This window comes from Meles meles, chromosome 6, assembly GCF_922984935.1.
Source record: "Meles meles chromosome 6, mMelMel3.1 paternal haplotype, whole genome shotgun sequence".
NCBI classification, from domain to species: Eukaryota; Metazoa; Chordata; class Mammalia; order Carnivora; family Mustelidae; genus Meles; species Meles meles.
Window position 1 is genome coordinate 19,213,285 of NC_060071.1, and position 232,429 is coordinate 19,445,713.

At 49.5% G+C, this 232,429-nt stretch overlaps 2 protein-coding genes across 2 annotated transcripts; both read left to right on the top strand.

The window, feature by feature from the left end:
- The first annotated feature begins 7,429 nt into the window (after positions 1-7,429).
- On the top strand, positions 7,430-44,331 carry ALDH1A3 (aldehyde dehydrogenase 1 family member A3). Its single transcript, XM_046007384.1, has 13 exons — positions 7,430-7,995; positions 13,728-13,832; positions 15,857-15,997; positions 20,571-20,700; positions 21,009-21,070; positions 23,651-23,779; positions 25,549-25,662; positions 27,889-27,991; positions 30,099-30,283; positions 33,664-33,828; positions 35,009-35,166; positions 36,214-36,288; positions 42,479-44,331. Exons 1-13 carry the CDS (start codon positions 7,897-7,899, stop codon positions 42,549-42,551), a joined length of 1,539 nt encoding a protein of 512 aa, XP_045863340.1. The 5' UTR covers positions 7,430-7,896; the 3' UTR covers positions 42,552-44,331.
- A 2,711-nt stretch (positions 44,332-47,042) lies between these two features.
- Positions 47,043-176,488, top strand: LRRK1 (leucine rich repeat kinase 1). Its single transcript, XM_046007383.1, has 34 exons — positions 47,043-47,420; positions 52,594-52,810; positions 88,964-89,127; positions 103,551-103,722; positions 107,159-107,338; positions 107,761-107,909; positions 126,988-127,214; positions 128,242-128,369; positions 128,458-128,621; positions 129,528-129,665; positions 131,535-131,647; positions 132,931-133,007; positions 137,476-137,605; positions 138,187-138,299; positions 138,726-138,940; positions 141,021-141,185; positions 141,677-141,849; positions 142,828-142,948; positions 143,202-143,361; positions 143,790-144,066; positions 147,085-147,256; positions 149,796-149,959; positions 151,165-151,304; positions 153,297-153,546; positions 155,642-155,808; positions 157,695-157,892; positions 159,141-159,418; positions 161,341-161,535; positions 162,073-162,224; positions 168,191-168,308; positions 169,348-169,464; positions 171,963-172,813; positions 173,190-173,291; positions 175,126-176,488. The coding sequence occupies exons 2-34, from the start codon at positions 52,714-52,716 to the stop codon at positions 175,301-175,303; spliced, it is 6,045 nt and encodes a 2,014-aa protein (XP_045863339.1). The 5' UTR covers positions 47,043-47,420; positions 52,594-52,713; the 3' UTR covers positions 175,304-176,488.
- The last annotated feature ends 55,941 nt before the right edge of the window (positions 176,489-232,429 follow it).

Below are 232,429 nucleotides of genomic sequence, written 5' to 3' on the forward strand. Positions count from 1 at the left end.
GGAATGCACTAGAAAGATTGGGAAGAATCAGCCCTAACATGGGACTGATGAAACAAGGGAGCGAAAAACAAGTTAGGGCAAATTTAGGCTTTTCAAACCAAAATGTTTCTAGAAGGAGCCCAGGAAGTGTCTGCATTGTCAAGATGAAGCATAAATACATACGAAGGGGATATGTTTCAGAGGGGACAGGCCTGGAGTCAGCCAGAGAAGGGTCTCTGTCCCCTGGTGTCTGCAGCCGCTGAAAGCTACCTATGACATCCATCAGAGAGAAAGCCAGGAAGAAGGTTCTAGAATGGCTGAAAAGCTGCCCACCCGGTTGGATGTTTCTTGGCTGGGGCTGAAGGAAGGGACTAGGGTGTGTCCCACTGGCATGAGAGTCTCAGGTGGCTTGTGTGGAACATTCACCACATGCCAAGCAGAGACTGGTGCTGACACAAGCTTGATGTCACTGAGGTTTCTCTACCTGTGTGGGAGGTCCCAACACTCCCTTCTGACAGACGAGGAAAGTGAAATCCAGGAAGCTTCAAGAATGAGGCTAATAAATGCCTTAATGGGAGTCCTACCCAGTCTGTCTGGCCCCCTGGGCTCATATATATTTATCTTTTGGCATCCAAAAACAAAAAACCAAAAAAACCTATTTCCTGTAGTCTCTTGACCAATTTCCATTAGAGGGTCCTTGGCTGTCTTGCCTGTGTGAGGGGAAGGAAAGGATGAAGATCAGGCAGCATCCAGAAGGGAGATGCCTGGGAGCTGAGGATGGGCAGGACAGGGCCCTGGTGATGCACAATTATGATGTGGGCAGCCGGGATGTCTTCCCGTCTCTTTTACCACAGGTGTGCTTGGCATGTCTCACCTGTTCTCCTGTTAAGTCCCATGACCTTGCTGGGAAGGAATTATGACTCTCGTTTTTGGAAGAGGAAGCGGACAAAGGGGTGTTACGCGCTTAGCTCACGTGTCAGGTCCAAAGTGCTCCCTGGACAGAGAGTCACACACACATGGGTCTGATAACAAAGCTAGGACCCCTTCGCAGGCTCATGAAGAAGTGAGTGGGATTTTGTGGGCTTGCCTGGGCACGAATCCCCATTTCTAGCATCGTGTCTATGATACGGGTGAAGTTTTGGGTACTATCAATAAGCTTTTGCAGCACCATTTATTTGTAAGTTAGGGAATTCCTGTTTCTCACAGTGGAAAAAACATTAGTGGCAACGTCCTACTGAACTTGGTCCCATGACATCTAGTGGCCACCCGAAGGAGTGCAGTGGGACCACACCGGACATTGGTTAGCAGGTGCAAATGCTGATAAAAGATGCGCCGAAATTCACAATAATTGAAGTATCCATGGAATTTAGAAAATGCCCATTTAAGCCGTGTGAAATTTGTAATTCTTGTTTTTGTTCCTACTCTTTATGCTTGCTTACTATCACTGGTAGAAGATACAGCTTATCCAACCCATTGTCCTTTAATTGATAAACTATGTTTCATGATTATAATTATATAGTATAGCATACTAAAATATAATAGAAGCTCAATTCTTGCATTATGCTCAATAATGAAAAACATTATAAAGTTGGAGCTGTTTTGGTCTTCAATTAGTCTATTCCCCTGGGGGAGGGGTGGATTTTTTGGATCACCATAATGCCCTATCAAAAAAAACTACAAGGCAATATACATAAATAGGCTTCCCATCTGTTATGCCTAAACATATTATAAGATCTGAGGGCTTTACAGAGACTTTCTGATTATAGGGGAACTTCTAGGGTACCGCTTGAGTAACTTTCACGCCACAAAGGCACGACAACAGAATCCCCAGGATATTTCGTGAGAACACAGATTTTTAACAGCTCCTGCACTCTCCACCCCCTATCTCTACCCCAGGATTCAAATAATGGCAAACATCCAAAGGAAGATTCTTCCGTAACTGATGCTCCTTTCCAGGGAGCCCTGGCTGAAAGGCAAGGGGAAAGTCTTGTCACTGTGAGGCTAGGATAGATGAGTCCAAGAGTGATTCGCCAAACTAACACACTCAAATTAGTTTTCAAACATTTTTGGTTTGGCAAACTGCATCTCGCTAAGCCCCCTTTCCCAACATTTTTATACCCATGTGGATTTCAGGGGAAATTTAATATGTATGTTTCTGATTCACTTAGGCTTAACTCAGCACCATTGTTTAGCAAAAGCCACTTTTGTCCAAGAATCTTCCAGATCCCTTTTATAAGCCCCTTAAATACCTTTCCTTCTAACCAGGAAGTGTGTTTTGCCAGAATCAATTGAGTTCACCGCCTCCCCCACACACAGAAATAATTCAAATTTGGTTCAAAACTTAGAATCCCTGGATTTCAAAGAGGGTTGCAAATTTGGCAAACAACTCCTCGTGTCACTGAGAAAGTCCGGTGGCAATACTGAGAAGTGTGGGATGTTAAGAGGGAGACACGATGATTATATGTAGTGACATTTTGTGTACTTTAAAACCAGAAGTCTGACTTCTTGCTGCAAGGATGAGTGCTGGCCTGGCCAAGCAGCTTCCAGATCTGGGTGGCCCAGGGACCTGAGCTCTCTAAGCATTGGTGCCTTACTCACTCGGTAGGCTGGAAGGTGCAGCTAATTCCCCTGGGCAGTATAGGATGGTGGGCTACCTGCCCAGCCCTATAAAAATTCTCTTCCCTGGGAAGGACTGCAGCATCCAACTTAGGTAATCAAAGCTGTGGACGAACAAGTGGGTTAGCTTCATTTATTCCATCCCAGGGTTAATTTCATCTTTGTTTTTTAATTTACTAAAAACCTGAGCACAGATATTCAGAACATTTAATTAAAAAGAAAAGGGAGAGATGGTGATAAGATTTCAAACACGCTGCTTATTGCATATAAAGAAAACATAATTATTCTACAGGGTTTAGAAGTTTGTTTCTTTTAGCCTCAGTGAAACAGCATGATTTAAGTAGCCAGTTGCCTCACTTAGGATTAGATTCAACCACATATAACAGAAAGCCCAAAAAGCAGGCTGAAGTAGGACAGGGGTTTCCCATGTGCTCACGTGAAAGAAATCCAAGGGAGGAAATCCAGAGCAGAAAGCCTGGTTCTAGGGTCATAGGGTCTTCTTGTGTGTCTACTCCAAGTTCCTTATCCTATAACTTCCATTTTCAGAATTGCTTTATGGTCATAAGATAGCTGCAAGAGACCCAGCCCTCATATCTCTGTTCCAGGCAGCAGGAAAGAAGAAGAGCCTCTCAGCAAACTCTGCCCCACGAAAAGAGCTCCTTCCGGAGGCAAAACCAAAGACTTTAGCCAGTCTTTTCTGCAAGAGAGACTGGAAAATATGTTTTATCCAAGCACACCATTGTCCTCAATAAAATGAAGTTCTACTGGCAGGAAGGAAGGATGTCTCTGCTTTACCTGCCATGCCCTCTCCTGGCCTTGTCACCACTCTTAATCACTGGGGTTACTGGTGGAAGACGGACCCTCAGGGCAAAGTTCCAGCAGCCATGAACTGTCAGGTTGAGTGTGTAGAAGGCCTAACCAAGGCCTGACCCACAAATATTTTGATGTATCCTCTTTGATTTTATGTAGTTGCTTCTCTGCATCTGCATGGTCCGAACCTGATTTACCTCAGACCGATACTGTGTGTGAAGATTTTCCCTCAGGTCTAGAAAAGACAGGAGGAGGAATTGGCTGAAAAGAGTGGTGCTGTGGCCCTTTCTGCTTTGACGTGGTTGGGCGGTGGGGGGGTCCGCTGGCTCATCTTCCTCAGGCCCGGATGTTCCTGTCTCTGGTGTAATCACTGATGAAAACTCACAGGAAAACAGCCCGGGTGGTGTGTTCCCTGAGGACAGAATGATGGAGAAGCATAGAGCGATCTTCACAGACCTTGACTTATAGTGAGTGTGAGAGCCAAGTAGTTCCCTACTCAAGTCGAGGCCACACTGAACACTTCATGGGAAAGGGGGAAGCTACCTCATCGACACGGGCGGGGAGATGCTGGCAGTAACGTTCATCTTCCCTCATTTCTTTTTTTGAGATTTTATTTATTTATTTATTTGTCAGAGAGGTAGAGAGCGCACAAGCAGGCAGAGTGGCAGGCAGAGACGGAGACAGAAGCAGGTTCTCTGCTGAGCGAGGAGCCCGATGTGGGACTCGATCCCAGGACCCTGAGATCATGACCTGAGCTGAAGGCACCAGTGACTAAGCCACCCAGGCATCCCACCATCTTCCCTCATTTCGAGGGCACCTCTCAGCCCATCTTATAGCCAAGAAAACTGAGGTTAGGTCACCTGCCCTGAGGCACCCTGCTGCCCAACTTCTGAGAACCACCGTCCCCATGAGGAGCCTGGCTTTCCATGAAAGTGTTCTGAACACCCAGGGGTTCCAGAGCCTGGCCTTGACGTCTAGATGCTGGGTGAGGTGAGTGGCCTTCGGGAGGCTGTTCTGCAGCGAACCACTGGCTATGGGGATGCTGAGGACCTTCAGGAGATCTCTGGGCACCCCTGCTGAGACTTGAAATAAAGTACAACAAAATGTACTAAATGACTAAAATGTACAAATGGCTATTTCCATCATTATTCATTACATTTGCTACAGACTCTCCGTATCTCCCGCAACGTTTTATGAGTTTAAAATGGAATTAGGTGGAGCTTTCAATGCTGGAGGAGAGGTGGAGAGGTCATCTAACTTCGATTTTATCTGAGTTTTTTCTTCACGATTCCTTTTACTCAGTGTTCATCAAACAACCAACCCCTCCACGTGCAATGTCTCGGACTCCTAACGAGATACGCCAAGAAGCCAGACCATAGCAGCACCACAGAGCTGAATACGAAATAAAAGGAGTATTTTTACAAGGACACTAGTAGAGCGACCGTGGACCGGAGACATTTCCACAAGTCAGAGAAGCCAGGGGAGCTCGCGAACTTCCCTGAAGAAAAGTCTGCAGAGAGGAAATCGGTCTCCAAGAGGAAAGGCAAAACGGAGAACCAGCATCTAGACAACACTTCACAGTTTAGAAAGCATGCCTTTGCACCGTTCTCTCGCTTGAGTTTCCCCAAACACTGAAGTGGGAAGATTATTTTACAAAGAAAGTACGAGAAGCTCAGAGGGATGAAGTGTCCAACCCAAAAAAACACAGCTGGAATCTAGCCCGGGGATGTGGGCAGAAGGGGCTGGGCCTCTGGTGCCCTGGTGTTCTCTCTGGAACTCTCTCTGGCACGCGGATACCCAGCAGCAGAGTATGGAAGGAAAGAGTCCTTCCTCCTCCCTTAGCAATGGTGGTGACCACCTCAGAGGCCAGAACCTCAGGGTCTGATCCCTAAGGAAGGCACATACTCCTGGGATGTGGCCACCATTTTGCACCAGGACCATCACTCGGTTCTATGCTGCTCCAGACGTGTGGGACCACGGGACACAGGTGCTCACCCTGGTGAGAGAAGAAGGGCAGACAGAAGAAGGTGAGAAAAATCCCTCCTCCACAGTCTGCCCCACCCACCCCCACACAGTCTGGCCCTGATTCCTGCACGGCTGCTGCCGTCTGGGGCAAGTGTCTGCATGCCTCTGTTTACTCACCTGTAAAATGGGGAGAAGAGCATCTTGCCTTCATCCCTCCCACTGGGTGGCCAGACGGGAGCAGCGGTAGCCTGCTGGTCTAGACAAGCCTGGCAGCAGGCTCATCCTCCTGACCTGTTCTCTGGGAGTTCCCTGCTCCGGCTGAGGGCCCCACTCCCATCCCAGGCTCCCAGGACCCTGTGGGTGGCTGTCAACAGGACGATTTGCAGGTGAGGTGGTCGGCATCATTGCAACTGGTTCCCAAGCCCCGATACCGCAGGTCACAAGTAGTGTCTTTGGGTGGCAGTTGAGGTGGCCTCTCTTCCGGGTTTCATGACGAGGGAGGCAGCAGCCGTCTACCTTCGAGCAATCAGACTCCGCTCTCTGGGAGAGCACAGTTCTAAGTCCCCGCCCTGTTTGCCTCTCTGCATCCATCCAGCGGTTATTAGCAGAATTTCCTCCACAAATCTTCAGACTTGTTTTTAAGCCTGACACAACGACATAAGCGCAACCACCAGGAATCCTCCAGAAACTCTTGGAATGGGAGTTCCGCTTAGAAAGCTTGTCCACTTACAGCCTTTTCCAGCTTGGTGCCCCCACCAGCCTGGGGGCCTGGTGCTCAGGGCAGGGAGAATCTGCTGCGGGACCCCGCTGGCCTTCATGGGCCCAGACACCCAGACACTGGGGCTCAGCATCCAGCCAGGAGCCCTGACATGAGACATCCGCCCACGTGTTTCCAAGAGAGATGAATGGGGGCCACCGGCCAGTCAGGCAGGGCAGGGCACCCAGGGGACTGGGTAGGAGCCACTGAAGGAAAGGCGCAGCATTGCCCTGGGGACTCATCAGTGTTAGTGAACAGGGCAGGTAGCCGAAGGCAGACTCACTGATGTGGGTCAGCTCTAAGGAGGCAGGGGACACCGTACCCCCTTTCCCTCCCTCACCTGTGCATTCTAACCCATAATAGCATAGGACCCTTTTACCCCAGCGGGCGGGTGATCCCAGGAAGGGTTTGCAAACTTTTAAAAGCTTACTTACTCCACTGTGCAGAAGGACACCAGGTAGCTCTGCAGTGAGGAGGGAGAGAGGGGACAGAGATGCCCACCACCACCCCAAAACCAACAGAAAGAACATCAGGACGGCGAGGAGTGCCTCCGTTTCTGGTCTCTCCAGTTGAGATTACTCACAGAAGGAAACAGGCTGAGGGGCTGAGCCTAACTGGGGATTAAACCCATGCTTTGGTTGCTCAGTTCGTGCCCCACATTATTGTTCCAGAAACCTGAGGTATGACAAGCGCGAGAAGCCACGGCCATGTCTCAGATGGGACCCAGGGCTGGTGTAGCGTTTGCCAAAGGGCAAAAGGAGAGGAGCGGGACAGACCTCTGCTTCCCTGGGAAAAGATGAGCAGCCTACTGGACAAAAGCTTCAACTCTTGAAACGCAAAGCCGCAAAGATCTCCTGTGCTTTCTCTCTCTTCCTTTCTTCTTTTTATTCTGTTAAATTGACGTATAATTTATGCATTTGGAAGTCAAAATAATTGCGCCCAGGGCCCCTGCTGAAGGGCAGTCTGCGCCTGCTGAGGTCAGAGGCCCAGAGAGGCATAGGAAGGGCCAAACGCTTTTCCTGGCCTTCTGGCCCGCGGCGTGTGAAGCCCCAGGGCCACGGGGAAAGTCGGGCCATCTGGGCTAGACTGGCCCTGGAGACGGTCCCAGCAGGGGCCGAGTGGGGCGCTAGGCAGGGCGTCTGTCCTGAGAGCTGGGACCCGGCGGCCGGTCTCTAGGCCCAGGCACGTGGGCTGCAAAGCGGGGCCGCCCCGGCGGGTTCGGCGACCTCGATGCGGCTCGGGGTTGGGGGCGCCCGGCGGGGGAGGGCGCATTCCCCGAGCGTGGCGCGCGGACCGACCGAAGTCCGGCGAGTACGCGGAGCCGCGGCGGGCAGGGGGCGGCAGGTGCGGCGGGGCGAGCCTTCGGGGAGAGAACGGGGCGCTGTGGCCCCGGCGCCCCCGCTCCCTACCCTGGCCCGCTGCCCGAGCCCTGGCACTTCCGGGGCCCGGCGGCGCTTCGGGGGAGCTCCTCCAAGGGCAGCCTCCGGGGGCGGGGGAGCGTGCGGCGCGGTGGCCGGGCGGGGGGTGGCCCGGCTCCCTCAGGGGCGGCGGGCGGGGTGGGGTGAGGCAGGCCGGCCCCCTCCCCTCCCGCCCGCCCTCCCTCCCTTCCTCCGGTCCTGCAGCCAATTAGACGGCCCCCTTGGGCGGGAGGCGTGGGTCGCTCCATAAAGCGGCGCGGAGCTGTCACCCCGCGAGCAGGCTGCGCACCATCCAGGCCGGAGCCAGCGCCGCAGACTCGGGCGCCTCGGACCGGGGAGCGCAGAAGAGCCATGGCCACTACCAACGGGGCCGTGGAGAACGGGCAGCCGGACAGGAAGCCGCCTGCTCTGCCGCGCCCGGTCCGCAACCTGGAGGTCAAGTTCACCCAGGTGAGGCGGGCGCCCAGCCCACCCGACGGTCGCCTGGCTCCGCGCTGGGCTGTCCTGGCCAGGGTGGCGGGGACGAGAAGCCAGCAGGCGGGGAGCCCAGCCGCCCCGCTCCGAGGGTGCGGGGCGCTGCGGGCAGCGCGCCCTCAGCCGAGTTCGCCCCCGGCTCCGGTGACCGGAGCCTCTCCGCCCGAGGCCGGCCCTCTCGAAGCCGCATCCCGCAGCGCCGGACGTCCCGGGCGGTAGCGCGTCCGCCGCGCACCCCGAGGGGACTCGGTGATCTGCGCTCCCGGACGGGCTCTCGGGCGGCGGGGCTCAGCGCTTTAAGCTTCCAAGCCTGGTGAGGGCGGCTCCGCAGCGCCCTCGCGGCTCTGGGCTCCCGCCGGCGCGGCCCCGACGTGCCCTTGCAGGGTCCGCTTGCAAGGCGAGCCGAGGTGCGGGCCGCCGTGCCCCGGGCGCGCTGGTCTCCCCGCGGGCCCTGCGGCACGGTTTCCGGGGCTCAACGGGTCGGGCCTCGCGAGGGTCAGAAGGTGCCTGAGAACACCGAGCTATTCTGAGAGCTTGGGCTGCAGTGGGGAGCTGCGACTTGGAGATTCCAGAACCAGGTCATCGGGAGCACAGGATGGACGTCGTACCTTCCGTGCTTGGCCTACCTACCTTACCAGTAGAGCCAGGGCAGGTAGGAAGGTGAGCACAGATGAAACTGCCCTGGAGCCCCGTGGCCCTGGTGTTGACAGAGACTGCGTTCTCAATGGTCTCCGAACCCGGGCCTGGGAAGCCGTGGGTGGCCAGGCCGCAGCGCGCCGCGCACCATGGAGTCTCTGCTATTTTGCGCTGGGCTGGGAGGCTGGAGCGTCTGGAAAGCAGTGAGATCACCTGCCTAGGGCAGAAATGAAGATGGCGAGGCCTGGAGCCCAGGCTGAGGAGGGCTGCTGGGGGCGCGTCCCGTGGGAGAACCCTTGGAGGCTCTCCCGAGGCTGTGGACTAGGGCCGGGAGCTTGGCCGGGTCGCTGGCCAGCCGAGAGCTTCGGCTGGCTTCTCTTTCCCCAACTTTCCCTCCTTTTAATTTTTTTTTTAAATTTGCATCTTATCCATAACCCTCCCCCCCAACTCCAGCTGACACAGCACCGAGAAAATTTCCCCATCAATTTTACTTTCAAAAGTAGCAATTATGTCTCTCAAATAGTTTTAATCAAGCGGAGAAAGTTGCCGGCCACTATGTGTGGCCTTCAGATTTTGGTCTGTTGGCACTTCATGTCGGCTCTGCCTCTGATCACATGACATTTAAATTCACTGTTTTCAGAGGGCTCGGTAATCAACAGAGACACTTCGCCATAAACGCTGGAGATTATTTTTAATGTAGTTTCCGTAGTGGTATCAGCTTCCGAGTGAAAATTCCAATCACCGATTCTGGGAACAGCCAGCAGAGTACTGACTTCTTTTCAGGCCTTTATACTGTTGGTGCTGGCCTGTTGGTGGTGGTGGTGCGGTTTTGTTTTATTTTTGTTTTGTAAGGTTTTTGTGGGTTTTTTTTAATGCTACAGAAGCCAGAAATTACTATGTTATTGTTCTTTGCCTTTCTACCTTTCTGAGTCCTATCCGAGCAGCGCAGCCACTTATGGGAAGTTTCCTTCTTTCTCTGCAATTCTTTGTGGCCCTTCACAAGTGGCTAGAGGGGAGGATCTTAGCAGATTCACAGAGCCACCAGTGTTTGTGGTCTTGCTGGGTGCCCCCTCTTCTAGTGGAACAGAAGTGGCTGTGTGATTAAGGCTGGGGAGAGGCGATGAGACCTCCAGCCGCTCTGTCCTTGCTCCCGGCCCTCAAGCCCACCACCACAGAGGCCTACCCCAGGAGCTGTGGGCCTCAGGCAGCTTGTGTGGTGATGGCTGGGGGACAGGAACCCCAGCCAGCAATGCTTAGGGAGCCTCTGGCCGGAGAAGCAGCAGACAGGGCCTAGGAAAGAGGCAGGAGAGCCAGAACTGCGGAACTGAGACCTGGGGGCAGACAGTGGAGCCGGCAGTGGGGAGGGGTGCAGTGTTTGAGCCCCGTAAAGTCCTGTTCGTTTTCAAACCTGACTCATGGAGCTTCTTGCTAATGGAGAACATACCAGAAATGATGGGTCTGAGCCCCAGCCTTGGGGATACCATTTCCCAGCAAAGTCCAGTTTTCAGAAGGACGACCTTGTCCCGACTTCTTCATTTCTTCTCATGTTATTTGTTTATGAGAGAGCGAGAGAGAGAGCAAGTGAGCATGGGCGGGGGGTGGTGAGGGGCAGAAGGAGAAGGAGAAGCAGGCTCCCCACTAACCAGGGAGCCCAAAGCGAGGCTGGACCCCAGGACCCTGAAATCATGACATGAGCCAAAGGCAGCCGCTTAACTAATAGCCGCTTAAGGCAGAGCTATGCAGGCACCCCTGTTCTCTCATTTTAACATTGGGCTCTGCTATGTGACTCCGATAGCAGGGGGGGAAGGATCCCCTTTGGTATCCTCCCCTGCCAGATCTCAGAGGATAGCAGCCTCTTTCACTTGGGCGGGGGGGTGTCCTTTCCTTTCCTTAGAGAATGTCTTCCAATCTCTGTAAGACTTTCTGGTTCACTCAAACACCCGTTTTTCTGATCTCTTTTATAAAAGCTACAAATCGCTCCAATATCCTGTTCTGAAAACATACTCCTTCAGGTTTAGCTGGAGTCCGGTGGAAGTTACTGTAAATGGCATCAGCAGACCTCACTTGTGTGGCCGCCATTTTTACCCCAACCCCCGGGCACCCGGCTCCTCTGAGAGGCTGTGGTTTTCCGGCTCAGACTGGGTGACATGCCATTCCACTCATTCAGTAAATGTGAACCCCAGAACCTAATTTTTATACCTCTGTAAGGTTTATCTGAAACCAATTCACAAGTCAAGAAGCACAGTTTTGTTCTGTTTTGTTTTGTTTCTGGATCCATTATCCTGAATTGGGGCTCAGAACAGTCCAGGCGGCATAATTGGTAGGCCACACTTACTGACCCCTTCTTTGTGTTTTTGTTTTGTTTTAGTGGAGAGAAAATCAACAGTAGAAACCACTTACAAGATTACTTACCAGTGTAGTATACAGAGAAAAATTTTTGCAAAATTGGCAACCTCGCAATGGGAAAATATGGTCAGAGTTGAGAAGTCTGGTTTTTTGTTTTTTGGTTTTTTTTTTTTTTTTTTTTTTTAAGTCGCTGGTTAGGAGGGACTATGGATCAATGTCATGACCAACCAAATAATTTTTTTTTTTTTTTTGGAGGAACATGCTTGGAGATGAAGTATAACAGACATCTGATCGTTGCAATCTGTTTCCATCCTCCTTATTTATATTCTCTTCTACCATCTTCTCACTTTCCCTCCCCCTTGGAATTGATACCAGGAAGGATCTAGAATCAGCAGTTTTCACTGATGGTCTGTATTTTCTAACCCACGAAATTTCATCTTCCGACAAATGGGCCTCTCTCTCTGGCTGCACTTCCCTCCCCGCCCTAACTGAACCTCTCTTCTCCACTTATTAATTTCTCGCTGTTACCGAGCGATTGCTTGCTGGATGGCAAGAGTGAACTCTTGGATTTGGTTTCAGCTGGAAGAATAAACCTGTAATTGTAGCCTGGCCGATTCCACGTGCTTCCCTGGGGGCCTGGCCTCATGGTGAAGGCACTGAGCTTCCAGAAATCGGATGGGCACATCCTACGGGCAAGGGATGCTCTCAGCTCTGGATTCCACATGGGGGACAGGGTGCCTCTGCCCACCTGCCCCGTAGGAACTGACCTTCCATGCTTTGTCCCTGCCCGGCTGAGCCGTCCCTGCTTTCCAGGGAGAGTGATCAAAACGGTCTCCCCCCAGCAGCTTCCCAGAGCAAGTTTCATTCCCGGAGAGCTTTGGAGTTTTTACAGGAAACCCCAGGACAGAGACTGTAACCAAGTCACACTCTCTCGTCTGTCATCACTGGGAAGTCAAGTGTTCCAAATGAATAAAATTCACAGTAATTGAAATTAGGCCTTGGAGGGACACGATTCTTTTAAAGGACTCAAAAAGAAGCAAATGATATGCATATAGGTACAGAAATGGGATTCGATGAGCTAGGTGTGTGCTTAGAAATTGTTGATGGCATTTTGTTTGATGGAAATGCTTCTCAAGAATCTTACTCATGTCTGTGACTCGGGGTCTCTGTGACACCATGATGGGCTGTGATGACCAGCCTGTCCCACACCCGTACAGTGGATCGGCTGTCTTCTGGGTAGCCGGGACCTCCACGTTGTCAGAACGTGCTTTGTGTATCATCTGTCACCTCTGTTCCTGGTTTTTTTCTGAAGGCCCTCTCTTTGAATGAAGCACTTTTTTTTTTTTAAGATTTTATTTATTTATTTGACAGATAGAGATCATGAGTAGGCAGAGAGGCAGGCAGAGAGGGAGGGGAAGCAGGCTCCCTGCTGAGCAGAGAGCCCCATGTGGGGCTCGATCCCAGGACCCTGAGATCATGACCTGAGCCAAAGGCAGAGGTTTTAACCCACTGAGCCACCCAGGTGCCCCTAATGAGGCACTTTTTTAGGGCAATTAGCAGTAAGAGTAAACTAAGAATAAATAGTACATACTTTTCAGCATGGGAACTGTGAATTCCTTTTAGTTCGCTCATGATATCTTTTTATTTTATTTTATAAAAATATTTTATTTATTTATTTGACACAGAGAGAGAGCACAAGCAGGGAGTAGTGGCAGGGAGAGGGAGAAGCAGGCTCCTACAGAGCAGGAAGCACTATCGGGGGCTCGATCCCACGACTCTGGGATCATGACCTAAGCGGGAGGCAGATACTTAACCAACTGAGCCACTCAAGTGCCCCTGTTTTTATTTTTAACGTCCTTCTTCTCAACTGTGTTCTAGATAATGGAGGCTCCCAACGAAGTGATTTTTGTGGATTAATTCTTTGGTTCTAGATATAAATGGCTATTTGCTACATCTGTTCATACTACCAGAACATTTCCCAGACCAGATAGCTCATCTTTCTTTTCCAACACAAACTTTTATTAAGCCCAACATGAAAATAAGCATTTTAAAGGGAATGGGGGAGGAGCTAGGTCCTTGGCAATCCAGCTGGGGGTTTCAACAGGGAGGAAACAGAAGGGAGTGCTCGCTACTGACCTATCCTTCAAGGTCAGGAGATCCATGGGCACTTTGTATATATAAACCTATTTGATCTTCCCCCCAAACCCGATGAGGGTGTAGGATTTAACTTATACCCTTTTACTATTTGACTCGCTCTTCGTGAATCCACGTTAATGATTTAAATTGCTACCCTTGGCTCAGGTCACGATCCCCAGGGTCCTGGGATTGAGCCCCGAAGTGGGCTCTTTGCTCAGCGGGGAGCCTGCTTTTCCCTCTCCCTCTGCCTTGTCTCTCTCTCTGCGTCAAATAAATAAGTAAAATCTTTGAAACAAATAAATAAGAAAGACAAGATATTTAGAAAAATTCTAAATGACTTTAGTTTCATTAGGACCAAAAGTAATTCTCTGAAAACGTATTAGAAGTCAGGAGACTTGGATTCCAATTCTGAGTGTGTTCCTGGTTGGGCACGTGACTCTATCTCCTCTCCTGGTCCCATCTGTAAAAGAGTGGGGAGCGGGGAGGAAGAGGGTGGGGGAGGACAAGACATTACCTAAGGTCCTCAGCATGTTGGAATGATATGATTTTGATTTAAGCCCTAATGCATTACAACTTCCTTTCCTGGTTAGATATTCATCAACAATGAATGGCACGAATCCAAGAGTGGAAAAAAGTTTGCCACGTATAATCCTTCAACTCTAGAAAAAATATGTGAAGTAGAAGAAGGAGATAAGGTGAGTGCTTCCCCTACCCCCACTCCCCCCCTCCAAGTAATTAAATTACAGATAACTAGAGGATAAGGAGGCAGTTTGGCTCAGCTCTGAGACAGACCTGGCCCATACTGGGGGTGGGACCTGAGTTGGCTGCTTTTCACACACGTGGCCCAGAATGGGATCAATTAGGGACGAGCCACTGCAGAGTCATTCTCCTTTGATAGAGTTTCCCCATCTATAAGGATGACCTCAGAGATCCTCATCACATGGCTAAACGAAAGGTTTTTATCAGTGATTTGAACCTGGAGGCACGAAGCCCTCTTTCCAGAAAGCATTTCCGGCTGGTATGTTTCACCAAATGCCGCGTTCTGGCAGGAGACACTTGAAAGAGAAGGGTTAGAAGGGAAAAAGACTTGCTAACCAAGTCATGCAAGGTTAACAACGTCATGCTGTCACCAGATTTCTTTTCTATCAGAGCCTGAAGGGATCATGGATAGCTTTAGTCTTTATAAGTATATATGCAGTTGTGTATGTATATATATGTGACTTCTGGATGTGTCCTTGATACATGGCAAAGCCAGAAAGTATCTTTTAAATATACATGCCATTAGAGGAAAGGTTGAAGGTATAACTTTTCTAAGGAGGGAAAGGAAATGTAACCCTCTCTTCACCCCCAGAATAATCATCTGACATTCTGAAACGTGTAGGGGTAATGTTGAGTGGGTACAAGGTGAAAGACATGTCAAAAAGAGGCTTGAATTGGATCCCACCGTTGAGAGTTCTGTGACAGGCGGGAAACACACAGTGGTTTCACCCATCCAGACCCTCCCATGCACAGTGCTCCAAGCTAAGCTCTGTTTGCAAAGATAAGAGCATCGAGGAGCTAGTCTTTGTACGGTGTGAGGACGTGGGGCTACTGGGGTGTGGGGGGGCCAAAGTGTGGAGCAGGGTTCCCAGTGGGTGGTCCCCAGGTGCAGGACCCAGGTATCAAAGAGGAGAATGAGATCCCTGACCCAGGCTCTGGTTTTTCCCTTGGTCTGGGGGACTGCTCTTGGCACCCGCAAACAGACATGGTCCTGTTCCCCATAGCTAGAGAGGCCCAGGCCTGCCACCGCCCCAGAGCGTGGGACAAGGAATTCAAAGTCATAATATCTCCTTTGCCAAAGCTTTCGCTTGCCTCCAGGCATGCTTTGGAGGTACAGAGTCTTGGTGGGGTGTCTTTCTTGACTGCACTGGGCAGCCCTTGCCTGTCGTACTGCCCCAGGGAAGTGAGGCTCAGAGGGACCTGGGGGAGAGGCCTGGGGGATGAGGCTTTGTTCCTCAGCAACCAGAGCCTCAAACTCATTTTCCTGCAGTAAGAATGGGTGACATAAAATAACTCTCACTTCTTGCCTTTTAAGAAGAAGGTTCCATTGTAATTCTTCTATGGGTGCACAGAAAATCCAGTTCCTTGCTGGTGGAATGGTGCAACCCTTCTGCCCCTAGGCAGGGTTGGGGGTGGGGCCGTGGAGATGAGACTGAAGACAGAGAAGAAGTTCCAGATCCTCCCTGTCTGTAGACTTTTCCAATGTGGTCAGTTCCGAGATTCCCCAGAAGCGCTCATGCCCCATTCTCACTGTGAGACCACAGTCCTCGGCTTGAATAAAATGCCGAGACAGACATGTCCCACCTAACTGATGAACTGTGGGAGTGTGCATGTATCCAAACTGGGCGAGCAAGTGGAAAATCTTTTCCTACTTGGGTCACCAAGAAAAATAATTAAGGTCGGTAGTCTTGCAAGCTATTTTAAAATGCTTTTATAATCAGAAGGAAAGTTCATACTTGGCCATTGTAGAAATGTTGAAAAAGCCCCAAGATATAAAGAAGGAAAAAGTCACTTGAAAGCCCCAAACGGGGGGCCCAGCAATCTCAAGCCTAGCTGCTACCTTCCTCTGCTGTGCTGATGGACGCAGGTCTCTGCCGTTCTCTGTAAGTGAAGAAAGACTGAACTCTCCCAAAACACGGCCGCGACACAAGGTGACACACTCTGGTTTTTGGCCACTTAGCCCGACGTGGACAAGGCAGTGGAGGCCGCACACGCCGCCTTCCAGAGGGGCTCGCCCTGGCGCCGCCTGGATGCCCTGGGCCGGGGCTGGCTGCTGCATCAGTTGGCTGACGTCGTGGAGAGGGACCGCGCCATTCTGGCTGTGAGTATACGCCTATGCGCGGGCAGGTGCGGAACCGCCCGGCACCCACCGGGCTTGGGGGAGACCCAGGGCTCTGGTTTTGTGTGGAGCTGTATGGCGGGTGCTTTGAGGTAAAGCTCTCTGGTAGTAGGCACGTGTCCACGCCGTCCGGCTCAAGCCCTTTCCCTTTACAAGTCAGACTTCATGTCAGACTCGCACTTCATGTTCTTGACCAGGAACTTGCCTGGAGGAAGTTCAGATGCGTTGGTGGTTCCCATACTCCAGACGGTCCCATCCGGCCAGATGACTTAGGCCATATCCTGGTCCTGCCTGTATGTTTAGGAAATTAACTTTTTTTTTTTTTTTTTTTGGATACATGAAATCTCTTTTACTATTAAGTTGAACTTCATCTTCGGTGACAAAATCCGTGACATTACAGGTTTAATATTTTTTGGAATACTTATTAAAATAGATGCCGCCCATTAGCATAGAAAACATTGATCCCATAGAACTCAGAAATCACCCCTGTTTCACCCCTGAACTGGCAGTGGTGAACACATGTGGAGTGATGTGAGGGCAGGGTAACCTGGTTATGGGGAAAAGCTCAGGCTCTGAGAGACCTCAGTTCGAATCCCAGCTCTGTCACTTACTAGCTGTGTGACTTTGGACAAGTTGCTTTACGTCTCTGAGCATGTATTTCTTTATGGGAGATAATAATGATCTTTCAGTGGTGTGAGAATGATCCGTTTAAATCCTTAGCAGAGTCCCTGGCATGCAGTAAACACTAACTAGATGATAGCTATTATTAGGAACACCAGTCCTCATAATAATGCTGCGCGCCCAGCCTCATGCCTTCCTGGCCAGTAATTTCTAGGCACCTTAGTTCCCATTTGGCTGAATAGGCATGGGAATTTAGCCCGCTCCATGAGGTTGGGTCGCTCCTGCCAGACCGGGCTGTGAAGACATTTATAGATTGTAAATGCATTATTTACAGGGATCCTAAGACCTTCCTCTGGTCTTGCAATGAGAGCAGAGGAAATCCCAGGCCCACCTCCTGCCTTGAGGTCCTTCTCAACCCGCACACATGGCCCTCCCATGGCTCTCGGGCTCCTGTTTGGAAAAATTGCTCCAAACCTTGTGGGCCAGTGGGTAGAGGGACTAAATCTCCTTTTCAGCCAACGATTTGAACAAATGGTTCTTTCCTCTCTTGATCTGATGTCTGGACCGAGCCATAGAGTAGCAACCTTCCTGGAGACCATGTCATCCAGGAGGCTGATACTGTTTTTGTGCCTGAATGTGTGTTTGGGGGCTGGACAGCGGGGGAGCTCTGTATCTAGGGGTTCGTCTGCCCAGGGAGCTCGGCTCTCCTTCCTTCCCGCCCTGCCAGCCAGGCCAGCATGTTTGCCTCCAAGTCCAGGCACGGGTGGCTCCGTCCCAGGGTCAGCGTTTCTGTCCATGGAGCCTCTGGTTTCTTCCTGCAACGAAAGCCAGCCTCAACTCTCAAGCTGCCAGACTGGCTTTTTCAAAAACATTTCTGTTTTCACCCAGCATGAGCTCATCAGTCTGCAATGTCCGTGGGGACTAATAGGCGGGAGAGGATGTGCCCTGGGCACCCCTCCCCACCCTGTCCTCAAGTGTCAGTATCATCTGTGGGAGCCAGTGGCAAGGCTGCCCCCTCTGCCTTCAGCCCGTCCCATGGTCCTGGCCAGGACCGGGTCGTGATGGCAGAGAGAGCGAGTTGCCTCTTGCCATCAGGACCTCGCTGCCCACAAGAAATAAGACCCAGCTCTTTGCCACATCATGAAAGGAACAAGAGAATTACTGGCAAATATGGTTTTTCAAACCGGGACCACATCACAGGAAAGCACCCTCGCCCTCCACCTTGATATGGTTTTCCTGCATTTTCATGCTGCAAAGTGCTTCTTTCCATCATGTTCTCTTGCCGGCTCAGTGGTTTTGACAAAGCTCCGCATTTACTTCTGTGTTCGATGTTTAGAAACAGATGTGCAGGGATCCAGCAGCCCTAGCTTTCTCCCCCTTCTTGAGGCACCTGGGGCCCAGACTCTGGCTCTGTGGGTGCTCTTTCTGGAAACCCCAAAATAGGGGCCCTTCCTGTGTACTCTCTTTTCGACCCAAACCCCATCTCTGGGCCTCCTCGTTTTAAGATATTGGCAGAGTCACTGAGTCTCGGGGCAGGTTCCCTCAGCCCTTGTCTTCACTCTTTCCTATCTGAAGGTTACAGTGTGTTAATTTTTCAGAAGGCATATTTTTTCCTCTTCAAATGTCAAGGGAAGTAAACCTGGGAGCAGCTGTGGTTTGCTTACGGTCCAGCCCCAATAACTGTTTAAAAGTCCCCATTAGTAGCTAACGATTGATTTCTCGGGTCGAGGCCTATCTGGTCATCTGTGAATCTTTTTTTGTGTTTAAAAAGAATTTCTTGTCTATTCTGACCCTGATTTGCTTGGATAGCTTCCCATAGAACAAACCTGGCAAATTTGTCTTGTCCCTCCGGGAAGCAAATGCACCCAAGTTAATAACGAAAGCTAGCCAGTGCTTGCTGAATACTCACCGTGGGCCGGGCTTATCGTAGCCACTTGGCCTGCACGTTTATTATCCCATTTCAGAGAGGAGGACACTGAGGCCCGTAGAGGTTAAGGGACCTAAGGTTATCCCGCCAGAGGAAGTCATCCAGGACTAGAGGCAGGACGGCAGGAATGCTGCACAATGCTACGCTAAGGTCCTTTGCCTTTCTCTTCCTCATCTGGTCCCAGAAAAGGGCCAAGAATAAACCTCCAGTCCCACGGACAGATCTGCAGATGCTGTCCGGAGTGCCTGGGCCAGGACTTTTCGGCACGATTTGCCACAGTTGGGTTTCCCGTGGAAAAATAAAAGTTTCAGCTTGGAAACAGTAGGAGCCAAAGTACAGTGTACTAGTGTTACCTTGGCCTGACTTGGTCCCTGAACAGCGTCCTGCAGGGGTTAGGATCCATCCCAGACCTAGACCAGCCCTGTCATCTTCAGCAACGCACACTCCTGTCTCCTTGGTGTCCCCAAATAAGGATCGCCGAAAAGGAAGCTGCCAAAAAGGATAATGATCATAGTCATCCCGCCTAAAAATGTCGTCATGAAACAGTTAGCATGGCACTTCCTGGGGGCAGGCCCCATCCTAGCCCTCATCTCAGCCCCATGAGGCAAGTACCACTCTTACTATTATTATTCTCCTTTACAGATGAAGAAACTGAGTCAGGGAGGGATTTTTTTTAGCGCCCTGCCATTCAGGGAAGTAGTTGTTCCTTCCTAGGAAGGCTCAGCTCCTCCCCGAAGCAAAGTTCTGAAACAGTCACTCTGAGCACCCTGGGTAGCTATTCTGCAGTCTTCCCAGATGCAAATGCCCTGGGGCAGCAGCCTAAGGAGTAGTCAGTGTGCTGGCCGGAAGTTAGATGCCACTGAATTCAGTGCCCCTGCTGGGTGACCTTAGGTGACACCTGGCTCTGTTAGCCCTGGTGTGGGCACCCAGAGGTGTCAGGGTCACAGATGAGGCCGATGCAGGTGCACGTGGAGGCGCCTCTCTTCCCCAGTGAGTCACCGTCTCACTACATGGACTCTAAAAGGAGAATCCAGCCCCAGGCTACGTGTCCGGGTGGCCACTTCCTGCAGAGATCCATGACAGGCGGTTTCGGCGCCGGGCTCCACTGGGGCCGCTTGTCTGAGGGACAAAGGGGTCCTCTTAAACCCCAGGCTGGAAATAGAAAAGAATCCCGGCCATTGAGTGGCTGCCCACTCGCCCTGGGTAATCACCTCCCTCACCACCGAGGGCGAGCCCGCTCCCTCCCGACTGCGCATCCGGCTTGGGCAGCCCGGTTGGGGAGGACACTGCCTTTTGTGCTGGTGCCTCTACCCTTCGGGGCTCCGTCGCTCTTTCCACAGCCATGCTGGTCAGCCCAGCCAGGAAGGAGGAACCCGCAGCTTCCCCCCTTCTGTTAGAGGATGCGAGCCCTCTCTTGAGCCCCCCTGAAAATCAGCTAACCTCCCGAGAGCTTCCCTCGGGATGCCACAAGCCCATGTGGCCAGGTCCCCCAGCTGGGCTCCAGACAGAAGACCAAATGCCACCGTGTCTTCCTTCCCAGGGAGGCCCCAGATCACCCCTCCACCTGCCTTCCTTCGCGGGGATGCCTGCCCATGCGGACCCCTCCCCTACAAACTGAGCACCTTTTTCCCCCCCAAGATTTTATTTATTTGAGAGAGAGAGAGGGAACACAAGCAGGGGGAGTAGGAGTGGGAGAAGCAGGCTCCCCGCCAAGCAGGGAGCCCGATGCGGGACTCGATCCCAGGACACCGGGATCATGACCTGAACTGAAGGCAGACGTTTAACGACCGAGCCACCCCAGTGCCCACCAAACTGAGCACTTTTGAAATCAGAGTCATCCTTGACAGTCTGAGACAGGCCTGACAGGGGAAAACGCACTGGAGTGCTTTTGGAAGGGACACACGGAACAAGGCAGGCGCGGTGTCCTGGGACTGTGCTCTCTGCTTTAACCCCCTGATGGCGAAGAAGGAAACTGCATGTGACACGGACACTGTCTTTTCCCTGCAGACCCTGGAAACCATGGACACGGGCAAGCCGTTCCTTCACGCCTTTTTCATCGACCTGGAGGGCTGTATTAAAACCCTCAGATACTTTGCAGGGTGGGCTGACAAAATACAGGGCAGGACCATCCCCACAGGTGAGCCACAGCGGGACTCGCAGCCTCATCGGGGGGCTCCCAGGGGCTCTGTCCTCTCGTTGTTCCTGGTAGCCTTTCCAGAGCACCCTTGTTTCCCCCCAACTCCTCCCCTCGGGGCCCCCTTCCCTGATTTCTCCTGTGGAATTTTACTTTTAACATTGAGTTAAATGTCCCTTCTTTGTGGACTGGACAAGACTTGGAGCTGACACGTTGGTGGGCTTCTGGGTTTCTTTCTTGTCTTTTTGCAACCTAAAACCCTCAACCGAGATTAATCCCATATGTTCTACTCCACGTAACCTCTCTTTCAGATGACAACGTGGTGTGCTTCACCAGGCATGAGCCCATAGGTGTGTGTGGGGCCATCACTCCTGTAAGTATGGTGACTTTTCTAGATAGATCCATGTAGATTCTATCCCACTTCCCCTCTGGCCTCTGGAACCAGTTTCTGGTGTGTTTCGGTCACACTGGCATTAACTGAGTATTTTCTCTGTGGCATGGGGCTGGGTGCTTCAGAGTTATCGGGGTGGGTTAGCTCCCATGCCTGCTCTCACAGGGCTGACTCCTGGAGCACAGCAGAAGGCACTGTGGATTCCAGCCAGAGGGCTCAAGAATGCCAGTTTCTCTAGGCAGGGGTCTTTTAAGAGAGCCCTGAAGGATGAGAAAGAATCATTCCATAGGAAAATGGGTCTTCTAAGCAGTAGGAATGGCCCCAGTGAAGGTGTCAAGGTGTCTGGGCTACTGGGGGTGGCTGTGGGGGAGGGGGAGGGGGAAGCAATAGCAGGACAGCTGGTGAGGCCACACTTAGATAAGGACAAAGTGAGGTAGAGGAGGAGCACATGTCCAGTTGTCCAGGCCGGGCACCCAGTAGGGCATGGCTGCCGAAGGCCTGGGACTCTATTCACTGGACAGTGGGGAGCCTGACAGGTAGCAGGGAATGGGGTGATGCTGCTCATCTGTTGGAGAAAGCCTCGGGCCACTGCAGCACCTGGGCAGGAGGCTGTGCAGACAGGCAGCAGCGTGGAGAGGACTAGAAGTGTGCTCCGTGTGTCCCTTTCGCCAGCCATTGAGAGCCCACTGTGAGCCAGGCACGGTGTCAGGGTACCAGGTACTAAGGACATGAAGCAAGAGGGCTCAGCCTTTGCCCCTGAGGAACTCGCAGGTCAGTTAAAAGGCTGAGAAGGGAAGCCCCAAGAAAAATGGTAAGATAGGAACTGTTGGAAGACCAAGGGGAAGCATGGATTTGAAAGCTCCTAAGGAGGTCGAGTTGGTGGAGTTTAGTGTCTCATCAGAGGTTGGGGGTGAGTCATGGCTGGAACTGGGTGGATGGTGTTGCTGGTGGATTTGCAGAAGGCTGGGGGAGAAGTGGGTTAGGGTGGAGTGCCGTGATGGCTGAAGGTCATTCTAAGCAGATTGTCATGGAGGGGCTAGTGGAAGAGACAAGCAAAGAGTCCCATTGGACGTTTGCATATTTGGCTTGGGGGCTCGAGAGAGGCGAGGCCTGGAGACACCCACAGGCAGTAGTCAGGACAGAGGAATTTCCTGCCCATCAGGTTGGGGGGTGGGGTGTTGGATCATCCAGAGAGGGGTGCAGAGTAAGAGAAGAGGGCCTGGGGCCAAATCCCATACGCTGTCTGAGCAACTAGGGTCAGAGGCTTCCCCGGAATGGAATACAGTTCCAGAAAAAAAAACTATGGTCAATAGGATCCTCTCCTTCGTAGCAATTAAAAAAGACAGAAACACAACCATTAGATTTGCTTGCCGACAGCAGTGTGGGGAGTTTGGGGTGCAGTGGAAGCCCCATTGCTGGGGCTTACAGAAGGGGACCTAAGCATGTGGGAACAGCTCCTCCAGGAGGCTTTGAGGGGAGAGAAGGGAGCTGCTGGAAGTGGCAGAGCCAAGGGAAGGTACAGATTTGCTTGTCAGAGAGGAGAGATGATGGTATTTGTGTGTAAGGAGTGGGGTACCCCAAAGCAATGCCTGCCATCATTTAGCCGAGCACATTGGCCCTTGGGAACTGGGATCTTAGGTTTGTTGTCTCGTGATAGGAATTCCAGATGGAGCTGGGAGAGAAATTAGAGTGACCTGATCACGAGGTGGCTACCTTCAGCCAGCCCGTGCGTATAGCTTCACAGAAAGCTCCTCCGTTTGGCATCCTTAGAACATAAGTAGCCAAAGGCACTGCTTTGGGATGGGGGTGGTTGGGGGGACAGCTAGAATCAAGCTAGCTGCTCTCTTCGGGATGCTCGGTTTCATGGTGCCTCATCAAAGATGATACTCGGAAGGGCAGGGTAGTGGGGGACACAAGCCTCGCGCTCTGAATCCCGGCCTTCACCTGCTAGTTTGTGACCTTGGGCAAGTGACCTCTCCCTTCTGTGTTTCTTCTGTAAATGGAGGGGATAATAGGACTATCTTATATGCATTGATAAGGATCAAATGAGTTATGTGTTCAGTGGCTGGAACAGCACGTGGAACAGAGTGAACGCTCTATGGCTCTTACCTCTTGTATTAGGCTTCTTATCACAGTGATTTTGGTATCCTTGCCTCTGTAATTGAAAGACGACAAGGGACACATTTCCCAACATGATCTCCACCAAACAGCAATCCAGTGGGGGTTTAGTATGTATTCTATAAAAGGAGAAAAAGATCCTGTAATACCTGAGTTTAGGAGAGGTGGGCCTCATTCCTGCAGTATTTTTCAGACCCTTTAACACGCTGATAGCATCATAAACCTCTAAAAGGAGAAGGCAGTGCGCCTACAGCAGAATCCTCTTTGCAAAGACTACTTACGGCAGGAATGCAGGTCTGATCTTTGCACACTCCTATATTACCTCCAATGCCCCAAATCTAGACCGTGCAAAGCAAATTCCTCCCTGGAGACCTTGCTGGCAGGGCAGGCGGGGTGGATCGGGCTCCCCCGCCCCCACCAAGCTCCTCTATGTTCTGTCCCCAGTGGAACTTCCCTCTGCTGATGCTGGTGTGGAAATTGGCGCCCGCCATCTGCTGTGGGAACACCATCGTTGTGAAGCCGGCGGAGCAGACACCCCTCACTGCCCTTTATCTGGGCTCTCTGATCAAAGAGGTAAGGCATCCGAGAAAGAAAGAAAATACTATGTGTTGTTGATAACATCCCCAACCCCTAGGAAGCAGGCCACCGCCACCAGATAAAGCTGCCCCATCAAGCCGCGTGGTGCGTGGCGGTACCAGCCGGCTCACAGCTGAGTGGGAAATGGAATGGCTCCCTGTGTTGCCCTTGGCAGGCACGCGCGCTCTCTCTCCTGCTTGTGGTCACTGAGCTAGAAGAAACTCCATTCCTCCCACGGATCCTAATGAGAAGACTTAGCTCTTATTATGGGTTCCGACCTATGGTTTAGGAGCAAATGTTTTGTCTGGAGGGTTTGCAGGAGGGGCCCTCCAAGTGTCAGAGGTTCTTTGGGGCTGGCCTCTGTGGTGTAGGCAATGGCCCGCTGTTCTCCTAGAGGGGTCCTCTTGCCAGCTCCCGCTGAAGGGGCTGCGGCAAGCTGGGCTCACTCACCCGAGCCTCCCTACCAGTGCTCTGCGCTCGGGCCATTGTCTTGTCCACTCTATCCCCGCCCGCCACAGCCGCCATGCTGGGAAACCAGCAGCCCGAGGAAACACCTCCTTCCAGACACACCTGGCATCATGCTTCAGCCCTGCCGAGCCCAGCTTGTGTGTTGCGGAGAGGTTAAAAAAGAAACAGGAAGGAATGAGGGATGGGAGGAGAGTGAAAGGAATTTTCACTTCTCCACTGGCTCATACGGTTGGGAAGCAGTCCCTCTACTACTTAGAAATAATGCTACAGCCGCCAGGAACTGGCCCGTTTCCCACTTTCCTTTGACTGGGGATGTAGGACATGATTACATCATATTAATGAGACTGACAGGTTCTAAAATCACAGCTGTGAACACACAGCACCTAGGAAAACGAAAGACTCAAGCACTGTGTCCCAAAGTCTTGCCTTTCTAAAATCGTGTGTTTGCATGAGATGGTAAATTAATAAATTGTTCGTTAAGTAGCATCCCACACCTCATTCATTTGTGGTGTTCCTGGTGGATAAAGAGGCCTGGGAGGAGCAGGGCAGGAGGCATGAATGTGAAAGAAGTGACTGTCCCCAGCCTTCGGGATATGCCAGCTTGGGGTGTGGCCCAGGTTCAACAAGCAGGAGCTTTGAGGGCATGATGCCTCATTGCCATTTGGAACATTGAGGGGGCAGGTCTAAGAAATGGGAGCTGAAGCTCAGGGAGAGGATATTCTTTTTTTAAGATTTTCTATTTATTTATTTGACAGAGAGAGAGAGATCACAAGTAGGCAGAGAGAGAGACAGGGGTGGGGAAAGCAGGCTCCCTGCTGAGCAGAGAACCCGATGTAGGACTCGATCCCAGGACCCTGAGATCATGACCTGAGCTGAAGGCAGAGGCGTAACCCACTGAGCAACCCAGGCGCCCAGGGAGAGGATATTTTGCAGGGGCCTCTGAACCTTGGAGGATGTAACCAGGGTGTCTCTCCTCCCTGAGAATACATATGTGTAGACAGAGCCACACGTACACGCACAGAATGGAGCTCAGCTATGGGAGTTCACTGCCATTTTGCTCCAAGTCCCTTTTGGGATATGAGGTGCTGCCTGGAAGGAAGGGCGTACATATGCCTCGCCCGGGCCCAGCCTGCACCCTGGCCACCTGGGTCTGGGTCCTCGGGTGGCTGTATGACCCGACCGTGGCTTCCCAAAGAGCAGGGGACATCCTACAACCCTGGTTCCCTTGGCCTGAGCGTGGTCTGTGGCAGACATCTGTCCATTCTCCTCCACTGAGGGCCACCTTGATTTCCATCCAGGTCGGTTTCCCTCCAGGAGTGGTCAACATCGTGCCGGGATTTGGGCCCACAGTGGGAGCAGCGATTTCCTCTCACCCTCAGATCAGCAAGATCGCCTTCACGGGGTCCACAGAGGTAATCCCCTTCATCCACGGTCAGCCAGCGTGACAGTCGCAGTCTGAGCTGAGACCTGGGAACTTTTCCCTTGAGCAGCTGAGCTATGATAATTTCTCCTAAGTGTGGCCACGTTTCAGTGCATAACAATCAGTTTAAAAAAAAAACAAACAAATAAAGTCACTGGTCCAGTTTCCAAGCTAAGTAAGTATCTAATAGAACTCAGAAGCCTTAGAAGAAAAGATGGGTAGATAAGATAAAATAAAAATGTAAAACATCCAGAGGACAAACAGTGTCATAATCGAAGTTCAAGGATACACAGCAAGCTGGGAGAAACCCAGTCGTGATGTATGCAGCTCTCCAAGGCTTAAAATCCATAATACCCTTAAAAATCAGCGAAAAAGGAAAAACAAACAAACAAACAAAAAACACGCGCTCTACGTGGTGGGGCAGTGGGTAACTCAGAGAAGGGAAACACCGAATGTCCAACAAGCTTGACCTGGCTCATTGGTCATCAGGGAAACGCAAATCCCAGTGAAAGTCGGAGTCTTTGTCAGTCAGATGGGTAAAAATCAGAATCTGGTTTGAGGCCGTGGGAAACCAACGGACACTCCCCCACGGCAGTCCCCAGGCACGGGGCCACATCGTAGGATCGATCCCACATTTGACTCAGAAATTCCATTTCAAAGCCACTGGTCAGAGAGAGGGCTTCTCACGAGCCCTCAAGGACACGTCTTCCTGTAAACTGTGTCCATTCTGTACGGGGCGTTATAGCCATTACAGTAAGGAAGACTGTTCGCTGTCTGAGTTTGAAGCACACAAAAAAGTAAACCGTGGGAAAGTAGCTACAGAATGATCCCACGAGGAAAAGTGTGTGTGGAGAAAAATCCATAAGGATACCCAAGAAGTTCTTCCTGTGGCCACGTCTGTGCAGGTCCTGGGGCATACGGGAGAAGGGAGATGAGAACTTTCCCCCTTTGCCCTGACATACATCTCTGTGTGGAATTATATGTAATATTCTTCTGTCCTTGAGAAAGAAACAAATAAAGGCTTCCCAAGCACTAAGTGCCCCCCCCCCCCCGCCCCGCCATCTCCCTACAAATTTAGTCCAGCCAGGAGCCCGAGCTGTCTTCTTCCCAATAGCAGACTTGTCCCTTCTCCTGCTCATGCCTGGCTTCTCTGCAGAGACACCCGAACCCTCTCTAGGCGCTTTTAGGGCTGCTTCATGGGTCCAGTGGGGTGGTTTTCTCACTGGGAAGCCAAACTCAGGGACAAGAAAGTGGCCTTTCTCGCTGGCAGGCATCTCCGGAAGGGGGACAGGGGTGCTTTCCCGGCCTAGGTCCCCCTGCTGCTCCCAGCCACGAAAGCCCACCTCAACCCCACAGGGAATCACCAGCCCGTGGCAGACTGGTGTTACTTCTGTTGCTCTCTGGGGACAATCCCTGTCACTGTGGGACTATTCCCAACGTCATTCACTCCATCACCCATGAGCTGGCCAATATTTAAAATGTACTCACACCTTAGTTTTGGGGGAACACCCTCAGCCCAAGAGCCCAGCCCTGCCTCTTGCTGGCTGTCTGGCTCTAAGCGTCTGTGTGCCGCTCGGTCTCCTGAGAGTCTGTGGGGGCAGCCGTGTGATGGTCCGGGCCTCGACTCTGGCAGTGTGTGCAGTGATAGGACAGACCCTCCGGGTACGTGAAGGAGGTTGGTGAGGGGTCCTGTTCCTGCTCCATGTACCGGTTCTCTCCCTTCCCCTTGAGGAAGCCCCGGTCTTGAGTCTGTTGCCGGAGAATTGGCTCGCTCTTCTCCTGAAGGTCAGCTTCCCTATTACCATAAATTTGGAGGTTCCTGCAGATTATACCAAAGAGCCTCGCGGAACCCCGTCTCCCATGAGCGAGCACTGGAACAGCTGCCCCTGGGTCCCCTCGAGCCCTTTTCCGGACGAGCTGGACCGGCCTGCTTCCAGGAGCCGGCTGTGCCACTAGCCAGCTGTGTGGCTGTGGGCGTATCGCTGGGCCTTCCAGAGGCTCCCACTCCATCCACCCCTGTAAGTGGAGCGGCTCGGACCAAGTGATGTCAAGGTCTGATCCGTGAGGAGATGCAGGGAGAGGCCAGGGGCTGGGGAGGCAGCCTTAGAGGCCTGAGGCCCCTGGGCAGAGAGGCAAGAGACCCATAGATTTATCGAGAACGTCCAGGCCAGGTCTGACCTCAGCCGAGGTTTCATCTGGTCTGTTTTTCATCCTGAAGGTTGGAAAGTTGGTTAAAGAAGCCGCCTCTCGGAGCAATCTGAAGAGGGTTACCCTGGAGCTTGGGGGGAAGAACCCCTGTATTGTGTGCGCAGATGCTGACCGTGAGTGTCTCCCCTTCTGGACGTTGCTGGGGTTTAGTCCTTAAATCTCTCCCTGATTCCTTGTGCAAGCTCAGAACCAGCTGAGAGAGAGACGCATGTATACACATGAAATGGCGATGTTTATCCACCTTGGGTTGTCCTGTCCTAAGCAGGCAGATGAGATCGAAACACCAGCTTTATTGCTCATGGAAAGCTGCCTTGGGGAAATATGTGCCCTGTGTGGGGGCCCAGGGGCTGCCTGTTTCTTCCCTTCAAGATTATGTTTGTGTTCCCCGTCCCTGCAGAGCTGGGGCCGTAAGGAGCCGATCCAGCTCCTTCTCCAGACTCCCCTGTGCAGGGAGATGGCCAGGAGAGGGAGGAGCTGGGCAGGTGCTCCCCACTCACAGGCAATAATCACTCCCCACCCCTTTCCGAAACTTGAGATGTTTCTTCCTTCTTTGTCTCAGGCCTGACAAATGAGAGGACAGTGGCAGCAGACCCTTAAACATGTCCCCCTAGTCTGGGTCCTGTTTGTCTGTCTACCTGTCTGTCTCTCTCTCTCTCTCCACCACCTCTTCTCTGGGCAAACATCCCTGCCCAGCGGCTTGGGGGTGGTGTGTGTCTTGCTAGAGGTTCCTGACACGATATGAAACTGTATGCTATTCTTGGCTGCCATGTCCAGAGGAAGGAAGAGCCATGTTGGGCATTCATTCTCCTGCTGACAGGGTCTGCTGCCAAAAGGTGTGCCTTCCCAGGTACCCTGAAGCACCTTCTAGAAAAGCCTTCCTCACCTGCCCCTTGGTGCCAGAAATTCCTTTCATGGAGAACAAAGCTTTACATTCCACTCTCAGATAAGGTGGGCCCTGCAAATATTCCTGAGGAAAAGGACCCTAGTACAATTTCTTGCTAGGGTGTAAAGGACTTCCTCTCCTTGAAGCTGGCTTTCTGTGGGAGAGTGAGTGGCCTGGGTGAGGCAGCAAGCTTCAGGGAAGGAGAAGAAAGCTGGGCATGAGGACAGATGGCTCCTTTGTTGCCTGGGCTGGTGCTCCCTTGTAGAAGCCTTGGTGGGGCTGGTACTGGTTTCTGGAACCACACAGAGCAGTTCTGGGTGTTGCCACATCTGGGGTCCCAAACTCCAGTCCTGAAGAGCCAGGACCCTTGTTTCTCATTCTTGTGCCACCGTATCTGGGCACCTGGTCTCCACCTCAGCTCCTCCTCTCTCCCTGGCACTGAAGAACACTGCAGCTAAAACGCAAAGCTCCCTCCCGTTCGGGGGTTGGTTTTATAAGGCTCATGAACGCCGAGGGCAGCATTCCCCAGAGCTGCTCCAGAGCGGTGCTGGGGTGTCTGGATAGCCTGCCCGTGCCCTGCAGGGGCCATGCGTTTGCCCAGTGCAAAGTGTGCAAAGCGTGCCCAGTGCATTTCCTAAGCAGCAGTGTGCATGTTGGAGGGGGGCAGGGGTGCAGAAAACCAGCTCACTGTGGAGCGCTGGAGACCACACTGTGAGCTGTAAGCGATACCCCACTGAGCATTCTTCTCCCTGAAGCACGGCCCCAAAGGTTTTCCTTACTAAGCACCCTTCTGGTTTTAACCCGATGCCCGCTCTCGAGTTCAGATACAGACCTCCTCAGGCAGAATCGGTGCTCTCTTTTTAACCCGTACCTATCCTACATGGAGTTAACGTTACTAAGACTTAATAAGCGAAAGAAGCCGACTTCATAGGACTTGGTAGTGAAGGAACCTCAAGGTGGACTAGCTCTCACCCGTCAGCCTGCATCAGTACTTACTTCTGAAAGACTGTTCTAGAACTCTCTAGAATGCAGGTCCTCCAGAAAGGGAGGGGTGGGGGTCCGGAAGCAGGTGAACCGGGGAGTGCAAACTCTCTGTGGTCCTTAGAGTAAGGAAGTCCTGCACTCAGGGGACTGATTTTCCCCCCACACTCGGGTGCACCCAGAAAATCCTTGTTCCCATCCTCTCTGTTGGGAAATGCCGGGAATAAAATTAATTTCTGCAACGCGGCCGTTCTGGGGCCTGTTTTCTGGTGTGGGCAATTAGTGTTGCAGCTGTCACCCGTCCTGCCCTAACGACTTAATCGCTTCCTCCTGCCCCCGCCACCCCCTCCATCCAGTGGATTTGGCAGTGGAGTGCGCCCATCAGGGAGTTTTCTTCAACCAAGGTCAGTGCTGCACGGCCGCCTCCAGGGTGTTCGTGGAGGAGCAGATCTACGCCGAGTTTGTCAGGCGGAGCGTGGAGCACGCCAAGAAGCGTCCGGTGGGAGACCCCTTCGACGTCAGAACGGAACAGGGGCCGCAGGTAACCCACTGATTTCGGCAGAACCCGCAGTGTGCCTCTGGGGGCTGAACCAGGCGGCCCCTCTCGCCCTTAGCCCCTTACCGCTCTGGTGCTTTTCCATCGATTCCTGGGTCCCTCCCAGACAGAAGGGAGGCTGCCTCGCCTTCTGCTTGCTTTCGTTTTGACGCCATCCCATCGGGTCTCCGTGGGCTTATAAAGCGGGAGTGGACACACAGAGGTTTTGCTCTTTGCGGCTGATAGTGCCAAGCTCAGGGCCCCAGCAAGGAGAGAGAGGCATTCCCAGTTCGTAGGGCCCCATGCCTGCACCCTCCAGCCAAGAGGACCATCCAGTCTCTGAGCCACCAGGATCCCCAGAAGAGAGACTCGGGCAGAGGCTGTCTTACCTGACTGGTCTCCCTGCAGAAGAAGGGGTTGTAACCATGGCCAAAAGGCAGCCAAGTACAGGCAGAGGCCAAGTACCTAGAGCCCACGGTCTGAGCCTCCAGGCCCTCCCTGCAGCTCATGTGCACTGTAGGACAAGGTCACTGTCAGAAACCAAAGAATCCCAGTGGAGAGGGAGTGCAGAGGGCTCAGGGAACAGGGCTGCGTCTCTGGGCAGGAGGAGCCCGTCTCCAGAGGCCTGGTTTTCTAAACTAACGACGGGATGAAAATGATCATAACCACGAGGTTTAATAACCTCTTTAAAAGGGCACATCGTGTATCGCTTTCTTACTAATTATGCAGTACAGCAGATGGATAAATATTTAAAAGAGGGCTGCCTGACCATCCATGCATTATTGAAATAGAGCTCGACAGCAACCCACTTTGCTGGGAGCCAAAGTCCTGCCCCAGCCACGAAGTTGCAAATCACATGCCCAGACTCCCTACTTGTGTCTGTCCTGGGAGCTCACTGCTTCTGCACTGCACTGGCACCGCATGTTTACATGGGAAGCCACACAGGTTTGGCTCTGTGACTTTGTGGAAGTCCCAAGCTCCTGCCAAACCTCACTTTCCTCATCTGGACAATGGAAGTAATGGATAAATATTGTGAATATTTCAAGGCACCTAATAAGTCTTTATTTTTTAAAGGCGGAGGCGAGGGGAGCATTCAATGACAGGCTCCCTGATCCAGGTGGCAAAAGAAGGGCATGACTTCAGGCCCTGTCTATCAGGTCTTGCTTGACCATCCCGTGGGGATGCCCTGGTTGGGGAAGGGGGAGGACCATGTGGAAAAAGGTGCATTTCTGGCCACCGTGCCCATCCTTGCCTTGCCCCAGCCCACATGCACGGCGGCTCCAATGCTACGTAACCCTGGTGGAGAGAAGCATCCTACTTGTGGCCAAAACTCTCCACCCTGCCAGACCTCAACTCCAAACCCAGTGGCCAGTGACACGAAGTTGTCTAGTGACCTCGGCTGGATTTCAGGTCTGAATGCAAACATGGCCACAAGCCATTATCAAATCCACCGTGATTGTAAAGCTAATCCAGACTCCGTGGGAAATATGCGAGCTGATCCCATACTAAGGAAAACCTTTCACCCCATCATTATTCATAAGTCTCTTTCCAAGGCTCCAGGCTTGACTTTTGAAGCCAGATACAGAAATCTCTTCCAAGAGAGCAGATTCAAGCAGAATGGGTGTTGATTTCGTCGGTGCTTTTGATGCTGCTGCTAAAAGTCCTTCTGAAAGCTGACTTAAGCCGCCCAACCTCAGCATATTATTTTAGGACGATGTTGGATTTTTTTCTCCCAAAGTGCTTTTTCATCTACGGCAATAAGATTTTTACTCAGGGAGGATTTACAGCTGTCCAAATAGTCCTGTCTTTCTCCTGCCTATTAAACAGCGAGCTGACCTAGATCAGTGTCCACTGCAGACAGCCAGCCAAATGCTCCAGAATCTTTCAGGTTTATTTGGCAGCTGAGCAACGAGGCGCATAAACATTGCACAAGACACCTGGTGGGGGCGGATCCGGTACCCTCTCCAGCAGAGCCAAGTGTAGCTTCCGACCTGTCCTTTGGGGTCTGCCTGACTCTGTCCCTGGTGTTGTGCCCAGCCACATCCTTTACTTCTGGAAGGCTCTCCTTCCTGCACAGGAATGCACCAGCTGACATTTCTTGGGGGATTATTAGATTGAGACAATGTGTTCACATGGACTCATCAGGAAGAATGGAGTCTGGATATGCAGGCTTTCCACAGGGACCCAGCACTGCCCCCAGGACAGAGAGACAGAAAATGGTCACAGCCATTTAGGACCTGTATTTGGTGAAGCCCTTCAAACCCTCTTGGCCTCTGGGGAGGAGGGAAGGATATCTTGGAACTTTTAACCCCAAACTTGGTTCACCCAAGAGAAGTTGAGAGAACCTTGACATATTACTGGAATCATTGGAGTTGCATGAATTACTTGCTTAGGTCGGAGTACGTTCCCAGGGGTTAAAACCTAGAACACATAGAGAGGTCAGTGGAGAAAAGGCTTTCTTCCATCCCCCCACCCCCTCATTCATAGGCCTGGTTCTTAACCTTCCCTCTGTGGGTATCCCACAGTCTTAGTTTCTCATGTATCCCTCCAGAACTTCTTTATGGATATAGAAGCAAATATGAATATGTATTCTCATTTCCCCTGTTTTTTTACCCAAAAGGTAACTGATACCTCTCCTGTTTTTCACCTTGGTTTTGTGCCCTTGTAAGAAACTTGGAAGGGCTTTCTGTACTAGGCTGGAGGAGTGGGGGTACAGGGTAAGGTGGTCAGCTTTCCTTCTCCCTTCTCCTCTGCACCATGGATGGGCAATTCCAGTAACTGTAACCCTCATCCATCATGCCCTGTAAGAAGGGGGCGGGGCTTCCAGATAACCTACATGACACTCAGCTAGACTGGAAGTTTAAATAAGCAAAGAAGACTTTTTTTTATCATAAGCATATCCCAAATAAGGAAAGACTTCTTTAGCATAAGCATATCCCAATCATGACTTGGGATACGCTTACGCTAAAAAAGTCTTTCACGATCTTTCAAAAACCCAAATTTAACTGGGTGCCCTGTAATTTTATTTGCGAAACCTGGCAACCCTTGCAGGATGCAAGAAGTTGGGAGAGCAAAGAATGTGACCATTTCAGATCTCGTTTCATTCACAGGTTTGCTTAACAGCATGGAAGGGGTCGGTGGTAGGATAGACGGTACACGGGAAAGGATGAGGAGAGCCTATCTCCCCATCTCTCCCCTACTCCAAAAAGCCTAGACTTGTGCCTCAGAGGAATATTCGCATACAAGGCACATCTGTCCCGTGAATTATGACTTGGCAAGAACACTGAGGGGTGGGACAGCTGATCTCGTGAATAGCCGTTAGACCCGTAAGATGGCAGCCGCCGCCCGAAAGGAATTCAAGCCATACCTCTCCTTGCATTTTGCAGATAGACCGAAAGCAGTTTGACAAAATCCTCGATCTGATCGAGAGTGGGAAGAAGGAGGGAGCCAAGCTGGAATGTGGGGGTTCAGCCATGGAAGACAGGGGGCTCTTCATCAAACCCACCGTCTTCTCAGAAGTTACAGACACCATGCGCATTGCCAAAGAGGAGGTACTGGAGATGGCAGGAAAAGCTTCATCTCAAGGGGACTCTTGTGGGGTGGGAGGGCGAGAGGAGGGGGGTCTTACAAACAGAAGTCTTCTCTAGGGCTCAGGGACCCCGGAAGTCATTGTGAGGGGAGCGTTTTCCTTTCTCCCATGGCCTTCTTCCTCTCCTTTGGTTTCTGAGGGAAGCCACCTTGCCTACCTGCCTTTGGGAACCCCTAGCACTGTATAGCAGCTGTAGAGTTTGTCCTAAACCCCCCATTGTCACGCATCTCTGGGGAGCCACAGTCCCTCTTCTTTCTTTTGACACGTCCTCGGGTTAGCTCGTGGTGGAGGGTTCTTGCCCCCTGTGGGTTATACCAGTAGATTCAGAGCCCAAAGCTGCCTTCAGCCCCGCTAGACTGAACTACAACGAAAAGTGTGTTCATTCAAAGAACACATCGCGGCTGGAATTCTCTTTGAAGTTTTCTGTCACAAGCATCCTTGGAAATGGTGGAAATTGAGGAGACCCTCCCCCCCCCCAGTATAAGTGGGATTCTAACTTGGTCTTTCAATCTCACTGTGAATCTGGATGGACCCTGGTTCCCACCTAGGGTCCCGGGGGGTCGGACCCTGGGCTGTGTGGTCTTTTGGGATGCAAGAGAAAGTGAATCACTGCTGAGCACTTCCGGTGTGGGTATTTTATAGACTTTCTCCTGGAGGTTTTTATGGGATTTTTATTTTTATTTTACATTGCGAGGAACAATGTCTTCCTCCGTTCCCTCGGAGTTATTAGGGAGACATTTTATGGTGCCTTTGTTGATGGAAAACGTACCATCAAGAGGCCGGGGCACACAGTCCTACAGCTGTGCCCTACAACCCCCTCAGCAATAACTTTCCACGAAAAACTCGCCAAGTTTTGTCTTGTGGGCACGTCAGCAGGCTGGGGCTTCTCAGAAGCCCTGATGACAATAAGAGAGAGAAGCCTGGAACATGCTTTCGGTTGGTATCTTAAGTTCGGCTTAATCATAATCCTTCCCTTCAGATGTCAACCATCCAGTAGCTCAAAAGATCTCCGCAGGTTCATTGCTCTCCAGTCCTCGTTCCTCACACATGCTCTGGATGAAATGAAGGCCATGCTTGCTCAGAACGGACGCCCTTCGTCGTCCGGACGCCCCTCTCACTGCTGTTCTTGCAATTTCGCATAGATATTTGGACCGGTGCAGCCAATCCTGAAGTTCAAAAACATCGAAGAAGTGATAAAAAGGGCCAACAGCCTTGAATACGGACTCACGGCAGCTGTGTTCACAAAAAACCTCGACAAAGCACTGAAGCTGGCTTCCGCCTTGGAGTCTGGAACCGTCTGGTGAGTAGCAGATGCGTGCGTTTCCGCTCTCCGGAGTGGCTGGCTTGCTCGCTTCACCACCCTTCTATGGACAGACAGCTTCTAGTCACATGTTCCAGGCCAAGCACTGTTTCAGGGCTTTGGTCCATCCTCATGACCACGTCTGAGATGGACACCATCATTGTCCCTGTTTAACAGAGGAGGAAATGGAGACACAGAGAGGCTGGGTGATTTGCCTAGGGTCACACAGCTGGTACAGAGCAAAGCAGAGCCCAGGGCTGGCCGGCCAGCTCTGCTGCCCCTGTTGCTGACCACCGTGTTGTGCTGCCCCTCGCACTCCACTCCCTTCACCTTTATTTTTCATTCTGACTCTAAAAGCAGTGCATGGTCTTGTCCGAAGTGTCGATCAAAGTCCCTGCTTCCCCAGTCATCTTGCCAATGACATCATCCTCACTGGAAAGATGATAATGCTTTGGGGCTCAGAGAGGCTAAGTAACAAGCCAGAATCCTTCTAGCCAAGAAGCAAGAGAGTTTTGAGGTCAGGTCTGGCCGATTTCAAAGCTAAATCTTATTCCCCGATGCCGCAGTTTCCCTCTTCTTTCTTCTCGCCTTGACATTCCGTTCCTATCTTGGCGAAAAGCTTTATGCTTAGAATATTCAGATTTTAGGCGTGCCTGGGTGGCTCAGTCGGTTAAGCACATGCCTTCAGCTCAGGTCACGTTCAGGATCCTGGAATCGAGTCCGACATCAGGATCCCTGCTCGGTGGGAAGCCTGCTTCTCCCGCTCCCTCTGCCTGCTGCCCGCCCTGCTTGTGCTCTCTCTCCATCTCTCTCTGTCAAATCAATAAATTAAAATTTTAAAAAACTTTTAAGGAATATTTAAATTTTAGCTTCTGGTGGGAAGAATGAGAAGGCAGAAGTTGAAAACCCACTGTTGTCATTACTAAAACTTTGACAGAAAGTCATCCTTTAGGCAACGATCTGTTTCAAGCCCCCGAGAGCCGGGGCACCCGTGACCCTGGTCGATCTTCCCCAGGTAACCGTGAGCATCTTTCGTTCTTCCTCTAGGATCAACTGCTACAATGCCATCTACGCACAGGCTCCATTTGGTGGCTTTAAAATGTCAGGAAATGGCAGAGAACTGTAAGTATTTGCTCTCGCACGCCTGCCGGCCGGTGAACAAAACACACCCTAGATTGGCGGTGGGCAGGAGTACGGGCAGGTGCTCTAGTCCACCGGCCTTGCCCCGTGCCCCACTGTGGCAGCCATGTCAGGACGGCTGGTGCCCCTTTCCCTCTGGGGCTGTGATGGATCTCTCTCCCTCTCTGTCCCTCCTGCCTTCCCACTTCTGCCGTCCTGCACCCTCATCCTCTGCTCCTTCGGGCCCCAGGACCAACCTCTAGCCTCGGCTTCCGTGTCCTCCCCAGCACCTACCACACATGGAGATGCCTATAGAGACTTAGCCCAGGCTCCCCACACAAGGACGGGGGCAGAACTGGAAAAGGGCACTTTTTGCCAGACTCACACAAACCCCAGCCCTCAGCAAGGAAGACAGGCTCTCTCCCAGGCTCTGCGGGCAGGCTTGGGGTACTCTGACCCCTTCTCCATTCCTCTCTGGGAGACAGACCACGGTGCCCTTCGTGGCTCCCTCAAATCCACCACATGCTCCCAAAGGGCTGCTTTCCATCTTGCCCGCTGGGAAGAGGCACTCCGTGGGCAGAGAGTCATGGACAGGCTTTCTTGTGTCTGGCCCAAGATAAAAGGTCCAGGCACGGAGCCGGACAGAGCGTTCCAGGAGTGGACACACTGTTGTTTCCAGCTGGACAAGGCCTTCTCTCCCACGTCCTTCTTGGTGGTTTTTATTAGTCGTTGTGGACAAACAGCTTTTGGGATCCATCTTCCCAGGGGGACCATCTGTGACAACAGGCAGGGCTGCTCCTGGAACATTTCTTCCTCTTCGTTAAACAGTTTGTGTTATTTATATACAAATGCATTACCTCGTACTTGTTTGTAGATCTTCCAATGGGAGAACTCAGATGCTTCCCCTCGGCTTGGGCCTTCGTGGGGTCCTTGGGCAGCTCCCCTTCCAGATTCTTCCTAAAGACATTATGAGAGAATGGGGCTGGCTTCCCTCCCTGAACAAATGCTTTCGACCCGTCTCCATGGAACTAGGGTCCCTTCCCCCATCTTGGTCTTTCTTTTTGATCCATTCCTGAGTCATGGCAAATATGCCAGAAACATCCAAACATCTGAGGAAAACATGTCCACTAGTGTCCCTCTCATGCCTATGACTCGTTTCCCCTTCAGGGAACCTCAGTAAATTCTCAGCTGTGAGAACCCTTTGTAGAAATCATGTTTTGTCCCACATGGGTTATCTGTGTTCTGTTCTGCGTGCTTCTGCTTCAGTTTCTTTCCACACCCTCCTGCTTGAGAGAGGCACGGGGCCTGGGCTGGGGTTACCTGGGTCCCTGTCATGGCCCGCCACCAGCCACAGTACGGGTGACCGCTGGCCCGTGCTGAGCACAGACCGTGCAGGCTCCGTATGAGCACTTTTTCACGTGTGCGTTCGCGCCATGCTCACGACAGTCCGCAAGATGGTGTGTCTTGGTTCTGCTTGCCATGCCAGAGTGGCTTAAACAGGAGACGCTGATTGCTCACCATTCTGGAAGCTGGAAGCCTGAGATCCAAGTGCCAGCAGATCTGGGGTCTGACGAGGGCTCCCCTCCTAGCTGATAGAAGGCTGTCTTCTCACTGTGTCCTCACAAGGTGGAGAGGGTGAGGGAGCTATCAGGACTCTCCTTTATAAGGACACTTACCCTATTCATGAGGGCTTCCAACTCTCCTAACCTAACCACTTCCCAAAGGCCCCACCTCCTAATACCTTCCCATTGGGAGTTGCGGCTTCAGTGTAGGAATTTTAGGCGGACACACACATCGCGTCCATTGCAGATGCCTGCTACGACCACTAAGTAACCATGTTTCCGGGTACTACCCCAGGGATGCCAGGGAGGTTCCCTGCCTTTCCCGGGTCACACTGCCAGTAAGGGACAGAAGCGGGGTTGAGCCCTTGGGCCCACCACACCACGCCTTGCTCAGCGGGGGGGTGTCACCTCTGTAAGCCACGTGGACTGAAGCCAGACAGGGCATACGTGGTCATTTGTCTCCTCTGATCAGCTGCCTTCAACCAGTGAGGTCATGACCAATGGGGAGGGGACCCAGGACCCCACACGGTCCTCCCCCCAGAGGCCAGATGCAGCGTCCTGCTGCAGTAAGAATTTGGGGCCCCAAGCAGACGACCTTGGATGTCGAAGCTTTAGGAAGGGTGTGTGGGGCCCTCCTGACTTCTAGTGTGTACTAACTCACACGGACTCCGGCTTACGGCTTTCCTCACCTGTGTCATTTGTGTCTCCACCCCGCTCCAACCCCTGGTTTTAACGGGCTTTCGGAGCCTCAGCACCCCTATCTGGCTCAGGGCACAGAGCGCAGCACGGCTCTCATCCCGCCGCAGCCGGGACTTTTTCCCATGTGTTTTGTTGACCCTTGGCATATATTTTTTCAAGGCTTTTGATAAAGCACTTTAACGTAATTCACAAGGGGCCTGGAAACTGACTTGAAAACCAATTTCCATTTGCACTGGTCTCTGATTAATGTCTTCATGTTCCATCGAGTTCTCCTTTTGTGTGCTGGAGCACGGGGAGGGGGATTCCGTGGTTTTCCCCAGCCCCGGCCGCCTGGGCCCGGCTGGCTCTCTGCCGCCCACCCACAGGCCCCTCCGGGGATCTGGTCCTGTGCGTGTCTTGGGACGAAGCCTCCAAGTTCTCTTCCTCCTGGGCGCTTTTCTTGGTGGTTTTGCAATCACAGCAACTACAAGCAACAAAAATCCACACAGTCCAGACGGGTGGAAAGCTAGGCCTCCCTCCGCGGATCCTTAATCCCGTTTGTTAGAGATAGGCACAGTCCCATCACTCATTTTTTCATTTGTTTACTTAGCCAATATTTAATGAGCACCTTTGGGGCACGTGCTGGGTTCTGAGCCCAGAGCAGCGATCACACCTTCCCCTGCCAACATTCTGGTGGGGTCCAAGAGGAAAAGGGCCGGGCTCATGGATGGCCTCGAGAGCCAAGACCGTCATGACTGGGCAAGAAACCCATTAGGAGATGCCACAGGGGGTCCAGAACTTGAACTTTGGCAGGGATTGCAGGAATAAGAAGAATAAGGTGATTCGTGTACTTCCTCTTACGGGAATGGTTTAAGACTGGACTAAATTAGTTAATCGGCTAAATAATTGAACGGGCTTTCTTCATTTGGTTTATTACTTTTCTTTAGGAAGTCTCTAAATCATTAAAGACTTTGCATTTTTAACAACGCAATACTACATGCTCACTTTTAGAATTTACGTGTGCATTTTCTTTGCAGTGCATTCTTTTCTGTTTTCTTTTCTTTTAAGATTTTATTTATTTATTTGACAGAGAGATCACGAGTAGGCAGAGAGGCAGGCAGAGAGAGAGAGAGGAAGAAACAGGCTCCCTGTGGAGCAGAGAGCCCAATGTGGGGCTCGATTCCAGGACCCTGAGATCATGACCTGAGCCCTAGGCAGAGGCTTAACCCACTGAGCCACCCAGGCGCCCCATTTTTTTCTGTTTTCAAATGAAATGGGAGCAAACTATTTTGGGGACTTGAGAATGGGCTTTGGATATTCCTCCATTCTTTTTATTAAGGGTCTCCTGTGATGGACTTTTGTGTTATATCCAAGGGCTTTTCCTATTACGAACCATTCTGGCATAAATCTTTCTGCACTCGTGGCAGAGTATTTTCAGAATAAATTCCTAAAATTGGGTAATCTGCTCCATGAAAATTGAGCTCCTGGTCTTTTGGTTTGTGTGTCTTTAATTGCAAGGGCGTTGAGCATGTTTTTCACACTTCCTAGTATCTGAATTTGTTTTTCTGTGAACTGACTGTTCATGCCCTTTGTTGATTTTTCCATTTGTTTGTGGGCTTTTTAAATTGGGTTTTAAGAGCTCTTTGTATATGAAGGAAAATGGCACTGTTTCCCACACAGGGTTGTGATTGTAATTTTTTTCTAGCTTGTCATTTGTTTTGGGGGGTTTTTGAAATGGATTTTCCACTCTGCAAAAATTGAATTCAGCGTTCTGCGTATGGCTTTTATATTCTGTGTTATATTTAAAAAAGATTACAAAATACTTCACTCATTCTCACGGGTTCTTGAACGATTTGTTTCAGGGAACTACCAAAAAAAAAAATCTCAATGACATATTAATTAAGAAATAATAATACTTTCTACCCTTTATTTATTCTTTAAAATTTTTTTAAAGATTTATTTGTTCGACAGAGACCCAGGGAGAGAGGGAACACAAGCAGGGGGAGCAGGAGGGGGAGAAAAAGCTTCCTGCCAAGCAGGGAGCCCGATGCAGGGCTCGATCCCAGGACTCTGGGATCATGACCTGAGCCGAGGCAGATGCTTAAGGACTGAACCACCCAGGCGCCCCTACCCTTTATTTTTTACCTGTATATAGGTGCTGTATAATAAATCATCTCCAAACATGATAAGGTCAAGGAGGCGATGGTATGCCCATTTTAAAGATAATGAATTGGAGGCTTAGGAAGGCCCAAGTACCTGCCTGCCTAGGTCTAAGTCAGTAGTTCTCTACTTGAGTGGTATCAGGATCTCCTGGCTTGTTACAGATTTCTGGGCCCCACTTCAGCAGGTGTCTTAGTTTTCTATTGCCGCTACAATACATTATCACAAAATTTGTGGTTTAAACAACCTAAATGCACTATTTTACACAGTTCTGTAGGCTAAAAATCAGATGGTCTCACTGAGCTGAAACCAAGGCATGCACAGGGCTGCATTTCTTTCCGGGGACTCCAGGCAGAGAATATGTTTCCTTGCCTTTTTCGGCTTCTGGAGGCCAGTTCCTTGGCTGGTGGCCCCGTCTTCTGTGCTCAAAGGCAGCACTGTTGCAGCCCTCTAAACCCTGATCCTGCAGGCTAATTTCCCTCCATCTCTCTTCTGCCTCCCTCGACTCTCTTCTGCCTCCCTCGTACCCTCTTAAGGATCCTGGTGATTACATCGGGCCCACCCAGATAATCCAGAATAAGCTTGTATTTTCTTTTTAAATTTTTTTTAAGATTTTATTTATTCATTTGACAGAGATCACAAGTAGGCAGAGAGGCAGACAGAGAGGAAGGGAAGCAGGCTCCCCGCCGAGCAGAGAGCCCGATGTGGGGCTCAGTCCCAGGACCCTGAGATCATGACCTGAGCCAAAGACAGAGGTTTTAACCCACTGAGCCACCCAGGCGCTCCTAACCTTGTATTTTAAAGCCAGTTCATTGGCAACTTTAATCCCATCGGCAGCCTTAATCCCCCTTTTGCTGTGTAACCTAACACCAGTTCAGAGGGTTCAGATAGGGTCACCCTGACTCTGGGGCGTTATTCTGTCAACCCCTGGATAAGGGTAGGGGGCCTGGGAATCTGCATTTGGGGCAAGTTCTGAGGTGTCACTGAGGCTCTGAGACCACACTTTGAGAACCATGGATCGAAGGGACGAAATGGGACTCTGCAGACCCTCCAGTGGCCGCCTGAATTTTGAGCTCTTTTCCTCAACAAGGACACATTTGTATTTACCTAACAGCAGAGAAAGTGTCGTAGAGGCATTTAAATCTGTCCAAGGCCGCGTGCATCTCAGTTCCGGGAAGGGGAGCTGCCCTGAGGAAGGCCCATGATACCTGAGAAGGGGCCCCTGGGCTCTGCAAGACGTAGAGAAAGGACACAGAGCAAAGATGCGAACTCCGAGGTTGTGGTCTTCTGCATGTCTGGTCTGTGCTCATGTCTGCTCCCCTCACTGCTCTGGGCTGGCCTGACTCCTCCTACAGCTGGTCGCAGGCTGTGGGCTCCGAGGTCCCCTCTAGGCCCCTCCACGTCCCTCTTCCTTGTGGATCCTCTAGCCACATCCCCCGGTCCCCTCCTTGTCCACCCATGTGGGCCCTCTTCTCACTCTGTACTCCCCACCCAGGGGATCCACCGTGACCCCCCATCCCTTTCATTCATTTAAGGCAAATCCTTAGTCTTTCTGAATATTTCCAAAGCATCACACACTGATATTTAAACTGAAGTTTTACATCGAGTTACTCAAACATACTAATGGTGTGACAGTCCTGGATATTCCCCTATTAAATCATCACATTCCGACCTTTTGCGCCGACTCCAAACTGCCCAGCCAAGTAATTGGCCAGCCAAGTGTTAGAACACAGCGGCGACAGAATGGCAAGGTGACATGCCCGTTTTATATTCTCTCTTTTCTGTGATCGCAGTGGTGAGTACGCACTGGCTGAGTACACAGAGGTGAAAACTGTCACCATCAAACTCGATGACAAGAGCCCCTGAAGGAAAGGCGGGCTCCTTCCTCAAGCATCTGACAGCTGAATGTGGCAGATGGAACTTTGCCGAAGAAAAAAAACTGCATTTCCCGCCTTCCCGGGGTTCCTTTGCGCTGGAGACTTTAAATCTACTGGATTTGAATGATTTTCCACTTTCCTCTCACACTCCTGTTTTAGTGACCAATCCGTTGTATATGTGGAATTGCAGTCCTGCCTGGGGATGGAGCTCGGGGCCCTTCCGTTTTTCCCTTTCAACCAGGTCCTCCGGGACAGTGAAGGGGCTCAGGGCGTGGCCAACAGGAAGTGGTATTTGAAGTCTCCAGTAGTCCCTTAAAAATGTTTGGCCGATCCTGACTCCGGTAAGAACTTGGAAAAACGCCCGGCTTGCTCTGCAAACAGGGCCCTGCACCTGCGGCTTCTTGGGGTTACCTGCCCACGACCCAAGCCCCTCCTACAAGTTAGCGGGAAAGAAACAGAACGAAGTTCAAAACAAACAAACAGGATTGTGAGGATACAATGGGGAGGCGCTTTGGGGAAGCAGGTGCCATGGAAAGGTACTGAAGGTCTTGGGCGTGAGAGGGCGTGGGTTCTTCAAGGACTGCCTCTTGACATTGACCATGGGACTCTGCTTAAGACGAAAACTCCTTGTGGAATATGACCGCATCTGCCCAACATGCTTATCTAAAACTATGTCACGGGCGACCTTAACCAAGGCACTTTCTTAGGCAGAAAACATCGCTAGTGTCACCTTTGCTGCTGATGACCCAGTGATGACAACTTAGCAACTGCGTTTTACAAACCAGAGCCATAATTTCCTTTTACAAATTCTGGATTTCTGCTACTTGCATTCACAGTTTATGATCTGCCTGTGTAGCTCTCTCTGTCTCCAGCTTGGTGATCTATGTTAGATTAGCAAAGCATACACAACTGGAAAGGCTGTTGCTTTAATACCACTTGGTTTTAAAGTCCTATTTTGATATTAATGATTAATTAACAAATAACACCGGGACTCCGTGGAAGAACTGGGTCCCTCAGTACGAAAGTGGCCGGAGGACTGCACTAACATGTTGTGAATTTTTCTTTTCCTCTTTATATGTGCAAATGCTGTGCAATCCCAAGTTTGAAAGTGTTCCCCGATTGCTTTTAAAAAAACAAAACCAAATGTAATTGCGCTCTTTGGATACTTCCACTGATTAGTTACTTTTCTGAGGGTGCTTCTATTTTGGAATTAAATTATGTTTGAGAATTAAATTGGGGGGAGGGCAATAAGATGACAAATGTCAAAACCAGTGTATGGATGAAAGAAAGTCCTGTATGGAATGGGGTTGTCGTTCTTGTCAGAAATAGGCAATATGCAATTCACTTTCTCCGCATCAGTTAACACTTATCACTTAAACTGTCAGCAACTTGCTAGGTCAGGGGTTGACTTCGTACACTGAATTTTCAGGATTTTATCTCAAGCAACTATAGACACTAACCTTGTTAGTAATACATTAGAGGGTTCTTATTCTCTCATTGTACAATAATGCCTTTATTATGAAATGCTACATTATTTATAATTGGTATAGTTAATGTATCTTTTTATAGTTATAAGTAAACAGAGGTGGTATATTCAACCTTCTGTAATAAGAAATGGAAATCTATATAGTAATAGATTTCACTTCTTTTAAGGTTTACTCCTGTGGTATGGTTTCAGAAAAATCTATTGGCCTGGGAATTCTGACCCCCAAGTACCGACTGTGTCCGACAATGCAACAATGATAAAATAAAATCGGATATTTGACAAACATTATGTTTTTTCATTTAAGGACCAAACTCATTTTAATTCTGCGGCAGACCTTTCTCTTTCTCAGAGCTAATGTATAAAATGGTTTGTCATAAAGCAGTCTCTGTAGCTTAAGATTCAAATTCCAATTGCTCAATCGATCAGGCCTCACATTTAGCCTGAGTGTGAAACCCACTCATCTGTGTTTGCGGGTTGAGCAGACAGGGAGCTCGGCCTCAAAGGCTCCACGACTTAGCTGGTGAAGTGTAAGCTGTCACCTAAGCTGCCCGAGTGTCCTTTTAGGACAGGTGAGTCTGGAAATGGTGGGGAGGATTGCACAGGGGTTTAGAGAAAATATTGCATTCTGCTGCTGTCTGCACACTTTCCCTCTTTGTCATGAGGATCTTGGTGTTTGGGTTTAACCCAACCTTGAGTTTCTAACATGCCTCAGTCACCAAGTCATGAGCTGACACGGAGGTTGGATCAAGAGCTTCCCTTGTATTTGGTTAGGTCCATTGAGTTACATCTGTGTATTTGATGTTGATCATCCAAGATCACTTTGGCTATGGGGTGACAAGGTGCCATCTTTTTTTTTTTTTAAGAGATTTTATTTATTTATTTGCCACAGAGAGAGATCACAGTAGACAGAGAGAGAGGGGGAAGCAGGCTCCCTGCCGAGCAGAGAACCTGATGTGGGGTTCGATCCCAGGACCCTGAGCCGAAGGCAGAGGCTTAAACTACCGAGCCACCTAGGTGCCGCCTTTTAAGAGAATACTTAAGAGAGGCTTGGATCAGATCTCTCAATGTATCCACTTACATAGGTATTCATTTATTTAGAAAACTTTTCATTTCTCAATCTCAGTGTGAGCAGAACATGCTAGGAAAATGGCCTTTTCCTTTACTGGTTTATTTATTTTTCCTTTTTTGGTTTATTTTTCCTTTTTTGATTTACTTATTTTTCCTTTACTGGTTTATTCTCTGAAGGGAACCATTCTGGGGACACACACTGGCTGTCATGGGTGTGTGTGTGGTAGGAGGCGCACAGGAGGGGGGCACATTTTCTCAAAGTGGACCTTATGGAGTGCCCTAGCTTCTCCTGGTAGCGGACAAAGAATTATTACTGTGTTGCCCCTAGCATGTATCTGACTTGAGCCTATAATGCAGATGATAAGGGATTTTTTAAATAAAGTATCCAGAGAGAAATGTCTGAGGAAACTAAGTTCGCAGCTGAAGAAATGACTAAAAGGCTGTGGGCGTGGGAAGGCAAGGTAGCAGTCAGCCACTAGCTCTTCAGAAATGTGAGGTGGAGGAGGCAGCTTCCAGTTGATGACACTGAGGAGCGGCCATTCCAACTGAGATGCTGACAACCTGCGCACGCAGAGCAAAAGCTAGAGGACCATGGGTCAGCGTTGGCAGGAAAAGGGGCCACGAAGCCGTAGCAAGAGACCTTAACTGACCTGTAATAACCTTCCCGTGCAAACTTGTGACTAACTCATGCCTAATGAATAGAATTAAATGCTGGGATGTAACCAGCTCAAAACACTCTAGTCGGCTGTTTTTTTTGTTTTTGTTTTTGTTTTGTTTTGTTTTGTTTTTTTTTTGTTTTTTTTTTTACATTGGAGACATCCTCTAGCCTCTATTCCCAAACTCTTGGAAAAGGGAAGCTGATTTGCCCCAACCATGTAGGCCACAGGAGCTCCTGCGTCCGCCCGGGCCCTGGGCGTGCTCTTCCTCACGGTACCGCTAGATGGCGCGGCCGCGCGCCGTAGAGGCGCCGCGCCGGGATGGCCCGGCTCACTCAGCAGGGCGACGCCACGCCCTGCAAATTATTAGGGACTTTTCGGTAGCAATCACACCGCTGCCTTTTGAGTTGTGGCATTAGGGCCGAAGTATTGAGGACAGGATTGAAAACCGCATCCACCCTTTTGCAAGGGCGTTCCGTGGCAGGAGAGCTGGAGGTCTTGTGGGAGCAAAGCAAAGCTGCCCCGGGGGTGCCCTTGCCAATGGGCCACTGCTCAGAGTGCCCGCGACGTCGTGTAGGGGTCGTGCGGGGGCCCTGCGTCCGCCCGGCCTTTGTGAAATGGCAGTGAGGGTGGTGGGGATGTGCCTCCGTCTTGCCCTAAATCTCATGTGACGTTACATGAGAAGCGTCTAGGGCGCGGGTCCTGCCAGGCTGCAGAACCATAGACCCATCTGTTTTTTTCTGAGCAGCCTTCTCTTTCTGGGGTTGGCACGTGGAGCCAAGTCTGACGGCTGTCTGCAGCCTGGGCGTGCGTCTCTCCGATCCGCCTTCAGACAGTGGCTTCCTCAGTGTGATGAACATACTTACATTAAGTCGAAACAAAACAAATTGCCAACATTCCACCCCGTCTTATCTACTAAAACAGCCCACACCACTTAAAATGATTCACCAAATAGCGACATCTTTATATGTACATCCATAATTAAATAAATTCTTGTGACGGGAGGGGCACCGTTTGCAAAGTACAAAAGCTTTAAAAATATGTTATTTTTATACTGCCCTATACGGAATTGTACATAAATGAATATTTGCCTGACTTTTAAGTATTTACTGCAAGTCTACACCTAGTACAAGTCAGACGTTAATCGTTGGTTGGATTTTGCCCCCGAGCAGACCCAAGGGGACAGTGAACGCTGGGCTGAGCTGAGAACCGACCAATCTTGTCGCTGCGCCTGCCCCGCCAGGAGCGGGCAGGGTACCCAAACCTGGAGGAGACCTAGCGCTGCAAGGGCCCACGGGCCCCGTCGTCTCCCGGGATGCCCAGGAGCGATGCATCTGGGCACCTCCGGCTGGGGAAACTGAGGCGGGCCACCACAGGGACCCCCCGCCCTGTGCCCGTCGCGGGACGCAGCGGCAGCAGCCGACCCTTGCAGTGCGCGCTCTCCGCGCCTCCCGCCCGCGGGCCGCAGGATTGAGGAAGTGCGTCTGGGCCCGGCCCGGCCCTGGCGCGCGCGGCTGGAGGCGCAGGGGGCGGAGGGCAGGGGAACCGCCAGGCCCCAGCCCGCTGGTGTCCGCCCCGCCCGGCCCCGCGCGCCCAGCCCCGCGTCCCAGGCGCCCCGGGTCCTGCCCCGCCGCCGCCGCAGCCGCAGGTAAGCACCCGTCCGGCTCGCGCCCCAGCCGGGGGCCCTGGCTGCCTCCTGCGGAGCGTCTCGGGGGAGCCCCGGGCCCCCGCAGCCCAGGCCCGCGCTCCGGGCGGTCGCGTGCTCCGCGGAGGTGGCTTTTGCGGGAGGGGTGGGGGGGTGCACCGAGGGCGCGGGCGACCCCTGTCTCGTGGCCCCGCGGCCTCCCCGGCCCGCGGAGTGGGGGAGGGTGCGGGGCCCTGGAGGGCCACCCCGAAATCCCGCGCGGGCCGCGGCCGGGGGAGCAGGGGCAAAAAAACAAAAGTCGGGGAGAGACACAGGGCGTCTGTAGGTTTCCTTCAGCCCCGCGCGGGCCGAGTGTGAGCGCGCCAGCGTGCGGGTGAGTGTGAGTGCGTGTGTGTGTGTGTGACGGGGAGGCTCTGCCCAGGATCTCTGGTCGCCGGGGCATTGCGGGGGTGCTGCTTCTGAGCGTCAGCCAAGCGCGCCAGCGGCCCCCGCCCTGCAAAGCCTGGGCCCGGCTTCTGCCGGGGGGACGCGGCTCTGGCAGGTCCCGGTAAAGCCCGCCATCTCTGCCACCATGCCTAGCAGGGGTGCAGAGATGAGTGAGGTCAGGACAGGGCGAGGAGGGAGTCTGGGAAGGCTGGAGGCCAGAGGGAGATGGTGAGCAAGAATCTGGCCAGCCCACCTTGTCTCTGCATGGTTAGAGGCCAGGAAGTTTTCTCCCCAAGCACATTGGCATGGTCAGAGAGGTAGAGAAAACAGGAGCCCGCGGTTAAGTTTTTAGCAAGGCTCACACTGAATACACTCTTTTTAGAGTTTGCCAGCCAGTCAACATTGCAACAAGGTACCCAGACAGTAAATGGTCGACTAGATTGACTAAGTATTTTTGCTTCTGTCCGGGAAGAATAAAAAAATTAAGTTACAAACATACAAACCTCACACCTGACTTGTCCCTAAAGGAGGTTTTGGGATCAGCCAAACATTCCTGCCCCCAAGCTTCCACATCTCAGGGAATAGGCCCATATTCAACTCAGTTGCTCAGTTGCTGGGAATTTTCCTCCATCCTGTACCCTCATCCCTTGAATTCAGTCTGTTACCAAGTTGAGTTGGGCTTACCTGTGTGTCTGGGTCCAATCCTTCTTTCTCAGTCTCCATCCTAAAGTAGGAGCACCCATTTCTGTATGATTACAGTCCTCCCCTCTCCAGTTCACTATTTGACATCCAGAGTGATTTTTTTTTTTTAAATAGGTAAATCAGAATGTGTCAGTCCTCTTCTTAGAACCCTGCAATAATTTCTCCTTGTGACTGGCATGAAATATAGGACACCTCCTTTCCCTCGGTTTGTTTGGAGTCTGGCATCATGAACCACATGACCATTGCCCATGTCACCCCACCACAGTCCCCCCACCCCAGCCACCCTGGCCCATCTCACTCTGCAGCATGTGGTGTCTGCTGTCTTGACCCCTGATTCTTCACAGGGCCAGCCACCCGCCTCTAAACCCAGCCTCTTTTTTACATCCCTTGCTCGGTGTCCATCTGGGGTCTCCACTGGTATTATGGTCCTTCTTCATTTATTTGCTCTCTCCTTTAACTGCCTGGCACTCTCTACTGGAGCTCCAGGGGTCCGAGACCATTTGTAGGCACCAGCATTGCTCACTGCTGCTCTTCTCTGCCAGAACTAAGAGGTGCCCAGTATATACAGGCACAGGAATCGAATGGCTAATGGAAAGGCATAACTTATTTGTGATTTCAGACTCATGAAGAACTTCTGTTCCCAAACCCTTGGGTGTTTGTCTGGGACTGAGACCTATACATTTCTTGTCTGCAGCTCCTTGGTATTTTGATGTCCATGAATCCATTAAACACACTTTGGAGATAAGCCAGTAACTGATCAGGGGAGGCTAGCAGTGCCAAAGGGATATCGAAGACTTTGGATCAAGCATCTCTACCACACTTTTCATTCAAAAAATTACTGGATAATATGAGCTTTGCTAACATGCTTCATTTGCAAGCATCTTCCGGCCCTTTGGTACTGGCAATCTTTCCCAAGCCTCCTGAAAAGACAGGTGAGCAGGTCCTGAATCTCTGGCCTTTCTCCTCTGTCAGAAACTTTGTAGCAAGCACTCACTTAACTGTGCCTTCCCCACAAGCTGTAAAGTTTCCTGAACTCGTGGAGTTCCCTCCTCATAGAAAGGGCCCAATAAAAACATTTGCCCAATGAATGTCAGGTTCCCCTTTTCTTTTCCCCCATTAAGTATTCAGGTATTGTTCATTAATGTCAGTATAAAGATTTGCAAATGAAAAATTGGTGAGGTTTTAAAAGGTATTAAAATGACCATGACAGAAAACCTCTTAAGCCCTCTTAAGGATGTGTACACCGTAATGAAAACAAGACATGGAACTTATAACCATGATTTGTTGCCCTGGTCTGAACCCAAAGGAAGTAGGGAGAAGCAAAGATCCGTTTGAGGGTGAAGATTAAGCAAAAGTTGAGTTACCTCACTTTAAAACTTCTACCTTAGAGTCTAAGCCGACATACAAATTACAATTGAAAAACTGCTCCGATTGTAATATCCTCCATCGGTAAAGAGATTTTCAAAAGGAAACTGAAAATGAAAAGGGGAACAAAATGTGCTGGGCAAGGGTTGGCCTAAAATATTTTAAAGATTTTTTTTTTTTTTTTAACTTGAAAGCATTCTATGGTAAGACACTTCTGTTTTCAGAAGGACCATCTACTAGCATTTGGATTTTTTAAATGCGTTGTTGGGTAGATGTGGTAGCTGATTTTAAGAGGTGTTTGAAAGCAGACAGCCACTGTGTTCCTTGGCTTCTGAATGTTACTGTAGGATTCAGAGCTTTTAGTTTAAAACAGAGATGAGATGGTTTGGTGCTTCGCTGTCTTCTTGTCTCAAGCTGGTTTTCCTAATCAGATTTTACAATTTAGAAATTTTTTTTTTTTTAGATTTTTATTTATTTATTTGACAGACAGAAATCACAAGTAGGCAGAGAGGCAGGCAGAGAGAGAGGAGGAAGCAGGCTCCCTGCTGAGCAGAGAGCCCGATGCGGGGCTCGATCCCAGGACCCTGAGATCATGACCTGAGCCGAAGGCAGAGGCTTTAACCCACTGAGCCACCCAGGCGTCCCAGATTTTACAATTTAGAAAGCTTTGATGGTCTCCTAAATTTTGTCCAGATGGATCATTCCTCCTTGGATTGTTCAAGCTCCCAGACTCCAAACACAGGTTTTCCTAAGTATGGGTTGCTGCAACTTCTCACTCTTTGATTCAGAAAGGTGGAGGGTCATAATGGACATGGCTTCTAGGGGAGGGGTTTCCTGGCTCCTTGACCTTCCCCTGCCTGTAGGAGTCTAGTCTACCAGGACCTGATTTCCAGGACCTAAGATGAGAAAGCTCCGGTGCTCTCCTAGCCTTATTTCTGTAGCTTGCTCAGTGCCCACACTGTTCTGGACACCTTCTACAACCTGCTTGGTGGGGAGACCGTGTGTCTGCCCTCCAGCATAGAAATCATCTCTGAACTTGGTAATTAGATGGTCTCTCTGGCCTCCCCCACTGCTACTGTAGGGGAGGACCACCTCTGTCCCTATTATAGAAAGTGACTGTGGAAAATTTACCTTATTTGAAATCACACAGCAACCCTGCAAGGTCACCTGGGTGAGAGAGTGCATGTCTATTTTTAACAGATGGGAAAACTGAGACACATGTAAGTAAGTTTCTGCTTGAGGTCATACCGCTGACATGTGACAGAGATGGTCTAAGCCTTTGATGTTCAGATTGTGCTTTTTTCCTTTCCATATTGTCTTGGGCATGACTTACATGACCTTGATTTTTTTTTTTTCTTACTACACTAGATCACTTTACATTTCCGTAAAATGAAATTTGTCTCAGAGGATAGTGGCTAATGACCCCGTACTTACGTATAGATAGACTCTGCAAACACTAATAGAAACACGTGCATTTCACATAGTAATCCCCTCCCATTGTGCAGTTTATCCCATGCCAGGCCTGCGCTGGACCTGGGTCTGCCCTTAAGGCAGTTCTGGAGATTTAATTGTTATAGCAAGATAGGCACCTGTGTTGGGGGACCCCCCCCCCCCCGGCCCGAGGCTCAGTGGGAGCCCAGCATGAGAGAGCAACACCCTGGTTCAGCAGTTATCACAGTCTGGTTAGTTTGGGGAGATCAAGCTTAATCTACCTCAGGGTTTCTCCAGATAATTGGAACTATTCAGACTAGATAATTCTCAGTTGTGGGTGGCTGCTCTGTGTATTATAAGATGTTTAGTAATGAGCCTGACCTCTACCCGCTAGATGCCTGTAGAACCCCAGACCCCAAGTTGTGACAACCAGAAATGCCTCTAGCCACGACCAAAGGTACCCAGGCAGGCAGAACCTGTGGGGTTCCTTTCTGTTATCCCCTGGGGCTCAGACAGACCTGTCTTCATAACCAGTACCAACGCCTTCTGGACCCCTTCTCTTCGGGATCCTTGCCTGCTTGCCTCTTTGTGATTACAATCTCGCCTCTGGGCTTCCGGAAGTTTGTTCTGGGCAAAGGGAAGATCTTATATTGTGTTCAGTTGTGAAGTGCTCCACCCTAACTCGGAGTGTGAACCTCGGAATGCAGAAGCCTCATTTAGTTTTATTGGTGTCGCTGTGCTATTGACAACGTTGACCTGTTGTTTATCAGGGGTGTCTGCAATTGTTGGGGTTTCTTCGGGACTTTTTTTTTTTTGGTTTTTGTTTTAGAGAGAGAGAGAGCACAAGAGAGCATGAGCGGGGAGGGGGGTGTTGGGGAGGAAAAGAGAGAATCTTAAGCAGGCTCCATACCCATTGCAGAGCCCAGTGTGGGGCTCCGTCTCACAACCCTAAGATCATGACCTGAGCCAGAGTCAAGAGTCGGAGGCTTAAACCGACTGAGCCACCCAGGCGCCCCTCGAGACTATTCTTTAAGTAGCCATGATCCGTGCGGAGCAAGGTTGGGTGGGGGGAGCTCCGTCTTTCCCTGCCCCCACCTGACTGGGCGTGGCTAGACAGATGGAATGTAAGGAGGAATGTTGGCAAAGGTGAAGGACACCCAAGGGTGACATAAAATAGTAAATGTATGCAAGGGAGCAGGAAGGGACTTGACAAGAAGAAACTTTCTGATTTTATGATATTTTTCACTACCAGAACCAGACAGCTTTCTGCTCAGCCATGACTGTGTGTCTGTGCCTTAGTCCATCCTCCGGGCAGCGGTGGCGGCGGTGACCCCGGCCAGGACTGACTCGGACAGCGGCCACCCAAGAGTCGATGGCTGGCATGTCTCGGCGACCGCCCAGCATGTACTGGTGTGTGGGGCCAGAGGGCTCAGCTGTGTGTCGGGAACGTGCCATGGAGACCCGTAATGGTAAGAGCCAGACCCACCTGGCGCGGCGTGTCACCTGCCGTTTGCATGCTGCGGGGAGTCCAGAGCAAAGGGTTTTTGACCAAAGGTTAAAAAGGCCAGTGACTCGGCGAAAGTCTCATCATAAAGTATATCTTGGGATTCTCACTTAAATTCTGAACGTTGAAGGGCTAGGGGACAAAATTTGTTATGGAGCCAAAGACCTTAAGAATCAGGGCATTATTTCATGTTGGTTAAAAAGTTTTTTTAGTGGGGATTTGATTTTGTTTTCTCATGATAAAAGTAATGCATGTTTATTAAAGAAAAATTGAAAGAAAAAAAGGAAAAAATAAAGAGAAGTAGGGGGAAAAAACTCTCCAGGAGTCTCACTGCCCTAAATCCAAGAACTGCTTATAGCTTGGTATGTTCTCGTCCAGTCCTCTTCTCTGGGCGTCAGGGATTTTGTTTTTAATTTTATAGTGTATACAGTTTAGTATCCTACTTTTTCTCCTAACTTTGCCAGTTACCTAGCTCATATGATCTAGTAAGACACCATCTCATGTGGGAACACTGTATAAAGTGATCGACTTAGTCTTTACTCCCCTGTCGGATGTGTGGGAATATTCGGGTTGCTTCTGTTTACTGACTCTTACCAAAACCACCCCACTCCCATCTTTTTCTACATGGTTTGAGACCATTTCCATAAAATACATGTATAGAAGTGGGATTATTAGGTTTGAACACTTTTAAGCCTCTTTCTGTGGATTGCCAGAGTTCTGCTAGAGTTGTACCACTTTTAACACCATTCACCCAAGTTAAGAGGATGTCATTGACACTGTTTTGTTTTGTTTTTTAAGATTTTATTTATTTATTTGACAGAGAGAGAGAGGTCCCAAGTAGGCAGAGAGGCAGGCAGGCAGAGAGGCAGGAGGAAGCAGGCTCTCTGCTGAGCAGAGAGCCCGATGCGGGGCTCGATCCCAGGACCCTGGGATCATGACCGGAGCTGAAGGCAGAGTCTTAACCCACTGAGCCACCCAGGCGCCTCTGGCATTGACACTGTTAATGAAAATTATTTGGCCCTGGGTGCATACCAGGCACTGGATTTGGTGCTTTAGGAAATCGTCTCATTTAATCCTCACAACAACCTAGAAAATGGCCATTTATCCCCATTTTATAGCCGAGGAACTTGAACTCTCAAGATGCCTAGACACTTGGTGGAGGTCAACAATTTGTAAGTGACAGAACTGTTATTGGAACCCTATCTTCGCTCTAGAATTCTCTAGGCCACCTTGTGGGGTTTGAAAGGGCCAGGGGTGCAGCATCGTGCCTGGCTGGGCAAACACTTTGTTCATTAACTTGAGTGTCTCTCTCCATTGAAAATGCCCCAAAGCTAACTAGGACGATGTTTCTGGAAGATTGCTTTGCACATAAATCAAATTATGAAAGGGGAAAAGAATTTGTTTCTCGACAGCGCCGAGCACTAAATGTTCTCAGAATGTTTGACGCGCATCTTTTGAACAGTTGTTTCTGTCTTAAAAGACATATGTCTTATTTCCATTACTCGTTAGAAAGGCCTCCCCTTGTTAGCATGAGATCAAGGTGACCTGCAGTAGAACACGATATCCGGTTTTTGAGTAGTTCCTCTACTTTCCAGTACTTTCCAGTTCCGTTATCCCACCTGTCTCTCCTCTTAGCAAGCCTAGGAATGAGGATGGGGTGGTGACGCTGGGGCTTACTGAGTGGCTGACGGTGTCAGCCGGAAAAGCCCCAGAGGGGATCTGCCCTGTCCCCTTCCTGGTCAGGAGCTGGTGATCTAATGATCTAAATGAGTAGGTCTTTACCCTAACAGAAACACCGGGGATGTCTATACCACCAACGCCCAGGCACCCCCTGACTCACTTGAGCAGCATTTTTGGGGAAGGACAAGTATGGGCATTTAAAAAAAACTTTCCACCCCCTTTCCATGATTCTGATGTGCAGCTGGGGCTGAGAACCAACTGGTCTACAGTGTTTGGGTCCCATAGAACAGAACTTCTCAAACTGCAGTACATACCTGAGTCCCCTAGGAACCTTGGTGAAATGCAGGTTCTTACTGAGTCGGTCCGAGGATACCGAGATTCTGTGTTTCTAATAGATGCCCAGGGCCATGCTGACCTTCTGGTCTACCCATAGAGTTGCAAGGCTGACGTGATGGCTTTCCGAGGGGCCCAGGGATCCCCACTGAGTCTTACAGATCCTTGGGACCTGGGCCAAGGGACACTGAACAGACCTGGAACCAGCCCCGCCTTCCAGGCCTGAGATAGGACAGATAACCAGAAAATGTTCAGATGCACTGGGAGGCCGAGCGTTGAGACTCCCCAGCCCCCCCCTTTTTTTTCTTTTGAGATCTGTCTGGACTTTCCCCTGCTCCTCCAGTAGGTTCCCCACCAGGCTGGAGGAAGCGGCTCAGAAATGTCTTTTCTGCTATGGGGCCTCTTCCCCAGGGGAATCTCAGGACCCCCCACTACCCTGTTCCGAGTGAACCACGGAACACGCACAAGGGGACAGGAGCCTAGGGGAGTCATGCAGCCCCCACTGGGTGCTGTTCTAGATGCTGGGGTTGGAGGGAGGGGGACCCACAAGGGAGGTGATGTCTTGAGAATCCTGGATTGCTGAGGGTTCATGTGCGGACAAAACACTAAACTGCAGAGTTGAAGAAGGTAAGAGGAAAGTGGCCTGAAATGCACTGGAAAGTTCTGTCCTGTGGCTCAGCTTTATGGAAATTATATTCTCTATTAAGGAATTATATGAGTAACTGAATTCTCATGAGGACTGCATGGTATGCAAAGGTGCCCATACTCTAAGAGGGGAAGGCCACCAAGGGAGCTGAGGGAGGGGATGAAACCGTTCAGCACTCCCATCCTGCTGGCAGTGGGCTGTTTACTTGGTGGCCAGACATCAGCCCCTCCCCTCCTTCCCCAGCACCTCCCACCCCCTCCCCCCACAGCCGTGGAAGAATGAGGGCAGAGGAGGACCCTCCCCTGGCCTTCCTGCTTGTGTCTTCCTCAGAACAGTATATAGATAGGATTAAAGCTTGTGTAGCATCCATTATCATGTGTAATCAATAAACGATCAGAACAGTATCCCTGAGAGGTAATCAATAAACGATCAGAACAGTATCCCTGAGGAGGACCTCCTTAGGACCGCACAGGCATTGAGAAGGTTTAGTCTGTTACCTGCGGCTCTGGGTTAAGGAGTCACTACTAACCACATTAGCTAGAGTGATGAGCATTAAAGTTAATGACGTCCATCCGTCCCACCCCCCCACCACCTGCAACCCCCAGAGGCAGAGACTCCAAGCGTAGAAAGCAAAGTTCTCTTAAGGCCCTTGTTGCCCTTGGCCAAAACAAGTCACATGGGGGAGCCCAAATGAAGAGCTCCAGCCATCCACCAGGAGGCCATGGCCAGGCTGTGGATGCAGACAGAGGTGCCTGTCATTCCGTCTGCCGCGATGGGAGTTGGTGGGCTTCAATCCTTTGAAAAGTATGATGTGTAGTACTTATATATTATTATTTATCTGGTTAAGCAGCCTGCAGGAATTCCTGCCTGGAGCCTGTGTACCAGTGGACGGTTGAGTTGCCCTGATGGGCCGTCCTGAGGGGTGGGGTTGGTGAATCTCCCCAGCTGGCCTCCCCCTTGACCCCAAAGGTCTGCAGGCCCAATTTTAAAAACATCCCCTGTTTGGATTTTATTTTCAAAAAAACACAAATCTGCACACCAAGACCACAGCCCGGGGGCAGGGCACATTCCCGGGGTAACACAGTCACCTGGAGATGAGAGCCGCTGCTCTTGGCTCATGAGTAGGGTTTATGGTTTCTGCACTGCGCATGTGTTCCCTTTCCGTGTTGTTTTGTTTTGCATTACATTTGCAGCTGGAAGAATAACACTGCCATTTATTTTTAAAAGTGTTGCCTCTTTAAATACCGATGTTTTGTGGCACACCTAACTGGCACAGCTCAGTGCTCACTTTGAAGGCCAACGTTGCTCCAACTGGCCTCTTTCCTCCTTGATTCTTTCTGAAACCAATGGAGGAATATTTGCACCCACCGTCCAGGGCTGTGTCCCCAGCAGAAGAGCCCAGATTTGTTCTGCTAACCTTCTCCCCAGACCTCCTGGGATCCTAGGGAGCCCTGCTTTCCCTCCCTCCCCTCTGCACCTTCCCATCCACCCACCTCCCACGTCCCCACAGGGAAGCTTATCACGCAGCCACCTCCCAGAGCCAAGGAAGGAAGGAAAATTGGCCAGGAAGCAAACTGATAAGACTCAAATTATAGTCCATGTAGGAGCAGCTTTCTTTTAGAAGCTCTCTCTTTTTAAAAAATGCTTGGAAGACGTCATGCTTTGGAAACAATGAAGTTATTATTAGGCTTCCGAACATAGTTTAGAAAAAGATCCAAACATTAATGAAAATCAGGGAAGAACTCGTGTTTTACTTCGGGGTTTTGGGTGAAGGCATTTTGTTTGCATACCGATGTGTCCTAGGTGTGTTTCTTGCGCCTGTACCTGTTCTGACCATATAAGTCACCTTGTTCCTGCTTAGAATGGCTAGTCCTTCCAAAGCCCACGAAGGTGCGAGCACTTCTCCAGTTGCCGGGTGGGGCCAGGGGTCTGGGTGTGCCTGTCCCGTGTTTGTGGGGCACCAGTGTGTCCCAGGAAGGCACGTTGCAACCTTATTGGCACCGTCAGCAGTCAGCTGGCTTGTGGTGCAAGAGGAACGTTTAGAAAGCCTGGAGTAGCGGAGAGCATGAGTTGATAGAACGAGGGTCAGTGAGATAGGGGGCTGGGGCTATGGGCCCTCTGTGTGAACAAACACACCGTGACACATTCCTTAGCACCTGACCCTCCTCAGAGTGGAAAAACCTGTCCTGCCAGCTGAGGTGAGGCTCCCTGGCAAGTGGAAAGGTGAACAAATTCTAGATAATTCAGGCCAAGGACTCTTGGCGAGACTTTTCTGGAGGGTTAGGGGAGACATCACGTCCCCCGGGGGCGGGGGTGGCTCAGGGACCCCACTGTTCTGCGAGCAGCCCTGACTTCAGCTGTCTGCCTCTCGGAGCACTGTCCTCCCCTGAACCAGCATGGACCAAAGGAGGACAAAGAACCTTCCAGAAGGTCTTCAAACCCCAGGTTTTTACACAGCTACTTTCGATGCCCTCCTCTTTTTCTTTTGGCTTTTTCAAATCTGTATTAAAAATGACTTCCCAAGAGTCAGGTGGTTGGCTCAAGTCAGGGCTCTTCTTGCCTTCCAGAAAGAGAACCAGGAAAGAGGCTGAAACAGGAAGTGCCCCCCCCAAGGGGGAGTGTGCTTTCTTGGAGGACCGCTGTAAGAAATCTTACCAGGGAAAAGGGGCTGGTCCGTGTTGATGTGGGCCTCTCCCAGCAGAACTGCGCGCCCACATCTTTAGTGGATTTCCGGAGCAGGTGTCCCACTGGGCTGGATTCACACCCTGGGAGCAAGGAGGGTAGACAAGGCTTTGCTTGGAAGGAGTCTGTGGCGCATAGGGCTGCCTCACCCTCAGCCTGGCCTCAGAAGCAGCACTAGGCCTTGCTGGGACTGTAGCCAGTCCCCAGTAAGGAGTCCCTTACTGAGGAAGGTGAAGGGACAAGAGGCCCAGCGGTGGCCTGGGGGGTGGGAGAAACGGTTGCGGGCATCCATCCATGAGGGCAGTTGTTAGCACAGCTGTGCCTCGTGCCCACAGTGTCCTGCCCAAACACAGAAGCTCTGGGTTCGATGGGGCCTCTAATATTACCCTTAATCTGAGGCTTAGATCTGCTGGATATTTCTCCAGAATGTACTTGCTTACTCCTAGCGATGGGGAACTGACTCCCTCTCAGATAACGCCAGCCTGGCTGTGGGCAACTCTGTTAAGAAGGTTGTGCTGCAAGACCAGACCTGCCCTCAGAGCATCTAGCTCCACCCACCTGGGCTGATAAAAATCCCTTAACACACCCTTTCTTGAAATAACTAGAAGCAGATTCCTTGTCCCCTCTCCTGCGGATTCCTTTTCTCCCTGAAGTAAACCATCCGCTGCCTTCAAGAACAAGCAGGCTTCTACTTGGTTATCACTGAGCTTTTTTTTTTCCTTTTTTTTTTTTTTTCTGGCTTCTTGGTCTGTGGAGCCATTAGGCCATGGCCACCTGGGCCCAGGGAAAGAGCTGCTTTCCCTCCTCCCTTGCCACAACTGCCTCCGCCTTGTGGCAGGCAGGTGGGCTCTTGGGAACATCTATTCTAGGGGCTAAGAGCCTGAAGCTCACCCAGCCCTCAGCCCTGACCTCGGGCCTCCCCCTGCCCGACATTGGCCCTTACTTGGCTCCACTTCTCAGGGACAGGCAGGGCGGTCCCACTGGACAGCCTCTGTGCTCGCTGGGGAGCAGCACGGGCCCACCTGGCATGCATTCCATGGCCAAGAGGGGACTTTTTCTTTCCAGCCCTACCCCAGGCCCCCATGGAGACACCTGTGAGCGGGAAGGTGTCTGTGTAGGCCTCCCCAGGTCCTGGATCAGAAGAACAAGGATTTTCTTCCACCTGTCCGATTTCCTGGTCCCCATGAGTCAGACCTGGAAGCAGCCATATTTAGGGATTTGTATGAAATTCTTGAGTTCTCTGGGAATGGATCCCTTCTCAGCAATAGCCTATAAATCCGAACTTCAGTACCTATCTTTCACACACACACTTCCAGGAACCCCGATGAAGGAAAATAGGGCACTCCCAATATGCCTTCGAAGTCTTCTTCACCAGCCTGGCCTCCCCCTGGGTCCATTTTATCCAGATTTCACATAGACATCTTGTTATTTATTGACATTTGTCATGAAGAAGAAAAGAGCAAAAGACGAAAACATAAAACAAAAAAACAAAAAACCAGAAACATGCATCTCAGGCGTCCTGAGTCCATAACCCTGATGTTAGAGAAGAAATCACACATTAGATAGAAATGATATTTTCAACCGTAAACAGCTTCTTAGGATTCTGCTTCATTTTGTCCATTCTTTCTAGGGTCGTGCTTAGCAGCTTTGATCCCATCTGACCTCATCCAGCATCTGGTGGCGAGACATGTCACCAGGTATTGGCTTAAAATTGCCTACCTGGTCATTTCAAGAGAACCAAGACCCAAAATAACTTAATGTTGACCCCTTGACTTTATCAGAGACTTAGAGATAATTACACACATTCTCACAGAAACTTCACGTGACACAGAGAAATCCACTGTAATCTTTGGATCCTTCCCAGCCTTTCCAAGTGATCACTGGTCACTGAGTGAGTTTCCTTCCCAACCTCTCCCTGTACTTGTGCCCATGCCTGTGCACGCGTGTGCGCACACGCGCATGCACGCACACGCACACACACGCACACACACACACACATACATTTCTCCTGTGTGTGTTCCTGGTTTTGCCTGCATGATATTCAACTGTACAGACGTCGTGCGACTTTTTTCCCCTCCAGTAGTCTTGGAGGCTTTTTGGCACGCACCAAATTTGATAGCATGAATAGAAGAATGTTTATCCAACCAGCCGTCCGTTCAAGTGCCTCTAGATGATTTCTCCGTTTTGCTCATTATGGTTGAGAGTTGATTATCACTGCCTATGACCCAGCATGATCGCAGGACCCAAGAATAGGCGCGTGAAATGTTATCAAAGTAATGTACAGCCTTAGTTAAAGAGGCAGGGGATACAGGGCAGGCTCTAAGGCAAAGCGCCAGTGTCAGCTCCCAAAAGGGTCTCTGTTTCCTGCGTCTGAGTCTAGTTCTTCAGGTCATTACCATTTCTCTACGTGGAGGATATATGCCTGCACATCTGCTCATTGGCCGAGCCAGTGTCCGTGGCCTGCCTGCCGTGAAAAACGATTTCCTTCCCTTCCATGCCACGTCTCCCAGCTGCTCCATCCATGCTGAATTCTGTCGCTGTCCTCTCATCTTTGGGTCGTATTCGTGGTCTTCAGTGATAGGTTCCCATCACAGTGATTTGGCCTGGGGACTCCATGTCATCCTGGTCCTGTGCGGGCCTGGGGGCGAGGACTCCTTCTCTTCTTTTTACCTCCGTCCCACGTTTCTGGCTCATACTCAGAAGTCTTTGGCCCCTCTTTTATTGGAAGCACATCAAGAAAACTCCTAGCCCGGGACTTATGCAGGCACACCAAAGGGACTGTGCGTTCCCAGAAACATCTTCATTTTGCCTTCCCTGGGGTCCCCCTTGGAAATCATCTGCCTTCAGACCATGAAAGAGCCCACTCTGTTGTCCTCTAATGTGGTTTGACTCCCACTGCTTTGTGGGTGACCTTTGGGTGTTTTTTTTTTTTTCCTCTATGGAAGCTTCTAGAATCTTCCCTGTATGCTTGGTCTTCTGCAATCCTGGTCTTCGTAACACAAGACCTGGGTGAGGGTCCTTTTTCATTCCTGCTGCTTGGCACTGGTTAGGCCAGCTGTTCAGGCCCGGAAAAATTCCTTGTATTTGCTTTGATAATATCTTCCTTCTCTGCTTTTCTCTTTTGGATTTGGTTTTATTTGTTTTTCTGGAACTTCTTGTAGTTATGATACATGTTGCTCATCTTTTCTCCCACATTTTCCAATGCCGCTGCTGCTTCTGAAAATTGGAGAGATGTTCTTGACTCATCTTCCGTCCCGTCTCCTGAATGTTTCATCTGTGATTTCCAGAAAGCTCTTTCCTTTTCTTGGTCATTTCTTTCTGAGCCTTCTGTTCCTGTGTTACGTCGGAGGTGACTTCTTGAATTCTCCTGAGGATCCTGATGGGCATTTATCTTATTTTATTTTAATGTCAGTCTTACTACCTTCTCAGTTGATTTTTAAATTGATTGCTTATGTCAGGTTTATTAAGATCAATATTTTTACAATGAATTACAGTGAATTTTTACAGTGAATTACAGTAAACCAATGATTACATGGTTCAGAGCATTATTAAGGAAATTTGCAGTCAGTTGACCTGATAGGCAGAGCACATGTATAAATGACCCGGGAAGCAACTTCCCACAATGCCAAGAGAAGCTAGTGAACATGCTGCTAGAAAAGTATTTTTCCATTGTCACTTATTATGTGAGTTCTTTTTTTTTAAGATTTTTTTTTTTTAAGATTTATTTGACAGACAGAGATCACAAGTAGCCAGAGAGGCAGGCAGAGAGAGAGAGAGAGGAGGTAGCAGGCTCCCTGCTGAGCAGAGAGTCCAATGCAGGGCTCGATTCCAGGACTCTGGGATCACGACCTGAGTCAAAGGCAGAGGCTTTAACCCACTGAGCCACCCAGGCGCCCCATGTGAGTTCTTTTTAATGTCCTGCATTCTCTTTTTCTTCTCAGGCCTCACTTTCTGTTTGTTTTATTCATTCAGCATGATTCTGTCAACAGTCATTAAGCATCCCTTTGTGGTGGACACTGTCCTAGGTTCTTAGAACAAAACAGGAGCCTCTGCTCGCACAGGGCCTGTAATTCTGGCAGGAAGAATAGACCGCGAAGAACAGGAAAAATCAGAGAGTGATGCCGGACGAGGACAACATTACAGCAAGAGGAGGGCCTCAAGAGGGACTAGGGGGCTCTCTTTCATTGTTATTGGGTAAGACCCCTCTGAGGAGGGGACTTTGAATTTCAGGTCTGCTGGGTTGAGCAGAAGGAGGGAGCCAAGGGAAGACTGGGAAGAAGAAAGTTTAAAAAAAAAAAATCCTGAAAAACGAGATAGGATGATATGCCCGGCTCTCCTTCCTGTGCCTCTTCATTTACCCCACGTTGTTTCCAACCTTCTCTAGACCGAGCATCGGGAAAGCCGGAAAATGTCCTCATGATACTTACATTCTGGGGGAAACCGGAGAAATAAACTGTGTGCGAAGGCCACAAAGCAAGTCAACCAGTGTGCAGGGATGGGGTGTGGGGGGCAGAGGGCACTCTTTTAGCTCCGAGGTCAGGGAAGGCGTCTAGGGAGAGGTAGCATTATTGAAGCAGAATTAGGTGAATGGAAGGAGGGAGTCAGTCCCATAAAGGGCTGGGGAAGGGCTCTCCCGGCCAAGGCTGCCGCCCAGGGCAAGAACAGTGACGTGGCGCTGAGCTGGGCATGTTGGCACAGCCCCGAGATGGCCTATGTGCTGAGAGCAGGTGCTGGAAGTGTCGGGTGGGGGCTGAACGGGGGTGGGGGGGATCCGTGGCAGGCCAGGGAAGGGCTCAGGTCTTATTCTGAGAGTAATTAAAGCAGTCAGAGGAGTGACGGGGTGGGATTGAGGAGCTCCTAGGCTCTTGGGGTGGTGGCCCAGGTGGGTGGGGCAGGAGCAGGAAGAGAAGGACAGACCTGGGGATCTGTTCTGAAGCAAAAACCATCAGGACTTGTTTAGGTGTTTATTGTTTCATAGCAAACCACCCCATAACCCACTGGTTTCAAGCAACAGCGTGTGACTCCCCGTGATTCTCTGGGCCAGGAAGTGGCCTGGCACCGCGGGGTGGCCCTTCTTCCATCTCTGGCACAGCTGACCCCCTCAGCGCTCCCCCACGTGCCTTCTCCCTCCGCATGTGCTTTCTCCCCGTCAAACACCTGCCCCCACTTCCTTGCAGCATAGCAGATGCATTGAGGGGAATTCAGAAGCTGAAGCTTCCCAGGGCCTTCTTGAAGCTCAGGCCAGGCACTGTCTCCTCTGCTGCCCCATTGGTCAAACCAGTTGAAAAGGCCAGTCCAGGTGCCTGGTAGGGCGGGAGAGATGATGCCTCGTAAAGGGAGGGAAAGCAAAAGGTTGTGGCCCTCTTTAATATACCGCAGAACTTGGTAATGGATTAGAGATGAGTAGGAAGAGAAATCTGAATTTGCATCTGAATGCAAAACGTGACTTTGGACCTCTCCCTGATCACTGTCCCTCATTAGCCCCCAAAGGTAACCGTTATTTTTTTTTTTTTTTTTTAAGATTTCATTTATTGGGCGCCTGGGTGGCTCAGTGGGTTAGGCCGCTGCCTTCGGCTCGGGTTGTGATCTCGGGGTCCTGGGATCGAGTCCCGCGTCGGGCTCTCTGCTTGGTGGTGAGCCTGCTTCCCCCTCTCTCTCTCTGCCTGCCTCTCTGTCTACTTGTGATCTCTCTCTGTCAAATAAATAAATAAAAATCTTTAAAAAAAAAAAAAGATTTCATTTATTTATTTGACAGACAGAGATCACAAGTAGGCAGAGAGACAGGCAGAGGGAGAGGAGGAAGCAGGCACCCCACTGAGCAGAGAGCCCGATACAGGGCCCGATCCCAGGACCCTGAGATCATGACCCCAGCCGAAAGCAGAGGCTTTAACCCACTGAGCCACCCAGGCGCCCCAGGTAACCGTTATTTTGAAGATACTTAGAACCCGTTGCCGTAATTTATACCATTGCTAAATATATGGGAATCCTTACAGTCCAGCAGTCCAGTAATCTTACCTCTGTCCTGCCAGATGGGTTCCCTTGGGGCTGGGTCAGCATAAATTCCACAACATCTCCTGCCTGGGTTAAGGAAGAGGCTTCACGGAGGAAAAGGAAATCTCAAAGCCTGGCTCTGTCAGATGGAGCACGTGTGGTCCCCAGTCTCTGATCCTCTCTTAGGCAGGCCTGCCAGGGCTTCAGAGAGGTGGGTTCCAGTCCCTCGAAGGGTCCAGCATGGACCTGCCCTCTCAGAAGACTAGCCTGTCAATGGTGTGCATGCTGGCTGTGAACAGAGGACATCTTGGAGTCACGGGGTGCCACCGTCCCTCAGCCGCTGGACTTGGGAAACTGAGCTTGGGTTCCAACCCTTGAGCTGAGAGAAAGGGAGGCACCCCTCCGCTGGCTCACTATCCCCCCAAAACGGAGTGGGGGTGGGGCGGGGGGCTGGAGGTTGGCATCCAAACTCACGTTTTGGCAATCCTGCTCCTTTCCGAACAGTTTAAATATTTAAAAATTTAAAAATAAGTATTTTCCTACTGGGCTACTCTTGTTGTAACTTGCTTTTTCAACCCACATGAAGTTTGCCCAGGATAAAGGTTGTATTTTCCAAGAAGCTGGATAAAACCTTTTCCCTATAAAACTATCGAGACCTGGTACTTTTTTTATGGGTCAATATTTTACCATTGCTTCCAGTTCTTTAAAGATTTAAATGTTCCATTTCATCCTGAGTTAATTTTGGCAATACATTTTTCTAGATAGGCATCTGTTTCATCGAGATTTTCAAGTGTATTAGCATACAGTTCATAGGGGCATTGGGATTTTAAATTGATTTTTTAGTTATCTTATTCATTTGTCACAGATAAATCGTATGCCTGATATAAAATTCAGAAGTACAGAAGGAAATATAATGAAAAGCACTCCCTCCCACCCTGGGCCTCAGTCTTTCAGTTCCTTTCCCAAAAAGTCAGAGAAAAAAATACCCCGTCTTGGTTGTTTTTTTTTTTTTTTTTTTTTTTTTTCCCTCAGAAACCACAGTTTTTTGGCCTGGATTTAAAACAGCTGTTTTTCTTTTCATAAATCTTTAGCTTAGGCAGAATTTTGAAATGTTATGTTTTTATCTTAGTTATTTTTCATTTTCTATATTATAAAACTTTTTTTAAAAAAGATTTTATTTGTTTATTGGAGAGAGAGAGAGTGACTGAGAGAGCACAAGCTGGGGGAAGGGGCAGAGGGAGAAGCAAACTCCCCGCTGAGCAGGGAGCCCTCTGCGGGGCTCGATCCCAGGACCCCGGGATCATGATATGAGCCGAAGGCAGACGCCCAACCAACTGAGGCACCCAGGCACCCCTATTTTGAAAAATTTTGAACATATTACAAAAGTAGAGAGAATGCTGTCATGGATCTCTTAGTGTCCATTGCTCCGACTTCCATAATCATCACCACAGCCAAATCTTGATCCGTTCATATCCCGGTCTCTCTCTGTCAAGATGATTTTAGAACCCAATTCCATGTTAAAAAGACCAAAAAAACAAAAACAACAACAACAAAAAAAAACCAGTATATTTCACATACAGTTTTTTAAAAAATAAAAACATTTCGTTAGTAACATCAGATATCTAGTCAGTGTTCAGATGCCTTTGATTGTGCCCATAATGTGTTCCATTTTATTTTATTTATCTGTCTGAGAGAGAGAGAGAACACAAGCATGGGGAGTGGGGAGGGAGTGGGGGAGGGGCAAGCAGAATCCCCACCGGACTCAGGGCCTGATCCCAGGATCCCGAGATCAGGACCTGAGCTGAGTCACACAGTTAACTGACAAGGAGCCACCTAGGCGTCCCTGTGCCCATCACGTGTTTTTATCACTGTTTTGTCTGAATCCAGTGTTTTGAATCAAGGTCCGTGCTTTCTGTCTGGTGATACGGTTCTTCATTTTTCCCTGTCTCCCTCCTTTTTTTTCCTGTGATTCGGTTGTTGCTCAGACCACACTGGCCGGTCTCCCACAGTCTGGATTTTGGTGACTGCATCCGGTGTGTGTTACTTAACACATTCCTGTCTGTGTTTCCAGAGATCCAGAGGCTTCCTGATTCCTTAAGATGCTCCGGCAAGAATGTTAGTCAGTTTGTACTTCCCGTTTCATCCGTGGTGGGAGTCAAATGATGTCTAATGGTCTCTCCTTGGTGGGGAGATTTGTCCAGTGATTTCGGATGTTGTCACCCTGATAATCAGCTATAAAGGTCCAAATGTTTTATTAGTCATAGATCCTTGCTTCGACCGGCTGTCTCATTCGGGCTTGCAAAGTGGTGTTATTTTGAGTCTGTCATTTCTCCCTCATCTATTGGCTGTGATCTGTCTCCAAAGGGCTTTCTCCCATCACCTCTGTGGTAACTCGAATTACAGTTTTTTGGGGAAAGTCAGAACAAATGGGTCATTCTTTCCCTTTATTTATTCCTTTTTCTGAAAATGAGTCAATTCCCTAGTATCTTTCAAAAATCACCAGTGACGGGTCTTTCTTGTATCATCATTACCTCATGGATTTTAACTTATTTGATTTTTGATGCTAAAATTACTCATCTTTGGCCAGTAGAAGCTCCTTTGGGTTGGTTCCTCTGTCTTTGGACATGACCCCAGGAGTCTTTGATGCCCTCCTTGCTTTCTAATGTGACAAGATGTTCCAGGCCTAGAACTTACTGTCTAATATTCCTGCCATCCACCATTTCTTTAAGGAAGCCCGCTTCCTCTGGTGGTCTCGTGATTTAATTCTCTACTGTGTAGTTTCGTCTCCCTTCTCATTGAAGACACCATTGTTCTCTCTCCCTCTCCACCCCACCCCTCCATCTTCTCTTTTGTCGATCAATCTTCTAGTGAGATTGTCTCATGAATCTTTTGAAAGAATCAGTTCTGGATCTTCTTGTTGTTCTTTTTTATCTCTAAGCTTTCGCTTTATACAATTTCTGATTTTCTGTTTCTTTTCTCTTGTTTTCTAAACTCACTTTTCCTTTCCAGCTTCTTGAGTGCCATCCTCTCACTTCGGGGAACTCATCGTTCATCACCTCGAGAATTTTTCTTATTTATTTGAGGAGACAGTTCTGGAATTCTTACCGGACAACGTTTTGCAAAGCTTTGAGCATTGTCTCCCGTGTCTCTTAATTCTTTTGTCCATCGGCTTTGCGTCTGGATGCCGCACCTTCTGCTTGCCCTTGAAGGTGACCGAGGCGTCCTCCAGCCCTGTCCGTTCCACTCTGCCATCCATGCAATGTGCCCTCCTGTGCAACTCTTTTAGTTTTCATTTCTGAGCTTTTTAGTCAAGCCTTGTTTGTGGATGCTGTGTCCTCCTATCTCTCTGGAAGACATCATTCATATTCACTCTGAGGTCTTGTTCTCGCTTTACGAATACCGGTTCTGGGTGGAGACGGGTCCTTGAGATGCTGGAAAGCCAGAGCCCAAGATGCTGCTTAGAGAAGCTCAAGCACTGCCTCGTCCTTTCCTTGTGGATGAGGGTACCAGCTGTTTTATCGGGACTGGGAGAATCCGGAGTTTGCCCGTACTCTTCTTATCTCGGTGACTGGGTTATGTGTCGAGCCCCCCACCCCCGCGGAACCCCGAGCAGTATGTAAGGGTACAGAAAGCAATGCCTGCTCTCAGACCTGGCAAGACCCTCCTGTGCAAGTATTGCCACTGTATGCTCACTTCCCCTTGGGGACGCTCGGGCCCAAGGAGGGCTGAGAGGGGATATGCCCCCACCTTCTCCCGCCCCAGGGCCCGTGCGCTTCCAGTGGTGCTGGGTCCTCGGCTATAAGCAGAGAGCTTAATTTCGCCTTACTGCCCGTGCATGGGAGTGGGAGGTAGGGAGGTCTCTTCCTGCTAATCTGTCCTCTGCTTGTGGATTCGGTAGGTGAAACCGAGTGCTTCTCCTTATGGTGTTCATCTTCCTCAAATGTTTGTGCGTGTGGAGTTGGATGCTGATCTCTGGGGCTGGGATTCCCCGAGGTTGTCTGTGAATGTGGCATCGGTCACCGTCGCCTACAGAGAGAAGGGCAGAGAGACTGTGGCAGCTTCCCCGGGAGTGTGCCTGGAACCTGTCTTCTTGGTGGTGGGGGGTGGGGCTTCATGAGCCTCCCGGGTGTCACTTACCACCAGAAGGGCCACACTTCCCATCTGGCACAGAAGAGGCAGAACCCTGCCCCCTGCCCTTCTGCCCAGCAAAGGCTGGCTGGGGGCTCACTGTGGTTTCCGCCTCCCTGCTGTCCCCTGCTGGTGACCTTGGTGGCCCTCCTACTTCCTCTATGCTCCGAGTAGCCTCAGAGCACGGCTCAAACCTTCTCCACCTGGTACACCATGTGTACCATGATATCCTATCCTCTCAGGTGTCCTTTTTGTTTTCCTGTGCTAATATTTTTTTTATGATTTATTTATTTATCTGAGAGAGAGAGCACAAGCTGAGGGGAAGGGGCACAGGGAGAGGGAGAAGGAGAGAGAGAATCCCAAGTAGACTCCCCACTGAACCCAGAACCCGGTGTGGAGCTCCATCTCATGGCCCTGAGATCACGACCTGAGCTGAAACCAAGAGTCAGATGCTCAACCAACTGAGCCACCCAGGGGCTCCAGGTAAATTTTTTTTTTTTTTTAATAAAATTTCCAAGGATTTGGGGCAAGAGGTGATGACTCTGTCAGGGTTCAGTCTGCTGTCTTAATTCCATCTTCTAGCATCTTTCGATATCTCTGAAGTGTGCAGTTTGTGGGAAAAAAATGGGCGACAATGGCAAGAATGTGGGCTTTGCAGTCAGAAGGTGCTGGTTTCAAATTCTGGTTCCTGGGGCTCCTGGGTAGCTCAGTCAGTTAAGCATCTGCCTTCAGTCAGGTCATGATCTCGGGGTCCTGGGATGGAGCCCCATGTCCAGCCCCTTGCTCAGTGGGGAATCTGCTTCTCCCTCTTCCTCTGCCCCTCCCCTGTTCATGCTCTCTCTCTCTCTCTCAAATAAATAAATAAAATCTTTAAAAAAAAAAATCCTAGTCTTTCCACAGCCTAGTCCTTCTCTGTAGGCATCGTTAGAATGTGTTCACAGAATGCTTAACACCGGACAGTGTGATCCCCCGCTTCTGTGATCCGTAGCCCCTCAATTTGTGTTCATGTCTTTCTCTTTCTCTGTGGGGCAAGTTCTCTAGCCTCCCCTGGGCTGGATTTCTGCCAGGAAAAATGATCAATAATACTGAGGATTAAAATGGGAGTTTTTTTTTAAAAGATTTTATTTATTTATTTGACACAAAGAGAGAGATCACAAGTAGGCAGAGAGGCAGGCAGAGGGCAGGGGAAGCAGGCTACCTGCTGAGCAGAGAGCCCGATGCCCGAGGGGCTCAATTCCAGGACCCCGAGACCACGATCCGAGCTGAAGGCAGAGGCCCAACCCACTGAGCCACCCAGGTGCCCCTAAAATGGGAGTTCTTAAATACGGAGGTGTCTTTGATTTTATTCGAAGGCACAGGATTGAAGAGGGGGCTGGTCCTCATGTTCAAATGTGGGTAGAACTAAAAAGCGCAGAGCCCAGATCCAATCCTCAAAATAGAATCGTTTTAATTAAACCTTAATTGAATTAAAAGTCGGTCGATTAAAGTTTTAAATCCAAAACATTTTCATTAAAGCCAAAATCTTTCCTTCCCTCATGTTCAGAGTCTTTTTTTTTTTCTCTCTCTTTTCTTTCTCTCCTCTCTTGGCCAAATCAGCAAAATGCAAATGTCTCAGGGAAGAGACAGACCCTCTTAATAAGGCTCGAATTTCTAATAGTCTTGAGTATCAAGAATAATAACGTGGGGCGCCTGGGTGGCTCAGTGGGTTAAGCCTCTGCCTTCGGCTCGGGTGGTGGTCTCGGGGTCCTGGGATCGAGTCCCGCATCGGGCTCTCTGCTCGGCGGGGAGCCTGCTTCCTCCTCTCTCTCTGCCTGCCTCTCTGCCTACTTGTAATTTCTCTCTGTCAAATAAATAAATAAAATCTTAAAAAAAAAAAAAAAAGGATAATAACGTTCAGCCTCCCGCCGTCCAGAGGGAAAGCCTGGGACACGGGTCACGGAGGAATGGTGCAGGGCGCCGGGAGGCAGGTTCTGGTGGGCCAAGGGTCATGGTCCGGAGCCCAGGCATTCTTGGGATGTTTGTGGTCGCAGAGAATCGCGGAGCTCCTCGCTTTAATAATCAGGCTATCGCTCATAAAAACGATCAGCCCTATTGTCAGGCGGCCGGTGCTAATACTGCACGGAGAATGCTTGTACTGCGTGCGTGGACACTATTTGTCAGTGTGATGTGAAGGCGACAACCGCGGACGGCGGGGTGCATCCCCGCCCCACACTAGAAACCCAGCCCCAGACCAGCACAGCTCCCCGGAATGTCAGCTCCTGCTCAGATGGACGCTCTCCTCCGCGTTTCTGTCTTAGGGCAACCGGAAGAGGCTGCGCACGTTGGCTTCTGTTAAGCATTATCTCGTAGGCATCCGTGGCTTTGGCTTTTAAACGTTCAGAGGCCTCGTCGTCATCCCCCTAATGACGCGTGGGGCTCCCCTCAAATCCCCATGCAAATGTTATGTGCACGGACTTAGAACTCTGAGAGCCACACAGGATCCCCGATCCTGCCTTTTTGCTTCTTTCGTGTCCGCTTGCGCTTGGATTTGGAAGGCAGATGGCCGTGTCAGGATTGAGGCGAATCAGCTGGAGTCAATTTTTGTTGTTTGAACTTGAGGGTGTGGATCTCTGCCTGAAGATATGCAGAGAAAGAGGAAGAGCAAATGACCTCATTTTTTCCCCCTTGCCAAGATTCAGAAACTTTAGCCCTTTGACTACGAATCTCCCGATCACACTTAGGGTTCCAAAACCCTAGGTATCAATCTGCATTTCTTGGATTCTTACATTATTCCAGAATTGCTTTGTATGTATGCACACAAGCAAAAACAGATTCTTATTTATCCCTCCTTCATACAAAATGTAACTGATCGGGGCTCCTGGGTGGCTCAGTGGGTTAAAGCCTCTGCCTTTGGCTCAGGTCATGGTCCCAGGGTCCTGGGATGGAGCCCCACATCGGGCTCTCTGCTCCGCGGGGAGCCTGCTTCCTCCTCTCTCTCTGCCTGCGTCTCTGCCTAGTTGTGATTTCTCTCCGTCAAATAAATAAAATATTAAAAAAAAATGTAACTGATCACAGCTACCGGTCTGTACCTTGCCTCTTCTACACATTTGTACATAAAAGCTATCATCACAACACAAACCTAGTTAATATAGAGGAGATTAATAAACGCGATTTCGTAACAGTTGGCACTCTTCTGCAGAAAATCCTCCTCAAAGGACAAACAACAAGCAGGTAAAAACTACTTTCAGGGACGCCTGGGTGGCTCAGTTGGTTAAGCCGCTGCCTTCGGCTCAGGTCATGATCCCAGCGTCCTGGGATCGAGTTCCACATCGGGCTCCTTGCTTGGCAGGGAACCTGCTTCTCCCTCTGCCTCTGCCTGCCACTCTGTCTGCCTGTGCTTGCTCTCTTGCTCTCTCTCTCTCTGACAAATAAATAAATAAAATCTTTAAAAAAAAAAAAAAAAACTACTTTCAACATGTACCACAAAGAGCGCTTGCCAATCGATGGGAAAAAGAACAGTCCAATTTCCAGATGAACCACAGAATAGAAGTAGAGAGCCTTGTTCATTGAGAAAGATAGAAATGGTGGGTGTATCAATGAAAATTTGCTGAATGTCATAGATATGAAAAGAAATGCAAACCGGAGCCAACCATGAGATACGTTATTTTGCTTTTCAAATTGGGAAAAAATCAAAGTTTGGTATTATTTAATATAAGCAAGGATATAATTTTTCTTCCATTGTTCGTATTTTTTTTAAAGATTTTATTTATTTATTTGACAGAGAGATCACAAGTAGGCAGAGAGGCAGGCAGAGAGAGAGAGGAGGAAGCAGCCTCCTCACTGAGCAGAGAGCCCGATGCTGGCTGGATCCCAGGACCCTGAGATCATGACCCGAGCCGAAGGCAGAGGCCCAACCCACTGAGCCACCCAGGTGCCCCCATTGTTCGTATTTTTAACTAATCTTGAGTTGATAACTAAGTAAGGCTATAATTGGTGCAACTTTTAGAAAAGTAAATTGGCCATCTTTATAAAAAGTAGGGCTCAATAGAGCCTCTTCTCCCACTGCTCTAAATTAATCTGAAGATACAGGTCACAGTTGAGCAGAAATGCATACATGGGCTGTCCAGCACAGCATGAAAGGGAATTACAAAAAATATCCCTAGAAATGCCCTAGAAGTCCATTGGTGAGGACAAAGAACTGCCATAAAATAAGATGTCTGGGTCTCCATGTGCCGATCCAGAAGAACTTTTAGGTGGGAAAGCAAGTTACAGAACAGAATCATGGTATAATCAATTTGTTAAAAAAAAAAAAAAAAAAAGAAGTGGAAGGCATGCTTGTGTGGCTCAGATGGTGAAGCGTTCAACCCTTGATTTTGTCTTAGGTCATGGCCTTAGGGTGGTAAGATCGAGCCCTACGTTGGGCTCCATCCTGGGCATGGAGCCTGCTTGACATTCTTTCTCTCCCTCAGCCCCTCCTGCATATGTGCTTGAGCTCTCTCTCTCTCTTTTGAATAAATAAATAAATAAAATCTTAAAAAAAAATAAAGAAGTGGAAGATAAATGAATATTTATGTGGGATCCAGGGGAATCTGAGCCACTTTGCAGCTCTGTCATCAGACTGCAGTGATGTATTTCAAGGAAACTTCAGCCTGGAATCTTAAAATCACAGAGCAGCTTAACTCTTTACTAAAGTTTCTTGACAAAGCATCCGTGGGGAATTCCACTTAAAGCGCACAGCCAAACCTCAGAACTCCTCCGCTCAGATCTTCCTCAGAAGTTCACAAAATATCGTCTCTGTCCTCAATCTCTAATCTCATTATTCTCTCAAGAGATCCCCAGGTGGTTTCCCCAAAGTCAGCTTGTCCTGGTGTGTGTCTGGAAGGAAGGTGCATTCAGACTGCCTGGGAGGTGGGGAGTTGGGAGTTGGAAGGGGGGACACCTTCTTACAGGTTCTGTCCCTGCCATCATTAGTTATGGATGCGTGTTTTATCATTTTAACCCTTTGTCTATAATGTAAGTTGCAGGGTTTTTTTCTTATCATTTGTCTTGTTACCCTGTTTGGTGCGTTTTGAGGCGCAGAGACTTTTGTGGGGGGGGGGTTCCTTACCTATTTGAATTTTAAACAAGCCTCAACAGATTTATAAGGATTGAAATCCTACGACATAGGTTCTTTGATCACAATGGAATGAAATTAGAAATAATAACAGAAGGAAGTTTGGGAAATTCACAAATATGTGGAAATGAAACAGCATGCTCATAAGTAATCAGGTTAAAGTAGAAATCACAAGAGAAATTAGAGCATGCTTCAAGGTGAATGAAAACAAAAACAGAACATATTAAAATTAGGGAATGCAGCTAAAGTAGAGCTTAGGAAAGCTCTAGCTATGATCATCTGTATTTAAAAAGGAAGATCTCAGGGGTGCCTGGGTGGCTCAGTGGGTTAAATCCTCTGACTTCAGCTCAGGTCATGATCCCAGAGTCCTGGGATCCAGCCCCTCATTGGGCTCTCTGCTCGGCAGGGGGCCTGCTTCTCTCTCTCTCTGCCTGCCTCTCTGCCTACTCATGATCTCTGTTTGCCAAATAAATAAATAAAATCTTAAAAAAAAGAAGAAAGATATCAAATCAATAACCTAACCTTCCATCTTAAGAAACTAGAAAAAGATGAACAAATTAACCCAAAGCAAGCAGAAGGAAGAACAAAGATTAGAGCAGAAGTAAATGAAAGAGAGACTAGAAAAACAAGAGAGAAAGTCAGCAAGCTCAAAAGTTGGTCTCTAAAAAAATCAACAATATTGGCAAACTCTCGCTTAAACTGACCAAGAAAAGTAAGAGACAAGGCTGAAATTACTAAGATCAAGAATGAAAAGGGGACATCATGGCCAACTGTACAAAAATAAAAAGAATTATGATAGAATACCAAGAACACTTGTACACCAACAGATTCAGTAACCTAAACGAAGGGCATAAATTCCTGGAAAGATAAATTCCATCTAAACTGGCTCAAGAAGGAATGGAAAATCCGAACAGAATTACAATAAGTAGCTACATTGAGTTAGTAATCCCAAAACTCCCCCAAAGAAAAGCCAGGCCCAGATAGCTTCACTGGTGAGTTTTACCAAACAGTTAAAGAATTAACATCAACCTCACAAACTTCCAAAAAGTAGGAGAGGAAGCAACACTCCCCAGTCCAATCTATGAGACCAGAATTACCCTACAACCAAAACCAGAGATACCACAAGAAAACTACAGACCAGTATCTCTTTATGAATACAGAGGTAAATCCTCAACAAAATATTAGCAAACCAAATCCAGTAATATATAAAAACATGACTAACCGGGATTTATCCAAGGATTGCAAGCTTGGTTTAATATCAATCAATGTAATATATCATAGTAGCAGGAAAAAGGAGGAAAAAAAAAACCACATGATCATCTTGACACAGAAAAAGCATTTGAGAATATCCAACACCCTTGAAAAGAAATTCAGTCAACCAGTAATAGAAGGGAACTTCCTCAACCTGGTAAGGTACATCTATAAAAATCCACAACTAACATCATATTTAATTATAAAAGACTGAACGCTTTCTCTCTCACACCAGGAACAAAACCACGATCTCTAGTGTCACAAATTCAATCAACATTATACTCAAGTGTCTAGCCAGCGTAATGAAACAAGAAAAAGAAATAGAAGGCGTCCAGATTGGAAAGAAATATGTAAAACTGTCTGTATTTGGAGATGACATAATATTTTCTATAGAACATCCTAGGGGATCTACCAAAACTTCGAGCTAATAAGTCAGTTCAGCAAGTTTTCAAGATATGGGATCAAAATGTAAAAATCAATCGTAGTTACCTATACTTTCAATGAACAGTCTGAAAATGAAATTAAAACACATTAGTAGTAACACCAGAAAGAATAAAACAATTGAGAATAAATGTAACAGAAGAAGTACAAGATTGATACACGGAAAACTACAATGCATGGTTGAAAGAAGTTACAGAAACCCTAAATAAGTGGAAAAACCATCCTGTGTTCATGAGTTGGGAGACTTAGTCATGTTAACATGGCAGTAATCCTAAAATTGGTCTGCATATGCCGTCCTTAAAAGAATCCCGACGCGGGGCTCGATCCCAGGACCCCGAGATCATGACCTGAGCCGAAGGCAGCGGCCCAACCCACTGAGCCACCCAGGTGCCCCAATAAATAAAATCTTAAAAAAAAAAAAAGAATCCTAGCTGAAAGAGTCACAGAAACTGACAAGCTGATCCTAAAATTCATGTGGAAACAAAGGAGACTTGATCTTGAAAACGATCTTGAAAAAGAACAAAGTTGAAGGACTCACACTACCTGATTTCAAAATGTACTACAGAGTCATAATAATTAAGACAGTGTGGGCTTGGCATAAGGGTAGACATATAGATCAGTGGAATAGAATTAAGAATCCAGAAATAAACCCCTGCATTTACGGTCAGATGATTTTTATTAAGAGCATTAATGTAATTCAGAGGGAAAATAATCAACAAACGGTACTGGGACAGCTGGATATCTATGTAAAAAAAAATTCACACATCGTAAATTGACCATTTTAGGGCGTACAGTTCAGTGGTGTTTAGCATATTCCCGGCATCATGGAATAGTCATCAGTCCTCTAAAGGTAAAATACTTTGATCCCTCCAAAAAGAGACTCTGTACCCAGGAGCAGTCCCTCTGGACCTGTCCCTCCCCCAGCTGATAACAACCACAAATTGACTTTCTGTCTCTGTAGCTTTGCCTGTTCAGGACATTTCATGTAAATGGAATCAGTGGATTTTATGATGTGTGAATTATACTTGATAACGCTGTTATACTTAATAACACTATAGTCAGATCTATTAGTCTTTTATTGCTCCTGGGTTTTGAGTCACGGTTAAGAGGCTACACCCTCCTAGGTTAAAAGGGAATTCACCTGTTTTCTTCGATTGCTTCTGTGGTTTCATTTTTTTACATTCGTGTGTCTGATCCACGTGGAACCATCCTGGTTTCTCGGTGAGGAATGGATCTGACCGTATCTCTCCCATGTGCCCCCTCCCCCAGTTGTACATACCATTTATTAGCATTTATTAGCCATTTATTAGCATGCTCTTTTTGCAGGGGAATGCCTTGACTCCTGTCCTGGGCCACTCTCTTCCCTGAAAGAAGGGACAGTGAGCATTGGATCCTAGCACCTTTCCTTGGAGAAAGTATCAATTTGCTGGTCAGGCTTTTGATTATAACCAGTTTTGGGGTTTTTTGTTGTTGTTTATTTGTTTGTTTGTTTGTTTGTTTTTTAAGATTTTATTTATTTGACAGAGAGAGATCACAAGTAGGCAGAGAGGCAGACAGAGAGAGAGAAAGAGAGGAGGAAGCAGGCTCCCTGCCTAGCAGACAGCCCGATGCGGGACTTGATCCCAGGACCCTGAGATCATGACCCGAGCTGAAGGCAGAGGCTTAACCCCCTGAGCCACCCAGGCGCTCCTGTTTGTTTTTTAATCACAGTCATTTCCTAACAGAGATTTTACAGTGATTAACCGAGCAGTTAACTCTGAACACTGCCTCTGGGACTAAAAACTATATTAACTATAAGGTTACGTCTTACATGGGAATATTATTGGGCATTTCCCACGCTTTTAAGTAAGATCATTGCCTTGGTCTGATGCTTGTGTCCCCTGAAACCTTCATCGCCAAGGTGATGGTATTAGGACGTGGGTCCTCTGGGCCTTGATTGAGTCACAAGGATGATAGAATTAGTGTTCCGGCAGAAGAGACCCCGCAGAGCCCCCTGGCCCGTTCTGCCATGGGAGGATGTAGTGAGAGGTCAGCCGCCCAGCCTAGGGTTCTCGCCAACCATGCTAGCAGCCTGAATTCAGACTTCCCGCCTCCAGAATGCGGAGAAACAAGTTTCTGTTGTTTACAAGTCAGCCGGTCTGTGGTATTTGGTTAGAGCAGTCCTGATGAACGGAGACAAACTTAAAAGAAGAGCTGTTAATCAAAATGAACTCTAAAGCCCCTTCCCTGAACTTGGCTGATCTCATTCAGCAGCGTTCTTAGATAAAGTTACTGCCAGAGTAAACAATGGAGGCCCCTTATGTTGGCCAGTAGCATTTATACGCTTATTTATTGAGCTTTGGCTGGGTGCGAGGCAGTGTGCACGGGTCTGGCTGTGTCCACCGGCATACACCGCCCTATCTGAAATTTGGGGTGCCCAGACATTTGGGGTGCATCCTTACCCTTGCTCCCCCGCAAGCTCAGGGATGCTAGAGACAAGCCCTTTCCTCCCACTGCTTGGCCGCCACTCACATCTGACCCAGAGTTCAGTAGAGCAGATATAGAAAACCAGCAGCTTGTCCATTTGAATTCACATGATTGACCTCAGATGCCGGAGGACTTAACAAGATTCTTAGACACAGGCCACATTTCACTTAATTTCAAATGAAGATAATAGGAGCTAGCATCGATCTAGAGCTCACTAGGGTCAGGTGGTGTTCTAGCACTTTCCATGCTAACATACTTCCATTCATTGGACCCTACAAGCACCCTGGTGAGGTAGGTGCTGCCGTGACCTCCAGGAGGCACAAGGGGGTGATGTAGAGATACTTGCCCAGCTGGGTACGAAAGGAGGGGGCCAAGGCCTTTCCACTCTTCCACTCCTGCATGTGGCTGTGTGTGCCCTGGGCCTCCTCCTCCCACAGTGTGTTTAAGTCCTGGGATACTTTTATGGACTGGAAAGCCCCAGAGTATTGTATTGAAACAGTCTAGATTTTGACCTGATGTGAACCCCACTGCAGCTCTGCGGGAGCAGGTGGAGGCGGGGCGTGCAGGCAAGGCCATCAGGCCAGAATTGTTCATGGGAAGTAAATCCAGAAGGGCCTGAAGACCTCCTTCTCCTCTTTTGCCTAGAGAAGTCGGTGCCCCCTGTGCACATGCTGAATGATACTGCCGATGAGCAAGAGTATAGGGGAACCCCTTACTGACAGGAGGAGAGCTCTGGAGGTTCAACAAATTGAGTGCAAGGAGCTCTGGATGAGTACCTACTGTGTGCGTGGCAGAGTGCTAGGCCCACGTGACTCTGGATGAGCACCTACTGTGTGCATGGCACTTTGCTAGGCCCTCGTGACTCTGGATGAGCACCTACTGTGTGCATGGCACTTTGCTAGGCCCACGTGACTCTGGATGAGCACCTACTGTGTGCGTGGCACAGTGCCAGGCCCATGTGACTCTGAGGAAGTAGGCCCCAGGCTGCAGCACTACTGGGCAGAAAGGAGGGGGTTCAGACACTTCACAAGAGGATGGTCTTGGCCAGGCAAAAGAAGGAGAGGGGAGCCCACGGAGAGCGCCCCCCAAGTCTTCCCTGGGGAGTAGCCAAGCCTGGAAGCAGGAGGAAAATTTTGATAAATGGTGAAGGGGGGTGGCCTCCTTCCAGGTGGGAGAGACACAGGAGTGAAGGCTGAGGGAGCCCAGAGTCCACGGTGGGAAGGAGACTTCAGTGTAGGGAAGGGAAGGGGGAGGAGGAGGGTAGACTTCCTGCAACTAACCCCGACTTGTGAGCCCATCTTTTTATTTATTTATTTTTTATTTTTTTGGTCATGAATTTTACAGTAGTTTTTTAATGTGTCTTTTTGTCACTGTTTTTACAAGAGGTGACAAGATTCAGACATAAATCCTTGCCAAGACCATGCAGCCATTAAGCAGCCAAGAAGCTCGGACTTGAACCCAAGTCTTACCATCTGAGTTGAATGGCATTTCCATCAGCATGTTCTAGCATAGTTCGTAGCTTTGGGGATGCCTTTGGAAGAAATCTGGGTGCCTCATGCTTCATTTCCCTCTAGGTTGAGATCTTTTCTCCCTTCCTTTGTGCCCATCCTTGTTAAGAGGAAGAAGCTGGATTCAGCCAGAAGTTCTACTTTGCTAACCTGAAAAGTATATTTTTAAAAACCACAACTCCATGTCAGCAGTTCCAGAAGTAACTGGAAAATAGAGTAAAAGGAAGGGATCCCCTCAAATTCCACCACATAAGGAAAAAAGAGAGTTATCATCTTGGGGTCTTTCCTTTCTGTCAGTCTGTCTGACAGAAAGACAGCATCCCTCTGTGTGCTCAATACCATAAGCATTTAGAATGCATTAGGTCCTTGACATAACCACCCTTCTTTGCTCTACAAAACAACCAGTGCCTTCATGCATTTTTTTTTTTTTTTGCATTGTGTCTTTAAATGTGTGGAATTATTCCCTTGGAAATCAGTTCCCCAGAAGCCGGACTGGTGTGACAAGGGGTGGCCTTCATCCTCCGTGTTTATAAACACAATCCTCTCCCCACGGTGTGACTGATTTCTATTTCTATCTTCAGATTCTGCCATCTTACATTATGTGGGTATTAAATAAAGGAACTGTCTTACTTCTGTGATTTTTATTTCCCCAGAAAGATGGTTCCTCTTTCTTTTACCAGGGCAGGTCCCAAGTCTCTCGAGCCTGGTTTCTGTGGTAGATGTTTAAAATCTGGGGAGAAGATAGCCTCACACGCTAGCTTTTCCTTCCGTTTCTATCCAGCTGTGTCCCCGAGGTCTAGCTCAGTGTATACTCGGTGTATGATATTTCTAGAGTGAAGGAGCAATAAATAAATGAATTTTTGGAAGTGGAACTAAGCAAGGAAAGAATTCGTCTTTGTAGCTCTGTACTCTGTATTTCTTTGTTTCTCTTCCGCTGTCCCAGAAAATTCATGGAGGAGTTGACGTCCATCATTTCCTCTGGGTTTTGCATCTAATGAGATAGGATCATCTCACCTTTTAGCTCCTATGTGTTTGCCAAGCACATAATGTTCTGGATAGGCCAGACATGTTTGGCTGAGAGTGCACAGCCTGGGGAGTTAGGGGTCGGACTTGGGTGGCAGGTGTTGGGGACGGGTCCAAGTCCCATCTCCGCTGTGGGGAGCTGAAGAGGGGGAGTTTCTCTGACGCCTCAGAGCCCTGGGCAGCTCATGGAGGATAGTGATGACATTTCGTACATCATCAGGCAGAACTCCATAAATGGCACTGATTCCCGGCATACTAAATATTATCACTAGACCATTTTATTTGATCTTTAAAAATCTGTGACGTGCTTACAGATTATTGTCCCAAGGGATTTTCTTGTTCTCTGGCTTTTCCCAGAACTGAAACCATTGGTTACTCCCAACAGTTGGTTCCTTCAACTTAGAGAAGGCCATCATGAAGCCAGGGTGGAAGCAGTCAAACTTGGGCTGGATGTCTTTCATCTTGTAATTTGTTTTTCTTCATTTCAAAGTCAATGCACACTTGGTGAGGAAAAAAAATACCGGAGAGCACAGAAAAACCCAAATTAAAAAAAAAAAAAATCTCCGTTCATTGCACTGTTGAAGGCAGGTAACAGACATGGGCTATTCAGGCTTTCTTTCTAAACAGAGGGAGAGACAGATTCAGTTTTTATAAATGAAAATAATAGACTCTGCACCTTAGAAACCTTTATTTTAATCCCATATTGTCTACCAACTTGGAGTAAATTCTCTTACTTTGCATATTTTCAAATGGTGTCACTCAACTGTTAGGTATTTCCCCATGATGCTTCTGTCTGTGCCCATAGCTTACACTTTTAAGTTAATGTTACGGAAGTGTTTTTTCGTTATTAGTCTTCATTATTATCTGTTGTAATGTCTGCATCCTGGCTTCCCTCATCTGTAAAATGGTAGCCATGCCGAGTGTCGCCATGAGCATTAGATTAAATGACAAAAATCGAGCACCACTCAGCACTGGACACCTAGACGTTGCCTTTACCATAAGCCATTCCCTCATTCCCTGATACTGGCCATTTCCGGGGTTAGCGGGTTCTTCCCTCCGATGTTGTAGGTAACTCGGCTGGGCTGTGTCATACCTTAGGAGAGGCTCTTTCGGGGTGTGTCCTGTTATTTCTTCCTAGAACAATGGGGTCTTGTTAATATTGTCCTGTTGCTTTCTGAAACAGCCATACAATTTGTCCAGCCTCCCACGAAGACAGATGTCACCACACTCTAACCAACAACGAAGGTTAGAATTTATTGGATTTTTCACTGTGCCCGGTGGGCATCACATAGCATCAGGCCATTCATTGTATAAATATTTTTTATTTCTAAAGAAAATAGCACTTTTACTTGCGATTCTCCCTTGAGTGAGCTGTTTGTATCGATAACTGCACATCCCCCTTCTATTAACAAAAATCCATTTGGTGAGAAGATCCACAGAGAAGTTGTGCATCTGTGCTGTGAGCCTCCGAGGGACAGGAAGCGCTCAGCCTCCCTTGCCGGAGCCCAGCGCTGTTCTGTGTGAGCCATGAGCCAGGATGCCTTCGCTCCCGGCGCTTCCTTTGCTGATGCTGGTCCATCCAGGCAGCCCCGCGTGATGCGGCTGAGCCCCGGCCATCTGGAGCTGCTGAGGAATTATCACTGGGGGTCACCCTGGGGGTCATGTCGCCCTCCACACCACCCCCCCCCCCCCCAGCCTCTGCCTCTTCCCCGAATAAATAAAGGGTTGGATTTCACCGTAATTCGACCCAGAGATGAAAACCGCTTACTGAGGCTAAAATCCTAGAGTAATAATAGCTGCCGAGAAAGAAGCATCCTTCCAGCTGAAGGCTGGGGAACCTGGGGCTACAGCAGGTGAGCCCCTGCAGAGCCAGGAGGGTATCCCCTCCGGGGAGGGACGGCCTCCGCCCCCACGCTCTAGCTGCGCAGGGACTCGGAGGACGATGGCACGGCAAGGTCCTTGAGCAATTGTGACCAGGTCAGTAGCATCCTGAAGTTTACTTTTGCTTGCTTTGCTATGAACTAGAGCTTGGTAGAGATGTTTTTACTTTTTGCTACTCTATTGATAGAGGTGAACATAATAAAAAAAAATTCATGGGTGTGCAAATAAAATGTGTCTTTTCTGGGATATACAGGGGATGCAACAGATTTTGAATTGACAGACAACATTGTCTTTCCATCGTACGTGTTTTCTTTGGAGGGGAAGAGAGAATTAAGTATAATATATGTTATATATGTCTATAACATAATCTATACAATTATAACACAATTATATAATAGTAATATAATTATATATTGTCACATGATCATATATATGTATGTATGTATATATTCTTCTATTACCTCTCTATTGTCCTAGATTTGTAGGAAAAAAACAGTAGAGAGAGAATTTTATTCTGATTTTTGGGTCGGGAGGGATGACTTAACAAATGCTGTTCTTAAAGGAAAGATAAGACTCTCCTTAGGATCTAAGGACAGAACAACAACAACAAAAAGGATGTAAGAACAGGACAGACTCTGCACCGACAAACAAAGGAGGACTCTTTAAGGGGGGACGTCCACAAGGAACTGTGCGTGTAAGGGACATGGCTTTTATAGTGGACATCACTATAATATTCATGGAATTCTATTTTACTGTTTCTCCCAAATAAGAGAATAATTCCCATCAGTTTTCCTATAGTCAAAATAACCTGTATTTCTAGAACCTGAATTACAGAAATGATATTTAGACACCCAGTCATCGGCAACCAAACCCATTTCTCTTCGAAACGCCCAAATCTAGAGCATGTACAGTGTTACTGAAAGAATTTCTTTATAAATAGAATATTAAATGGAAAGTGATTATCGAGGAATAAATAATGTCCTCATTGCACAGGCTTTTAAATATTGTTTTAACCCAATCCTTCTTCACATAATGAACTTTAACTATTGTCCCTGTCCAGCATATTCAAATATTAAATACCATATTAAATACCAGGCTACGTAGATATCAACATTTGTCACCAACCGCGGATGTGTTCTCCACTTACCCCCTCATGGCTGACGGTACATGTTTCTTGTCTTCTAAATAATTCTACATGGGCTGAATCCGTAACCCCCGCCATCCACTGTATTTGCAGTGTCCTCTCACTAACTCCTACGTCTAACTAACAAACTCCTAAAATCAAGCAACTAACACCACCAAAAAATATATATATATATATATGCTCTTGGTTTTTTTCCCTTCTACTCCTTTACTTGGTAACTTACTTCACTAAGCATATTAATTTGCATTAAAAGCAAGTGAGATGCCTATTTGTAGTGTGTGTCTCTATCTGTCTATCTATGGAATGTTTATTGCTATATAAGAAAGTAATGACATTGTAATGGAGAACTGAAAGGATTTTTTTTTAAATTTTTGAAGCTGAGTCATTCTAATTTCTGTGATTGTTTTCCTCTGGGGTCTAGTGGCTTCTTTGGCACATTAATATTTTATTGAAAGAGAATGCATTTTGAGTGTTTATATTTTTAATATGAGTTGTACATCCATGGGAGAAAAATATTGAGAACTGTCCTATTTTACTGAAAACAAAAATTTAATATAGACAGTGGTTGAGAAATAGGCACAAATCACTAAATAATCTCTCATAGTATAAATACATCCCTCCACTTTAAGTGTAAATCAGAGGTCACCAGTTGTCAGCTACAAAACTGTACTATTTGGAGGAAAAGTACTATAAAAGTAAATATTTACCTCTAAGAAAAGAGGTATGATGGTGGGGAAGAGAGGTTTCTGCTTTTTCCATGATGTAGTTCTGTATTTTTATTTTCAGTGAGAATGTGTTGTTGTATTACTTGTCTAATCTTTTTAAAGTTTAAAATAATTTTATTTTATTCCATTAAAAAATTCATTTAATTCCATTATGGGGAACTTGGAAAATAAAGAAGAAAAATCTTCTCTAATTCCATTATTAATTCCATCCCAGCCCACCCTGAATACTCAGTATTAGCATTGTGGTCTTTTTTTTTTTTCCAATATAAATATATGTTAACCATTCTCTTTATAATTTCAGAAAATTCAAAGAAGTTGGCAGATTAAATTAAATGCATGTGCACAAAGAGATGTTTCCCCATAATGTCCTCCCAACAATTCTATTGCCCTAGAACCCCCAGCTCTCAGCCTCAGTGACGGTGCACCTGCGTGATCCACACAACCTAAGAAAATCAGATTCAAAACTGAAAACACCGCAATATTAAAAAACATACAAATAGAATCGAGCAGAGTCTTGGCTCTGATTACCTCATTTACTGCACGCATGCTGCATTATTTAAAAGTCAAGTTAAAGTAAAATCCCCCGTGTAATTGTTTTTTAAGATTTTATTTATTTATTTGACAGAGAGTGCAAGTAGGCAGAGCGACAGGCAGAGGCAGAGGGAAAAGCAGGCTTCCTGCTGAGCAGGGAGCCCTGTGAGGGGCTGGATCCCAGGACCCCCGGAATCATGACCTGAGCTGAAGAAGGCAGACACTTAACTGACTGAGCCACCAGGCACAAGAATTTGACATGCACCCTAATCCCTGGGTTCTGCCTTCTCGGTGTTGCTTAACTGGGACTGAAGGTGAACTGTTTTTATTTACGTTCCTACAGTAAACAGAAGAGGTCACTTTATACTTGCTTGTACACGCACGCGTGCGCGCACACACACACACACTTGTATTTTGCAGAGATAAGGGAAATATTTAATTTTTAAAGATGAGCAATGACATAATTAAGTGCCTCTTCTGATGCATGCTGTTGCTTTTGATTCTGCCTCCTCGTAACCTGCCAGCGCCTCCCTCCTTCCAGCCCGCTCTCCAATGTCCCAGGGTCTCTGACGGTGAATAATTAATGGGATCCCTAGCGTGTGATGGGGAGCAAAGCTGTCTTACTCACAAGTGCGGCCACTTACACACTGAGTCGTTTTCTGATTCCTCTTTGCAAAAATACTCGGACACGGCCGTCTTGCACTGGTGTTTCGTGAATGGTGCAGAGTGTGTGATGCATTAGCCACATAAGTGAACAGTTGTAGAGACCCCGAAGAGCCTTTACAGTAAGCGGATTGTCTTTGCCTTTCTACAGAGCAGGATTTTTTTCTGCCCCGTTGGTGGAGCTCATTCAGGATGCCATATGGTGAGCCCTGCATTTAGGGTATGACATTTTGATTCACTTCTCTCTACATTTTCTTATGAAAAATGTTAAACATGGAGTTGAACCATGTACATCCATTACCCACCACCTAAAGTCTACCTTTAACATTTTCCAAAATTGCTCTCTCACGTTCTATCCATTTGTCCATCCCTCTATTCATCCATCAATCCAATATTTTCAGTGCATTTCAGAGAAGGTGGCAAGCATCTGTATAGTTCACCCTCACAATCTTCGGCATTCGTGTTTTTGACTACAGTTCAGTATTGCTTATATAGCATTTGGGGATAAAATCCGTATAGAGCAAAATGCACAACTGTTCATTAGACCGTTTGGTCGGTTTTGACAAATAACACCAGCGTAATGAAAAAAAAAGTCAGTTTCCTTGTGCCCCTTCCCTAGTAAACTTCACGCCTGCCCCTGCCTCCAGGAAGCACTATACTGATTTTTCCCCCCACCCATCGAGTAGAACAGCATATAAATGGAATCCTCTTGTGCATTCATTCTTTCACTCTGCATTATGTTTTGAGATTTCCTGTCACTCATTTCACAGATAAGTATTTCATTCCTTTTTATTGCTGAAGAGTCACTAAACCACAGTCGTCGTTAATGTGTTTTTCTGCCGATGGACACTTGTGCTATTTACAGTTTGGAAATGCTATGAATGAAACTGCTCTGAAAATTCCTGGGTAGGTTTTTTTAGACCTATTTCTCTCGGGTAAATATCTGAAAATAGATGTGCTGGATTGGAGGGTAGCTGTATATTTAGTTTTATAAGAAACCACCAGACTTCTTTCCAAGCGGTTATACCATTTTATACTCCAGCCAATATGCTATGAATGTTCTTGTGGCTCCGTATCCTCACCAAGTACTGAGAGACTTTTTAAATGTTAGTAATTCTGCTGGGAGTGGACTGGTGTCTCCTTCTGGCTTTAATTTGCATCTCCCTGATGACTAATGATATGGAGCATTTTGTTTTGTTTTGTTTTGTTTTAAGGTTTTATTTATTTATTTGACAGAGAGAGAAAGTGCACACAAACAGGCAGAGGGAGAAGCAGACTCCCCGCTGAGCAGAGAGCCCGATGCTGGGCTCAATCCCAGGACCCCAGGACCTGAGCCAAAGGCAGATGCTTAACCGACTGAGCCACCCAGGGGCTCTGATACTGAGCATTTTTAATATATTCTTCTGTTCCAATCTTTGCCCATTTTGTATTGGACTATCCTTTATTATTGAGTCGTAGGAGTCCTTTGTGTATTTTGGATACGATTCTCTCTTTTTGGGGGGTGGGATGGGGGGGTTATGTTTTATAAATATTTTCTTCCAGTATATGACTTGCTTATTCATTTTTAAATGATAGAGCAATCTTTTAATGAGCAGAAATTTTGAATTTTGGTGAAGTCTGATTTAGCTGTTTTTCCTTTCATAGTTATTGTTTTCTCTGTCCCATCTAAGAAAACTTTGCTTCCTCTCAAGGCATAAAGGTATTGTCTTTTTTTTTCCCCTAGAAGTTCCTTAATTTTAAACTTTTATGTTAGGTCCATCTCAGGTTAGTGCTTGTGTGCGGTGGGAAATGGGAGTCTGGGTTTCTTTTCACTCATTGTAGATGTCCAGTTGTTCCAACGCCGTTTGCGGAAAAGACTGCTTTTCTCATCATATTGCTTTGGCACTCTTGTCCAAAACCAATTAGATGTATAAGTATTACAAGTATGAGTGTATTTCTCAACTCTCTATGCTGTTCCATGGATTTATCTGTCTATACTGGTACCGCAATGTCTTGATTACTGTAGGGTTTGTTTGTTTTTTTCTTTCTTTTTTTTTAGAGAAAGAGAGCATGAGTTGGGGAGGGGCAGAGGGAGAGGGAGAGAAAGAATCCCAATCAGGCTCCACGATCATGACCTGAGCTGAAATAAAGAGTTGGACACTTATCCCACTGAGTCACCCAGGCACCCCTGATAACTATAGCTTTATAGTAAGTTTTAAAATAGTCAGTCTTAAAATTACGAGTGGTATACATCTTCCAGTTGTAGTCTTTCTCCAGATTACTTGGGATATTTAAGATCCTTTGAATTTCCATACAGACTTGAAGATCAGATTGTTAATTTCTATTTTTATTAAGAGATTTTATTTATTTATTTGAGAGAGAAAGGTAGCAAGAGAGAGCACAAACAGAGGAGAGAAGGAGAAGCAGACTCCCCCACTGAGCAGGGAGCCTGACTCAGGGCTCGATCTCAGGACCCTGGGATCATGACCTGAGTTGAAGGCAGACACTTAACCAGCTGGGCCACCTAGATGCCCCCAGGTAGTTAATTTCTATCCCCAAAAGCCTATGAGAATTATGGTTGGGATTTTATTGAACCTATAGATAACACTGGGAAGAATTAACATATTAAGAATATTGATTCTTCTAATCCATGAATGTGGGATGTCTTTCCATTTATTTGGGTCTTCCCATCTTTTGTTAAATTTGTTTCTAAGTATGTAGTTTTATGCTATTGTAAATAATTAATTTTTTCCCAAAAGTTAGCTGCTATAGTGTGATTCGCTTCTGTAATAGGAATATTTGGAAGCCAACCTTGCTCAGCATGATTTTCACATGAGAAGAAGCTTCTTTTTTGTTCATTCCTTCAAAGAGGCCACAGAGAGATGGAGGGTGTTCACCCCAGGCTGAGCGCTAGGGGACCAAACTTCTGTTCAGGTTTGCCTTTTACTGACTGTGTGGACCTGGCCAAGAATGGTTAGACTCTCTCCCTATTTCACTCAACATGATCAGGACATAACTCCTCATTCTTTGGAGTCTTTTAAGGAATATTACTTAGCTCAGTGAGTACAGGACCTGACTTCCCTTACTTCTGCATCTTCAGTACCCGGTACAGTGCTCGACCCATCACAGCCACTCAGTAGATGCCCCAGCGTTCTGCCTCTTGGCCTCCTGCAAAGCTGACCCCTCCTCCTAAATACTGCCAGCTACTCTTGTCCTGGAGCAGCCTGGCCCACCTTCCACCCCGTACAGCCAGTGTCCGCTATTAGAGAACAGCAAGATACTGACTGATGGCTAAGCCACATTGCAGATAACCCAATGGCAGAGTCAGGAGAATCCTAGGGACACCCTGCGCCAAGGTCCCAAGACCCAGAGTTTCAGGGGATTGCCAAGATCATAATATGGCATACTTGTGCAAGGGCAGGTGTGGATGAGGGCTGCTGATTCTAAATTCCATGCCCTTAGTGGGGTTTTCAGGCAGAGAGGGACTAGATTTCCAAATCCCTAGTATGAGGCCTTTCTTTCTACCACCACTGGATACTATATCCCCATGAGGGAGACAGCAGGGGTATAGTTTGGCTGGACCACCCATTCTCCCACCAAAGTCCTGGCTACTCTGTTGTTGTTAGAGAGATCAGCCTGGCTGTCACCAGCCAGACAAACACCCTAGGTGTCCTGGAACCCCTGCATGATAGCACAGTGTGGCTGTGTAGACAGCTTGGCTGAGCACCAGCCCCACACTGGAAGTACCCCCATCCCCCCACCCCGGCCCAGGGCTGCAGGTCCTGGGGTCTGCTGTCATCCACGACACTGGCATTATTTCAGGCCCACCCCTTTCTCTTTCTAAAGCCTCGGATGGATGTCATAGAGAGCACGTGCTGCTCTCTTCTCCAGTGATCCCCATGAGCAGCCCTGGCCAGTGATGGTGACATGGTGTGTGTGCTTCTGTCTACCTAGGTGCTGAGGACATGGGCAGCAAACCATCCACACCAGGCGGTGACCCCACAGCACAGTGCCTCAGGACAGAAGGCATTCATGCTGCATACAAGCAAGGAAACCCCAGCAGGGCCCGGCACCTGCTCAGAGAGGCTTGTGATGAAAGCACATCGCAGCTGGAGAAGGTAGGGTGGATGCTGGCTCCTCCAGCCAGACTGGGGATCTGTTTCCTTTGTTATCATCATCATCATCATGGGGATCTTTTTAACCTCCTTTCACATGTAAACGTATGGTTGCTGGTCCTTTCAAACCAGCTTCTCAACCTGCCAACATCCATGCACAACCTTTCACCTTCCCGGAGGATAGAGGAGTAACAAATGTGAACACCAAAAGGCCGATCTGAGGGTTCAACTTCCTGTAGTCTTTTACACTTGTCTTCCATTATAAAAATAGCACATGCTCAAAAAAAGAAAACTTAGAAATGTGTAAAAGTAGAGAGGAAAAGAAAAAGAAAGTAACCTTATTCTTAATGCATCCAAACGGTCCCACTTAACAGTTTCGTTGTATTTTCTCTCTGTCTGCTGATCTGCGAATATGTTGTTGTTTCTGATAGAGATATTGTCGTATTGCATATATAGATTTGTATGCTGCTTATCCTTACATAATATTACATCAAGCATTTCCCATCTGGTTATAAATTCTGTAAAGGAAGAAAGGTTTTTATACTTCACTTGAATTGATAAAACACGGAACCAGTGGAATTGTTAAGCTATGTATGTAATACCAGGAGCAACCACCTTAACAATAGAAAGAAATACACTCAAAAACACGATTGACCAATCAAAATGGGAATTTAAAAATGTCTCAGAAGCCACAGAAAGGCAGGGGGGAAAAATCAGAAAAAATGAAAGAGCAAATAGAAAACAAAACAAAAAAATTGCATGACAGACTTTAGATTTAACATATAAATAAATAGCTATATTAACATAATTAGTCCAAATACATAAAGTTAAAGAGATTGCAGAGTATATATTTTTAAGACTTTATTTATTTGACAGAGAGAGAGAGAGAGATCACAAGTAGGCAGAGAGGCAGACAGAGAACGAGAGGGAAGCAGGCTCCCTGCTGAGCAGAGAGCCTAGTGAGGGGCTGGATCCCAGAACCCTGAGATCATGACCTGAGCCGAAGGCAGAAGCTTAACCTACTGAGTCACCCAGGAGCCCCTGCAGAGTATATTTAAAAAAAAAAAAACATGAACAGAGGAGTCAAGATGGCAGGAGATGGATGGAGAAGTAGCAGGCTGAGACTACATCAGGTAGCAGGAGATCAGCTCAATAGCTTATCTAAACATTGCAAACACCTACAAATCCAATGGGAGATCGAAGAGAAGAAGAACAGCAATTCTAGAAACAGAAAATCAACCACTTTCTGAAAGGTAGGACTGGCGGAGAAGTGAATCTAAAACGACGGGAAGATAGACCGTGGGGGGAGGGGCCGGCTCCCGGCAAGCGGCGGAGGAACGGAGCACAAAATCAGGACTTTTAAAAGTCTGTTCCACTGAGGGACATTGCTCCAGAGGCTAAACCAGGGTGAAGCCCACGCGGGGTCAGCGTGGCCCCAGGTCCCGCAGGGTCACAGAAGGATCGGGGGTGTCGGAGTGTCGCAGAGCTCGCAGGTATTAGAACGGAGAAGCCGGCTGCAGAGACAGAGCCGAGGACTGAACTCTCAGCTCGGGGTTACCTTGAACTGGTCGCGGGCTGGGTGAGCTCGGAGCGCGGCTGGAGGCTGGGGATACGGGAGTGTTTGGGTGCTGTCCTCTGGGGGCGCACTGAGGAGTGGGGCCCCAGGCTCTCGGCTCCTCCGGGCCGGAGACTGGGAGGCCGCCATTTTCATTCCCGTCCTCCGGAACTCTACGGAAAGCGTTCAGGGAACAGAAGCTCCCAAAAGCGAACCCGAGCCGATTACTTAGTCCGGCCGCCGGTAAGGGCGGTGCAATCCCGCCTCGGGCAAAGACACTTGAGAGTCACTACAACAGGCCCCTCCCCCAGAAGATCAACAAAATATCCAGCCAGGACGAAGTTCATCTATCAAGGAAAGTAGATTCAATTCCTAAGACAGCAGTGCAATTCCAGAGGAGGAGAAAGCAAAGCACGGAACTCATGGCTTTCTCCCCATGATTCTTTAGTCTTGCGGCTACTTCAATTTTTTTTTTCCTTTTTTCAAATTTTTCTTTTTTCTTCTTCTGCTAAATTTTTAAAAAACTTTTACCCTTTTCTTTTTTAACGTTTTTTGACTAGTTTATCTAAATATATATATTTTTTCTTTCTTTTTTATATTTTTTCTTTATTTGTTTTATTTTTAAAATTTTTTTCTTTTTTTTTTCCTGAACCTCTTTTTATCCCCTTTCTCCCCCCCACAATTTGGGGTCTCTTCTCATTTGGTTACAGCGCATTTTTCTGGGGTCTTTGCCACCCTTTTAGTATTTTATTTGCTCCTTCATATCCTCTTATCTGGACAAAATGACAAGGCGGAAAAAATCACCACAAACAAAAGAACAAGAGACAGTACCGAAGGCTAGGGACCTAATCAACACAGACATTGGTAATATGTCAGATCAAGAGTTCAGAATGACGATTCTGAACATTCTAGCCGGGCTCGAAAAAGGCATGGAAGATATTAGAGAAACCCTCTCTGGAGATATTAAAGCCCTTTCTGGAGAAATTAACTAAAATCTAACCAAGTTGAAATCAAAAAAGCTATTAATAAGGTGCAATCAAAAATGGAGGCTCTCACTGCTAGGATAAATGAGGCAGAAGAAAAAATTAGTGATATAGAAGACCAAATGACAGAGAATAAAGAAGCCGAACAAAAGAGGGACAAACAGCTACTGGACCACGAGGGGAGAATTCGAGAGATAAGTGACACCATAAGACGAAACAACATTAGAATAATTGGGATTCCAGAAGAAGAAGAAACAGAGAGGGGAGCAGAAGGTCTATTGGAGAGAATCATTGGAGAGAATTTCCCTAATATGGCAAAGGGAATAAGCATCAAAATCCCGGAGATGCAGAGAACCCCCCTCAAAGTCAACAAGAATAGGTCCACACCCCGTCACCTAATAGTAAAATTTATAAGTCTTAGTGACAAAGAGAAAATCCTGAAAGCAGCCCGAGAAAAGAAGTCGTAACATACAATGGTAAAAATATTAGATTGGCAGCAGACTTATCCACAGAGACCTGGCAGGCCAGGAAGAGCTGGCATGATATATTCAGAGCACTAAACGAGAAAAACATGCAGCCAAGAATACTCTATCCAGCTAGGCTATCATTGAAAATAGAAGGAGAGATCAAAAGCTTCCAGGACAAACAAAAACTGAAAGAATTTGCAAACACCAAACCAGCTCTACAGGAAATATTGAAAGGGGTCCTCTAAGCAAAGAGAGAGCCTAAAAGTAGTAGATCAGAAAGGTACAGAGACAATATACAGTAACAGTCACCTTACAGACTAATAATGGCACTAAATTCATATCTCTCAATAGTTACCCTGAATGTTAATGGGCTAAATGCCCCAATCAAAAGACACAGGGTATCAGAATGGATAAAAAAACAAAACCCATCAGTATGTTGCCTACAAGAAACTCATTTTAGACGCGAAGACACCTCCAGATTTAAAGTGAGGGGGTGGAAAACAATTTACCATGCTAATGGGCATCAGAAGAAAGCTGGGTGGCAATCCTTATATCAGATCAATTAGATTTTAAGCCAAAGACTATAATAAGAGATGAGGAAGGACACTATATCCTACTCAAAGGGTCTGTCCAACAAGAAGATCTAACAATTTTAAATATCTATGCCCCTAACGTGGGAGCAGCCAACTATATCAACCAATTAATAACAAAATCAAAGAAACACATCAATAATAATACAATAATAGTAGGGGACTTGAACACTCCCCTCACTGAAATGGACAGATCATCCAAGCAAAAGATCAACAAGGAAATAAAGGCCTTAAATGACACACTGGACCAGATGGACATCACAGATATATTCAGAACATTTCATCCCAAAGCAACAGAATACACATTCTTCTCTAGTGCACATGGAACCTTCTCCAGAATAGATCACATCCTGGGTCACAAATCAGGTCTCAATCGGTATCAAAAGATTGGGATCATCCCCTGCATATTTTCAGACCACAATGCTCTGAAGCTAGAACTCAGTCACAAGAGGAAAGCTGGAAAGAACCCAAATACATGGAGACTAAACAGCATCCTTCTAAAGAATGAATGTCTCAACCAGGAAATTAAAGAAGAATTGAAAAAATTCATGGAAACAAATGATAATGAAAACACAACGGTTCAAAATCTGTGGGACACAGCAAAGGCAGTCCTGAGAGGAAAATATATAGCGGTACAAGCCTTTCTCAAGAAACAAGAAAGGTCTCAAGTACACAACCTAACCCTACACGTAAAGGAGCTGGAGAAAGAACAAGAAAGAAACCCGAAACCCAGCAGGAGAAGAGAAATCATAAAGATCAGAGCAGAAATCAATGAAATAGAAACCAAAAAAACAATAGAACAAATCAATGAAACTGGGAGCTGGTTCTTTGAAAGAATCAACAAGATTGATAAACCCCTGGCCAGACTCATCAAAAAGAAAAGAGAAAGGACCCAAATAAATAAAATCATGAATGAAAGAGGAGAGATCACAACTAACACCAAAGAAATACAGACAATTATAAGAACATACTATGAGCAACTCTACGCCAACAAATTGGACAATCTGGAAGAAATGGATGCATTCCTAGAGACATATAAACTACCACAACTGAACCAGGAAGAAATAGAAAACCTGAACAGGCCCATAACCAGTAAGGAGATTGAAACAGTCATCAAAAATCTCCAAACAAACAAAAGCCCAGGGCCAGACGGCTTCCCAGGGGAATTCTACCAAACATTTAAAGAAGAACTCATTCCTATTCTCCTGAAACTGTTCCAAAAAATAGAAATGGAAGGAAAACTTCCAAACTCATTTTATGAGGCCAGCATCACCTTGATCCCAAAACCAGACAAGGATCCCACCAAAAAAGAGAACTACAGACCAATATCCTTGATGAACACAGATGCAAAAATTCTCGCCAAAATACTAGCCAATAGGATTCAACAGTACATTAAAAGGATTATTCACCATGATCAAGTGGGACTTATTCCAGGGCTGCAGGGTTGGTTCAACATCCGCAAATCAATCAATGTGATAGAACACATTAATAAAAGAAAGAACAAGAACCATATGATACTCTCAATAGATGCTGAGAAAGCATTTGACAAAGTACAGCATCCCTTCCTGATCAAAACTCTTCAAAGTGTAGGGATAGAGGGCACATACCTCAATATTATCAAAGCCATCTATGAAAAACCCACCGCAAATATCATTCTCAATGGAGAAAAACTGAAAGCTTTTCCATTAAGGTCAGGAACATGGCAGGGATGTCCATTATCACCACTGCTATTCAACATAGTACTAGAAGTCCCAGCCTCAGCAATCAGACAACAAAAAGAAATTAAAGGCATCCAAATCGGCAAAGAAGAAGTCAAACTATCACTCTTCGCAGATGATATGATACTATATGTGGAAAACCCAAAAGGCTCCACTCCAAAACTGCTAGAACTTGTACAGGAATTCAGTAAAGTGTCAGGATATAAAATCAATGCACAGAAATCAGTTGCATTTCTGTACACCAACAAGGCAGAAGAAAGAGAAATTAAGGAGTCAATCCCATTTACAATTGTACCCAAAACTATAAGATACCTAGGAATAAACCTAACCAAAGAGGCTAAGAATCTATACACAGAAAAGTATAAAGTACTCATGAAAGAAATTGAGGAAGACACAAAGAAATGGAAAAATGTTCCATGCTCCTGGATTGGAAGAATAAATATTGTGAAAATGTCCATGCTACCTAAAGCAATCTACACATTTAATGCAATCCCTATCAAAATACCATCCATTTTTTTCAAAGAAATGGAACAAATAATCCTAAAATTTATATGGAACCAGAAAAGACCTCGAATAGCCAAAGGAATATTGAAAAAGAAAGCCAAAGTTGGTGGCATCACAATTCCGGACTTCAAGCTCTATTACAAAGCTGTCATCATCAAGACAACATGGTACTGGCACAAAAACAGACACATAGATCAGTGGAACAGAATAGAGAGCCCAGAAATCGACCCTCAACTCTATGGTCAACTAATCTTCAACAAAGCAGGAAAGAATGTCCAATGGAAAAAAGACAGCCTCTTCAATAAATGGTGCTGGGAAAATTGGACAGCCACATGCAGAAAAATGAAATTGGACCACTTCCTTACACCACACACGAAAATAGACTCCAAATGGATGAAGGACCTCAATGTGAGAAAGGAATCCATCAAAATCCTTGAGGAGAATGCAGGCAGCAACCTCTTCGACCTCAGCCGTAGCAACATCTTCCTAGGAACAACGGCAAAGGCAAGGGAAGCAAGGGCAAAAATGAACTATTGGGATTTCATCAAGATCAAAAGCTTTTGCACAGCAAAGGAAACAGTTAACAAAACCAAAAGACAACTGACAGAATGGGAGAAGATATTTGCAAACAACATATCAGATAAAGGGCTAGTATCCAAAATCTATAAGGAACTTAGCAAACTCAACACCCAAAGAACAAACAATCCAATCAAGAAATGGGCAGAGGACATGAACAGACATTTCTGCAAAGAAGACATCCAGATGGCCAACACACACATGAAAAAGTGCTCCACGTCACTCGGCATCAGGGAAATACAAATCAAAACCACAATGAGATATCACCTCACACCAGTCAGAATGGCTAAAATTAACAAGTCAGGAAATGACAGATGATGGCGAGGATGCGGAGAAAGGGGAACCCTCCTCCACTGTTGGTGGGAATGCAAGCTGGTGCAACCACTCTGGAAAACAGCATGGAGGTTCCTCAAAATGTTGAAAATAGAACTACCCTATGACCCAGCAATTGCACTACTGGGTATTTACCCTAAAGATACAAACATAGTGATCCGAAGGGGCACGTGTACCCGAATGTTTATAGCAGCAATGTCTACAATAGCCAGACTATGGAAAGAACCTAGATGTCCATCAACAGATGAATGGATAAAGAAGATGTGGTCTATATACACAATGGAATACTATGCAGCCATCAAAAGAAATGAAATGATGCCATTTGCGACGACGTGGATGGAACTAGAGCGTATCATGCTTAGTGAAATAAGTCAATCGGAGAAAGACAACTATCATATGATCTCCCTGATATGAGGACATGGAGAAGCAACCTGGGGGGTTAGGGGGATAGGAGAAGAATAAATGAAACAAGATGGGATTGGGAGGGAGACAAACCATAAATGACTCTTAATCTCACAAAACAAACTGGGGGTTGCTGGGGGGAGGTGGGATTGGGAGAGGGGGAGGGAGCTATGGACATTGGGGAGGGGAGGCGAACCATAAGAGACTATGGACTCTGAAAAACAACCTGAGGGTTTTGAAGGGTCAGGGGTGGGAAGTTGGGGGAACAGGTGGTGGGTAATAGGGAGGGCACGTTTTGCATGGAGCACTGGGTGTTGTGCAAAAACAATGAATACTGTTATGCTGAAAAAAAATAAATAAAATGGGAAAAAAAAAACCATGAACAACTATATGTTGCCTATGAAAAACTCACTTCAAATAGGATATATGTAGGGTGAAAGTAAATGGATAGGAAAAGATTGCCATGCAGATATTAATCAAAAGAAAGGAGTGGCTAAATCTCAGGTAAAGTAGACCTCAGGGTAAAGGAAATTACCATGGACAGGGAGGATATTTCATAATGATGAAGGTGTCCGTCCACCAAGAAGACATAGCAATCCTAAATGCACATACACCAAACAACAGAGCTGCAAAATAGCAAAACAAACACTGATAAAACAGAAAGGAGAACTAGATAAATCTGCAATAATAGTTGGAGAATTTGACGCCCTCTCTCCACAAGTGCTAGAACAACTAGGCAGAAAATCAGCAAGGATACAGAACTTACCACCAACAACCAAGAGAACTGAACTGACATTTATGAAACATTCCACACAACAAGAGCAGAATGCATCCTTTTCAAGGGTCTGCAAACTATATCTCAAGATAGACTGCATATTCTAGGCCACAAGGTAAACCCCAGCACGTTTAAAAGAATTAAAACCAGACAGAATATGTTCTCTAACTTCAGTGGAATCAAACTGGACATTTGTAAAAAAAAGATAATGGGAAAATCTCCAAGCACCTGGAGACTAATCACAAACTTTGAAATAATCCAGGGTCAAAGAGAAAGTCTCAACGGAAATCCCTTAAAAAAAAAAAAAAAGAACTAAATGAAAACGAAAATGCATGTCAAAATTCGTAGGCTGCAGCTAATTCAGTGCTGGGAGGGAAATCTATAGCACTGAATACTTAGATTAAAAAAGAAGAAAAGTCCAAGTAATAATCCAAACTTGCACCTGAAGGAATTACAAGAAGTCACAAAATTAATCCAAAGCAAGTGGGAGAAAGGAAATGCCAGAAATAAGAGTAGAAAATTAATGAAATTTAAACAGAAAAACAATAGAGAAAATCAATGAAGCGAAATGTATTTTTTTTTAAAGATCAACAAAATTGACAAACCTCTAGCAAAACTAACAGAGAGAAAGATCACTAATATCAGGAAGGAAAGAGGGAATATCAAGGAACATACCCTGCAAATATCAAAAGGATTGTAAGGGAATGATATGAACAACTTTACACACATAAATTTGACAACTTAGATGAAACGGACCAATGCTGGAAAAATTGAAACTAAAGCACATCCCATATAAAATACATAATTTTAATAACCCTTTAATTATTAAGGAAATTCAATTTATAATTTAAAACTCCCTAAAAAGAAATCCCAGATGGTTTCATAGGAGAATTCTACCAAATGTTTAAAGAAGAATTAATACCAACTCTAAGGACACTTTCCAAAACTTCTGTGAATCCAATCTACCTGATACCTAAAGCAGATAAAGACAGTACAAAAAGAAGTTCAGACCACTGTCCATCTTGAATATAGATGCAAAAAATCTTAACATATTACAAATAGGTTTCAGCAGCATATAAAAAGAGTAATACACCGTGACCAAGTGGGATTTATTCCAGAGATATAAGACTGGTTCAGTACTCAGTAATCAATCAGTGAAGTCCCCCATTATTAATAGACTGCTATGAGCTGAATGTTGATGTCCCCCCAAAAATGTGTATGTTGAATAATGTGATGGTGTTTGGAGCTGGGGCCTTTGGAAGGTGATTAAGTCATAAGGCTGGAGGTCTCCTGAAAGGGGTTAGTGCTCTTACAAAAGATCCCGTAAAGCCCCCTAACCTTATTCTGCCACATGAGGCTATAACAAGAGATCGCCCGTCAGGAAGAAGGCCCTCACCTGAGCAGGCCAGCACCCTAAATCTCAGACTTCCAGCCTCCAAACTGTAAGAAATAAATTTTTGTTGTTTCTGTGCCCCTTCGTCTGTGGTATTTTGTTACAACAATTTGGATGAATTAAGCCATTAAACTCAAGAAGAAAAATCACATTATCATAACACTTGATGCAGAAAAAGCATTTGACTAAATGTAATACCGTCATGATAGAAACTCTTAGACAATTAAGAACAGAGGGGAACTTCTTCAACCTGATGAACAGCTAGAAAAACCGACAACCAACTTTATACTTGATAGTGAAAGACTGCTTTACCCCTAAGATTGGGAATAAGGCAAGGATATCTACTCTCAATATAATACTAGCAGTTTTATTTTAGAATAATTATACATAATTATATTCAGTCTATTATTGGAAGTTCTGGTCAGTGCAGTAAGGCAAAAAAAAGAAATAAAAGGCATACACATCTGAAAGGAAGAAATAAAACTATATTTGCAGATGACATGACAGTCTCATAGAAAATCCATAAAAGAGGGACACCTGGGTGGCTCAGTGAGTTGAGCATCCAACTCTTGGTTTCAGATTAGGTCATGATCTCAAGGTTGTGGGATTGAGCCCCATGTCAGGCTCCATGCTTAATACAGAGTCTTCTTGAGATTCTCTCTCTCCTCTCCCTCCCCCCACCTTGATCATGCCTCCTCTCTCTCTCTAAAATGAATAAATCTTCAAAAAAAGAAAAATAAGAATACCCATGAAAGAAATTATCCATAAAAAATTGATAAATTAGACCTCATCAAAATTAAAAAGCTTTTGCTTTGAGAAAGACTGTGTCAAGAGGGTGAAAAGACAAGCTACAGACTTGGAGAAAATATTTGCAAATCACCTATCTGACGAAGGGCTCATACCTAGTTCATACATAAAAATCTCCCAATACACGACAATAAGAGCAAACAATCCAATTAAATAATGGATGAAACAGTTGAAGAAACATTTTGTTGAAGAGTAAGCACAGATGGCCACTAAGTACATAAAAAGACTTAATGATTGTTCAACATCTTTAGCCGTTAGGGAAATGCAAATTAAGACCAAGATGAAATATCACCGTACATCTATTAGGATGGCCAAGATTAAAAAAAAAAATAGTGACAACATGAAATTTTGGTGAGGGTGTAGAGAAACTCTCTCTCATATACCATGATGAGAATATAGAATGGAACAACCATTCTGGAAAATAGTTCAACAGTTTCTTAAAAAACAAAAAATACACTTACGTTATGACTCTGCATGTGTATTCCTGAACATTTCGTCTAGAGAAATGAAAACTTATACGCACACAGAAATCTGAGTGTGATTGTTCATAGCAACTTTACTAGTAGTAAGAACTGGACACAGCATAGAATTCCTAGCGGATGAATTGTTGAACATACAATGGAAAATAATATAATATAGATGTAAACCGTAAACATATAAGTATATAAAATATGCAAATATATAAAATATGTTATAAAATATTTAATATGTAATATAAACACTAAAATATGTAAAATACTATAAATATAATATAAATATAATACTAAGCATTATAAAGAAACTCTTTGAGAAGGAGGAACCCTCTTATCACTGTTGGTGGGCATGCAAGCTGGTAAAATCATTCTGAAAAAGAGTATGGAGGTTCCTCACAAAGTTGAAAACAGAGGTACTCTGTGACCCAGCAATCGCACTACTAGGTATTCACCCCAAATCTACAAATGTAGTGATCTGAAGTGGTACCCACCTTCCAGTGTTTATAGCAGCAATGTTCACAATAGCTAGACTGTGGAAAGAGACCAGATGTCCACTGACAGATGAATGGATAAAGAAGATGTGGTGTGTATATACAATGGAATATTACTCAGCCATCAAAAGAAACCCTGAAATCTTGCCATTTGCAATGACGTGGACAGAACTAGAGGATATTACGCTAGGCAAAATAAGTCAAAGGACGAAAATTATGTTATCTCACTCATATGTGGAACATAAACAAAACAGAGGATCACAGGTGAAAGGAGGGGAAGATAAAACAAGACAAAACCAGAGAGGGAGATAAACCATAAGAGGCTCTTAATCATAGGGAACAAACTGAGGGTTGCTGGAGGGGAGGTGGGTGGGAGGATGGGGTAATTGGGTGGCGGGCACTAAGGAGGGGACAGGATGTGATGAGCACTGGGTGTTCTATAACACTGATGAGTCACCGAATGCGACCTCTGAAACAAATAGTACAGTATATGTTAATTAATTGCATTTAAATTTTAAAAACTAAAAAAAAAATAAAGAAACTCTTTGAAATACACAACCACGCAGATGAATCTCGAGGGCATTATGTTGAGCAGGAAATTTTAAAAAAATCCCAAAAGGTCACATTCTGTACGATCCCATTTGTATAACATTCTCAAAATGATGAAACTATAATCGAGATGGAAAAGAGATTCGTGGTTGCTGGGGTTCAGGATGGTGGAGGGCTCAGGAGAGGCTGATCTCTCAATGGAGTAGTTCTACCTGGGGATGATGACTGAAATGTATACACACGTGACAAAATGGCAGAACGATATATCCACATTGTACTCATGTCAAATTACCGGTCTTAATCTTGAACTACAATTGTGTAAGCTGTCGCCACTGGGGGAAATGGAGTGACAGAAATATGAATGCCCTCATGACTGTCTTTGCTAAGAATCTCTATTTCAGAGCAAAAAAGGGGGAAAAAAACATAAAAAATAAGCAAAGTATAATTCCTGTTTAATAATATATTAAAAACTGGCAAAAAGCGATCTATGGTGTCAGATGTCACGGTAGGGGTTAGGTCAGGTAGGACGGTGACTGGAACGGGGCAGAAAAGGGACTTCTGGGCACAGATAATCTCGTATCCCTGGTCTGGGTGTCCCTTACATGAATGTGTTCACTTTGTAACCATTCGTGAGACTGAACACACAGTGTATGCTCTTTTCTGTAGGGCTGTTACATGCCAGTAAAAATTGTCATGGGTGAAGTGAAAAAAAGCGTTTGGTTTCACGTGGGATTACCCTTGTGTGGATGTAGATGAACACATTCTGGAAGGCTACGTCAGAGCAGTTTCCTTTGCAAAATGGCGTTAGGGAGGAGAGGCATGGAGGGAGGCCTCCTTTGCATTTTAAATTTTTCTATGCTGTTTGAATGAAACAAACAAACAAAAACACATGCTATCGAGCCTCTGGCCTGTCTCTTGCCAGAGGTCCAGCCCTGACCTTTCTTGCCTTCTGGTTCCTTTCGGGCTCTGGGTTGGCTCCTGTGACATCATCACTTCGTGAGGACAGGGCTTTTTAGCCTCTCACCCGCTAGAGTCTAGACAGCTGTTGGTCGTGTGTGGTGAATCATTTAATCAGTTCCTGTGGCTTTTCTCCCTAATGCAAGTGCTTTCCTGGAATGGCAGGCTTGGTGGGCCCCACCCTGGGCAGATTGGCAGACCCATGGGTTTTTCTTTCCTGGCCCTATGGAATGCATACCTCACATGGCCAGCTCATTCATTCCACTTACACAATGCGGGCCTCCCTCCAAGTCCCACATTTCCTGGGAAGTCTTGGACAGAGTGGAGAGAGCATAGTCTTTGGCTAGACCGACCCCAGTTCAAATGCTGGATAGTTCTGCAGATGGCAAACTCCCTCCTTCCTCACCCACAAGATGGAAACACAGTGTGAAAATAAATAAAGGAAACCTTATTTAAAGTGGGAGTCTGGAAGCCCTGAAGGCAAGTTCTCATGCATCACCACTCACCTTAAGAAGCAAACCTTGCGTACCCAGGGAGAAGCAGCTTCCTTTCTGTAGCCCAGCAGGAAGAAGGAAGAATTTATTTCTCCTTGCCCAGCAACAGCCCAGCTGATGGGAACTCAGTAAAACACCCTCCCAGCTTCCTCCTTTCCCTTATAAAACCAAGCCCCTCTATTCTGTTCTCCGGACTTGCCTATGGTTCACCGTAGTCTCCTTGTCCTGAATTGCAATTCCTGGCTATTCCCAATTTTTTTTTTTTTTTTTTTTTGCAGGTAAAATAACTGTCTCCTTTTTTTTTTTTTTTTTTAAATCAAGAACACATAAGACGGTTAAGACTGTTATCAGGACTAAGTGTGACCATGTAAATAAAACGCTCCATGCAGCATCCCGCACCTGATAAGATCCTACCTAATATATCAGTTCTCATCCCTGGAATCCTGTTGACCCATCCCTGCCTGTCTCACCGGAAATTGACTCCTAATACGCTTGTATTAGGAATAAAATATGCTTCCTTGTATTGTCTGTTTTATGCAGATTCCAGACTCAGATTTATCTGTAAACTCATGAAGGTCACGGATTGCCCCGGGGATCCTAGACACAGTAGGTCCTCGGTAAATGCCAGTGCTGGCACAGACTGCCTCATTCCAACGTGGATCCATTCTGCATCCGCCTCCTTGAACCTTATGGATGAACGCCCAAGTCCATCGGAACTAGCCAGCTTTCAGGAGGACTTAAAGTTTCAGTAATGCAGCCAAACTCTGTACATGCCTATCCAGCATTTTTTTGCAGTCCTAGCAAGCCCATGAAAAGTCGGGGCCATTTGTACAGTCCTCCAGAGCCATTTCTAGCTGTGTGATCTTGGGCGAGTCACAACACGTCTCTGAACCCCTATGTCCTTGTCCACATATTGATACACTGCTTCAGTTGGGGATACTTACTCCCCGGCCTGGTGAAGCTTAAGGAAAAGAGCATTGCTGTCCCGAAGAAATAGAATGGGAGCCACATTTATACCGAAGGGTCTCGCAGTCACATTCAAAAAGTAAACAGAAACAAGCGAAATAGTCATATTTTTGATCAGAATGTATGAAAGATCGTTTCACTGATCGACGAGACAGTTGACATTTTTGCTCTAAATCTTTGAAATTGTGTGTGATTGGACGCTTCCAGCCCCTCTCACTTTGCATGAGCCTCGTTTCAAGTCCTCAGCGGCCGTCCATGACCCCATGGCGTGATCCCAGACAGCCCGGCTCCAGGCTCTCCCGTGGGCTTGGGGAAGCATGTGCAGTTGGTTGTCTTGGCTGTTCTAACAGCACCCACCTCACTGAAGTCCTGTCCCCACTCTGTGTTGACCAGGGCCAGCTTCTGAGCATCTCGGCGGCCTACGGCGACCTGGAGACTGTCCGGTACCTTCTCACCGAGAGACGGGTGGAGCTGCCCACCGAGCCCACCGACGACAATCCAGCTGTGGTGGCGGCTCATTTTGGGCATACTGACATCGTGCAGGAGTTGCTCGAATCTTTGCCAGGTAAATCCCAGGCCCTGAGCTCCTTGCCAGCCTCTCGGGAATCACCTCTTCTCCAGAATCAGACAGACATTTGCCGGTGGGGGTTGGAGGGGAGGTGAGGGTGGGTATGGGCTTTCTTGTTTCTTTACGCTTTCACCAAGTGAGAGAACCAGATTTCTGGGCCACCACACCGACAGTCTACAGTAAAAACCGCCACATCCCATGTCTCATTCCCTTGAGCTCAGGAGGTAAATTTTCTGACGCCCTATTTGATAGAGAATATGGACCTATGTCCCTTTTTAAAAAATTTAATAGTTTTTGTCCTTAAAGAAGCTTTAGATTTTTGGAAATGTGGCTGTGGAAGTCCAGAGAATCCCCATCTACCTTTTAGGTTAGCTTCCTTCACCTGACGACATGCATTGAAAGTTCCTCCATGCCTTTTTATGGCTCGGTAGCTCATTTCTTCACAAGGCATTATTACCTTAGTGGTGGCCTTTGGGAGTTAGGGTTTTGTTTGGGAGCACGGCTAGCATCATGGGTGTGCAATGGTGTAGGCCCTGCCCTCAGAAGGCCTGTGCTTGGTTCAACACTCCACGGTCGCCATCTTGAAATTTTTGATATATTTTTATTTTTTTAATATTTTATTTATTTATTTGACAGAGATCACAAGTAGGCAGAGGCAGGCAGAGAGAGAGAGAAGGGGAAGTAGGCTCCCAGCTGAGCAGAGAGCCTGATGTGGGGCTCGATCCCAGGACCCTGAGATCATGACCTGAGCTGAAGGCAGAGGCCCAACCCACTGAGCCACCCAGGCGCCCCTGATATTTTTTTAAACAAGGGGCTCGCCTTTGTATTTTGTACTGGGCCCCACATATTATGTAGCCGTCCTGTCCGGGGTGGGGGGGGGGGGGTTGTCCAACAGTGTGCTTTGAGTAGATTTGTGCTCGGACTTGGTTCTAAGCCAGTGCCCCCTTCACATGTCTGGAGGGAGAATGAGGCTAAGGGTAGAAATCAGGACCGTGTTATGGCTCACAGGTGCATACTCGGTCCAGTGAAACACAGGAGGGCAAGGAGGAGCTTGGGTGTCCCTGAGGGCAGACTCCCTCTCTTCAGGGATCCCCAAGATTAGCTCTGTTCTAGCCCCAAAGCATCCACGCCAGCTGGCTCATGACCTAATTGTGCATTTTGAATTTACTGAACATTCATCCTATGAATCTCTCTCTTTATTGCCTTCCCGTGCATTCTGAAGAACTTAAGAGATACACAGACTTCTTTAAAAAGGTGATCCCAGATCTTGCATAGCTCCTGGCTAAGCAGAGGCAATAGAAGCAGAAAGCCCAGTAATTCTATGTAGTGTAACCATGGTGAGGGTGAAGTATTTCCACAGTGATCTGGGAGCACACATAGAGAATGGTCTTTTCTGGTCTTCATAAGGAGCTGACGTCTGAGCTGGGTTTTGCAGGGTTCGTAGGAATTTACTTGGCAGATGAGAGAGGGAAGGACTTCGGTTGCCCACTTTCGCAAAGCAGGGAGCTTGGCTGGACGTGAGCATGGTTTTTAGCTGCTTTGAGGCATCCAATCTTCACCTCAACTAGGGACAGAGTTGCTGAGGACCAGAGGAGTCTAGGGCATCATTCTGGACCCTGCAGGAAGTACAGAGATGAGCAAAACAGCGTGTGTCCCTGTGAATTCCCAAACCGGGGGGAAGGCAGCCACTGTCAGGAGTCCGTCTGTGAAACCAGAAGACACACAAGACACAAGTTGAGAACAAGGGAGGGTTTGAGAAGAGGAGAGATGAGAGGCTCATAGGGGTAGGCACATCATTGTGTAGTTGTGGACGTCATTTCAAGTACGTCATTATCTACTGTCTGGTCTCGGTAGCTGAGTGGAAATGGAGCAAAGGAGGAAGAGGAAGGATGGAGACCTTAATGGGACTCTCCCAGAGTATCATTGGATTTGGGTCTCAGAAGATACGTGTGGGGTTTATATGGTTAAGAGAGCACCCTTTGGTTTTGAGTGTTTAAATCCTTTAGCTTTGCAGGGTTTAAGTCTTGACTTTGTCATTTACCAACTGTGGGACTTTTGGAAAATTCCCAAACTCCTCTGAGCTCTGATTTCCTCATATTAAAATCATGGTTATGAAATACAGCCTTAGACAGCCTCGTCGGATGAGTAGACATCCATCCTCAACAGAAGTTAACAGCATGATGACTGTATCTCTAGATACAGTTGCAGGAAGCGAGTTGGAGATCACTCGTTAATATCTGTTGGAGTATCACCTCCTTAGAACTGTTAATTCTAGTTATCAGGGGGAGAAGAAGAGACACTGATTTAGCATCTGCTGCAACCCAGGCACTACGCCAGGCTCCCTCTGTGCTGGATTTTCATTTCTTCCATTCCGACCTCCCCCCTGCTTCCTGGTCAGTTTCCTACCATGGAGGGGAGGGTCCTTCTCTCCATGCTTGGGAGCACATGGGTTCCTAAGGACTCCCAAGCCTCTGGAAATGAGACAATGTTATGATGCAATTGGGAAGTGTCAGCGTGGAGGATGAGATCATTTTTCCATGGCCGCTACATCCAAAAGACATTGCATTTACTTTGAACTTGAAGATACTGTAATACTTCAGCCCACGCTGTCCCCATTCCTTCAGCGTGCTAAGTGTTACTTCCTCCTGGAATTAAGTAGGTGGTTCTTGCAGGGAGTAGTTTGCAAAGTTTTAGGCTGGATAGTTAGATCGATTTCTTTCACCAAAGCCCCTTTTCTTTCATTTTTGAAAGTAATATCTGTACTCACGGATAATTTAGAAATGCAGGAAAGTGTTAGTACTCTAAAAACATAATGACAATGAGTTAGAATGTTTTGAGCCAGGTGCTTGACATACATTATGTCATGCAATCTTCACATTAAACTTGGGAGGACGAGTGCTATTATTCCCATTCTACCAACGGGTAAACTGAGTCAGGGAGAAGTTAAGAAATTTGTTTAAGATTACACAGCTAAAATATTTTAACCCTAAACCACTTGTCTCCAAAGCCCATGTCCCTGTATGTAATGCTATTCTGGGCATGAGGTCAGGACTGGGGATGGGGAAAGGGGTGAAGCGAATGGTCACAATACCCACTACAGAGAGGTAATACTGCAACACGGGGTAGTACCTTTTAGTCTTATTTCCACACATGCATTTTTTTTATCCAGTAACAATTGTACCATATATGCTGTTGGGAATGCTACTTTTCCCTCACTCGGCATTGTGTGATGAGGAGGCAGATTTATAATGATATGGGAAAATGGCATATGCAATTCAGAGGGACTGTTCTGGAAAACACTACTGACTTGACAGAAGGGACTTGGCTGGAAATGGGACAGCTCAATACTGTCAATGGTCTGAGGGGAGATCAGGGTGGGACCAACCAAAACCCCACAGTGGCACCTTCCCTTTGTCCTGTCATCTCCTGCCAGGTCCCTGCAGCCCCCAGCGGCTGCTGAACTGGATGCTGGCTTTGGCTTGCCAGCGAGGGCACCTGGGGTTGGTGAAACTCCTCGTCCTCACACACGGGGCCGACCCAGAAAGCTACGCAGTCAGGAAGAACGAGTTTCCTGTCATCGTGCGCTTACCGCTGTACGCAGCCATCAAGTCAGGTGGGTTCCCCCGTCAGTCCCGCCCATGGGAACCCTTGCTGGTTGGAGACGTGGGACCTTGTCTTCCCCTCCCTTCTAGCTCTTGAAACACCTGTGTAGAGACATTTGCAAATTCCATTATTTGCCTCTCTCTCAAAATGTCTCAAACTCCACCTTCGCTCTTTGGCCCCACTTGCCCCTACAACAACGGGATTTCAGTGACAGGTACCAACTGTGGCAAATGGGACCATAGTAGGAGACACTCCACAGGGCAGAGTGCCACAAAAAGTCTCCCATGAACAGGAACTTGCCACCTCAGGGAAGTCATAGAGAAGGTCCACCAGCACAACTACCCTTTTCATTCCCATTTCACACATCAGCGTCTGCCATTTTGGACCAGCTGCGACACACTTGACCTCTGAACGCCATTCTTTGTCCTTTAGGAAATGAAGACATCGCCATATTCCTGCTTCGGCATGGGGCTTTTTTCTGTTCCTACATCTTACTGGACAGTCCTGACCCCAGCAAACATCTGCTCAGGAAGTATTTCATCGAAGCTAGTGCCTTGTCCAGCAGCTGTCCAGGGAAAATGGTGAGTAGCCACTGCCTGTGGATAAATGGATAAAGACCAGGTGGTACATATATACAATGGAGTATTTTTCAGTCATAAGAAGGGAAGACATCCCGCCATTTTCAGCAACATGGATGGACTTTGAGAGCATTGTGCTAAACGAAATAAGTCAGACGCAGAAAGACAAATACTGTATGATCTCACCTCCATGTAGAATCAGAAAAAGCCAAACTCCTAGAAACAGAGTAGATGATTTGCCAGGGGTTCAAGGGTGCAGAAAATGGGGAGATGTTAGTCATAGGGTACAAATGTCAGTTACGAGATGGCTAAGTTCTGGAGACCTAATACACAGCTCTGTGATTATAGTTAATAATACTGTGCTCTAGACTTCAAAGTTGCTCAAAGAGTAAATCTTAAGTGTTCTCACCACTTGAAAAGAGTGGTAATTAGATAACGTGATACAGGCGTTAGCTTACACTCTGATGTTAATCTTTTTGCGATAAGTGTGTTGAATCAGCAGGTTGTACACCTTCAACTTACCCAATATTTTTTTAAGATTTTTCTTTTGATGTGAGAGAGAGAGAGCATAACAGGGAGGAGGGGCAGAGGAAGACAGAAAAGCAGATCCTCCCGCTGAGCAGGGAACCGGATGTGCCTGGATCCCAGGATCCTGGGATTATGACCCAAGCCAAAGGCAGTTGCTTAACCAACTAAGCCACGCAGGTGCCCCACCCCAACCCACTTACCCACTATTATGTGTCAATTATATCTGAATAAAATTGGAAAAATATGCAGGACATAGTTTTAGTTTTCCTTTTAATAATAAAAACAGTGTTGTATTATTCACATTATCTTCAACTTGGTTTTTTAAATTCAGCACTCTATCATGGACTCCTTCTAGACAGGTCACTGCGGCTACAACTCATTCTTTAAATACATGCCCTAAATCTATAGAGGGAACATAGCTTATTCCTTTTCCCATTGGTGGACATTGGGATTATTTCTAGGTTTTGCCCTTTGTTATACAACCTGGTTCTCTAGGATATTGGCTTCTGTAGATCAAAGTCGCCAAAGTGGATTTTTTTGGGAATCACTTCCCCCAAAAAGCTATAGTGATTCACTTTCACCAGCATTATGTGGGAATCTCTGTTCCCACACCTTGGCGAGCATTTGATGTCCAGGAGCCTTTTAATATTATCAGTCTGTTGGATGAAAATGAGATCTCCTTGTTTTGATGTCCACACTGTTGTTATTAAGAATATCAAGCATCTTCTCCTGTCTTCATGAACTATTTGCATCTCCCCTCACTTGAGTTGCCTGTTACTGTTTGTTGATTATTTTCCTGAAGGGTTGGTCATCTCTTCCTTCTCATTTTAGAGGATCTTTTTTGTATCTCAGACTTTAAACCTTTTTTTGCTTTTAAATCATACATGTTGCCAATATTTAAATCATACATGTTGCCAATCCCTGCTTTTTCTTTTGTGATACCAAAGAATGAGAATATGTAATCAAATCTCTTTTTTGTTCTGGCATTTGGGTTATATAAGAAGGTCATTTCCCCCTCAATTTTATATAAATATTTTCCTCCTGGAATATCTCACGATATTTTTTTTTCTTTTAGTTTTTACATTTTAAGCTTTAATTTTTCTGGTATTTATTTGTATGTGAGGTATGAGGGAGAGAATCTAGATTTCACCTTTTCTATATGGATGATTAGTTATTCTAGCACAGTTTTTAAAATAAAGCTTCCTCTCCCTTCTGAATTGAGATGTCATCATTGTTATTTTCCCCAGTATATATCTGTATGCATTTTGGGATTCTCCGTGCTGGTCCATTGGCCTATTAATCTGTTTCTAGGTAAATGCCATCCTGTTTTGAGAACAGACATTTCATTTAAGTCTTACAGACTATTAATGCATGTTTTCTGCTTGTTTGGTTTTTTTCTTTGAAAATATGTTGACTGTTATTAGACATTTTTCCTTTCTTTTGTGCATTTCCCGTGATGACTCTATTTATACAGCTTTCATGTTCTTTAATAAGGTTTTGTATTTTGTTGATCTTATCTATATTATTTTTTATATTTTTCATTATGATTTTCTTTCCTTTTTTTTAAATTTTTTATATTTTTAATGAGATTTTACAACCTGGACCTGCCATGTTTATTTGTGTCTTCTTTCTTGTTTCTGCCACTATATGAAGTGAATATGATTCTTTTCCATTTCTATTTCCAATCCAATGTTACTGATATGGAGAAAAGCTCCTTTGTTTATTTATATTTTATCCAGCCCCTTTACCAGCTTCTCTTATTAATTCTAATCATTTTTGGAAGAGTTTCTTGAGACTTTTAGGTATACAATCAAGTTCAATAGGTTTGTCCCTTCTTTTCTAATATTCATATAACTTATTTTATGTCCTATCTCATGGTATCACTAGGAATTTCAAAAGTTGAATCATCATGAGGATAGCAGACGTATCTCTCTTATTCCTGATTTTAAAGGTCTTGACCTCAGAAATTTATAGGCATTTGCTGTAGGGTTTTGGTAAATAGATTGTTGTTAGATTTAGGTAGTTTCCGTGTATTCCTTTTTTGCTTAGGAGCTGTTATTGGGAAAGACTGCTGGATTTTGTAAAATCCCACTTTGGGAGCTACTAATATATTCATGTAGCTTTTCTGCTTTAACATGTTGTTATAATGAATGATGATGATATATTTTCCTTTTCATTTATGATGTCAGACAGTTTTACTTTTTCTCTTTGGAACTTAATCAGACCAGTCAGGGATTGAGATGTTCAAGTGGTTTTGTCAAAGGACTTTTAGATTTTATTTACTTCTTTATGATTTGTTCTGTTGGTTCATTAACTTTAGCTTTTATCTATACTAAAATCTTCATATTTTCTTCTTCAAGTATTTTATTTGTCTCTGAGTATTTTGGGGGTGTTGTAGTTAAGGTAAGGGCATGGCATTGAGACTTCATGGTCTAATCTGGGTAAATTTACCTCTCTGTGTTTTGGTTTCCTCATCTAAGAAGTAGGAAAAAGAGAGAGAAAGTATCTATCTTGGAAGGATACTTGACAATTAAATGTGGTGATAGTTACAACATTCTAAAACCAATGCCTGGCACATGGTAAGTACCTCACAGATGATAGCTAGCATTATTGGAGTTCTTTTTTTAGATTTATTGGCTTAAATATTTTTCTTTTTTCCTCTAATTTTACCTTGTCAGTTGTAGATGCAAGTCTTTCATGTGCTGTCAATTTGTGCTAGCTTTCCTTATCAGAATCTGAAATACACACACATGTGACATGTACATATTTACATATTTATAAATAAACATATATGTGTGTGTGTGTGTGTGTGTGTGTATATATATATATACATATATACATATGTATTTCCTACTTGTGATTCTTTTTCTAGTTCTTCACATTGTTCTACAAGTTTTTGGTCTACAGGCCCGTTTAATGGCTTTATGCCCCCTTTTGACTTATTTCATGATGTCAAATACCTGCTTTCATCCTGTTCATGCTTCTGTCCTTAAAATTGGGATTGTCTGCTCTTCACATGGCCACCCTGCCTTCTTTTTCTTTGCATCAGGATTGTACAAGTTTTCCCAGACATTCATCTTCAGTTTTTTCATTGTCTTAGGTGTATTTCTTTTTTTTTTTTTAAGTTTTTTTTATTTATGTATTTGACAGACGGAGATCACAAATAGGAAGAGAGGCTGGCAGAAGTGGGGATGGGGGGGAAAGCAGGCTTCCTGCCGAGCAAAGAGCCAGATGCAGAGCTCGATCCCAGGACCTTGGGATCATGACCTGAACTGAAAGCAGAGGCTTTAACCCTCCGAGCCACCCAGGCGCCCCTCTTAGGTGTATTTCTTATAGACAGCATTTAGTTTTCATCCCATCTGAGAGTGTGTCTTTGAGGAATCCACTCGATTCACATTTGTGTGGGACCTGTCATAGTCATCTATTACTCACATCTTTTTAATTATATTTATTATATTTACTGCTATTAATAATATCAATATTTATTATATTAATAATATAACATTATTTATATTAAATATGTTATTTAATACATTCATTATACTTATTTATAATATTTTATTATACTTACTGCTATTTCCTTTTAACTGTTCTCTTGTTCTGGCTGATTTCCTAGTTTTTAAAGAATGCCGACATTCCTATCAATAGTAAATGTACAATAAATATTTAATATTCGCCTCACCTAGTAAAAGGAAATAGGGACCATGCAGCCCTTTCCTTTATACTGTGCTTGGTGTTTTTCCCAACACTTTCCTACTTGATCACTACAACACCTCGGTAAGAACTGTGGGGAACAGAATGTTTTCCTGATGAGAATATTATGGTTTAGAGACATCCTGTTACTTGTCCAAGGACAGCAACTACAACACAGTTATACTCAGCCCAGAGCCTGAGTCTCCTGAACTCAGGGCTTTTCCCATTTCATGAATCCTGGACTATCCCTCCCATGTGCATCCGTGGTTGTCACTTTTCTGTACACTGACTCCCTGGGAACTTTTAAAAACCCCAGCGCTCGGGTCACACCTGACACTAATTGAATCTAAATCGCTAACGGGACCTGCCTCAGTTTCGTTTAAAAAATTCCCCAGGTGATTTCAGTGTGCAGCCGGGCTTGAGAGCCAGCGACTTTGATTTTCTTGGCTAAAGGTTAAAAGCAGAAGTGATTGGCATCTCCGTCTGCCGCCATTTCCACTGAGCAACGTTTGCGGAGATAGAGCATGAAAGTGATCGTTGCATTTTAGAAGGAGAAGACAAAGAAAGGACAATGTTACTTTTCTTCTCCTTGACCTAGAAGAGAAAATGAAATTATACTGCAGGCTGAGTCAGGAGGCTTTTTTGGGGGCTTCCCCAAAGCAGGTGGTATTCTGATTATTCATGTGAATTTCAAAGGCCAAGGGCCTTGCAGTGGGTGTGTCTGGCTGCCTGTAATCTGATCGAGAACCTGTGATAGCACATTCCTTCAGTGCTGCTGGCAGAAGACAGGGAGGCAGGCCATCCAGAGGGACCTGGCCATCAGGAACAATGACTCAGGAACCGCAGGTGAGCCCTCTTACCTTCCCAGGTGTGCAGTGGGTCTGACCCGGCATTTTTGGTTCCAAAGAATAGACAAGGGTGGCCATGCAAAGGGTGCTTTGCTGCCCTGAGAACACGGCCTGAGAGCTCCCTTGGCCTTACTGGCATTCGTGACAGTGACCTTGCTGCATTAGTCATGTTGTCTTTGGTGTGTTTATGCTCTGTCTTCTCCACCGGCTAGGACGATTTTATCTTGTTTTGTTTTATGTAATTGCTGCTTTGATGGAAGCCACCACCAGGGAAGGTTCAGAGCCTTCCTGCGTGCCTCTGGGTCAGGCGTTCTCTCGTTCCCAGGCTGCCACAAGCGGGGGGTGGGGGGGGGACTGCAGAGAACCCCATGCTGATGTCCCATTGGCAGGAGCAGGCCATTTCGGTTTTGTGGGCGTTTGGTAAGCCAGATCCGAGAACCCGCACCACGTGGTCTGGACATACTTTCAGAAGAGCAAACCCAAAGCCAAGTTGGACCTGGCCAGAGCTGTTTCTTGGCTTGGGTTGGCTGGCGCCCCTCTTGAAAGCTGCCAGACTCTTGCCTGAACATGGAACGAGACGGCTGTGCTCGTGGCAAGAGCCCGGTCGCCGTTTGCTTTGTTTCCATGAGAAACTGCAACATTTTGAGGTTGGCATGCCCAGAGAGGAGCAGGAAAACTCCAAAATGCCAGGAAAGGCCGGCCCAGCAGGTCCTGGAATAACTGTGGTGTTTGTCCCCATGCAGCAGTGAGAGGGCCTTCTGGGGCTGTTCTGAGTGTTGCAAGGAGACAGAGCTGGACTGAATTTTGAAACGACCCAATGGAGAAATTACTAATTTCCTCTTAAAAGTCCCTAAAGTTTTAAATCTGGTAGCTCACCTAGAGAGGAACAGGTATCATTATGACCATCATCGTGGCTTCATAGACCAGTTCTGGGCTTGTGTACCTTAAAAATTCCTGGTGGCCCCACCATTCAGATGCCTGTGTCTGTGCTCAGTAGGAAACATCCTGGCTGCACGTTTTCACAGACGAAGCAGCCTTTCTCCACCCACGTGACCTGCTGGGTCTGAGGACTTGGGTTCGCAGGATGCTCGGAAAGGATAGAAAGCAGCAAATACGGGCTCGCGGCTGTTTTGGGCGGGGGGGGGGACCTTCATGCAGAGTTGGCTGAGTGGGGGCTGCGTGCTCACGAGAGTCCCTGAGGCACCGTATAGGCAAGCAGCCTTTCCCGGGGGGCCCCAAGTCCTATGAGGAGCACCTTTGTTTTGGGTTAGGTCTGCTGGTTGGCGCAAAGAGTCTTTATTCCAGAGCTGTATGCTTTCCAGAACACTTGGTCCTTCACGCCTCACAGCTCACAGCTGCCAGCTTAGTGGGGTTGGAACCCGGGTCCCCAGAAGTCAATCTCTGGAGGAGCAGCAGTGCCCTGTGGGTGAAGGACAGCCGAGCTTCCGACCCACTGCCCGGACCCTGGCCCTTTCACCCCTCACTGGTGGGAGAGGAAGAGAGAGCCTTTCACCAGCTCCTCAAAAGTTGTAAAAGCAAACTCGGGACTGTTCCGGCCTCTGTCCATCAATTCGGCTTCTCTTGCGCCCTATTCTGCACACGTCTGTTTCCTCTGGTTTCCAAATGCTGACTCTTCCCTGCCCCTGGTGCCTTCCTCATTTGGGTGCCCTCCCCGTGGCTCCTGGCCACGCTGTTCGTTCTCCCTCAGAGCCTGAAATCGGGCAGCAGGTGAAACAGCAGAGCCAAGGAGCAGAGCCAAGGAGCAACCTTTCCAGACACTCGTGACCGGCTTCCTGCTGGATCTTTTTTTTTTTTTTTTAATTTTTTTAAAAAAGATTTTATTTATTATTTATTTGACAGAGATCACAAGTAGGCAGAGAGGCAGTCAGAGAGAGAGGAGGAAGCAGGCTCCCTGCTGAGCAGAGAGCCCAATATGGGGCTCAATCCCAGGACCCTGAGATCATGACCTGAGCCAAAGGCAGAGGCTTAGCTCACTGAGCCACCCAGGTTAAGATCCTTCCTGCTGGATCTTAAAACAGAATACAACACAGCGGGGGGCGAAACTGCTTGCACTTAGTTCAAATGGGGAAAATCATGGATGAAACAGAGACACAGGAGGAGTAAAACTATTCTTTGAGCTTAAATGACAAACCGGAAAATACAGTCGGGGAAGTCAACTCAGGTCTTGTTCCCGGGGTTCTGGGATCGAGCCCCACATCAGGCTCCTTGCTCAGCGGGGAGTCTGCTTCTCCCTCTCCCTCCGCCTGCCTGTCCCCTGCTTGTGCTCTCTCTCTCCATGTGACAAATAAATAAATAAAGTCTTAAAAAAAAAGAAAGGAAATATAAAAGAGCAGTGGAAGATTTTTGAAAAAAAAGAACTCACCAAAACACAAATAGATCACGGATTCAATGTACATGTCAGTCGATCGTTGAATTTCATTCAGCCAGTGTTTATAGATCGCCCACTCGATGCCCAAGACTCAGCAGTTACGAAGCCAGGACCGTGACCTTTGCCACCACATTGCTCACAAATTCCACCAGGCAGGAAGAGAAATGAAGAGTTAATTTACCCAGAAGGGGACACAGGCAGTAAATCATGAACACAGATACAACTTCATTGACAATTACAGAAATTCACATGAAAGCAACTCGAGAGTACTGACACAAGCCTGTGAAACGAGCAAAGATAAACACGGATGCCGAGTAAGACACTTGGCACGGTGGTCGAGAAGTGGGCTCACCGATGCCTCTGCTGGCACAGTCTGCTCCATAAGGTGCGGAAAGTCACTGGCATCATGTGACAAAAGCCATAAAACTCCTTTCTCCCAGGGAACTGTTCTGAATGTGTATTTCTTTTCTGAGAGATATCTCTAGGACATAATTTGAAGGAAAAAAAGAATTCCCACAAACATGGTCAAAACACTGCTATTCATAATAAGAAGAAATTAGGGGAGGGGCGCCTGGTGGCTCAGTGAGTGAAGCGTCTGCCTTCAGCTCAGGTCATGATCGCAGGGTCCTGGGATCAAGCCCCATGTCGGGCTCTCTGCTCAGTGGGGATCACGCTTCTCCCTCTCCCTCTGCTTCCCCCTGCTTGTGCTCTCTCTGTCTCTCTGTCTGTCAAATAAATAAATAAAATCTTTAAAAGAAGAAGAGGAAACTAGGGGATGGAAACAGAAATGTCCAGCTGCAGGAGGAAACTGTACCATCCATGCTATACCTTCAGAGTGGACGGCACATAGCCAGGAACCACCCTGCCTGTGTCGTCAGCACTCAGCACACCACTACTCCTTGACCAGGACACCCTTGAACTCTGACCCCCACACAGCATCCTCAGGAAGCCTTCTTTGACCCACATGCCTGATCAGATTCCCCCTTATATCTCCCAGAGCTTCCTGTCCATTTTATTTATAGCAGTTAACAAAGTTGGAGGTTGTCTGGGTGACATTCTCATCTAATGTCAACTCTCCCATTTGAAAGGAAGCATCTCAAAAGCAGGGGATTTAGCCAGGTTTCCTTACCCTTTGTTTGAACCCCCCACCCCGCCCCGGTGTAGGGCTGGAACAGGATGATTAGCGTGGATGGACAAATGGATGGTTGAAACTTTATATATGCAGTAAATCTCCCATTTATGTAAAACTTAAAAACTGACAAAGGACTGTGCCAATGACTTTAATCATCTTTACAGTCCAATGAGGTAAAAAAATTCTGTCTTTATTTAAAAGTTGAGGAAACTGATGTTTCTCTCCATAGTAAGCTAAGTAGTTTAGTTAATTGCAGACATTTTATTTCCTGCTCCCCCCTCCCTTTCTCAAATAGATGTTGGCAAAATTAACTTGGAACTAGTGACGGAATATTTCTTGTAAGCTTCCTATTTTTAAAAAGAATGACTGAAATACTACGGGGGAATAAAAAACAGTGCTTTTTTAAGAAGATTTTATTTATTTATTTGACAGAGAGAGAGAGAGAGAGAGCACGCACAAGCAGGGGGAGCAGCAGAGGGAGAGGGAGGAAGAGGCTCCCCGCTGAGCAGGGAGCCCGATGCAGGACTCGATCCCAGGACCCCGGGATCATGACTTGAGCCAAAGGCAGACACTTAACCGACTGAGCTACCCAGGCACTCTGTGATTTTTTTTTTTCTTTTAAGGAAAAAAACGTATCTATTTTAAAAAAAATTTTAGTGAAGAAAAGGTGATAAATTTTATTAAACACTTTTTGGCATTCAGATACTCTTAACTATAGAAACCAAACTGATGTTTACCAGAGGTGGGGGTAGGGGGGGCTGAGGGAAATCGGTGACGGGGACTCAGGAGGGCACTTGTGCGATGAACACTGGGTGATGTGTGGAAATCCCGAGTCACTCTCTTGTACATCTGAAACTACTATAGCACTGTATGTTAGCTCCACGGAAATTTAGAGAAAATCATTAAAAACTGAATAAAAACTTTGGGATACAATACGAAAAAAGAATTATATTGAATTAGGAGCCTCGGGGGATTGAGTCTCTAGTTATTTTCCTTATTTGTCTTTTATACATTATTTTGTTTTTCTCTTTTTATGTCACCTTGAGAATTTTTGTAAGTAAATCTTGCATTTCAACATCATTATTTGGTTTGTTATCAGCTGTGGCCAAGGACAACCCCTCCCATAACTTAAACATTGTTTTTACATTGACCCTCAGATTGTCATGTTCATTCTTAGATTATTAAAGTTACATTTAAGTCTCTTTTTTCATTTAGTCAATTGGTTGTTATTTTTTTCAAAGACCCTTGAATTGGCTTTGTTTATCAACTTCCTTGTCTTGACTTCCCTCTGGTTTCTCTATGCTTGGTCTAATTGTTTTAACTTTCCTGTTTTCTTTTAGTTTGCTGCTCTAAGTAGGGCGGGGTTGCTTTATTATGTCTCATTTTTTCTGTTTGTAACAGCGATCAGAGTTGTGCGTTGTCTTTTCCATTGCTTGTAATACTTTTGTTGTTCTAAAAATACCTTCTGTTGTGACTTGGTTTTCCTCTCCTACACGAGCATGAACTAAAAGGTCATGTTTTCACGTTCAAAGGATTGGCCACCTTCTAATTCTGTTTCTCTCATTGGTTCTGCCTCTAGTTTGCCTTTATCCTCAAATAAGATGGAGCGGATGTTTGCCTCTCCCTGCACTTTTTCTTACTCCCTTTTCCTCTTTACTTTTCCATCATACTCAGAATTTAATTAAAAAAAATGTTCATATCTATTTGAACACAGGATTCATTCTTCTGCCCCTCCCCTTTGGTGATCGCTCATTTTTATGACAGTGCGTAACTCTGTAACTTCTCTATTCATTGCATCTTTGATCTATCGTAGTATGCCGGCATTTTTCTTGAATTTGCATTAGTTTTTCTTTTACCTATATTGCCCTGGGTTGGAACATAGAGATTTAACATGGTCATATTTTGGGGTTATGATCGTTTGAGCATCTTGATTACTATCAAGGAGCCTTGTTTATTTCTCCAAATGCCTTCGACACTGTGTCAGCTTTTCCCTGACCATGGGAAGGGAACATGTTGGTCGGGTAGGAAGGGACCAGAGCGTCAGGCACCTGAATCACTATCTTGGTTCTGCTACTTTTGAGCAAGTTGTCTCTTTGAGGTTCTTTTTTTTTTAATTTATTTGACAGAGAGAGAGAGAGATCACAAGTAGGCAGAGAGACAGGCAGAGAGGGAAGGGAAAGCAGGCTCCCTGCTCAGCAGGGATGCGGGGCTTGATCCCAGGACCCTGAGATCATGACCTAAGCCAAAGGCAGAGGCTTAACCCACTGAGCCACCCAGGTGCCTCTCTCTGAGGTTCTTCACCTGCTAGACCTTACAGGGTTACTGTGAGGGTGAGCTGAAAAAGTGGCCACGGAAGTCTGCATGTGTGTTGCGAAGGATCAGCAAGATGGTGTCATCATGACATCACAGCTCAATTTCCCTACAGAGGGTTTCCCTACAGTCTGACCTTGAGTGTGCCCTTGGAGACAATGGACTGTTCCATGTTGATGGTTTAAAATGCCATCCTAGCTTTGCTTCTAAGTTATTTTTGTGCTTCTATTTCCCATTGATCTGGTTTCTATGGTATTATTTCCTTTTGTTTGTTCACCTTAAATTATAGTGGCAGGTAACCACTACTAATTCTGATATTTACAGTATTTTGAGCAGACGTGCTTTTTCAGCGCTGATTACCCATTTTTTCTCACTTGGTCATTCATTAACTAAATCATTGAATTCATCTTCTTCCTGAATCTGGGAGGAAGGCTGACCTCCCGCTTTCTCTTATCTCTCCCTTCCTTTACTCCCTGTAATCATTCTCAGGTCATTTTCGAAACTCTCCGTTACACTATGGAGACTCCACAGGCTTTCTGGCCTGTTTAATGACCAATCTTACTGTTCTTTTCCTTACCTGTTCACTATATTTCTAATCTACTTGTCTCAACAGGCATCTTTTTGGCCTTCAAGAATCTCTGTTTCTTTCGTTTCCTTTCTTTAATGCGTGGGCCTCTGTCCATGGAATGTTCTGGGTTCTCAGGTCTTGACTTCTCCCATCTTTGACTTGTTACCATCTGTATCAGTGCTATAGTAACAAAGTAACAAAAATCAGTTGGCTTAAAATAACAGAGATTTACTGTGTCAAGTTCTGGAGGCTAGAAGTCTGGCATCAAGGTAGCAGTAGCAGCAAGCTTCTGTTCCCTCTGAGCTCCAGGGAAGGGTCCTTCCTTGCCTCTCCCCTAGCTTCTCCCCTAGCTTCCAGTGGTGCCTGGCTGTCCTTGGCGTTCTTGGGTCATAGACCCATGACTCCAGCCACATGCCGTCTTGTCATTGCACATCTTCACATCATCCTGTCTCTGCACTTACCTGCCTTTGTGACCAAATTTCCCCTCTTCATAAGGACAGCAGTCATGTTACCTGGGGACCTACTTTAATGACCTCATTTTATCTTTATCTCTCCAAAGACCCTCTGTCCAATGAGGGCCACATTCAGAGGTACTGGGAGTTAGGGCTTCAACATATCTTTTATGGGGAACACATTTCAGCCCATAATACCATCCTTGTGGCCACTGCTCCATTGCCCATGGCCTGGGGCCCCCGGTCACGGTCACCTCCCATGCACGGGTGGACGTCCGATCTCCTGCTTGTCCTTACATGCTGAATGTCCCATCTCTTCTTGAGAGCCTTTCCCTACCAGAGCTCAAGGACTTGAGCAGCAGGTATTTGGAAGTGTCACACCAAGGGATTCCCCCCAGGGGGCAAGGAGGCGGGCATGGCGGCAGGCGCCATCGGTCAGATCTTGTCCGTTGTAGCCCTCACCTGCACAAGGAGGCTGGGACAGAGCACTGTCTCCAATGTGCCGATCCTTTGTCTAGCCAAATCCCTGTCCTCCCTGGCCTCCTCGAACAGTCGGGGTTCCCGGAGAACATTTGCAGACATCTTCATTTGTAGGGTTTCTTTTGACTTGTTCTTCAAGCTCTTTGCCAACTCCATTCTATTTCAATTAGATCTGTGGGTTCTGCCGTGTCTCCAGCCATCTTGGTGCTCTGACTGCTGCTTCCCACGTCAGAAGGTGGCTCTTGGCTCTCTGGCTGGCCCAGCGAGGAGAAGGCACCCTCTGCCATCATCCCAGGAATTTTTGCTTAACCACCAAAAGGAAGGCTTGGGGTTTATGTTGCCAAGGATTCACGAATACATTTTATTTATTTATTTTAATATTTTATTTATTTATTTGACAGAGATTACAAGTAGGCAGAGAGAGGGGGGAGGAAGCAGGTTCCTTGCTGAGCAGGGAGCCTGATGCGAGGCTCCATCCCAGGACCCTGGAATCATGACCTGAGCCGAAGGCAGAGGCTTTAACCCACTGAGCCACCCAGGCGCCCCCACGAATACATTTTAGAAGATTCTGTCTCCCCCATCCCCTTTGAACATGTGTGTCTTGATGGAATGGACTGACTCTACTGCCTTTTCGTGTCATGCCCTCGTGTCATGGAGCTCAAGTTGGTCCCCTAGAGGGATTTACGTCCTCAAGGAGGGAAGATTCTTACAGAGTTAGCCATAGGCCAAGGTCAAACACAGACCGACGGATAGGAACCATGAATTGGCAACACAGAGAGAAGACTGAATTCCGCTCTGCGGGCTCTGTAGAGACCGGGAGGAGGTGAAACGGACTCTCCACTCAGGTGAGGCTCTTCCCCACCTAACCAATGGCAGAGGCACACAGCCCCCTGCCATCCCCCAGCTGTCAAGGTCAAAATCCAGGCTGAAAACATTATAGACCCTAGCCCTTTGCTTACCAATCATCTTTCTTCGACCAGTGAGCGTTGCACGGATGTAAAAGCAAACATAAGTGATACAATTGTGGCGTACTGGTTCTTCCACTATGATGGTTTAGGTCCGGTGGCTTCAAGAAAGTTTGTGTAAAGTCCGGTAATTGCCGTCCCCTCCCCGCCCCCCTCCAGATTGCAGCCCCCATCGCAGGACAAGGAGGTCTTTGGTACACAGAAGCACCCCAAGCATCACTCTGTGCTGAGCCATGCCCTTCTGTACAGCTAGGCCTTCCTGATTCGGTCCTAATCGTTACCACAGCCTCGGGAAACACGTGTCTAGGTCAGCCCCCTGTGCCTTCTGGAAGAGCAGTACTTCCTTCTCTCTTGCCCGACATTCAGAGGGCTCATGCTTGAGGACAAACATGAGTGTGTTTCTGTCTGTTTGCTCCAGAGTTGGGGTGGGGGGTGCCTTAGCCACAGCACTGGTGAATGGGGACGGGGGAGGGGGGGTCCTCTGCATCCAGCTGTCTTTGATTTTGCAATTCGGAGTGCATGGCTTTCATTATGCAAGCGCTGGCTTCTCTCCCTCGGAAACTTGTTTATTGTGATCCTTCCCTGGGTTAAACACAAATAAGTAACAAGGGCTCCGTGGCTCGCCCTGCTTGGTTTCCACGTCAAGTGTCCTGTCATCTGCTGAACTGTGCGCCTGTTAACTTCCCTTCTGCCGCTTTGTAAACACTCAGACACCCTGTCATGTTTGGGCACCAACAGGAAAATCACTTTTGTCAATGAAAATTTTCAAACCAACCCAAGACGAGGTAGAAATCTCACACACATTTTTTTTTTCAACCGCCAAGCCCAGAAATCCTTTCCCAAGGATGTCTAGACTCCGAATGTGTTGTTCTGTGTTCAGACTTCTGCTTTTGACTCATTCTCCTGGGGCGTGAGTTTAACAGATTTCCACCCTGCAGAAACTCTGGTTGGGGGGTGGGTAAGACCTAGAAAGAACTCTGAATTTTAGGAAATGGCGGCATCTGCTTCCTCCACTTACCCGTGTCTGGCGAATTCGGTGGCGCGCACAGCCACTCCCTTCTTCTCGATGACTTTCTTCTGCTAGAACAGTGCCCTCCAAATGAAGCAAGATGGCATCGCCATGACACAGACCCTCGTGGGAGACGAGGAGGCAGTCCGGGCACCAAAGCTTGCAGGGTTGGCAGGATTTAGACAGGAGGCAGAAGGGCTGTGAATTTCAGGGGAGACAACCCAGAGCAGGGTGCAGAGCCAATGGGGGGAGGGGGCAGACCTGGGTGTGAAGGCAGAGGCCAGCCAGGCCCACAGAAGCTCGGACCCTCGAGAGACCTCATGACACCCACCGTCGAAACGAGGCTGGTTTTCAGGAATAGCTCTCTTAGCTCCAGGCCCACCAGCCTTGTGCTTCCCACAGTGTCCACGCATTGCCAAACCACACACATTCCCCGGGGGAGGGGGGGCCGGCAGCTCCCCAGCCAGCCCGCCCCCCCGCCCCCGGCAGATGGGCCAGTCAGTTACTGACAGTGAGGCCACACTCCCTGGGTCCCCACAGCCTACCTGAGAATCTCAGCATCGGGTCCGCATTCTGAGCCCTGTGGTTCATTCATGAACAGGCAGTTTCTGTGTTTCATTGACATTTTTTCCCTGGCCTTGACTCCTCTGCTCTTGGGAGCACACCCATCCCCCAGTCACTTCTACCTACAATGAATTAACTCCGCAAGCCCTCTGCCAGCGGGAACGCAGAGGACAAGCAGAGGGCAGGGAGGAGACGGTGAGGCAGACAGCTGGAAAGTGGCTGGGGAGACTGGCAGTGTGGGGGTTCCCCAGGGAAGGAGTTCGGGGGCCCTGCTACAGGCAGCCTGGGTGGGGGAGGTGGGGGAAGGATGAAGGGTTGTGACATTTTCGGGCAATTGATCGGGTTGGAGGTGTGAATGGATGGATCAAGGTTCTCAGTGGTTGGATTCTGGGCCAGTACACAAGCATTTATTTAGTGTCTGCCGCACGCGGGGCACGCTGCTGTCCACCTGATACTGTTGGTCAAGGCTCTGTGCAGCAGGTGCACCACGGGCTGGGCTCTGGACTGCCTGCTGGGGCACAGGGGATGAGCCCCAAGTCTGAGTTAGCGCTGAGCAAAATCAGCAGGTGGGCTTCTATAAGGGGAGATGAGCCAGACAGAGCCCGAGAAGGTGTCCACGTCTGCTACAACTTGCCCGAGGACCCACATAGACCTAGGCAGGCAGACACCAGGCTCGGGGCTCCTGAGGTTGAGCCCCTGCTCTTAATGGGATTATAGGCTGCAGCTCAGGGCTCCCAGAAATGCAGGAGGGAGACCACAATTGGGCTCATTTCCGGTTTGTTAGGATTTTTGATGGTCCTGTCATTTGATTTATAAGACTTTCAGTAGACATCTAAGGTGTGTCTTAAAAATCAAAATCAAAACCAGCCTTCTTTTCAGCTTCCTTTTGGCTGCCGGGTCAGTCCAAGACAGATCCCCTTGGTGTTGAATGACTGGAAATGGCCACACAGGGTGAGCGGAGAGTCAGACTGTGATCTGGGCCTCTTGGCTTTGTGTCCAGCTATCTGGTCCTGGGCCCGGAACCGGTGTGTAGTTTCCAAGAACCCAGGAAGAAGAGGCCACCAGGCCCTTGGAGGGCCTTCCTTGACTGGGCATTGCAGAGCCTGGAACCTTCCTCTCAGCCCGCCCCTGGGTCAGCTGTCGTGCTGATCCCAAGGCTCCCTCCAGGAGCACACTGTCCTTCTCAGCACACAAGCCAGGGAGAATCTTGGGTCCAGAAGTGACCTAGACATCATCTGGCCCCAACCACTACTTTAACAAATGAAAACCAACAATAACCAGACCAAGGGTGATGCAACTACGAATTATAGAAAGATTAAGAAGAAGCCCATGTGGCTGGATTGAACTGTAGGCATCAGGGTTCACTCCTGTGAAATATAGAGCTGTGTCGGATCCGTGGACTGAGAAGCAGCAGAACCCCAGTAGCAGTGGGCACACCTAGCACCCAGATTCTGGTTTCTAAATACCATTTTCTGCTCAAGAGAATCAGGCAAATTCTGGGGCTGGGGCTTTGAAAGCAACAGAAACGGGGGTGTCAGATTTTGCCAGGAAGTAAGGAAATACCCCAAACAGGTAGGAATATGTCAAAGGAACACAGGAACCCCCTTGATGGGACTCCCACTGGCCAAACTGGGGGTGACCAGAGCAGCAAAAGACATAATGATAATAATAATTGTAACACTTAGAATAAAGAAAGAATCCATGACTCCATAGTGATACTTAAAAGGAGCAGAGAGACCCCCTTCTGTACAGAAGAATGCCAGGTAACAAATGCAGAAGGAATGGTAGTTTTAGGAAAATCACTGCTTTGTAACAATCAACGTACTGAATGAGCCAGGCTAGGCTCAACAATGGCCACTGAAACCACTGGGTGAAATGATGTAGGAATGCAAGACATTCACTAGTCTCAGAATATCACTCTACCCGTGCTTACGAATCACAGAGTAAAATGCATCTTTACAAAGTGGAGCGTCCAACGGACACTACCTTCAACAAGGGAGTGGACTTGGCATCATTAGTAGCAGAACAAGCTGACAGCAGGTGACCTCTGGCGATGTTCTGTTGAGAGGACCCAGGGTTGTCTGAGATGCTTGCCAAAAATGCTTGCCTTGAATCTGAACACGAGGGGAAACAACTGAGTAAATTCGGATTCTGGGGTAGTCTACGAGACTGCTGGAATTACTTGAAAAACTGCATTGCCAGTGTTGAAAAAGGACTCGGGGCGCCTGGGTGGCTCAGTGGGTTAAGCCTCTGCCTTCGGCTCAGGTCATGATCTTATAGGTCACGGGATCGAGCCCCATACGGACTCCGTGCTCAGCGTGGACTCTGCTTGAGACTCTCTCCCTCGGCCCCTCCCCCTCTAAAATAAATAAATCTTAAAAAAAAAATGTAAAGTGTGTGTGGAGGGAAAAGAGAGAAAGCAAATGTGGTGTCAGGTTAACAGTGGAATCCAAATGAAGGGCATTTCATGTGTATTCACAAAGTTCAGCTCTTCTGCGGTTCCGAAATTTTTCAAAATAAAAAAGTGTGGGGAAAACCGTAATGACAAGGGAAGCAGCAGTAGAGTGACCTTGTCTTTTTTTAAAAAATCAGCTGAGGCTAAAACTTCATTCTCTTGACCCCAAATCCAACAGAGCCTCACCTGTCCGTCTCCATCCAGGTGAATGGAGAGACAGAGTCCTTCACCTCCTGGGTCAAAGAGTTTGGAGAGGGTGTCCCAGAGGCATGCATTCCAATCCCGCCGCGTTGCTAAGGAGATAAAGACCACGCACACATCGCCATCTACTGGCCACATAAGGAATCGTGTCTGCTGTGGTCTATTCTGAACCCAAACTTACCCACGTTACTGGTCCTCCACCCCACCACAGGCTCTTGGCTTGGTTGTTACATTTTCCCGTCGGCCAAGCACTGATTTTTTGTTTCTCTAATTTTCTCATATGGACTTCCAGTTGCTTTGGAGAAACAAGCCAAAAAGCTGATTTCCTGCCCCCAGAAACCGAATTGAGACCCGATCCTTTGAGAATCCAGAAAAAAGAGAAAAACCCTGCTCATGTGTATTTAACCACCACACCCCAGCAAACCACTGGCTTTTCTGACTCCCTCTTGTGGAAATAAACGAAGGCCAACCAAATGAGAAAAGCAAAGGCGATTTATTCCAAGTTTGCCATAGCAAGGGAGTCAGCTACCCTGTCCTGCGTTTTGGCAGAGCCATGGGAACACTTTCCAGTGGGAGAAAAGGGAAGCCTCAGGTATGCCCCCCCAACCCCGAGGGGCTGTCGATGGGGAAACTGGAGACAGCTCACGAGAAGGGAGGTTGTCCTGCATGATTGGTTGGGGGAGCACTTTGGCTTCCTCTGGCTCATTTAAGTGGGACATGGGGACAAAGACTGGGGAAGCTGCCTGTGATTAATCAAGTCCTGGCCCTTTGGGACTGATTGTTACAGATTGTTACAGAAATTACTGGATCGGTTCTAGCCATGGTGGGCTAGCCATGGTGGTGTGGCTCCCTACAAGTCTGGCTCAGAGCAGACTGGCTTCCTGGGCTCGTTATTGTAGAGAAGGGGGTTAGTTTCCCAGGCAGGTTGCCACAGGCAGCATGTCACAGTTCTGTTTTTTATATACGGCCTGGCCATTGTCTGTGTATTTGGCCCTTCTCACTCTGGAAGCAGCCCATCCACAAGCTCCCAGTGTGGGGTCTGCCGTATTGCAGGCGGCAGCCCCTCTCAGGGGGTTCGGGAGACCCAGGTTGGGTCTTCTGTCTTCTTCTCCAGTCTGGGGAGACCCCTCCAAGCATGGGTGGCTCTGTACAAAACAGGTGTCATTCCCGCGGATTCTGGCCCTGGAAGAGGGAACATTCATGGACACACACACCCCCCCCACAAATGGGATCCCCCTAGGGGCTGGAGAGTGGGGGGGCAGAGTTTTGCACAGGTCACTTGTGAGATGCAGATACGGATGGAAATAGGTGCCCCCGCCCCCCAGTGCCAGCCACAAGGTGGCCAAGGTCCTGACACCCTGGGACTCCAGCTGAAATGAACAGAAACAGACAGACTCACGGTGGAATAAGTCATTGCTCTATTCTAAGGCGATGCTGGCCCCTGGGCTCCCTGCCCGAGGGGGCTTGTCCCCTTTCTCCAAACCCAGGCTCTCCGTGTGAAGTGGGCCCACCTCAAGCTGCCCTGGGTGGATCTCGACTGGCTCATAGACATCTCCTGCCAGATCACAGAGCTGGACCTTTCTGCCAACTGCCTGGCTTCCCTCCCCTCCGTCATCCCCTGGGGACTCATCAACCTCCGGAAGCTGAACCTCTCCAAGAACCACCTGGGGGAGCTGCCTGCCGTGCAGTCATCGGACGAGATCATCTGCTCCAGGTGGGCACCTGCCCCCTTGCAGGCCCCTCGGGGTGCGCACGGGGACCTCCAAACCCAGCACGACCCCCCGCTCCCCCCCACTCCTATGTTCTCCTGGATCAGAGTTTGTGGTTGGAAATCCAGTTCTCCGTAAAAGGAGGGGAATTCTGCTGCCCTTACACAGTTCCAAGGAATACGGTCCCCCCTCCTTTTGAGGGGAATGCAGAGAAGTCTGGGGAGGGTGTGGTTTGTCTCGGCCCAGCCTTATACTGTGCATGGTGGCCGTGCCTGCTGCTCACCCGAGGTGTCCCCTCTTGGTCCTGCCAACGGAAATCCAAGGAGGTTGGATGTTGCCTGCCTGGGGGATACAGTGAGGCCCAGGGGTGCCCGTTTTTATTTGACCTCCCAGGAAAAGTGGGAATGGCCTCCCAGAAAGTGCTACCCTGAAAGCGCTCTGGCAGCGGGTGGATGGCGTGGGCAGCTCCTGGTCTCCTTTCTCAGGAGGCCTTGGGAGGAAGCCTGAACTCCATGAGAAGGGCCTTACCTTCACTGATGGGCGGCGATCCTCACTCTGTAAGGATTCAAGCTGAGTTCAAAAGCTAAGGCTTCACTTAGAGTGAGCTAAGAGAGAATGCTGCACAGGGCACAGGGTCAGGAAGCAAGCCATGGGGAAGAAGGCTCCACACAAACATTTCAAGAACAAGGGCCTTTTGAGTGGGGGTCCTCAGCCAGGGCAAGCCGTGGGGGTCCAGGTGGCTCGAAACACGGCCCTGTGGCCTTCCAGCAGCTTCAAGGGCACCAGCTGACTTTGCTATCATCTCCTGAGAAAGGTTTGCATCCCTACTGGTCAGTGAGAGCAGGGCCCACCAAAGACACGTGTGATTTTAAAACTTCGTCTCTGCGGGACGTGGTAACAGTTAATGGGATGAAAAGACATTTTCAGTGCACGCTCTTCACCACTGCACGAGGGGCAATACAGAGAAACACGTCGCAGGGATGCCTTTCCTCTTTCTTCTGAAGCCCTGACGGCCTCCCTCCCCAACCACAGGCTCCTCGAGATTGACATTTCCAGCAACAAATTGCCGCACCTCCCTCCGGGATTCCTGCACCTCTCCAAACTCCAAAAACTGACAGCTTCCAAAAACTACTTAGAGAAACTGTTTGAAGAAGAAAGTGGTATGTTGTATCATCGGCACCCTGACCTCAGTTGTCGTTTTGTTCCTGACCGCCGTCTTCTTACGGTTACGATTTTCTTCTTCCCCAGCCACTAACTGGATCGGTTTGCGGAAGCTGCAGGAACTCGATATTTCTGACAATAAATTGACCGAACTCCCTGCACTTTTCCTCCACTGCTTCAAGTCCCTCAGTTCTCTGAACATCTCCAGAAATAACCTGAAGGTGTTTCCAGACGCCTGGGCCTGCCCTTTGGTGAGTGTTGTCCTGGAAATTAGGAAAGGCCAGTCAAGCTGGCATCTCACGTGAACCAGAGCTCCGGTCAGGGCTCTGTTGTCTCACTTCCTCCTCTTGGTGACCAGGCTGGGTAGCAGGACTGCTACTCAGAGGTGTCACTGGGCATCGAGCCCCTGAGTGTCTTAGGCGACTCACCTGAAAGCCAGCCCTGCCTCCTCTCCTCCCCCCGACCCCGGGCCCAGCTCCCGGCTTGAGATTCCTGCCCTAACCCCCATAGAACTTTCCACCGTTACAGCCTGCCCATACTGCCCTAACCCCCATAGAACTTTCCACCGTTACAGCCTGCCATAAGGCATCGGCATCGGAGGAGTTCTGCCCCAAAGGGTGTGGTTCCTTTCCACGAGCTGTGAAATGAGAACAAAGAAGAGAAGAAGAAATAATTCGCCTCCACCTCCCTGCCAATTAAATGGTGTTTTTGCTTCTGGGGAAGTTTGCTTATTAAAACAGATGGGCTGGCATAAAGAATATTTATGTTTTATTGCTGTTGGTTTCAAACCAAAAAAGTCTCTGTCGCTCGCTTGCGCTTTCTGGCTTCAACAGATGTGTGTGGGGAACCCGCTCGTCCCTAGAGCTTGATCCTGAATGATGCCGTTATTTCCAAGGACAATGGGCCAGATGTTCTGGAATGAAGGGACAGGAGCAGGAGCCACCCTTGGTCTCCCTCAGGAAACCGTTCCCGTCCCTTCCTTGGAGCAAAGACACAGGAACACGGGACAGTGACAGTTTGTAGCCTCGTAACTGTGTTGTATTTATGACAGAGGCTTAGCTGTCGAGTTCTGATTTTTCAGGTCAGATTTGGAAAAGGTCTTTCACTGTACTTCAAAGCAAATTAATATCTCCTTCTCCTTCTTGTCAAACTCCTAGAAATGTTGTAAAGCATCCAGGAATGCCCTGGAATCTCTGCCGGACAAGATGGCTGTCTTCTGGAAAAACCACCTGCGGGATGTGGATTTCTCAGAAAATGCTCTCAAGGAAGTTCCCCTGGGGCTTTTCCAGCTTGACGTAAGCCTCATGGCCCTCTCTTTCTCATTGTTGGCTTTTGTGGGGAAATCAGTCCACGTTGCAGTACAATCTGTCGGCTTCTGAGACCAAAAAAAAAAAAAAAAAAAAAAAGAAAGAAAAAAGAAAAAAGGTTCAACTCTCAAAATTGTGCGTGTTTATGAGCACAGATTAGGAGGAAGTGTTGAAAAGCATGAGCATAGCCCCGCAGCCCTGTCTGGCCTTCTCTGGCCTCTGTCTTTCGGGGCCCCCGGGTGCCCACCGCTCCCCCCAGCCCCCCCAAGGCCTACCGGTGTGCAAAGCCGAGGGAGCACCGTGGGGCGGGGCCTTCGTGCCCACCTCCCTCCCCAGAGGTGGCAGAACTGGAATTCCTGGCGCTCAGAATCTTCCTTGGCTGTGAACTCAAGAAAGTGCCTTTTTCCAGACCCCCACGTCCCTCCGACTCATCCACCCGGGACTGCTTTCCTGTCTTAGGTGGTTTGCTGATCCATCTCTGTTTTCCCCACTCGGACGCGAGCCCCTGAAGGCGAGCATAGCTCGTGTTCATCTCTTGGCACCCAGGGCCACCCCGGCTCAGGGCCTGACCAGTGTTGGCTGAAGGTACCCGGGCACACCTCAGCCCCCTGTCCTGCCACGCCGGCCTCATGGGCCCCCACAGGTTCTTGTGCAAGGAGAAGCACAGCTTCTCCTCGTGTTCAGGGACCCTTAAAGGGCCGGGAAGGTACCTTCCATCTGTGTGTTCTCAGGGAGCAGGGCCACCGAGTCTCGGGCCCCGAGGCGTGCACACGTCAAGCGGGGCCCTGGTAGGTGAGCGCCCTACTGGTCAGTGAGAGCTACCCTCAGAGGCCCCCCTTGCCATGAGTTGAGACCCCTGCCCCAGGTCGGTTTCCTCATTTCATGCCAGCCGTGTGCTGACTGGGTTTTCTGGTTTCCACTGAGGCCAGAAGCAGGAGATCCTGAGGGAAAAAATGTTGCCGAGGACTTTACCACTCGGCCCTGTGGGACCTTGTGTTTGCTCACGGGTCTCCCCCTCTGGATTGGGGTCCTGGGAGGCCCTGCACGACCCCAGGGTTCTGGGGCCTGGCGCGTGCACGGCCCTATGAGACATTCGGTGACAAACTGGTTGTGACGGTGGGGAAGGCCTGGACCCCCCCTTTGACACGGGAGCGGCGAGGGCACAGGGTAAGGAGTACAAAGTGGTGGGGGGAGCCCATTCGCACTCCTGAGCCACGGCCGCCGAGGACAGGAGAGCCCGTGTCCCTAGGGAAGGAGTCGAGAAAGGTTGCAGGGTGCCCCCTATGTGCCCACTAAGGTAAAATATGTGACAAGTCCAAGGACGGAGCTTGTCCCCCGCAGTCCCTGGTGGGCGGACAGAGGGCCAGTGGCCAGGGAGTCAGCAGGAGGCACCAGGCCAGCAGGGGACACCAGGTGTCCCCGCCACTCTGCCCCTGCCCAGGGCATCACCTGAGGAGGTCACGGGAGGCAGGGACGCCCCACAGTGTGCTGCAGTCCCTCCCCCGCGTGAGGCCTCGGCCCTCAGGACCCTCTGCGTCGGCCGCTGCTCCCGGGACGGGCCCGTGCATAATTGTCACTCTTCAGAAGGCCCAACACTGAGACATACTTTGTCCTCCTTTCATTCTGGAATAACTGCCTCGCATTGATCAGGAGGGAAGGCTCCTGTGTAGATGGTCCCGTTTGCTGTGTTGGGTATAATCTCGCAAGTTCTAAGAGGCTCTCTAGAGCCCGACACTATTGGAATCTTCGCGAAGGTGAATCGGTTGTCATCGTTCTGCTGCATTGTCTCGGGGAGCTGCCCCTTCTCCCTGTGGTGTTTGATGGTGTCTCTGCGTCTCTCTCTCTCTCTCTCTCCAGGCCCTCATGTTCCTGAGGTTACAGGGAAACCAGCTCGTGGCACTGCCGCCTCAAGAGAAGTGGACCTGCAGGCAACTCAAAACCCTGGATCTTTCCAGAAACCAATTTGGCAAGTAAGCATGGAGGCTCTGGCAAGTTCCAGAATGCGTGTGTGACCGCAGTCCGGCAACCCCGTGGGCCGGTGTCTCTGTGGGTTTGTCAGGGCGGCTGTTACAGAGCACCGCAGGCCCGGGAGGGGCGGGGGGACTTCACGAGGAGACGTTTATTCCCCCCACACGCCCGGAGGCGGGAAATCTGAGGTTAAGGTGACAACATGGCCGGTTTCCCCTGAAGCCTCTCCCCTGGGCTTGCATCGAAGCCACTTTTCCCCATGTCTCGTGTGGTCTTCCCACTGTGCGTGCCTGTGTCCAAATCTCTTCTTAGAAGGACACCAGTCAGACTGGCTTAGAGCCCACTCACACGGCCTCATTTTAACTTGTTTACCTCTTTAAAGACCTGCCTCCAGTTACAGTCACATTCGGAGGTCCTGGGGGTCAGGACTTTAAAACATAGGGGCGCCTGGGTGGCTCAGTCGGTTAAGTGTCTGCCTCGGGCTCAGGTCACGATCCTAGGATCTTGGGATCGAGCCCCACATCTGGCTCCTTATGCAGTGGGGACTCTGCCTCTCCCTCTCCTGCTCCCCCTGCTTGTGTGCTCTCTGACAAATGAATAAATAAAATCTTAAAAAAAAAAAGAGACTTCAAAACATACATTGGAAGGAGAGTCACAATTCACCCATAACAGCATCCTTCCATTTCTAATTTCTAAAGGCTCCTGGAAGATCTTCTCATATCAGCCTAACCTGTCATTCTGTTCCAAAGTTTTGGCCAAAAAATGCACCTCCATTGAATAAAAGTCAGTCCCAGAGCCGTCTAATAAAAGATGAAAATCTGTGGATGAGCACAGCTTGCCTTTGGGGTCCTGGAGACCAGACTCCCTATTTCACTTGCTGAAGCCCACTTCTTAGCATGACTTGACCCCCAAAAGGGAACCCCCACCCCCAGGTGAGAGCGTGTGATGTGGAGCAGCCACGGGAATGGGCTTCTTGCCAGGCACAGAAATGCTCCCACGTGCCTGTAATGGAAAGCTCAAGAATGGAAATCACCATTGGCCATGCCAGCATTAGATCACCTCCTCTGGACATTTTTTTTTTTCCCCAAAGACTTCAGAGCATAATCAGTGCAATTAGTAGGCAAGGGCTGTGCTTACATAGTAGCTGCAGGGACCCAGACACCTTCCTGATGGGAATTTTCTCCCTTATCTCCGCATGGCTCGGCATTATATAGTCACAGCAAAAATTGTCATGGTCTCCTCAAAATCTGATTTGTTTGTTTGTTTGTTTGTTTTGCCCCTGCAGAAATGAAGATGGACTGAAAACAAAGCGTATTTCCTTTTTTACCACCAGAGGGCGGCAGCGTTCTGGGACCGAGACAGGTGTGTGTCCTTGGGGGCAGATGAGACAGACGGGCGGGCAGTTTCCTGCTCCACCACCGGGGGTCGCCCTTGCACGGGGTTTTCTCGGAAAAACCTGGGCGCGCCCTGTGCCTCATCAGACAGGTTTGGCCTGCGTGTGCCCTGAAACCCTCTTTCCTGCTTGCAGTCCGATGAGACTGGTCGCTATATGTGTGGATAGCTCTGTTGTGAGTGAGCACCGCTGAGAGATGGTACACCTGTTAGTGCCTTTCTGTAAGGTTCATGGCATGGGGTGTGGCTTGGGGTTCCCCCATTTTGCAGATGAGGAAGCGGAGGCCATGGGGTTGCAGTCAGCTCAGGCTCCCGTAACAGAGAAGCACAGACTGGGCAGCTGAGATGCTGAAAATGGCTGGAAGTCTACAATCTGGAGGCTGGAAGTCTACAATCAGGCTCCTCGTGAGGGTCTTCTTGCTGTGTTCTCAGAGGGAGACAGAGACACACAGATGGACAGAGCAAGCTCTCTGGTACCTCTTCTTCTAAGGGCACTAGTGCCCTCATGGGGACCCTCCCTTCATGACCTCATCCATCTAAACCTAATTACCCCCCAAAGGCTCCAACTCCAATCATCATCACGTTGGGTAGGCTAGGGCTTTGGGGGGAGGGTGGACACAATCCAGTCTGCAGCACAGGGGCTGACTCACTTGCCCAGGTCACGTGCCTGCTTGGTGACAGAATGAGGTGTCAGCCCAGTGGGACCCCAGCCCCGAGGTCCGGGAGAGCAGCACCATGAAGTCCTCACGGCCACACTATAGCATCTTGTGAAGGCCTCGCGGGAGCACAGCCCCACTGTCCTGGCCAGCCTGAGAGTCTGAAACAGGTTTGTTGCTAGAGTGTTCTGACTGGTCTCACAACAGGCCAGATCAGCCAACGGTATTCCAGGAAAGCTACTTCTTCTCGTTCATCGTCTTCTGGGAGGTACGGGGGAAGGTGTGGACCTGTCCCCCGAGCTCATCAGCCAGCCCTCTTTTTTAACCCAAAAGTGAAGACTTGTAAAGCCAGCTATGCTCACAGAAATATCCCTCAAGACGCTGTCCCGGAGAACAGGAACCAGTATTTAGGTCATCCTCAATGTAACGTAACTTTCTTCTTTGGCTTCGTTTCTGTTGGCAAAGCGCTCTGTTAGCACAGGTGGTGTGAGACGGGGACGAGAAAAGCCAGAGGCCAGGACACATTTGCAGGAGGTGGACCTAAATAGTCTGTCCACCTGTTACACTTCTTAATGACCTGATATGTGTGTATATACATACGGTATCCATATGCATCAGTCTTGAATGAGTGTGTATGGTTTTTTACGTGTGATTTTAAAATAACATGTCATCAGTGGAACAGACCTAAGTAAATAATAGGAATTTAGTACATGGCAAAGGGGGCATTTCAATTTAGTGGGGGAAACACGCTTAATTGTTTTAATAAATACTGTGGTGTACCTGCCTGTTCAGTGGGAAGGGGAAAGTCACCAAACTGGATTCCCTACTTTACCTCTATTGCAAAAATGTGCATGTAGATTTCAGATTTAAACAAAGAAGAAAAAGAAAACTATAAACATTTAAGAGAATATAGGTAAAATCTGTGGGTGGAGAAGTCCTTTAAAACCTAGGTGGGAAATCTAGAAGTCACTAGAAAAAGACCAAAACCTTGGGCTTTGTAAAAATTGAAATGCCTTGTTCAGAAAGGCATCATAAACCAAGCCATGATGCAGACAGACTGAGAAGGAATATTTTCAACGCAAATCGTTGCAACACAAATTGGCTTAAGTCCCTGATACACAAAGACCGCTTACAAATTAATTTTTTGAAAAGGACAACTCAATTGGAAAAAATAAAAAATAGGGGAGGGCAGTGGGTATAAACAGTTTGCAGGAAAGGAAATCCAGATGGCCCAGAAACGGATGAGAAGGCCCCAAACCACACTCATGGGGACATATCATGAGGAGTTTCATAACTCATCCTTTTTAAAGTGCGGGACCTTAGGACTTTGGAAACTGAGTCCAAACATAGGGATTTGACGTTGAAGGAAGGACAAATACTTTCTTCTCATTGACGCCGAAAGGGTCTACTGCCCGTGGAAAGGGTAGCTGGGGAATGGATCTCGGTCAGGCTTCTGTTGCTGTCAGTTGAGCCTCATGAACTCGGGTGGGTCAGAAAGGTGTCTCCAGGATGGAAATGCAGAAGGGGAAGAGGAGGTAGGGCCCGGCACTCAGTGGGACCAGACGCTTCCTTGCGAAGCTGCCAGAGTGCGAGGCCAAAGGTACGCCACGAAGAAACATGACAGGAGCGTGTACTAATGTTCTGGAAAACAGCTTTGCCGGTGGCTGGCTGGAGCCCATCTGGGGAGCCAGGTGAGGAGGCCGCGCCCCTTAGATGTCTCCCTGGCAGAGGTGGGTGGTGGCTTTGGCCCTTGACAAAGGCCTCTTGAGTTTGTCCATTTCGTCTCGAAAGTCGAGGCCCACCCCAGCACGAAAAGGAGACCCGTTGCAAATTCTTCCCCCGTGAGGCTTACCCTCCGGGGGGGCCGCTGATCCTCGGGGAAGGAATGACCTGTAAAAGCTAACTTGTTTGCCGACGGATAGTAAAATTCCAAGGAGATTTGTGTACAATGAAGTAGTCCTACGTGCGCGGCGGCCTCGTCCAAAAATAATTTGGACAGCCGTTTTTACGGTAAAACTCAGACAGCAGAGTCATAAATAACTTAGGAACGATTACAGTCCATAAATACTTAGGGAGCTGTGCTCTCCCAGGCCCGTCGCCGCTCGGGGCCAGCGGCTCTGCGGCAGGTGCTGCCTCTGCAATAGTGATTCCTTATTCCATCTTCCCGCCACTTACAGAGGCTTCATAAACACCGAGGGACGACTTGAAAATTAGAAAACACAGGGGCCAGGTGTTCTGAGTGTGTTCTCGGGGAAGAAAGGGAGCCTTTCTTCCTTCCCGTGCATGTTCTTTCGGCGTGTGTCGGGGCAGGCTAAAGTGAATCGTTCTTTATCGTTGGGGAGAAAACAGTCCTTTTGAACATTTTTCTTACGTCCAAAGCCGTCTTTAAAAGTCTGTGGCACCTTCGTTGCACTCCAGGAGGCACTGCACGCCCCCCCCCTTTCCCACGGGGGCCCGCTGGGCTGGTTTTTCCGGCGCGGATTTCGGGATTCCGTTATCACCTCTTCTGGAACATTCTCGGATGCCAGTTACCCCATTAGCATTGATACCGCGGGTGACATGTGTGGAGAAGAGCCAGAGCGAAGGGAGGTAGTTGTGATCAAGGGCAACAAAGTGGCTCCAGCCCAACGAAAGAATCCCGGCTTCTCTATCTTGCTGGGCTGGCAGAGGGCCGGGGGAGAGGGCTTTGGGGCCGTCTTTTATCTTTAGTTCTGGGAGCTGGAGCTGAAAGGCACCCTTGCGGGCATGGAGTCCTGCCCCCCCTTACCAGGGAGGATAAGGCACTTTGGAGATTTTGCTGAAACCTAAGCCTCTGATCCCCATCAGTGTGTGAGTCCAAGCCCCTGGCTCCAGTCACCCTAGCGGTCCCACGCTCTGGTGCCCGAGAAAGGAACACATACGACAGGATCTCAATGGGAATCCCATAACTAACCCCATTCACGAAGTCACTTAAACACTAGAGAGTTGGCTGGCTTTTCAGAGAGTGGCATCTTAGGAAGCATAAAAACCAAGCCCATTGTATTATTTGCTAATGGATTGGCTTTTTTTAAAATTGAAGATGTGTCCGTGGTAAACAGAATTTTTGAATGGTATCAAATGGTGTGGCATGAATATCCAGTCCCCGAGTCACTCCCCTCCCCAGAGACAGCGGTGGGATGCGTTACCATTATGTTTGTGTCTAACACCCATGTACACGCGTGTGTGCCTGTGTATGCTCACGTGCCTGTAGCGGCATGTAACGTGCACACGCGTGGGGTGTGTGTGCCCACACTTGTGACGTTGTATGCCTGTGGCCCGCATCGCGTAGCATCTTTATGCCTAAAAATATATACGTGAAATGTACATAGTGCACGGGCTGTGCGTTTGCTCCCACGCCTGCATACGCCCGTTTTCAGCTCACCAATAGCCGTCGAGTGTCGCTTCACCCCCACATGTAGACCTGCCCCGTGCTTTGCAATAATTATATATTATCCCTGTCGCTCATCAGCTGCCTCCCTGGGGTGGGGGGGGGGGAGCTGTCTTCTGTCTTTGCTGTTACAAACCGTGTGCCCAGGAGTGTCCTGCCCTTACAACCTGGCCACACACGTGCAGGGACGTCTGCAGAACCAGCCCCTGGAATTAGAACCCCTCGGTCAGGAAGACGAGCACCTTACTCAGGTCGACTTGCCAAAATGCCCCCCAGAGGCTGCTGCCAGCTCGCACACCCGGGTGCCTCCCACGCCATGCCGGGATGGTCCACAATCCTCTGCCAACATCCCCTCTGCCTTGGCATCTCTTTGCAGCGGGGGTGCTGGAATTTCCGGCCTTCCTGAGTGAGTCTTTGGAAGTCCTTTGTCTGAACGACAATCACCTGGACGCCATCCCGCCCTCGGTTTGCCTCCTGAAGGGTTTATCAGAGCTCTACCTGGGAAAGTGAGTACCCAGCCAGCAGGGGGAGGCCGAGTGTGCTTCTGTCTCCCATCTGAGGACGCAGACCCCGGGGTGGGGGGGGGGGGGGGGGAGAAGGAGGCCATCTATGTACAACGGGGAGGCAGCAGGGGGACTTTGAGAACCGGGCTTCGTCAAAGAGGTGGGAGAGGCAGAGGCAGGGGCCATGATGCCTGACACCTTCTGTCCTAATGAGAACAGCTCAGTCCTTCACCCTTCCATTCCCCCAATCCCTACCGCCGGGCACCACTGGGGGGTGCAGCGTGGGAAACAATGAAAATATCAATTCGGTTACGTTGCCTTTTTGAGAAGAGACACTGATAATCTTTATGGCGTCGTGATCGATAGAAGAGAGAGGATGTTGGGGGAGGAAATCTGGTTCTAAGCCACGGGGCTCTGCAGAAGGCAGAGCTGGCTTTCCAGCGAGGAAGGCTTCGGAGTTAACTGTCTCGATGGAACGCTCGAGATGTTGGGCTTGGGGTGCAGGGCCCAGAGGCTGACAGCCTGCCGCGTGCATGCACGCGTGTAGTTCTTTGTGTCCTCCCGCGGTGTGTGTGTTCCCTCAGCAATCCTGGCCTCCGCGAGCTCCCTGCGGAGCTGGGGCAGCTGAGCAACCTCTGGCAGTTGGACATCGAAGACCTGAACATCACCAATGTGCCCGCGGAGATCAAAAAAGAAGGTAGACTTTCCAAGGCAGCACCCCTCCCTACCCTAACCGCCCCGGGAAAAGAGGACTCAAGTCCAGTCATTAAGGACCTGGGTTAGAAGCAACTTAGGCTCCCATGGTTGGGCAGGTGCAGAGAGATGACCCAGAAAGTGATGGTGTCTGAGCAACATTGTACTACAATTAATCACGTGATGAAACTATGATTCTGTGGGCGGGAAGGATACCGTCTTTAGGTCCTTGACTTTTGGACTCCACTTTTGGGGTAATTATGACCACAGCTTCCCTGTGCCGTCCAACCCAATTGCTCCCTCCACGTCCCCCATTAGAACACGTGGAAAGTGTTCCTTCAAGACAGGATTTTGTTTCCCAAGAGCTGCGAGCATGTTCTCGTCCATGCGTCAGCGGCGTCTACCTTCTCTGCTCTGTGATTTCGCCCAGGCCCCAAAGCGATGCTGTCTTACCTGCGTGCTCAGCTGCGGAAAGCAGAGAAGTGCAAGCTGATGAAAATGATCATCGTGGGTCCTCCGCGCCAGGGCAAGTCCACCCTCCTGGAGATCTTACAGACGGGGAGGGCCCCCCAGGTGGTGCACAGCGAGGCCACCATCAGGACCACCAAGTGGGAGCTCCAGAGGCCAGCTGGCTCGAGAGCCAAGGTCAAGGATGGTCGGCGTGCTGAGTCCCCATGGGCGGGAGGGAGATTCCCGGGCCCCTTCTCTCTCCCCTCTCCAGAGAGCCTGGGATTTTCATAGCCTGGAGCCTCAGGCCCCGGATATTTACAAGGGCCGCTGTCTGCTGTCTCAGACCAGCTCCTGCCAAGGGTGGTGAATAATTTCTTAATAATTTCTTCACATGACCTCGTGGGTGTTCTGTTATAGTTAAGTGGGGGCTTCGGGCCAGTGGTTCTTAGTCTTGGCTGTCCGTTAGATTTCTCTGATGAGCTTCTAAAGACAGCAGTGGCCCGGCCTTGCCACTCCTGGCCCTGAGGATGGCATTTCAAAGCGTCCAGAGTAGCTGTCCCCGAGAGCAGAGAGCAAACTGCTACCATAGGCAGCAAGACACAGCTCGCCTGCCCCTGATGAGGAGGCTGAGGTCGCCCCTGGAATGAATGTCCATCCCCGCTGACAACAGCTTCCAACCCAGGCTCTGAAAAGCCACGTTCTTAAGCCCTATTTAAAACGAATCCTCTGGCAACCCCATTAATCATCTTGTTTTCCGTTCAGTATGAGACAAAGGAAAAGGAACACCGGCTCGCCCTGGAATCGGGGGAAAGAGCCTGCGGAAGAGTTGGGGGGATAGAGCACAATGCGAGTGCTTAGCTCTTTCTCCCAGCTCAGGCAGGGACGCACCCCCATCACGCCTCCCTTAGCTATCGCCGTATTTGTGGTCACACGGAACCACACCAGGACCCGGGTGCGAGGAGGCTGTTTAGGGCAAAACCGACAAAACCTTGGGGCCAGAGGCTGCACGATGGCCCCCCACGGCCCCCAGCACAGGGCCGACTAGAGACAGCTTCCCTTGCAGAGTCTTCTGCACAAGATCACTGCCGAGTCAGGCTTTCTAAGTTCCGGTCATTAAGCATTTAAGCCGTATATTTGAACAGACTCAGACACCGGTTCTCTAGAGAGCAGAGTTCCGCCTGGTATTACCAGAACCACCACCTCTCCCCCCGCAGGACTCCCCAGGAGCGAATCTCACTAACTCATGTCCAGAGGCTCTTAAAAGCCACCCAGGATCTCTGGATTCTCTCTGGCTTTGTTTTGTTGGGGGGGTTTTGTTTGTTTGTTTTGTTTTGTTTGTTTTTGTTTTTTGAGCAATTACTCAGTATCACTTACTTCCAGCCTGTCTTTAGCAAATGATTGTCCGAGGTCCGAGGGGTGAATTGCCGTTTCCATCTTTCCTGTCCCTCGGCCCCCACTTCCTTTCAGCCGGCGCTATAATTTCCCCTCCTTTGTCAAGGGACCACCAGCACCTGATCTCTCGTACGCAGAGGCCCGTCCCTGCCCCTGTGTCTGGGCCCTCAGCCAGTTGAGAACAGCTGTCCATTTTCATTCCTTTGCAAAAGCAAGTCAGCGCGCCTTGTCTCGGCGGCCAGTGTGCTACGTCGTGGAAACGACCCTTTGCTGCAGAAAGCTGCTGTCTTTCTGCTCGGGCCAGACTCTGAGCTCACAGGATGATAGAGAAACCACCATTTACACAGCCTTTCCCAGCAGCACAACAGCTAATCTTTTGTTTGATTCCCACGTCAGGGTGGCTTCCCATCACCCTCGGGGGGCGGCTACCCATCATCCTCGTTGGGCGCCGTGCTCTGCCCGTGTCCTCGGCCGCGCCCTCACACGGATGGAGGCTAAGCCTTGGTGTGAGCGCTGATGTCAGCCCCGGGGGTTCCCTCCAGCAGGAGGTCTAACCGTCTGCTGCAGAGACAGAGACACCACCGTGTCCCCAGTGTTCCACAGACATAGGTGGACGCAAACACCCCAGCCCACGGGCACCCGCTGTCCAGGGCCCGGCCCTGTGCTCTGTGAGCAGTAGATAGAAGCTTCCAGAAGTCCCACATTGGCACTGCTGGGTTCCTTGATTCCCGAGACAGACAGCAGGACCAGCCAAGCCCTTCCACGGCTGTGCCTCTCTTAGGCCCCGCCTGCAGCACCGGAAGCCGTCGGTGACCCCAGTGTGGCTGTGACTATGGCTGTGGTCCGAAATGCCTCCTAAATGCGGCTCTTGTTGCTCAAGCAGGTGGAGTCTGTGGAATTCACCGTCTGGGACATCGGCGGCCCCGCGAGCATGGCCACCGTCAACCAGTGCTTCTTCACAGACAAGGCCCTGTATGTGGTGGTCTGGAACTTGGCTCTGGGCGAGGAGGCCGTGGCCAGCCTCCAGTTCTGGCTGCTCAACATCGAGGTGAGGAGACGCCAGACCTTCAGGTCACGGGCCGTGGAGCCTCACGGGGGGCTCACCACTTCTCCGAAGCATCCCCCTTTATGGGGGGAAAGAAAAGGAAATGGTCAGGGAGAAACGCTGGGCATCATGGTGGGCATTAGGAGGGCCCCTGATTCATAGGTCACCGTGGAGCCCTTAAAACCCTCCTCGGCCAGATGGTTGTCTGCACCCTCGTCATTTTCTTCTACCTTAAATTTAAGAGCCCACCCCCACCTTGGACCCAAAAGGAAGACAGAGCCCCCCCCTTCCACAGGTAAAGATGGTAAGAGCCTGGATGCAGGCCAGGTCACAGGTATAGCAGACACACTGGCCCAGGGAACAGAGATCCAGCCCATCTGGGGTGCCTCTCCTGGAAGTCCTCCGTGCACAGCATGCCCTCGAGGTTTCCGGGGGTTTCCCGGGAGCTGTTTCCCAGTCCCGTCTATGCTCAGCTGTGGGGCTGTCTCCGACAGGCCAAGGCCCCAAACGCAGTGGTGCTGGTGGTCGGAACGCACCTGGACTTGATCGAAACCAAATTCCGAGTGGAGAGAATCGCAACGCTGCGCGCCTACGTGCTGGCACTCTGCCGCTCGCCCTCCGGGTCCCGGGCCACGGGCTTCCCTGACATCACCTTCAAACACTTGCAGTGAGTGTCCTGCTCTCTCGCACCTGGTGCCCGGCGGTCGCTGGGCCTGTGGTACCCTCACGTGTCCATCTTCCCCAGCCCGGGTAGGACAAGCTCCTGCTAGCAGATTGGCAGGGCAGAGCCTGGGCACCCCCTCCCCGGTGCGTGGGTCCCCCCTACCCCCATAGTTCCCCTCTCCAGGGTCCCCTCCTCGCCTGTGGCCTGTGCTGAACGTGCACGGCCCCCGTGGGACCCAAATGTAGAAACTCGTGTACCACCTGTCACATTTGCTGATCTCGGATGGATCACAGACCCCCGTGTGGTCCTGGTCCTCAGGTTGGGTCTGAGTGGTCCGGGCCAGTGCCAGTGGGATCGGGGCCCTGAGCTTGTTGCTTCTCTCCCCTCCTATCCTTGGGCTCACGACAGTCCCGTGGGTTATGGGGACCATTGTGCCCACTTCACAGATGATGGAAGGAGCTCAGCGACTTAAGCAAGCCTTCTGCCGTAGGAAGCAAGCGTGGGTTGCTAAGCTGTGCTGGGGGCTCTCGGGTTCCCTCCCTTCGGGTGGGGGGCTGCAGACCTTGGTGCAGGGATGAGCCTGGGGTCACTTCCACTTGCCTCAGAGCACAGGATCGGACTGACCCTGATACAGAGCTTCAGGACTCCCTCATGTGCCCTTCAGAACACCCCTGAGGCCTGCAATAACAGGACCCGGTCCAGCCCACCTCTACCTTTCCAGCTTGTGTCTTTGGGGGCCACCTTGCACCTTTGGGCCTCTTGTTCCTCCTCTGTAAAATGGGGCACTCGGGACACCGTGTGTCGCTCCCCGCACAGAGCGTCGCACCGAGTGAGCCCTTGATACGTGTCTCTGCATTCACCTTTCCCGGGTCCTTTTAACATGCCAGCGTGAGGGACAAAACCCGGGGACACAGAGATGCTGCCCAGCTTATGGGAGAGGAGTCGTGTGGCGAGGGGTCACGTTCTGTTTTGCACTCGCAGCGAGCTCTCCTGTAAGAGTCTGGAAGGCCACGAAGGGCTGCGGCAGTTGATTTTCCACGTCACATGCAACATGAAGGACGTGGGCAGCACCATCGGCTGCCAGAGACTCGCGGGGAGGCTGGTGCGTGCTCAGGCCTCCGGCTGCAACCCGGGGGCGCCGCTCCCTTTCTGTCGGGAATCCCAGCTTGTATGCTGCGTGCTCAGTCGCGCTGGTCCCCGTGCAAGCAGTTTTGGAGGAGGGGGTGCAAGGGTGAGGGTTGAGAGGAGAAGGTCACCCACTCGGGCCCCCGGGGAGCAGGGGCAGCAGGCAGGGCCGGGTGGGTGGGGCGCGGCTCAGGACCTGTGGGGGCCCAGCCAGCCCGCCTGTCCCCCAGATCCCCAGGAGTTACCTGAGCCTCCAGGAGGCTGTGCTGGCCGAGCAGCAGCGCCGCAGCCTGGGCGACGACGTGCAGTACCTGACGGACAGGCAGCTGGAGCAACTGGTAGAGCAGATGCCCGACAAGGACATCAAGGACTACGAGGACCTGCAGTCCGGTGAGCAGGTCCCCGGAGGGCGGCGGGGGATGGGGTAGGGGAGCCCTGGGAAGGGGCAGTCCCATGTTTCACCGCTCGGCACCTGTCGCAAGTGACCGGTCAGAGCGCTTGGCGTGGTTGTGACGCGAAAGGGGGGGTCTGTGGTTTAAAGAGTGGGGACGTTTGCAAAGATGGGATCTGTGGATGCTGGAGGTGGGCGGACCGGAGCTCCCCTGCAGGCTGGCAGATCAGCACGTTGGCAAGAGTTCCGGCGTGCCACTCGGGCACCCGGGACGGGGCAGCAGAGCCATCTGCAGGGCCACGTGTGCTGGGGGCATTGCTTGCTTCCCAAGAAGAACCAGTGACCCGGCCCCCTAGGGACTAGGTTACCCTAGAGTCCCTGTCACCTTTTGTCTGACGCTGCTTCCGTCCTCCCCTTCCCTGGGTAGCCATCAGCTTCCTCATAGAAACCGGCACCCTGCTCCACTTCCCGGACACCAGCCACGGCCTGAGGAACCTCTACTTCCTTGACCCCATCTGGCTGTCCGAATGTCTGCAGAGGATTTTCAACATCAAGGGCTCCCGGTCGGTGGCCAAGAACGGGGTCATCCGGGCAGAGGACCTCAGGATGCTGCTGGTGGGGACCGGCTTCACACAGCAGACGGAGGAGCAGTATTTCCAGTTCCTGGCCAAGTTTGAGATCGCCCTGCCTGTGGCCAACGACAGGTGAGGTCACGGCCGGGCTGCTCGTGCTGCGCCCCCAGGGAAGGAGTGGGGCTTGGGGTCACTGGGGGCTTGACCAAGAGCTCCAGGCACGGGCCATGGGGATGGATGACCTGCCCGCCTGGGCTGGCCTCTCCTTTGTGGGCCCTGGGGGGTCTCTTTTCAGGGCCTTCAAAGAAATGCATTCACTGAAAAAAAATGGCATTAAAAATATCTTGCGGGGTCGGGGGCTCATGTTTTAGAGAGTGGATTGCTTGGTTATTTGGTGAATGCAAATGGGTAAGTGACAAAGAGACACTAATTATACAGCCTTGTTTCCAAATGCAGGGGGGCAGGGCCCGGGGTTGGGGTGGGTGCACGTGGGTCCCATCCAGTGATGCTACCTCTGGACTGGTTGGGCACATGGGGCCACCGTGTCCCAATTTCAGTTTCAGCCGCTTCCTGGGTCTGATGCTGATGTTGCCCACGAGGCAGTCACCAGGACCCCGAACCCGCAGACCTTTTCCACGCACCTACCGAAGACTGTGTCACCATCTGCCTCCCTAGAGCTCGAGCTAGTCCTGGAGCTCTGGGGTCATGCCCCCTGGAGATTTCTGGGAAGCTGGCCTGGACCCTGTGTGGCCAGCCTGGAGACTCCACCTGCGTAGACTGGGCCCCTAGGAGCCAGAGCTGGGCCACCGTGCCCGAGGCACCCCACAGATTTCCACTCGATCTTGTAACTGTGGGAGAGAGCCTCTTGTCGCTCCAGCCCCCTGGGAGCCAGGAGGGGGTCCTAAAAGGAGAAACCCCAAGGAGGGATTGAAAGTCTGCATGATCCCTCATACCGTGAACAAGGGGTGTCTTTGACTTTGGTCTGTGCAAAGTGAGGCAGCCTCTAAGTTTACGGTATTGGCGAAATCAGAGAATTTTCCACTTATTTTACGAACAGGCAAGAGGAATGAGGGGTTACCAGGACTCGATAAAAGCAAGTCGGTTCTGCAGGCATGTATGCCGGGTTGAACCATACAGTCAGCCAGGTCATGGCCGAGTCTTCTGGAAGGCTTATAGTCCAGCGGGTGAGACCACAGGGCCAGAATGCTTGCATATGAGTCCCAACTGCCTTTCTCGTCTCATCTGTACAACAGGAATAAGACTGTCATCGACTGGTATTATAATTATTGTGAGGATTAAATCAGATAATACGTGTAAAATATGAGAAGTGTCTCTTACCCTTCAAAGCTCCAAAGATGGGCCGCCTGGCTCAGTCATTTAAGTGTCCGACTCCTAGTTGCAGGTCGGGTCACGATCTCCGGGTCTTGAGATAAAGCCCCAAGTCGGGCTCCTTGCTCAGCACAGGGTCTGCTTGAAATTCTCTCTCTCCCTCTCCCCCTCCCCCTGCTTGTGCATGCACACACATGCCTGCTCTCTCGCGTTCTCTCTCTCTCTAAAATAAATAAATCTTAAAAAAAAAACACAAAAACCCCAAAGACATCAGGTGTCATAAGCATTATTATTGTCACCCTCTCTCTGTGTTAAGTACTCAAAACCGGTGGCATCTGGTTCCATAGAAAGCCATGAATGTCCGGGCATTTTCCATTTTAGCACAGGTGTAATGGTTCCCTTGTGCCCTAGGCAAGTTCCCTCTCCTTGCACATGAACGTGTTATTTGGTTAACAGTGCTGCCCAGCATCTCTGAGAGCTCCTGCCCCACAGAGGCAGTCTGGCGTATCTGCACATCCACAGAGGATGTGGCGTAAATCATGGCAAGGCACTGATGAGGACCTCCGGATTGGGGAGGGACAGGGAGCAGATGTACAAGGAGTTTTCAGAACCTGGACTAAATCGGGCTTGGGTAAAGGCCTGGGAGTGGAGGGAAAGACACTCTAGCTGGGGTGACTGAGAAGGTCCTCTTACCCCAGACCCGAAGTGGCTGAAAAGGACCTGAAACCTCACTGGCTTGCCCTGTCGGGGCCTCCCCTCCACCAACCCTGTGGGGTAGGTGTCCTTTCTCTTCCCATGTCAGGAAAGGAGAGTCTGCATAGGGTTGCACCAATTGCTGAAGGCACAGAACCGGGATGGACGCTCCTACAATATTTTCAGAAGAGAATCCAGAACATTCTAAAGACACTTTATTGGAGCTGAACTGATGTATTTAAAAGCCTCAGGGGAGCTGAAGGCACAGCATTTGTTCAGAAAAGAACACACAAAAGGCCACCCCATGCCTGCCCCCGCAGCTTCCCGAACACAGAAGATTCTGGGTTTCAGGCACGCTCTTGGAGGGGCCTCCCCAGCTTTGGCTGTTGTCAGCTGACTCGGTGACTCAGCACTTTTATGCTGAGCAAGAGGGCTCTCATAAAACATCCCTCCGTGCACAAACAGCCTCATTCTAGCTTTTAAGGCGATGGTGTTGTCTCAGCCGTCCAAGAACAATAAATAGCTTTGAAGGCCAGAAACATGACTCTGACCCCAATGTCTGCATGGCCCTTGGAGCTGTGCGGCTCTATTTGTGTTTCCTTCGCCATCCAAAGTTAATTTTAAGCGATTCCCCAGTCACAGCCCCCTTTGCAGTGAGCGGACTAAGACTTACTATGTGTGATGTGTTTATGACCACAGACATTCTCCTGTCTTCCCTGAGCATATTCTAGTCGCTGTCCTAGAGGCCTTTCAAGAGGGACCTTTGCTGTCCCCACCTTCATTTCCTCTTGGAGCATTTATTCTCAAACACAGAAACTACCCTGTCTTTCTAAAAGTAGAATTCCAGGGGCACCTAGGTGGCTCTGTTGGTTAAGCATCTGCCTTTGGCTCAGGTCATGATCCCAGGGTCCCTGCTCCCCAGGGAGTCTGCTTCTCCCTCTGCCTCTGCCTGCTGCTTTGCCTACTTGTGATCCCACTTTCTCTCTCTGTCAAATACATAAATAAAATATTTAAAACAAACTGAAAAATAAAAGTAGAATTCCTGAGGCTCTGCAAAGGGGAAAGGCACTGGGGCGGTGGGCCCAGGCCAGGCCACACCATTCACCTGTCCCCATTGATGTGTTCCAGCTACCTTCTGCCACACCTCCTTCCGTCCAAACCCGGCCTGGACACTCACGGCATGCGACACCCCAAGGCCAACACCATTCAGAGAGTGTTTAAGATGAGTTTTGTTCCCGTCGGCTTCTGGCAAAGGTTTATAGCACGGATGCTGATCAGCCTGGCGGAGATGGACCTGCAGGTAGCGGCTGTTTCTACCCAGGGCCGGCAGGGTTGGGGGGTGGGATGCACACAGGGCACCCAGAGCTGAGCTCTCCCGGGAAGGAGTGGCCCTTTGCTGGAAGGGGTTGACTGAACCCCTTTTTCTGTAGCAAAGCTGCTGCCTTAAGCCCAGGAGGCCAACAGGAGCACAGCTGCCTTCTCTTCTGTGGCTGGCAGACAGACCCCTTTGCGCCCTTCTGTGAATAAGAAACCAGCCCCTAGCTGGCTCAGAGTCCACATTTTAGGAGCTGTGGTTGTAAACCAGTCCACATCAGAAATCCCCTTGTTAGAACAGAGATGGCTGGGCCCCCCCTCCGAGGTTCCAGTGCAGTGAGTGAGGACTGGAAATGGGCATTTTGCGTATCTAGCCATGGTCCCCCACGATGCTGCGGGTTTGGAGACCACACTTAGAGAACCGTGGCTTTGCCGCTCAGGCGGTGCCCTGAGCTCACCCGGGGAGTTTCTGACAGACACGGACAGAGTGCAGGCTGCCTAAATCAGACTCTCTCGGGGCACCACCCAGGCATTGGGAGTTTTTAGAACTTGCCAGGTGATCTCACTGTCAAGTCCGAGAACCACTGGTGTGGATCTTTAACTTGGGCTGGAAGCAATGAGACCTGACCCAAGCAGTTCCTTTCCGTGGAGTCACCCGGTAGGGGTCAAAAGGAGTGCTGGCTTTCCGCCACCCTTAACTGCATGCAACACAGTATCACGAAAGTAGTATTTGTCTAGAATGGCATTTCTCGAAGTGGGATTCCTGGACCAGCAGAACCTCACCTGGGAACTTGTTAGAAATGATAGGTATTAAGGAGGGCACGTATTGCCTGGAGCCCTGGGTGTGGTGCATAAACAATGAATCTTGGAACACTGAAAAAATAAAATTAAATTGAAAAAAATAATACAATGGTAAGGAAACAAATAAATATTTAAGATTTCTCTTAAAAAAAGAAATGCAAACCCATGCCCCCCACCACACACACACACCCACTACGTCAGAAACTCCAGGACGGAGCCCAGTGCTCTGATTTTCACAAGCCTTCCAGAGGATTCTGACCCAGTATGAGCACCCCTGGCATAAACTTAGACTGTTGAATAATTGATGCTAAATTCACTCTGAGTTTTATTTTTGCCACATTCTCATGAAAAAGGCCCTTATGGAATTAACAACCCCGTGGCTGACTAAAGATGTTCTTTGATCTTCCGAACATTTTACTGAAATGTTAAAAAATCAATACAAGAGCCTGAAAATCGTAACTGTTGTGGCCGGGGAGTTGGGGGGGGGGGACTTGTTTGCAAGGCTTTGGGGGGGCCCACTGATGATGGGAAGAGTGGGTACAGGAGCTGGCTGGTCTACAGTTCTGATTCGGTCACTCTGCCCTCCCTTTGAACTGTCCTCCTGCCGCGTTCTAAGTGGGAGGTCACAGAACACAGCGTTGCTGTCATCGTGGGAGGCCTGAGCTCCCAAGTGGGCTCCGTGGGGGAGGGTGGGGGGCCCAGCTGGGCGTGGGGGCGGGCGCCCTTCCAGGCGGCAGCCCTCCCTCCAAATGAGAGGAGAAGTCCCATTAAAATTCAGATGAAGAGGAGTTCAGTCTCAAAAGTAGTCAGCGGCATACAAATTCAAGCAACAGATGAGATGCTGACCACTTCGCACGTCTGAAGCCCCAGACTGGAGCCACAGTGGGCGGCCCCAGAAGCAGGACATGTTCCCATGCCGTGGCCTGTGTATATACCGTCAAATTCTTCCCACAGCGGCTCCTCAGTCCATATCCAGAGCCTAAAAACCGTTCAGACCCTTGGGCGCAATAATTCTACCGCTAAAAACGTGAGCAAAGAAAATCACTTGGAATAGAGAACGCATTGTGACTTTTCGTGGATCATTGGCCTGGCCTGCTTGAGGGAGTGGACGATGGGAACAACCCAGACATTCCAAGAAACGAATGATCGGGAAGTCACTACACTTCACAAAATACTGAGCTTTAGAAAAATGACTGTTATGTGAGTTTTTTAGTGGCGTAGGGGAAGTGAAGTTTTTGAAAGCGTCCAAAATGAGAAATTTAGAAAATTAGAAATACAAAATTTGAAAATACGGCTTCAGCTGTTTTCCAAACATATACATAGACAGGAAAAAAAAAAAAATCCTGGAATAAAAGACACCAAAATCTCTCTGCTTAGTGTTAAGTTGTTTTGGGGTTTTGGGTTTTGGTTTTTGTACGTTTTCCTGTATTTTCTACATTTTTCTAACATGAATTTTTGCTTGTCAAATCAGGGAGGCAAAAGGTTTGGAAAAGAAGAGCCTATTATCAGTCCTTTGAGAAAACTGTGCTCCCAGAGTGTCGTGGGGACCCCTTCAGACCACGCAGTGTTTAATTTGGCAACAGGATGCGCGGTGTGGGAGGAGGGAGTAGGGAGGACGGGCGTCATTTATCATGATGGGACCAGGCCGGCCTCTTCAGAGCTCTGCCCGGCACCAGCGAGGAGTCTGGAATGCGTAAGCAGGGTCTTTTCTCTCTGTCTTTCAGCTCTTCGAAAACAGGAAGAATACTAAAAGCAGACACAGGAAAGTCACCATTTATAGTTTTACAGGAAGCCAGAGAAATCGCTGCAGCACGTTCAGAGTGAAAAGAAATCAGACCATCTATTGGCAGGAAGGGCTCCTGGTCACTTTTGATGGGGGCTACCTCAGGTAGGAATGGTCAGAAACGTGCCTGACTGGGTCACCATGGTGCCGTGGTAGCAGCCCCCGCAGAGGCCTCCTCCAGGGGACCGTCTGCTGGGTGTCCAAAGTTCTTCCGAGAGCGGCTTATCATGGCAGCCTGCTAGAAAGAGGAGACCCTCCCCAGCAGCTGTCCCCTGGCAGGACAGGAAAAGTGAGGGGAGGTACCGTGACCACAGGCCAGGACTTGAGGGAAGTGGGTAGCCACTGAGTTCTGGGGTAAGAGATGCCGGCAACCCCGTGGTCACTTAGGGGACACCTTCAGGAGCCTTGCTGCCATCTGGCCCTGTCCCCTGGTCCTAAGCGATGATGGCCCAAAGGACACCATTGATCCCCCACGTGACATAACAAGATACATAACTTAGCTCCCTTTTCCTGGTTTCTTTCCATTTGTGAGAGACAGAAAGACAAAGCCAGCTTGAGAGATTTGATAAATGACTTTTAATCAGCTTTAATAAACACACAAGACGGTTTCGTATTTACAGTGAATTTTTCAAAGTATTCTTCAGCTCCATGTGAAGGGAGGGAGAAAAGATATTCTATTGAGAGCCTGACTTGAACCATTCTCGGTGGCTGGTGCTTTCATATAGATGGTCCCAGGGGTGCCTGGATGGCTTAGTCGTTGGGCATCTGCCTTCAGCTCAGGTCATGATCCCAAGGTCCTGGGATCGAGCCCCATGTGCATTGGGCCCCCTGCTCAGTGGGAAGCCTGCTTCTCCCTTTCCCACTCCCCCTGCTGGTGTTCCCTCTCTCCCTGTCTCTGTCTCTGTCAAATAAATAAATAAAATCTTTTAAAAACTTAAAAAAAAAAATACATGTTCCTACTTAAAGCTCACAGCTGCCATCTGGCAAACGAGTATCTTGTAGTTCAGAGAAGGCAAGAACCTTCCCCAGGGTCACCCCTAGGGGTCGATCCCTGCTTGAACATCCCTTCCTGCAAAGTCCCCGTGATATCTGCGTCACCGGGCTGGGTAGTGGTGGGGGGACAAGGCAGGGTCACACACACAAGTGCACAAACACAGGGGTCCCCCTGACTGTCCTGCCTGGGCACAGGGTCCTGGGGTCAGGGTGGGGTGAGGTGTTCCCTGGGGTTCAGGTCTCAGCCTGGAGGCAAGGAGATCATCCCAGGGCCCTCCACGGCCAGATCACAGTGGGCTCTCCCTTTTGGGTTGCAGTGTGGAATCATCAGATGTGAACTGGAAAAAGAAGAAAAGTGGAGGAATAAAAATCATTTGCCAGTCAGAAGTGAGGGACTTCTCTGCCATGGCGTTTATCACAGACCACGTCAACTCCCTGATCGATCAGTGGTTTCCCGGTAAGAGAACATTCTGGAACCAAGTCTTTGTTCAGTTAATATTTCTTTACAAATCAGGGTGGGGCTCATTCTGCGGGGAGCCAAAGTCTCACTGGGATTCAGCCCACGGAAACCAGAGAGGTCCTAATGGCCCTTTGGCAGAATCCTAACCCCTGGCAGAGCCCGGCTGTGAATGGTTTGGGGCACTATGGGGAAGACATGGGTCCAGGCCCCCCAGGGCATGTGCAGGCCTTGGCCTCCTGGCTGCCCACAGTGTTGGGGAAGACAGGCCTGGGTGCCCTGCCTGGTCCAAGGAGACCCTCAACGGATGCTTCATACAGGTCCTGTTTACACAGTGAGGATGGTGCTGAAATCTGGGGAGACCCCATGGACGGGGTGGGAAGGCAAGGGAGCCACACCTGTCAAGGACCCCCATTTTCCTTTCCTGCCGGCTCCCACGCCCAAATCCCAGAGGTGACCAACCACCACATGGCCCTTTGATCCGCTTCTTCATTGACAATCCACCCAAAGAAAATACTGTTTGAAGTGAAGCTTCTGAGGCCCTCTGTTTGTTTTGCTACCAGAGTAGAGACAAACCCATGGGGTGTCCTACGGGAGGAGGCTGCGTGGGGCAGACCTGGCAGCCTATTCCCCATGAGCCCCCAACCTCTGAAGGCTGGTGTGCAAGAGAGTAGAGAATGGGTTTGGACGCCAAGACCTGCTTGGCCAGTGCCCTCGCCTCTCGGAGCTGGTGTGTCTCCTGCAGCCATCGCTGCGTCCCAAGCCAGCCTCAGGAGAGGAGCATGGCAGGCCATGCTTCGGACGCATGGTCTGGACACCAGGGCCTGGGGGCCTTCCAGAGCTGGTGGAAAAGCTGACCTATAAGGAAAAAAGCTTAGAAAGGGGCCCACGAGGGACACCTGGTTGGCTCAGTCAGTTAAGCATCTGACTCTTGGTTTCGACTGGGGTCATGATCTCGGCGTCCTGGGATCGAGCCCCACGTCAGGCTCCGTGCTCAGAGGGGAGTCTGCTTGCGATTCTCTCTCCCCTTCCCCCTTTCTCTCTCACTCTCTAAAATATATAAATAAGTCTCTTAAAAAATGAAAGAAAGAAAGGGACCCAAGAGAAGGCATTTGGTGTGTGACTTGTGGCAGTTTGGGTGTCCTTGGTCATCCAAGGAAGCCTCTAGACCCATATGAGCCTCCCTGGGCTTTTGGGATGCCCCGCCAACCAGTGACCCCCCCCCCCACAGCTGTTCCTGGGGGAGATTTGACAGCTGGGGGTGGGGGAGGGGCATTCCATTATCACCTGCGACAGGGTTGCTCAGGAGACAGCACCGCAAGCCAGCGGGCAGGATGTGTTACAACCGGGCCTGCAGATATAAGATGCGCCCAGAAGGTTCTAGAAGTCCCCCCTCCGACCCTGCGCAAAGCAGACCATCAGCTCTCCCTGAGGTGCCTTGGAGGCTACTTCTTTGCACCTCCTTTCAGAGGAGTGCGGAAAAGCTGTGTGTCTCCTGCCCCGGGGACCCCAGGTAAAATGACGGGGTTCTGTCTGTTATAATTTGTACTCATTTCTCCCCTGCATTGCCCTTCTAGGAGGGATCATAGTAATTGCAAGCCTTATGTTTCTAATTTTAAGAATGGCTCCTTATTGGTTGTGGTTCAGTTGCCGGAGTGTGGCATAGCTCAGACACAGCCCACAGCATCCTGTCGGGGCCCAGCTGTGCAGGAGGGATCCCCAACCTCTCAGCCCCTCCCTAGCCAGCCTGCTGAGGGTCTAGACCACCCACTGTCTTGTCCAGTGCATCCCTGACCTTTCCCGATGCTGAGCTTTCAGGATCTCGCTCTCCAAAAGAGAACCCAAGGACACAGTCATGGTTCAGCCACGCCCTAGGTCTAGGCAGGGGCACCCAGATCCCCTCCTATGAAAAGCCCACCCAACCTGGACACTGCTTGGGGGCCCACCTGTGGCCGCTTCATGTAAACCGCCTCCTGCTCTGTCTGCACTTAGCTCTGACAGCCACAGAGAGCGACGGGACCCCACTCATGGAACAGTATGTCCCCTGCCCAGTGTGCGAGACCTCCTGGGCCCAGCACGCGGACCCGAGTGAGAAGGCGGAGGGCGTGCAGTACTTTGACATGGAAGACTGCGTGCTCACAGCCATTGAGCAGGACTTCATCTCCTGTCCCAGACACCCCGACCTGCCCGTTCCTCTCCAGGAGCTGGTCCCCGAGCTGTTCATGACCGACTTCCCGGCCAGGTAGGGCCACAGCGCTGCTCCCCTGATTGCTACTCTCCTGCCAGCCCTAGGAATAGAAGGAAAATTCTCCTTGGCCTTCGAGAAGGGGGCGCTCCCAGACCTACAGCCTCGTTTTCCTTTCTTGGCAAATGCAGACTCCTGCCGGCTGCCCCAAGGCTGGGCGTTTAGGTCCCCTACCTCTCTGTTCCTGCAGTTAAGTCGAACTATAACCTCAGATAATGACTGCGGAGAGAAGGCTGGAGAAAGAGAGAAGGCTTTATGGTCCCACCCAACAGGAAAGGGTCACAAAATCCAAGTGCTGGGTCAGAGAGGGGCTGTTCTGTAGGCGTGGAAACCAGAATCTATGACTCGGTCTCCCTGGAGATAATTTGACATTGGCGGTGACCCACTATTTTGTAGTTACGAAGTCCTGTTGTTGCCGTAGTCAAAAGATGGCTATACCTGGCTTCTTTAAAGAAAAGTAAACTTTTGGGTGGTGGGGGTAGGGATATTTTTATATTCACATTTTTCCAAATTGCTCCCATCCCGGAGAATCCATGTGGAGCAGTCTGAGATGGTGCAGGATATGCGTCAGTCTATCGAATTAAGAAATTGCTTCCTACATTGGATGATGTCACCCCATAACCCTTTCCAGGTGCCCCAGTTACCTCGCTGGTCGAAATGATAATTCTGCAAAATGAGCTCCCTTTATCCCTAAAACCCTAATGTGAGGGTTATCTTTTTTCGGAGACCATATCCAGAGTCGTATAGAAGCATGGATCAGGTTTCGTGGAGGAGCCCTAGTGGGGCAGCCCCAAATGTTAGGATTTTCATTTATTTTCTGAACCTTGTTGGGTTTTACGCCTGCACTGAATCTGGGCTGGGGCGTCTACTGTATGAGATCAGGAAAGCCTGCTGGGTTTGGATCGAATGGCGGTCCGTAGCCTGGTCCTGCACTAAAGGTACTTGGCGGCTAGTTGAAAAGCCCGACGATGTGGACGGGATTCCCAGCCCAGCAGAGGCTCCCTGGAAATCTGAGCTGGGGCCCAGCTGGGCGCTGAAGCATCGCACCCCCCACACCTGGAGTTTGGGCAAGTTGGGGTTGGGGGAGGGGTTACCAGGCATCCGGGGAGCCCTGTCCGGTGGCCCCCAGTTTACAGGAGTCCTAACAGAATGTCCTGAGGGGATTCCCCAGCATTGCTGCTGCTCCCCACGGGCCCACGCCACCCATGCAGGCAGTTTGGGGGGAGGGCACTTGGAGAAGAGCCCAGCTTCTCTGCAGCACCCCCCCTGAACTGCCTGGTGGGCTCGGCCTGTGCGGCCAGGAAGGCTCCAGGGGAGACACCTGGCTTAGGCAGCCTGTGAGGGACCCAGACAGACTTCAGCAGAGCAGGGTGAGGCCCTGAAGTTGGAGGGCTTCTGGGCTGCCTCCCCGTCCCTCCCTGCTTCCCATCATCCCTCTCTCTCTCTCCCTCCCTTCCAGGAGTGACTTACAGTCTTCCCAAAAGCCCAGAAGGAATCTCCCCTTTACCTAGAATTAGAGTACACTGACCAGGGGGGTCTACTCCCTGCCCTTGGGTGAGACCCTAATGAGCAACTGCACACAGAGCTCGTGCCCCTCAGAAGTCCTCCGTGGCCACTTACATCATGCTCCGCTTAATGAAAAGAAGAAATAAGGAAACGATCAACCTAGCAGTGAAGAAATGTTTTGTCTGATGGGTGCTAGCCCTCAAAGCCTAGAGTCTTTGGGAGGGAAACACCCAAAAGAATTTTCTTTCCATGTGGGCCACTCTGCAAGACATCCCCCTGTGCTACCCACCCCTCCCCCCCGTGCTAGCCACCCGCACGCCTACGAGGCAGTTTCCATTACGAGCCCACTTTATGCAGGAGACCTAGGCTTGCTGAGGCTACGTAACCTGCCCGTGGCCATGGCTTATCCTGGCTCTGACCCCATGGGTGGCTTTGAACGAGGACTCCCTGCAGTGGGAGAAATGACCAAGGCTGTCCTCGCATCCACCCATCCCGGGGCCGCCCCTGCCTCAGCAGGCCCCTCTGGGGGACGGTAAGGGACCAGATGGGGAGGTGCGGTCTGACCCGCGTGCTGTGCTTCTGGCAGACTCTTCCTGGAGAACAGCAAGCTGGAGCACAGCGAGGACGACAGCAGTGTCCTGGGCCAGGGTGGGAGCGGCACTGTCATCTACCGGGCCCGGTACCAAGGCCAGCCCGTGGCGGTGAAACGGTTCCAGATCAAGAAATTCAAGAACTTGGCCAACGCCCCAGCAGGTAAACAGGGCCCCGTGTCATTTCTTTAGAGACCCGTGCTCCCTCGGTCCAAACTTCCTGCCACCTTGGTGAGACTGGAGGAGGAGGGGGAATGAGGCCGGCGGAGGTCCCTGGGCAGCCAACCTGCCTTGTTCCTGGCAGGATGTGGGATAGGCCTAAAGGTCAGGCTGAGCCATGCTTGGAAATTGGGAGATTATTTTCTCGTCTAGAGGCAAGACCCCAAGAGCATGAGCCATCCTGACAGTTTCCATCGGCTCCGCGGCCGGCACAGACCTGGCACGTGATGGGTACACACTCAGACGTCAGGGGGACCCTCATCCTGCAGGACCCCTCTCAGCCATGTCCACTAAAGGAAGGAAGGTGGGAGGCCAGGTCCAGGTGAATGGATGGGGAAGCCAGCATGGGACGGCTTCTCCGCCACCCACAAGAAGGAGGAAACCATCTCTTGCTTTGGCACATCAAGGCCCAGACTCTGTGTGTAGCTCAGAGATGTCCTCTTCCTAGAGCAACCCATCACCACTCTCCACCCGGCTGGTGCGGGTACTGGGTAACCCCTCTCTCCCAGCCGACTGGATATCACGTGTCTCACCCCGCCCCCCGCCCAGCTCACCCTGTTCATCCTTATGATCATTCAGGTCATTTACACGCTTGGTAGGAAAATCAGAATCAGAGCAATACAAAAAAAAAAAAAAAGATCAGAAAGGAAAAGACCAATTGTTATCATAGGAAGAGAATGACTTCCTGCACAGAAAAATCCCAGAGAGTCTGCTGACAAATGTGAGAGCTGGTAAGCACTTCCCAGAGTTGCCAGACGTAAGCTCAACCTCAGAATTCGGCAGCGTTCCCACGGACGGCGAAGGCAGCAATGCAAGTGTCGAGTGTGGAGGGATATTAATGTATACCACTCAGTTCTCATTTAAATCCTGGCGAGGGTGTGCGTGCATGTGAGAGAGAGAATGAGGTCTCACTCACTGAGTCTAAATGCGTATAAAATGGCAAAACCCCCGGAACAGCTGAGAGTCCTAGAGAGGGAGACAGAGGAAAGAGACCTGCCCAGCAGGATCCCTGATTTTGAGATTAAACGTAGGGGAGGTACAGATGGAGACACAGGAGGACAAGGAAGGTCTGGTCGAGCCCACTTGGTGACCTCAGGGCCAGCCACAGACCAGTGGGTGGCATCTTGCCCACCCCCAACTTGGCAGGAGAGACCCTTTAGGGGGAAGGAAGAGTGGGACCCCTTGGACAGACACCTTCCAGGGGTTACAGCACAGACTGGAAATTGGCCACTCCTGCCGATAGATGTTGCTCCTCCGGCCTGAGATGACGTCACAGGCCCACGGTGGCCCCGGGTCTCTCTCTGGCTGAGGAGAGAAAACTGGCTCTTCCTTGCCTTTGGAGGTCCAGGCTACCTGCGGGGAGTCAGGTGGGCTGCCCTCAGCATCCCTGTGGGCAAGCAGCCAGGGCCCGGTTACCGCCCGTCTTGGGGCTCAAGCCAGGCTCTGGGTGACACTCAGAATAAGCCACTGCTGTGACCCTCCGGGGTCCTCCCTCCCCAGCAGGGGGGTGGGGTGAGGGCTCTGAGAGTGACAGGATGGCAGGGACACACGCAGGAGCGGGGGCAGGAACCATCCATTGTGTTGGGGTGAGTTAAGTCCCTGAGGAGGAAGGGGGCCCCGTACTAGCCTGGATGCCTCAGGATCACCACCGTCTGGAGCCGAATTTTGGGGGACAGTTTCGCACCCCTGATGTGTCAGTGCCTTAAAATGTTAGTGCTGCCCCCTCCGGTCCCCGGTCCCCGTGGGGCAGCTCTGAGTGTGGCAGGACCCCACCTGAGCGGCCGTAGGGGGCTCCCCGGACAGCCCTGACGGCCGCGCCCTCCCTCACAGACACCATGCTGCGGCACCTGCGGGCCACGGACGCCATGAAGAACTTCTCAGAGTTCCGGCAGGAGGCCAGCATGCTGCACGCCCTGCAGCACCCCTGCATCGTGTCGCTCATCGGCATCAGCATCCACCCGCTCTGCTTCGCCCTGGAGCTCGCCCCGCTCGGCAGCCTCAACACCGTGCTGTCGGAGAACGCCAAAGGTACCAGTCGTGCTCCAGAACATTCCCGGGGCATTGCCTGGGGCCCGGCCAGATACAGCACCCCCCCACCCCGAGAGGCTGGCAGCCCAGACCCTGGGGAAGCTGGATCCCTGGGGGTTCCCTCCTCCTGCCCAGTCTGGCTGTCGGGGGCAGAGTACCGACTCCCTGTGGGCCGAGAAAGGCACTTCCCCAGGTCTATACCCTGAGGGGTGGTGGTGTTGGTGAGGCTGGAGAAGCTTATGGTTTAGAGTCAGAGGGAACCACATTCCAAGTCGCGGTTCTCTCCTGTAATCCTGTAAGTGCCTCATGTGCTGGCCTGTAAAAGGAGGGTGATAATAATAGTCCCACGGGGCGGGGGGCAGTTGAGGGTCTCAAACGAGGCAGCCCAGGGCAGCCTGAGCAGCAGCCTGGTGCCCACAGGCCCACCAGCCACGTAAAACTCTCCTTTCCCCAGAACGCACAACGCGCATATCCATCACCGCTCAAAACCAACAACAAACAAAACAAAACACACACACACACACAAAAACAAACAAAAAACTAAGATCAGGGTTTTTTTATTTTTTAATGAAATTTTACAATAATTTTCCTCAGGAAATGAATAGGGAACTAACTTCCAAAGAGCGGACAGAAGGAGAGAGGTTGTGGTCTCTTGACTTAGGCAGAAGAAACACAATTAAATCATGTCTCCCTCAACGGAGGAGAACTTTTTTTTTTTTTTTAAAGATTTTATTTATTTATTTGACAGACAGAGATCACAAGTAGGCAGAGAGGCAGGCAGAGAGAGAGAGGAGGAAACAGGCTGTCCGCAAAGCAGAGAGCCCAATGTGGGGCTCGATCCCAGAACCCTGGGATCATGACCTGAGCTGAAGGCAGAGGCTTTAACCCACTGAGCCACCCAGGCGCCCCAGAGAACTTTTTTTTTAAATGAAACTCTTACTTCCGAAGCTGACCCCTTGACTGTAGCATGAGCTTGGCCTGCGATGAACTCTAGGAATTTTGAATCCTTGCCCTTTTCCTTAAAAACACCAACAATTCCAGGCATGAAGTTACCATGAATGACACTGTAGAAATAAGCACCTCTCTCCTAAATACCATTTTATTTCAGAAGGTCCCTCTCTGTCTCCGTGGGCCTCCAGCATGGAGAATGAGAAGTGTCCATAGGATACAAAGTATCTGGGGAGAGAGAAGGTGAGAAAAGACTGTTGTCATAATGGTAGTTTGCTATTTTCTTTTTTCTTTGCCAAGATTCTTCCTTTATGCCCCTGGGACACATGCTCACCCAGAAAATAGCCTACCAGATCGCGTCCGGCCTAGCCTACCTGCACAAGAAAAATATCATCTTCTGTGACCTGAAGTCGGACAACATTCTGGTCTGGTCTCTGGACGTCAAGGAGCACATCAACATCAAGCTGTCGGACTACGGGATCTCACGACAGTCATTTCATGAGGGTGCCCTTGGCGTGGAGGGCACCCCCGGCTACCAGGCCCCAGAGATCAGGCCTCGCATCGTGTATGATGAGAAGGTACCCACACCCCGGCCCACTGTCGGCCCCCCGGCCTCTGGGAGGCCAGCCAGGCAGACCTCATGGCAGCCTCTGAGCTCTGTTTCCCTAGGCACAGTCCTCTCCCTCTCCTGTGCTCGACCAGGGGGCTCTGGCTTGGACCAGAAATGCACAGAGGTCTGTGCCCACTAGGAATGTCAAGGTTAACTTCTCCTTAGCTTCAGGAACAGTGAAGTCTCTCACCTCTGAAGTCTCTGACCTTGACTCAGAAACATAGTCAAGGTGAGTCCAGGACAGAAATGGGTCTGGATTTGGCTCCCAGCTCTGCCGTTTAGACATATACAGTGGGGACAGTGGACCAGCCTTGCAGGGGCTCATATGGAGCACTCAGAAGAAGGATGGCAAAGGCTCCTGGCCTGTAGGTGGTGTCCACAAGGCGTTACCCAAGGTCAGTGCTGAGGCAGCATCGCCAAAGCCGGGAGAAGAGAGTGAACTCTAACAGGACAAAAGTGGACTCCCCGAGCTGCTGCCAGGCCAGCCTTGGCCAAGATGTTAGCTGAAGGTTTACCTTCTTCCCTGAAAGCCGCTTAGTAGTGGCAGGCACAGAGACAACTTAGACCCGTGTTCTAGCTAGCGCCAGCCCTGGTTCATCAGTCCCCCAGCAACTGAAACTCCCCGGTCTACAATTTCCCATTATGTGGTGATTTATAAATGAGTCATTGTCTGATTGCTTCAAGAATGACCTAAACAGACCTGTAGTCCCCATGCTGTATGTTACCTCCCCAAGATATTTTATAACTGGAAGTTTGTACCTTTTGGCCACCTTCAAATGAAAAAAGGAGAAAAGAATGACCTTAGTGGGGCACCTGCGGGGCTGAGTCGGTTAACTGTCCAGCTCTTGGTTTCGGCTCAGGTCACGATCTCAGGGTCACGAGATTGAGCCCTACTGAGCTTGGGATCTCTTTCTCCCTCTCCCTCTGCCCCTCCTCCATCCCTCTAAAAAAAGGAATGACCTTAGCGTGTGTGGGTTAACTCATCACCTGTGGCTATTAACCAAAATAGAAAAGGCAAATCACAGTGATAAAAATAAGAGCTTCTTAAGTGGCAGGTGACACAGACCAGGCACCTCGAAACTGAGATTATAACAGGAACCTTCACATTGAAAACTCTCAGGTCTATCTCAGCCATCCTCCTGCTAAAACGTTATCTATCTCTCGGCCCTCACGGAGACCTAAACTAACTTCTCCCTTTGGGGCCCTTTGAGGACATTAAACTTAGAGGAGTCAACATTTCGTGATTTAGGAGATAGTCCCCCTTTATGATTTGCATACACTGCCCTTCTGGTGTCAAGCACATTTAGCTGAGGGTCCGTGTTCTCTTGCCTTTTCTGGATTCTCAAGGATGAGGAGTGCAGCATCCTTGGAGCCCTTAACCTGATGGCTAGCAGGGTCCCTCCATGCGTTTATTGCATGGATGGATGGATGAGTGGCTGGGTGGATGGTTGGATGGAAGGAAGTAAGTATGGGAGGATGGGTAGGTATGTGGACAGAAGAACAGATCACCAGATGGGTGAATGGGTAGACAGGAAGATAGATAGAGAAATATGCAGAAGGATAGGCCGTCAAGTGGATGGATGGATGGATGGATGGATGGATGGATGGATGGATGGGTGGTTTGATGGTTGGATAATGGATGAAAAGAAGAAAAGGAAGGAAGGAGGGAAGGATTGGAAGATGGATGGCTAAAGAATGATGGTCAAATGGTTGGTTGGAGGTTTGGACAGGTGGGGAGTGAGGGATGCATTGATGGATGGATCGATGACTGTGTCCCTTTGGGCAGGATCCCTGGTCCATTTGGTCTTCTGCTCCCTCCATCTCAGGGCCAGCTTATGAAAGCTGCTGGGCCTGGGCTGGGGACCTGACTTGACTTGCCTCTTTGCCCAGGTAGACATGTTCTCCTATGGAATGGTGCTCTACGAGTTGCTGTCGGGACAGCGGCCAGCGCTGGGCCACCACCAGCTTCAGATTGCCAAGAAGCTGTCCAAGGGCATCCGCCCTGTCCTGGGGCAGCCAGAGGAAGTCCAGTTCCATCGGCTCCAGGCACTCATGATGGAGTGCTGGGACACGAAGCCTGAGAAGGTACCCGACGGCCTGGGGGCCTGGGGGCCTGGCCACTTGCGCCCCTGTGGTGGTGGAGGCTCTGGATGTCCAGCGCCCACGTGTATGTCTACTTGCCCATCCTTCACTAAGGGTCTAGAACAAATGGGGTAACTCTCGTCTGCAGGAGTCATAATATTTTAAAGCTTAGCTGTTTGGGGCAAGAGGCCAGGGATTTCAAGGTTAAACAAAATGCATTTATCAAATTAGACAGTATGGATTTGATGTATTGGGAGTAAAATAAGGTCTGAGGAAAATTCTATGCAAGCTTGTACGTCCATGGGCATGGGGGTCGGAATAATCGAGTTTAAGCTGATGGGACCGCTTAAGTTCAAGTGTCCTTGGAGAGTGAGGACCCAGGCCACCAGACACTGTGGCACCTGGTGTTGTCTTGGCCTCTTCTGAGCAGTTTCTAGTCCTTCCTCCCTTGTTCAAGACCATCGGTTTCATGGGCAGGGTAGGCGTCCATCTGGCCACAAGCGACCCTTGCTCACGGCTTCTGTGGCCTCTCTCCCTCAGCGACCACTGGCCCTGTCGGTGGTGAGCCAGATGAAGGACCCAACCTTTGCCACGTTCATGTACCAGCTACCCTGTGGGAAGCAGACGTCCTTCTTCTCCTCCCAAGGCCAGGAGTACATGGTGGTGTTCTGGGACGGGAAAGAGGAGTCCAGGTAATGTCCTGAGGCTGGCCATGCCCTGCTAGTATTGGGGGGAGGGAGTGGGGGGGACTGTGGAGTTGGGGAGCAGTCAGGGATGACCATGCTGAGAGGAGTCTAGTGGACAGCGGGTTGAAAGCCTGGTGGAATTCGCTCCGGAGAGAAAACCGAGTCCCCGCGAGTAGAAAGGCATGTAGGCGTCTGTGGTTGAGAGGGGCAAAGAGAAGGGGTGTGTGGGGTCAACAGAGGCCTTTGCTCTTGTACTTGTTTTTTTCCTTCTTCATTCCCATCTCCTTTTTCACCCACCCCTCCGTCCCCCTCCCCTCTGGCAACTACCAGTTTCTTCTCTGTGTTTAGGAGTCTGTTTCTGTTTTATTTTTTCTGTTGTTTTTTAGATTCCACACGTAATTGAAATCATATGGTGTTTGTCTTTCTCTGACTTCTTTCACTCAGCATTATGCCTCCAGGTCCTGCCGTGTTGTTGCAAAGGCCAAGATGTCATTCTTTTTTATGGCTGAGTAATATTCCATATGGGCTGTGTGTGTGTGTGTACCACATCTTTACCCATGCGTCGGTGGATAGACGCTTAGGTTGCTTCCATATTTGGCTACTGTAAATAATGTTGCAGTGAACAGGGATGCACATATCTTTTCTTTTTTTGTTGTTTTTAATTTATTTGAGAGACAGCACAAGCACGAATGGGGCCATGGGGGTGGCAGAGGAAAAGGGAGAGGGAGAAGCAGACTCCCCACTGAGCAGAGAACCCAATGCGGGGCCCGATCCCAGAACCCTGGGATCATGACCCGAGCCAAAGGCAGCCACTTAACAGAGCCACCCAGACACCCTGCGAAGCACATATCCTTTCAAATTAGTGTTTTCATTTTCTTCAGGTAAATACCCAGAAGTGGAGTTAATGGATCCTATGCTATTTCTATTTTTAATATTCTGGGGAACCTCCATACTGTTTTTCCGGAGTGCCTGCGCCAGTTCATATCCCCACCAACAGTGCATGAGAGTTCCTTTCCTCCACAGTCTCTCCAGCACTTGTTGGTTCTTGCCTTTTTTTTTTTTTTTTGGTTCTTGTCTTTCTGATATTGGCCCTTCTGATAGGTGTGATACCTCATTGTGGGTTTGATTCACATTCCCCTGATGATCAGTGATGTTGAACATCTTTTCATGTGTCTATTGGCCCTCTGGATGTCTTCTTTAAAAAAAAAATGTCTATTGAGGTCTTCTCCTCATATTTTATTTTTTAAAAAGATTTTATTTATTTATTTGACAGACAGAGATCACAAGTTGGCAGAGAGGCAGACAGAGAGAGGGGGGGAAGCAGGCTCCCCGCTGAGCAGAGAGCCCCATGCAGGGCTCGATCCCAGGAGCCTGGGATCATGACCTGAGCTGAAGGCAGAAGCTTTAACCCACTGAGCCAGCCGGGTGCCCCTTCTGCTCATTTGTTAATCCAATTATTTGGTGCTAAATTGTATAAGCTCTTTATATATTTTGGGTGTTAACCCCTTATCAGATTTATCATTTGCAAATATCTCCCATTCAGTAGCTTGCCCTCCCGTTTTGCTGATGGTTTCCTTCACTGCACAAAAGCTTTTTAGTTCCCTGTGGTCCCAGTTTATTTTTGCTTTTGTTGCCCTTGATTCAGGAGACAGATCCAAAAAATATTGCTAAGCTTGATGTCCCAGGGTTTACTGCCTCTGTTTTCTTTTAGAAGTTTTATGGTTTCTGGGGCACCTGGGTGGCTCAGTGGGTTAAAGTCTCTGCCTTCCGCTCAGGTCATGATCCCAGTGTTCTGGGATCAAGTCCCGCATAGGACTCTCTGCTCAGCGAGGAGCCTGCTTCCTCCTCTCTCTCTCTCTCTCTCTGCCTGCCTCTCTGCCTACCTGTGATCTCTGTCTGTCAAATAAAATCTTAAAAAAGAAAGAAAGAAGAAGAAGTTTTATGGTTTCAGGTCCCCCTTTAGGTCTTCGAGTTTATTTTGTGTATTGGGTAAGAAAGTGGCCCGGTTTCATTCTTTTGCATGTGGCTGTCCAGTTCTGACTGAACAATACTGATCAAAGAAATTGTCTTCCCACCCACTCTGTATTCTTGTCTCCTTTGTTGTGGAGGAACTGACCACATGAGTATGGGTTTATTTCTGGGCTCTCTGTTCTGTTCTGTTGATCTGTGTGTGTTGGGGGGCCCGTACCATTCCGCTTTGATAACTACGGCTTTGTCGGTATGGTTCAAAACCAGGGATTGTGATACTTCCGGCTTCAGTCTTCTGTCTCAAGATTTCTTTGGCTTTTCCAGTCTTCTGTGGCTCCATACAAATTTTAAGATTATGTGTTCTCATTCTATGAAAAATGCTGATGCTCTTTTGATAGGGATAGTATTGAATTTGTAGATGACTTTGGGTAGTACGGACGTTTGAATAATAGTGACTCAACCAATCCATAAACGCATGTCCCTTTATTTGTGTCCCCTTCAGTTTGTTTTATCGATGTCTCAAATTTTCAGAGTACAGGTCTTTCGCCTCCTGGATTAACTGTATTCCTAGGTATTTTATTCTTTTTGGTGCAACTGTAAATGGAATCATTTTCTTAACTTTTCTTTCTGCTAGTGTGCAGAAACGCGACAGATTCCTGTATATGAATTTTATACCCCGTAACTTTACCCAAGTCATCTATTAGTTGTAATAGTTCTCCCATCCTGGGAGGATTTTGTTTTAAGATGGGTGCTATTTGCAGTTTGATGGCAGAAGGAGCAAATGATGCCAGGGTTTGGGGAGAGAGGACGGTGACTGGGGCGGGGTTGTCGAGCAGCGAGAGGGGCAGGGGACCCAGAGCCAAGCAGGACTGGTGCCCTTACACCACAAAGCAATTTGTGGGCCTTCCCTTCTAGTCGCATCTTTTTCTCAGTGAAGTGGCAGGGAGGACAAAGCATCGGGAGAGGTTTCAAATATTCGAGAAGATGACAGCGTGTGACATGAGCACGGGCACATGAGACCAGGGTGGTGACAGGGCAGCCCTGAGGCCCTCTGGGGGTTGGAGGTCATGTGTTGGAAATAAGGCTCATCCACAGGGTTAAGTGCCCCCAGCATGCTTTGCTGCCTCCAGGTTGCAAGCTGGGCAATAGTTGGTTTTAAGCGGAGTTGGGTTTTTGGCAGGAGGGAGAGAACGACATGGGAGGTGGAGGTATTTTCAAAAGGGTCATGATAGAGATGGGTCATAAAATGATGGGGCTATAAAATGGATAAGGAATAGTGGAAAGTACCAGAGAGTCCTAGATCCTAGCAGAGTGTAAACAAAACCAAAAACTCTGTATGTTATGGTAGTGGGTGGAATGTTCTGGAAAACTCAGGGGTAGAGGTCACAAAATAGATCCTTGACACTGAGTGGGTGGGAGGGGTGCAAATATTAGTAAAGATGGGATCCAACATGCAACTTTGGGAGAGGGTGGCTGGGGTAAGCTGAGAATAAGATCACTGGGAATTGAACAAAAGGTCACAGGACCGAGATGCCAGGGTATTGGAAAGATCAACTTTGCAGTCTCCAAAACCCATCTGGTATGAGATCCTTCAGTCCTGGTCAGGGTATGAGGTCTTTCCCACCCCCTCGTGGGACATCTTCAGAGTCACAAGAGCATTTCGTGGCCTGAATAGTCTTCTAAGCCTCATGGCAAACATAGGCAGGTGTCACAATCGAATAAGGCTTAGATAAAGTGGAGCTTGAGACATAAGGAGATAAATGGAAAGAACTTTGCCATTTTCCTAAGGTCCGTCCAAGGTCTGTCCAGGTGACATTTGTGCCACGTTCAATGCCATGGGGACTGAGCGCTGTGACATAAGACATGGTCTAAGAAACCATGCCCTAGGGGCGCCTGGGTGGCTCAGTGGGTTAAGCCTCTGCCTCAGCTCAGGTCATGATCTCAGGGTCCTGGGATCGAGCCCCGCATCGGGCTTTCTGCTCCACAGGGAGCCTGCTTCCTCCTCTCTCTCTGTCAAATAAATAAATAAAATCTTTAAAAAAAAAAAAAAAAGAAACCATGCCCTAAAGAAATATGTATATTGGTGTGTGCGCATATTTATTTATTTTTAATAATATTTATATATGTAAATATATTTTTTTCAGTAATTACATCACCGGGCATTACACATTGTGATATTTGGCATGCAAAGTATGAAAGATAGATTAAATTAAAAAAAAAAAAAAGTTCTTCTGAATTTAAATTTTTGGATTCATGATAGATTTTATTTTAAGAAAAATAAACTCATGTTTCCTAGCCCTGCCCATTGATAAGGCCTACCAGTAATGACCACCTAGCAATGATGACCCCCGGGACCCACATGGTGGGTCCAAGCACCCTAGTACTTACTACTCTAAGGACCATAGGGAACCAGGGCTTGTTGGAGAGGTGGCTGACTCCAGGTCTGGGACAGGAAGATGGCCGGAACATCCGCCACACCAGAATCAAGGATGCCATCAGACACTTGTGAGGGGAGATTAAAGGGATTTCGGAGTCAACCCAGAGAGGTTCCTGCTGACCAAGGATAGGGCCGTTGGCCATTAGTAAGAAGAATTGCAGTGGGTTGAGACTCATCAAATTTTTTAATTCATGTGTTTCTAATGCGACTTAATAAAAACAAAAATAAATAAATAAAAACAGACAAACTGGGGTACCTGGGTAGCTCTAGTCAGTTAAGTGTCCAGTTCTTGATTTCAGCTCAGGTCATGACTTCGGGGTCTTTAGATCAAGCCCCACATGGGGCTTCATGTTCAGCAGGGAGTCTGCCTAAAACTCTCTCTCTCTCCCTCTCCCTGTGTCCCTCCCTCTACTCATGCTCTCTAAATAAATTAAGTCTTAAACAAAAGTCCCTCGTTGATGACCATTGGAGGCTCCGACCCATTATTTTGAAAACTAGTATATTCAGAAAGAATCGAGGTTTTATTCTGCCTTTTCTATGTGAACTCTACCCCAGGGTAACAAAAGAGAGAAAAGCAGGAAGTTTCTCTTTTTAGAATAAATGAAGCTAATACATAAATAAAGAATGCCAGAAATAGAATGTCAGCCTTTTGCAATCTCTATTGGAATAATGGATATAAGGCAGTGATCATTCATGATCACAAAAGGAGTGAGAACAGGACATTCCCAACAGAAATCCACACCCCCCCTGAGGAAATGTTCTTGCCTTAAAAAAAAGCAGACAGAATCTAATCAAGACTCGAGACTTGGGGCAGGGGGGAGACAGATGACACCCCAGGGATGTGGGGACTGCACAGGACACCCCCAGCATATAACCTGCCAGAGAAAAAAGAGAAAGGGGAGGGGAAGCCAGTCTATAGACTGAGAGACATAAATGTGCAAAAGACGTGTGTGACCTTGGTCAATAACTTCAGTCTCCAGACAGTGAGGACACTGGACGCCCATGAGGAACAATGGGGAGATAGAAATGCGAGGGGCAGGCCAGTTCCAGTGAGCAAACAGCAGCCCTCATAAATGACAGCTTATTGGTTCTCAGAGCACTCGTGTCGGGGGACGTGTTTCAAGGACCCCCAGCTTACTCTGAAATGCACCTATCTGTCTTTAGCCTTGACTTTGTCTGCTCTTATATGGAGGGGCTCCCCTGTTCCTGGGTTGTAGCAGGTATGGCCAGCAGGACGGTTGAGTGGCTTTGATGGAGATGCGGCCACCTGTGCCCCTTCTTCACATCGGGGGCCAACTTCTCAGACCCTCCAACATCACAGACGGAAGAGAGCCTTTCTTCCCGTTGGGAATGCCCTCCCATGGCCCGAACGTTCAAGCAAGGGAAGCAGAACCCACCTGCACCCAACATCATGAACGATCCTCGATTCTCTCAGAATGTGGCCAAATTCAACCCTGGATTGGAGGGGCTGGAGGAGGCAGCTGACGTCCTCCCCCAAGGCTGCTCAGGCCAAGCCAAGAGAAGGGAGGCCACCGTGTGCTGACCCCACAATTGTCCCCGATTCTAGGAACTACACGGTGGTGAACACGGAGAAGGGCCTTATGGAAGTACAGCGGATGAGCTGTGCAGGAATGAAGCTGAGCTGTCAGCTCAAGGTCCAGAACTCTCTGTGGACGGCCACTGAGGTAAGTGCCCCCACGCAGGGCTCTCATCGAGCTGGGCAACACGGGGCGCAGTCCATGCCGCGATTGGGAGCAGAGGATTAAGCAAATAGGAACACAGGATGCCCCGGTACGTGGGATTACCAGATAACCCCAGCCTGCACGTGTGAGACCCCCAGAGCAGTGCCAGCAGCCCTGGGAAGAACCAGCAGCGCAGCGTGTCCCCAAAGGTAACGACTGGCCTTGTCCCTGGCGCGTGACCTGGACTCAGTCGAGAGAAGTCTCAGGTGCGGGATCCCCACGAAAGGAGAACTCCATTAGGCTGGTGAGGTCACTGGGTTTCTCATAGCACTGCGAGGTCTCCCCAGCCAATGCACTCATCCCTGAAGGCATTTTGCCTTCACATCAAGGAAGTCATTGGAAGGCCCTGGGAGCCGTCTTCTGAGAAATCCAGAGAAGCAGTGAATGCTCTGGAGCTCCGGAGCTGTGCGGGGCGTGGCGAGGGGCGGGGCTTTAGTGCCTCCGGTCCCGCCTCTCAGAGGACAGGCACACGTGTCTGACAGAACGCAGATCCCCGTGTAAGTCCCAGTATTGAAAACTTGGGAACAGACCGAGCTCTGACAGCAGGTTAGGCTGTGGCCCCCCGGGGCGATGGGCAGCGCGGAGGCACCCGAATTCCCTTGCGGGCTCACACACGCTTCCCTCCACCTGCCGTGAGTTGTCACGGGAAAGGTGAAGGAACAGCGCAGTCAGGCAGTCCCACTGTGGCCAGGAACGCGGAGACACACACACAGACACTTAGGGGAAACGAAGCCTGGGCCCCAAGTCCCCATGGTGGTTTTCTCTAGGTAACAGGGTAGGGGCGGTTCTATGTTTCTTCTTTAAACTCTTGTCGTTTTCAACATCTTTACAAAGCATAGGAAGATGCAACCAGCCAACCAGAAAGGCCCGGTCAAGGTTGCTTCCTAAGGCACAAAGGGATTCCCAAGGCAGAAGGGACCCTGAGAGAAAATGGCAGGCATGTTCCCACTGGGGTCTCATGTTGGCTTGTCTGCCTCTGTAGGACCAGAAGATCTACATCTATAGCCTCAAGGGCATGTGCCCCTTAAACACACCCCAACGGGCTTTGGACACCCCGGCGGTCGTCACCTGCTTGTTGGCAGTGCCTGTTATTAAAAAGGTGAGGTCGGGGTGGGGGGAGGTGGATGCCCTTCCGTTGGGGCGTCCCCCCTCGGCTTGGGGACGGGGGTATGAGGAGCAGGAGCAAAGCCAGGCCCTCTTGGACTACCGAGCCCTGGGGTTAGGTCCCAGTCAGCCTCAGAGACTGACCATCATGAGTGTCTTTTCAGGAGCCTGTGGAACTCGCAGAGCAGAACTCAGGGCTGAGGGGAAAGCTTGCATTCCACCTGCAAATGCCACAGTCCCAGATTCGGGTGAAGCGCTTTTGGGGCACAGATGGTATAAAGAGCCATTGCATGTGTGCCCTTCCCCTTCGGGTAGCAGTGGACAGATGCAGGCAGCCCTGCCCACACCCCTGGGGAGCAACCGGCTCCACATTCCTCTGGAGTGCCCACGGTCAGCCCTAGACCTTGGGTCCCTCTTTGTCCTGAATCTTCTAGCCCCCACCTCTCTGAAATGGCCCCAACTGGTCAATTCCCACAGCCTGGGTCTCCAGCACCGCTGCAGGGCGGGCGAGCCTCCCTGCCCACCCAGCACCGCACTCTGGGGCGACCCTTCCTGCTAGGAATGGCCCCATGGCCATGCACCTCTACCACGCCACCTTTTATTCAGTTCTCAAGGTCAGGGACCACCAAGCCTGCTCTGAGAAGCTGCCCCAGCCCTTCGGTGGTGCCGTCTGGCTTCTCAAGCCTCCAAACCCAGGCACTGCTCTTCTGCCTTTGCCCCCTGCCCCGCCGCCCCATCCCCTGCTTGTCCTCCCCGCTCCTCGTCAACGCTCAGGGCGTCGTTATCAGTGGTGTTTGGTTAAAACATCTTGGCTGTCATCATCCAATTTCAGTTTTCCCATCTGGAAAACGAGGATAAGAAGAGGTTGAAAAGGGTTCTCGGAGCGTAACATCCTCCAAGCTCTGGACCCGTGCACTTGGGTAGATGTGAGAGCATTATTATGACTTCTTAACAGTCGTGAAATAGATACGCTTTTTGCCCTACTACAGTCTATTTCTTTAAAAAAAAAAATGTCTGAAATGAGCCCTAGAATCATTTACGACCGTGCCCCATGGGCAAGGCTGGGCAGCTCGAGAGCCCAGGAGGACATGACACAAAGCGTTATTTAAGGCCACTGCTGGCCAGAGCCCCCGAACCAGGGCACCACCACCCGCACGACCAGGGGGAATAAAGCGGGCTCTATGCGGAGCCTCCCTGTCAGCATGCCTGCCCCTCGGAGGCCGTGCTGCCCCGTGGCCGCGACGGCAGGCCCCTGCATTCTTGCACGCGCACATTCACACCCAACCGGACCGTGGGGCTCACCGCCCTGACTGGGGCCCAGAGCTGGGACTCAGATAGAGACGCTGCTCCTATTTGCTTTGGCTGCCTTCTTCCCGAAAATACTGAGGATGGATTTTGATAAATGTTCTTAGGGCTCCTGACCTTGCTGTTGTGCTCTCGTTACCTTGGACAGCCTGGACTCCCCAGTTCCCAGGTAGCTCCAGGTCCCAGAAAGGGAACTTTCTGCTGCCCACCCATGCTGGCATGAAGCCTGGGTCCCTGCTCTGTGGTGGCTTCAGCTTTGTTCTCCTGAACTCCTCCCTCCCACCTCAGCCCTTGCCAGGCATCCGGGCTCTGCAGCTGCCCTCTGTTCCCGGCTCTGCAGAGATGCTCCAGGGAGCCCTGGGGTGGGCCCAGCATCCAGCACTGTCCCTGCACCTTTGGCTATAGAAGATGGCACGCTTCACTGTGGGGGCAGAGGGCAACCCCAGGACCCTAGCACAGCCATCTAGGCATTTCAGAATAGGTGTGGGAAGTGGGGAGTGTAGGCACAGGGTCCGAGAAGCGCCTCCATGAGAGGGTTGAGCTGGAAGCGATTTCTTCAAGGGTAGGCTCAGCTGCACACATTGTCTGCTGGGGTAGAATGCCCGGTGGATTCCCAGAGATGGTCGAGACTCAGCCCTTCCACGTGGCAGGCCCACACCGAGGAGGCAGTGGTGGGCACGCCGATCCTGCTGTCATGGAGCCCCTGTCTGGTGGGGGCAGCAGGCAGGAGGTGGCAAGGACACCCACATGCTGCCCACAACTGCTGTCACATCGGTAACCAGCAGAGCTCATGGGAAGGAGGGAACCACGTCCTGCCTCTGAAGGAGGCCAGTGTGACCCGAGGCAGAAGGCAGCCCCCTCCCGCTCACACTGCCGGAAGCCAGTCTGAGTGCAGGCAGACCCCCTGATTCAGGGCACACCTGCCCTTCCCCCATGTGCCAGGGACCAAGCTCTTCCCCTGCACGCTCCTCTCCTGCTCCTGGCAGAGAGGGTGGGTGTGGCTCTTCTGGGCCTGAGTTGCACCTGCTCTGGGAGCATGCCCAGAGGCTCCTGCTGGCGGCCCCCTGTCTTTCTGGGAACATCACTCCTCTGAGGGTGCTGGGGTCAGTGCAAGAGGAGTTTTGTGTCCACTCCGCTTCTCTCCCGGTCTGTGGGAGGCTCACAGGCAGTCCCGTCTTCTCCTCGCAGAATTCCTACCTGGTGCTGGCAGGCCTGGATGATGGCCTTGTGGCAGTGTTTCCTGTGGTGCGGGGTGCCCCAGACAACAGCTGCTCCTACCTGTGCTCACACACGGCCAACAGGTCCAAGTTCAGCATCCCAGATGAAGACACGCGGCAGAACCCCTATCCCGTGAAGGCCATGGAGGTGGTCAACAGCGGGTCCGAGGTCTGGTACAGCAACGGACCGGGCCTGCTGGTCATCGACTGTGCGGCCCTGGAGATCAGCAGGAGGCTGGAACCCTACTCGGCCCCTTCGGTGGTCACCTCGGTCGTTTGCAGCTCCGAGTGCCGCGGGGAGGAGGTCGTCTGGTGCCTGGACGACAGGGCCAACTCGCTGGTGATGTACCATGCGGCCACCTACCAGCTGTGTGCCCGGTACTTCTGTGGGGACCCCAGCCCACTCAGAGACGTGTTTCCAGTGCGCCCCCTGGGTCCGGAGTCCCCGGGCAGCCACGCAGCCGGCTCCAAAGAGCCCGAGGGGGACTCCATCGCGGACGTGAGCATCATGTACAGCGAGGAGCTAGGCACACAGATCCTAACGCACCAGGACTCGCTGACTGACTACTGCTCCGTGTCCTCCTACTCCTCATCCTCTCCCCACCGGGCCCCCGCATCCTCCTCCAGCCTGCCCTGCTCCCCGGCCAGCTCTTCCAGCGTGCCTTTCTCCACCGACTGCGAGGACTCCGACCGGCTGCATGAGCCCGCCGCGGGCTCTGACAGGTCTGAGCATGACCTGACGCCCGTGGACGGGGACGCCTTCAGCCAGCACCTGCAGGCCGTGAGGATCCTAGCCGTGAAAGACGTCATCTGGGTCCCCAGGTACGTTTCCCCGCAAGGAGGGCAACGCTCCCACACTGCCCACGGGAGCTTGCCGAGGCCGCCGCGCTCCCTGTATTCTGGAGCCTGGAGGGGTCTCTTTAGCAAACCTGAGAAGGACCCCACGAGTGCTCATCTGCCCCCCGGGGACTGCCAGGCAGAGCCCCGGTCTGCAGCGATTCAGTTTCCCGCTGGGAAAGGCCTCCTGGGCCCGGCCGCGGTGCCCTCGCGGTAACCCAATCCGCTCTCACAGAGACGGCGCATTTGTTGCCTCGCCTCTGTGCACGCTGGCTCCGTTTCCCGCCCCCCCCCCCCCCCCCCCCCGCCGAGAGCATGGCCCCGGACAAAACGCTTCCCCTTCTCGGGTTTGGTTTCGCAGGCGCGGCGGTGATGTCATTGTCATCGGCCTGGAGAAGGACGCCGGGGGCCAGCGGGGCCGCGTCCTCGCCGTCTTAAAAGCCCGGGAGCTGACTCCGCATGGGTAAGCCTGAAGGTGCCTCCTTTAGGCCCCCCAGCTGTGGTGCGGGGAATCAGGACCCCTCTGCCAGCACCCCCTCCACACGCAGGGCCTTCTCACCCTTCTGTCCTCCACCAGTAAATGCCACGGTGGCCAGAAGGCAGAGAAGGAACAAGATGAGGTCCTCCAGGCAGCTCCTCAGAGCTCAGCAAGTACAAACTGAACTGGGCATCATGGGTCATGGGTCCACAGATCATGGCTGGCTGTTTCTGGGGTTCCCAGTGCACCTGCGGACTGAGGGTCCTGCCTGGAGTCTATGTGTCCAGGGCTGGAGTTCAGCTGCCATTGAAACGGGGAGCTGACTGAATCACTGTCCTTCCCACCGAGTAGGAGAGCCCTTTCTGGGGTCTCCACCTGCCCAGACAGCCCCTAAGGGAGGCACAGACCTGGCACGCACCACCCCTCCCTGTGCCCAAGCCTAGGCTCTGCCATGGCTCCATACCCATATGTTGGGGGACCCTACCAGGAGGCAGACCAGACTCCACTGTGAGGGTTGTTCCGGGGCAAGACAGCCTATCCGGATGCAGTGTGTGTGGCTGTGGGCGTGGGAGGCTGGCACTGGCCAGTATCCCCAGAGTCACCTGCCATCCGGCAGTCTGCACACCTCACTTTGTCTACTGAGCCCCATTCTGCAAACCTCCTTGATGGAGAAATGCCATGTGGCCTATTTGCCCCAGAGCAGGATAACGGTGAAAGAGGAAACATCTGTGGTGGATCCCTTCCCTTGCCCGAAAGCACCGAGCATCCTCAAGGACCCAACAGATCCACTGACCCCTGGTCTGCCAGTGATTCCAGAAACAAGATCTGGGATGTGTTTTGTGTGTGTGTGTGTGTGTGTGTGTGTGTGCGCACTGAGCCCCAGCTGAGTTTGTGGGTGAAGTAGTGACCACATCACAGGTCAGGGGGGTGGGGGGGCTTCAGAGCCCAGGCCTGTGGACCTTCCCTCGCCCATCATTACTGTCCCCAAGTTTTTCACTGGCGGTGTTTTCCTGTGCAGCCCCCAAAGGCAGGTTTACTCTCTGTAGGGAGAAAGCAGCCCAGGCAGCCGCTGACACTGAGGGGCATAGCCCGATCCCACCAGCCTTTTGCCATGCATCTGAGACATTTATTCCCTCCGCAGATAGCTAGTGAATGCCTGCAGCGTGCAGGGCCCTGAGGTGGCCAGAGGCCCTGCATGTCATACCGGTTTGCACGCTGGCCACAGGGCAAGGCGGTGAGCGCTGGGACATGGGCTGCCCATTCTGGCGGAGGCCCAGCAGGAAACCTGTGGTGTGTGCACAGATCGGCAAAACAATCCCCAGCCTCCGAAAAAAAAAAATGCGCATAGTTAGGGCATGTTGGCACGGGTTTCCGTCGGTTATACCACCCTGGATTTCCTAAGCACCGAGATCTTGGCGTGGGAGGAAGAGCTGGGCCTGAGCTGACCACGAGGAGAACCGAGTCAGTGCTTCAAATAGTGTCCGCTGACAAGCAGCAGTCGGAGGTGATGGTGCTTTCTGGACACTTGCGGGTCTCGGTCCAGTGACAGAGGCTCTCTGCTCTCTGTGGAGTGAGTCCTTACAGACGGTCCCCATGCACACGAAGGGGTGCTCTAGGCTCTTTTTTAGTTAGGAAGCCTCCGCCCACGGGCTGGACCCCCCGGGGGAAGCAGGTGCAGCAGAGCACAGCCTGCCGCCGGGCTAGGATGTCCAGATGCCCCCCGCTCAGCCAGGCTCCCAAGAAGTTGCACACTGAGGGTCCTGGCCCCAACCAAGTGGGGACCCCTGTAGATTTGCTCAGATCCCTCCTTTCTCTGTAGGGTGCTTGTGGACGCAGCCGTGGTGGCAAAGGACACAGTCGTGTGTGGCTTCGAGAACGAAAACATGGAGTGGTGCCTCGCTGTCTGGAGGGGCTGGGGCACCAGGGAGTTTGACATTTTCTACCAGTCCTATGAGGAGCTGGGCAGGCTGGAGGCTTGCACGCGGAAGAGAAGGTGATTCCTATGGAATGACAGTCGTGGAGGCCTGCTGCCCCTGAGGACCCAGAAGACCAACTGGATTTGCCCCTGAAACATTTGCTGCTAGAAGTGCCGAGAAGTCGTGGTCTGGGGTCTTGGTCGTGGTCTGGGGGCTTCCCGGTTCTCCAGGGCAGACCTAGCTGCCTACCTCCATTCTCCCATTACGGGTTTTACAACCCAAGAGAAGACGGTGGGGCCTGGTTGAGAGCAACTGCCCCTGCCTCCTCCCTGGAAGTCCAGGAGCGGGGGAGGGGGACCATGCTCCAGCCTGGGTCACACAAAGCGGGGCTGGGTCTTCCAGGTCCCTCCCCAGGTCTCAGATGGAATTACACTAGGCGCTCTCAGCTGGGGAGCAGTTTGGGGCAGGGGTGGGCGAGGGCCATGACCTCTGCCCCTTCCCCCAGTGGTCTCCAGGCTCTCAGCCCATTTCACAAGTCCCTGGGGCCCCGGGGCACCGCTTAGGAAAGCTGAGATCAGATGTCTCCCGCTCAGGAAAGTCTCTGTGTGAGAAGCCCTCAGAAGGATGTCGGGGAGGAGCACTGCCCAGTCTGGGGGATGAATGAGTTCATTTAAGTGAAACAGCCAGAAAGCCAAGAGCTCACGTAGGGCCCGGAGCACCCACTCCTCGGCCCCTACATTCTTCTCCTGCCGACAAAAGGCCGGGGAAACTCAATCAGCGGGACTTAAGAAAGGGCCGTGTGTTTATAGCTTCGTAAAGTAAACTTGGACGCAACTGGAGCACAAGCCCTGTTTGTTTGCACGTAATAATCTTGTTTATCACTTTAACAAATTAAGTAATAGCTCAGTGGTTAGGCCCCGGTTGTGAAATCACCTTGTACGGGGCTTCCACCAAATCAGGCGTTGGCTCAGCATGACGTCACTCATGGACAGTGAAGTCCAAGGAGCGAAATGGTTAATGGGGGATTTATGGGTCTGAGAGCCACCGTTTGTATAAATTAATGCACACACATGTGCCCACGGGCCACGTGGCTCCCCGAAAGTCATCATCTGAGGCCACTGGACCTGGAACAGTGGTGGGAACATGAGCTCTTCCTCTGGTTCAAATTGTTGACCTTTTTCTAAAATTAAGTTATGCAGATCAGACTTAAGATTGGCTGAGATGTGTGGGCAAAGGTGGTTCCTTTTATTTGAAAATAAACCGATTCTCTTGAGAATGATGTCAGCCTCTGTCTGTAGAGCGTGTTGGAAGGACCCAGGTCCGCTCGCTGCCGGGGCGGAATGGGCAGCACCCCCCACCGGCGCACAGCTGTCCCCATGCAAGCAGCCCCATCGCAGCCCCCCACCAGCGCACAGCCGTCCCCATGCAAGCAGCCCCATAGCAGCCCCCCACCCCGGCGCACAGCCATCCCCATGTAAGCAGCCCCATTGCAGCTTCCGTGAGCAGAGACAGCCGCAGCCTCAGCCCACCCACTTCCTTTTGCTGCTGGCCTGGGCATCGAGTCCAGTGGGGACTGTGGGTCTATGCCTCCCACCTACGTCACCACCACATCCTGCTGTGGTCCCTCAGCTCGGCCTCGGTGCTCATCACTCTCCTTCCCTTGCCGTCCCGGCACCCCACAGCTGCCCACTGCTCTCCACATGCAAACCGGGTCCCATCCTTCCCCTGCCCCCATTCCACGCTCTACCACCTGCAGCCAGACTGCTAGGCCAATGCTCAGGGCCCCCACCAACCAGTCCTAACCCACTTTCTGACCTGGCCTCTTCCCAGCCTGAGGCCCCAAGCTGCTGCGAGAAGAGGCCGGGCGTTTAGCCCATGGCCTCACGGAGCCGGCTTAGGGCACCTCTGCACAAACATCAGAAACCCGTGCAGGAAATTGTTTCACTACATAAAAATTAGAAACTTAAGCAGAAAAACTACCACAGAGTCAAAAGACTGTCAACTGGAGAAAAAAATGTTGGTGACAAATGAGAGCCAAATAGCTCATTTATCTTATATCCAAAGAGTTCGTACCTATCGGTAAGAAAGAGTAAACACAAAAGGAAAACAGGAAGAGGACATAAATAGCACTCACCCTCCCCCAACAGTTAGGAAGTAGTCATGAGGACAACAACAAAATGTCCTTTACCCCTCATGTTGGCATTCCTGTGGGGATCCAAGGATGCCATGTTGAAAGGTCCACCCGTGCAAAGGCCCTGTGGCGGGAATGAGCTGTTGTGCCAGAAGGACAGATGAAGAGCTGGTGAGGCTGGAGCATTTGGAAGAATGGGGAGCTCAGAGACCTGCCTACATGCTGGTCATGGCTTTGTAGGCATAGATCTCCATCAAAGCTGCTGGTAGTTTTAAGCAGGGATGTTTGGTGACCTAATGGTCTTTAATGCTTTGCTGAGTGGCAAGTGGGCTAAAGGGGAGCTAATTTACAGTCAGGCCACCCCTTAGAGGGCATTTTGACCATACCCATCAAAATTTCAAATGCACATACCCTTTGACCTAACAGTCCCATTTCAACATTCGATCCCAAATCTTCCGTGAAAGGGCCCAATGCTACAGAACAAGAGTGTCATTGTGGCAGCACCTGTAGTGGCCCCAAACAGGAGACGACCTAAACCTCTAGCAGGAGGAAAGTCAAAAATGACCCACCAACCACGCCGTCCTCTGCTGCTGGTCAGAGAACGGGGGCGGGCCAGAGGTCCTGCTCCGCCAAGTTCTCCGGGGTGTCATAAATGCATAGTTTTCCTAAAAAGCAACTCGCAATGTGGTGTGTGTATATAGTTACTATTTGAGTGAAAAAAGTAAAGCTCCACGGGCATGCACAGGGGAAATATCTTGAAAGGTGCCCAGGAGTCTGGCAGACATTGGCTGCCCCTGGGGAGGAGAGTCGAGGGCTGGCATAGAGCAGGAGGCCCCCAGGTTTTGTTTTATACTTCCTCACTGCACTGTTTAAATTATAGATAAGCCTTTCCATGACAGTAAGCCAGGCTGGGAGGGACTTCTCCGCTGGGCCCCAGGAGGGACACCCCTCGACCTTGGTGTCCAGAGGTCATAGGAAGTCCCCATGGAAGATATCAGGTCCCAGGGGCGGGGCCAGTAATCTGTCACATCCACCTGACCCCATGGCTTGGCTCAAACAGAAACCACGCCCTGTCGCCCGGCTGTCTTTGGGATGTAGGCAGAGAGTCCCAGCCTAAGGAGGACAGGTGGGAGGGACTGGGAACAGTTGACAAAGGCCAATGGACTCTGTCCCCGGTCTGCACTTGCCCTGGTGTTGTGGACACGTACAGCCCAGCAGCAGGGTCAACACCCACCAGATGAGCACCCAGCCTCCTCCCACTTCACGCCACTGCCCTGCACCAGGGAAAGCAGCAGCCTTTCTGATGACCAGTCATCCACTGGTCACCACCTGCCAGGGCCACTGATCACTCGGAGTCTCTGCAATGGCCCTACCTGGGGGGGCCCTAGATCCCACCTCCCTGCACAGCCCCTCAGACTGTCTGCATCTCTTGAAGACAGTATCTGCTGACCCCCAAGAGGAGGCATGGGGATGCAGAACCCCCCCACCAAGGGTACAGAAAGACAGCATGGTGAACCCCCTCCTCTAGATGCCAGCAGACCGATGCCCCAGAAGAAGCCACAGTGTCTGACATGTCAGGGCCCGGGGCCACAAACCCTCTGCCTCCCTGAGCAGCCAGTGGTATTTCCCATCCTGGGCTGAATGGAGCAGCCTTGAAGGAAATAGAGGCAGGAAGGTGGGGGCAGTTAGTTAAAATAGCACTTGGAGAGCCACTGACAGAAACTGCTCAGTAACAGACCCCGCTTTTGTTGGCACATCGTTTCTCAGCCTCCCTTATAGGGAAGGGTGAGGCTGGGACAGAGCTCGGCTGGGGATGGTGCGGAGATGGCTGAGGAGGGCTTCAGGGAAGCACTATCGGATGGCTGACTCAGTGGGAGCCCTTCAACCCTGTCCTTCCTTCCCCCATCCTCAACAGAGCTTGAGGGCAGGGCCCTCTAGGGATGCCAGGAAGACCCAGGGACAGCGAAGGGGAGGCAGCCCACCATGCCAGCCCGGGATGCTGACCTCCAGCCTCTTCATTACCTCATGGACCAGGAAATCACTTCCCGGTTTAAACCAGTATTTTCCAACTCTCCACTACCAGCGGCCCAGTGCAATTCCTAAAAGTGAAGGTACATTTTCCACTAGCACAACACGAGCCCCAAGGCAAACAAGGGATGCTCTCAGGCTGGTCTTCACAAGTCTCTGTTTAAGCTCAAGCAGAGAAACCTGAGCAATGATGAACTGGAACATTCCGTGGCCAGAACTGCCCCAAGAGCTTACTTCTGCATCATGAGAGCTGGACCTGGTCTATAGTTCTTTTCCTTGGAAAAACCACAATCACAAAGAGGTTCAGGGTTGCACCCTAGTCACCCAAAGGCCGGCTTTGATGTCCTGCAAATCTAAACCCTCGACTCTGAGCAAGCTATCCCACTTCTGTGGCCCTGGTTTCTTCTTTGTGAAATGGCATGACAGTTCTCACCTTGTTGGAATCAGGAGAGGCGGTGTATATGACAGCCCCAACCCAGCCCCCTACCCAGGGCCAGGACGCCCTCCCCTGCCTCCCAGTCATGACCTCTCCCCTGTCATTACAACCTAGGAAGGCTCAGAAACGCTTGGAAGAACTATGGCTATGAGTAAGAAGGGGGCTCCTCTGGAACAAGGAAGGTGTGAAGCTAAGGCAGTAGATGTTGTGTCTGTTTTATAGTGAGTACTCAGTTTTGTAATAGATGTAGCATTTTTTTGTTTTATTTTATTTATTTTTTTTAATTTATTTATTTTCAGCGTAACAGTATTCATTGTTTTTGCACCACACCCAGTGCTCCATGCAATACGTACCTCCCTATTACCCTCCAGCTGGTTCCCCAACCTCCCACCCCCCACCCCTTCAAAACCCTCAGGTTGTTTTTCAGAGTCCATAGTCTCTCATGGTTCATCTCCCTTCCATTTTCCCTCAACTCCCTTCTCCTCTCCATCTCCCCATGTCCTCCGTGTTATTCCTTATGCTCCACAAATAAGTGAAACCATATGATACTTGATTCTCTCTGCTTGACTTATTTCACTCAGCATAATCTCTTCCAGTCCCGTCCATGTTGCTACAAAAGTTGGGTATTCATCCTTTCTGATGGAGGCATAATACTCCATCGTGTATATGGACCACATCTTCCTTATCGTGTATATGGACCACATCTTCCTTATCCATTTGTCCATTGAAGGGCATCTTGGTTCTTTCCACAGTTTGGCAACCGTGGCCATTGCTGCTATAAGCATTGGGGTATGGATGGCTCTTCTTCTCACTACATCTGTATCTTTGGGGTAAATACCCAGTAGTGCAATTGCAGGGTCATAGGGAAGCTCTATTTTTAATTTCTTCAGGAGTCTCCACACTGTTCTCCAAAGTGGCTGCACCAACTTGCATTCCCACCAACAGTGTAAGAGGGTTCCCCTTTCTCCACATCCTCTCCAACACATGTTGTTTCCTGTCTTGCTAATTTTGGCCATTCTAACTGGTGTAAGGTGATATCTCAATCTGGTTTTAATTTGAATCTCCCTGATGGCTAGTGATGATGAACATTTTTTTCATGTGTCTGATAGCCATTTGTATGTCATCCTCAAACTACTAGAACTCATATAGCAATTCAGTAATGTGACAGGATACAAAGTCAATGTACAGAAATCAGTGGCTTTCTTATACACTAACAATGAAAATACAGAAAGGGAAACTAGAGAATTGATTCCATTTAGAGAATCCAATCGATTCTATAGCACCAAGAACCATAAGATACCTGGGAATAAACCTAACCAAAGAAGTAAAGGATAGGTACCCGAGGAACTACAGAACACTCATGAAAGAAATTGTAGAAGACACAAAAAGATGGAAGACCGTTCCATGCTCTTGGATCGGAATAATAAACATTGTTAAAATGTCTATACAGCCTAGAGCAATCTACATTTTTAATGCCATTCCGATCAAAATTCCACCGGTATTTTTCAAAGAGCTGGCGCAAATAATCCTAAAATTTGTATGGAATCAGAAGAGACCCCGCATTGCTAAGGAAATGTTGAAAAACAAAAACAAAACTGGCGGCATCACGTTACCCAATTTCAAGCTTTACTACCAAGCTGTGATCACCAAGACAGCGTGGTACTGGCATAAAAGCATGCACATCGACCAGTGGAACAGAGTGGAGAGCCCAGATATGGACCCTCAACTCTATGGTCAAATAATCTTCGACAAAACAGGAAAAAATATACAATGGAAAAAAGACAGTCTCTTCAATAAATGGTGCTGGGAAAACTGGACAGCGATATGTAGAAGAATGAAACTCGACCATTCTCTTACACCGTACACAAAGATAAACTCGAAATGGATAAAAGACCTCAACGTGAGACAGGAATCCATCAGAATCCTAAAGGAGAACAGAGGCAGTAACCTCTTCAATATCAGCCACAGCAACTTCTTTCAAGATATGTCTCCAAAGGCAAAGGAAACAAAAGCAAAAATGAACTTTTAGGACTTCATCAAGATCAAAAGCTTCTGCACAGCAAAGGAAACAGTCAACAAAACAAAAAGGCAACCCACAGAACGGGAGAAGATATTTGCAAATGACAGTACAGACAAAAGGTTGATATCCAGGATCTATAAAGAACTCCTCAAACTCAACACACAAAAAACAGATAATCATATCAAAAACTGGGCAGTAGATGTAGCATTTTATGTATGTTTTATCTGATTCTTGGGGTCTTTAAAGCACTGAAGGTCAATACCCCCTTTTCAACAATGGACAGATCACCCAGACAGAAAGTCATTATGGAAACACTGGACTTGAACTACACTTGGGACTAAATGGACCTAACAGACATACACAGAATATTTCATCCACCACCATCAGAAAACACATTCTTCTCAAGTCCATACAGAACATTGTCCAGGATAGATCATATGTTAGGTCACAAAATAAGTTATAAGAAATGTAAGAAGAGAGGCGCCTGGGTGGGTCAGTGGGTTAAAGCCTCTGCCTTCGGCTCAGGTCATGATCCCAGGGTCCTGGGATCGAGCCCTGCATCGGGCTCTCTGCTCAGCAGGGAGCCTGCTTCCTCCTCTCTCTCTGCCTGCTTCTCTGCCTACTTGTGATCTCTGTCAAATAAATAAATAAAATCTTAAAAAAAAAAAAGAAATGTAAGAAGATTGAAGTCACATCAGTATCTTTTCTTACCACAATAGTAAGAAACTAACATTAATATCAGGAAGAAAACTGGAAAAATCACAAATATGTGGAAATTAAGCAAAACACACCTGAACAACGATTGCATCAAAAAGAAATTGAAAGAGAAATCAAAGAATATCTTGAAACAAACAAAAATGGAAATACTACATGACAAAACTTATAGGACACAGCAAAAGCTTTCTAAGGGGGGAGTTTACAGAGATAATGCCAACAATAAGAAGGAAAAAAAAGATTTTAAATAAACAATGTAATTTTACACCTCAAAAAACTGGAAAAAGAATAAACTAAAAAATAAAGTTTACATAAAGAAGGAAATAACAAAGATCAGAGCAGAAATAAATGAAACAGAGACTAGAAAAATAATAGAAAACATCAATGAAAGTGAACTTGCTTTTTGGAAAAAATAAACAAATTTGGCAAGCGTTTAGCCAGACTAAGAAAAAAATACTCAAATATATAAAATTAGAAACAAAAGGGTAGACACAGATTACAACTGATACCACAGAAATGCAAAAGGTCATGAGAACCTACAAGGAACAATTATATCCTAACAAAGAGGATAACCTTGAAAAAATGGCTTAGAGGCATACAATCTACCAGGATGAATCATGAAGAAATAGAAAATCTGAACAGATCAGTAATGGGTAGAGATTGAATCAGTAGTCAAAAATCTCCTAACAAAGAAAAGTCATTCACTAGTGAATTCTACCAAACATTTAAGAAGAATTAATACCAATCCTCAAATTCTTCCAAAACATTCAGAAGAGAGCACTTCCAAACTCATTTTTTGAAGCCAGCAACGATCCTTATACCAAAGCCAGACAAGTACACTACAAGAAAATAACACTACAGATCAATATCTCTGGTGAACACAACTGCAAAAATCCCCAACAAAACATAACAATCCTAATTTAAAAACACATTAAAGGGATGGTACACCACGACCTAGTTGAATTTATTCCTGGAATGCAAGGATGTTTCAACATATGCAATGTCAATAGATTACATTTAACAGAATAAAGGACAAGTATCATATGATCATCTCAGTAGAAGCATTTGACAAAGTTGAGCATTCTTTCACGATATAAAGATATTCTCAACAAATTAGACATATAAGGAATATACCTCAACATAATAAAGATCATGTATGATAAGTCCACAGCTAACATCATACTCAGCAATGAAAAGCTAAAAACTTTTTCTCAAAGACTGTGAACAAAACAAGGATCCCACTCTCACCACTTCTGTCCAACATAGTACTGGAAATCCTAGCCAAAACAATTAGGCAAGAAAAATAAATGGCGATATCCAAATAGTAAAGAAAGTAGTCAAATTGTCTTTGCAGATAACATGATGTTATATTAAGAAAACCCTAAAGACTCCATATATAGACAAAAACTGTTAAAACTAACAAATTCAGTGAGATTTTGGGATACAAAATCAACATGCAAATATCAGTTGTGTTTCTATACAATGAAAATGAACTACCCCAAGAAGGAATTAAGAAAATCATCTTATTTACAATAGCATTAAAAAAATACTTTAGGAATAAATTTAAGTCAAGAGGTGAAATATCTGTACACTGAAAACCAGAAACACAGGTGACAGAAATGGAAGAAGACATGAATAAATGGAAAGATACCCCATCATACATTAGAAGAGTTAATATTATAAATATTATACAAAGTGACCTATATAAATGCAACTCCTCTCAAAATTCAAATGGCATTTTTCACAGAAATAGGAAAAACAATCCTAAATTTGTTTGGAATCACAGCAGATCCCAAATAGCTAAAGCACTCTTGAACAAGAAGAATGAAACTTGAGTCATCTTCCTGGTATCAAACTTCTTGATATTACCAAGCTATAATAATTGAAACAGTATAGTACTGGCATAATACCAGGCAGATGGACCAATGGGATACAGTCAAAATCCTAGAAATAAACCCACCCATATATGGTCAACTAGTCTTCAAAAAAAAAAAAGCCCCCGGGGCGCCTGGGTGGCTCAGTGGGTTAAAACCTCTGCCTTGGGCTCAGGTCATGGTCTCAGGGTCCTGGGATCGAGCCCCGCATCGGGCTCTCTGCTCAGCGGGGAGCCTGCTTCTCTTCCTCTCTTTCTCTGCCTGCCTCTCTGCCTACTTGTGATCTCTGTCAAATAAATAAAATCTTAAAAGAAAAAAGAAAAAAGAAAAAAAGCCCCAAGAAGAACCCTCCTCCACTGTTGGTGGGAATGCAAGCTGGTGCAACCACTCTGGAAAACAGCATGGAGGTTCCTCAAAATGTTGAAAATAGAACTACCCTATGACCCAGCAATTGCACTACTGGGTATTTACCCTAAAGATACAAACATAGTGATCCGAAGGGGCACGTGTACCCGAATGTTTATAGCAGCAATGTCTACAATAGCCAGACTATGGAAAGAACCTAGATGTCCATCAACAGATGAATGGATAAAGAAGATGTGGTATATATACACAATGGAATACTATGCAGCCATCAAAAGAAATGAAATCTTGCCATTTGCGACGACGTGGATGGAACTAGAGCGTATCATGCTTAGTGAAATAAGTCAATCGGAGAAAGACAACTATCATATGATCTCCCTGATATGAGGACATGGAGAAGCAACATGGGGGGGTAGGGGGATAGGAGAAGAATAAATGAACCAAGATGGGATTGGGAGGGAGACAAACCATAAATGACTCTTAATCTCACAAAACAAACTGGGGGTTGCTGGGGGGAGGTGGGATTGGGAGAGGGGGAGCGGGCTATGGACATTGGGGAGGGGAGGCGAACCATAAGAGACTATGGACTCTGAAAAACAACCTGAGGGTTTTGAAGGGTCAGGGGTGGGAGGTTGGGGGAACAGGTGGTGGGTAATGGGGAGGGCACGTTTTGCATGGAGCACTGGGTGTTGTGCAAAAAGAATGAATACTGTTACGCTGAAAAAATAAATAAAATGGAAAAAAAAAAAAAAAGCCCCAAGAATACACAATGGGGAAAATATCATCGCTTCACTAAATAGTGTTGGGAAAACTGAATATCCACACATAAAGAATGAAATTGGAACTTTGTCTTACACAATACACACAAATCAATTCAAAATGGATTTAGACTTAAATATTAGACCCAAAACAATGAAACTCCTAGAAGAAAACAAAAGGGAAAATCTTTTTGACATTGGTCTTGGCAATGGTTTCTTGGATTTGACTTCAAAGGCAACAAAAGCAAACACAAACAAGTGAGACTACATCAAAGTAAAAAGCTTCTTCATAGGAAAGGAAGCAGTACGAAAGTGAAAAACAAGCTATGGAATGGGAAAAAATATCTGCAGACCATGTACCCACTAAGGGGTTAATATATAAAATATATATATAAGGAAATAGTACCACTCAATAGCAAAAAACAAACAAACAAACAAACAAACAAAAAGAAAGGGAAAAAACCCTCCAAACAACCTGATTTATAAATGGGCAAAAAAGAAAATGTACAAATGGCCAACAGATCTATGAACATTAATCATTAGCAAGTTCAAATCAAAACAATAATGGCATAACACCTCACTAACTGTTAGGATGGCCATTATAAAAAAGTCAAAAGATAACAAATATTGGTGAGAATGTGGAGAAGAAGGAAATCTTATACATATTTGTGGCGGGAATTTCGATTGGTATAGCCATTGTGGAAAACAGTATGGAGGTTCCTCGAAATACTAAAAATAGAACTACCATCATATACAGCAATCCCACTTGCAGGTATGTATCCAAAAGAAACGAAATCTCTATCTCCAAGAGATGTCTGTACTCTCACGTTCATTGCAGCATTACTTACAGTCACCTAGATACGAAAGAGCGTGTCTGTCCACAGATGAATGGATAAAGATGTGGTATGGATACATATATACAGAAAATTAGTCGGCCTTTAAAAGGAAATAAGTCCTAGCATTTGCCACACTATGGATGAACCTGGAGGACATTAGGCTAAGTGAAATAAGTCAGGTACGGAAAGACAAATACTGGAGTAACAAGAGAGTAGTTTTCTTTCTTTCTCTCTTCCTTTCTTTCTTTCTTCCTTCCTTTTTTTTTAGATTTTATTTTTAAGTAATCTCTACACCCAATGTGGGGCCCGAACTCACAAGCCCGAGATCAAGAGTCACATGCTCCTCGGACCAAGCCCGTCAGGAGGCCCAGGACAAACTTTCAGTAACAAGTTCTGGAAACCTCATGTACAGCATTGCAACTGTACTCAATAGTAATTCACTGCATGCTTCAAATCTGCTAAAAGAGTAAATCTTAAGAGTTTTCACCACACAGAAAAAGTGGTACGTCTGAGGTCATGGATGGTGATTAGCTTGATTACGGTATTCAGTTCACAATGGACACCTGTATCAAAACGTCACACTGGGCGCCTGGGTGGCCCTGTCAGTTGGGAGTCTTCCTTCAGCTCAGGTCGTGATCCCGGGGTCCTGGGATCGAGCCCCACATCAGGCTTCCTGCTCGGCAGGGAGTCTGTTTCTCTCTCTCCCTCTGCTTCTGTCCCTGTTCATGCTCTCTCTCTCTCTCAAATAAATAAATAAAATATTTTTAAAAGTCACATTGTACATTTTAAATACACACAATTCTTACTTACCAACGATACTTCAGTAATGTTGGGGGAAAAATAACATCAGAGTGGGGGTGGGGCATGTTCTGAAGCTCCAGGACAGCCCCAGAAAGCCTGTCCTGCCCTCCCCACCAAGTTCACACTGGTCCCTCGGGAGTTCTGCCTGCTGGCTGGACTTCCGCTGCAGCCGGACATGGAGCCAGCTTCTTCACTTCCTCCTCAGGTGGCCTCCCAGATGTGCTGTGTGCTGCACGGGGCAAGGTGACATCTTTCCCATGGGCCCGAAATAGGTCTTTGTCTTCAAGGCCAGCCAAGGTCAGCCTGTGTCAATCCTGCTCTCAGAGCTGTGTACTTCTCCCCAGGTATGGCAGAGATGAGGGAGGAAGGGAAAGAGGCAGGTGGGGTGGAAGCTTCCACAGAGGAGACAGTCTATGCCTGGGAGCTAGAAGGTTCCTCCACCTCTGTGACAGCTGGGACGGGACACTGAGGCCTCCAACCAAACCCAGCTCAAGAAATGAAAGTGAATTCACATTTCAGCTCAATTCCGTTTATTAAAATGGTTTAACTTGTATTTAAAGCATGCTAGGTATTTGTTGCCTTCTGTTTAGCAGAGTATGGGCTGGCGCTTAGCCTGCGCGTCAGTGAGGGAGACCTCCTTCCACGGGGGTCTGCTGGGTGGGGACCCCTTCCAGCCCCTGGGCCGCCCATCCCCCAAACTCCTTACCTTGATGCTGCCTGCTAGCGGTTTGCCTTGCATTCACAGCCATGTTCAGAGGTCGGAATTGAGAGAGCAGAGAGAGTCACACTGAATTACACCGCGTGGTGAGCAGCAGCTGGGTGGGAGTCAGGAAACTCAGGCTTCCCTCCATCTACCCCCGCCTGGCTTCGCCACAGCGGCCCCCTTCTCCTGGGACCTCCAGCTCCTGTCCCACCCACCTCCTGGGCGGTTACCCAGAGCCCCTAGTGAGTGCTCAGTACACCACTCAGCCCCAGCATGGGGGCAGGGCGGTCCTCGGAACAGAGAACCCCGGGGAAGAGGTGGCCTGAGGTGTCTGACAGGTCCTATAGTCAGCCTCTCTAAACCCCCAAAGCCAAATGCCCAAACTTTCACCCCAAACTTCCCTGTCAGGGTTGCTGAGGTCTAAAGGAGTAGCGTTCCCCAAAGAAGCGGCGAGCGAGGGGTTTGGAGACCCAGGTTCAAGTACTGCCACTGCCCACCGCCCTGAAAGGCACAGGAGAGTGTCTCAGCGCTGTGGCTCCTGTTTCCTCATTCACGGAATGCAAGGGCCACTTGGGGACCATGATAGGCATTCGATAGAGTCAGAGTGAATGTCTCTGACCCAGCAGCATGCCCAGTGGGGGGTGTGTGTGCGTCCCTGGGGCAATGGCCGGATTTGGGGGGCTCACACAGGCCTGGAACAACAGGTAGTGAGGGTATGTTTGTAGGCTGACCTTCCTGAATATTCCCTTCAGGACCAGGACCCCCAGTCCTCCCAGAGGACCTATGAGTTAATGGGTGACAAGCAGGGGGACCCTGAGCCAGGCAGTGGAGAGGGTGGGGGCAGACGCTTCCTCTGCACCCCAGCAAGTGTGCCACAGTTATGGGGCCCTCTCAGAAAACCAGTCGGCCCCAGTTAGGAGAAGCTTCTAAATGGTGCCAGTAACACCAGAGGCAAGGCCAGAGGCGGAGACCCGCCTCTCACACAGCACAGAGGTGACTCGGCAGACCATGGTGGCCAGCTGCTGAGTGCTCAGCCAAAGGATATGCTGTGTCCCAAAACAGAAGAGCCCTTCTCCCTCCCTGGAGCCCAGGGCAGGAAGGAAGGGGATGCTTCCTCTCCACCCCCATTCCTCACAGACACCGGCTCCCCCTGCAAGTTCAAGACTTCCCGCGGTGGTTCCCCTACCCACAGCCAGGGGGCGCCCTGCGCCCGGAGGCCCGGCCCCTGCCCTCCCCGCCTCGACGGGGTCTGCGGAGAAATCGATGTCTCCGGGCTCCTGGCCCTCTGAGGAGAGTTTGTGGGCTCTATGAGTTTACTTTACCAAGTATTCCCAAGTATGAGCCCATCTGGGGAAGAAGGAACCCTGTGGCTGCGTGTGGACGTATGTAAATAGAGCCGCCCGAGCTGCGGGGGCGAGCGGAGGCCCGGAGGAGGCCTGGAGGGCCTGGGGTCCTGGCTGGCCCGCTGCGGCAGAGGCGGCGCCCGTCTCCTCCTCCGGACTCCTTGGAGAAGGAGCTAGACCTAGAACTTGCGTTCTCCGTGTAATAGAAATTTTTAAGAATGTAACTTGGCTTTTCTGCATACGCTGCAGGCTTGTGTGGAGTCTTTTCTCTGTGTAGGTGGGGTGCATGGGCATGTGTGCAGAGGGTGTGGTGTGTGTGTGGTGTGTGGTGTGAGTCCCCATGTGAGGGAGTGTCTGGTGTACATGCGTGTCCATATGCGCGTGGTGTGTATGGTGTGGTAGGCGTCTGCACGCATGGGTACGGTGTGTGCATGTGTGTGTGCATGTGTGTGGTGTGGCATGTGTGTGCATGTGTGGTATGTGTCTGCACGCATGGGTACGGTGTGTGCATGTGTGAATGTGTGTGCATGTGTGTGGTGTGGTGTGTGTACATGTGCACGTGTGGTCTGTGCACACATGGGTACAGTGTGTGCATGTGTGAGGGGTGGTGTGTGCTACATGTAGTGGTGTGTGTGCGTGTGAAGGGTATGGGTGTGCGTGTGGTGTATAGTGTGTGTCCTTATATGGTATGTGTCCTTGTATGTACATAAGTATGTCTAGTGTACGTGTGTGGTCTGTAAGTGTGCATGTGTGGCACATGTAGGTGAATGTGTGTGCAGTGTCTGGTGTCTGTGTGCAGGTATGGGTCTGGTTTGTGGATGTGTCTATCGGGGGTGTGTGGTATGGGAGTATATATAATAAAGGGGTGCGCGTGTGTGTGTGTGATGTGAGTGTGGAAGTGTACATGTGTATGTGGCCTGTGGTGTGTGGTACAGATATGTGTGGTATTTGGGGGGTGTGGTATACGATGTGTGAGGAGTGTGTAGTGTGGGTGTGTGTAGAATGTGGTGTGTGCATGTGTGCGTGTGTGGTGGTTGTGTATGGTATACCTGTGGTGTGGGTGTGTGTGGTGTGTGGCATGAGGTATGTGTGGTGTCATAGGTGGTAGATATGTACATTTGTGTGTGTGTGCACAGACACACACATGGGCACATGGGCAACAGACAGAGCATGGAGAGGGGAGGTCTGGAAAATCCAGAGAGAACTATTCCTGTGAGAGTCTCTGGAAAAAGTAGCTTCTGGAACTACAAAGATGCCACAATTCTCACAGCTGGGACTTACTCTCCTTTCCTGGTCTGCAGCTTCTGCCTCAAAGGCCACAGGAAGCGCTTTGGCAGCTCACTCTGTCTCAGCCCCACAGACACTGCATTCCACAGAAAACGACCTCTACACAAATAGGAAAGGGCATGTCAAGGGCTCTGTCCCAACACCCCTGAACCACAGCTACAGAGGGGACCGCCATCCACAGAGGAACTTCTGGACCACTGGGGGAGCTCCTGGGCCCCCAAAGTGAAGCTTTGCCTGGCTCCCCTCATTCCAGAGCCTCAGGTTAATAGCCAAGAAACACAGGACCCAAAGCCACATGAACAGCCACAGATACTGAGGGAGGCAGGCAAGCCCAGGCCGCCTGGGAACCAAGTGGCCCTCTGAACTCCCATGAACCCTGAATGTGCCCCTTTAGCGCAGCCATGGTGAGAAAGGCAGAGATGCAGAGACCTCCCCCATCCCGTGAGGCTCAGCTCACTAATGGGCCTGTGGAAGACCTGTCCAATCGCTGGTCAGGAAGGGAAGAAGGCATGGGAGAGGCCTGCTCAAGGCTGCCTGTGCAGCTGGACCATGGCTGGGGCCGAGTGAGAGGAAAACCAATGAGTGCTTTCCAAAGATGGCCACCACAGCCTCCCATCCCACGTGCTTTACTCCCACTGGCCTTGACATCATTCCTGTGAAAGAATACAGTGGACATGATGCCAGGAGACTTCCAAAACTCAGGCAGAAGAGGCAGTGAAGCCGGGTGCTCGCCTCTGGGCCCGGAGCCACCATGTGAGAAGTGTGGCTCTGACAAGGCCGCCATGCTGTGAGGAAGCTCGAGCTCCATGGTGACACTACACAGAGCTGTCCTGACCTCCAGGCCCCTTCAGCAGTCAGCACCAGGGGGGGAAACATGAGGGAACGTGCCTGCAGATGATTGTCTGCTGTTTGGTCATGCTTACCTGTCACCTGAGGCCTCAGACATCACAGGGTAGAGGCAAGCCAGCCTCCTGTGCCCTGTCCAAATTCCAGACCCACAGAACCGTGAGCATTGGAAGATCGTTGCACACAATGACATTCAGGGGTAGCTGGTTATTTTCTGACAGAACCTGGAACAGGTGGCCTAGGAGGGCATTCCGAAAGCTGGGCCAATCCACCCTCTTGTCCTTTTTCCCTTTTGTGAATGCCTCTAGGCCTCAAGAGGCCACGGGTCCCTTGGAGAGTTGCCCCTCGCCCTCTCTAGCAGCTAATGACCTGGGTTCTGGGCCATGGGAGCTGCCTCCTATGACACAGCTTAACCATAAGCCCCCGAGGCCCCAGGCCCAGGGAACCAGAGTCAACAGGTCACATCAGGCAGAGCTGGCCTGTGTCCTCCAGGCCTGAGGAAGGCACTGGTAGCCGAGAAGTGGCCGTTGACGCTGGTGGAGCTCCAGGGCTGGATCTGCTGGGCTGTGTTCAGTGTTTCTGAGCCTGACAGATGAATGCAGTACCCGGGTCCTCACAAGTGGAGAGCAAACCCCTGTCACCACCGACTGGTGAACTTAGAGAGGAAACAGGCTTTCCCTCTGCCCCTTGCTGTAGGCCTGGGCTCTGCCCTCCTCTCCCTCAATTACTCTCACTGCTTGGGAGTGGACAGATGAGTGGAATTTTCCAGGAAAGGGAAAAATTATGTCAAGTCCCCAGGGCTACAGAGGTGGGGCTGGGCAGGGGGCTAGGTCTCCTGGACAAGGGCTCCCAGTCCCAGGGACCCGAGGGGTCCACAACACTCAGGGCCCCAAGATGGCCGCCTTTGTTAGCCACAGATGATCTGCTCCCCCCAGGCCTCTGGGAAACCAGCAACACAGATGCCTTTATTCTGCCTGCTCTGTTGCCCACCAGGGAGCCAGGGGGTAGGTGAGAGGCTCCAAGGTATGGGTTTGACTTCCCACAATGTGCAGCAGGAAACGACTTTGACCTTCTCCCACCGCATTGCGCAAAGGAGAAACAAAGGCCCAGAGGAGCAGCCAACCCAAAATGTGTCGTCACCAGGGGCAACCTGGCCGAGGGGCTTGCTTGCTCCCCAGCCTGGGAAAGAGTTGTTGTCCCGGCCCAGTGGGGGCGGGTATTTGTTTTGTTTTGATTTTTTTAAAAGCCTGAACCAAATCAACTTTTTAAAATTCTGCTCCAGGACCCAGTCCCACTGCAGACGGCCCAAGGGGCTGATCCAGGCAGAGCACAGACACATTCCAACAGAAACCCTTGCAGATTCCCAGACACCCGTGCGCGGCTCCTGCCCAAGATCAAAGTTTCCTCTGGGTATTTGTCCCGTTCATTCCCCCCAGCAACTTTTATGTACGAAGGAAGTTAAAAGATTGAGTTCTTTGCTCGTGATCTGCCGCGGTTGCCATATTTTCTCTTTTCTGAAAAGAAATCTCCAAGTGCAAGGGCCATTTGTCATGATTTCATGTTGTCACACACATTCGATTAATTGTCACATCAGACCAAAGAGCAGCGCTAATCCAGCTGCGTGGGACATGACTCCAGATTTCTTGGTGAGTCATGGAGATAATTGATGGCAGAATTCCAGCTTCCCTCATTTCAAAAGAAATCAAGTCAGCATCGCCTGGCTGGAGGTTCCTTCTTCTCATTACATCCTGAGCATTTTGCTGGGACAAACCCAGCAAGCCAGCCAGACTGTCCAGCCAGACTGTCCATGGCTGACCACCTTCTTTTGACTCCCAGCCATCGCCCCAAGCCCCTATTCCTTCTCACAGGACTGCCCTGCCCTCCTCTTCTTCCCATTCTCCAAATGCCCCTGAGATACCTCAGGTCTGAAGGAGGATCACAGCGCAGCTCCTGGACACCCATCTGCAGGGCTGAGTGAGGGGAGACGGGGCAGCCAAGCAGAGGGGAAGGGGGCTGGTGCAACAAAGCTGTGCTGTTTCCTGTCCTTGCCAAGTGCGGACCACAGGGACCCAAGAGACATCTAACGACAACACCTTGGAAATCTCGTTACCCACCACATTTTCCCCCGTTGATTGTCAAGTTTTTAAAAGATGAATAATATTAAATATCAGTGAGGCTGTGAGGAAATTTTACCCTTTGGATACTGTCGACAGAAAGGTATGTAAGAACAGCCCCCTTGGAGAGCAATTTGACAGTAGCCTTTAAACATTCAAATCTGTGTACCTTTGGACACAACTGTTCCATTTCCTCAAAGGTTTTTTTCCTTTTTTTTTTTTAAGATTTGATATTTTATTTTATTTTTATTTTATTATTATTTTTTTAATTTTATTTTTTAAGTCCTTTTTTTTAAAGATTTTATTTATTTATTTGACAGACAGAGATCACGAGTAGGCAGAGAGGCAGGCAGAGAGAGAGGAAGGGAAGCAGGCTCCCTGCTGAGCAGAGAGACCAACGCAGGGCTCGATCCCAGGACCCTGGGATCACGACCTGAGCCAAAGGCAGAGGCTTAACCCACTGAGCCACCCAGGTGCCCCTTAAATTTTATTTTTAGAGAGAGATAGAGATCATGTGAGCAGGGAGGGACAGAGGGAGAGAGAGAATCCCAAGCAGGCTCTCCCAGCACAGAGCCTGACACGGGGCTCGATCCAATGACCCCCTAGACCGTGACCTGAGCTGAAATCAAAAGCTGGACACCTGACTGACTGTGCCATCCAGTGCCCCTTCATATTTTTTTTCTAAAGAATATGCTCAGGTACTGCATATGAAATAAAAAATATTATAATGAATAAGGTAAAACAGGGCAGACAATTTTTTTAATTGGACATGAGGGTTCCAGAAAGTTAAGAGGCACAAAAACACACCTTTAGGATAGCTATTATAAAAACAAAAAAACAAAAACAAAAACAAAACACAAACAAACCTCAAAATAACAAGTTTTGTCGAGGATGCGGAGAGAAGGGAACCCTTGGACAGTGTGGGTAGAAGTGTAAAAATGGTTCAGCCACTGAGGAAAAAAATATAGCAGTTCCCCAAAACATTAAATGTAGAATTCCACGTGATGTGGTAATTCTACTCCTAGGTATATGCCCCAAGACCTGAGTAAGCACAGACTCGAACATGTGTCTGTATAACCCTGTTCATAACAACATTATTCACAATAGGTAAAAGGTAGGAACAACCCAAGTGTTCATTGATAGATGAATAGACACACAAAATGTGATAAAAAGTGGGATATTATTCAGCCTTTAAAAGGAGAAATTCTGACACGGGCTGCCATGTGGATGAACCCGTGGGGTCTGATGCTCAATGAAATAAGCCAGTCATAAAAGGACAAATACTGTATGATTCCTCCTCTATGAGGTACCTCGAGTAGGTAGATTCATAAAGAAGGAACATGGGAGGTGCCTGGGTGGCTCCGTCAGTTAAGCATCTGCCTTCAGCTCAGGTCATGATCCTAGGGTCCTGGGATCGAGCCCCACATCAGGTTCCCTGCTCACTGAGGAGTCTGCTTCTCCCTCTCCCTCTGCCTGCCACTCCCCCTGCTTGTGCTCTCTCTCTCTCTCTCTCTGTCAAATAAATAAATAAAATTTATTTTATTTATTGGGGCCGAGTCACTCAGGGCGGAGGAGTCTCCATGCACTCCCTGGGAAGGCCTGGATGCCAGTCCTTCATCCCCACAGCCAATGGGAGACATGAGCCATCTGCTGGCACCTTCTTCAGACTCGGGTCTGGAGTTCATTATTTCCCTGCTAGACCATGATTCTACTTTGTAATGGTCTACCAGATGTCTGTCTGTGGGCAGACAGACAGACATGTAAAGAACACCGTGTGAGGGGTCAGACTCCATACAAGTCCTACCCCTCCTCCTTACGTATTGACCAGTCTTGACCAAGCCTGAGCTTCCTCCATTTCTTCACAGGTAAAATGGGAAATGGTACCTCACAGGACAAGTGTGAAGATCACAGGAGAAAACGCATGTAAATCACTGGGCACAGTAGGTGTTTGGTAAAATGCTACTTATTTTCTCTTGTTGATTCATGAGTTCATGAAAACTTCATTTTACGTGTGAAAGCCAGAAGTCGACTCCCTCCCAATTAACACTCATCCTTGCAACATCTAGTCAGGAACCTTCCGTGTGGTAGTCACAGGGCTGAGGGCCTGGAATGGAAGGCACAGTCTCTGCAGTCTGGGGTTGGGGACTTTGTGCCAGAAGAAAAAGAGTAAGTCACCCAATAGGGCCAGCCAGTGGCCCCCGGGGACAGTCGCCGCCTGCAGGCAGCCATGATGCTCGTGACCAGCACCAGAGGCGATCCAGTGTCCAGAAACTGCTCAGCGTACAGGTGCTTCCTACTGCCTAGCGTGCAAACAAGAAAACCCCAACTCGCAGAGGTTGGATGGCTTGCCTGTGATCACGCAGTGAGTGGCGGCCTCCAAGCCCAGGCCTCTCTCCAAATTCCACTGGAAGAGAATCCACATGAGAACAGGAATCCTACATTCAGAGCTGGACGCAAAGAGTCTTTCTCTCGGGATTCAGTAAAGTGCTTCAACAAGACCGATTTGGCTGCAGCTTCCGAAAAGAAAACTGGGCTCTTTCTCCCTGTCATGCCGGTCCCTGGCTGTGCCAAGAGCCTTTCTAAGTGGATGGCATGGGGAACTGCAGACTGTCCCGCAGCTGGGCCTTGGCACGGCTTCTGCAGCAGAGCAGAGAGGACCGATGAGCAGCTGGAAGCCTTTTTAGCCACTGTTGGGCCTCGGGACGCCACTGTCCCTTCAAACTAAGTGGTCACGCTTTTTAGAAGGACAGATGGGGTCCACTCAACTCACACTGGGTCTGACACAGACTCCAAGGGATACTGGTGGCTGCCACAGCCTCTCCTCATGAGGGGAGGCCATCTGGCATGGGCCCCTCAGCTCCTCTGTCGGCCGGGTCCCACCACCAACATTGGCTCTGGAGCTCCACTCCACCCTGATGGCCATGGGCCCTGGTACCACGGGACATGGGACGGAGACAAAAACTCTGGTCCTCCGGAGTGCAGCCAGAATCAGCAGCCGCCCCAGGATGAGGACGTGCAAGACGAGATCTCATTCATTCCAGGCCAGGGTGCCTCTGAGGGGTGAGGGCAGATAGCGGGGACAGTGGGGCCATCTGAATATTGTAGAAGTGTCCTCTGACACTCCAGGACAATCGATTTCACATTCCAGCGGAAAGCATGAAGGTACCTAAACTCCTCTCCCACACTGAGGGTCAAAAGCCCCAGGGATCACAGGGGAGGGGGAGCGGAGTTTTGGAAAGAGTCACTGATGTCCTGTGAGTCCCCTCTCTACTCCCTGCAAAAGAGAAGAAGAGTCAAGGGTATGTCCCCCTTCCCCTTAAATCTCATAAGCAGAGCCCTGAGAGGAACCCTCCGAATGTTCATATTATCCCCTGCAGCACAAGACACACAATGGGTCGACACCTCCTGGACAATTTGAGACATGCCGTGGACTGGCCCACCGCTCAGATGGCAGAGTGAAGGTGAAAGGGGACCACACCCCCAAAGTCAGTCGAAAGGGTAAGTCCCGCAGGCCACGTGTCATGGAGAGCTGCTGAGGGGCCCAGCTAGAGCCAGGCTGGGCATGCCAATCCTCGAGGAAACATGCTTACTGAGGCCAAGGGCACTCAGCAGAGCCTACCCCAGGGAGTGTGAGGGTAGGGTACCCTGGAGAACTCAGTGCTCACAAAAGCGAGTTCTCAAAACAAAACAAAAAACCCAAAAACAGCCAGCTGGTCCAGGGTGACCCCATGTGAGATCACAGTGACAATACCAGCCAAGTGATAGCTTTCTGACTGGCTTGGCCCTCATCTCCCTTCTGCCCTCTGAGCAGGAGGACATTAGGACCTGAGCTAGATGAGGAGCTGGAAGAAGAGAAGATGCCAGAAACAAGCACCTCGCTGAACCAGGCCGGACACCCAGGGCTACCGAGGGCCATCTGGGCAGAGGCTGTCAGAAAGGGCAGAGGGCCTGGCTTGTGCGGTGGTTCTGGGGCCGAGCCAAGGAAGCCAGACGTGGCTCTAGATTGGCTATGTTCGGGCAGCAGATGCGGCGTGGTGAAGAGTGTCCCAATAAATTAATGTCGTCTGTCGGGAGGGCAGCCTAGAGCAAGGTGAGGCAGCAGCGGTCGCCCGTTTTTGCTGAGAGAGGACATTTGCTGGGTTGTGGCAAGCAAAGCAACTCTGTTAGCCTCTGTGCTTAGACACGGCTAGGAAGCGGCCTTGTTCTGTTGCACTCCATCATGGCCTCGGGGGCGTCTTGCCGGGCATGGGTGCTCCATGAGGCTGTTTGGGTCCACAGTATACCGGGGCTGGGCTGGGAGAGCCAGGCCAGGCTACTCCAAAGCCAAGGTCCCCGCTCTGGGGGCCAAGCCAACTCCTGGGCACCAGGGGCTGCTTTTCTCTTTCTCCATGAAGACAGTCGTTCTCACTGTGGCCTTCAAGGCCATGCAGCCTGGTCCTCCCAGCTCTCCAGAGTCATAGCCTGTCTGCTATGGCTACCCTGGCCTTTCTGTGCCCTGGACAAGCCTCCCTCCTCCAGCTACTGCCTACCGATTCTCCAGAACTCGACCGTCCCTCCTCAGCGTCCCCAGGATAAGATGTTCTAGAACCATTCCTCCCTTCCTGTCCTGTTGGTGTCATTGTGCATGTTTCCTGGGGACCCCTCACCCCACCAGTCCCTTCTTAGACTGTAAGCTGTGCTAGAGCAAGGACTTCATCTCTTCTGCTCCTCACTGAGTGCCGCCTGAGCCACTGTGTCCGGAAGGGTGTGTGAGCCGGGCAGAGGGGCTGTGATCAGTTGGTGTTGTCTGCCCCAGGCGTGATGTGGGAGGAGGTGGCCCAGATGTCTGCCCCGAGAGTCCTCCTGGAGTCACCATCTTCAAACCAAAAAGCCCAGAACAGTCTCCCCATTGGACATAGAGGAGCCAGACTCCAGGGGGATATTCCCCATACCCACAAATTGTATTCAACTGTTTGAAAGGTGCCCTAATAAATTTAAAGGGTGCGATATTACTCTCCCAAAGAGGTTTGAGAGAGGAAATCCACACTGATTTTGCTGGGACGGGAGGTTTTTCTTGGAAATGGCTGGCTGCTCTGAATGATAATTAGAACATTGATTTCTCGCCAGCATTAGGGGATTTATTAAGCTCCTTTCAAAGCCCCACATGCTAATAGGAACTGAGGAGGCATGCTCCGTCAATTCCAAATTAAAGGCAACTTCACTCTCAGACCTACTTTGGAGTTGCCAACCAATCTCAAAGCCAAATGCACAAGCTGCTACAGGACACCCTCCCCCCACCCCACACACACAGCCTTCGGAGTTCTGAGTGCACTCACGGGGGTGGCTCCCTTTCCAGGTGTTAGGAAGCAAACGTTGTCATTGCCAGAAAGGTAGAAGAGAACGCGCAGATAGCCCAGACTTTTTTAAATGCATGGTTTCTGTTTGTTTGCTTGCTTTTTCATGATCCAGAAGTTGGGCTGCCCAGGGTCATCGCCCGTCCACAGTCCGATTTCATTTGAAGTCTGTCCCTGCAGGGAAGCTTCATCAATAAGCACAGGACTCTCTACCTGGATGCCCAGAAACATGCCCACCACCACCCCTCCCCCCGCCAGCTCCTTGAGAGAGACAGTTTAGGATGAGATTAGTAGACATCCAAGCTTCAACCAAAAACCCTCCTCTAAGGGACTCAGCCACCTGTTCTCAGACACCTGGACACAGAGACTCTTCCAAGGCTCCAGACACATGAGAAAGCCTCCCTCAAGACCCATGCCACAGATCAGACAGAGACCCTGAGTGGCCGCCAAGCATCCATGAAGAAGAGCCGTAACATTCAGGCTGGGATCATAGGGGACAGCTCCCCATGGGCAGAGTCTCTCCAGAGTGTCCCATGCCCCCACAAATCCTTGCCTGGTGGTGGTCTGCCTGAAGTTGGGTGTCTTGCACCAAAGTGTTCCACTCTCGACCAACTAATGCTGACCCCTCTGTTGTTCATCATCTGATTCCACTTGGACAAAAGTTAGCAAGGGCTGGTGATGACGTGGGTCTTCACCAGGAAACCCCAGCGTGGCCTTCCACAGGCAAATGACCCATGGTTCTTGGCTGGCCCAGGGTCTTGTCCGTGTGTTGCAACTAGACGACTCGCAGAAACCAACTCTTGATGAAACAGAACAGCCAAATGATCGTTCGCACTGATGGGGATGCTCTTTTCAAGGGGTCGACATTAATTGATGGCCCAGAAGGATTTCTGGCTGGAATTTCTAGAAAGCCAAGTTGTAGGAATGGTGGCACGGGTGAGCATGAGCTCAGAGTGCGCAGGGGTGAGGAGTTGTGGGAGATCCTGCCTCCAGACCAAGGGGGTGCCTCGTGAGGCTTCCAACCCAATCCAGCATCAACCCCCCAGACTTGAAGGATAAATCCAAACAAGCACTCATTCCTTTGGCTTTCTCTTTCCAAAGTGTGTTTAGTAGTGACTGTGTCCCCTTTAAATACATAATGGGGCACCTTGGTGGCTCACTTCGTGGAGCGTCTGACTCTGTTTCTGCTCAGGTCATGATCTCAGGGTTGTGTGAAGAAGCCCCACGTCGGGCTCTACACACAGCAAGGAGTCTGCTTGTCCCTCTCCCTCCCCATCTGCCACTCTGCTCTCTCCTTCTGTCTCTCAATCTCTCAAATAAATAAATAAAATCTTAAAAAAAAAAGAATGCATGTGGAGGTTTTAGTAAAAATCGCTATGGACCAGATTCTTAAATGTTTTGGAAGATGTGAATCAAGTTGGGTTGTGTTTCTTTCAGTACAAGCAAGACACAGCTTTGGGTCTGGATGCAATTAAAAATCGAAGGTTATGGTTGATGGCTCCGTATCAGCCTTGTTTTCCAATTCTTTTTTTTCCTGGCTATAGAATTTTAAGGAAATTCTGATTCACAAAGACAATTAGTTGCAAATGGTAACCGTTGTTAACAAGCTTGTCAGAGACATGGCAGGAGCTTTATTTTAAGGTTTACATGAAATCAAGTGAACCCAGAAGTACAGGTCAATGTGTGGGTGGCTGCCAGTGTGTACATAGCTGGTCAGACTGAACGAGTGTGCACGTGTGTGCGAGAAAGTGAAGGAGAGAGGGAGAAGAGGAGGAGGGCAGGGAGGGAGAGATTTTCAAGACAATTTACAAATACAAGGGTTAACCCTTGAATAACACAATTTAGAGGCACCAACTGTCTTGCCCGCAGTCAAAAAATCCACATAAAATTTTTGAGTCCCCTAAAACTTAATTACAAATAGCCACTGTTGACTGGAAGCCTTACCAATAACATAAACAATAGATTAACACAGATTTTGTGTGTTACAGGTATTATATACTGTATTCTTACGGTAAGATCAACTGGAGAAAACAAAATGCTGTTAATAAAATCATAAGGGGGAAAAAAAAAGAAAATAAAATCATAAGGGAGGGGCGCCTGGGTGGATCAGTCTTTAAGTGCCTGCCTTCAGCTCAGGTCATGATCTCAGGGTCCTGGGATCGAGCCCCATATCAGCCTACCTGCTCAGTGGGAAGCCTGCTTCTCCCTCTGCCTCTGCCCCTCCCCCTGTTTGTGCGCTCTCTCTCTCTCAAATAAATAAAATCTTAAAAAAATAATAGCAATAATAAAAAAAGAAAATCATAAGGGAGAGAAAATACATTTACGGAACTGTACTTTAAAAAAACCTACATATAAGTGGACCCTCACTGTTCAAGGATCATCTGTAGTTAGAAACACCGATAAATGAAATTTGAATCCAACATTTGGGCTGTCTCCCATAGCACCTCAGGATTCTATAACCCACCTTGTGCAGACCGATGCCACTTCCTTCCGCAAACCTCCTACTAATCCCCCATCTTTTTCCTTTCCCGCCTCACCCAGCCCAAGTGCTGGCTGATGTCAAACCAACAGATAATCCCAGAATTCACTTTGGTTAAACCACTTCCCCCTGGTCAGCAGATTTTAATGATTCCATTAAATGGAATTCCATTAAATAGAATTTGTTTGTCAGCAGATTTTAATGATTCCATTTTCAACTGGTTTCCTGGGGCTGCCATGATAATTCCCACAAACTTGGTTAACACCAAGTGGATTAACACCACGGAAATTTCTTCTCTAACAGTTTTGGAGCCGGAAGTCCCAAGTTAAAGGGTCCCAGGGCTATGCTCACCAACAGAGGCTCTAGGGATGACCTGGTGACTCGGTCACCCTAGTCTTGACCTCCCTGACCACATGACCTGTGTCTCCTCTGTCTCTTATAAGGCATCTCTCCTGGATGAGGGCCCACCCAGGTCATCCAGAATGATCTCATCTTAAGACCTATAACAGAATTACATCTGCGAAGACCCTTTTTCCAAACAAGGCCGTATTCACAGGTTTCTAGGGATCTGGACGGAGACAGATGCTTTGGGGAGTCACTATTCAACCAGTTGCAGGGGCCAACATTTCCCCCGCTGTTACTGTTTGTTTGAGAAGCAATCCCCACAATTCCTGGCACTCAGTGTTGGCTCAAAGATGGCGGATCTTACACGCCCTTCCCCCCCAGCCGCCTCCCATGTTCTCAGAGTCGCTCCAAACCCTACCCGTTCATCCCTTCCTTGGAAAGTTAGTCGCTCGTTCTCTGTTTGGCTGACTACACTTTCACACGGGGCCGTTTTTCAAAACCCGTCTCTTTGTTTAATGTCAGTTGCCAACTGGCTACTTTGCTTGCTACCAACATCAGCCAAGTGATACTGTCATGATCCATTTGCAGACAGTGGATCTAACATCTCGAGAGCAGAGTTCCCCTCCCCTCGACACACTCCACACACTCGTGCCAGGACCGGACTCTAAAGCCACGAACTCATGGCACCATCTTTCCTGACTTGATGCCCCTTCGGAAACGCTGCTCAGCATGCACCCACCCCCTCCCTGACCTTCTCAGCTCCGCTTCCTGATGCCCGCCGCAGCCAGACACCAGGAAGGAAAATATTCATGATACGATATTTTTTTCCCCAAAAGCAGCACATCCATGTTCACAGCAACATTATTCACAATAGCCAAGAAGTGGCCAAAACTCGTGTCCACTGACGGATAAAAGCATAAACTAAGTGTGGCCGATCCATCGAAGATACATTACTTAGTCCTGAAAAGGGAGGAGAGTCTGGTACCTGCTACAATGTGGATGGACGCCTCCCCCTCCCCCCTCCCTCCCTCCCCGCCTGGGAGGCCCTGCCCACCTGAGCGGTCCTGGGAGGTGACCATGAGGGCAAAAGGAGCAGAGACCAAGCTGGGGGCCCCGGCTTCGCTGGGAAGCAGGCCCCCTAGCCAGGTCCCAACCTCGAGACCTGTTCCAGGCACTGGTCCTCCCTTGATTGCCAGCTTCCTCACTGTCCCCCACCCCACCTGTGAGGCAGCACCAGCTACACCTGGAGGGACGTGGCTGTCGCGTCTCAGTGGGTTCCAGGGAACAGTTCGCAAGAAGCCTCTGGGCTGCTTATTCATTCAGCCGGTAATCTGTGAACAGTGGCAGGAGGCAGCAAAGGCAGTGTGGGACCCCAGGACCTGCCATGGAGAGGAACCTACTCAGCACTATCCCCGGGGCCTGCTCAGGCCCTCTCCCAGCGAGGCCAGCCCACACAAAACCCACGCCCCACAGCCCAGAACCTCCCACCCTATCCTCACGGGCCTGCCTGGGCCTCTTGCCAGACCTGTCCGTTCTAGGGAGGCCATGCCACTAACTGTGCACGCTTGGGCGGCACACGACGGGAGGACTGGATAAAGCTCGAACCTGTGGGTTCATGACCCCTCACAGACGGAGCCTGGCGTGGGAGGAGGAGAAGGGGGCAGGCCATGGCCGGGCTCCAGGGCTCTCCTCTCTATCCCGTTCTCCTGCAGCAAGATTTATAAAGCATTACAATCCCTAATGTGAACCAGGCCTTTCATATCGTTACAAAAATATATCTACCCAGGTGGGAGGGAAGAAAATATTTCTACAAAAAAAAAAAATAATAATAATGGAGTGGGACACCTGGGTGGTTCAGTCGTTAAGCGTCTGCCTTCAGCTCAGGTCATGATCCCTGGGGACCAGCATCGAGGCCAGAGATCGGGCTCCCTGTTGGGTGGGAAGCCTGCTTCTCCCTCTCCCATTCCCCCTGCTTGTGTTCCCTCTCTCGCTGTCTCTCTCCCTCTCTGTCAAATAAATAAAATCTAAAAAAAAAGAAAATGGAAGTTATAACTTGTCAATGGTTTTGCATATCGTATGTGGATGTCCCTTTGTGCCCTTGCCTCAGAGCCTGGAAATATTCGGGGCGGGCCCACGGGAGCTGAGGCCACTAGGGGAGGAACGTAGCGTCCTACCTTGTGGATCTCCCTGGGTCATTTTCGCTGCTAAGCAAGGAATGCCGCCAGGCAAGAGCGGGCACGTGGCCTGGTGCAGAGTCTCAGAAGGGTTGATGGAGGTACAATGGGGAGGGGTCTGCACCCCCCAGCCCTGCCCGGGAGCCTGCCCCTCACCAAGTCCACCTCCTGGCTGCCCTTATGGCATCCGTCCATAGCCCTGTGACCCACAGGTTAATCTGAAGAAAAGAGAATTTCAGCCTAACCAGGCTATGAGAGCCGGGGCGGGGGGGGGGGGGGGCGGGGGAGTTTCCGTTTTCAAACTTTCAAATGTCCTGTTCACAGACTCATTCTTGGCAACGGTCCCAACGTTCGCTCATGTCATGTCTTTCTTTTGGTTTTGTTGACTGGGTAACAAAGCATACTTTGATTTTATGCCTCTGTTTTTTGGCAAATCATAAATTTGTGAAAATGATTTTGCAACATTTAGACCCAATTTACAAATCTGAAAACATATATATTTTTTTTGTCACATAAGGATGTCATGTATTTGTCCTGAAAATATGACCCTTCTTCATGTATTTGTTCATGATGTATCTGCCTGAGATCTCAAGGAGGAAAGGCACACAATGGATGCCCGTGTTGTGACTGCAACTTGTGGGGGGCAGGGGTGATCTTTACCACACAGAGGACATTATGACAATAATAACAGAAATATTTGAGGTACTTGTTGCCTTCATGACATGCTATGACGTTGTTTATGTAATTTTTAAAAAATATTTTATTTATTTGAGAGAGAGAGAGAGAACAAGCAGGGGGAGGGGCAGAGGCAGAGGAAGAAGCAGGCTCCCCGCTGTGCAGGGAACCTGACGTGGGACTCGATCCCAGGACCCTGAGATCATGACCTGAGCTGAAGGCAGAGGCTTAACTGACTGAGCCACCCAGGCACCCCTCATTTATGCAGTTCTTAAACATCGCTGCATTGCTTCCAGCCCAGGGAAATCAGGAGCCAAGGTACTCGTTGTTGTAGTCCAAGAAAACAATATTGGTGGGTAACAGGGGACTTCACAGGGTAACAGGCTAACAGGGGTCCGACTCACCCCACAGGATGCCAAAGGAGAGGACTCCTTCACAAAAACCGACTTTTGCTAACATTTGGGTGGCACCCAGGTCATTCCTAACTATGGGGCGGGGGGGAGGCAGCGGGAAAGGAGGAGATGTCCCTGTTCTCTTTTACCTGTGAACTAAAACTTTAACGTGTCCTGCCTCCACTGGGGGTTCTCCTGGGATGAACCACCTGCCTCTGATTTCTACACTTCTACTCTATTAACCCTTTGCACCTGCCTAGAACGCAGCCTGCTCCCTTCCAGAACCTACATACCTTCCATCTTGGCTCAATCCCCATCCCCCCATCATGGCCTCCCCAAACCCCTCTCACCCATCCTTGGGGTCCCCAGGACTGGCTTAGTCACCAAGGGTCTTTGTGTCTCAGAAGGCCCTGGGACCTCTAAGAACCCCTGACACCCAGGACACACCCCAGAATCTCTGGGCCTGGAGTCCAGACATGGCCGTTTTGGGGAGCTCCCCAGGGGATAGTTAGGGAAAGTTTTAGGGGAGCAACACAGGAAGGGAGCAAAGCCCCACAGGGGGAGGGTGGGTGAGACCTTTAGGGTCAAATAGGCCTGAGTTTCAATCCTAGCTCACTAAGCACAACTCACTTGACCACTCAGACCCTCAGTTTCTGGTCCGTCAAAGGGGTCGATACCCACAGTGCAGCTGTGGGGAGAGTATTAAAGAGGAAACGCAGAGCATAGCCCCTGCTCCTCACGAGGCAGTGTAAATTGTGAGCACCCCGGGACTGGAGCAAGCAGACCCTAATCCTAAATCCTCCTGACTTGGTGAACCTTGGTTTTCCCCGAGTAAAACGTGGGGAGAATCCCGACCCGTCCTCTGGTTAGATGACAGCAGCTCCCGGGGCGAGCCGGCCCAAGCATCCTGCCTCCCACGGGGAGTTGTGTCTGGGGTAGCGAGGGTCCCACGATTGCGGAGAGTTCCCTGCACCCCCGCTGCTGGCCTCTTGGTTGATGTGGAAGCCCTTACTGCAAAACCCCGCTTTCCTGCCTGACGGTGTGAGTGGAGGGGCCTCCCCTGAGATGTGGTTTCTGCAGAGTACCTGCCCAGAAGATCACCAGGGCCCGTGACGGCTCAAAGGCCAGAGCGGGTGTTTATTAGGGAACACAACGGCTGGCAGCAGTGACAGGCCACCTAGGGAGGCCATTCGGGAGCCACGGGAAGTGCCATTTCTGCAAAGTCCCCACCTAGCCTTGGAAAGGGCCCCTGTATCAGCCTCCATCTGGGCCTGGCTTCTACTCTGAAATGCCCTGAGAGCAGGGCTCTGGAAAGATCTGGAATCTTGGAGCCAGGCAGGGGAGCTCTGAGAGACACTCCTTCTCCTCCTAGCTTTGTAAGACTCACACAGGGACCTCCTCTCCCTGCTGGCACAGGGAGTTTAGGGGCTCTTCCCACAGGCCCAGAGGGAGGTTTTGTTTTCCTAAATCCCCTCCCACTTCAGCCGGCAGTTCCCTGCTCTGTCCCAGCCAGACCCTGGAGCGGCAGAAACACATGGAAACACATTGGTGACCTCCCAAAGGGAGCTCTGGCTCCTGGTAGAGGGGCAGGCAGGTGGTCCTCACTGTCATTCCAGCAACCCCCATTCCAGGATGGAGAAAACCCCACAGCCAGGACGAGCACCTGGGACCCACCACTGTGCCCCCGCCCCATCCCTAAATTCCGAGGCTGTTGTTGCTGGAACAAAACCTGGGATGTTGTGAGCGGCAGGTCTGCAGACCAGGCCGGCAGGGGATGGCAGGGAGGGGAGGCTCCCCTGGGGGCAGGCCCCAGGGAGTGGGTCTGAGGTCTGAGGGTGTGGTCTGGGCCACAGCCATTGCCTCAAAGACTCCCAACCACACATGGGTCCCAGGCCAGCTCTGTAGCCAAGGATGCCAGCATCGTCCCTGAGGGCCTCCGGGGGCCTGCTGTGTCCTAAGACCCCAACGATGCTGGCAACCAAGAGCCCTGTGGTTTGGCCTCCTCCTTGGGACCACCATGGTTGGGGTGGGGGGTGGGGGGTGGGCAGCTGAGCCAAGTTTCTGGACATGCTACTACTCGGTTTCCTCCAGGATGCTGGGAAGGAGCCCCCACTGTAAGAGGCATTGTGTAGGACTGTCCCCTTGGGCTGAAAGCCAGAGTCCCAGCCCAGGGCCCACAGTGCTGAGCCCCTGCCCCTCCTGCTCTCAGCGAGGGCCATGCCATGGTGGTGGGCCTACATTAGGCAAGGAGCAGGTGCCCTGAGAAGGCTCTTTGACCTTCAAAAGTCTGGTTCAGCCAAGCAGTGGGTGCCCACCTCTGTACCTCTGAGCCAGTGGTCCCCAGCCCTGGGCTCCACTCCCATCAGATGACCGTGACTCCACTTTCCAAAGGGACAGACAAGGCCCAGAAAGGTAAGCCACCCTGCTCGAGGCTGCACAGGATTCCAGGCTCTGAGCCTCCTACCCCGACGATCTCCTGGCACCCAGCATCTCCTAGGCCTAAAGGGCACCCAGGTCAGTCCTTGGCAAACTTTCTTTGAAAAAGGCTTCTCCCTTAAAGCCTGACCCAGACATCCATTCAATCAGTCCAAGCTTTGGAAGGGTTGTAGCGGGCGTGGGTACCCCAAGACCCTCCCACCCTTATGAGACCCTCTGAAGAGCCCCGGAAAGTCCAGGAACTGAACAAAACCCTCTAATTTACTTCTAGTCTGGGGTATGAGGACCCCCACGCTCTGGGTGGGGAAAGCCAGGCAGGGGAGGCAGAGTGTGGACCGTGGCCGCCGGGGGAGAGCCGCTGTGGGCTGCCCCCCGCAGCCTGCCTTCGGCTCACACTGGAAATCCATTCACACGGGCTTCTGCGGCCGGCAGACCGCACTCGCCCTGGCGTCCCACATTTCTGGTCGGACAGCCAGTAAAACTCAGTCTCCTCCTTGTAATCGCCAATCCGTTTCCCGTTGGAGAAGCTGACTTTGAACTTGCGGAGAACAAAGACCCCTTTGTGAGTGGCTTTTGGGAAGGGAGATGGGGGAACGTGGCATAACTAATACGTGGCGCCGCAGCCCCAATTCTATTTTGTAACCTCCCCGGTGAGCACGAAATAAGAACCACTTATTCGGAGAGTTGCGGCGGAGCCAAGTTTCTCCCTGCCTGGACGCGGGGCCTCCGGGCCAGCGGGACAGTCGCGGGGCTCTCATGGAGGGCAGCGGGGCTGGCCGTGAGCACACCGGGCTGCTGGGGGGCGCCCATCCCCCCAGGTGACACGTCGTCAAACACAGCATTAATATCTATTTTCCAGCTGCAGAGGAAGTCCCACTTGTGCAGGACGGAAGTCATTTCTTTACCATGAGGAGCTGGAAAGAAAGTGACTACATCCCTCCCTCTCCCAGCCGTGCGTGTCCCTAGGCTTCCCGCGGTCTCTTCCTGCCAGAGCCGCAGGCAGGGACTGAGTTGGAGGGCTGGCCCCGGGGCCCCCGCAGGAGCCGGGCGGAGGCTGCAGCTGTCTTCCCACCCTTCCCGGCTCAGGGACCACCGGCTGCCAGCTCCTGGCCTGGGGTTTCTGCACATACTCCGTGTTCTGTCAGCGCCTTGGTCTGTGCCCACAGGTCCTCCTCTCTGTCTAGCAAAACCCCATCTCTTCCTCAAGTTTGAGGCACATGTCATCTCCTCAGGGAAGCCCTCTCAGATTCACTTCCTCTCCCCACTCCTTCCTTCCTCTAACGCTCAGCACTGGGTGGTGTGGATTCATCTCACATCTGCCCCCTCAGCCAACCAAGGTGTTAACTGAAGATCTAATTTGTCTCTGTGCCTCTGGCACCTATCCCAGGGCCTGGCACAATGGTAGCCTGTGAGTGGATGGGTGAGCAGGTCCACATACTTCTTACTGCATAATGGTACTGGTGGGTGGTCAGGATGTTTTTGGCTAAAATCACCTCTGTAAGAAAAGATGACCGGGCAGGGATGGGGTTGCTGATGGGAAGGAAAGTTCATACAACAGATATCTGCGTATGTGGTTTCAGGCATGGCTTGATCCAGGATCTCCTCTTCATCTCTCCATCTCAACCTTATCCCAGGCAGGCCTCCCTCTTATGAGGGGAGCTAGAAATGTATATTCTGCCAGCTTAGTAACCCCGTGGAAGGACAGCCCCTCGGTCCTCATGGTTGGGCTGTCAATGCTCCATCCCCGTCCAGGTCTGAAAACAGGCTCTTTCCTGGGAAAGTAAAAGCTCTGGCAGCTCTGATAAAACAGAGCTCAAAAGAGGCAAGTTTCAGAGATGTGGAAGACTATCCTCTGTCGCTCACTGTGCTCCCCGGGACAGTTCTGGGCATGAAAACCCTTGATATAATATTTTGCATCTTCTTAATAATAATTTACATGTCTGTATCTTTGGCTTATTTTCAGTCCTTGCAAAGGGCTTCCATTGGGTGCCCATGGTGAGCAATAGAAGCTAAAAAAAGTGGGGGCCCCCAGTGAGCAGAACCTCCCGCCTGAGGTGCCCTGTGACCTGACCGAGGTCAACTAAAGTTGAGTTGCTTTTCTTCCCCTGCTCCCCAATGAAACCAGGAACAGACACAACGAAAGTGTTGTTGTGTTGCTCCCGAGGCTGCCATTTTGCTCCAGCTCCTTCCTCCTGGGGTCACGCGGCTTCAGGTCTTCTAGGGAGGCAAAGCCTGGTGCCCCACGCCCCTGGAGAGAAGCTCGCGGTTATTTTCATGTCTGTTGTTTTTAGCTTGCTTATAAAAGAACATCCATGTCTATACACATATGTAATTGCACACATATACATGTTACAGGTATGTCTAGGTGAGTTATAATCTAAAGCAGAAGATCCTTATCACCTCGTGGAATTCACACTTGGACCCATTTCACAGACTGAGGAACTGCAGCCCAGAAAGATCGACTGACAAACCCAAAGGCCATCGGCTAGTAAGTGGAGAGGCTTTAAACAGAAGGCCCAAGAGACAAAGGGCCTCACACTTGTTGGCAGCCCCATTCCGTCTGGGGTGGGGGGTAACCAAGAGCAGAGATGGAACAAAGTCTGTCCCTCGGTGTGGGGTTCAGATCTGTGAGCAAGCCGCTCGTGACCTGCCATTCCCAGGTTGAGAACAGGGATTCCCTATCCCATCTGGTGGTCGTTTCCTGGGGTCTGGCTCTATGCTGCGCTGACCCTACATTCTCAGAGACACGCAGGGACTGGTCGGGGGCAGTGAGGGCCCAACAGGACAGTAGCAGCCGGTGGCCCAAGTGGTCCATTCTTGGGGGCCCAGGCAACAGCCACAGGGGAGACCTGCCTAGGAGGGTTCTAGAACTGCTAATGGGCAGGAAGCTCATTCTGATTCCCCCACTCACGTGCACCTACAGGCTGGAAGCCTTGAGATTGTCCTGCCACCTTTCCTCTAGCCGAAAGTTGTCCCCTCCTGTCCTCTGCTCCAAGCCCAGGACTCCCCCGTCCACCCTGGGCGCTGAGGTTTCTCCGGTCCTGCTCCAATACCGCCCTAGCCAGCACCATGTGTCTCTGCGGCTTTGCTCAGTGACCAGGGCACAGACCCCAGCCTCACCTCCATGGTGTTCCACCCCACGGACCAGTTCCTGGAGAGTGAGGAAGCTCCTGCCATTAACATGCAGAGGACAAAGGGACTCCACTGTGTGACATGCTCCAACGGGCTTCCCAGCTCAAGTACAGGCACTAGGGGGAGACACCACAGACCGGGTGGATGTTGCCCTACTTCGTGAAGTTGATGGCCGTCGTCGGAGTCTCTTTCTTCTTTTCATTTTGTCTGTGATTGGTGAACGGTCTTGGGGGTCTGGGTCCAGAACAGCTACAAGCATAAGGGGTATGCCCGTTTTCATGTTTTTTTCAATGTATTTAAGTAACGTTATAATGAAAATAATTTAGATCAGTCCTAGGGAACCAAGATAATGCTTTTCCTCTAAAAGGCAGGTGGCGGCGGGGAGGGTCCTACATTATTCGGGTTTAAGAAACACTGTGATAAAATAATCAGTCCCGTCGGCAATAGGGACAAGGGACAATAGGCCAATGAGAAGGTAGCCTGGAAAAGGCTCAAAAACCAGAGACAGCTTTGGGTTTGAACCCACATTCCTGTACGAGCTCTGGGAAAACGGACTTGGTGGTTCTGGGCCAGTTTTCGCAGCTGAAAACCAGAACATGGGTAAAGATTAGGTGGTCCTTGACCTTGGGGTATCACCCTATCCAAGGTGGACCAGGTGCACCCAGACTCCTTTGGAGAAACATCTTTTTTTTTTTTTTTAAAGATTTTATTTATTTATTTGACAGAGAGAGATCATAAGTAGGCAGAGAGGCAGACAGAGAGAGTGAGAGGCAAGCAGGCTCACCGCTGAGCAGAGAGCCCGATGTGGGACTCGATCCCAGGACCCTGAGATCATGACCTGAGCCGAAGGCAGCAGCTTAAACCACTGAGCCACCCAGGCACCCCTGGAGAAACATCTTGAACCAAGAAAAACCCTTCTCTGGTGGGGATGCCGGGCCCCTGACAAACAGGATAGGAGATGGCTTGGCTGCGGGCTCTGGGCCAGTGTCCTCCAAGGCCCACCAGGGCCAGCCGGCCTTTCTGCTAGGGGTCAAGGACCCCCCCAGACCTGACACTCTTAAATCCAAACCCAAGGGCGAACTCAGCCTCACCTGAGCCTTCCAATGCTTTAGCACAAGAGAAGCTACCGTAGCCCTTGACCTCCAAAGCCAGCTTCAGTTGGAACAAGCAGAAGGGCTCTGGCTGGTATAACCCCGAGAGCTGGCGCTGTGGGTTCATACAGATTTCCAGAACATCTAGGCCAACAGACTCTCATGTGTCTCTCCAAGCATGTAGGACCTCCTGACCTGAGCCAAGGTCAGAGAGGTCACCTAGTGCCCGCAGGAAACTCAAGCCCCCAGTCCTGGTCAACAGCCCGCCAGGTTCTACAGGGCCTGTGTGGGGCAGGTGAACTGGGTGCGGGCCAGGAGTCTGGGGAGAGAAGGTCTGTGGTCTTCCCGGTGAGGGGCTGTGGTCACCACTGGCCTGGCTCCCTAAGGGGCCCTCAAATCACGAGCCTTGATGGTTGCCCCAGACATTTGGGGACTGGGTTCAGGGTCCACCCGGCAGGGACTGGTGGAACTTCCTGACAAAGCAAAGATTTCATTTATTTTTACTTTTTAGGGTTGCCCCCATCAAAGGGAAAGCTCTATTTAACTAGTGGCCACTAAAAATAAATACTGAAACACCACATTTGTGTGGCTGAACCAGGCTGTCCCGGGCCTCAGAGGCACGCCATTGCCCTCGGCCAGCTGGGACAATGACACTCTCGTGCCCCCAGCACCGGGCAAGGTCAAGAAAGAGGACAAACCCTGTGATGTCCACACACATCCCTACTTCCCGGCATCTGCAGAAAATAGTGACTGTTGAGGAAAGAAGGTCAGAAGGAGACCAAGAGAGAAAGGCCTCTCCAGAACATTCTCCCACACACTGGAGTGTGGGCAGGCCTGCGAGAAACGCCCTCACAGTCCACCGAATCCTTGGTCTGCTCCAGCCGTGTGGGCCCCGCTGAGACACAAGACACCATGGCCCTGGCCACAGCCCAGGCCAGAAACCACACACGGCAGGGGGTCCTGGGGGCAGGGCCGGCTGGGCCCTCCAGCTGGACGAAGGCCAGCCTGGAGAGAAGAAATTCCCTAGCCTGCCAGCAACCTTCTGCTATTTTCCGAGGCTGGGATGTCCAAAGGCAGCTTTACCGTTAGGAGGCCTGGCAGTGGGGAGGGGAAGGCCCCTGCGTCAGCAGCTGGAATGAGAGAGAGAGAGAGAGAGAGAAACAGAGACAGAACAAAGAAAGACACACAAAGAGAGAGACAGAGACACAGGGAGAGAGACCTTCTAACTCTCAGACAGGATAAGGACGCCAGAGAGCCCAGTGAGGTGGGGCAGCTCCTCCTGAACGCCTGGGTTCCTGATCCGCCCTACTGCTGGACTAACGCCCCAACCAGCATGTGAGCAGAGCTCCCCGCTTCCAAGGCCCAGCTCCCCTCCCCTTGGCTGATCTCCCTCCCTGCCCCCCTTCCCTCTTTCCTTCCTCTCTTTCTTCCTTCCTTCCTTCCCTCGCTTTTCTTAATATATTGAAAGGCTCCAAAAGCAAGAGCGGCCAGGACTTGCCTCCACCTGAGGTCACCTGGAAGGCTAGTGTGGCTCTGGAGATGCCCCGGCTAAGAGCATGGCCGGCTTCCTGTGGATTCCATCACCGGCTCCAGGCCCTAGAGCAGCCCCAGGGAAAGCCCTGTACTGCCAAATGCTAAGAACTTTGAACACTCTTGCCCCTTAGAAGTCACTGGAATCAGGGACCCTGAAAGGCAGGGGAGCCTGGGGAGCCAGCTGGCACATGAGAGGTCCACCTAGCTGGGACTGAGCAGCCAGGAAGAAAGGGGATCCAAGGCAGGTGCTCAAGCCCACCAGAATGAACTGGCCCAGGTTCCCAATGCAGGGCCCCTTTTGGGTAGCGGGAGTTGGACACTAAGGGAAATGGGGCATTCTTTATTTTTTTTTAATATATTTACTTATTTGTCAGAAAGAGAGCGAGAAATAGAGAGCAAGCACAAGGAGGGGGTGGGGCAGAGAGAGAAGCAGGCTCCCCGCTGAGCAGGGAGACTGATGTGGGACTTGATCCCAGGACCCCAAGATCATGACCTGAGCCAAAGGCAGACGCTTATCCAATTGAGCCACCTAGGCATGTGGAATGTGGCATTCCTGATGCTTCTCCCTGGCCCTCATATAGCTGGATATTACTACTAAAGATGTGGGTTGTTTTGTTGTTGTTGTTGTTGTTGTTTTTCTGTCTTCTCTCACCCTCTGGAAACATCTTGAGAAACTTGCAATGATAGGCAATAGTAGGCAATAGTATACCTCTCCCATCCCATAATATAAGATGATTACATATTTTATTCCATTTGATGTTCAACAGCCCCACTTCTCTCCTGTCACGCTGGTCTCTGTGCTATTCCTTGAACACACCAAATGCTTTCCTACCCCAGGACCTTTGCACATGTTCTCCCTCCTGCTTTTAGCACTCTTCCCCATGTTGTATTCCCTTCCTTTGGGCCTCTATTAAATGTCCCTTCCCTTGAAAAGGCTGACTCTACAACCATGTGTATTCCATATGTAATCCACAATTTCCTTGTTCTTAAAAGATACACAGGTGTGTTTAGAGATTGTTGTGAATTTAAAATGGCCACAGATTCTTCGAAGGCTCTTTGCAGCTTCTACCAAAAGGCACAGTCTATTTCCACACCCTTCTAATAGATGCCAACTTGTAAGCTTGCTTTGAGCAGTGGAGTGTAGCACAAGTGAAGCCATGTGACTCCAAGCAAGAACTCAAGGGACCCTGCAGCTTCCACTCGCATTCGTTTGGAACTCTCTGGGAGGAAGACCGAGTCAGCCTGCTGCACGGAGCATGTGGAGGACAGCAGAGGCACCAAGCCAGCAAGCCAACCAACCACAGGGTTGTAAATGGGGCCACCTGTTGACCCATTTAAGAAGAATTTTTAACTGAAACAAGAGGGAAGAGTCAAGGTCTGCAACTTACATTTTTCAAGATAAGAAGAGGGAGACCAACAGAAATGAGGCATCAGACAGCTACATATGGTCAATGGATGCTTTACCAATGGTGCCAACACAAATCATGAGGGGAGGAAAAGTCTTCAAAAAAATAATTTTGGGACAACTGTATATGCACCAGCAAAGAAATGAAATTGGATCCCCAACTCACACCATATAAAAAATTAGCTGAACATGGATCAAAAACCCAAATATGAGAGCTAAAACTGAAATACTCTGGGAAGCAAACATAGACATAAATCTTGATCTTGTATTGGGCAAGAGTTTCTTAGATATGATACCATAAGCAACAAAATAAAACAATAAATCAATTGGACATCATCAAAATTAAATTCTTTTGTGTTTTAAAGCACACCATCAAGAAAGTGAAAAGACCCAAAGAAAGGGAAAAAAATATTTGCAAATTATATGCCTGATAAAGGGCTTGTTTCTGGACTACACAAAGAATTCTAAAAACCTGTAATCAGTAACCTGATTTTAAAATGGCAAAGAATTTGAATAGACATTTTTCCAAAGAAGACATGCAACTGGCTAATGAGTATTCATACAAAACATGTACAAAATGATACTTGACATGGTTAATTATTAGGGAAATGCAATGAAAACCACATGAGATTACACTTCAAATACATTAGAATTGCTGTAATTTTAAAAAAGCTGGGGCTCCTGGCTGGCTCAGTTGGTGGAGCATGAGACTCTGGATCTTGGGGTCATAGGTTCAAGCCCTGTTGGGCATAGAGGTTACTTAAAAATAAAATCCTTAATAAATAAGTAAATAAATAAAACATAAAAGGCAAATAATAAATGTTTGCAAGGACATAAGGAAAGTGGAACGCTCACACTGCTAATGGGAATGGGGAATGATGCAGCCACCTTGGAAAGCAGTTTGGTGATTCCTCAAAAAGTTAAACACAGAGTTACTATATGAGCCTGCAATTCCATTCCTAGGTGTATGCCCAAGAGAAATGAACACATTTCCCCACAAAACCTTGTACATGGATCTTCGTAGCCACATTACTCATAATAGCCAAAAAGTAGGAACAACTCAAATATCCATCACCTAATGAACGTATAAACAAATATGATAGATCCATAAATGGAAAATCACTCAGCCATAAAAAGGAAGGAAGTGTTGTTACATGCTACAATGTAGACAGGCCTTGAAAATATGCTAAGTGAAAAAGCCAGACACAAAAAGTCACATATTACATTATTCCATCTATATTAAACGCTCAGAAAAGGCAAATCCTTAGAGACCCAGACTAGCAGTTGTCAGAGACTTGGAAGGGGAGGAATGAGGAGTGACAACTAATCAATGGGGTTTATTTTTCAGGTAATTAAAACGTCCTAGGGGCACCTGGGTGGCTCAGTCAGGCAAGCATCCAACTCCTGATTTCAGCTCAGGTCATGATCTCAGGGTCATGAGAGTGAGCCCCACATTGGGCTCCACAGTCAGTGTGGAGTCTGAGCTTCTCTCTCTCTCCCTCTGCCTCTGTCCTTTCCCTGCTCATGCTCTCTCTCTCTCAAAATAAATAAATAAAATCTTTTTTAAAATGTTCTAGAATTAAATAATTGTGATGACTATTAAACCTTGTGAAAAATACTAAAAACCACTGAATTGTAGACTTTAAAATGGTGAGTTTTATGGTGTGTAAATTATATCTTGGCAGAAAACCCCAAAACATCTGAACAAGATAAAACTTGGGCAACTACTACATTTTTAGTAATATTTAATTTTCTTGATTTGTTCTTCAATTTTATTTCTTCCTTCCCAGTTTATATACTTTTATTTCCTTTTCTTGTCTTATTACATGAGCTAATACTTCCAATATGATGTTGAAAAGGAGTAGTGAGAAGGGACATCTTTGTTTTGTTCCTGATCTTACTGGGAAGCTTCTAGTTTCTCACCATTAAGTATGACGTTAGCAATAGGTTTTTGTAAATGTTTTTTTATCAGGTTGAAAAAGTTCCCTTCTATTAATAGTTTACTACGTTTTTATCATGAATAATTGTTGGGTTTTGTCAAATGCTTGTTCTTCGTATGATCAAGTGATTTCCCTTTTTAGCCTATTGGTGTGATGGGTTATAATAATTTGCGAGTCTTGAACCAGGCTTGCTTCCCTGGGATAAATCCCACTTGGTCATGTTGTATAATTCTTTTTACGTATTGTTGGGTGTAATTTCCTAATAGTTTATTGAGGAATTCTGCATCTCTGTTCATGAGACGTATTTGTCTATAGTTTTCTTCTCTTGTAATGTCTTTGATGGTATGCCTTGTCATTTTTCTTGGTAGTTGGGTATGATGTACCAGCTAAAAGGAATTGCCATAAATAACCTTTAGTAATGTGGTGAGATGTGTGGGAAGGGGAAGTGTTCTACAGTCCTAGAATTATGTCTCAGTCTTTTAGTGAGACTGTCGCTCTGGATTGTGAACCTCACAGGAGTGTCTCGGGTTTTTTCTCCCCGTAAGTTGGGACAGGATGGCTAGAGTTTCCTGGAGTTTATTACCCCTCTTCCCCCAGAACAGTTGGGTTCTGATAATACTCCAACAGCATAGGTCTGGTTAACGGTTTTCCCTGACAGTAGGCCTCGTTAAAGCCTAGACTGGATGAAGGGCCTCAGTAGGGCCTGGGGAGGAGGCTGGGAAGGACAGAGTCTTACACGCTCTGGAAACGGGTCCTGTCCTTTTCGGTGCCCTCAGATGCTTCCCTCCAGACTGGCCAGATTTACCAAGCTTAACACACGCTGATTTTTTATCATCGTCCTCCGAGAACTCATGACTCATTATGATCCTTCTGCACAGACAGATGGGGGAATGGGCTTGAGGGAAATGTATATCTGTTTAAAAAAAAAAAAAAGGGTTTCAGATTCCACTTGATATCATCCAGGGTTTACTTGCAGGAAATAGAAACCACTCAAACACTTTGAAGCAAAAGGGGGTTCAGACAGGAAATTATGGGCTTACAATTTTATTGAAAGGGCTGGAGGAGCAGGCCTATTGGAGAGATGCCCGGAACGATGACTGGAGACCAGGCAGCCAGATGCTGCTGCTCAGCCCTGCCAGCCAGGTGGGGGTCAGGTGGTCACCACCACTGATGACTACACCTGCCTCCAGACCTCACAAAAGGACCAAGTGGACCCTGGGCTGCTGCTGTCACACAAACATCCACCTCAGCTCTGCCTGCCCACAAGAACAGCCAAAAGCAGAGGGGGGATGCTCTTGGCGTTGAACCATAGTAGCATGCCCCTAAGTGGCAGAATTGGGCATGTGCTAGAGCCAGCTCCCCCCACAAGGGTCAGTGGTACACAGCATCCTAAGTTCACGTTCAGTGGCATCATACAAATAGCTAAATTGAAATAGACCACGCTGGGAGTATTTACACCACGAAAATGAGCAAAAACTACAACAAGCCTGAGTGTACTTTATTTATTTATTTATTTATTTATTTATATGTTTGTTTTTTGGAGAGCTGGTTGCTAAGAATGTACCAGCACACCACTCTAGCTGCAAGGGAAGCAGGAAATACAGCTGCTCACTTTCCAGCCTTTGAAAGAACACTAAAGGGAAGGTGGAAAGGACGCTCACTGCCAAGCCACCACCCACCACCCACACTCCCGGGGAATGCACTTTACAGTAGACTCACACACGTGTGAAATGACATGTGACCGATGATGTCGCAGGGTTGTTCATAGTGGCGTTGAAGCAAAATTTCCTAGCACAAATGGCTTCGAGCCTATGCCAAAGTTTATTCACCGCCCAGCCAGGGAGTTGGCAAGGTGACAAAGCAGTGTGCTGGTTTGGAGAGGGTTTTTGTCGATGTGGCTCTCCACTGGGGAAAGAAGGCTTGCCTAAGCAGCTCATTAGGAAAAGAGGCGGCTAATAAGGGCAAGATTATGGTTTCATTTACCACAATCATCGACTCTTCTGTATCAGCTACAACCAATGAAATTCCAGGCCCAATAATCCTAGAGGCCATTTTGGGAAAGACCTGCTTTTCATCAGAAACAACAAGGGACACATCCAAGACACCCTCCATCTGTCGCTGTTCGTTAAACACATAGATACACACAGTTCCGTGGCCCAGCAGAGCTGGAGGAGGGCCAGTCAGCCCCAAGAATGCAGCAAGCATATCGAGCAGAGGTCAGACCAGAGCACCAGGCAATCAGGTCCTGCATTGTCTCGCTGGCCAACACGACCTTCTGGTTCCAAGATGCAGAATGTGCAGGTTGCCTAATCCCCAGTTTTGTCTTTTATTTGATCATAATTGAATACAGAAACAAGCTATATGGACTGACTTGCCTTCCCCCTGAAATTCTTATATTTATAATTCTTATATTCTTATAATTCTTATTCTTATCCTTATATTCTTCTTCTTATTATTATTCTATATTCTTATTCTTATAATTCTTTATCTCCAGTGTGACTGTATTTGGAGATGGGACCTTTAAAGAGACAATTAGGGTTAACTGAGATCAGAATGGCAAGGTTCTCAGCCAGTAGGATTGGTGGCCTGATACGGAGAGAAAGGGACTCAGAGCTCACTCATTCTGCCATGTGAGGACACAGTGAGAAGGTGGCCGCCTGCAAGCCAGGAAGAGAGCCCTCCCCGGGCACCAACCCCAGCCACCTAGATCTCAGACTTCCAGGCTCCAGAACTGAGAGGAAATCGATGAGCGTTGCTTAAGCTTCCCAGTCTATGGTGTTTTGCTACAGCAGTTGGAGCAGATGAACCATGGGCTAAAAACCCATTAATAGGGAATGGGTCAAATCGATTATAGTGTATCTCTCCAGCGTTACCCTGAATACCACACTGGGACCTCCCCAGAGTTGTGCAACGAACAATACTGTCTGCTACACTGAAATACCATGCAACCATTAGAATGAAAAAGGCAATTCTTACAAGCACAAGGAAGAATCTCCATTGTATGGTAAATGGAAAAACGGAAGGGACAAATCATGATGCATATGGTAGGCTGCCATTCAGGTTGAACGTGGTCAAGGAATCTATAAATGTATTTACTTAAGTAAGTTAAATTATCTTTAGAAAGACCCCTAAGAAAATGAATCCAAGAAAGGGGTTGGCCTCCAGGGGAGAGGAGCTGGAAGCAAGGATGGGAAAGGAGGTTTTCACTATGTGCCTTTTGATGCATTTTGAATTTTGTACCAATGTACAACTACTGCCAGTTCAGAATTTAAAAAAAAAAAAGAGTGGTTGCAGAACTATAATACACTGGCCATGGGAATGTGGTGCTTGGCCAGGGAAGAGCAGAGGTTGGGCTGGAAGAATCAGAACACCACCCTCCGTGCCTGTTTTCCTACGGGAATTAACGCTGGACTTCGTGGCACTCAGCGGCCTGGGGACTGTTCTGACTTTGAGAGAGTCACTCATCCCCACGCCTCAGTGTCTTTCTGTTGAACACCCAGCCTGGGGGACACACAGAACCTACACGTGAATGCACAAACCCAGGTGTGAGGTGAGCTCTCTTCCCGAGGGAGGCGAGGGGCAGATGCTCCCTGTAGCACAGCCCAGACTGGATCCCAAACCAGACACATCTATAACCACCATGACCCCCGGGCATCCGCAAGAAGGCCACTTCTGATCTCCACAGGGAGGAGAACCAGGCCAGTGTGGTACAAGTGGTTAGTAAGAGTGGAGGCAAATGTGGGCTTCGGCCCATCCCTTGACTGTGTCTCACCTTGGCCTGATGGACAAGCCTGGGTCCATTCAGCCCCCCACTCCAGTGGGGACCGGAGGGGACATGGCCCTTGGAGGGGGGGCATGGGGCCACACAGAGAGACTCATAAATGCTGACCACTGCTACTCCTTGGCCTCAGCTCTGGCAAGGAGAGGCCACCACAGCTGCTTGGTGGAGCCCCTGTGACTAAAACATGGTACAAACCTAAAGGCTTGTTCAAGGGAAGAGATGGCTTAGCCTCAGGAGTGCACAAGTCTCTGTGAAACGTGTATGGACAGGCCCTTGGCTGGCCTCGCTGGGCCCGGATAGGGAAGCCCGACTCAGTTGCATGCCCACGAAGGCCCCTCTTCCCTTCTTCCCATCTTTCCCCACTCAGAGCCTGTCCTCCTTCCCTCGTGGTCCCCACTCCACACCCAGGCAGAAGCTCCCCTTGCTCCTGAGCTCCTGTAGCTGCCTGGAGGTTGAAGGGTAGTGAGTGTCGCCAGCTAGAGGGGAGGGGAGAAATGCAATGTCCTTGCCCAGCCTGTTCCTGGAGGTCCATTGGCTCCGACCCTTTCCCCTCATCGGGCCATGTCATTCCATGATAGCCCCTTGTGGAAGGTGAGTGTTGTGACTGTGCCTTGTCCATCATGGAAAGGCCGCCGAGTCTCTCTCACCTAAGTACCCCCCACCCAGATAGGAGCAAAGTGACAGGTCACGGCTTCTAGGGTCTGAGCTGATCCCAGACGCCAACCCTTACCGTCCCTCACCTCCCACCACCTTGCTTGACTTGGTCTTCACGGCAGCCCTGAGGTCAAGGATAGGGGCACTAAAGATAAGGGCCATGGATCCAAGTGACATGGGGGTGGGGAGCACAGAACCCCACACCTGGGCCTGATGAGGGGTTGACTCTCTACATCCCAGCAGCCCAAACCTGGCCACTATGTCCTAGAAAGAGACTCTGGCCAGCCCCACCAGAAAGCAGCCAAGCTGTCCAATCCGGCCCAGGCCCAGCCCAGCACCACAGAGGCCCTTCTCGGCCAGCAGCAACTCTTCTTTATTTATGAAATATTCTCCATTTGCTCTTTTCAACGTCCTTGTGCTCCCTGAACTTTCCCCTCTGCCATCCTGCACCCCAGCCTCATGCTCCTGCTTGACAGGCCCCCAGGGTCCCAGGGTCTGGGTCTGGCTGGGCCACAGCTGCTGGGTGCCTCTGATACCTCCCCATCTGCCCGGACCTCTTGGCCACATGTTTCTAATTCCCTGACACTCGGTCCATGAGGTGGGAGGGGACAGCCCATGCCCATGGGCTCCCAGGCCCCCGGTGGTGGGGGAGGGGGTGGGAACAAGGAGGGGCTGCCCACTCAGGCCTGGCCTACCCCCAGGGAGCGCCTGCCGGGGTGCCCAGAGATGCCAGGGGAGCAAGGAGTGCCCAGCAGGGCCAGGGCTGGAAGGGGTCTTTCCCAGGCCGGATGCTTCTAGAATCTGGCTTTGAAAGGTCCTGACACAATCCCTCTCCAGAGATAGGCCTGCCCAGTGTTCCTTTAAGGGAGGCCAAATGACCAACCCATTTCCCCAGAGCCTGCGAGATAGAGCTGAGTCTTTTCTGTGAATGTGATTCTCGTTCCTGGCTCTCTACTGTGGCCTCCTCAGTTGTGGAATCTGTAAGGGAGGTGTTTAGGGACTGGCATGGCCTGATCATATGGGGAGGAGGGGCCCTTCAGGTTGAACTTTTTTTTTTTTTAAGAGCTTATTTATTTATTTATTTGAGAGAGAGAGAGAGAGAGAGAGAGAGAGAGAACGTGAGCAGGGGGAGGGCAGAGGGAGAGGGAGAGAATCCCAAGCAGACTCCATGCTGAGCGTGGAGCCCAGGACGGGGCGCAATCTCACCACCCTGAGATCACCAGCTGGGCTGAAACCAAGAGTCGGATACTCAACCTACTAAGCCGCCCAGGTGCCCCCAGGTTGAACTATTTTAAAATCAGATTTTTGAGATGTACTTTACCTATGATAAAATTTGGCTTTTTAGGCGTACAACCTGATGCTTTTGGACAGTGGCTAGTCATGTAACCACCACCACAAAAGAATATCTCCATCACTTTGTCCTGTTCTGGTCACTCTCCTTCCCCCATCCTCAAACCTGGCAACACCTGATCTCTTTTCCATCCCCAGAGTTTTGCCTTTTCTGGGGGATCATCAAATTGGAACCCTGAAAGTTGTGGCTCTAGTTTCTTTCATTCATGTTTTTGAGCTTCCGCCATATCACTGCGAGCCTTGGAGTGTCGCTCTCCTACCTACAACGGGTAGTGCCCGCGTGTGAGGCTACACCGTGTTGTGTTCTTTCGTTCACCAGCGGATGCACGTTTGGGTTTTTCCGCTCCGCAGCTGCGGCGGATAATGCTGCTGTGAACAATCGCGGACACGTTTTTGTGAGCGCACGCGTTTTCAACTCCAGGGTGAACACCTAGGGGTAGGACTACCGGTCGTATGGTAGGTTATCTGCCTACCTTTGTAGGGAGCAGCCGCACTGGTTTCTAGAGTGGTTTCATGGCTCGCCGTGCCCACCGGCAGTGCGCAGAAGTTCCACTTCCTCCACGTCTCATGAGCTCCGAGTGCTGTGAGCGTTTTTCATTTTAGCTGTTCTAACAAGCGTATGGTGGCGTCTTATCCTCGATTTATTTTGCGTTTCCCTAACAATTAATGACATTCTGTCTTTCCATGTGCTGATCGGCTATCTGTGTATCTTCTTTGATTAAGTATCTGTTCAAATCTTCCCCCCACACCCCATTCTTTAAAGGCTAGTGAAAATGTCAAAAGGATCCCCTAGCATTTGGGGAAATGAGTACATGCATGTCATGAACACAGCTCTGAACCCTGGCCCCGGAAGGGCCTGTTGATCCGGCAGGGGGCTCTCAACTCAGGGCTGTGAAGTGTCCACATGTCATACTCTCTCCTGACCCCTGGACTCACCTCACAGGCTGTACTAAAGCGAGAGCTTGCCGCAGGCTATGCCCTGCCCTTCTGGTAGGCAATGCCCACAGGGGCCCAGAGGGGGAGGAATGCAGAGTTTCCTGAAAAAGTAAATAATAGTACCGATAAAGACAAATTAGGACAGGGGGCACCTGAGTAGTTCAGGCAATTAGACATCCGACTCTTGGTTTCAGCTCAGGTCATGATCTCAGGGTCCTGGAATTGAGCCCAGGGTCAGGCTTGCCCTTAGCGGAGAGTCAGCTTCTCTTCTCCCTCTTCCTCTGCCCCTCCCTCTGCTCATGTGCTCTCTCTCTCTCTAAAATCAATCAATCAATCAATCTTTTTTTTTTAAAGATTTTTATTTATTTGACAGAGAGCTAGAGAGAGAGGATAAGTAGGCAGAACAGCAGGCAGAGGGAGAGGGAGAAGCAGGTTCTCTGATGAGCAGGGAGCCCAATTCAGGGCTCTATCTCAGGAGCCCGGGTTCATGACCCAAGCTGAAGACAGTCACCTAACCGACTGAGCCACCGAGGTGCCCCAAATAATTTTTTTTTGAAGTTAAAGACATACATATAAACATTGAATCAGTGCCAAGCAACCTGCGAGTGCTGATTGTCAACATTTATCATTATTATAATCTGCTAATTCAGGATTTCATTGAACCTGACGTCCAGGCTCCCAAGTTAGAGACCAGCACTGGAAGGAGGTCATCCTGGTGTCATAGGCCCCCCAGACCTGTCCGTCTCTGCAGAGCTGGGCTCAGCTCCCATGCATTGCCCGCAGGATACAATCCCCACACCCACAGGGGGACTCTGAGGGTTTATGTTGGTATCACTTGGTGTCACCTGCCCTCTTCTAGAGGTCTCAAGCAGTCCTCCATCTCACATACATACAGACTGGCCTCATGCGTCTGTCCCACCAGGAGGAACATCTCATCCCAGATGCAATGCATCTTCCAGGAAGACTGTCATTCCTCTGAATCTAGGTCCAGCATCTCCTGGGTAGTGTTGGTGGGCCGTGGTAGCAGGGCAGAGAACAAGGTCTGGGCACCCCAGGAGGAGGGAGCAGCCCTCTTAGCTGGCACCAGAGGATAACAATGTCTTTGGGATCAAGGACACAGGGAGGGCAGGGCTGAACCACTAAGAAGAGGACTTGGGTCTCTTTCTGGGCTGGAACAAGAGGGGGTGTGAACAGGGAGCTGGGCGTCAGTGCAGGAGCGGGGTGGAGGGGCAGTGTGGGGCCTGGAGTAGGGTGAGGAAAGAATGTGGGCTTAGGAGAAGCCGCTCCTAGCTGTGGGACCTTGAGCAAGTCCCCCATGCTCTCTGAGCCTTGCTTTTCTCCTCTGTGAAGCGGGACTCGCAAGCCAACCTGCTGGAAGTCAAGCCCGCAGCTGTGACAAGCTGTGTGATCCAGGAGGGGATACAATGTGGAGAGTCCCCCAGTTTGCGCCAGTGAGAACAGAAGGGAAGGTGCTTGCACCGAGGTGGCTGCGTGGCTTCCTGAGAAGGGATGTGATGGGGACGGATCCGGACACAGACATCTAACACCCTGGGACACGCGGCACCTCTTCTATATGATTCCCGGCTCCACACACATTCCAGATTGCCGGGCCTCCTGCTTTATGCTTCTGATTCTGCAGGTAACATGCAAGGACAGACCAAGCCAGGGGCTTACAGGTGTGCCTGTGTGTACAGGTGCGCACAGACACACACACACACACACACACACACACCCCAAACCCTTGCTTCCTCCCCCCATCAGTAGCAGAGTGGGCTGGGTCCTGTTCTTCTACACTTAGTACCCATACGCTCGGCACCCCAAGTGAGGAGTGTGTGTGTGTGTGTGTGTGTGCGTGTGCACGTGCACCTGGGAGATCTGTCCATAGCCTATGTGTTGCTCCAACTTGCTTTTGTCACTTAACACCAGGATTTAGGGAGGTCTTTGTTCCAACGAGACATCAGAACATCCTCTGTAGACAGGTGCCTCTGCTGAGCGGGGTTTGGATTATCTCAGAACTCACTCAAGACAAAGAACGACCGAGAAACAATAATGACAGATTTCTATCATATCTTTATTTCTTAAACTGTCCAAAACTGGCAGGGATGTTTTTCCAGGTTCAGAGACTGAGAGGTCCAGAAGCCACATGGTGGCCAGAGGGTAGAGTCAGAACCCCAGGGTCCTGCCCACCACACTCAAAGGAAGCATCAGCTCAGAGGAAAGCATCTGTCAGGAGCACAGGCCCTGGCACTGTGGACAGTGGACCCTGGAGCCCCGGATCCCTGAGCCACACACATGATCAGACTCACTGCCTCCACTCCTGAGGACCCACAGAGGGGTCTGGGAAGCTGGGGCAGGGACCCTCACCCAGGGCAGCTCTTCGTCAGCTCAGACAAGGCTCGCTCTCTTTCGCAAAGGGCTGGTGTACTTCTGTGATGCCAAGTTATCTATAGGGTGATATTTTGGTGCCCTGTGAATACCCCAGTCCCCAGCAACTTCTCACTAAATGGTTTCAGCCTCCACCGATGACCCTGGCCTGAATCAGTTACACAATAAGGGTTGCAGATCAGTGAGTTCCTGATTCTCTCCATCTTTCTGCATCAGGCATCCTCCTGTGAAGAAGAGCTTTCCTTACTCCCTGGGAAGGAGAAGCGTTTCTCTGAAAAAGGTGTCATGCTCACCCCCAATGGTGGGAAATGGGCTTCTCTTCCTTCCCTCCCTCTCTCCCTTCCTTGTCTTTTTTCTTTCTTTTTTCTTTTTTTTCTGATGATCACAATAGGCCTATGATTTGTATATATTGTTCTTTGTACTCAATTACAGTCATTATGCTTTTCGATGTCCCAATTCTCCCAGAAATCTCTCGGCACTTGCTTGCTTTCTGGTGCAACATGTCCTAGGTCTGCCTTGTGCTGCTCCTGCCCCAGGCCTAGCACCAGCTGGCCTCCCCAAAAGCCTCAGGCCTCCCACATGGGAGAAGGACTTAGAACCCAGGATTGTCCTGTCCCTGTGCTCACTGCTGCAAAGGTGACCCACTTCCCTTTACAGAAAAATCTGACAGCAGAGAGGGCTGGGGCTCGCCAGTTCTGACAGGCAGTTGGGGCAGAGTGGGGACTAAGCTTCCAAGCTTCTGACTCTCCACAGACTCTCTGGGGTGGGGAGAGGTTGCTAGGCTCGTCAGTTCTAGGCATACAGCCTGGAGCTCATGGTCATCCCGAGAGGCCTCATGAAGGTCCTCTTCATATACTTGGTCTCAGCCCTGCCGTCAGGGCGTTAAACCCAGACGATGAGTAATTTCAAGGGTACCAGAAAAGGCCAGGCACCGAAATTGAGCTGTCCACCCATTAGCTGATGCCTGAAATTCCAACCATGCATTCTTAAATGTGGAGTAGATCCCTGTTTATGCACAACCTCCCTGAGGAGCTCACTTTAAGGGTTCCGGTGTTCCCAAGAGCAGACGTCACCGATGGGACAGACACCCTGAGGTGCCTGGGCCCTGAGGTTGGAAAGAGGGGGCCCCCCTGCATTGGGGAGGAGGCTGGGGACTTAGACAGACTTTGGGGACCATCTAGGCCTGGGCCCCACCTCACAGACATGTGTCACAATCTGGCAGCCCCAGCCCCCTGCCCACCCACTGCTCTAGGAAAAAAATACATCACCCCCAAGCAACTTCCAAGACCACCCTCCCAGGGCTCCTGGGGCTAGCTGCAGATCCCCCAGCTTCTGCTGGGGCACAGACGCCCTCAATGGCTCCAATACATTGAACTCATGATGGTCAATGAAGAAATCCATATGTTTCCTTTTCCCTGGTAACCCCTTAGTCTCCAGGGCCTACCAAAAAAATGGAAATGGAAGTCTTTGACAGAGTTGAGAGGCAGGGAGTGAAAACATCAAGCCAGCCAAGAGTGGCGGTCAGCAGTGTGTGTGTGTGTGTGTGTGTGTGTGTGTGTGTGTGTGTGTGTGTAGGGGGGGGTGTCATGGGGCCTGACTCAGGCTGCATCTGCTTTGAGGAGTAGGTTTCTTCTCACCCCATCCCTCCACTCCGCCCTTCCCACCTGTTCCCTGTGGGATCCAAACACATTTCAGACCAAGAAGTTTCTTCCTCCTTGACAGAATCAGGGAAACGGTTCTTTTCGATGCACACGGAGCTATTTTTGTTTGTGACGGGATACTACTCTGACCTATTCATCTAAGGGCTTTGTTTCCTGGCTGGGGGTTTTTGGTACTTCATGCTACTCCATCATTCAGCCCATTCAGACGGGGGGTTATTTCAGACCGGAGGTCCTCGGGGTGGGGGTCAGGCAGCAGAGAACAGAGCATGCGCAGGGAGGTTTTGGCGTCCACTGCGGGCTCTGAGACTCGGGGAAGAGGAACAGGAGATGCCAAAGCTTAATGTTCGAAGAGCCCAGATCTTTCGAGAAGGAAAGTTTTGGTTTTGTGTTTTGGCTTTGCTCCAAAAAAACCCTGGAGGACCAAGGTTAGACCATAGAAAAGAAAGAATGTGTTCAAAGTCAGTGCTGCCTCCTGGAAGAAGCTGGTCCAGGAGGGCTGGAGGAGGGGAGGGTGGGAAGCAGGAGCCACAGCCACTCTGAGCCCCTCAGCCCAGGTCTAGATGGTGCACATGCATGATGGAGGCATATGGCCGGAGCTTCATGGAGTCCAGAGAGGACAGAAGAGAGTCAGGCCCTGTAAGCCCGGTCCTGCCAGGATTGCCCACCACAGGGGGTGAGCTCGTATGCTTAAACCTGGGGCCGAGGCCACTTGGGCTTTCTCCTCCATCATCCCTGGCTGGGGAGGGGGGTGAAGGGGGGGACCTCTTGTTCTCATTACAGGTGGTGGAACTCTTGCCATCACATCCACGCTCTAAGCAGCAGAGGGAGAAAAGGGGAAGGAGAGCAAAGGCCATCCCACAGATGTGTCTTCAGGATATTTAGCAATCCCTGCCCAACAACACTTCTACTTTTACCCTTTCCACGAGGACAGACACCCACCGACTGTCAGAGAGGCTGAGCCCTAGTGGGGTCTTATTTCAGGAGGCCACGAGCCAGCAGGAGATGCTCGGAGCCTGCCCTGTAAGACTCCAGCTTCTGCTGCACAGCAAAGGGCGTCAGAGAGCCCAAGACTGTGCCTGCCAACGTCTTTGCTGTAGCAACTTCTCTTCCCCTTGTCCGTCCTGAGTTCTCAGGCTTAGGAGGCAGGGATTCTCTCTGGCCTAGGACTCTTCTTCGGATGAGGTCATTTTACTAATAAGAGCTGATCTAGCCCACCAGAGCTGGGCCTCCTCAAATGGTCAGCCACTCCTCGTCTTTGGCTGTTGACATAGAAATTTAAAATGAATTAAAATCAAATATATTTTGGCGCTCAACATCACGAATCATCAGGAAAATGCAAACCCAAACCACAATGAGATGTCACCTCTCAGACATGAGAATGGCTGTCGTCAATATGACGGGAGATAACCAGTTAACGAGGAGGTGGAGAAAAGGAAATCCTTGTGCACTCTGGGTGGGAATGCAGATTGGCACCGCCGATATGGAAAGCAAGGGGGAGGCTCCTTGAACAATTAAACACAGGATTACCACATGACCCGGCGATCCTTCTTCTGGGTATTTACCTAAAGGCAGGGAAATCATTAACTCCAAAAGGTATCTGTACCCCCATATTCACCGCAGCCTTATTTACAAGAACCGAGACATGGAAGCAACCTAAGTGTCCGTCAAGAGATGAATGGGTAAAGAAAATATGGCAAATGAGTGAAAGGAGTCAGGGAAAGACAAATACCATGTGATCTCACTTACACGTGGAATCTGAAAAACAAAACAAACACACAAAAAACCCAAACGCATAGATACAGAGAACGGATTGGTGATTGCTGGGGTAGGGGGTGCGGGGGGTGAAATGGGGGAAGGTGGTTGAAAGAGATAAACTTCCAGTTATAAAACAAGTCCTGGGGATGTAATTCACAGCATGGAGGCTACAGTTAATAATATTACGTTGCATATTTGAAAGTTGTTATGACAGTCAGTCTTAAAACTTTTCATCACAAGGGTCGCCTGGGTGGCTCAGTGGGTTAAACCCTCTGCCTTTGGCTCAGGTCATGATCCCAAGGTCCTGGGATCGAGCCCCACATCAGGATCTCCGCTCAGCAGGGAGCCTGCTTCCCTTCTTCTCTCTCTCTCTGCCTACTTGTGATCTCTGTCAAATAAATAAATAAAATCCTTAAAAAAACTTTTCATCATGAGAAAACAGTATTTTAAGTATGTGTGGTGATGGATATTAATTAGATGCACTGTGGTGGTCATTTCACAGTATAGACAAATATTGAATTATTATGTTGTACACCTGAAACTAATATAATGTTATATATAATTATATCTCAGTAAAAAGTTAACAAGAAATTTAAATAAAAAGTCAGCTCCTCTACCACACTAATATTTCAACATTTTATGTATTCAATAGCCACATGGGGCTGGTGGTTACCATATTGGGCAGCACAGACATAGAACATTCCATCACTGAAGAAGGTTCTGTTGGCAACACTGCCCCAGAAGGATGAGGTTCAGAGTCCTCACGTTTCCACTTGGGGAACTATAGTGGTGGCCCCCATTCACCCACCCCCCTTGCTTCTTCCTTATCACAATCCCCGCTTCTGGTGACCAGAGTCACACTCTGGCCCCATCACACCAACAATGGGATGGTGCGGGGGCCCAAAGGGAGGAAAGACCAACAGAGATAAGGAGGAAGACGGCTGAGGAGGATGGGGGTGCCGTTGGCCTCTGTGTTGGTTGATGGGGCAAGTGGAAACAAATCCTTTATCTGCTCTCAACTTCCTCATCTACCCACCCACTCATCCGCCCACCAGAACATCCACCCACCAGCCCCTCCATCTATGCACCCGTCCGTCCACCCATGTAACCATCCATTAACCCATCCACCCACCACTCAACTGCCCATCCACCCACACATCCAACCACCTATCTACCCACCATCCGTCTAACCACCCACCCACCAGCCACGCACCATTCTTTTAACCCATTCACCCATCACTCATCCAGCCATCCAGCCATCCATCCTTGTGTACTGCTATCCATCGGGTCCGTACTCCTGCCTTCCAAGCATTGTGGGCACACAAACAGGCCAGTCTCCCACCTCAATATGAAAACCACTAGCAAAATAGTAATAATAACAACGACACGGCACAGCAGCTGTCAGTGGTGGGACAAGTGCTCTGACAGATGTGGAATGAAGGCCACATGGAGACGCCGCAAGTGGTAACAACTGACGAGCACCGAGGAGATCGCCCAGGCCCCTCCTCCCCTAGGAGAGGGTGCTCCCCCAGGGTGGGCTGACGCTGTCGATCCACATACTGGGACTGGGCCCAACACCCTAAGGGAAGCTTGTGGGAGGCTGAGTGACCTCCCAGGACCTGTTTTGGCCAGGCCACTGGGCCAAGGCGGGGCCCCGGCTAGCCCCCCACCTGCCTGCCCTGTGGCTTCCACTCGCAGGCTGCCAAGTCTCCACCCCCATAAGGGGAACAAACCCAGGAACCCCCAAGGAGTGACCTCACCTGCAGAGGAGCCTGGGCAAGGCTGCCTTTTTGGCTTCAGCTTCCCTGCAGAGGGTTTAGAAAAGGTGGGCCTGGCCACAGTCCCAGCTCTCCCACTCTTGAGCTGTGGGGGTTGCTCAGAGCTCAAGAGGCTCTGACCACAAAATGCATCCCACCGGCCTCGCAGAACAGTGTGAAGACCGCACACAATGTGGACAATGGCCTCCCTGGGGACTGGCATACAGCTGGTGCCTAGCAAGTGCTACGCATGGTTACCATTCGAGAAGGGCCCCCTCTCCACTCTCACATAATCTACTGCTCTCAACTAGTGACTCGAGGCCCACAGGATTCCTCCTATAACTTCACAAGCCTGAACAAAACCATCCTGCTCACCGTCTCTGGCCTGTACCCAACAGGAAAGGGCAACACGTCATAAATCAAAACACCTTTGACCTGCCTGGGAGATCCGCTCCCCCATACACTTCACCTGAGTCTTTGGAGAATTTTCATCACTCACTTCAACATGCCAAACAACCAGGAGGTCTGAGGCCTCCAGCCACGTTTTACAAGCCTGTGAACAGCCACGGAGCCTCGACTGACTCGCGGGGGCGGGAGATGGGGCCTGTACCCCCCTGAGGGCCAGTTGATTGGCCGCATTTCACTGCTGGGCAATTCCTTGTAAATGCCGTTTGAGAGCCGAGTGGGTCACAGGGCTGGCCAAACCCTGTTTTCCCCACAGGAACACCTGCTACAGGCAACATCTGCCCAAGCAATCCAGCCAGATGAGTCGAGAGAGATTTCTGGAGCACCAGGGACTGGGCTAGGTATAAGGGACAGACAAATCCTATTCAAACAAGATGAGTTTATGGAGTGTCTACTTTTGCAGGGACTCTGCCATGAGTGAGTGAGTAAGACAGAGCCGGTCTCCCCCTCATGGGCCTGGTATTCAATCTGAGGAGCAGATAAGGAGACAGTCAAATAAATAAGACAACTACAGAGCAGTAAATGTTCAAGTATTGCAAAGAAAATAAACAGACCGAGACGGCAGTAACACTAGGCGATCAGACTCTTCTCTGACAGCATGCCCTTTCAACCAAGATAGGGAGAATGGGGAGGGAGCCGGTGGTGGAAAGAATGCAAGGGAAAACATGACAGATAGCAACTAGCATGTGCAAATGCCCTGGGGCGGGGAAAAAGTTGCCGTGCCCAATGCCCTGAAAGACTAAGGCAGCTAGAGCAGGAAAAGAGAAGTAGGAACAGATAGCTGAGGCCACATAAGCCATAAGGAGTGTGGATTTTATTCTTAGCTGTTATTCTTAGCTTAGCTGTTGGAAGCTCTTGGAAGCACAGGGCTCCCACGTAAGCTTGAGGAATGGCACTCTTCTGTTGCTGTGCGGAGAATGGACTGGAAGAGACACAAGAGGAGCAGAGAAACCTATTCGTGAGAGCTGAGGCCTAGCTAGATGATAGAGATGATAGCAGGACAGAGGGAAGGGGAGACAATTGGGCTATTTTTGAACACAGAGCCCAAGGCAACTTGCAGCTGGGGTGGATCTGAGGTTGGAAGGAAAGAAGGAGCCTGTGTGGCAGTTCCTGCTTGCTGCCTCTCCAGGACCCATCCCACCCTACCTTTCCTGCTAACAGAGTCCTGGTGTAGAAGGAAGTATAAGGGTGTCCTTCTAAAATACTCGTCTTCTCTGTTAGAGGTGGCCATGGACGCAGGTCTGGCCATTGAAATGTGGCTTTCTGGGGAGAAG

Bases quoted from the DNA above. Each gene is read 5' to 3' on its own strand.
- ALDH1A3 (XM_046007384.1), top strand. From the start codon at position 7,897: ATGGCCACTACCAACGGGGCCGTGGAGAACGGGCAGCCGGACAGGAAG. The intron at 20,701-21,008 runs GTGAGCCACAGC...CCTCTCTTTCAG, and splicing joins GGGCAGGACCATCCCCACAG to ATGACAACGTGGTGTGCTTC. The intron at 30,284-33,663 runs GTAACCCACTGA...TGCATTTTGCAG, and splicing joins GAACGGAACAGGGGCCGCAG to ATAGACCGAAAGCAGTTTGA.
- LRRK1 (XM_046007383.1), top strand. From the start codon at position 52,714: ATGGCTGGCATGTCTCGGCGACCGCCCAGCATGTACTGGTGTGTGGGG. The intron at 153,547-155,641 runs GTAGGGCCACAG...TGCTTCTGGCAG, and splicing joins ATGACCGACTTCCCGGCCAG to ACTCTTCCTGGAGAACAGCA. The intron at 155,809-157,694 runs GTAAACAGGGCC...CCTCCCTCACAG, and splicing joins CTTGGCCAACGCCCCAGCAG to ACACCATGCTGCGGCACCTG.